The following is a 248813-nucleotide window of genomic DNA, read 5'->3' as shown; positions in this document are numbered from 1 at the left end:
AATATTTAGATAACTTGTCCGCTAATTTCTATTTTCCTTCATGTTTGGCTCCTTCTTTCCCAGAGCCCAAACACCTTCTCCTCAGCTTTATTTGTTGATTTGAGCATCATGTGTAGAAGCATCAGGCAGAGAAGGGAGTTTTAGCACCCTTGTTCATGCAGAGCTAGAGAGAACTATATTTCTCACTAGACTGTGAGTTCTGTCTGTATGTCTGTCCACAGTGTTCAGCTCTGGTCTGTCCAGAGATAGTAATGAGGGTGAAAATGATCAAAACCCATTATGAAATGTCATGATGAACCCCATCATTGTGTTTAATTTAATATATGTTAATAAAAGTTGAAAAAATATGATTTGAAACCACTGACACTCTCACAGGCAAATCCAAAGTTCAAGCCAACTTGCTGACTCCTGACAGGGTCACTTGCTCTTCTGAAAACCTGAATCAGAACATGCCTGGCATCCGTGATGGGCATTGCTAACTCTTAACTTGATGGAAGCTGAGATTATCTATGAAGCAAGCCTTTATCAATTAGAATGAACTTCTCAGCATCTCAGTTAAGATTAGCCTCTGAGGATGCCCGTGAAGGACTATCCTGATTATGCTAACTGATAAAGACCCATCTTGACTATCAGTGGAACTAGTGCTTCCTCGGGGCATCGTGAAATGTCTAAAACCAAGGAAGCAAGCTGAGCACCAAGGAGCATCCATCATTTTTTCATGTTGCTTGACTATAGATGGGTGTGGCCAGCTGCTTTGGACTTCTGCTGCCTTGATTTCCACACTGTGGTGGGCTGTATATACTCACTCACAAGTCAAATAAGCCCATTCTCCCTTAAGCCACTTTTTGTTGGAGTATTTTTATCACCGGAACAGACAAAAGAAACCAATGCTTGATGTTTGTCCCCAGTCCTTTGGAGTATGGAAAAGTTTACACGATGAGGCCTTCCCAGTCACAGTGTCCGAGCACTCCTGCTGGCCAGGCCGCTGTGCCAGGCTGAAGCATGTGTCTGTGAGGGCAGTGGTACTATACCTAACAAGCTATGTTTACCTCTCATGTCAACACAAAGGCTGAAAATGGCAGCATGAAATCTATATCCCCCAGTGGAAGCACACACTAGGCTTGGCCAAGGCCACTCAACGGGATTCCTCAGAGATGTCAGCACAGAAGGTTCTGGGTCAGACAGGCCTGAGCTGCCAAGTCACAGTGAAAGTGTGAGGTTCTGTAGGTCACCCCTGTGATGGGACAGAGTGACTGTGGTGGTTGCAGTAAGCCAGACCCAATAAAGACTGCCACTTTTCAAAATTCTCTGCACACTGTTGCTGGAGTGGCTCCTGTCCACTATTTTAAACATGTGGCAAAGTGAGTTGGATGGAAGATGTGCTTTTCCGGAGCTTCCTCATTCTCTTTTTGCCACATCAGTTCTCTCTTGGTCTCCTGTGGAATGAGATGGATGTCCCTTGTGATCAGAACAAATACAGCAATCTTGGGGGCGGTAAAAAGCAGCTCCTCGGAGTCACTGTGAACCTTTGAAGCTGAAAGCCAAAGTCTCGCCAGCTATGCACTTGCTCAAAAGTTTGTCCTCTTCCCCTCCTCGTCCACCTCACGTCCTCAGTTCCTTCTGTTTCTGGTGGGGTTTGTCCTGCCCATCAACCAGCCCTCACTCAGCCTGCATCTCTGAAACCCGGCCTTTCTGTACCTGCGAAGGATGAGGCTGATGTTGGAAACAGGAGTGCATAAAATGACTGTGGGAACAGAAGAGGCATTGTGAGTGGGGCTTGTAGCTGGAAGATACTCTAGAACCACTCTTACTCACCAGCCATGGCTCTCTCTCTCCCCCTTTCTAGGCTATGTGACAGGTACCCTTTCTTAGGCACCAACATTTTCTCAGGGCTCAAAATTCTGGGGATACATTCATTTGGCAATAGCTAAGTGGCAGGTTATAGGTGGAACTGCATCTTCACAAAGACTGAAGGGCTAATTCTTCACTATACCACATCCAACATAGCCCCCTACACACACACACACATGTATACCTGAATATACATACACAGAGAAACATACACACTTGTGGGCACTCATTACACAGACAGACTCACACACACACACACACACACACACACACACACACACACACACACACGCACCTCACTGCTCCTGCAGTCCCCCATATATACAACCATATATTCAACATACACCCTCTCCTACATGCACATACCCATCTGTACACATCGACACACATGAACATATCTCACACACACATGCACACCTCCTTCCTGTTGTGTCATCTTATCTGAAAAGTGAGTCTTAGGAAATATCACCAAACCAAGATGGTGTTGTAGCACAGTGACAAGGGTCCTAATCCCAGTAGCCAGTGTCCTTGGGAAAAAAGAGGTGAATACACAGGGACTCTGAGTGAGGACAGCATGGTAGAGATGGAGGCAGAAATCAGTATATGCAACCACATGTCAATATCTGAGCCCTAGAAGTTAGAAGATGCATGAAGGATTATCCAAACCTTCTGGATGACAGCACTGTCATCTGGACCTTGGGCTCTGCCCCAGGACTTTGGGGACAAGGTTCTGTTCTTTAAAGTCAACTTCCTTATGTGTTTTGTGACCACAGGCCTGGGAGAGTGGCAGAGGAATGCAACATTACATGGAGGAGGAGGGAGAAGGAAGCTGCTCTCCTGTCCCTGTGGCCCTGTTGTGTCCAGAAGTCTTCCTGTGGGTAATTTAATAACTCTTAGTCACTGGGATAACAGTTCTTGAGTTCAGTTTCTACTTTAGAAGTAAATAGCAGTGTTTGGATTCTTCTCCCTCAATTAAATAAACACGCTCCAAGCTTATTCTGGATGCTAAAAGGGAGCTCACCTCACACTCTGTAGTGTACCTTGTAATGTTCTATCAAGAGAATTCTCTGACAACTAGGTAGGGATGTCCACTGTCCTGGGAGAACCGTTTCCATCATTCTTCTGCATTCGATGAGGTTTTTGAAGGGGATTGTGTTTGAACCCACTCCACCCTCCTCCCTGGTCACATGATGCAGAAGAGGGGAGTACTCTTACTACTCGCTCCTCAGGATCCCACTGAATGTGGACTTGGTCCTATCCCTGCTGCTTTGACTGACTCATAAATAGTGCTGATCACTCCTGGGTACCCTGCAAGTTGACAAGGGCAGATGCCTCTGTTGAGGGCAGGATGCCCTGTCGGTCATGCTAACTCAGCATCAGATGAGGTCAGGACACAGGCTTTGGAAAAATGTGGACTTACCTGCCTTTTACCTACATAAAAAGAACCATGAAATCCCTTTCATTTATAAGGATTTTCACACTATTTCTGTATTTTTTTATTACTTTAACCCCTCAGAGATTGAACAGAGCCATGTTGTGGCAGAGTCAGTTATTGAGGTCAGTCAAGGCTTTGCAGCTGAAATGGAGTTCAGTATCCAAGAAGCAGAAGCAGACAGTTTCTTGAGTGTGAGCACCCTGGCTAGGGCTTGCTAGAACACACAGGTGCCTATCACACACCAGAGATTCAGTCTGCTCCCCAGAAACAATGGGTTTCTCCCTCCAGGTTCTGACCTCGATGGCCACGTGTAGTACTTGGTTAGATCAACTTTCTGAACCCAGAAGGTCAGTGCCAGGGGGCAGCCTTCAGGCTGCATGTGGACATTGACACATCCATTTGCCCAGAGTGGCTTAGACTGGCCTCCCTAGACTGTAGTGTGGAAAAAGTTTCTTTCTGGAAAAGAAAACAATTTATTTGCTTAACGGCCAGGGGCTGGACATCCCCCTGCCTCCGCTCCTTCCCAGCTTTATTCTGTTCTGTCTTGGTGCCAAGTGGCTGCACACTTCACTGTGGATGTTGAAGAGGTGGTTGTTAGCTTATTTGAGTAATAGAGATCTCCTTTGTCTTTAAAAATAATCTCTATGCAAAGCTGTAAATTGACATCTTTAAATCACACCAATCTCAGAGGCTACTTCAAAGTACTCTATGGCATTCCTCTCCTCACCTCAGACGGAGGCTACTTAGGTAACCGCTGCAGGGCTGTGTGCCAAGAGGTCTCTAGCCAGTGTTTCATTTCCTGGTACATACGGCTGCTTCCTGGGGCTTTCTGTCTATATTAAGTTTCTCCTCTTTCCTCTATTCCCTCCTCTTCAGCATGTCTTTATGACCAATTTCAACTTTGTTCCAACCAGCAGAGCTAGAGCCAGTGATGTAGGAACGACATTCCATGTATGGCGTGGGGTGATGGTCACTAATAATCACTCGTGGGGTGTGGTCACCTGTTTAGTAACCTCAGTGAGATCAGAGCTCAAAGGTGCTTCCAGGCTACTTAGGCAAAGGTCTCAAAATGGAAGGAGCCTAGATGTCCCCCAAGTTTGTTGGGATGATAACTGTTCAGGCTCTCTAACTAGAGGGGCAGACACTTAGGTTCGAGCATGCCCATTGGCTCCATGAACTTTTGGTGGGGGTTGGGCAGCCTACATTAACTAGGATCTAAACAGGTTCCTCTGCAAGGCCTGGGTTTCATGGGTCCCACACAGGTACTGGACTGGAGAGGTGTTCCAAGAGGAGTGGGAGTATTCCTGTCCCACATCATACTCCTCCTCCTCTGGCCTGAGTGCAAACTCTTCACCCAGCTCTCTTCTATTCAGAGACAGGAGGATGCCCTTTGGCTATCTCCCTCAGATGTGCCTCTGGTTACCCAGTCCCTGTAGGCCTTTGTCGGACCTGAGAAAATCTATCCAGGCTTTTTTCCTTCCTTGCCCACCTTTCCTGCCTTTCTCCTGTGCCTCTTTGAAGGCGCCCTATGATCCTCTCCTGGCCCAGGAGACCTCACTGCTTTCTCTTCTGAGGGAGAAGATATTTACTGCCCTATGCCCTGCTCGCAGAGATGGTCGTCCAGAACCAGGGACACAGACTGTCTCTGGCATCTTCCACAGCTGTTACACTGTTAAGTGAGACAGATGGCAGATTTGGAGGTAGCACGGTTAAGAGCAGAGGAGAGAGAGTACAGTCTCTGAGGACCAGTTCCAGTGAATTCAATGAGAAGAGGTACCAGGGTCTCTTCTTGCTGCTTAGTTTTAACAAGTTCAGGTTGCATACAGGATTCTATAAAATAGTTTTATCCAGAGGTCAAGGTTATGTAGTATTGTCTTAAATGGAAAAGAGAGGGTGATTTGGCTCCTCACTCAGACCTACATTTCTGAAGGTGTCTCAAACCCTGAACACCACCATATAGGGAGGTCACAGCCTCCCCTACACAAGAGATCTACAGTCTACTTCATACAGGAGGGCCACAGTCTACACCATATAAGAGGCCACAGTCTATACCATACTGGATGATCATAGTCTACATCATACAGGAGGGTCACAGTCTCCACCATGTAGGAGATCTTAGTGCCATTACAGATGGAAATGTTGAAGATGTTACACGTTTCATTGTTTGGAATGTCCACACTACACAGAGCTAACGGTTTCAGAATAAATTTCTGACCCCAGCTCATCCAACCTTGAGGCGGTTTGGTTTTTCTATGTCATGCCGATATCCACCCTGATGATCCAGGCAGGAAGGGATTCTGTGCCCAAAATAGAAGTCTCTTTCTTACTCTGCTGCGAAGGCATCCTGTGCATCTCTTCAGGTGGAGGGGACACTGCTTTCGCTGGCCAGGCCTTCATTCACACACCTCTTCCCTGGCTTCAGGTAGGCACCAGTAGCCACCCCAGAAGCACACCGAAGCCAGCATTGCCCCCAGAGTGGGTTGAAGGCAAAGACTCCACAGCACTGAGGAGTGTTGTTCTTGTGGAGCCAGGCTGGCATCATCAATGCAATGAAGGCTTGGCAGCTTAGGTACAGGAAGCCATGGTGGTACCTTACAGCTGCCAACAGCAATGACCACAAGCTGAGCAGTTTCAAACAGCAGAATCGCCCTCTCAGTGTCTCAAAACCAGAATGTGGATGTAGCAGGGGGTCTCAGCAGGACCATGTGACAAATCCAGCACTGGGTAGCTTATGCCTCTTCCAGCTCCTGGACATTAGCCTCGGCTTTGGCATGGGACGACGCCCTCTACTCCTCCCTTTATCCTCTCACAGGGCAGCAGTCCTCTCTGCTTTTGAATTCCATGAAGTCTGCCTCAGGACACAGGCAAAGAGCCAAGGTAGGACCTGCTCGAAGCAAACCTCCAAAGGCAGATCTGACCACATCTTGGATGAGCAGAATCCCACAGATCAAGGTTAGAAGTGAGAGAGCTGTCAGCAGTTGTGGAATGGACGAGAGATGCCTCCCAGCCCCTCTGGACCTAGGGTCTAGGCTAGGCTGCTTCCACGAGGACTCTGGTTCCGACACCCACGTTCTCTGTTCACCTTTTCCTGAGCAGGTGCTGGAAGTCTCTCACTGCTAGAGGGTGGGGTCATGAACTCAAGCTCATCTTGTCCTATGGAGCCTTCCTAAACCCTTCTTTTTATAAAATGTAGTCCAGGATGCCTGCTTCTGTGAACATCAGGAGTGAGTGCGACAACCTATCTTTCTCCTGATAATAACATGACCATGTAATCCAGGACCCACTCGGAGGCATCATCTTAACTAAATAATCCACAAAGACTTTACTTCCGCGCCACCACGCCCGGCTTAAGACTTTACTTCCAAACAGGACCCTACGAACAGCTTTTGGAATTGGCAACTGTTTGTCTACAACATCCTATTCTTTAAAAATACAATAAAATAATAAAATAAAGAAAGGAAATAGTTAATGTTGCTAACTTGTATTTGTGTGTGGGCTCATGTGTCCACCCGTCTTGTGTTTACCACATATATGCAGGTGCTTGCAGAGACTAGAAGAGAGTGCTGGCCCTTTTTAGGACTGGAGTTACAAGAAGTTATGAGCCACTCAGTGTGGGTGCTGCGAATCAAATCCATATCTGCTGCAAGAGCAGTGTACTTAACCACCGAGCCACCTCTCCTGGTCCTACAACATTCGTTTTGTAAAGCACATTCCATCTGAGGTCCCGAGGGCCTCTCTTCCAGCAACAGGATATGGCAAACTTACAGTGTCTCTAGCAGGTATAAACTTCCAAAATAAGGATACACAAACATCAGAATAAAACGTTTTAATGGAACTTTTACTTCTAGTAAACTAAAGAATAATACAAGTGGGGCTGGAGACACGGGTCTGTGCAAGAGCAGCAAATGCTGATGTCATACCAGGTTCACATTCATGATGTGTGGGGAGGTGCATGTGCACACACACACATTGCATGGGTACAAGAGATGTCTTCCTGAGATCAATGATCCAGCTTGGCTGACTCTCCAGCAAGCTTCAGGGACCCTACTCTATTGCCCTGGCACTGGAGTTAAAGCCATGTACCCATGTGCCTCATTTTTACATGGTGCTGGGGACCCAAACTAAGATCTTCATGTATATATATATATTCAAGAAGTTTACCTACTGACCCATGCATCAGCCCCTCTGAATTGGTTCTTCGAGGTCGGGGATGTCTATAGAAATTCCACCATGTACCTAAGATCTTCTCATGCGTTCTGCACCACAGTCAGCCCAGATCTCCCTACTCCCATGTAGTTTTCAAAATGGCATCCCATTGTTTCCAAAATGCAGAGAGTGAGACACTGCCTGGGAACCTTTGTAAGGCCACCCCTGATCTGGAAGGCTGCTGTGCTGGTTGGGTTTTTTTTGTCAATCTGACACAAGTTAGAGTTATCTTAGAAGAAGAATCTCAACTGAGAAAATGCCTCTATCAGATTGGCATGTAGAGAGAGGTCCATGGAGCACTGACCCCCATTAATGATTGGTGTGAAGGGCCCAGCCCACAGCCGGTGATACCACCCCTGGCCAGGGGGGTCCTGGGTTGAAAGTAGGGTGAGCATAGCTTAGAAAACAGGCCAGGAAGCATTGCTCCTCCATGACTTCTGCTTCAATTCCTGCCTTGAGTTCCTTAACCAGCTGTGATTTAAGTTGTGTAAGCCAAATAAACCCTTTCCTACACAGGTTCTTTTGGTCATGGGCATATCATAGCAATATAAAACAAAGAGGGTATCTCCTCAGACTATGTTGAATTTCTGTGCATACAGGTCACCCTGACTTCACTCCTTTTCTTTATGCGACGCTCTATAGATTACTTACTGGCTGCTTGCTCTATAGCTTGAACCAGAAATGTGTTAAAGGATTTGTGGCAAGGTAATTCATTGTTGGGACACTGCTGGACCATGAGGCTGAGACGGCATCAGTGAGTTTATTCAGCAGTGGCTCTCAACATACAGGGAAGAAGGCAAGTAGGATCTGTGGCCTGGTTGGATGAAAAACATTACTAGGGTGTGTCCTGAAGGGACTACTGTGGTACCAATCCCTTCTTATGTATCAGCTTGCCAGCTGCCCCGAAATGAGCAGTTTTCTCCACTAAATGCTTCATGCCATAACGCCTACCTCACCACCGATGGAAAGCAGGGGAGCCTTCTGGCCAGGCAAGGGACCTCCAAGGTATGTTGTTGTGTGAGCAAATTTAAGTCCACCCTTCCTGTGGCTGTATCTAGGAACCTGGGACAGGCATGAGAAGTGGTGGACACAACCTCCCTTCAACACCAGCATCCAAGGGACTCACAGGAACTTGCTGCCACACAAATGCATGGCGAGTGCAAAAGAGGGTGCTATTCCCAGGGAGGAAGCTAGCTGCAGGGGGATCATTTATCCCCCTTCCTTGTAGAAACAAGGGGCTTTCATCTCACCAGGCCCCATGGCTTAGACAATTGCAGCCCCCAGAAGCCAGCAGCACAGTCAGGTCACCAATGAGTGCTCCATTTTCTCTGTCAACATAACAAGTTGAAGACAGAATGATGTACACTGTGGATGGCCAGTCACTCTGGCAGATCTGGGGTGCTAGTGACTCAGGGCTCCCTCTCTGCCTCATATCCTTTAGAGGTGAACATGTATGAGTGCTTATTTGTGTGTGTGATCTTGCGGGGGTGGGGGTGGGGGGTGTGTGCACGTGGGAGGCACACAGTGACTTCCTTGACTGCTTTCCACCTTCTTCTCTGGGATACATTTCTCATTGAGCTCCTGATATAGCCAGATTCACTGGCCAGTGAGCTCAGGAGATTCTCTGCCTCCCTCTTCCCAGCGCTGAGATTACAGATGCATACTGCCGTGCCTGACCATTTACACAGGCATTCGAGCTCAAACCCAGTGCCTTTGCTTGCACAGGAAGCACTTTACCATGACTCCTTCCCAGCCCCCACGTATACCTTTTAATGTCCGCTCATCCCACAAGCCTCAGTTGGGAGATCCAGGCACTGTGGTCGCTTCTGGTCCTCTTTTCAGAGTTTATTTTTATTTCAAAATTGAAAACTATTAGAAACACTGTAATTGCTGGATTTAATGTTCCATCCAGGCAAGTTTACTGAAAGCTAGAACAACCTTTCCAGTCTTGTCCAGCCATTTAACTTTAAAGCTAATTTGGCGCCTCTGGAGAGACATGGGTTTTTCCTAGACAAGGTTTTCATGGTTTCATTTTGTGACATTTAACTACACGTTGAATGAAGAAACCACAAAACCTTGCAAGCCCACAGTAATAATGTCAGATGAAATTGCTGATTTTGTTCTGGGTTTCAATATTGCCATATGACTTCAGTCAAAAACCATACAAATTAAACAAATGCTAAGCTGGAGACCTGGGAAAGTCTGGAGACTGCGCTCATGGAGGTCCCCAAAGAGCTAAGGTGGACATTGTTGTTGTAGTCGTCGTCATCATTATCATCATCATCATCATCATTGTTACCATCACCCTCTCCATCACCATTGCCATGGTTGGGCCTCTCAAAGGCGGCCACTGTCAGCTTGACACAGCCCATCTGCTTGGTCAGAGACCACAGAAAATCTATGGTTTGGAAACAGTGTGAGAAACATGAGAAGTTCTTAAATCAAGGTGGTCTCCTGAAGACTCTGCCCAACCCTGTCTCCTCTGCCTAGTACCTCACAGGGGAGGACTCACACCCACTCAACAGTAAGAAAAAGATCACGGGTGATACTCTCTGAGTGTGTTTGCTTCCATGAAAAGGAAACTGAAACTCAGTTCACCCACCCCGTGGAGAAGTGGGATTTCACACCACGTAGAAGAACACACCGGGAGCTCATCGAGTTGACAGCAGCACAGACCATCTCAGAGGGTGTTACAGAAACAACACTAACAATGCAGAAATGACAACTAGCCCATGAGGGTCACCCACACTTCCCAGCAGACCCCAAGACTGTTGGTACATGCCAGGACCTTACAGACCTAGAATTTCCAGTGGACTGAACATGGTCTGTGCTTTCTCCTACTCACACATAAGCTGAGGTTAACCTATAAATTGAGCACAACAGGGCATTAGTAGGAATGATCATAGTAACTAATCGAATGGACCGAGTCAGCAAGATGGGTCAGTGTTAAAGAGGCCTGGTGCCAAATCTGATGACCCAAGTTCAACCCCTGGAACTCACAGATTTCCAGAAGTTACCCTCTGACCTCCATATGCACACTGGGCATACATAAGCACTCATGCACATACATATAAAAATAAACAAATGTTAAAAATAATAAGAACCGAGACTGTATCATGGTCCTATAATGTGGTTGGTGTTATGACGCTGATTCATTCCCTGTCCCTTTCTCCATCCATCTACACATCTCAGTGTACAAGACTTAATGTTCCTGGGGTGATTTGAGACGACTCTAGACCGATGTAGTGAGAGGAGGAGAGGATAGATACCAAATTGTGTGACACGTTTCAGTTCAGAACACAGAAAAACCACCTGCTCCCAGGCATTTGGCCCTGCCACAGCCAGCCTGACCACACCCATCATATCTCAGGGACTAGCAGGTAGGTAACGAGCATAGAGTAGCAGCCCTGACCAAAGGACAATCCACAGCTGGAAGATGGGACAGCAAGACCCCAACCCACTTGCAGAGAGCACAGGGCTTCAACGTGCTTCATTCCTGTGTTTTTGCATTTAATATATTTGAACTGCAGCTGGGCCCAGATAAACGTAACTCAAAAAGTCAAAATTCAGATAAGGAAGGGTTACTGTGTACACTGTGCTCACACAAATATGACACCCTTGCATGTACATTCTGCATACATACATGCAGGCATCTATATTAATATAATCTATATACATTTGGGTATATATTATGTGCAAGTATACACATATGTTAAATAGATTATGAATGTGGATGTTGTAGACACATCTATTTTATACAAGTGAACATACATCAAGGGAGAGAGGCAGAGAGAGAGAGACAGAGAGACAGAGAGAGACAGACAGAGAGAACAGAGAGACAGAGACAGAGAGAGAGACAGAGACAGAAAGAGAGAGACAGAGAGAGAGGAAGAGAGGGAAAGTGAGAAAGGGAGTAAGACACTAAGAGGTTAAAGGAGCAGTGGGCTGAGGAGTGGAGACCACACAGAGGCTGCAGAGCCAACAGTAGGCACTGACGATGTCTGGAGCAGAGCTCTTTGATCTCCATGTTTTATACCTGCTTGGGTGAGGCCCACCCACCAGAGAAGGCACACGGAGGCTGAGGGCGGGAGGCACTTTCTACAGGGAGGTTACTGTGGGTAGCTGATGGGGTTTCCTTTTGGTTCTCTTTAAAGGCCAGAGCCTGATGCCTCTCTGGCTCTGAGGAGCTTGCAACATCCACGAAGAAAGATGAAGGGGACCCTTAAGAAACCATTCTGAGCAAGAAGGGGTTCAGATGTACTTCTAAATGCACGTCTCTCTCTCCAGATACCCTCTCCCACCGTGTGAAGAGTCACACTTCTACATTCAAAAACTGGACTCCCTTAGAGAACAAGGAGACTCCCATGTGTCTCCACTGTGGGAGAGACATTACTCTGGTAGAAAGAAGGCCTCTCTCCCCAGCCTAGAACACTAGAAAAAAGACAGGCTGGGTGTGCTAACTCATGTTTACAACCCCAGCACTTAGGAGATCGGAGGACTGCTAAGTGCTCAAAGCCAGCTACATAGTAAGAGACTTAATAACTGGTCAGGAGTGACAATCACTCCTGAATAAAAGAAACCTCATGATTTCAGAGTTGAAATATGGAGGTTTTTGAGAGCAACTTTTTCCTAACATAAGGTCCTAACTCTGAGAAAAACAGTTTAAAGTTCAAAAACGTTTGGACATCAGATAACTATTACAAAGCCCCGTTTAGATGCCTCTCAGTAAGGAGCAGGGAATTAGAAACATATGAATCACAATTTCCGTTAAGACCCACTTGAACATAAAGATTAAGGCGCAGAGCTATTGCCTAACGAAATGTGTTCAAGGGCTTACTAAATTCCAAATATTTAAAGCATAATGAAGACATTTGGAGGGGAAATAGTTACAACATCTATTCCCACCCCCCACCCCCTTTATGCCGTGCAAGTAGAGTTGGGTGCAGAGTCCTCATGGTTACTCTTAGCTTAGAACAGCTTACCTCACCTTGGACCAAAGACAGATCCTGAGACTGAGACTTGCGGATCTCTCTCTACCTTTCCACATTTGTGTTTACAGAAGCTATTCGGAAGTGGAGAGGCATCAAACCAAGATGTGAGAACTGGGAAACAAACAAACAAAAATAGCGTGGCAGGACCTTGTGCCTTTTCTACTCAACAGCCAAGTGAGCCAGTTCCCAAAACAATGTTCTGGTTTATAAATAAGTTAGAAAATCAATACCAATCAAATAGGAATTAGAAGAATTTACAAGTAAGAGCGTGTGCAGTAACCTCTTGAGAGGAATGTGCAAATGTGGTTGAGCATCTCAGAAGAAAAAAAACAAAGGACTCTTTACCAGAGTTCTCATCCAGTTAGAGAGCCACAGTCATCACTACAGGAGCTGAGACTGGAAACAGTAACAAGCTATACTGCTGGAGTCCCCAGAAAGGAAAACCAGGCATCTTCAGCAGGGAATTAGGGAACAGGACCAGACCCAGGCAGATCTGAGTTCTCCCCTTCCTGGGCTGCAGTGAGGACACAGGTGTGGACAGAGAAGATATTTTGTGTCCCCCCCCTTCCCCGAGGAGGATGTTGCCTTAGTTTATCCCTGTCCCTCTGCTTATCCAAAGACATAGTGGGGCACACATCCTGTATTGTTTATGCTTGCATTTTATGCCTCAAAAGCCAGAATTTCTATTGTTCAGTTAAACTGTTTCGTTACTTTGTGTTTTCTTTTTCCATCAATGGCTACTTGTACTAGGAATGTGTTTGTTCAGTTTCCAAGCCCTTACTGTTGCAGTATGAATGCCATGTTTCCTCCTGAGGATACCAAGGTACAGTCCTGTGTTTCAGTGTAACAGAGCCCTACCTCCTCGTGGCCCTGCCTCCCCATGGCCATGCCTCCCCATAGCTGTATCTCTCCATGGCTGTGCCTCCCTGTGGCTGTGCCTGTTTGCATTTTACAGCAACCTTGATTCTTATAACAATTTTCTTATATGTTAACTTTTATTGAAGTGATTTATAGTTTACACAAAAGTTGGAAGGACAATGCATGAATCCCAAAATCACACCTCACAGCAGTTATTTTTTTACATGGGTTCTCTCTCTCTCTCTCTCTCTCTCTCTCTCTCTCTCTCTCTCTCTCTGTGTGTGTGTGTGTGTGTGTGTGTGTGTGTGTGTGCATGTGAAAGTGCACATGTCTATGTCTCTGTATGTGTATGTCTATCCTGTTTTTCTGTCTCTCTGTCCCTATATCTCTTTACCTCTCTGTCTGTTTTTATGTCTGCCTCCATCTCTTTCTTTGTTCATCCCTGTCTCTCTGTATCTCTCTGTCTCTGTCTCTCTATCTCAGTCTCCATCTCTCTATGTCTTTGTCTCTCTATCTCAGGCTCTCTCTCTCTCTCTCTCTCTCTCTCTCTCTCACACACACACACACACACACCTGTCTTATGCAATGCATGGAAGCATCACCTGTCAATAAAATGCTGTTGGCCTATTAGCTTAGACATGAAATAGGAGGTAAAAGTTCCTGCAGGAAGAGAGGAGTTCTGAAATAGAGTCAGGCACAGAAAGAGACTTTCCCCAAACTCTAGGAAGATGATTACATGAACCATAACTAACCATGTGGCAGGACCTAGAACAGAACAAACAGGATAATTGTCACAAGCTAGCAGAAACAAGCCAAAGCCTTTGTCCTAGGCAATTCTTCATATATACGATGTCTCAGAGTCATCATTTCAGAGAACATGGGCATGGTGGAAAAGCCTGAGGTTATACCATTCCTTTCTCTTAGCGTTTCCAAGCCCAGTGGCTCAGGCATTGCTCTGGGCTGAAGTCTTTACCAAGTCCAGCCAGATCAACCAGATCAGACCAGAGGAGACTCCATGTCACCAAGCAAATGCAGGAATGGGCCTGTCTTCACGAAACCTGTGGTTCCAGTGGACCTGAGATTGAGCAGTGAGTCATAAGCTCTGTGCCTACCTCATCCTCAGGCAACTCCAGTACACAGTTCCCACACACCACTAAATCAGAACTCTAAAAGCAGACATAACCTGCCTTCTAAATACTCATATGCTTTCGAGCAGCAGTCACCCTAGGTCTGGTGCTTTGCTGAGGGAACCTTGTGAGTCAAAGCAAGCTATACAATATGTCTGGTAGCTCCTCTCTCCTCCTGTCTTGTCTGGTATTGCGTTGCGTCCCACTCGACCGGCAAGAAAGACGCAACCACTGGAATCTTCTGCGGCAAAGCTTTTATTGCTTACTTATCAGGAGGGAAGACCCTGAACCCAGAAAATGGCGCTGCTTATATAGCCCGCAACGTGACGTTTCAGCACCTGATGTGGCGTGACAGCTCCTGATTCCTTGCTCGCCCATCACCCCATTACTACGCCGCGAGATGGGCAGTGACTAGGCGTGAGTTCACTCTTGCACTTGCGCATAAGGCTTGTTTACTAGTTAGGCGCAGTGGAAGCCAGCGCCATCTTATAATGGCGATTGCTCGCGGCACGGCTCTCCACAATCTGGTATCTGCATTGCTGGTCTGGGGCTTTTCCCATGCGATGCAGGCTACTTAGCCAGTGGCAGAGGCTCCCTATCTTTGGTCAGCAGCCTCCCTGCTTTCTCTGACAGCCACAGGCTTAAACCTCTCTCGGCAAGGGGTTCTCCTTTACCTCAGTTGTCAGGTGGAATTACTAGGTTGATGGCTACCCTTATGTGCCCAACTCCCCAGAGCTGAACCCCAAACTTCTCTGCTTCAACAAGAGAACAGGTTTCTCTGTGGGTACATCACCACCTTCCTTCTGTAAGGTACTCATGTACCTGGAGTTTTGGACACTGAGAAAACACTTCCTGTTTGCTACTTAATGGCAGCACAATAAAAACAATCATTTTTTTAAAATCATAGTTGTTTCCTGCAAAGAATGACAAATTCAGAAGGCGCACTCCCATTCAGAAAGTCAGCAGACACACTCCCATTCATAGCCTTATTCTTATTTAGTATACCCATCACAGGACATGCCCTCCTGTATACATACTCTATGTTTTACCTACCCTGCATTTGGTAAAGCGTCCTAGATACAAAGCAGGTTTACAGAGCAAGCATTGAGACAAGGGGAAGCACAGACAGACTGAATTAATGAGGTGCTGTTAGTTAAATACTTCTAACGGATATTTAACCGAACACACAAACTGTCAGGAAGAGGCAGTTCCCTGTCAGAGAACAGGACTCCAGATAAAGTATCTACAAAGAATGTCCAACAGCCTGTGGCAAAACACACACCTCTCCAGGACAAGAACTTCCTCCCTGATGCCATTGTCCCCAGCTATGCCTTGGCAGGTCTAACTGCAGGTCAGGGCTCAAAGAGCAGTGGGCATCCAGGGAGCTTTTTATAGACCCAGATGGGCTGTGGGATGTTCTCTGTGCTTATCTCGGAGAGCACTCTAATGTTTGTGCTGCCCCTCCTTGGGGCCAACCCGGATCTATCTCTTACTTTGTTTGTACCTACCCATCTGGCCTCCAGTCTCATCTCCAAAACGTGTTGCTCCATCACCAGGATGGAGGGTGAAGAATTGGAGCTTGAGACTGAAGAGTATGAAAAGAGAAAGCATACCTGTTACTAAAGGTTACAGTCCAGATGCCTGGGCCAGTCTTTAAATGTACTTCACAGCAGATGATCAGCACCACTGCCAAGACTCCCACAGGAAGTTAGGGAACTGTGTGTATCTTTTAAAGTCCCCTGTCAGCTACAGAACACGGGTGTGCATGGACTAGAATTCAATCGTTCTTTAAGAAAGTATTTGTGTCTCTACAGCTCCCACACAAAGGTCGCTGGTGCATAGGAAAATTGAGAGGAGTCCATCCTTGTCTCTTGAGGATGCCAATTGTCACTCTGCGAAATAAAATCAACCAACGTGATTTGGGTTTCTCATGACTCTCATGACTGCTCAAACTATCACCAGAAGTGTATGAGAAGTGTCTATGAGACAACCGTGAATGCTAGCCCAGTTTCTCCTCTGTGGAGTGAATAATCATGGGGACCCGTTCAAGGGTTTGGTCGGTGAGTCCAGGAAACAGAGGTCCTGGGAGTCATGAGAGGAATGTTGCAGGACTTCCTGTTAAATTAAAAACTAAGTCAATAGATGAACAAACAACACCTAAACAACCAGCAGACAGAGAAACACCACAAATGACAGACACATAGACCATTGCCAATACCCAGGGACCATTGTCAACACCCACCAACAGGTACATAGACCCTCGTCAACACCCACAGTCGACAGACAGACAGACAGACCATTGTCAACACCCATAGACAGACAGACCATCATCAATACCCACAGACAGGCACACAGATCATCACTAGCCTTGCCGATGCCACCCGTTGTATGTGGACACAACTCTGCCACCTGTCATGACCCTCACAGGGTATCATTGTGCCTTACTCAAGTCACACACAGGTAGGAACCATCCGATTAACAGGAATTAAAGCAGCCACCTCAATTGTGGGCATTCTAAAGGTGCAAAGATCTGGTAAAACGCAGAGCCCTTCTAAGAACCGTACCCTAAAACATGCTTCCCCAAATGAAAATCTACACAAAGTGGGGTCCAGTCTATGAGGTGTGTCTAATGAAGTGTGTCCAGTCAGTATTTTGTTGTACCTCTGTCATCTGGAGTTCTCCCTCTTAAGGAGCAAGTGAAGAGCCAGCTGTCTTCCTAATGTCTGTAACACAGAGCTGGGTGACAGTCACTGTAGGCTGTCATAACTAGTATGTGCTCAACCCTTGGATGATGAAACACCACCTCCCAGTCCTCGATACCTGAGCCTCGTGCATTTGCTACTTCCAGGCCACGTGGAGGATGCTCACCAAACAAACTGCAGGGATGTTATTTAGAATTAGGAAATGGTTTAATTGATAAATTCAGATTTTTTTGGTAAAGATTTCATGGAGTTAGTCTTAACATCACTGCTTAGGATGAGCTAAGAAGGGTCGCTCTTTGGGTGCCAGAAAGTCATTTAAGTGATTTAAGCTATGCTTTCATTGATAATATTGTTAAAATGTAATAGACATTGTACTATAGGGATGAAAAATGATGGCGGCAATACAGGTGCTAGAATAGAGACTTGATATCCTTTGTGGTCTGGCACCTCCTGCTTTGCATAAGCTGTGCTAGTTTTCTAAGCAATCTGTCTCCACTCTGGCCCTAGTTCACCTTCCCACGCCCAGGGACACAGACCAGGCCTGGAGCCTGGGATCTGAGAACACAGGGCTGACTCAGGATCATAGATAACAGAGCAGTGGGCAGAATGAGGGTAGGGGACTGGTCCTTTACAGAGCCTCTGCATCGGATGTGAAGTGACCAGTCATGGCTTTTCTGGATCCCTGGAGATCAGGGCATCTGTGGGGCTGGGCTGGGCTGGGCTGGGACAAGGGGTTAAGTCACAATGCCCTAATATTTGCCCTACAGACTGGGTGATACTAGGACAATGACCTAGACATCACGAGGAATGTGACAGCTGTTCCTCTTTGGGGAGGTGTTGTACTGAGTAAATCCTAGCAAAGTGGCAAAGGGCTCTGCGTCTGTGGGGTTTGGGTTCACTCTGAGAGCAGGTGCCCTGCTCACTGTCAGGATCTACACGAGTCCCTCACGTCCTCATAGGAGCTTGCAGCTATGCCTGCTGGCAGGCAGAACTGGTACTTTCGGGAGTAGCAATGAGGACATATTGGACTCAGTTTTGAGATCTTTCCAGAGTGTGAGTCTTCTTGGCTTTCTCTTGGTGTATTTATCTGACTTGAAAGACTGGGATGCCAAGAGTCCCTGGGGGTGCTGTTGGAGGGCCTCCAGGTGGCCTGCGCTCCTGTGAACAGCACCTCTCCTGTGTCTTGCAGGCCCCCTGTGGGAGTGGGGATGAATGTGTCCCTTTGTGGGGCTCTGGCGTCCAAGTTCTGGAAGGAGCCACCTGGCACTCTACTCCTCACCGCTCAGGACTTCATTTGCAACCCTAAGAACATTGCTGCTTCCCAGCCTTTCCCAGTGAGAAGCACAGGTCAGAGCTGCAGGCGGTTGCCTGGCCCCCTCTGTAGCCTACCTACCCCCTTAATCCTCCATACAGCAAGAGAAGTCAGGGTCGGCCCTGTTCACAGGGACACTCCCTGCAAATGTCCCACACCAAAGCTGGACCAGGCCTCACTGAGATGGGAGCAGCAGGTCTTGTTTTTAGTTTTATTTGAGGCTATTTTTAAAAAATTTTTACAATGTTTATTTTAATTATATAAAATGAGAAATGAATATTTCACTTATTTTCAGTTTCTCTCTCTTTTTTAATGAGAGCTGTGATTCCACTCTCTAATGAGGTTTAAAAAAAAGCTTGTAAAATGGTTGCTGGAAAATTTTTCTGCATCTTAATATTTGATCTGTATACAACTGGTTCTGAAAATAAAGGATTAGGTCTCAAAGGTGGGAGGGAAGGAAACTGGGGTCAAAGGTCAATGGTGTGACATCCCCAAAGGACTTTCAGGAGCAGGGAATGGGACCATCTAGGTGAAGGAGAGCAGTTGGGACATTTGGCTCCTGAAGTTGCTGCCCAGCAGAAAACGGAGCCTCTGACTCCTGCTTCTGCTCTGGGCACAGCATGGAGGAGTTTTTGGAGGGCACCTGCTTACCTGCGATGCAAATCCAGGCTCTCACATCCTGCAGCCTGCTGCCTTCAGGAAACATGCTTCTGACCTCACTAATCTCTGGGACTATAGGCTTGGAGAATAGGTTGGCTGTGTTCAAGGATGTGTTCTAACCTAGACAAACTGGCAGCCACTGAATGCAATGGATGAAAGCGCTCTGATCCAAAGTGCGGACATTTGATGAATGGAGGAGAAAATGGGTAGAAAAATCAGCCAGGGGCAATCTGCGTGGGTAGATGACTCCGCCTCCTCTTAGAAGAGTGCAGTGGGATGGCCAGTGGGGTCCAGCCTCACCCCCAGCATTACCAATCGATCGATGATCAATCACTTTCCAGCTTCTTCTCCTGGCCCCTCCCACAGCTCTGGCTTCTTGCCAGACTGACCTAGGAAGACACTGATGATTAATAGTGATTGCCCTGCACATGCTCCACTTGAGAGCATCCACCTATATATTCTGGGTTGTGGCTTTGTGTTCTGCCCTGCTGTTGGGGTGCGAGGCATGGCCACTAGGAATGCTAAACACGGGGAGCTTGACAGAGCTTATCCCATGTGCCATTGCTGTCAGGTGCAGTGGCACTGAGTACCACTCTAGGGGTGGGAGAATGCAGTCTAAGATGGGGGTCCACAGTTGGGGGTTCCCTGGCTTCTGGGCCCCCAGTTGTCGCTGGAGACCTGCACAGAGAAATCAGGAGTGAAGTGTCTGAAGTGTCAGGGGTTCATGGGCCCTCAAGGAGGCCTGGACCAGGGGCTCCCAAGCTCCTGGACATCCAGGCATCACTGAGCTGTGAGGAGTTGGGAGTGGCGCCAGGACACAGATTGGGGACACCGTTTAGCTTGGGGGCAGGGGGAAGGGAATGGGAGCTCCAGCTTAGGGTACCCGTGATTGTCCTTAGCTTGTCAGTGGTTGGCTGGAAGCACAGAGAGGCCTTTGATGAGAGATTTAGGTTGTGGTTCTGTAGGCAAAGGCCTGCTCCATGCTCCCCATGGCAGTTCTTGACGAAAGAGACAGTCATTGGTTCCAAACTGTTTATTGGTTGTTCATCGTGGAATATGGATCCGTACCAACCCTTAGGGTGGACCAGAGATTCAATACCTTTGGCAGGGAGGAATGTCCAGGAAGAGGAGCTTATTGGCTAAACCCTCAGGGCCTCTAGGCACCTCATTAGCATGGAGAACTCTGTTCTGAGGGGAAGGTCTTGGGGAGTGTGGGATGTGGTCCAGGCCAGGAATCTGGCAGGGATCAGGGAGATGCCAGGGTGCTGGGGACTCAGACCCACTCTACCTTACCAAGTTTCCTGGCTTGGTCCACTGTCCCATGCTGGGTGTTTCCAGACATTGCCTAAGTTAATGAGAAGAAGGTAGGTTTAAGCACAGCTGAATAGGAGGAGGCAGGAAGCTTGGGGTCAGGACTGCAGGCTCCTGAGAGCCAGCATCATCGATCACTGATAATGGCTCAGTTTCTTTTTCCTTGCTGTTTCTTTTTCCTTGCTATTGAAATGAAATACGCACCCAATGAGGTTCTTCACCTGGCCTCAGGTGTGAAGTGCCTACCACACAGTAGGTGCCCATTACTGCTGGCCTGTGCCACTTCTTGTCCTTCTCTGGATCCTTCATCCCGCCAGCCAGCCCTCAAAGCTCCTGCAGTCCTCTGAGCTCCACCCAGATCGGGTGTTACTTGGCCACAGGATGCTGGATGCTCCGGTATTCTTCAGTAGTGCTGACTGAGATGGCTGTGTGTGGGAGGAGCCATGTGGAGTTCACAGCATCCCCATATTGAAACACTGCGGAACACAAGTGGATACAAAGTAGAAGCCACTCTGCCCAAATGTGGAAGGAGCCCTACCCTGAGTTCAGCTCCAGTTCAGGCTGAATGTGAGCTAAGGCCTCTCCATTCACCAGCTAGTGCCGGAGCTGAAGCGACCACCTCTGCCATGTATCACAATTCTGAACTTTGTATCAGAGTGTGCTGGGTCTGCTCTCCGCACTGCTTGTCAAACGTCACTGTCAGAACACAACATTCTTGAACATAGCACACCTCTTTTCCAAGCCTGTAGTCTCAGCAGTTATTGAATTTAGAAACACATGCGCTCAGAACCGACGAAGCTTATCCAGTTCTAGGTTCTGGATCTGATTTGGCTACTAGAACAAGTTGAGATCTTGTTCTTCAGGACAGTCTAGTCTCCACCCCTCTCTGCTGTGACCAGGAGGAAGAGATAGGAACAGAAGAGGGAGTGGTCTGTTTATCACACCTCAGGGAATCGTCCATATAGAGCCAGGCCTTAGGGAACTAAGAGCCTCCTGGATCCCACAGTCCAGGATGTGGATTCTGCCTGCTGGGCTCTCCCTCATGTCCACTGTTGCTTGTTCTGGTTCTGAGTCTCTAGGTGATGACCATGGGGGCTGATGAGCTTGACAAGAAAGCAAAGGTGGCAGGTTCTACATGGCTACTGTTGTCCCTGGAGTCAGAGGACAAAACCAGCCTCCAGAGCCATAAGGGCACATGCTCTTTCAGGATAGTAACAAGATTTTAATCCTTTGAGGTACCTTGGCATGCTACCTTCCTTGGTTCACAGATGGGTTGATTAACAGTACCATTGTCCCTAAATCTCAGACTTGGGCATCTAGATTCCGAGCCACAATGCTAAGTTATATGTCTTGCCATTAGATAGACTAGTTTTATAGACTCCTTTCTATAATGAACTTGACATTTCAAAGTCAACCAGGATGCTCAGATATTATGACAACTGATACCAGGAAAGTAACTTGCCTTCAAAGTCATGGTCACTGCAAAGAAAGAATATACTCATTGCTCACTGACTTTTACTGTCAAATAGCTAACAAGTAAGAAGGGTGTCTCCAGATGGCCTGGGGACTCTCGGTGACGTCTAATAACTTATGGTGTTGAACAAGCAGCAGAGTGCAGTCCACACAGTCTGTACCACCAGCAGCCAAGCTGAGGTTTGCATTGAGGTGGCTCTTGCCGGTTCCCGTGGGTCCTGAGCCCAATCATTCAGGTTTTGTACGTGTCAGATCCTTATCTGTAAACCATCTGAGTATCCTGGGCTAGTGTGGGATTTCTTTCGTGCCCAGTTTGGCAGTAATGACCTCAGCATCTTCATCTATGTGTGTTGAGGTCTAAGTTACTAGCATACTGTAAGTGTGTGGGACCCTCAACTCTCCCAAACTGAGACAGGAGCTTCCTGTCCGTGCTCAGCAGCACTTCCTCCTACATCAGCCGCACAACTGCCCATAGTGAACCAAGAACTGGACAGTTCCAACCTCAGGGCCAGCTGACCACTTAGCCTCATATCTGAAGTACATATTATGTCCACAGGTGGCCCACGAAGTTCATATGCCACAGAATAGCTATGGATGCAGCTCAACAGACATGAAACAACATTCTTTTTCTTTTTAAAATTTTCACCTGTAACTCGATAGTATGTTTCTCGAATGTGAACTTTGGGGTTAATAATGTCAAAAGGTTGGACATATCTGCTACCGTTCTTACCTATAGCTGGACTATCTACAGTGATGGCTACCTATAGTCATCTGTGGCCTGGAAATAGGATACAGAAAATTCTGAAATAATTCATAAGAGTTTTATGAAACCTCAGGACATCCTGCAACACCCCCTCTGGTTTAAACCAAATGTGATTCTCTGTCAGTCAGTGACCCCTGTATCATCAATGGACAGTGCAACACTTCATTCCTCCCCCAAGAAAGCAGAGTACTGAGGCACAGCACACACACACACACACAGAGAGAGAGAGAGAGAGAGAGAGAGAGAGAGAGAGACAGAGACAGAGACAGAGACAGAGAGACAGAGAGACAGAGAGACAGAGAGACAGAGAGAGAGACACTGTGGTCGCTATCATCAGTCTATTCTATGAGTTGCTGTTGATGGCTTCCTAAGCCTGATATATAAACTAAGCTTTATGATAGCTGCATGTGGGCAGAAAGCATGTACCATACAGAATTCTTTGCTAGGAGCCCTTGGCAGCATCTCCTGCAGAAATGGGGTAGCTATGACATACACATGTACATAACACACTAATGTATATAATGTAGGCAGCATGTACATATGCACATATATTTACATAATGAAGATCCAGGTTTATTTATATGTAGGTGCAACATATATACATACTTGGGTGTGCATAGCACTTGGTCTATGTATGTGTGCATAATCTGCATGTCCATGCTTGTGTGTGTGTTATAAGTGACACATACGCTGTATTGGTGGTTTCTATGGAGATGGCTAACACAGAAAGACCGTGCAGATGAGAACCCCATGGTGGGCACAACTGCTATAAGTCTCCTCTGATTTCATTTGTGTTCCTCAGAGCCTGAGACATGGCTGATGCCTGTAGCTGATAGGCAGATGATCCCAGAAACCACATGGCCATGTGGCCAGTGATGAAGGGGAAGATGGCTGAAGAAGACGGCGCTGATTCTGAGATTAACTTAAAAACTCCTAAGACCTGCCCAGGTGCCACTGGGCAGTCCTGCATGGCCTTGGGCAGCATCTGGGATCACAAGGTCTACTTCTTGCACAGGGGCAGCACCCTCTTTCCTTGGCATAGAGGTAAGGAGGTTGCTGAGTGTGGGAAATTAGCTCACTGTGGAGTCTGTGGAAAGGTAGATGGAGAATACCAGGGGCAAGCAGGCAGGGACACACGGCTAAATATACATGGTCAGGTACACAAGGCTGGGCACACAATTGAACAGCCACAGTCAGAGGTGGCTGCTATCCCCTTCAGTCCAGCTCACAGATGGCTGGCCTCAAGAGCCACCACTAGCCTCTGAATGTGGCTGTGAGACTTGAAGGTAGGCAATAATTGAAGCCCAAGGAGACAGTGTGACTACAAGTGGCACAGAGGGGCAGCTTGCTCAATGTCAATGGGGTCCAGGGCCCATGGGGAGTTATAGTGCACTCCTCAACTCAGTGTGCATCTGTGGAATACAGCTCCAGGGTCAACCACCAGTAAAGCTGAATTACAGGGCCACGTCTGTTTTGACTCAAGAAGTGGTTTTCTTTTTAGCAACTACAGACAAGGCTCTTGGGAGTCACATGCACACCAGAGTCAAACAAGTTTCTCACCAGGGATGTGTCAGCTAAATAAATATCCCAAGGCAATTCACTCCACTAAACAGCCAGAGCTTCAAAGGGTCTATTGTTAAAAGAAATGAAGTAAAAAAAAAAATATTGTGGAATTGGGTTTTGCTGAGAGCATTAATACAAAAACCGTTCAGAAGGGAAGTTCACCTCTGCTCTGCGGCAGCTCGGTTCCCACATACGACTGAGATTGCTGTTCATTTGAGGTCCATGCTGGGTCTTCCTTCAATTTCTCATCAGTTTGTGTTATCTGAGTGATACATTCTGTGGATGTTGTGAGACCGGTCTTCTACATAAGCAGAGTAAACATAACTAACCAAGAGCCAAAGGTAAAAACGGAAGAATCTTGACTTCCCAGTGGTATATGTGGGATGGCTCTGAGTGTCTCTGTCTCTGTCTCTGTCTCTGTCTCTGTCTCTCTGTGTGTGTGTGTGTGTGTGTGTGTGTGTGTGTGTGTGTGTGTGTGTGTGTGTTTCTCAACCATGTAAGATCTCAGATAGAAATTGATTATCTTCTAGAAGCAAAGATAACTACTACCAGAGCCTGACTGGGCTGGCTCCTCTGTCTCTGTCTCCAACATCTCTGAGGCCTCATATGCAGTTTTTTTGTTTGTTTTGTTTTGTTTTCAGATCTTGCCTAAGTTTATTTGTAAGAACAGCATAGGACACTGGTCATCTGCAAATAGTGTGTGGATAGGTGTGTCACAGCAGTCCGTCTGTCTTCACACTGGCAGGAGCCTTTTCTATGGGGCCTTCACAGGGGCCTGGGCACCTTTGGTAGCCTGGGCTGGAGCTGAAGCCTGGGTCTTAGCTGGAGCTTTGGCCCCTGCCTTAGCTTGAACCTTAGGCTTCGGTTGACAGAGCCTCTGACTCTTGGCCATGTAGCTTCGAATCTGCTTCCCAAGCTTGGGGTGATCGATGAAAGCCAGGTGGCTGAGTTTGCGGCTGGGGCCCTTTGGCATCTTGGGCTTGACGGCCTGAGGCTTCAAAAGGGCCTTGATGGACTCTGCGCATGCGTGCTCTCACTGCCTTTGCGTTGTTGGCCTGCATCTTCTTCAGGCCTTTCTTGTTGTGCTTCTTTTCCTCGGGAACTTGCGGTCAGCCCCCTTAAGAGATTTGTATCTTTGCGACCGGGATTTCTTGATGCCATTTCTGTGCCATTTGTGGGACTGGTTCTGTGTGGTGTGGTTCTTGGACTTGGCCATGTCTGCACGGTAACCCACTGCTCCCGCCGTGCCTGGCTCATACGCAGGTCTTGAGCAGGTGAGCTCAACTGTGTCAGCCAAAGCGGCTTTACCACAGTGCCAATGCAGCCCAAACTGACCTAAGAGATGAAGGAAAATGTGCTCCTAACACGTCCTGTGAGGTGGACAGGTGAGCACTGCTGACTCTCAACAACAATTGACCTGGCAGTGTGTTCTCTTTGAAGGGGATCAGCCTGACCTGGAAGAAGATGCTGAGGTGACTGGTGGCCTCCTCTGCTCATGGTCCCCACAGGATGACTGGATGCAAGGCCTCTCTCTTCTGACACTCTGGGGCTTACCTTGCCCTGTTCACGTGGAAAAACGGCAAGGCACCAGTGCTGCCTGTTAGCAGGACCCAGTGCTCATGGTGGAAGGCTGTATGTGCAAACACATGACAGCACATGAAGACAAATGTACCTGCCACTTCGGAAGGGTGACCAAGCTTGCTATGCTCATGTCTACACTGACACACACAATGCATTATCCTTTTGGGCATGAGAACTCTTCTTTGGGGGTGGACATGACAAAAAAATACAACCAGTATTTAATGTGCCTTTGGACATTACTGGATAACTCTCGACTCCATTGTTGTTGGTGTTCACTAAGATGCTTCAACAGGAGTAGCAACCATAGTATTTCTTTCACTTGGACTGTGTGAAAAGTGAAAGAAAGAGTGAAATGCTAAGAAATGTGATTTTTTTTTTGTGCTTATTTTTCATTTTATGTTCTGTGTTTGTATATTTTGCCTGCATATATGTGTAGGTGCCTAGTGCCTGCAGAGGCCAGAAGAGGGCATTAAGTCCCCAGAAACTGGAGTTATGCGATTGTATACCAGTGTGTAGTTGCTGCATATCAGTCTCTGATCCCCTGGAAGACTGAGAACTCTTAAGCCCCGAGCTATCTCTCTGACCACAAGCAATGAGGATATTTTATTTCATTAAAATGTTTGAGTACTTTTAAAGAATATAAAAGTTCACCAGAAATGTAAAGTGTATTTAAACCATAGCTCCATCGCTCTGCATTGGGCTTCACTTTGCAGTAGTTGTCTGTGGGTCTCCTCTCTGCTGATTCTGTTCATGCATAAGAGCAGATTGGGAACTAGCTCCAGACCATAGGAGCCATTTCTCAGAGTCACCTGGAATGCTCAGTGCATGTCTTCTGATTCTTATCAGAGTGTAGGTGAAGGTTGAGGTTCAAGTTCCAGAAGTGCATGGTGTGTGCTCTGGCTACTGTGTTCCCAGTGTCACATGTGAAGGGGTCAGTGCTGAGGCCAGAGGTCATCTGGTTCATGCCCATCCATGGCAAATGGGACATGTCCAGCTCCTGACTGGGACGGACTACAAACCTCCTCACCATATTGGATCCTGAAAAGAGGTGCTTTTGAGACTCCTTCTGTCTCCTATCTCCCCACACTGGGAAGAACTAGAAGAACTTAGAAGGATGTCCAAGGTGATAATGGTTCTCAGCAATGTGAGTTCCCAGCTCCAGGATGGCTTGAGGCTCATAGGACCTGTTCTCCACCCGTGATACCCCTCCATTGTGCTCCAGACCCAAGTCATAAAGCTGGCTTTGCTGTTGCATGAACCCTCATCACTGGGCCCTAAGCATTGTGGGGCTCCACGGTCATAGTAGGCTTTCACTTCAGATGGAGACTGATGGTAATATTGGGAAGATGACAGAAAGGATGGATAGGGAATCATGCTCAGAGGTATGGAGCACTCAAGGCCATCGTGTTTAGAAAGAGGAGGAGGAGGAAGATCAGGCTCTAAGAGATATATGGGCAGGCTAAGCATGGAGATCCAGAAGCACTTATATGGGGAATATGAGGAGAGGACAATAGAGAGAGGAGAGGAAGGTGTTAGGTCCAGAGACAGGAGACCATCCTGTGGAAAACAGGAGAGTGGGGAGAGATATCAAGTACTATGGGGCCATTCCCTCCACCCCATGAAGTGAGAGTATAAATCCAAATTGACACCAGTGGGCACAACTTTGTGATATTTCTGCTGTTAGTCCAGAGAGGAGTTTAAGTCCAAAAGCAGCACTGGAGAGGCTGTTGTCTAGGGTCTGTGATAGAGTTGGGTACATCCACAGAGGGGCCACTGAGTAATAATCCACATTGTGGTCCAGATTAGGGCAAGGAAGAACAGCTGGGCATTAGCTGGGAACAAAGGATGGTCATGGTACATCCTGGGCTGCAGGCTTGTCTCCAAGGCCACTACGGAAGGATGGAGGGTGAGTGGGAAGCAGTACGTGTGGAGTTGGTGAGAGACCTCTTCTCCATGAATAAGGCATCCCCATGTCCAAAAGGAGGCATCAAAAGCCCAGTAGATAAAGGCTCATAGTAAATAGAAATGGGGCATGCTCAGGAGTACCAGTGCTGTGCTGGGCACTGGCAAAGGCTGCCCACAGCCACAGGCCAACAGTCCAGAGGGCAGGGCGTCCCAGCTGCAGTCCTACAGGGGAGAGTGGATCATGTGTGTATGCAGGGGTCTTCAGAACCTTTCTATAGGGAAGATGGAACACGGAGGGCAGGCAATAAGCAGCAAAACCATGTGACCCTCCTCTGGAGCCCTGTTAGATGTTATCCTGTGAGGTGAACAATGGTGTTCCTTTTTTAAAGGGAGCTGAAATTCTGAAAACTAAAGGAAAAAGTGGCCACCTCACATAGGCTGACACCACACTCCCAAATCAATCTAAAGCATGCCCAAAGGTCTCTTCCTATTCCTGCTGCCTTCTGTATAGAAATGCTGTCTTTGGCACCCGCCCATTTCCCCTATGTCAGTCAGCATGCTTGCCTGAGCATTGATATGGGCCCAGTAGCTAAAACAGAAACGGAGGGGGGGGGACTTCAAAAAAGAGAGCACACAGCTCCCTGTCCCTGTCCACTCACAGGAACATCGGTGGCAAGCCTTGAAAAGGTCACTGAAGAGTGGGACCAGAGGGATGTAAGCCTAGCTCTACCTCAGTGAGGAACATTTAGGTCACTCAGAAGACAGGCTTTCCAAAGGGACAAGGTCTGATTGATGAATAACAGGTTGGATTTGTAATCAAATAAGAACATCAGTCTTGTTGCTAGGAGCATTTGTTCACATGGCTTTTTTGACGCCCTAAAGGTAACCAGCTGGGGTTGTTACTGTCGTTCCTTCCAAATTTTGTTTAACAGAAACATTTTCCTTTTATTAGTCTATCTACATTTCATCTCAATGAAATGAGACAGAAAGCAGTCCCCATGTTCCCTCTACTGCGATGCAGGCTCTGAACACCGTGGTTCCTCCAGGTTGAGAGGACAAGACTCCCTGGCAGTTCTCTTGTGTCTAGAGAACATGAATGATGGCATCTCCACATCCTGTCACAAGATGGGGTAGAAAATGTAAAAGGGAAGAGTTTTCATTGACCTTAAAGACATACTGAGATCTCGAAGTCAAGTTACAGAGCTGATTTAATGGTGAGGACTCTGAGAGGTGGGCAGTGGTTTCAAGACCCTGAGGACTTTGCAGTAGTGGTTGTGGAGACCTAATATTGCTTTGAGGGTGCCAATATGAGCTGGCCCTGTGACAGTCTAGCAGCCTCTCCCCATGCAGGAGGAAGCCACTCCCCACAAGGACCGCAGTGATATGATGATGCAAGGGTAGTCGTCATCATTTACATCTTTTTGGAATGTGTCTGTTAATGGTAATTAACGATGGCCCACATTTTTATATGGTTTTTCTTTGGATATATAGAGTCACTCAAAAGACAGGAACTGAAAGGTGATTCTCATCATGGTACTTTAGGGATGTGGTAGAACACTTAAGAGAGTAGGACCCTTTGGAGGAATCAACAGGTCGCTAGGATATGGGATAAATATTCACTCTTGCCATCTGTCCTCCCAAGGGGCCATCCAATGTTGGACTTGAATTTCCTATCTGAGCTAAATACATCTTTTCTCTTATAAGGAATATAACCCTTTACATTTCATTTAATGGGTGTTTTTAGGCACATCTATCTGGGAATGTTAAAAGAGAAATCACAGTGTCTCAAAAGAGATGAGGCAGTATGCATACTCTTACACAAACCTCTTAATTCATGCCATCTTTGTGGATACGTGGGTCCTTTTCATTCTTCCACTCAAACAGAAGGAATTTAATAGTAGCCCAGAAGCAGGCTGGCATCTGACTCAGTTTGAGAGCTTGGCTAGCCTGGCCTCAAGCTAGAAATCCTCCTGTCTCAGCCTCTCAGGAGCTGAGGTGACACCACCACCATGCTCTGCCAAGAGTCTTTGGTGACCTAACTAGTTGGATATCAAGTAGATAGAAAACAGATAGAGCCCTCACTTCACAGACTACAAGATTCTATGTGCTTGGTGTGGATTCTCATTGCCAAGTTCCTACTCCTTCGTTGTGCGGTTTTAGGTAATGGTCTGCCGAGTGAGGAAGGAGGAGGGAAGAATTCAGAATAGATGCCATCCACTTGGGCTCCTCTTTGTTACAAATGGAGATGGTGCCTCTAGAAGGCTCAGGAAGTCAAAACTGTCATTACAAATGTGGAGATGCTGTGTCAGAGAAAGCCTGGTCCACTGAAATCTTGTTCCCGTGTACCTGCATCTCTGAAAAGGTCAAACGCAGTAGTAAGCTGTGGTTTCCTGATGTTACAGAAACCAACTGAAAATCCAAGCTGCCCTCTGACCATCCCTCATACAGGCCATTTTATTTCATTTTACTTTTAGAAATAACTTCCTTGTTATCGATGTGATGGTACTCATCAGAAATTCCCAACGCTTGGGAGGTTGAGGCAGGAGGATCAAGTCCACGGCAATCTTTCTCTAAAGAATCCTTGTCTTGATAAACAAGGTAACTGATTTATTTCATTAGAGCAGAGCTCAATTAGTCAAATCTCTCACCAAGTTAGAAGAATATTTCCTTATGCAAAAATAAATGGTTCGGCATGTATTAAGTGATAGAATTTAATGATAATGGGCGAGTCATGAATATGTAAATTAAAACTAAAGCACACAAAAGAGCCCTTTTAGTAAGTCCAGCCTTGCTAAAAGATACTCTGAAGTACCCCGAATATATTTTTCCTCTAATAAAGAAACATCTTCACTGGGGAGGGGAAACATCTTCAAGCCAGGTTGTAGGGGATATCAAAACTCTAATTCTGGCAAAAAACAACTTAGTATTTATACTTATTTATTATTTATTTACTGGGTATGATTTCAATTTTAACTTGAGGATAAAATTATTTGTTCTGAAGTTAAAGACTTAACAGAAGGCCATGTAAAACCTCCCTGCCGGGTAACACACATGAACTGAATTATGCAACCCACTTATCATCATTACTAAGCACTCAGGCATCCAGAGGCAAGAGGCAGGAAAGGAGCCACTGACATCACATAAAATATATACGATAGATAAAAGTCACGAGGTGTTGTTGCTCCACCAAGAATGAGAGGCTGCCTTGGGGCAATGCAGCTCTGTCTGCTGAGCAGGTCTCTTCCCCTCTGCCGATTCAGATTCCTGTCTTATCCAAGGCAGGGAGCAAGCGGAGAGTGACAAGGCTGAGATTATAGCTTATGGCCAGAGATCTGATGAGGTTCTACTGGCTAGAGCACGGGAAACTAAAAGCATGAAGCAAAATGTAGCGTATCCAAGTTTCCCCAGCTTCCCTGCCCTCCTTTCTTCCTCTGGTCCCGAGGCGCTGTCAGGAGCCCCTGAGACATTATGGAGACAGACCTCAAAACCAGGATCCAGGAGTCTGAGAGAACCACAGAGCAGATGGCTGCATCAGCCCATGCATCTGGTTTCTCCCTGACTTTGGGTTTGCTGAGAAGATTAACTGAGTTCCTAGGTCACTGCTATTCCCCTTTATAATTTCTGTTTCTAAGAAACAAAATCCACTCCTGCTCATTCCCCTTGGTCCATTCTTAGACCTTAGAGGGATTGTCTGTGCTTTAGACTCAAGTGTCCTGTTAGGAGAAACATCAAAGCTAGACGTGAAGTAATCAGACCAACCACGGACTGCTATGGAACACCATGGAAAGTTCTTCACACCACAAACAATTTAGTATTTATACATATTTATTATTTACTATATAATAAATAATCCTGAGGATTCCTGGGAAGGAGCCACTGTCTGGTTTGAGGTGTTGAAAAACACCTTTGGGGGCGTTTATGTGGCCATGAGCCACGCTAGGTCAGTGTGGAGCTCACAGCTACATTCTCCCCACAGTGCTCAGCATCCATTCCCTTTCTACCTACTACCTCAGGAAACTAGTGTTTTGTTATCAGAATATCCACATACATGATGCGCAGACTGGGGCCCAGGAGTGTAGCTCTGTCCTGCATTCCACCCTGTCATGGCTTCCTGGCCTGTGGCACTCACTGACTCTCATGACAGACAGACTCGCATGACAGAATTGGCAGCACAGACAGACAAGCAGGCACTTACACAGCTGAGCTCACTGTGTCTGCACAACCATTAGAGAAAATGCCCCAAGGCACACTCATCCAAAGGGTGAGAGCCCAGAGTAGTCCTGTGTCCAGCATGGGGCCAAGAACCAGGTCCAACAAGGTCTTGACTATTTGGCTATCTCAGACCACACACAGAGGCAAGAACAGAAACAAAGCAGACATACTTGAGCTGCTAAGTGTTCCATGGGAGCTGTTCGCAGCACAGCGGAAAAATAGGAAAAAGGTGGCCAGCACATCTTTCGAAAGGGAAGAAATACTAAAAATGTCTTGATATCTAATTACTCAAAATGTATTCCAAATTTTGGCCTGTGGGGTAGGCTATGGTATTAAGATTAAAATCATCTTTCCCCTGCAACACCATTATCATGTAGCTGCAGCAGCAACAGTACCACCACCAGCATCATGACCACCACCATCACTGTTATTATCACAGTCACTTTCCTCCTGCTTGAAAAGGCTTCCCTGCTTCATTGTCATCCTACTTGGATGACAGGAGGAGGGTGACTATGATTATAATGGGGATGATGGTGGTCATGATGACGATGGTGGTGGTGGTAACGGTCATGGTAATGGTGATGGCTGTAGTGATGGTGGCGGTGGTTGTGGTGATAATCATAACCATCATCACAGTCATCACATCATATCCCCATTACCACCATGACTGCCACCACCACCAATCATGACTGTATCATCATCATCATCACCACCATTGCCATTATCACATTATTATCACAATCATCAGTATCATAACCATCATCAGCATAGTCATCATTATGTCATCATCACCATTACTGCCTCCACCATTAACACCACCACAGTCACCATCATCACTATTATCAATAACAGCATCCTGACTACCCTCACCATCATCATCTGTTCCTCTGGTTTTACCCTTTATGGGTTTTTTTTTTCTGTCTTTCTGGAGTAGCGTTGCTTGCACAATTTGGTTTTGCCCTTGGAAGCCTAGGATCACATTAGTCAGTCCACACCAGTTTCAGCAAGAGCTGAGACATTTCACATTGATAGTGGAAACAGTTCATATGTAACATCTGTGCAAAGGATGTATGAGACGCTCGGTGTGCTTCCGAAGGCATCCTCATAGGATGGCAAGGATGCAGGAAAGGAAGACGGTGATGGGGCATTCTAGAGGAGGCGTCCAACCCTAAATGTAGCTATTGTGGGCAGAGAGGGGAGCCAACTGCTGGTTTAGATTTTCAGTATTAATGCCCTGCAATCAGAACCATGTGTAGCTCCTGCCTCACCCATGATCTGTCAGCCTCCTGAACATTCTGTCCTCTCTCGTGCCTTCTTTAGAACCTGGCCTAAACCCTTTCTTCACTCTGTGCCCTTCTGGCCTTCTCATTCCCTCTTCCTGTGTCATCATTGCTCAGCCTGAGGGTTTTCCTGTGCTGAGTTTGGAGGACCAGAGATGAAGTAGAGATACTGGATGAGATTGACCGGGGAGGGAAGGGACTTCAAGAGTTTTCGTGAGATGTCACGGAGCAAATCAGGGTGTTGCAGAGCTCTGGAGGTTGGAATGGGAGAAGGAAAATGTCACCTTCGGGGTACTGGTTAATTGCCTCGTGGAATAGCAGTAGCTTTGATAAAACAAGGTGCCATTTACTGCTTCTGTCATGTCTGGAGTGTCTGCAGCAGGAGAAGCATGGGGCGGGTGACATTAATCCATACTGGAGGTCTGTCACACAGAGAGGGCATAGAAACTTCTAGTGTATCACACAGGGCAGATTGAAGCATTCACAACTATTAACTCATACATGCCACCTGTCGTGGAATGAACCAGCACTCCAGTCCTGGAAAAGAAACCCCAAGGTTCAGAAAAGTTGAGGAACATATCCCATTTCACACAGACTCCTTCAACAGGCAAAATCAGACCCAAATCTGCTGGGCTAGCACCCACAACTTTGGCTTCCACTAGTGGACACATTTTACAGTGAGCAATCATGAAGAACTAGAGAGAGAACTCAGTGTAAAGAGCATTTGTTGTTCTTGCAGAGGAACCACATTCAATCTCAGTACCCATCTAGCAGCTCACAACTGTCCGTAACTACTATTTCAGAAGATTTGATGCTCTCTTCTGACCTCCACGGACACCAAACATGAACGAGGTGCACAGACATACAGGCAGGCAAGACTCTCACACATCTAGAATAATCTAAAAACTAATTTTTAAACAGTAATCTTTTATGAAATGCTGAAAAGAAGACTCACACAATTTAATCGCATATTTTAATCTAATAAAATGATTAAATTCAGAGTTCAGAAATATAAAAGATTATCCAAAACAGTTAGGATCATACTCGTTTGTAGACAGCATTGACATGAGCCGGTCACTTCTTGCCTCTACACAGTTCAAATGAGCAAAGGCCTTCTGCAGCATGCGTTCACAATGCATCTACAGACATACATTGAGAGGCTGGGGACCATGAACAATTTCCCATATAAACCACAATCTGAAAGAATTGCCCCAGCTCTCCTCCCATCTGCCACTGTTCCTTGAGAACAGAGAGTACAGACTGACCTAGGTCAGAAAGTGACAGCCAGCCATACACCCAATCTAGTTCAGTCTCTCACAGTATGGTCATCCAGTTCATAACCTTCATCCCATAGTGGCCTTGGGTGAATTCCCTCAAACCCGATGCCTCCACAAAATGAAATTGACATTCTCAGCTGCCTGTTGTTCAGCACTCTTGGGACGATGTAGTCTAGCTGTGCCTTCCTCAGGATGTGGTCCATGATCTCTGTAGAAGGCATTTTTCCTTTCCAGTGGACCCTAGCAGGATGGCCCAGGCACTCAGAAGTGAGGCAGGTAGACTGGATCCTTCCTGGGCCAATGAGATGGAGTCGGCAGGCCAGAGTTAGATGTGCTCTCTGAAAGAGGACTCTCTGGCTGCTTGTCCATTCAGCTCCCCGGGGATTTAACAGTAGGGTTGGCTCAAGCAGAAGCTAAAACTGGAGCCTAACAGCATAGTCTCAAGCAGGGGCTACTGGAAGTTAAGGCTATGCCTGAGCTAGTGCCTGTGTGACCCATGGTGTGAGTGACATCTCTAGAGAGCAAAACTTTATGAAACAGGCAACCACTGCAAGCTTCTAAGGATACGGTAGGCTCTGGCTGGCATCAAGAGCACGGAGAGCAAGCCAACGGAGACTGCAGGCAGAGGAAAGGGCAAGGGAATAAACCAGGCCCTCCACAGAGGGACGAGGAAGTGAAGTTGAAATGCATTTAAAACCCACCCCACCAGCACAGATCTTGAAGGTCAAACAAGGACACATACATTGTATGTGATTAATTTCCCGAAGCCAGCCTTCCGTTTTCACAGATCACAACAGTCCGTTTAAATATCTCATTTCTACAAAGTGAATTTACATTTAAAGTACAAAGTGCAAATACTATATGTTTTTTGTTTTTAATTGCTCTTTGGTGAGGGAAAATTCCCACATGTCTAGGAACTGTCTTGAGTAGTCAGCCGTTCATCCTTGTTTCCTGGGCTGGAGAAACAAAACAAACAAACAAGCAAACAACAAAATGAAGATAATCTTAGGAAGATGTCTATGTCTTCCCTATGCAGACAATGACTTGCTCCTGAAAATAAACCTACTTGCTATGAGGGAAGCCATACAGGAAAGGACAGGGTACCTTACAGTAAAGAATGAGTGGGCCCGTTGTTTAGGAAGTCTTTTCTTCCCTGGAAATCACCAGCAGAATATATCATCTGAGAAAGATTGCATTGACTTCAGATACTGTAAGTGAACTAACTTCAAGGTGGCACAGATAAAGTCCCAAACTTGCAGTCACCAGACTTCAGCTTGGGTTACGGGTGCCCCCAGCCTAAACAGTCATAATTTCTTTCCTTTGGATGTTTCTGTCTTGCTGTTTTTTACCTAAGAAGAAATGCAGCTTGCATCTGTGTTTGCTGTCCTTCACCAAATAGACTTTCAAGGGAAGTCATTTAGAAAATGAAAAATAAATAAATAAAAGCAGCCATCTTTTTATCAAGTGCATCAAGCTGTATAAATGAAGACTGATCTTTTTATCTGATACCTAAAATACTAAACTTTGAATCTTAGGCTGTCTTTCCTTCATTCTGATAACAACAGGCGGAGGTGAATAACCTCTGTGCAAAGCTGGTGAAAGCTTTGTCTTAATTATAAGGCCTTCTGACGGACTTCAGTCATCACTGAAGGTGCCCAGAGCTACTGGGGAAGGTGGTTGCTCTTGAGAGCCAGAGCCAGATACTCGAGCTCACGGCTCTGATCCTGGCTGAGCAGCTATGAAGCTCCCTAGGGAGAACTTTCGGATTTCTGGCCCGCTGAATCACCCCGTGGCATAATAATGGTAAGGTTTCGCTCTGTGCATTGAGGTACTGCAAGAAAGATGGAAAAACCGCACTGCTCTGTCTTTTTTTTCAGGAACAGTACTCAAGTGGAAGGCTTGGTTTTGAGTTGGGGTATTTAAGATTGCATGGCACATGTGTGCCAGAGAGTTGCCATTAGCTGAAGCAAACAGCCCCTGGGAAGCCTTTGGAGGCAGCTGGGTAATTGCTCTCAGACCTGCCCCCTTTGCAAGTGTAAGTGATTTGCAGTGTGACTGGAAAAGTCAAAACCATAAACATTTACTAAACAAAGGAAAATGAATCACATGTCCTTCCCTAATGAGATGGCTTTCAGTTCTCTCCAAGGTGTGCACAGGAGGGCCCTACTTAAAGCCCACAATAAACAGGGACCCTCCTTGCCTGGCATCAGACAGGTGTAGCCAAAGTAAACAGATAACATACCAGAGTCATAGAGAGCTCGGCTTGCCTGGGTTTGGGCAAAGAACCCTGGAAAAGTGTCCCCACTTAGGCTGCGGCTGGGACATGGGGTCCACAACTGCACCCTTTAATTGCACACCTAGAAATGTGGCCTCAGAAACACAAATGTTTGCTAACACAGTAAGGAACTGAAAATCTCTCTGTGAGATGAACTCCTGCCTCTTTTGATCTCCAGGTGAGTGGGTTATTTGAGGGGCAGAGTGTCTCTTGTCCCAGCCATCTCTTTAAAGAAACAAACAACAAACACCAGCTTCCCTAACCATTTCTTCCACACAATTGGGAAACCCATCTTTAAATTAACAAATTAACTGGAATTTCGAATTAAAACAAAAACAAAAACAAAAAACAAAAACAAAAACAAAAACAAAAACAAAAACAAAACAGGGCAGAATCTTTACATACAGGATTTAGCTGGTCAGTGGTCACAGGCAGAATTTGGCAAAAAAAGTTTCTTTGGTCCAAATGGCTTAACAAAGCTGTCTGGTTTTCCTGAAGATACCATTGCGCCTAATCCTACAGAGACCCTGGTTTCTCTTGTCAAGGTTAAGTAGATTAGAGTACAATAAAGTCTACAGCACAGATGTACTCACCTGTCTATTAGAAGAAGAACTTTCAGCATTTCCTCTGGGGGCTGGAAGGGGAAAAGACATTATTGCTAGTCAATGACTCCTCAATGACAGGCTCGACAGCATCAATCAGCAGACTGGGTCAAATGGCAATGTACCCAGAGAGGCCCGAAGCTAGATTCGGAAGAGTGGGCTTTTAAATCACTATGGAAACATTGTCTAACCACACAAATGCCCTACTGCAACACTGGGAGAGTGCCTTGTTTTAGCCCAAATCCCAACCACACAAGAAAAAGCAAAGTGAGCCTGAGCCACACCCACATACATTCTGTTCTTTGAAATATTTTGCTTCAGTATGAACATTAGCTTTGGCTCATTTCACTCGTGCTGTTTGTCCTTGGCTTGGAGATGGGGGGTTCTCCCCTTTCTGCTCTCTGTGAAGTACTCACTCCTGTGTTACATGGACACTTGACTTCAGGTGCCCCGCCCCCAACTCACTCTGGTCTCTGCTCAGAGTTCAGCCTCTTTTAACTGGCCGAAGTCCCTCCTTGCCCAGAATCGGGGGGGGGGGGGGGTTTCTCCAGCCTTCCTTCCTACTTTGTAATGGCCTCCGTGTACCTCCATTTCCTCATTCATTCCCTCCTGGCCGTGGACAGTTGCTGTCGGTCCCCAGTGGACTCATCTTCCTCCTTTCTCCCTATTCACTGTTAGTTCCATGGGAGTATTAGATACCCGTTTCCAGTTTCCTGCTGGCTCATAAGTACACACAGGCCACTATCCCAGATGTTCCTGTCTCCTAATCCCAGACTCTACCTCCAACCATAGCAACTCATCAGAATTCTAACAGGCAGCAAGGAAAGCTAGACTCTACTTCCCTTAACTGTACTCCTGCCCACTCCTTTCCAGGACCGGGTAGCTGATTCCAGAGTTGCTTAGTCGTCTCCTGACATCCCATGAACATCCCCTCCTTACAGCTCAACACCTGCAATGCTCTGCCTCCGAACCCATTTCTGAGTTCATGATTCCCAACAGCCCTCTGTCCTGTGCAGACAGCCACCCCACTCAGAGGAACATGTTGAGCCCGGATACCCTTTTGAAGTCATCCTAACTGGATCTATACCATGTGGTTTCCCAGAAGGCAAAATATCTCCCTCCTTGTATCTGCCCCCCCCCCCCCCCCGGTATATGCCATGGTGACCATTCAGCATTATATAACCAAATTAGGGTCCAGGCTAGATTTTTGTCTTGGAGAAGTGATTCTTGCTAATTTATGGGAAGATGGCTTTTTATTTTGAAGATCGCTATCTAAAGTCCCTTCAGCCAATTACCGTTAATGCTGTCCTGACCACAACAACACGGCTCAGAGGTACAAAGGGAGAATTGCACTCATGTTCCACACATGCTCTCCAACATGTTGATGAAGCCAGTCACCAAATCATAGAATCAAATGTGAGAACCTCAGACTCTATCTATCTATCCTGGAACCCTCTCTACTCCTGCTACATCTGGTGACTTAGGCCAGCCCCACAGAGAATCCAAGTGTTAAGCCAGCTAAGCCCACTGGGACAACTGATCTCCTAGAGGTGATTATTTCACTGCCCTTGACTTGGCCTGAATGTTCCAGTAGAGCCTATGAACTGTGCTGGCCAGTTACCGCCAATGGTTCTACAATCAGGAGGGAAGTCACGTTTGAACGGATAGCCATTGTGATTAGAACAGGAACAGGTTGGGGGTTAGAGCTGTACTCAGCTTATGTTCCTGAGACTTGCTGCTCTCCTGGCCAGGTGACAAGATGCTGACCACCCGTGGTCACTTCTACGTGGTTGACAACAACCAATGGCATACCGTGTATCTCCTATACACCAGACCGTAAGGCATCCTGTCAAATCCAGGAAGCAACCCCTTCGACACAAAACCCCAACATGATTAAAGTGCAGAGTAGTGACGTAAGTAAGGCTTACTGTGGCGCTTCCTGGTGTTGGCTTTACCCTCCTCTCTGGTGACACCCAAGCAGCCCATGAGCTCCTGCACGGTGATGGACTTGTCATTGTTCATGTCGCAGTACTCCACAAACTTCTTCACACACTTTTTGGGCTTGGATTTCTTTCGCAGGAACCTCTTAAAGGGTTTGATCTCCTTCTTGCCAATGTCTCCACTAGAGTTCTTATCAAGCAGCTTGAAGTACCAATGTACAACCCTCTCCTCCAGGGTGTGGCTGGGGTCTGGCTCTGACAGCCTAGAGGATGAGCAAGCATGTCAGACAGAAGGCGGAAGCTGCTGTGCCCCCTGACTCTGGCTCCCCCCTTCCCCACCCTCACACCTGTGCCTACCCTGATGCACTACCTGATACGGCCACCTTCAAATATAAGCCTGTGTGTTCAGAACAAGGAACACCACAGCAATGTGTGCACTGTGGTTATTCAATCACCCAAGGCCTTGAGTTCAAGGTCACTGACCTGAGACCTGGGCTCAGGTCAAGAAATAACAGCATCCACCAAAGGCATCTAAAGTGCCAGGCTCTCTACCTTAATGTGATAATTTGTCTACTGTGTATGCAAGAGACACGTAAATAGATGAGGTGATATCAAATTTTTTTTCAGTTATAACTAGACAGTTTTCTTTGGAATTCTTTTAAAGCTGTACATTCTGAGATACAGATAAGTCAGGCTGTGAGTCAAACCTTGACACTGTGCCGGAAGGACGTCCACCTCTCACCTGAGGTGAAGAACCTATGCCATCACTTTGGACTCAGCGGACTCCACTGTTTAGATGGACTTTCCTCTGTGAGAGTGCAAACACAGCAAGCAGATGCCAACAGCCCCCAGCGACTGGGCTCGCAGGCACTATTGTGGGTCAGACACTCAGAAGGCAAGTCAGTCACTTCTATAGTACATGACAGGAGGTTGAAATTTAGTTGACTTCTTTTGCCTTAGCTTGTGCAAATGTGACACTTCCCCCTCAGTGTTCCTTCTCCCCTTATGCCTTCCTTAGCAAAGAAAGCACAAGATGAAGGGTGGCTTTATGCTAAGGAGGCTTCATACAGGAGACAGCCAGGAGCTCGCTGTCAGGACGGCATGGGAACAAGTGTTTTTAGAAAAACAAAAAAAAAAAACTTTAAAATAAAGTTTCTTTTAGAAATAAGAGTGAGAGATTGTGAACACCCAGAGCTGAGTTTAAGTACTGAAGTACCACCTGGACAGCTCCATCACCCTGTACTGTGAGGAAGTGGGCACACAGGCACCGTTATTCCTACCATGACAAAAAAAAAAAAAACCAAGTCTCACTGTGTCTACAGTGTACACAGGAGAGCATCTGTAGGGTGAGCCTTGTTGGTGGGATCAAGGCCCCAGCTGTACACTTGAACCTGGATAAGAAGATAAGCCTCACATGTGCATAGCAGGGATCAACGATAAATAAGTCCCAGCACTCGGGAGGCAGAGGCAGTGGCTCCCTGAGCTCAAGGCCAGCCTGGTCTGCAGAGTGAGTTCCAGGACAGCCAGGGCTACACACAGAAGCCATGTCTCAAAAACAAGTAAACAAACAAACAAACAAACAAAAACCAAAAAGCCAACTTTTTTTGAGTTGCAGAATTCCAAAGTAGATAAGTCAAAACCCAGTAGATAAGTCTCAGACTCAGTTTCAACCTATAGATCCACCCAAAGCAAGTGTGTTCCTCTTCTCAGGCCTCCCTGGGCCCCAGGAGCCGCTGATCATGAAGAGGGAGGCTGTTCCCCATGGTCCGCCTCCTCTAAGGCGCTCTCTTCTCTCTGTCTCTGTCTCTGTCTCTGTCTGTCTCTGTCTCTGTCTCTGTCTCTCTCTCTCTCTCTCTCTCTCTCTCTCTCTCTCTCTCTCTCTCTCTCAGACATTCAAGTGAACTGCCTGATCTCACATGGCCACCGGCCAGGAAGAATTTAGCTTCCCAGATTCCTTCAAACTTCTGGGCTTCAAGCCAGCATATTGCTCTGCAGCAAGACACAGTATACCTGCCAGAAGAGGAAGAGGGGTCAGAGACGGCATGAACCATGTCTGTGGAGAGCGCATCCAGGACACTTGTCAGAAACTCGTGCTTTTTGGCACCAGGACAACCTAAAAAAAAAAAAAAATGCACATTTCCTCCTCTGTCAGTGGAATTCACAAGGTATAACAGAAGTCTCTGTACAATGGAAAAAAGATTTAGTATTCAGAAATTAGTAAGTTAGACTTGCTTCAATGTGAATGAGATGATTGGATGCAGGCGCACTGTATTCGTACCTCATGCTCACCAATTGTACCACTATAATTGATAGGTGTTGACCTTGACTCACAGCAACCATCAATCGTGGCATCTAACATTTGTTGAATTATGACATGAGATTAAGATTCGCAAGCTTTAGCCTCTGGTTGATCTCTAAAGCCACAATACAAGCATGTATGGGTGTCCCTTTGTTACCTGAGGCCTCAGATCCTTGGAACCATCCGCAGTCACCAAGTTCTCCCTACTGGGATTTTCACAAGGAAACCTAACCCAGGGTAGTGAGTCCAGACGCTGCCAGCCACCATTACATATCTCCTGAAATCCCAAGTCTAGTTAGAAGCAATGTCAGGCAGATCGGTGGTGGCCTCCTTAGGGGCAGATTCATCAGTGCAACACATATCAAGGATCATGGGTGTTCATACTTGTGAGCCCCAGAGCTGACCGTTTAGGATCTCAACCCAAGAGTGATTCACCAATTCTGGTATCTAGAGCTCGACTTTCCACAGAGCATTTTACATGCATGGTAGCGCTTCTTTACCAACCTCTCCTGCACTCACCCCCACTTGGGGTACCTGTTTGTCAAGTCTGAGATATTCTCTCCATCCTGAGTTATGGTAGCTGGGCAGTAGAGACTAACATGCTGGTGTGGTTGAAGATATTTTGGTTTCATTGTTTTCCTTTAGACACTTGAGTTGTTTTGTTGTTGTTATTGTTGTTTTGTTTTTTGTTTCTTTGTGTGTGTGTGTGTGTGTGTGTGTGTGTGTGTGTGTGTGCGTTTACTATGATTCAAACAAATGCTAGCTGCCTGTGGCAAGTATCTATGGAGGTCTGTTTTGACTTATTAAACATTCTAGCAGAAAACAGATGTTAGCCTTTCATAGAGTGTGTGGAACTTGAGACAAGAAAGACTGTGTATCTCTTCTGTGCTCAATTAAAAAGATGGATCACAATCTACAGAACAAGCCATACCCACTGAGTGAAGGGCTCTGAGAAACTGTCCTGAATCCCTGAGGCTTCTCCAGAAGGGAAACAGAAGCCTGAGATTGCTTCAAGTGGTTGCTGGCTCTCCAGAAACTTCTGGAAACCATCTTTGCTGGACAACTGGAGATGACACAGGCATTGGTGGTGTGAAGACAAGGATGGGAAACCATGCCGCAGGCCCATTGGAAGGGGCTTCCTAACTGCCTATATGCTCATCTGGCCCATGATACCGCTGAAGGAGGAGGCATACTGAGAAAGCATGGTAAGCCTTTGCAAAACCCCGAGGTGCACACATGAACTCCCCAGCGCTTGTCAGCCTCAAGAGACTCAAAGGGGAATATGGTGAAGGTAGCCATTGTTCACATCTGCTCAGAGAATGTCCACTGAGAACCTGTGAAGAAGCAGGGATCTGGTCACAATTGAACTCAAGCAAGGTCCTTGCTTGGGATGGATGCCAGGTATGCAATCCTTATTTTGTTTTACAGGAGGTAACTGATAAGCCATTTATTTTAGACTCTGACATCTATGCTTGTTATAGTTTTAGAGACATCAACAAATGGAAAAAGAACTGTGCATCACATCCAGAGAGGGCAGAATGAAGGAGAAGTGGTTGGACTGGTTGGAGCAGCAACCCAGGAAGCTGCTCATGGCGGTCTGGGTTAGGAGAGTGAAAGGAATGTCTTAACTACATGGATGGTCAGAGGTAATAGTGGAGATGTAAGAAAGAGACAAAGGGCCAGAGTTATCTACAGGCTGTACCTGCCAGGTTTGTGTTGATTGGCCACCAAGTACCTTGAGCTGATTTGCTCGCTGTGAGAATCTGAGAGCCTTTTGCCTCCACTACAGAGCCTAGAGCCATACTGCCTTTGTGATACATGGACTGGGGCATAAGAACATTCCCAAAGTCCAAGACAAACAGATATGAGACTAACACACTCAGAAGAGAGAGCTAAGAGCACCCATTGCCCTTGAAGGTGATGGCTTTCCATATATGAAAGGTAGCTGTACTACGTGTGTACAAAGTGTGTCACCAGGAATATGCACTCTGATAAACATCCAAGAGAACTGGCCTGGCTTGAGGTAAAGGGACAGTGACTTCACGTGGTCTCACAGTGGTCTGGTGTTATAGACAGAAGTCAATTCATTCTGCAGATACCAGTTCCCATGCCCACACTACTAGCCTGCCTATCCATCTCAGGAGCAGTGAGCCTTTGGTTTCCCCCGAGACATTACATCTCTGTCAGGACCACAGGCTGGCAGGAAATACAAGACTCATGGGTAATGCTTCATGCTTCCAAGTTCTCTTCTTAATCAAGCTGCCTGTCTTGGGCCTGATGGAACGTTTCCAAGAATAGTGACATTCCAGGGTAAGTATCAGGATCAAGCATGCGGATCTTGATCTAACGGGACAGCCAATTTATTTAGGAATAGTTCTGCTGGGAGGATGTTCTTCCAGTAAATGCATTACTGAGTTCAGAAATCCTTGGCCCTGCAGTCGCTTCTCCAGAAGTTCATTTTCTATGCCTTAAACGATTTGTTGTTTTTTTAATCTTTCAAAAGAAATGTGTTCTGCACTTTCTATGAAACACCCCTATTTTTAAAAACAGTCTTTTATTTAAAAACTACTGATTTCAGTAATTTTGCTTATGATTTTTTTTTCCAGTATGCATTTATACATGTTCACGACGGGCCTCCTGATTGCAGGGCAAATCTCCTCTGTGGATCATCACAATGAATGTAAACTTTCTCCCAGTAACCTACATGGCATGCCTGGCTACCACAAGGAAACCCCATGCAGAGCCAATAGAGGCAGAGAGCAGTTAATCAAGAGAAGAGGTTGGGTGATCCTAACCTGGGTCTTATAGCCATGCTGGTCAGGCACAAAGAGATGTTAGCCTCCATGCCAATGAAACACTGTGAGATTAGGGAAGGCCACTGGGATAGAAACCCAGGCCTTGAGCTGGTCAATGTCTGTGAACTCCTGAGTCTGAAGTATCTGGTTGATGACAGGTTTTAGATTTGTGGGGACTTTCTTAGTTTAAAAAGTCTATTTCGAATTATAGCATCAAACCTGACATACAGCCAAAATAACCCTCTGTCTGCAGCAACTTCTCAGTGAGGAATTACCAGAGTACTGTTTTCTCCAAGTTTAGAGTTTCCTTGAGCATTCTGGAACAAGCATTTCGAAGGACTCAGGAGTCTGGGGTAGCATGATGTTAGCAGAGGCTGGACCACAGCTTCCAGCTCATGGCACAAAGTGTTACACCTGATGTTTGAACCCACTTCAACACACAGGTTCTCTCCACCACCATGATAGCTCTAGACAATCCACAGTGCTGAAAAAAATGATGAATCCATTCATACTGAGAGACACAGAAACAAAGAAAGACAGAAAGAGATAGAGGCATGAATCTTACACCAACTTAGTGGAAATCTAAAAGTGAATGGTCTTTGAAACTCCAACCAGGATGGGTTAGAGGGGGTCAGTGTACTGACCCTGTCTGTGCCTGGGCAAGAGCAAGGCCTCTGAGTTCTCCTCACTGCTCTTAAGACCACAGTAATGGGGATGAGGGACCAGATTCACCCTTCCTGGACAATCATCCTAGTGTGTATGTGGTCAGAGTAGAGAACAGTCTTCAGATGACTTCATTCTCCTTGCTGAGGGCTGAGTGAGGAAGGGAAGGTGGGCAGCCTTGTGAGCAGACAAGAGGCTACTTGTGGGCCAAGCCTATCCTGTCTGTGTACAAGGAAGACTCCATCCACTGCACAGAGTATGGGGAGCTGGGAAATGGGTTTGGCTGAAAGGTCTGGGACTTAAAACAACTAGTAATGATCCGTGGTCACAAGGCCTCTAAAACATGGTATCACAGATATTCCTAGAAAGTGGCTGTTCCAAGTAGCTATCGCCTCCTCCTTGAATAGTCACAGACACATGCTGGGTGATGTGCTCTGGGACACAGGACCTATTCCCCCATCAACCCCCTGCTCTCTCTCCTTATACACAGTTCATACCTTCTTTACATTTAAATTTAGAACTATGAAAAGGCAACCAAGAGTTAGGAAAGTTTGCTCAGCTGCTTGGGTTTAGCTGCCTGCAACTTGTTACATAGGTGTGAAAAGCCAATCCCTTAATCCTTCCTCCGGGCTGGACCCCACAGAGGGTTTAGGATCAGGAAGTGCTAGAGAAAATCTCACTAAACTTTCCAAGTGTAAGATTTAAAAAGAAAACCAAACCCATTCTTGTGTTAACTCTATTTTTCTATTTTCTATATTTCTATACTTGAAATATTTATGCTCAGATCTCATTATTGTTCAGTGTATTTCCTGTCTTTTAAAGCATAGTTCCTGGGCTCCGGGATGCATGTTAAAGAGCTCACACTCATACATTGGTGGAAATCAGCTCTTGTTTAGGAGCCAAGGCCCAGGAGAGAGCTAAGATAATGGGGGAAAGCAAGCCATGGTGGGCACATGGCCAGTCAATGGCTCCCACTGGCCTAATCCTTCAAAGAAGCTATGAATATAAGGCCATTGGACTTCTCGTAACAAACATCCCAGGAAGCCTTTGCCTTGGTTTAAATCTCCATAGGTTGGGCATCAGAAGGATATACACTAGGAATCTCAGGGACATGTCAGAAATATGGGGCTGCCTAGGCATTTATCCTCAAACCAGCCCTGCTGGTGCCTGGAATCTCTCTGAGTTTCCCAAGAGCATCGGTGACATTTGTCAAGGGCCTTGATGACAGCCATGACCCCCAGCCCTCAAGGTGCTTTAAAGGGAAGTGCTGCTGAAGAGATACTGAGAGAGTGGTCTTGAGTAAAGATCAGTGTCACTTCATAGGACTCATGGGACTTCTCTGGGTTCCCGTCTGTGTCCTTCTTACAAAACCTAAGGTCACAGGCCTCCTGGGGCAGAGTGAGCATCTCCAGACACATTCCACCTTGTAATGTGGCACTGTAAGTCTCTTCCAGGAGTCAGTGACAGATCTGGTGCCTGGCCCCCACTACAGGCTGGTCTGGTCTCACTCTGTCATGCAGGAAAATAAACATATGCTGCTGCTTGGTGTCTTCCTGAGCTAAGGTCGTTGTATAGAAACGGCGCAGAGAAGTATCAGGTTAGCGCTTTCTAGAACTGAACTGTCAATGTTTTAAAAACAGTCGATTGCTAACAGCACTCCAGGAATCAACTCCAGTAATCCAGAGGTCATGGATCAAGGCAGAATAATCATGTCGTGCATGGGCACAGAGTCAGAGACCAGGCAACTAGGAACGAAAGAAAGTGCATGGGCTTGCGTCCAGCAAGAACAAGCTCTGACCACATACACAGTCTGAGATGTCTAAAGACATAAACGCCTGGGTGGGTAACATCTCTATACATCCTAAGGAGGCATTTCCTCCTTGGAAGTCCCTGGAATTGAATGCTCAGTCAGTCCAGTTCGCCTCTTTAGGCTCCTAAGGATCTTCAGGAGTCCAAACACAGAACAGGAAGTTCTGCAATCTCTATAGCTCACAGTGTCTTCATTTTTAACTTCGAAACAGAAATGAAGGCCAATAGAGAAGAGAAAGCAACTCCTGAGCCAGTTAACCTTGGCACACTTATGTCAGCCTGGTATAGTCAAACGTTGGCAGGGAATTTACCAGAACACCTACATTCTGAAAACAGGTCCCAGTTTAAGTTAGTTCCAGCATGTGCATTGATGTATATTTTGATTTTGAACACTATAAGACATAGTGCAACACCAATTCCCCACCCCCCTTTTGGCACTGTTGAGATGGTGGCAGGTGTGTGGCACACACCAGGAAGATTCTGGGTGACTAATAAAAGGCTGAGTGTAAGGGATGTGGGTGGTCTCGCCTTCCCAGGAAGTGCTGTGAGCCTTCAACATAAGCATCTACTTCTGTCTTAGTATCTTGACCAACCTCCAGGCAGAGCCCCCATCATTTTCCTCTTGCCTGTCATATCAGTTCCAAAGGACACAGCAAGGCTCCTAACTACTAGCTTGGAAACCCCAGGCCTATCCATCCTCAGCCCTCCCCACCCACTGCAGCTCTGTCTTGATGCTGCTCCCTCCATATTAACCCTCAGGCAGTTCCTTGCCTTCTTCTACCTCCCTTGCACCCCTAAAGCTACAGCAATAAAATGAAACACTTTCACAGGCTGCCACAAGTTTATCAATCAACATGTATCTGCTAGTGTTTGACATGACGACACCCTTGCTTGAAGTCCTGGCTCTAACCCAGGGGATGACGTAGAGTCTAAGAAAGAGGCTCCACTAAACAGCCCACATGCTGGCTCCCACCTTGACCTCTGTGCTTCTCATGGGACCCCACTTCCTGTTCTGTTTCTATGACTAGTACTCAAATGTCATAGTTTCTGCATCAACATTGTCTTGGGTACTCTCAAATGACTGAGTTGGTCACACTTGTCTTTCTATTGTCCATACTGTGATTCATATTGTATGTGCATGAAAGCCAAAATATTGTCTCCTGACAGCTCTGGGATTCATGGCATAGGGGAGGCACTTACTAAAATGCTGTACATAGACTACTTACCAGAACTTTACATGGGGTACCCCTGGCTCTTAGTCCTGAGACTCTTGAGAGCTCAGGATTCATCTCCAAGATCATAAAACAGAAGATACAACTCATTGTTCTAGAGTTCTCTAGAGGTGGCTGGTCTGATTTGGTTCCCAGTGGCAGGAGAAGGCAAGCTAGCCAATGACGAAAGTTGCTGAGTCACTATAACCTATTGTCCTCAAGAAGAAGAACCTATTGTCCTTTGGCCTTCATGCACATTGGACTTGTGTGGTTTCTCACCCACACTCACAGAAAGATGCACTGCTCTTGTCTCAACAGGACAAGCTGCTGGGTTTCAAGAGGCTCTTCAAGGATAGCAGGGGACAGAGGAAACTTCTGCACTTGGGACCAGGAGAATCAGGTGGGACAGTGAGGTGTAGCAGAGCCACCCATTCAGTCACAGACCTAACTAGCTTACATCTGGGTCAGGAACATTGAGAAAAGGGAGAAAAAAACAAAAACAACAACAACAACAACAAAAACAAAACCTTGGATCATTGACAGTCTAGTAGAGCTATGCCAGGAAAAGATGGAAGATTCTGTCTTCGGCCTTCCCCTTTGCACAACACTTCACAATGATATCAGTGAAGACGGACATTAATTACCTGGCAACCAAACTGAGAAATAGTACAAAGATGATTTCTTTCTCAAGAGGTTGGATAGCCAAAGTTTTAAAATTTATGATCCCAATCATGATTACTGGAATATTAAGGTAGCACCAACAGGAAATAGAACAGCCTAACGTCATACACCTAGGCTGTTGCAAGCCTGAAGTGCCAGTGCCCTTCAGGAAATGAATGCTCACTGACCTAAAACACTTAGTGGATAACAAATACCCACACAGTCTTATCAGCCACTGAGAACAAAAACATTCCCTTTATGATGATGGAAGAGTGATGTTTTTCATAACTGGCTTGTGTGTTTTATGCTTTTAAAATAGTTATCTTTCTTGTAAAAAATGTGAAGAACATCAAAATTATTGGTGTCTGGCACATTCGACATTAGTATTCTGGAAAATTAGAACTATAACTGCACATGGCTGAGCACTTTCTGGGAAAACAACTAATTAGGGACTCGCTGTGGAGACTACTGGAATGGGGTTTTGGCAGAGTTGCTGTTTCTTGGGTGTCTCTGGTGTTACAGTCTCTAGTCACCATCTAACTCCAGCAACCTCTGATGGACCAGCGGCCAAGCAGCCTCTTGTTATGTGAAAAGCCTGGGAGAAGATGACTAAAGGGGGTCCGTCAGCTTTACCATTTCCAGCTCACTGGGGCATCAAGCCTGGTAGAGTGGAGGGAGGGGGATGCTATATCTCATGATTTCAGAAAATTCTATCTAAATCTACAACATGGCCAAGTCACTAAACTGTTTTCTTCTCCTCCAGACTGTCAGTCAAGGGAAAGGGCCCAAGAAAGTCCAGAAAAAGATTCCAGGAAAGTGGCAAATTCTCTAAGGAAAGACTATGCCCATCTGACCCATCTCCCTATGACCCAGCCAATGGCATAGGTGAAATTACCGATCATAGAACATATCTAATACCACGGTGCAAGAGGACCACATGGAAAGCATTCGAAGCTCTTCTAAAACACAGGCTCTTCTCGGGCTTTTGGCTTTCTTCACTCTGGATGCCTAGGTCTGGTTTCTGGGTGCTGTTCCTCTCTGTCTATTATCATCAACCTTCTCCTTAATAAATCAGCTCAAAGACACTGTCTTCTTGGTTCCTCTGATGAGAGCTTCCTGTTCTGTACAATACAACTCTGTTAGCCAGTGTATCCCTACCATGAATTCAACCTCACAGGAGCCAGCTCCAACCTTTATTGCTTGGCTGGGGATAGTGTTTGTTGCATTTAGGAAACTAGACCCAGCCATATGTGTTTGGATTCTTTCTACCTTAGAAATCTTGGCAAGAGAAGCCATGCATGTAGCATCCTCACTGGAGATGAACAAGACTCTGCAGTCTTCCCATGGTTCATCCAGATACTGCCCTAGAGAACTCGGGGCTTCTTTGCAGAGTAGAGGCCGTGCATTCTCACAGGGTGTGACTATGTAGTCAGGTGACTGAATGAGAGGGCTTAGGAAGGGAACATTCGAGGCACAGAGGGACACGTTAGCTTCTTACACGTGATATCACTTCCAGGGCAGCAGGGAAAGTTGGACCATGGACTGAGCCTCAGAATCCCACCTTAAAACCCAGTGGCCCAGTGCCTGCTAATCTGCTCTCAGACTCAACTGCACCATAAGTGGTGTCTCTGCTCAATAAAAGTCAAAACAATCTAACTCATTTCTTGATGACCCTTGGGTTGTAGCAAGGAGAGTATTGTTAATGTAAAAAGTGCCAATTGACTGCAGGGATCCCTTCCTATGGAAAGATACCAGATGGTCTGCATGTCATAATCTCAGACAAACTGGAATTTCCCAGGTGACAACTGGCCTATTTAATTGAATCTTTGGAGCTATGAGTTTACGAAGTCAATGTACTGGGGCAGCCCCAACCCTCTGATGACTTGTGTGGAAACTCATACGGTACACGGCCATTCTGGTGAATAAGAGTAAGGTTTGGGCTGCTCCAGGAGACCTGGCCCATCTTATATTATTTGGGTTCAGGAAGAATCAAAAGCAGACAGTAGAGACAGTGAGACAAGGTCAGAGAACATGAAGTCAAGATGACAGACGAACCTTGGTGGAGTAACCATATACTGGTGGCATAACCATATACTGGTGGTGTGACCACATACTGGTGGCCAGGAAAATGGACAGACAAGCACTAGGTGCCCATACACAGTGGGCACCAAGGTGAGAACACCCATGCTTGCCACCCATGGTGGTACTCTTCAAGCAGAGCAGCCAAGATTATGTTCAAGAAGGAAGAAGAGTTTTTCAAAAGACAAGGCCAGCATCTCCTCACCCTCTGTCCTGGATCTTTTCTGACTTTATCCTCAGAGATGGGTTAACAACCTCCTATCTGGTCATCAGGCATAAGACACACTGAATGGGTGCCAATGCTGGTGGGAGGCGAGGTGAGGTGTCAATGGAAGATCTGAGGGATGCTAGAAAGGGCAGAGTACCCCAGAGTTTTTATGGAGACCTCAATTCATCTCTATTAACCCTATAGAAACCTTGCTAAACAAGCCAGTCTGATTAAAGCCAGGATGTAGGAAGGGGCTGTGATACAAATGAAGGAACAACTTACACTGGCTAAATGCTGCTGGCTTTGCATTTGCAAACAGGCTCTCTCTGGAGTCCATCCCCAGCTTGTTTATCAGAGCTGAGACGGATTATCTCCTACAGCCTTTCCCTGGCCTTGCTCCAGACGCCTTCACCTAGACTGTCATAAACCCAGCGCGTTAGGGAACGGGAATCCAGTTCCATTCTGAATGGAATGTTGTCACCTCGTGCTTATACATATTTATAGGTTAAGTTAATAACCTGAAGGATTTTCTATACCCCTAGAGTTTTACTTGGGAGGCAGCCACTGGATGGGGAAACTGGAAGCCATGTTTTCTTTTCAATAATGCTTACATCACCACTAGGAATCCTGTTTCCTCAGTTCAGAGGTGGCACAGCATGCAGCGCCCTGGCACACGTGCTTCCTGTCTGCTTTACACCCTGCCTCAGGAGGCTACCTACCAGACATCAAATCCCACGGGTGGTGGGACCTGGACAAGAACGGCAGGCTGTGAGAAGCAGAGACCTGATACACTTTGTGCAAGGGACGTCCCTGGTCTGGTTCTGTGCCTGGCTTGGATCACACCAATCAGTCTCGGCATTTCTGGGCTCTGTATGCTCATTGCTTTCCTGTCAGAGTGGGCCCTGGTCCTCTGCATCCCAGTCATGAGAGCAGCATGCTGGCTCTGGTGAAAGCTGCTCTCCTTCTGTGTGTCTGCACAGTGCCCCAGTGTTCTCTGTCTCTGCTGCTTTAGACTTCAGTGAGAGCCTCAACTAAGGCTCCAGAGTCCCAGGCCCACAGGAGTGCATGGCACCCTTCAGCAAGGGCCTGTGAGGGGAAATGGCTTGACTCTAGGAAAATGTCAAACTTCTCAGCGAAGGGCGCACATGCTATCGTGGTAAAATGTGTAGGGAAGAAGTCAGCATGAAAAGAAAATGAGGATGTTGAGTTGAGGCGGAAGAGAAGCTGTGCTAATATGCAAAAGGTAGAGTCCCATTTGATGGCAGCAGCTATGGCAGGAGGAAATAAATGGTAGTCACTGTGACTGAACATGCAGGTTACAAAACACCCTTCCTGACAGGGCACAAGGAGCAGACTCCCTGTGTACTATGAAGCAAAAACTGTGTGTGAGGAGTGACTCCTGCCCCAGTGTGAATAAATAGGTCACTTCAGTGGGTGGGCAGTCAAGACAGATGCTGAAGTCACAGGCCTGAGCCAAGCTTGGGCCCGGTACAGTCATGGGCTGTGGGAACTAAAAAAGGGGGCCCTGGGGAAGAGGGGGAAGGGAAAAGGCCCACACCCCGCCAGAGTTCCACCTATACGCTGGTCAGTCAGGTGTGGGAGGGCTGCTAACTATCTTCCACTCATCCCTGGGTGGGCATTCCTCTATCCCACTCTTCAGGGGGTGGCCAAGGTGCAGCCCTACCTGGGGAGCCCCGGAGCTACCTTGCTAAAGCCCCAGGGTTATAGGAGAGAGAGATGAGGGCGGTGGATCTTGATGAGCAGAGACTCTCTATGGTTTTAAGAGATTTATTATAGAAATGCAGGGAGAAAGAGAGAAGGGAGAGAGAGAGAGAGAGAGAGAGAGAGAGAGAGAGAGAGAGAGAGAGGAGAAAGGCTAGAGAGAAAGAGAGTAAGAGGGAGAGAGAAGAGGAGAAGACAGAGAAAAGAGAGGAGAGAAGACAAAGAGAAAGGGGGTGAGAGTGAGGGGTAAAAAGCAAGAGAGACGTAAGAGCATAAGAGGTAAGAGAGCAAGCAGGGGCTGAATAGCCCTTTTTATGGTCTTTACTGTTGCTAGGTAACTGGGGAGGAGTTTAGCCTGAAGATCAGAAGCTTGGGCCATTGCCTATGTGACTTCTAGCCATGCTTCTCTTGTGGGGGCTGTGGGGGGCAGTAACTTAGGCAGGAGCCAGAGTTCTAGGAGCATGAGGGAACGCCTACCATTCATGAAGGTGAATTATCACCACCGGGGTTCAAACCTCAGCTCAACTGGAGACCAGCCTGCAATTCCCCACCATGGGCAGAGGGATAGGTGGTTGGCACATGCCCATGACTCCCCAGCCCACTGTCACCCAGATTATATGCTAGGCTATCTTGAAATAGGGTCATCTCCTCACACACATTCCTGTAACTATATTTCTTCAGGGAGAGCCCAACAAGCAAGGTTCTCCTCTTAGGATTCCCCAATCTGAGCCGATGAGAACCCATTTGTCTCAAACTCACACACTCAGCATCTGACTAGGACCCTAGGCTCTCCCTTGCAGAGGTGTTGGGCAAGCTCACGCAGTTCAGGTACTTATAGAGTCCACTCGAACACATAGGAACTGGTCAGTCAGGGGGCTGAATTTTTATAAGCATATTCCACACTAAGGAGTGCATCAGGCAGGTACTACCAGATGCCTTCATATGCAGCTTAAAGTCCCAGTGCAGATGCTGGCCTACAGCCCAGGGGCCTGGTGAGCTCATATAACAGTCCTGAAGAATGTTGAGAGTCCGGGTTGCTCTGACAACAGGAATCCAATAGTGATAACGTAGTTTCAGGATGAGTGCCCAGTAGCCCTCTTTTTTGACCTTTGTTGGCCACAAATCATCATATACAACAGGACAAACCTACACACGGGGACTGACGGGCTTAGGGACAGCATGGCTGAACTTTCTCAGTACCATGTCTGTTCTTGCTCTTTAAAGACGGGACATAAAGCACAGCCGGTGCAGCTGGTGACGGGCCTCCCTCATCACTTCACGTCCCCTGAGAAGCATGCAGTGCATGTAGTTGTGTTGGGCCATACAACCAGCCTGATGGCCTGGACAATAATTCCATTAAGCAAGTGTCTGACAACCCACAATCTGTTTGTTAGCTCTGGGCCTCTTAATGGAGGGGTGAGCAAGAGATGAGGTGTATATCTGTAAGGTGAAGATATGCAGTCTGGTGGAGGAGGTAGGCATGAGTGGCCTGCACAGGACCGAGGTGGTGGGGACATGCACACACTGCCTGCTTGGGTTCCAGGCAGTAGAAACATGCATACACTGCTTGTGTTGGTTCTGGACCCAGTTATTGACTGCTTCTAAGAAAACTGGGACTCTTAAGACACTGCACAAAACCTCATGACAGGTCAACTAGGAATTTGCTACCAAGCTGAAGGATGCACTATTTGCCTTTAATATGTAAAGAGTGAAGACGAAAAAATAAAATTACCAAAGGCCAATGCCAAGGTAAAAAACTCAGACTCCTGAGGGCAACAATATGTGGCTGGACCCAACTTTCAGTGCATGTAGTTCTGTTGGGTCACAGCACCTCAAGCTAACCCTGCTGTCCCTGTTCCCCACGAGCCCTGCAGAGCACAAGCATGATGTAAGCTAGGAATTCTCTGGATTCCCAGTCAGCTCCTCAGCTGCCTAGGAGCTGATCCAGGACACTGTGCAGCCCTGCAGAGCTCCCCTGCCTCCAGGTCTACACGATCATGCTCCACAATGCATCTGAATGATTGTTTTGATAAACTGTGATTACTCACTTCTCAGCCCCAAGGGAGTAACCCAAGTTCCTCAGCCGGGCAAAGTCTGATTCCGGAAGATTCCCACCTTTAAAGTGTGTCTGAGCACTAGGTGTGACTTCTGTCTGCTTAAGACTCCCCACAGACTCTTGCTTTGGTACTTAAAAGGTCACTCCAAGCATGAGAGCTTGTGTGAAAACAGTGGTGAGAACCTGAAACTGGTCCTACTGGGTGCTTCTGGGAAGGCCTCAGAATACACAGGCCAAGAGTGGCTTCCAGGAATCTCCACCTCATGCCTAGACTTTGCCAAATTCCTACAGCCACGATCTCAGAGGCGGAGGAAACACTGTCTTCACTGAAGGACACACGAGTGCTTCCCAGAAACTCTTCCACCTGCAGCTATAGGCACCAGCTCTGATAGAAAAAACAATCTCTTATAAGCATCACCTGCCAATAAAAATGCGTATGGCCAATGAGCTGAGGCAGGAAATAGGAGGTAGGACATCCAGAGAGAATTCTGGGAAATAATTGGAGGCACTGGAGATTTATGCCACAGTGCTGAGGAGACAGATATAAACCAGCTGGCAGCTCAACTCAGGTGAGAATAAACAGAAAAATGACTTACAAGCTAGTTGGAGAATAAGCCAAAGCTTATAGCCTAGATATTCATTAATAATTAGTCTCAGGGTTGTTATTTCTGGGAATTAAATAGTTGGAAGGAAAATCTAGATTTTACAGACCCTCAAGTGTCCTCTTCTCCCTTTGTGAGCTGTAGAGGGGTAGGTATGGCTGTCAACAGGGAAGGGCAGGGGTTGATGGGCTGTAGCCCAGCTCCTTGTTGATTCTCTAGGCACAAAACAACTGCCTACTTCTACTAACTTAGAAGCTATATGGCTTCCCAGATGCCATGCATAGAGGATGCTGGGGTGGCAAGTTCTGGGGAGCCAGTCTGTGCAAAAAGAGTATGTGTCTCAAGAATTAAAAGTATGGCAACATACATCTCATGGCCAGAGCAGAGCAATGGGCAGCGGTGGCACTGTGGGTATGTCTATATCCGGGTGTCTGCTTTATTCCTCTCATTACTCCAGAAAGAATTCTCCATTAGAAAAATTGCAGAGATAAAATTCCCACCATTACATTGAATGAGCAAGTTGCCTGCTTTGCTCCAGGGAAGGTGAGCGGTAATTACTATCTAGCAAGATGGTGTGAAGTGACAGCCAGCCTCTCTGCTGAGCATGTCAGTGTGCCCCAGAGGTGTCCTGACATGACAGTTATCACAAGGTCCTCAAGCTTTGAGCACCTCTTTGACTTCATGAGACCCTGATGACAAGACGGCCGAGTGGGGACTGAGGAAAGCATCAACTGTTGTCTGGGGACAAGAGGATCCCACAGGCTCAAGAAACCGATTAGATAGGAAGAACCCACGGGAAAAGATAGACCAGCAGTGCCACCCGCCAGCAGCAGCGTCCTCAATCATTCCAGGAATTTCTGAAAGTCAATTAGCACATAAGGGGCAGCCTTATCACCCTTTGTCAGACAGAGACTCCATGTCACTGCGACTGCCTGCCCTCAGTTTGACAAGCTAAAACAAAACTAGGATGAAATATTAAATCTTGTTCAAGGAAAACAATCTAGAAATTTCCAGGCCCTGCTATTTGTTCATTATAAACCATGCTTCCTTCCATTTTTGGCTATCCAGGAGCGTCCCGTTCGCCTGTCACTGGTCTATACAGGTGGGCACTGAGGTCTTGGCCTGAAGAACGTTATCAAAAGAATATAATCCAGTTTTTGCTTCCAGCAGGGTCTTTTCATAACCCTGCCTGCTATAGCTGTAGCCCCAGATGCCTGCCTGGATCACCTCAGGGAGCTGGGTGCGGCTGTCTCCACCCATGGACTTTCTCTAGCAGGGGACTGCCAACCGCCCAATGCCTGTGCCTTCCCCCTGAGGGGCCTGACTCGGCATGGTTGGGGATCAGCTGAGATATTCTTCTAATGAATCCGGACAATAGCTTCCCAGAATTCTACCCAAGCCTGCTCAGGTACTCAGGTGTCAACAGAGATCGTAACAACCACCAGTCTTTGTTTGTTCTACCAGTCTCTCAGTCTTTCTAATTATGTCTGTCTGTCTCTGTCTCTGTCTCTCTCTGTCTCTCTGTCTCTCTCTCTTTCTCTCTCTCTCTCACACACACACACACACACACACACACACACTCACACACACACACACATACAAACACACACACTGTAGGAAAGGAACAACTCACATTGCCAAAGAGGGGTAATATCCTGATCAGCTCTTGATTTAAAACACAGGGTGGGTACTGGGGGTGAAACTTGATTTCAGATCACAGAAAACGATTTAGTAGGAGTGAGAAGAAAGGCAGCAAAGGAAAACAAACACTGTCTGAGTGGCTTCACTCAGTGAGGCGAGGCAGCAGCCAACGTGACAGGCTAATAGTGTCACCTCGCTTCCCAGCTCACCAGCCTGGGACATGTGCCACCTGAAGGTTGTCACCACCCTCTGGAATCCGAACCATTCCCAGAAATAAGACCGACTCAAAAGACCTCGGAGGAAGCTACATGAGAGTCAGGCTGGGGCTTAGGATTAAAACACAAAATGTACAGAGAAGGAAGCTGGGGAATTGCTCAGTCAGTAAACTCTGCCCTACAGGCATGAAGGTTGAGTTTAATCTCCAGAACCCACAGGGAAAAAAAAAAATAAAGTCAGGCACTGTAGCAACCCCTTGGAATCCTAGTGTTGTGGGAGGTGGGGCGAAGCAAATGAATCCTGAGGCTGGGTGGCCAGGCAGCCTAGTCAAGTGAGTGAGCTTCAACCATCGAGAGAGCCTGCCTCAGAAATCAGCATCCAAGCAGTGTGCGCATACACCTGCCTGGTGATGCAGGGCCCTTGCAGCGCCATTCCACCTAAGCCGTCCACTTAGGTCTGTTGAATGGAAGGTAATATGAGGAGCTTTCAACTTGGCTATTGCTGAGTCTTAAAAAGAAAATCAGATGAGTCCTGGGCAAAGCCTAAATGGATAAAGTGAGCTAAGGTCAGGGGACAGCAAGCAGGACGTTTCTTCCAACAAGGTTAATTTAGATAAATAGCTTTAATAGCGAGGGAGGAAATGTTTGTAATAGAATGGGGATTGTTTAGCAACAATTAAGCATATTTGGTGTTGCCTAAGGACAGCAAGACCTCGTATGTTTTTGAGGCCGTCTCTGGATGGCTGCTTACGCCGTTAACTTGTCTGGTGGTGTTTCTTTGGTGACTGAGAGTGACTTAAACTTCATTCTGTCTCATTTCTTTGTAAACACTACCCTCCGTGCGTCGCGGTCAAGTAGCTTATCACGTAACTGGTGATGAACGTGCCCAGCCAAAGCTACGAACACACAGTTCTAAACAGCTATGGCCCATGGAGCACTGCGTCAAAGAGCCGGCCCAGAGCCAGGACTCCTAGAGCTCACTGTTGAATGTCCCTCCTGTCGGTTCATGTGTCATTTAACCCTGGCCCTGGGCTACTCAGCAAACCCATGGGTATCTTGTGAATGAGGTATTCATTATATTAAAATATTGGGAAACAAGAAGTCAAGTAGAAGCCCTCAGATCTTTGGAATATTTATAGATGTTTTCTGAAATCTGACCATCTGTAAACACTCTTCGCTTTCAGTGCACCTCAGCACTCCTGGATGGGCATCCATGTGATGGGAAGTGTGTTTGAATTCTGCTGCTGCCTCCAGCTCTCTACAATGCTCCGGGCTGGGCCTGCTGCATGAACTATGCTCAGTGAATAGGAAGGATGCTAAGATGTACCTGCCCCTCGTGGTCCTCCTGACCTCCCTGGTGTCCCACCAAGCTAATATGGTTTATGCCTTCCCTATCCTCCCAGCCCCTTTGCTAGCTGATTTACCCAGTTCACCAAAGCTTTCCAAACATCAGGGCATTGGTTTTGCGGATGACATACAGGTGAGTCACTGCCATGTTACCACTAATCACAGCTAGCTGCCTAGTTGGCCCCGTGTAGAGCTATCCACACAAGGCTATTATCTTCAGGATGATGTTCATAGTGGTGAGCATAGAACAGTAAACTGAGAAGGCCCATTAAAGCACAGGGTGCTGACATGTGTCCAGTCCCTAAGGTGAGGCTGGCCCTGCTGCTTATAAAAATGAGGTAAGGCTATGGGTAAGGCTGATAAGCCTCTCAGATTCTTTTTCACTAGGAACCACCACAGAACTGGTACCAACTCTCTCCCTACCTGCCTGGTAGAAGGAGGATGGCACAGGATAGATACCCTGTGTGTGTGTGTGTGTGTGTGTGTGTGTGTGTGTGTGTGTGTGTGTGTGTGTTTGGGGGCTAGGGAAGCAGATGGCAGGAACAAGTTTCTGTACGCACTGAGGGACACACATAGCTTTACCCATATGTTCAAGTTTAGAGAACTGTGTCTAAACACAGTATGAGCTAGGACTGTAGCTCAGTTAGTAGAGCCTGCAAGAGGCCTTGGCTTGGCTTCTCCAGCACCACAGAAAAGAGGTGAGAAAGCACATGTCTGTAAACCCAGAACCCAGGAAGTGAAGCAGGAGGGTCTGGGGTTCAACGTGATATAACAAGTTCAAGGTCAGCATAGGCTATATGAGACCCTGTCTCAAAAAATTTAAATGAATAATAAATAAACAAGCATAAAGCCACCATGTTCTCAGCTGGCTTGTGTCTGAATTCAGCACTTAATCTGACAGGAGAAAACATGCAAGTTGACGTTTAGTTTCTAAAAGAGAAGCATTGCCATCTCTCACAGTCAGGGAATCCCCTGGCTGTGGAAAGTGCTGTCTGCCCATCCACTTGGCAAGAAAGGTAAACACCAACCTCTCCATGTGTCATGCAATACCTGGCAAGAACGCATAGCTTAGGGTCTAATTACCTTCGGAAAGCAAGCTAAGCTGTGCCTAGGGCGAGGTGAGGATCGTTTTCTGCTGCCTCAGAAAGTCATAATTAATTTTGAAGCAATTTACGATCGTGCTAAAATATTGCTCGAAAAAGATAGAAGGGCGGCTTGATGGTTTGAGTCGAGGGTTATAATTACGCCTGCGATTGCTGTGGGCTGCCAAGCAGAGAACACACTCCTGAATTTCTTCCTCCTTTCACTGGGTAATGAGAGCAGAGGTATAAAGAAGGCAGTGAACTGCCAGGATCAGTTACCATTCCCACCCTGGAAATGTTTATTCGTTTAAAGCCTTTATGCCACAGGCAAGGCACGTGGCTCAGTTGGGAGAATGCTTGCCTAACATGCACCAGACCCCCGGGTCCAGTCCTCAGTGCAGCATGCGCTTGTAACTCTAGCACTCAGGAGGTAGAGGCTGGAGGATTGGGAGTTCAAAGGTCACCCTCAACTATGCAGCGAGTTACAAGAGGCCAGTGTAGGCTTCATGGGACCTATCTCAACAACAACAAAAAAAAAAAATTAAAAATTAAAAAAGAAAGAGATTGATGCCAATTGAAATCAACAAATGTTTCTCAATGCTGGGTCCCCAAAGGATGGCAAGAGAAAGTGTCTTGAGATCCCTTGGTCTATCGTATCTGGTGGCCTCTGCACTGATGGAAAGGAGCAAGAGGGCTGGGTCTCACCCAAGGGAACCTATGAGGTACAGGAAAGGGGCAAGAAAGAGTAGGTCCACATCTTCACCTGGAATCTCAAGCCCTGGATACACAGGAGTACCCCAGACAGGTGCATGCTGACGGAGAGGCAGAGAGGGTGCCTGGAAGGTAGAGAGGGTGCCTGGAAGGTAAGTCCTAAAGGAAGAAGAGAACACATTTCTAATAAAGATCACACTGAATTCCTCACAAATAGCTCTTTAGTCTCAAGAGAGTCTGAAGAGAGGAAGAGCGATGCAGGTGGAATAATGGGGCACACTGGGGTACATGGCTCAAAACACCCGTGGGCTTTTAAAACTTCCATTTAATTATGTTTGTGTGTGGCCATGGGCTCATGGATGCAGGAACATCAGATGACCTTGGAGCTTGAATAACAGCGTGGAGCACAGATGTGAGCGCCCGCCGGGAACCAAAACTGGTCCTCATCGAGAGCAGTACCTGTTACTGATCACTCATCTGTCTCCGGGCCGCTCAGCATATGGTACTTTAATTAGGAGCAAAAGAAGAGAGGTTTGCCTAAGGGGAAAAGATGGCTCTGCGACTATTTTATGTTTTTATTAACCTGGTTTTGTTTACTTTTCTCAAAGCCACTATAAGGCAACCAGAGAGAAGCCCCTGGCATGAGAGAACATTGAGGAACCCCCTCTCTTCCACATACAGCCTGATGCTAGACTCCAAAGACCAAGTCATCTCTTGCTGTCAGCGGGCATGAGCTAACAAAGAGGCAAGGGCAGCAAGCTGTCTTCCCAGCTTGACATGGGAGTTGAAGGCTGCCGAGCTGGAAGAAAGCAATGTAGAAAGGAACGCACGTCTGCACGGAAGGAAACTCACCCCTCGGCCTCTCTCACATGACGCTTCACCTGCCAGGTGGCTGGCTGCTGGGTTATTGTGGAAATCAGTTTCTCCTCCTCACAAAGGGGATCCTGCATCCTGGAGTTAATTTAGGACTTTCCTGGATTTCTCTCCTAATAAGGATAATGTTCCAACTAATGAAAGCTATTACGTGGGTGTGAGCAGTACTCTCCCAAACACTTTTGGGACTGCAGATGAGCTGGCCTCTCCAGGGCTCGGGCAGAGGGATGGTAAGGCCCCATGGTCCTTCCCCCTTGTGTCAGCAAAGTGCAGTGGCTGCCTTGACTCTACATGGGACCTCTTCTATATGCTGAGTGTTGGCTCTTCTGAGTAACTTCTGACCTTCAGACAGGCCAAACAATGATACCATGTCAGGTTCTCCACAGTGACAGCCACTGATTCTCACCAAATTTCGTACAACCCCAGTCTTTGAATCAAGAACAGTAGCCACCTAAAGTATGAAATCCCACCAGGAGAGAAGCAAATGGAAGCTTCACTGGACAGTAACGTGTGCTGTTCATAGAGGGGGCGAGCCAGAGCCACAGAACTTAGAAGTCATGGGGCATCGTATTAATGATACTAAGTCTTGGGTTCTTCATCGTAGGCATTGGGAGCAGAGAACATTGTGACATTCTGTAGAATATGATAAGGCCTCATCAAATCCAGCAAGCAAATTGCTTCTAAGAAACCGTATTGTTTACTGATACAAAAAGCCTGATTTCAGTCAACATGCCGGCAGAGGCTAAAATCCAATACTTGTGGGGAAGCAGCAAGAGTGTCAGAAATTCAAGGCTATCCCCTGCTGCATAGGGAGCTGAAGGCCAGCAGAGTCTACATAAGCAATTGCCTCGAAAGAAAACTTGATTTAGATACTTGTGGAAAAGTAGTCTTTAGGCCAGAGAGCCTCTGGGCCCGCTGAGAGGTCTCTAAGACCACAGCACCCATAAGATCCCAGGCAGGGTGTCTATGCCAGATTCGCCCTGAACCGTATACTCTCTGTCTCAGTCCCTGATCCAGGAGGCAGGGAGCAAGAAGCTATCCACAGAGAGGAATGATGTCCTTAAGATGACATCACCTGCAGGTTCCCAAACCTATGAAATTGGGAACCAGCAGAAAGCCTTGGTCAAGATCATCAGAGCAGGAGGTGGGCTACTGCTAACCCTGCTGGGAGGAAAGTGTGGTTGGTTCCCCACAGCAGGGCTAGGCCAGCTGTTGCTCTGCAGCGAGCTTGTGCAGACGGATGGTGCCATAAGGAGATGAGGGTGTGCTGTCCTCTCCTGTTTATACAAATAGTTTTCGTTTTCAAGTTACCTGTTTAATCAATACAGTCCAAACTATGAAGGGAATGCAGAGAATTGCTACAGGAGGACTTTCTCCTGACCAGAAGAAGAGACCAGACCAACCTTGCCAGGCATAGAGGTCTTTACAGCGTAGGCTGTCAGAGCCCGGAGACTCGGGTGGGGGATTTGTGGTCTGCAGACGCTTCAAGGAAAACAACCAGACAGAAGAAAGCAGAGAGCTTCTTCCATGCATGGTCCTTACGGCATCGAGTTCACCTGTGACGTCAGTGTAGTGAAGGCCCTTGGTCCTCAGTCACAGGCAGACACTTGTATGCTTTCTGAGAAAGCAATCACCAGAGAAGCATCTTCCAGCACAACACTCTGATTCCTTATAAGTTTAAATCTACTCTCTGTTTTATCTCAAACAGTCCTGGCAGTTACGTTCACTTGGTATACAGATGGACTTGTGTTTATTAAAGTCAACAGCCAGCTTCAAATGCAAGTTCAATGAAGAGTCCTGTCAGGGTTCCCATCCTCCACCGAGTGAAGGCTTGCAGAAACTCCCAGGAGGGTTTTTTGGGGGTGGTGTGGGGGCTTGCTTTAGGAACAATTTTTCCCTCTTCCCATACATGTCTGGTCATGTCCTGGTGTCATTTCCACATTGCCAAATCTGAGTTATCTCTGAGGTCACTGTGTATCTTACCTGTCTCTTACATGGTTTCCCATGTCTGCTGGAATTCAGGCTCTTAGAGGGGCCGTAAGGCACAGGGTCCACCAGACTTTCCCCCTTCCCACATCCCACATTGTGTGTGATCCTGAGTGGTCACCAAGCTGCCTGACCCCCAGGGATGCTGTACTCACCCTGCAGTGGCCTGTTCTTGTACAGGTCCCGGGCCTTCGCTGGGTGAGCTCGGGCTGTGTTGTCACACTTAGGTTGCTCATACCTAGGAGCAGGGTGATAAGAGTGGGGCTGAGAGTCGGAATTGGAGTTGTCTTCAGTTTCTCACATCTAACAAGGTGTGCACACACACACACACATGCACACACACACACACACACACACACACACACACACACACGCGCGCGCGCGCGCGCGCGGCCCCAGAATGTTTCATAAGCTCTACTGTTGTATCACAGCTCTGTGATTTAACCCCCTGGTGGCTTGAGCAAACAGTCCTAGATCAACTTCTATCCACAGTCATCAGACCAAGAGGACTTGCAGCTCAGCACACGTGGTCAGGCTTGCCTCTTTAATCTGGTTAAGAGAGTCTTGTCTGGTGGTTTCTAAACACGCACACCCTGCCCTCCATTTTCTACTTTATGTTTTTATGAATAGCAAGTGTCCTGCTCCAATGTCTCTTGGGGAGTTTGCAAATGCATGGGAGTGAGGCGCGTGGGCATGAAATGGGGCAAGGATTTGCCACTTGGCTACCTTCAGAAAGGAGCCAAGGTCTCAGAAAGAACTTGGACTCCACAGTTATGTCATTGAAAGACTTTTCAATACAACTAGTGGAGCTACAGAAATTTGCCCAAATGTTTAAAGAGAAAATAAAAAGGAAGAAGAAAGGAAGGAAGGGGTGTGCTATGGTTTTATCGGGTGTTGGTGGCATGCCTCAGAAGACCTGCCTGTGCCTTCTGCCTGGAGGTACTTGCCTCCTGAATGTTTCTGGTCCAAGCCCAGATGTGCCTCTGATGCTGCTCAGCAGCTCCTTGAGACTGCACTAGCCCCAGGCCCGTGTGAGTGCCGAGGTGACGTGGAGTCCTGTACCAGAGACCAGTGACTTCCCCCTTCTGGACATTTGCCCTCTCACTGTGAGCTCAAGGAACAGGTTGCCTCAGCAAGGACAAGGTGTGGAGGACAAGAGAGCCCATCCCAGAGAGGTAGGGTATAACAACCTATCTTTCTGACTTGTACAATCTAATGGAAGGTGTGACCCATGAGCCATCCTTCCCTTCCAGCTACCAGCAGATGCCAGACTTCAACACTGACTGAGTCTGTTCCCCACAATTATAACCCCCTTTTTTCAAGTCTCACTCATTGATCCCACCTTGGAGACTCTTTCTTAGGGACTGGGGTGCTGCATACACAGCAGCAGATGGTCAGGAGGTGCTCCCTCATGGAGCACTATGTAGACTGAGGGAGCACTGGCTAAGAAAGGAGAAAGCTAGGTTGGAGGTGACAGGAGTCAGGAAATGGCAAAATTCTACAGGACCCTCCTCCCTTCTCCCTGACCACTCCCTTTCCACAGGAAGGGCTGTAAGGGCACATTTATTTGGCTTCATTTTATGCCGCAGAGGGTCTCATAATGAGACATTCCTTAAAATCTTCAGAAACTAGGCATGGTAGTATGCCTGTAGTCCCCGAACTCAGGAAGTAGAGACAGGACAGGAATTCTAGGCAGGGATGTCATGGTTAAGCATAAAAGCTCTTGCCACAGCAACCCAACAACCCACATGCAATCACCAAAATCCACTGTGGGAGGAGAAAACTGACTCCAGAAAGCTGCCTTCTGAGCGCCACATACATGATGTGACATGTATGTGCCCAGATGTGCATGCGTGTTCTCTCTCTCTCTCACTCTCTCTTGCTCTCTCTCTCTCTCTCTCTCTCTCACACACACACACACACTAATTTTTAAAAAGAGAGTTCAATGTACCTTTGCCTACAGAGTGGGTTTGAGGCTAGTCTTGGTTGCATGGGAACTTATCTCACAAAAACAAAGATAATATATGATGTGTTATGAGATGTAATAACAATAATAATAAGATGATGATGATGAATGACTTGCGACACAGCTTTGACACCATAGATATCAATGCCCTCTTTCCACAAACTTCACACCTTTCTGAAACATTGCTTTCAAAATTAGAGTCCCCGATGCACCCTCACAAACAGCCAAACTACCACATCCTTCCCCAAAGCCACTGGCATATATTCTTTGAGAACAGAGACTCAGTGCCAGGCAGCATGGAACATTCACAGCCACAGGGCAGTGGCAGTGCGGTGGAGGGACCCTTACTCAGTTGGCTTCTGCTGCCCAGGACCACATCATTAGACAAGAGTCAAAATTCATCTGAAGACAATAGTGAATGGACGCAGCTGCCTCAGGGGTCGTTAACCACTATTCCTGAGTGAGGCTAAAGCTAGAGAAAATAAATGCCCTGCATAGCGGAGCTTCACTCCAGTTTCCAGGCATTGCCTGAGGGTTAGGGGTAAGGTAGAACTGTCATCGATGCTGCAGTGACCTATAACCTACAGAGAGGTATGTGCCTCTGCTCTTAACTGATGGTGTAGAATCCCAAACCAGCCATCCCACGATATGTGAGCCATGGGCTGTCCTTCAGTGTCAGAGAGCTGAGCCTTATTTCCAGTGTTCGTGTGGTCCACACGGTCAGAGAGTCAGGCCGTCCGCTGGCCCGTGCCAACTCATTTGATCTCTGCTCTAGCTTGGGGCTGAGCTATCTTGAGTCTTCAGTGGTGCTGAAATTTGAAGAGCACATCTAAGTAACTGTGTTCTGCACATTTGAGAGAGCGTGGAGAAAGGCTTGCCGGTGCAGAAACGGTAACCTGGAGCGGAACTTGCGGGCTTACCAAAGTGAATTTGGCTGCAAAAGCCTTTGTTCTCTCAACAGTGCTTACTTCACAAAAGGAGGGGAAAAAAAAAGAACATTGCCTGGCTGTGGCTGCCCATCAGATACCAGGCTTGCCGCCATGGAGAAGTGCAATTTCACGCCCACATAGCCACATGCACACGGCCACTGTGCAGCAGAGCGCTGGTGTCAGAGCGGAGGCTGTCTCGAGGCAAATGGGGCCAGACTGCAGCACCAGGCAGGTGCATGAAGCCCAAGCAAGCCCTCACAAAGGTGAAAGGGAAGTCTGTTCCGCCACTAATGGAGCAACTGGCAGTCAGCCGACACGAGGAATCCAATAGCCTTCTCCGAGCCCCTGCCACGACTGGACAGCAGCCAGGTAGAAACCTGCCACTCCTCCTGCTTCGGGGCCACCAGGCCTGGCAGCGGGGCTCTGCAGGTGTGCCCCAACTCCGTGCAAGGCCATACAAAATATGGTCAGAATGTCAATCTTTACCCAGGGGGCAGGAGAGCCTGCAAGATCTGCCATCTCGACCTCCTGGCTGATCCAGAGGGAAGGTCAGCTTTGCAAGGATGGACAGCACTGGGTGTGTGATATTTGACTCAAGGCCACAACAGAAGCACCTTATTCCTATGTGGTATATAAGGACAGAGACACGGCTTATAAATGGCAAAGGGTTTGACACTTTCAGCTTCCTGCTGCCAAGGTCAAGGAGTCCTCCTGTGGACGCATGAAAGCAAATGCTGAGCTCTATCTAGGGCAAGTGCATGCCAGGGCTTCCCTGGTGGCTTGGGCCAAGCTTGTCTTGCTCAGTGTTGCACAAAAGCTGCCAGGTGATGCTCTGTCTTCTGCCCAAGGTGCATTGAGCATCACTGTGTGGCCCGCACACCTTGCTCCCCAAGGGATTCCTACTGTTTCACTACAATGTTACCATCCTAGAGGCCACACCCAGCTACTCTGTTACTCTGTGCCCCAAGGGCCTGCTCTTGCGCAATGCCCTCCAGATTAATCATCATCCAAAACATTTCCTCATGCAGGCTGAGCCGTGGACCCATTCTGTCACCACCACCCCTTCCCTTGGAAGCCCTGGTGTTCATCCTCTGCATTCACCGAGTCCCCGTCCTACGACTTTGATGCCTGGAACACAGGGGCCATTCAAATCATTCCAGTGTTTACTGACAGGAAATGGGAGGAAGGGAAGCCAGGACATGTTCTCACCACCACTGAGCAAGTGCGACAACACCAGCCAGGCTGTCCATCAGGGCTGATGTGGGCTGATGTGACCATAGACCTGAGTCTGAAAGCTCTGCTCTCTGCACTGCTTTCCCTGCTCCGATTGAATGCCTCACATCCCTCACGCCACCTCTGCCTCATAGGGTCATCTTTTTTTCCCTGCCTAGAAAAGCTGTGATCCCACCTGCACCTGCCCACCTCTGAAGGGCTCTCTACCTTAGTATCACATGTTATAGGATTGTCAGATGCTACAGCTGACATTATCTCTTTCCCTCAGAAAGGAAAATTTATTAGACGGGAACCTGGCTCTGGTACTTAAGGAAGAAACCACAATAAATGGCTCCCTTCTCTGGCTGGGCTGGTGTCAGCCTAGGGATGAGACTGCAACTGGGCATGTCCATCAGTTCCCAGGGGAGGGTACTCTGACTGCTAAAAAGAGAAACTGCCTTGGGGCTAGAGAGATGGTTCAGCAGCTAAGAGTACCAGCTGCTCCTCCAGAGGATATGAGTTCAATTCCCAGTATCCACACAGATCACAACTCTCTATAACTTCATTCCCAAAGGATCGAGACCATCTTCTGGCTTTGGTTTAGTGGATGGAAGAAAGTGTGATACAGAGGAGGACAGCCATCTCAGCAGCCTTCTCAGTTTAGTTCAGGTTGAGCCTTTTTCTGAACCTCCATCAGGCAAACATGGAAACAGGAGCCTGAGGTTGTCCTGTTTGGCCCGATACCAGGGGAAAGTCTTCACAGAGGAAAGAAAGCGCCTGGCTTTCTACTCAGCTACAATCTAAACTGTTCTTGGGTTCTCCGGGAATAGAATTACGCATGTTGATTTCACCATTTCAGAGCCATCTGGAGGAGTGCTGGGTTTGACTATGTAAGGATGTTCATTAGCCAACTCAGAACACTTCTGCCAGGGCTGCTTCTCCTCTATGATAGAAGTGTGCATGGAGCCAAGCCGGCAGCTGGTAGGAGCCAACTGGTACCCTGAGTGATGCATGCAGAAGGAGCCAGAGGCTCAAGTATATAGGAAGATCACCCCCAAGGAAGGCTGCTCAAGAAAAAAGTACACCCTGTCTACCTACACACAGGACAATGGATTACCATAGCAAAACCCAGGAATAGAGGTTCTAGCTCAGCCACACAGCTTGTGCTTGCTTCCAAACCTAAGGCTGCTCCTCCCCATGAGATGCCCCCCTTCATCTCGGCTTTCTGGGTCCTCCAGTGTCTTGAGGACAGAGATGTTGACTACTAGAATAACATTTAATGTCATAGAATTGTTACAATATTCAAACCAGGAACTCCAAGGACGATGGCTCCAGTCCAGCTAGAAAATGGCTGGGATGGGTTGGACTTGGTCCTGATGAAGCCATAGCCATTCGAGCAATTGCGCTTTGCTTCTGCCCTTGAGATCTAGGCTGACTAGGGCCTCCCATGGAGTGCCAGTTGTAACACTCGAATAACTGGGGAAATGATTTAGGGAACACTCCAATGCTCACCCAGGCACCTGGGATAGAATTAGAGAAGGAAGGTAGCAACTCTGAGAGAAAAGATGTTTGCATATTTATAAGTCTGGGGGAGGTTCTGTCAAATAGCTACTGATGGGTGTCCACCAGACACATTCACCCACTCAGAAATACCACCTCCCCCTCCCCAGCATACAATACAAGTACTAGTTCCTGCTGGTATTCAGGGAGAACATAACTGTGTATTTAGACTGACAGAAAACATAAGCAAACCATGAATAACATTGATACTCTTGCCTTACACATTCATTCATTCTCTCTCTCTCTCTCTCTCTCTCTCTCTCTCTCTCTCTCTCTCTCTCTCTCTCTCTCTCTCTTTCTCTCTCTCTCCCTCCTTCCCTCCCCCTTCCCTATTTTAAATATACATTGATGTTTTGTCTGTATGAGGATGCCAGATACCCTGGAACTGAAGTTACAGACAGTTGTGAGCTGTCATACCAGTGCAGGGAACTGAACCTATGTCCTCTCTCTGGAAGAGCAGCCAGTGCTCTTAACCACTGGGCCATCTCTCCAGCCTTCACATATTCCTCTCTTTAAATGACATTTTCTAGATACAAATATTTACATTCTATAGAAAGCTATTTGAGGCATCTAGCTTCCTTGGCTTCTTAAATATTTAACCTCTCTGGCCAAAGCCAGCAGCAAGAAGTGGTCCAAATATTCGTTCCTAGAGTTGACCCCTTCTCTGCTTCATACTTGATGGCCCTTGACTGATAACAATAAGCTTTCCCTCTTATGGCCAAAACAACTCTTCTTAAGCAGCAGGAGCACAGAGAACAGAGGACAGAATTCCTGTGTGACAGTCACACTCAGACTGTGACATTGAGTTTAACAAGAGCTGAGCCCATAGAAAGAATCTTGGGGGGCAGGTTCCACTTTGCTGGCTGCATAACCCAACCATCTCTCCTCCAGCTCCCAAGGGGATGCAGTTTACCTTGTGGAGGTCCCGGGAATGGGCCGTCCAGTGTCCACTAGCACACACCAGCAGTATCCGGTGGATGGATGGCATTGCACTGGCTTGTAGAGACCACCATGTGCACACTCGGGGATCACTACATTGTCATTCTTGGGCTGCTTGGCTTCCTCAAGAGCTGACTGATGCTCCTGATCACAGGAGGATGCTGCAGGGGTAGGAAGAAACAGGGAGTGAGCAGACACACGGAGCCAGCATTGGAGTCCAGTGACCAGTCACAGCTAAATGATGCTGTGTGCTGTCCTAGCACTACAGTGAGAACCAGGCCTAAGAACAGACAAGTGATCCTGTCCTCAGCCCCCTGTTGTGAGGCTGGGATATTTTATGCGACAGGACAGGAATATGTTATTCTTCCCATGTGATCATACTATGTGCCCTTAACCCACAATCCCCGAGAAACACTTGTTATTGAGAAACATGGGCTTTCCTGCATGGATTATGGAGTACAGTGCACAGAGGTCATGTCCTCTCAGGCTAGAAACTCAGGTTCTTCTTTGTGTCTAACCACAACTAGTTTATATCTCAGTGACATCTGCCAAAAGATTGATAAACTGGTACACAGAGAGAGAGATCTATAGATAGATAAGATAGATAGATAGATAGACAGACAGACAGACAGACAGACAGACAGACAGACAGATCACCAACCCTAGATTGGTCACATATAGTCTGACTCAGACAGAAGACAGCAGGCAAAGGCTCCAATCAAGCCAAGTGAGCCACACCCTAGAGAAAATCTCTACAACTTGGCAAGTAGGAAGTGACGATTAAGTCTAAGCTTGCTCTGAAGGCACTGCCTACGGTCACAAGGGGCTCATGAACACTGTGATGTCAGGGGAAGATATGAGGAAGCTGACAGGAAGGGATTTGTGCCTCACTCAGTGCTGCCCTAGCTGCAGCAGCAGGTAACGGCCCGGCTGATGCCCTGAAGACCAGGAGATTGCCGATGCAAACTGGATGTCTGTTTCGTAAATGTCTGCTGTCACTTTCCCCACTGCTCCAGTGCTGAAAGAACACTTGGCATTCACTACATGCGCATTAATGTCTCTAGATGCAATAAATAATAGTTAGAAAGCCGCATCGATGTCAGCTTGCTTGGTGATTCTGAGGACAATAAATACTGTATGTGTTTCTGTGATCTATCTGTGAACTGACTACACCATCAAATGCAGTTTCTATATAAAAGCCACAGCCTTGTGTGTGATTAGCTGTAACTAATGTAGCTTGTTGATACTTCCCCTATATTGCTATTCAGAAGGACTACTGAATGAGGAAGAAGAAAGCTAAACTAAACATCTGTCTGGACAGACATCATGGAGGATACAGCATGTGGGGATTGTTCAACTCTCACAACTAAAAGCAAAAGAGAAATTAAGAAACTGGGTCTTGACTGTAATATAATCTGCACTTTCCATGTACATTCCTTGAGCAACAAACATATACAGATACACAAGTGAAATACACCTCCGATTGCTGGATATTTGACAAAGTTTTTACCCAACTATCATCAGAAGAAGGCTGGAATGAAAGATAAAGCAACCATCACTGGCCTTTCTCCCCAGATTTATTACAGCTGTGATAGTCATTCAGGGAAGCCAGGCAACACAAGGGTTCAGGCAACTCTGTGAAGACAGTTGACACTTCTCTGTAGAACTGTTTGGCCCATCAGTCGGAGATGATGGAACATAAATTCATAATGAGAGGTACAAGATATTTACTGTGAGAACAGCAACCAAGCTACCCAAGGCAGCTCCTCAGTGTAGCCCTCCTCACATTACCTAAGGCTTGGCTGGCACTTTTTCAAAATCTTATTATGTCATAGAATGGACAATGTGATTATCTGGCCACAAAATATGTTTGGTGCTCCAGTCCAAGGATATATTGTATCTACAGGAACGGGAATAGAAAACTTTTGAAATGTCCCTATGAGAAAGTTTAGGTCATATTTGAAAGTTCCTCATAAGCAAAATGAAATTGATCGAATTAGAGGAAACTCTAAAATTTGTTGTACACATTGTAAAATATCAAAGCCACTTTGCATTGGCAGATGAAATCCTGTTTATGTGAATGTTAGAGTAGGGGAGATGTCTGGCCCAGCCTTGACAATCTGCTTGCATTTGGGAATTCAAGGCTACTGGAAAGATGGAATCCCATTCTGTTATAGGACAAGCCACAGTGAAGGCAGAAGGTGTTTTAGTAAGGAAGGCCTTCAGGAATAGAAGGCAAAGTAATAAGACAAATTATACCGTAGTCAAGTCCCCTCCCTAGCTCCTCCCAGGTCCCATCCATTGCAGAGAGCTGCATGGGCCACTCTGGAGTTCCTGGAACACAGAACGTTCACTGTAGAGTCAGCGCAATATTAAATGTAACGTTCATCATGTTTACCTTACTCCACAGCTAATTAGTCCTGGATGGTCTGCTTCCTATCTGCGTCTATCTTTTTATTTATTTCTAGGTTGACTCTGAAGAAGAAATCGAGTGTAGCTGATTTTCAAAGTGAAAAGGCTAATTTTCATTTTATTACTTAACTCAATTAAGTCTTCCAAAAATTTGACTCAGCACAAAAGGATAAGGATGGGAAAAGCATGAAGGAAGAAGTGGAGTCCAAATTTGGATTTACCTAGCCATGAGACTTCCTGCTCCTAATATAAAGGGTGTGTGTGTGTGTGTGTGTGTGTGTGTATGGCTGTGTATCTGTGTGTGTGCACACACATGTACATATGTGCCTGTGTGTTTGTCTGTGTAACTGTTGTGTGCACACATATTCATGTGCACCTGTCTGAGTGTGTGTCTGTGCTTGTGCATGTGTGCCTGTGTGAGTCTGTGTGTATATGCTTGTGCATGTGTGCCTCTGTGTGTGTGTATGTATGTGTACACATATGTGTGCATGTGTATGTTTACAGATCACATATCAAAACCTTCATCTCTAAGGTGATGGAATGGGATCTTTGCGGTGATTGGTCATAGGGTAGAGCTCAGATCTGGTCCGAGGGAACTCCTCTGCCTCTTCCAGAATGTGAAGACACTTCAAGAAGGTGCTTTCTCTGGAAGCCAAATGTGCCTGTACCTTAAAGTAGGATTTCTGGACTTCCCAAACTGTAGAAAACAGCCTTGGGTTATTTCTAACGGATTTCTTCCATGTAGCTTTGTTACATCAGCTGGAACAGACCAAGCAAGACACAGCAGACTTCCCTCAGCACCTCATGAAAGGAGCAGCCAGTGGAACCATCTGTGTGTCTTAGGAAAGAGGATTTACTGTCTCCTAAAACCGGAGAGGCTGGTTAGCACATCACAGCTAACACCAAGAACCCTGGCAGAGGTCGTCAGGGCAGTCCCGTCCAGCCGCTCTAGGGCAGTCAGTCTTCTGACAAGCTGAGGTGACTTGTTTCTATTAAAGTGAATAACTTTATTACTTAAATGGCAAAACTCTTAGGAAACTGGAAATATGAAAAGATTTGTCTGAGGGGAAAGACATATTCTTTCAGTGGCCACAGTTGATATCATGTGGAAATGCCCTTCCTTTACTTAGCATTCTATGAGAAGTCCCAGGCAAGGCAACAGAGTCAAAAAAGAAAAAGCAATAAAGACTGCAATGAAAGAAACAGAAATGTCTTTAGACACACATAACAGTATTGTATATATAAAATATCCTAAAGCATCCATAAAGGAAAAAATTGCCAATGAATGTACAAAATTATTTATATCTTGTATACTGTGAATAAATGATTGCAAAAATAAAGGAAATTAAATGTCATTTGTAATAACATCAAAAATAAATCACTTCAAAATAAATTCATAATGAGAGGTACAAGATATTTTAAAATGCCATTAGTAAAAACAAAACTTAACTAAATCAGTGGAGAGATACAGAATGTGGGTGGGCAGCAAGACGTTATAAACATTAACATTTATAACGTTACAAAGTCAGGTTCTCTAAATTAATTAGTGGGTGTAACATATTTCTTATTAAAATACAGACTTTGATGGAAACTAACATGTGGATTCCAAAATGAACATGGGAACTCCAAAGATTAAATAATATCTGAAGCATTGCTCCAAGGTTCCAGGACTAATAGTGCCATGTTTGAAAAGGAGATATTAGACCACTAATCCAGACAGTGGATTTGACAGCTAAGTAGAGGAGTGAAGAAGAAGGCCACCGCCCACCAGCACTGGTACTCACAAGGGACCACAGTTACTCAGAGAGAAGCATAACGTTCCCCAAGAAATGACAGTAGGATGTCAGAAGGACTGTGTGCCAGTTAAAGAAAATAGAGCCACACGGCACAGTGTGAGACATGCATATCAAACCTGCAATGTACTGACTCAAAGCAGACATCAGGAGTGCCCCACCATGTGTTTGGGACAAACTAACCACAGAAGAAAAACTGGGCAAATTAGACGTCATTAAAATTTAAAACAATCATCAGAAGATGCAATTAAAAAGTAAATGGCAACCGCAGATGGAGAAATGTTCCTAACACACGTCTGTCAAAGACCCCAAGCTCTTCTCTTCAATAAAACCGCAAATATTCCAATGCGAATCTCACTGAGTCTTCAGAGAGCAAGACACGGACAGAACAATAAACACTGAAAGAGGGGTCATCATGAATCGGTGACCACAACCACACTGGGGTGTCACACGTGTGCATGGTCCAAATTAAACACAAGGACGCCAAATGCTGGTGGGAAGTGCAGGGCCTGGAGCCTCGCAAGGCCTCCTCACAGCTGACCGAATGCTGAGACCACTGTCCCATCCTGGACACTTATCCAAGAGGAATTAAAGCACACACATTCATGAAATGGCCAATCAAGAGATGGACGTGGAACCCTTCTCCACAGTCCCAACCTGTGTTTTAAAGCTGCCTGTCTAGGAGCTGAAAAACGCACAGATAAAAGTATGCTGCATGCAGTAAAATAAAGTTTATGTATATATCATAGAGAGGAAAGACTGAATCAAGATTGAACCTCAAAACCATTGTGCTAATTTTTAAAAGGACACCTCAGAATGGAAAGAGCACTCTCTTATGCCCACTTGTAAGAAAGACTGAAAAAGTGAAGAGTCATGGTTGGGCTCAAAACAGCAGACATCTTTCCAGAGGCTTGTGTGTTAGCTGGGGTATCCCACAATGCTATCCCATCTTCCAGCCTTCTTCATGTCTTCCTAAGACATTTTCGGGACTCTCAGAAAATGTCCCTATCACCTCCAGGATTTATATCTGGAAGCATGTCCTCCCTCTTGGTTGTATGCAATTCAGGACTGCCAGCACACATCACACATGAGGGGTTTGGTCTGGGCAGGGGTGGACAAGGGACATAGGCAGGGTGTGCAAGGAGGGCAGCATGGGTGGAAACAGGGATATGCAGGAAGGCCCATGGCAAGGCTGCAGGGAGGCAGGTCACAGGTGGGGTCAGGTTGGACTGCAGCCTATGCATGCATGAAACCCCAGGATCTGTCATCCTCTCTCATGCAGACTTGGTTTCCAACCTCGTGACCATTACTAACTGTGAGTGTTCACCAACTCATGACTTGTGCCATGGTGGCACTGCCAACACCCAGTGACCTCAAAGAAAGGCGCCAGCAGGAAGCCAGAGAGCATCAGAGCTTCTCTGAGGCTACCCACTTCCTGCCCAGGTTTCTGACCCACAGGTCTCGGGGAGGTGAGGCCCCATAATTTGAGTTTCCGAGGAGTTCTGAGATCACGCTGAAATCAGCGGTGTTTTCGTGTGCCAAAGGCTTCTCCTTGTGGGTTTTCTCATTCCCCTTACAATGATTACAGTGCTTAATTCTTATACACGCTGTCCTCATCAGTCATGGAATCTCTTGTGGTTCTCTTTCCAATTACACAAAACCTATATGAAATGATCAAAGAAGTCAAGGGGAAACAAAGAATTCAGAACGGGATTTGCTAGCAATGACATAGGAGAGTGAGCGGGGTGGAAGAGGTGCCCAGAAAACTCGGATCAGACAGTGCAAACTTGCTTGACTATTCACCAAACTGGGATCACAGTGTTTGGCTTTGCCTGTGCTTGGGATGTGGTCATGATTGGCAATAAAGTATAATAACCCTGGGGGAATTCACATAATATATTATGTTAAACACAAGGTCATTGCCATCGCATGACAGGGTGGTACTGAGCATACGTGTGCTCTTGTAATCCTCAGGACAGAGGGAGGTATGGGTTAGAACCCTGCATTCCATCAGTGAGGAGGTCCAGGCTCCCATAAGACTGGCACCTGAGGGAGATGCCTAAATGTAGGAAATTGGTGTGGGTGTACAATCCTGGCATAGAGCCAAACTCCTTCTCCAAAAGCACCCCTCAAAGACAAACTAGGAAAAGTGATTCACTCCCACCAAAAACTATACTTCCTAGATAGATAGATAGATAGATAGATAGATAGATAGATAGATGGATGGATGGATGGATGGATGGATGGATGGATGGATGGATGGATGGATGGATGGATAAAATACCTACATCCAGGTTCTCTAGACACAAAAACAGAGCTGACATTGCTCAGCCAATAGACTCTAGCCCAAAGCATTGATTCTGGACCTTGACAGAAGAAAACAAGCACTGTACCAAGCCAAACAGAGACAGATTTTCTAGGATGGTCATACATGCCCTGATTGTGAGGAGCTACTAAACTGCAGTCTCTTCCTCTGATCTCTTTCTAGTGACTTCCGTGTGTTCTGAAAACTACCAAGGAAATGCCACAGTGAAACCCCATAGTCCTTGTGTCTAGCAGAGAACCCTATGTTGAAATCCCATTGCTCTCCCACCCCTCGGGGGTATCACACCAGTGTCCAAGCAGTTCCGAGAGTCTGAGAAACGTAAAGCCTGACTCTTCATGGTGCTTGCCAGCCCCACCACTCTTTTGTCAAGTCCCCCTCAGATGTCGAGCACCAGCAGCACCGTGTTCCGCCACCAGCAGCACCATGTTCCGCCACAGTCACACGGGAGTCTCATCAAGTGAGTCAGCCCAGCCCCAGCGCTGAGCCTTCTGTCCCAAGACGTTTAGGAGTTAGTAAGAAGAGCATCAAATTGCCTAAGAACAGGAAATACTATTTGAAACTTCTGTGGAATCAGGAAATTGGCTCTATCTGAACACAGATAAGGAAAGGCATGGTTTTGTTTGGTATCCAAGGACTTACAAAGGACATCTGAACATCTTCTATTTCACAGAAACATCCAACATTGAGGCCAGTGGCTTCACCCACTGCAGTGATTGCTAGCAGATCAAACAGTGGCTCAGCCTTCTCAGAGGTCCTACCTCTCTAAGGCAGTGGCTTTGAAAAATGAGACAAGGGGCTAATGAGATGGCTCAGTGGGTGATAAGCCTGGCTGAGCTGAACCCCTGAACCATGTAGTGGAAAGAGAGAACCCACTCTGATAAGTTGTGCCCTGAACTCCATGCTCATACCCTGGCATGTGTGTGCCCTATGCATGCATGCATGTGCACACACGCTCACACACACACACACACACACACAGAGAGAGAGAGAGAGAGAGAGAGAGAGAGAGACTGTATGCAAGCCTGTAGGACATTTTCTTAAGCAGTGATTAATTAAATAATCTTAAATAAGGTAGGGCCCAGTCCATTGTAGGTGGTGCCACACCTGGGCTGGTGGTCCAGGGTTCTATAAGAAAGCAAAATAAGTAAGCGATGAGGAGCAAGCCAGTAAGCAGCACCCCTCTGTGGCCTCAGCATCAACTCCTGCCTCCAGGTTCTGGCCCAGACTTCCTTTGGGGATGAACCTTGTAATATGGAAGTGTAAGCCAAATAAACCCTTTTCTCCCCAACTTGTTTCATCACAGCAACAGAAACCCTAAGACACTATAATACCACACACACACACACACACACACACACACACACACACACACTCCCTGAAACACCTCAGCTCAGATTCAAGACTTCCGTAGGTCAGAAACAGACTAACACATACTTCTGACGTTTTGTGCCATGTATTTATGAGAAACAATATTCTCAGTGCTAACAACTATAAAATCAGAATATTGATCATCTCAGAAAAACATTAAGGAGCTCTACATTCCACAACATCAAATGTTCAGCCAAAGCCCTATGTAAAACTGAACAAGCATACCCATGGCGTCAGGATGCAAGTTTTATCTTTAATAAATAGTAAATGTATATGCATACCAAAGAAGAGTGCTAAAATTCAACATGACTAATACTGTAACAAATTAGTAAATGTCTAATTCTCTATTACACACACACACACACACACACACACACACACACACCTGGGGTCATGGCTCTTGAGTGGAGTATATTTAAGGAACCCTGGCAAAGAGAAAGCAAGCTGGGCTGGTGACTCACAGTGGGCCAGTCTGACTTTCAGACACAGCCAGGCTATAAGCATGGCATCAACTGATAAGCTGAACTTCAATGTACCCAAGCATCTGCTCATAGGAAGATGTTATAAAGCAGATGAAAGAAGCCACATGCAGGGAGAAAATATATTCAGGGTACATCCTTGACTTAGAAAGATCACTTCAACATAGTAAGAAAGTAAATAACTCCTTAAAACAGACAATTTGAACAGACACCTCACCAAGGAATACACTCAGATATGAAGAGAACCTGGAGAATTTTCTTGGGCTCCAGAGCTGTCATGGTTAAAATGATTAGGATGCACAGCCACACCCCCATGCAAACAACTGAACCCTGAAGGCTGACAGCACCGAACACTGGTGAGGCATGGACCATGGAACCATGGAACTAACACCCGGGTTTAGCTACCTTTCTATTGCCAGGACCATGGTAGTTTTTAGAAGAAAGACTTTAACTGGACTTAAGGTTCCAGAGGTTTAGAGTTTATGTAAGCCACGAGAGGACCCAGAGGGTAGCACTCTCATCCAGACCACCACACTCCACCCCTGCTCCACAAAGGCTTACGGCCATATCATAATGCAAGGTTTTAGACCAGCTTCAAAACTCCCCATAGTCTTTCACAGTTTTTACACTATTAAAAAGCCTAAAGTCCAAAGTCTCTTCTGAGACTTAAGGCAATCTTTTAATTATAATGCACATACCCTGTAAAATCAAAAGGCAAATCACATACTTCCAAACATACACTGCACAGAATATACATTACCATGCCTAAAAGGAGAAATCAGGGCATGGTGAGTCAGTATGGGAGCAAAGCAAGACAGAAACCCACCAGGGCAAACTCCAAACCCTGTATCTCTATGTCTCTGATAAAGGGCTCAGATGGCTCTGCCACTCTAGCCCAAAGTCCCAAAGTCTTCCATATTTGTCAAAAAAAAACCCAAAACTAAAACAAAAGCAAACCAAAAAAAAAAAAAAACCAAACCCCCAAATTACCATGATCAGATCTATCTATAATGGCTAATGTGATAAAGCACTATGACCAAAACAACTTATAAAAGATGGAGTTTAACTGGGCTTATGGTTGTAGAGGTTGAGAGTCTACGATGGCAGGGTGAAGGCACAGAGGCATCAGCCAAGGGCTCAACATCATGATGCACAAGCAGGAGACAGAATAGTGGGGTGACATGAGCCTTTCCCAAGCCCTTCTCCCATGCCACATCTCTTCTAACAAGCGCACATCTCCTAATTCTTCCCAAACAGTTCCACCAACTAAGGACCAAGCATTCAAACATATGAGCCTAGGGGGCTGTTCTTAGTCAAACCGTTACAGTCACTGTGGTAAGTGGGATTTCAGAATTCCATGACTACGGGAGGAGGAAACAAAGCCAAACACAGACACCCACTATAATCCTGTACCTACACATGTAGCCAGGTCATGTGAATAAAAATCTACACAGACTTGGATATAAACACCTATGAGCTGATTAAATCATAATTGCCACAAATTGAAAACAACCAAGGCAAAAGTCAAGAGGTGAACAGATAAGACAGTGGATATCCCCACAACAGACTAGTCCATGATAAAAAGTGAGCTATCATGAAAAAAAAAATGATACTGAGAAACTTTACTGCACGCTTATAAATATAAGAGGCCTGTCAAAATGGTGAGGACAGCAGACAGACCACAGGTGCCTGAGGGCCACAAGGTATGGATAAGTACAGCAAAGAAGACCTAGTAGTGGAGCCAGGATGAGCTGTCATGGGCCATCATTATACACTTCCAGAGACGTTCAAATGAATTGTGGGTATCTGATAGCAGCACCTAGCATCACTGGCCAGTGCAGCTGCATAGCATGTCAAGGTCCATGTTAGCTCTGGGGACGGGGAACACGGACAGTGGGGAGGCCAGTGGTTCTGTTCTCCGGACAATGTGGCTAGAAAGCTAAAGTTGCCTACAAAATGAAGTATATACGATGTAAAAATAAATTAGTCCACACCTAAAGAGAGGTCCAGTTCAGCTCTGCCTTGACACTCGGGTCTGGGCATAGGTAACACTGGCCTCCTGACACTGGTGTGTGTGTGTGTGTGTGTGTGTGTGTGTGTGTGTGTGTGTGTGTGTGTGTGTGTGAGTGTTTCTGTCTGTCTGTTTGTGTGTGTTTGTTTGTGTGAGTTTCTCTGTCTGTTTGTGAGTGTGTGTTTGTGTGTGCGTGTGTGTGTGTGTGTCTCTGTGTGGCTGGGGTGCAATGTTCCTCTCTCTTTCCCCAAACTATGAATTTTGATTCAGTCACATCTAAAAGTGGTTGAAATTGTGACAGGGTAGTCTAGAAACCCCACAGGCTTTCAGTACTGCACGAGGTGTCTGTAGAATGTCAGTATGGATTTATAAATTATGACAAAGAAAAAACAGAAAATAAAAGGTACTGATTTTTGAACAGCAAAACAAGAAACACGGGTAAACAAGAAACATGGGTAAATATCTTAAGTAATTTATTTATTAACTTTTGCTTCAACCCAAAATTTTTATTCATGTGTAACTTGACAGGAACAATTTGCTTGTAGGGGTAGCCTTGGATATCATAAAATATGTCAGTAATTATGCAAAAAAATGTAGCTTAAAATATTTAACTTAAGAAAAAACTACCTTCCACTAGGAAACCAATTTTCAAGCGAGCAAGCACTGTATTTACTATGCTGTATTGTTTAAAATCTCTTCTAAAATAGAATATCATTTTTTTTCTTGGATGAGAGTCATGACAAAACAACAACAACAACAAAAAATCAAGATTTCTAAGTTTTCAAGCAGAAGAGAAAATTGTCTTTGAGCTTTGAGCTTTGGAGAACTTTGTTCTCAAGATGTAAGGCACTGAGAGGGAGCAGGGCCCAGGCAGAATGTCTTAATGTCGCCCCGGGTCTCCCCCTGCGATGCACATTCCCATGATCCTTTTCAACAGTACTTGTGTCGCAGTGACTGGACATACACAGTACACATGCCAAGTTTGCACAGACTGACTCTGCTTTGTGTGACGAAATGTTAATAAATGGTACTTACTAGCTTAGCTAAACGCTTCCGTTTACAAAGTATTAATATGTGGATGCAATAATCTACAGGTGCAGAAATTAAAGGTGCCTACTGCAGGGGCATGTCTTAAAGCCTCCAGGACTTCCTTTCCTGTGCACTGTGCATGCAGGAGGCACTTGGAGCCTGGGCCTCACCAGTGTGCACAGCTGCAGTCACAGAGGAGGAAAACATGCCCTGGGGGGCGAGGGGACGTTCGGAAGAAACATCCTTCTGGCTGAAGTGCCAGACAGACTTGCTATTATGGTTTCCTAAAACACGTGTATGTTTTCTTAGTTTATTAGCATAGTTTTATCCTTGGCTGGTTTTCATAAAAGAAGCAAACAAGCATTGTTGGTGAGCAGCAATCTTTTATACACAGTATCTGTGACGAGGAAACCATGTCTAAATTTGGAGGAACCCTTGCTTTCAGTCAAGGTTTGCCATATAAAAACAGAAACCTGTATAAAGAACTTTGAGAGCTCACCCAGTAGGAAAGACTTAAGTCCCTCTCACCTGCTGAACAAACTCGTTCTTACTCAGGGGACATTCCAGAACCGGACGTCTGGACTACGTGTATGTAACAGCAAGAACTAGGGCTCCATGATGAGCCCCATCTCCACACCAGTCTTCTACTCAACTCTGAGTCACCCCAATAGCAATGACCCTGTGTGTGTCCTCCGAAATGTATACACTGAAGCCTCATAGGAGAGTCTGGAGAGAGGACCTTTCAATTCCGAATGAAGTGAGTTCCCCGATTAAGTGATTGGACAGAAAGAGGGGCATCTGAGATGTTCAGAGGGAACACTCCTGTGAGGAGGCAGAGAGCCTCTGTTGCAACTCACAGAGAATCTGCAAGAGACCAACTCGGCCAGTTCCACTGCCAGGACTCAGCCCTAGCTCAGGCCCTGGAGGAGGAATCCCCACTCTTTAAGCCCAGGGCCTGGGATATCTATGGAATCGAATACATGCAGCCAAGGCAAAATAATAGACAATATTAAAATTTGCTTCTGAAGAGTATTTAAGGAATTCTTTTTCTAAACTCCAAAGTCCCAGAAAAGCTAAACAAAGTTTTGGGAACATCATGGTGGCCTTGCTGCCAGGCAGCTTTTTCAGATCAATGCAGATACCAATGTGAAGGAGAACTTCAACGACAAGAAGCACCATCCGTGGAAAGAAGTCCCATGCAGCACGCCCATCAGTAAACGGCAGTGTTGTTATCCCTGCTACTCACAATGGCGGCTGACACCACTTTTAATCCATTACAGTGAAGAAGGAAGCTGACCAGTGGACTGTCTGGATTAATTCCAAATTCTACTCTCAATGCCCAACTCAACGTCCCAAGTTTCTATAAAACTGAGACCAGCTGCCCTTGGGGACACAAAGGCTTCTGAACAACACCCTGCCAGCAGCAGCTTCGCCAATTCCTGATCAAATGACCCAGTGACCAACACTGATGACATAGCAGGGGGTCTAAGAAGAAATGAAAGAAAAGCCAAGTGAATAAACCCATCCCAAAAATACCACCAAGCTTCAAAGAACACAGTCAAGGAAGCACACAGGCAACTCATGGAACAGGGTGAACTGTATACTTAGCCTGTGTCAGACCTGCACACAGAACTCATTAGCCTTCCTGAGAGCAATGTTATTCTTCACACCCACAGTGAGCATTATAAACATTCAAATATATTCACAACTTCACACCAGTAATAGTGCATTTGTGTACTTGGCAGTCCATAAATTTTAACATTAACTTCCAACACAGACAGACACACACACACAGAGTTTATATTGAGCTAGCAATGCAGATGCTAAGAGGCCTAGTTTCTCTGAAACTATCTGTAAGAAGTAGGTTAGATGAGGAGGCTCTAATAGCCTCTACCAGCATCTACAGAAGACACATGTACAGCTAGTTCTTTTTTTCTTTTTCTTTCTTTCTTTCTTTCTTTCTTTCTTTCTTTCTTTCTTTCTTTCTTTCTTTCTTTCTTTTGTTGTTTGTTTTGTTTGTTTTTTGAGACAAGGTTTTTCTGTATAGCTTAGGCTGTCCTGGAACTCATCCTGCAGACCAGGCTGGCCTCGAACTCAGAAATTCACCTGCCTCTGCCTCCCACAGAGGCTACACTCTCTGTCAGGATCCTATGGTGAGATGCTGCCTCGGCCCAGAGTCTCTCAGTTTCTGTGCTTCCCAAGGCTTGGAGGATGATAAGCCCCAGTAGCCCTGATGGCTGTTAGGAAAAAGGCCTCAGCTAGGTTGGCACTGCTCAGGAGAATGAGCATGTGGCCTCAGCCTTTGAAGTCCAAGAACTCCCATGCACATCTGGAAACAGCTGTTTTCTGACCTTCATTGAGACTTCACAATGCACCTCTTCCTTATCAGATGCCTGCCTTTCTTCTAGGTTCCGTGAGGAGGATCTCAGGGCCTGGCTAGTACAGTCCTCCATGAGAATACTGTCTCTTTCTAGTACTCATACACAAGGCCTCTTTTCTGTCTCCGGGGGCTTCTTCCAGAGCCAGAACCCCTCTACTCTGCATCTGTCAGAGCCAGAACTCACCTCTGACCACAGCCATGCAGTAGAGAAACACTAGCAGGAAATACATGTTTAAGGCAGGTACATTCAGAGCTCTGCACAGCCCAGTCCTTTGTCAGCCTGAGAGACCCCACCTCCTATCCTCCCATACCCAGCCATCTTTGGAAATCCTCACATCCCCTCTGCCCCAAACAGCAGGAGAAACCTACATTCCAGGTTGGGCTGCTCATCCAAGTATGATTCGGAAACACGTGCTTGCTGTGGAAACAAATAGCTCCCGGCTCGTGGAGCTGCTTTAAGGACGAAACGACACCATGCGTAACCAGAGTCCTTAGCTTGACGCACAACCAACGCCATCTCCTTTCTGTTCTGGAGCTCTGTTCGCACAGGAAACCCCTACTGCACCAGCGATTGGATGATGGCAAACGGAATTTCGTCTGTCTTCAGAGAATACGGTTAAATGTGCCTCTTTACCTGGAGATGCATTGGTGTGTTTCAAAGCAGCCTAGCCCAGGCTCCACTCAATTTCATTGCCTTATTTAAAAAAAAACAAAAAAACAAAAAACACAAGTCTAGAGCTTTGAATACTCTGATCATTTACAGTTTGATTGAACATTGAAATCTGAGAGTTAGGCATGACTGAAATTAACATACCCCCTCCCCCATATAGTTAGGAAAATTAAATCAACTCCACCGTGTGCATTTTTAAGTAGGATAATGAGCATTTTAAAAATCACTCATGGTTACAGCTACACTTAATGGGAATTATGCAATTTGTATATTTTGATCTCTTCAAATGACCAAAGCTCTACAACTTAAGAGTCTAAATGGTATTTTGATGGTTTTATAAGTTTGCTTTTGAAAGAAAAAAAAAAAAGGAAAAACCTAGAAGTTACAAAATGAAATGTAACTCATATTATTTTCCCCCAGGGAGTGTAATTTAACTTGATTTAAAGCAGAATTAAAAGATAATTATCTTTTGGCATTAATTTTAATATATGCAATAAAGCAAAAGTTATCAATCCCGAATAAGGGAGAAAATATTTCCACTGCGGGGGTCCCATAAAACCACAGGACATGGTGACCATCAAGGGTGTCCTCTTGGACATAAGCCAAAGAAATGCTTAACCGTTGAGGAGGGACAGGGAGAGGGGAGGGGAGGGAGGTGTCCAAAGATGACACAACCCAGGCCTCTCTGTTTTCTCCAGCTTGTGCAAAATCCAGAAAGACAGTAAAAGGTTGGCCAGCCTATGTTCCATGGTCATCACAGAGACTGAGTGCAGGAAGCACTCTCTCCTGGAGGTCTGCAGAGGCTCAGTGTTGGGCTCTGGAGCGGCTGGAAGAGCCAGGGACAGAGAGAAAAAGCAGATACTCAACACCCCCACTCCGCATTTAAAAATAAACAAGTCAGTGAGACATCCAACATCTATCCCATACCGCAAGTGGGAGGAAAGTTCAACTGCTGATGCAAGGGCTGTATCCAGGAGCCCTTCAGAAGTACAAGTGAGGGCCAGCCTCTGGCTAGTACCCAGGCGGGGCTGCCTGCAGGCGACTAGAACTAAAGCCACAACAACATGACCTAAGAGGGAAGAATAGAGATTACCACAGCCCTGAGAACGCACCCTTGAAGTAGTAGCTGGTGACCATGGATACTCTGCTCACCATCGCTCCTCTACTACAGGGTATAGCTGTAGCCTTTCAGAGCTTCCAGGTGGTAGCAGATATGGAGGGCCCTGTGTTACTATATATAACAGAGCCTGCCTTCCTTAAGGAGCATCAATAGATCCTTCAGACACAGAGGGGAGCCACACCACCCCACTCCTCTCAGGGCTAGCAGAGGCGGTAACTTTAGATGCTGTGCTCCACAGGTTCCATGCTGACCCTGGTAAGTGCCACTTGGGTGGCTGATCTGAGGTCCACATGGCTTCCATTTGACCTGGCAGTAACCTCTGAAATATTTCAGTGTCCATGTAGGGGCGGGGAAAACAAAAGGTAGCAACTGCTGCCCTACCTGGTGTGGAGTCACTCATCTATGGATGTTGAGAGAAGTTTTGAGCCTTGTTGGAGTGAGAATCCAGTTCTTGGTTCTGGCAAAGATTGTGACCTCTGGAAATAATGAGTACACAGCAGCCTGGCTCTTGTTTGTTGTTTGTTTTTTGCTGTTTGGTAAACGATGATGCTTGCTTTGTGGAGGGGAAGCGCATCACGTGAACATGGTCTAAATAGAATCTTGCTGGAGAGTCTTCAAGTCACCACTCACTGAAAGATCTCTCTTCCCAGAGATAGGCAACTGGCCTAACATCTCATCTCTATGGTTCTTTTTTTTTTCCTAGAGTGCATCATCTGGATAAATTGCACATGGCTGTAGAGGTGCAAATAGATGCTCCTGTACTGACCTTCATTCTCCCACAGACAGGACCTCTCCATGTATTAAACTGACAAGACTCAGGCTTATACTCCGGAGCATGCTTCTTATTTAGAATGGGTCATAAAACCCTGTCTTAAGTTACTTTCTGTTGTGGTGAAGAGAGGCCATGACCAAGGCAACTTTTAGAAGAAAGTATTTAAATGGAGAATTGCTTACAGTTTCAGAAGGCAAGTAGAGTCATGACTATCATGGTGGGGAGCATGGCAGCAGACAGGCAAGCATGGTGTCAGAGCAGTTGATGAGAACTTACATACTAAGACAACATCCAAGAAACATGGAAAGAGACAACTGGAGTAGTATGGGCTCTTGAAACTTCAAAGCCCACTCCCAGTGACATAGCTTTTCCAACAAGGCCACACCTCCTAGCCCTTTTCAAACAGTTCCACCAACTGGGGAAAAGCATTCAAGCATATGAGCTTATGAGGACAATTCTCATTCAATCTACGACAAACCCTATACGAATGGGGAGTCATGATTCATGAATAACATTTACTTTGTGACCCTGTTAACAGACAATGCAAGAAAGAAAAACTAAGCCTCTGCTTTAGTGTTCTAGACTGGCTTTTAAAGGGTCAGGTTCAGGTGGGGAAAGCACTATATACATCAGCAAAGGATGCAGACTAGATTCATATATGTTTAATGAGTACATGGGGTAATAAACACATAATTAAAAGATCCTTACAGAACCTTCTATCTAAAACACTCTGCAATCAATCAATATATATCCATGAATAATGCAAATTTAGAATCTACTCATTAATTGAATGTATATTGATTGGTTGTCTTACTAGGTGAACCAACCAAGAAGATAAAAGTCCAGGACTCAAAGTCATTCATTCTCATTCATTCATTCTCTCTCTCTCTCTCTCTCTCTCTCCCCCTCTCTCTCTCTCTCGATCTATTTGTTTTTGCTTGCTTAATAACATCATGTCAATGGTACAACAAGGGCCCATCAAACTCAGGCTGGCAAGACTCTGCTAATTTAGAAAATAAATATTCCTTATATAGCTACTTAGTGTAATTTTCACAGACTTGGAAGCCCTGTGTTTTATGTGCAGCAACGGCTCCTGCTGTTACTGAATGGCCTAGAGCCTGTTTGGTTTGCACTTAACCTGCCTCATGATATTTACCATGGTGCCCTACAGACTTCATAGTAAAAGTCATATAATATTACTTTAGTATCAAGTCCTGGCAGAAATGTTCATTTATGCATATTGTTTTCATATAAAAGGAAAATAGTGCATTTCCACTTTGTCATTTACTGTAAAGGAGCAAGCAAGAATCATAATACACTAAGTCAACACTTAAAATACAGAATAATAACTCATAAATTACAACTCTCAAACCTGCTGTTTGTCAACCCAAGATAAAACCCAAGTAGAAAAAACCTGCCCATCTATACTCCATCCTTTAAATGTTTTGTTAAACAAACATCTCTGTATCTACCAAAGACAATCATAAGTACAGGATGCTTTTAAAATAGAAATTAAATAGAAACAAAAGACTTCTGATGGCCAAGTTTTCTAAGAATGGTCAGGCCATAGGTCCCTAAGAGTGTTTACAGCCCCGCTGCTAATACCTCTTTTAATGCCCTATGCTACCACGTGGGGCTACCTTTTGACCCTCAGAAAGTAGACAATAACTGTTCAACAAAACCTCATAGTTCCATGGCACGTGCCTATAAATCAACTTAATGGCTCTGTTTTGAATTCTACTCACATATAGAAATTTAAAGCAAACTATAATCGCTTATGTAAGCTGGACTTTCCAAAGGCACTTTTTTCAATCCTCTGTACACTGAATGCTGGCTCAGTTGTATAAACTGCCTAACACTGGCAACTGTGACTGAGAGGAGGTACCGCTGTTCTACAAGTTACCTGCTGAAGTTGAAATCCTTCGAGAGAACAACTAAATGCACCTTTAAGCTGCACATTTCTAGTGACTGTTTTTATTTGTATGTTTCTCGGATCAAAGTCAGCCGCAACCACATTGCCTCTGCCATGAGAAGTTCTCAAGGCCCACTGCAATGGTCTATTTTCTCATACGCCAATTGCTTTGATACAGGATTGAATCAGATCACTTTTGTAAGTGTGGCAACAGAATTGAGTAAAACCTGGTTCTTGAGGTTATGAGAGAGGAAAACAGATGACTTTTTATACAGTGGGTGCCCTGGTTAGCGTTAACCATCAACCGACACAGTGGGTGTCCTGGTTAGCATTAACCATCAACCGACACAGCCTAGGGTCACTTGAGAGGAAAGTCTCAGATGAGGAATTGCCCAGATCACGTAGTATTAAATACTCATATAATATTTAATAATCAGAGTACATATACTGATTTAATATGTATATGCTATATGTATATATATACACATATATACACAGACACACATACATATATGTGTGTATGTGTGTATATACACATATACATATACATATACATACACATACACATACACATATACATATACATATACATATACATATACATATACATATACATATACATATACATATACATATACATATACATATACATGGAGGCCCCAGTCTACTATGGGAGGCAGATGATCCAGAACTCTATAAAAAGCACACAGAGCATGAGCCTGTCAGCAAGCATTAAACAGTATCCTCCAATGCTCTGCCACACTTTTTTGGCTGTGAAATTAGTTCCTTGATCTGAGGTACTGCTGTGTGGAAGAGTGAGCAGGCCTGCCTTGAAGTCATGCATGCTACCTTAACTTCTATCAATGTTGGGCTGTGACCTGGAATTATAGGCTGAATAAACCCTTTCCTGCCCTAGCTCCTTTTCATCAGGGTGTTCTGTCACAGAAACAAAAATAAAATTAAAAAAAGGAAGTTGCCACTAGTAATCACTGCTAAGTAAAAAATTCATTTTAAATTTCCTGCTTTTGCATATGTACAACTGGTATCAAAACCTTTGGGTTCTACCTTTCTTAGAGCAGCCAAGGGAGAAATCTCCATCAGGAAGTTCAGCCATGCAGAGCCAGGGCCACAAGGAAAAGATCAGGGACTAACATGGAACAGTGCTCACACACTCTTCGAGAGCGCACTGGCCATTCCAGGTAAGCCTTCTATTGTACCAAGGAGCCCCTGTCTCACACAGTGCAGCATCGGTCAGCAAGCTTTCCCAAACAGGGTGTTCCTGGGGATCTGAGACTGAGGAATACCAGACACACCTTTCTGACAGTCAGTCTTCTTTGTGCTGGGCATGGATGCACATAGATTCTTCTCATCCGAGCTGTGACGCTTCTTAGATCTCTACTGTATCGTATGCAAAACACACTTTAAAAGATGTGTACAGCCCAGACAGGGGCACTCTGTGCTAGGATGCCCTTGTGAGTAGCTGCCTCTTATCTCTGGGCTTCAAGGTCAATCCCAGAAAATTCCTGTGGTTACCCTGACCTTCCTTGGCTGCCTATCCACTAACCCAGAGGACAGCTTCAGATTTTACAAAGGGCCAGAGGAAGCAAGCAGGACACCCACCCACTGAGTTCCTTCCATAAACCCCCAGAGCTTGTTAGAGCTGCTTGGCTTGTCTACAGAACATTGAAGCAGTTGCCTGCAAAGGTCATTTCTGTCACTGCTGTCCTGCAGCAGGTACAATCCATACATTTCTGTCAGTGTGTCCTGCAGCAGGTACAATCCATACGTTTGGAGGCTTTCACCTCAAACAGCCAAATGTTCAGACAGCTCAGAAACTACTTCAAAAAGAGCACTCACCAACCACCAGCCCCGCTGTGCCTGGGCAGCCCACTGCACAGCTGCACACAATTCCTTCTGAGAATATAGAGAATCTAATAAGAAACATTTTTTTAACCTGCAGAAGGCAAAAGTCTGGAATGAAATACTCCCTTACGGAGTGACACCAGGTCCCAACTTACCTGAATTTTTATTGGTCTTGTTCTGCCGACTCTTAACTTGCTCGGTCCAGAGTGTAGGGTAGCGTGAGGCAATATCTAGAGGAACAATAAGGTGAACAGATCATTAGGCAGCATGGAGCCCCTCAGCTAAGGAACTCAGCAAGGGCTCTGATTCCCCACCCAGTGTAACAAATAAATAATGGTTCACTGCACCTTTCAAAAAGAAACAGTTAAAGATGGTTAAATGCATGTGACCAAGGAACCAATAATATAAAAATTTAAATATATTTTTTATTAATCTGAACATGTAACTAAACTCTGTTTGAATACAGGCAGGTTCTAGGTGTTCTAAGACACTCCAGGACGAGCAGGGGTAGCTGCTCAGTGGTATGGTAACTTGCCTAACATACAGGAAGCCCTAGGTTTGTCCCTCAGCATCACCATGGGTGGATAAGCAGAGGGAGGTAGGAAGCAGCCTAATGCACAAATACATCCCATGAAGTAAAAATAGTCGCTCATTTAACATGAGACTCTCACACGGTTGAATGATTCCATATAAAATAAAACATGTAAACTATCTTTCACATCACACAGTTGAGGAAAGTAGCCCCTTGATATCAATTATCAGATGTGATTGACTATACATGGCCCTGAAAACACAGACCCTACACATTGCCTGGCTTTGAACCCCCTTCCATGTGGGACAGGCAGCCCTACATTCTTATGGGTGAACTGGAGTTCTCCAGGATGGGAAGTTAACATGGCAGAGCCCAAAGCAGCCCTACTACACACCCGAGCCACTGCTGTTATTTCTAAAGTATGTAGGATTCTGTACACTTGTCGTTTGTTAGGGGTGTGTGCGTGTGCGTGTGTGTGTTTCATACACATTTTACCCAAATCCTGATCCCATTTGACTTGAGAACATGACCAACACTATAGACAATTTATTAAAGGTAAACATAAGAGGTCTATCCTTGTCACAGTGTCATAAAAGCCACACAGGAGTAGGGGAATGGTACATGTCATCACACCATTTTGAACACATACATTTCTGTTAATAAAGTGACTTCCAAGGGATTCTGCTCAGCAGAACCCTGTGGCAATGTGGAAAACTACCAGGAGAAGCAATGGAGGCTCGTGACATGGGAAATGGGCTCTCACAGCCAGCCCACTGGACTGTTCTGATTTCTTCACATCTACAGTACACTACGGTCAAGCACAGGGCCTGTCCGTCACTCTCTGCACTGCGCGCATGAATATCGTGCAGTAGCATGGTCCCCATTCTGCTCCCCATCTCTACCCCTGCACATCCTACAGAAGCACACTTCAGCATCACTTGACCGGACTGTTTCCTGTCCTTCCTGGGTGGCTATCTTTCTGTGCGTAGAATGTCTTTCTAGAGTCACAAGTGAGTGACAGCAAGCAGTGCCTTCTTTGTGTGCCTGGGTTGTGAATGGCATCATACCCATATGACCTGGTGTCACTTCCCAGCCCCTGACTGCCCCTCCTTACTCCCCACCCAGTTCCCCATCACCTGCTCACCTTCTTCATCTCCTTGGGGCTGAGTCTCCAATGCTGGGGCTGCAGCATCATCTGAATTCAGAACGGAAAAGATTTGCAAGGAGACTACAATTATGAGAGTAAGCTAAATAAGTGTGCATCCAGGTTGGAGCCCAGGACCTGCAAACCACCCACAGAACCTCCCAACCCAGCCCAGCACAGAGCAAAAACCAGCACCCCGGGGAGGCCAGGGAGCAACATTGACCTGCTTGCCTATGAGACTGCTACTTTCAAATGCTATGGGAAGCTGAAATCCAAGGCCCACACAGGAGACCTAAACCATCAGGGCAGTGGCTACTATAGGGCAGTTACAGGCAAGTGGAAAACTGAGGGCAGGGGGTGCTGAACGACCTTTCTACTGCAGGCCACAAGGTGTGGAAGGGAACAGAGATCCACAGGGTTCATTGTGGGAGTTGAAACCCATTCATGCATGTGCTCCTATGCCAAGGACACTTTGGGAGCCACAATCTGGACCAGCAAGCCCCCTCCCCATCATGTACTTCCAGCCACTTAGTAGTGGAGGCACAGTGAAAACCGTAGAGGTAGTGTGCATGGGGTTGGGGGTCCACAGTATGGGGTCAAGCAAATGAAGAGGTTGGTGGAAAGGCAGGGTGGACTCTGAGAGGATTGGCTCGTTTCCTGGCGAATCATCATCACTGAGTTTACTGACCACCTCCTGTGGTTTCCTGTGAAGCTCTCGGGGTCAGAGCACCTGACACAGCAGTGGCTGGGACATTGGTCAGTCTCCATCTCTCCCCCTTTTGCGTTTATTCAAGTCTGCCCCCAACATTTTGAGACTGTCATTTCAGAATCAACATATAAGACAAGGGCTGGCCATGGGGCCCAGCTAGCTATGACTCCACCCTAACCTTCATCTGTCTAGAAGCCCCACTCAAGGATTGGAGGGGAGCAAATGAGTCTTAGTTTTAAAACCTTTAATCTTTAATAACCTCTTGAAAAAAGTCTGGTGTCTAGACATCAAAACTCAGGGTGACTTATATGGAACACGGAAGCCTAATGTTTGACACGAGGGAAACTTGATGCTGAACCATTTTATTTTCTATAAATCAATCAATCAATCAATCAATCAATTGGATGGAATAATATATATTAATCCAAATTTAACATACTAGGAATCTTGGAAGTTAATAGAAGAAGCCTTTAAATGGCATGTATGTCTATGTCTTGTGGGGTTGTTTCTTTTTTGGGGGCGGGGGAGGTTGAAAGTGAGTTCTTGCTGGTGTATATTGCTAAGCATCAAATCACACTGGTGAGCCACTCCCAAGATCACAGGGTCCCTGCAGGATGAATAGAGTGTGGCTGCTGAGTGTAGGCATATTTGGTGATGTTCAGCCCAAAGGTGGAGCTGTTCCCAGGCTCTGTCCCTCCAGCTCAGGCCCCTGTGTGGGCTGCCCTCAGCCTCACCTGCCCTCGGATGCTGTGACTCACAGCACCATGGGCCCGCTGGAAGCTCTAACAGAGGACATAGCCTATAGAGCAGGGAAGCTGTGCTTTCCTCCACGTTTCTGCCATGTCTCCCTTGTTATCCCTAAACCTTCATTAACACTTTCTTTCTGTTGGGTGCCTGTCCAGAGAGTGGTAGAGTTTGGTCCACAGGCCTGCTCGTTCCTTAAATTCACACCCCACTTCCCAAAGGGTGTCCTCCAGTGGGCCCCATGAGCATCCTGATAAGGAGATGCTCTGCCTTGTGGTCCCCCTCCCCCATCAAGTACATTCTATACCACACAACCCTCCTCCTATAAATCTTCAGGTGTCCTCTAGGTTGAATGATCAAAGACCGTGCCTGTTTCCGACTCCTCTGAGCATACCTCAAACCTCTGTGGATGCTTTAGCCCTCTTTGTCTACCTCAGGGCTCTCTGCATCTGCCCCGGGACCCTCTGTACTTATTCCATGCATGCATCTTAACAGTACAGAGATCTTTATTCCAGGGCAGGAAGTCCAGTTCCTGGCCAAGAGACTTTCAATCTGAGCCCCTGGAATGGGGCTGAGTAAGCTTGGCTCTACTTGTCTTCACCCCTCTTCCCTTTGACAGGTTTATTATACTATAACCCATAGGAGAAAAAATGTCTATGGTTATGTAAAAAAAAAAAAATGTATCTTGAAAGTCTCTCCTGACTCCAAAGACTAAAGCAGAATGTGTGTTACAGGGACTTCAGGGGAAACTGAGGATGGTCAAGGGACAAACGAACAGATCTTCCCAAGGTGTCTCAGTAGGCAGGTTACAGCCCAGGAGAAGATGAACTTAGTCATCAAGTGGCCCCCAAAGAAAGAAGAGACTGCCTGCCCACTGCTCAGAAGAACATTTGAGGTAGAGAAAGCCTTTGCCTCTTCACATTGGCACATAACATTCATTTCTATGGCTCGGAATGTGTGAGAGGCCAAAATACTGAACCTCTACTCTCGGGCCAAGTGCCTCTCTTGATGTTGTCTGAATTACTCAACACACCTATAATAGAAATCAGTTCACCACAGGGACCCTGAGATACCCACAGGATTGCCTGACACAGCAGAGTTGAGCAAGGCAGTCCTACCTACAGCTGAATCTGCCACACCACAGCATTAGCTGCCATATTACAGTTCTCTTCATACACTCAGTGCTATCCTGCACACCTAACACAACATACCCACAGTGGTCCTGAGCCCCTTTCAGGGATCCCCACACACGCTGAGTGTACTGCCTGAACCTCAGGTGACTAGCAGAAGGCAGGACTGGACCCATGATTCTGGAAGGTCTGGGCAATACCTTTCAACGTTCTCAGTTTTAACTTGAGAGTCATTTCAAGGTGCAATCGGATCAAATCTTATCTATCAATCATTGTGCAGATTCATTTCAAGATAGTTACCTGCTTTCCCTGCTCCTTCCCGCTGCGGCACCTTTTCATTTATTGAACCTAAGACAGGAAAATAAAGAACGGAATTACAATGCTCTACCAAATGGTTTTCTTCAATTAAGGAAAGCAGCTCTGCCCTTCTTTTTTTTTTTTTTTCTTTTTTTCTGTCCTTCTATTTTAATAAGTTCAAAGTACATTCTCATGTTCTAGTTAAACTGCATTTGTCACCTGACACCACCGGGGGAACCGTAACCAAAGTAGTGGCACTGACAATACAGGGGAGTCCCCTTTCCTTAGGCTCTGTAGCTATGTGTGGAAGACCTTTACTCCAACATATGGCAACATATGTACCAGAAAAGCATCCTGCACCCTTGTCCGCACACAGGGACACGGAGTGTTGGAGTCACAAGGTACAGATCAGACGGAGTTAAAGGAAACCAAATCCTTGGCTTCAGCTTGAGTCTGATTATGGGAAGAAAGGAAAACTGTAGACTTGGCATTGGAAGCGGGACACAGACCACTGACAGATCTAAGGAGTGTGACTGACGTTCTCAGGACGGTGAAGGACACAGGCTGAGGACATCCCAGGTGCTTGCTTTCCACATAGACACGGCCGTGGGTGCCTGTGCTTCTACCAAGCTCATCTCTCTTCTGTGTGAGGGCCACACGCTCACCACACTGTCCACACGTGCTTCGTGGAGAAAGGTGTTGGTGTTGCGCATGCCGACACAGTTCCCACAAGTCCACGAGGCAGTGTTCCTTTGCTTCCAAAGCCTTGGATACCAACTTCTCCCACATCTCCACCTGCTCAGTGTACGGGGGCTGAGGCACTCTTCTCAGAGCTGAGACTAACGCAGTGCCCCTCAGGGAAGATGCCCCAACTTATAACTTGCTACAGTTGTTTTCAGCTGTGAGTATGAAACTGGAAAGAGACCAACACTTCCATTAAAGGCAGAGACGGCTTTGTGACGTCACTTCAATTGCTGGCATTTCTTGAAAAACAGTAGTAATGTGTTGGAAGACACAAAAGCAAGGAATTCGGAGACTCCTGGGCACAGATGGCTGCTCTGCAAGTTACAGCTCTTCCTGCTTCTTTGTAGCTGCTGCCTAACCTATACCTTATGAGAGACCTTAGCCCACAACCCAGGAGGCCGGAATGGCAACTGGACTTCCTGGAACATCAGCATGCACCCGTACAGGTACCATCTGAGGCAGGTACCTTCCTATTCCCGTCTAAATTTTTCTCCTGCCTGGGATTTCTGTCACTTCTGGGGTCTGGGTTTACCTTCGTAAGAATCAGAACTGGCCGCTCTGTGCCTCCCACTGCTTCCTGGCAGGCCCCATCTTTGGGAACCAGCCCTTGCACACCTCCCTTGTTAACGCATCCCTCCTCTCACCACATGTAGCTGTGATGAATCAACGATTTCCCTCTTTTGACTCCAAATGACAGGATTTTGGTAGTATCTCTTGAGCATTTGTGTGTGGAAGGGTTTTAATTTGTGAATGAAATATAAATATTCTAGATGATTAAACTACTCCCTTGAGAGAGATTCTCGGGACTGAATTACGATAATCTTTTGTAATCTGAGGAGGAGACGGAGCAAGCTGCTGACCAGAAAGCTGATTAGAGACAAGATCAGGAAAAGACTTGACAGCTTACCACCACCACTCTCTCCCCTGGGGAGTTGGGGGTGGGTCGTTCCCTCGGAGAAGCCAGAACTCTCCCCAGGGCACCCCAGTTTCTCTGGGAAGATCCAGCACTGAGTTAATCAGGCCCTCAGCATTTATGGTTAAGCCAGAAATAGTTCCATCTTGGTCGTCATCTGTCGAAAAGAGCTTCACTATAGAACCAAGTGTCCCCGATCACACACAATGCCATCCAAACATTGTGAAATAAGGAGTTTGATTTGGTGGGATCTGGATTCTGTCCAGGATCAAAGACTCCATGGCTTTCTGTCCCAGCCTCCCTGCAAGGTTCTGTCATCAAGGACTGGGAAGGGAACTGATCACAGATCGACAGCCAAGATAGTGGGAGAACCAAGGAAATCCAGGACCAACAGGGCAGCTGGGATTTCTCACAGAGCTTGCTTGCCATTACTATCCACAGTGGGCTGCCCATGATGTGTCACTCCCCGGACCAGCACCAGAAGAGCACACTAAATGTCCTCTATCAGTGAGCCTCTGCCTTGTGAAAGGGGTCTTTTAAGTAAGGTGCCATGTTTAGCAACTGTAAAGGGTGTTATAGGGGTGTGGCCCATGTATTACAGAGAAGTACTGGACTCTTGAGCTTGCAGCCCTGGTAGCTGGTTAAAATACAGATCCAGCCGCATGGCAAGAACAAAGGGCTACCCACAGCCTCACAGAGGGCAGTGCCCTAAGAACATGCTAGCTCTTTTCCCAAGTAAGGGGTGAAGTGTATGCTATGGACACCATGGAAGCAGCTGGTTGGTGTGGTGGCATCTGTTCAGACAGGTGGCACTCACTCACCTAAAAGAGCCAGTGTCTCCCACAGAGGACAGTTAACACAGCAAGAATCGCCCTAGAAATCACCAACTCCACAGATCATATGCCTTTTCTTGGGAGAGGCACTGGAGAGGGCAGAAAGGTTGGAGGAAGAAAAGAAAAAATGGACTGTGCTCTCTGTGTTAGGATAAACATTTTCCTTTGTCACTTAGCAGCTGCCGATGGCTTCTGCTCTCTCATTCTCTAGCAAGAGGCCATGAGCATGATGTGAAAGATTAAGCTGGTATTGAAAGACACAGCATGGTAGGAGAGGAGAGGATGTGGCCCTCAGTGCATCTCAGCTCTGCGACCTGGCCGACGTCTGGATTTACCCCCTTTAAACCTATTTTCTCGCCTACAAAGTAGGCAGAGTGTATGACGCCTGTAACCCCAGTACTTGGCTGAGGCACAGGGGACTTTCAAATTTGAGACTGGCCTACACTACAGAGCAAGACTGCCTCAAGAATGCCACAACCACAAAGCAGCAAATGGGTACTGTGGTGACCTCATATAGAAGCAAGCCAGCAGCAACAATGTTGACTGTCCCCTCAAAGTGACATCACTCTGTGTGCTCTACACGTAGACAGTGAAGGAGCTGCCAACTCATTAGAGCAGAGGTTCCATGGCCACAACACCATGGCCTTAGTCATTGGCTTTCTCAAACTGCTTCACCACTCTTCTTGAAGCTGTCCCCACCAACACCACAACCTCAGGAGTCTTCCTCAGGACATCTCCCTTTTGTATACCTGATAGATGCACAGACATAATCCAGAAGGCATCAGAGTCCATAGCACTCAGAAATGAGACCCTCTGCTACACCTGCCAGACCTGCCCTTATTTATGAGAACCACCCCTCTGCGATAGCAGATGGTATTCTGTATGTGTCTGCAGTGCTTGCAATGCTTGTCCATTGCTGGCCCAGGCTCCAGGCTGCACCAGAGTCTGCCAGGCTCCACTCGCTGGTGGCCAGTGCTTGGCAGTAGCAGCAGTAACAGTGAACAGTGAGTGGGTTTCTTGCAAAACAAATCCAGACAGGAATACTGCAAGAACTGGCCAAGCACTGCCCTGTGGTGGGAAGAGGCTGGTGGCTCAGGAATGCCCATTGAGGAGTAAGACAGAAAGAGGAGGTAAAGGTTGACATCTCTACACTGTCTCTTCTGCCTGAGCCCTCTGCCCCTCACACCTATGTCGCCACAGGGGATCAGAAGGATGAGGAGGTCACTGGTTTACGATCTGAGGTTAATTACTTATTAGTTCAAGTAGTGGCTGACAGTGGAGGTTGGCACCATGGAAACCCGTGAAGGAGACTGGCTTTTTATAAGAAAGGAATTAGGGCTTTTCCATCCTGATCCCTCAAGACAATTGTGGATCCAGATTCATAATGTAAACAAAGATGTCCAAGCCCAGTGGGATGTCAGTCAACTGGATCTGGCAGCGACAAAGACATCAGCCACTCTGCATATCTGTGAGAGGGGGAGTTGGATCAGGGTATCCAGCCTCGGGGACTGATCAGCTACTGGGTTCTGGAGACAGCCGCTGCCTGGCTATCCTGGTCACAGGATGTAAGGCAATATGACAAATCCCTTTTATTGTATGTCCGTCTATCAGCTCCATTCCTCTGTGGTCACTGCTGGACACCTCCAGGCCAGGGCTGGTTTTGTCTCCTCAGAGCTGTAAATTCCCTGCCCCATGTTGTGCTTTCCTGTGTCTTCTGACTCACACAGCTGTCAGCTCCGTGGCACCAGTGAGAGAGACAGGGAGTGTGTAACTGTCTGCACTGATGTTTATCCTACTGTGAGGCTAGCACTCTGTGTTGTGTTATCCTACAGGCAGTCCCAGGGTTTGGCTTTTACAGCTAGTGTTGCTGTAGGCCAGCCACATGTCTGCACCACCCAGCTGTGTTCCTCCAGGGTCCATTCCCAGAAGGAAAGTGCTGGGTCCTGAGTGACCAGCTTACACACTGCCATGGGTGGTCTATTGTTCTGTCCTCTCCCTTGCCACACAGTCACCTCTGGGTTTCTGTCTCCAACCCCATGTTCTGAGAGTCCTAGTGGGACTCTAACCTTGATGCCCTGGTATGAAGACACAAGGACACCCTCCTCTACTGCTTTGACCACTTTGGAACTGAGCTATTCTTCATCGATGGCTTCAGCATACCAGGTCTTCCTGGTTCAACTAAGGGCTTGGGGAGGAGTTCTGTACTATGTCATTGGGTACAGACATAGAAGGGACACCAGCCTCTATCCCCACTTAGATGCTACAGAGTATGTTTACACATGGTCCTAATAAGCACATACAGACACAAATTCATACACACACATGTGCACACATACACATATTGGCATACATACATGTAAACATATTACACATACATATATACCATGTACACATATATATTATGTATATACATGCACATACATACCATGTATACACAGGCACATACTTACATGTACTTCACATATACATATATACACCCATGTGTAAACATGTGAATGTGTATATATACACACATATATATATATATATACATACATGCACACATATACCATGTACATACAATACCTACATATACACACATACACCCACATTTAGACATGTACATACATACATATGTATACATATGTGTGTGTGTTTGTGTGTGTGTGTGTGTGTATAAAATTCTGACAAAAATTTGCTGTCTTCTGCCCATTTCTAACCTAATTTACCCCAGTTTAACAAATAATTTATAACTGGAGAACAGTATGTACCACCTGTGTCATACACCACCTACACACACCTGTGTTGTGCACCACCTGTGCTGAACATCGCCTGGTTGCTGATAACATGGGAATATCCAAAGCATAAGCTCCCTGGGATGTGCAGACAATATCAGGGCCACTCTCACCTGCTATCAAGGCCAGCCCAGTGTAAAAGGAAGCCCACTACCCCATTTCTCCATCAGGCTGTGTCACGACGAAGGAAGATGTCCACTGTATTATGTAAGGCTACATTGTCAGTTTTGTCTCTGTGGGGTGAGAGTAGGATGCCCAATTCCCCCACATCCCTCCCCTAAATTTCAGAAGGCATGGAACCCTATTTCCCTGCCCTCTGCTTTCTCCCAGGGGAGCAGGTCTGTCTTATCCTCCAGAACTCTGTACAGGAACTATTCAATGTAAACATCAGCTCATAGGGAAAAAATAGCCCATTGTAGGTTTCAGTGGTAAAACAGTCTTGAAATAAACAAATGTATTTCCACTCTACATAACATAGAACATGTCGGTTTCAGAGATGAACAGGCTCTAAAATACAGGGTTTGTCGCAAAGACCTGAGGAGGCCACAGCCAACGATCCCGTGCCCAGTTCCTCTGCCTGGACCACAGTAAGAAATGGAATCTCTGCAGGCAGTGCCTGGCCCTTAAATAGAAAATAAGTCTGACAGTTAGCTCCAGACACGAACATTTCAACCCTCAAGTGGCAAACTTGGAGAAATGTGTGCCTTACGTTCCTAGCCCTATTTTCATATTACAACCCAAAGACTTGGATGACAAGAACGCTCAGCTTCATCAGACAGACTCCTTCAGCAGACAGCAAGTTAGTCAGGCCCGGGCGGGAGACCATTTTCACATAAAAATGATCTGAATCATCTATAACCTTTTTTGGTAAAATATTAGTGGAAAAGGGACCATTTTATAGACTGCGAGGCCGCCAGGCTTGTTACTTTCAGTACATCAAGCTCCTGTCTGAGTAATAAAATATCACACATAAATGTCTGGAAACTCAACAGTGAGCAAAGACCCACTTTCTCTTTGAAAACCCATGTATATAAATGCCGGATCTTTTGCTTTTTTTGGCCAAGGAAAACAATGGGTCATTCAAGCTGGTGACTCGAGCCTCTGTGGTTATATTTTCAAATGATTCAGGCCCAAGTGTGTCCCTATGGTGAGCTGTCCCCTGCCCCAACATGTAGACAAAAGTCTTTGGTTTTTTTTTTTATCCCTCCAGGTCTATGTGCAGTGGTGTGTCCAGTGAGCACATCCCACATTCCCCCTCTCTAAGTGTCCTTTTGATTTGTGAGGGAATCTGAGTAAGATGACCAAGAGAAACAGGAAGTCATTTCCCTGGAGCCAGCATTAGTCAGACCTACCGGGGCACCTGGGTGTCTTGTGGGCCACAGCAGTGCCACTGATGGGTCTTCCATTTGGTGTAACACACCAACAGTATCCTGTGTAGCTGTGACACTGGACCTGCAGAGAAAGGACAGGAAAGTGAGCTAACCACAGACAACGTCTCCTACAGAGGCATGTCAGAGGGTGGCTGAGACTCTCAGGTGCTGCATTTGGACATCCAATGGAAGCTGCATGCTAAGCTTCACCACAGATGTATAGAGAAAAAGGAACCGGTATGCTTTACGGCACAACAGTGAGGGCCAGGTCCTGCAGCAAGAACCTAAAGCCCTCCCTTCACACAGGGGAAAGCCAGTCCCTAACATCTCTCGGTGAGCCCATGGCTGACTCTGGGGGAGGAGATAGGTGTCCAACAGTGATAATGCATTTCTACATCACGTTCTCAGTTCCCCCAGACCCCTTTGTCTACCTTTCAGCTGACCACAGTAGGGGACATCCATAAATGTAGCCCCTCCCCATGCTATCCCTTCTCCCTTCTCCCAAACGTCACATGACTATGCTGAGACGCATGGCCCCTCTCTTCACATGAGATCACAGAGACTGATAACAGAATGTTTTTGCCGCTCCCCTAGAACCTACTCCACTGCTGGTATGCTGCAGGCAGCTCTCGATAGCAGCACTGACCGAATCCAATTAGAACCAAGCTATTTCTGATGGAGTTGGGCCAGCCAGCAGCATGTCCATAGGCAAGCCATGACTTGATGTGGCAGCATCCTAATATGGACTCAGTGGCTGAGTCATGGGGCTCATGAATGAGCTAAGTTACAATCAGAACCACGGCTCGGCCTGTTGACCAGCGTTAATGAGCTCTTCTGAGAGAACTTCCTCACATCATATTCATGTAGCACAAGGATGCATACGCCACAGTTGTGGTATAGACACCTGAGCCAGCTGGGGTCTGGAACCCTCCCTCACATACCATAATACTGTGAGACTTCTGAGGGTGGTGTCTCAGAAACAAGATGACTGTTTCCCACTCAATGGCTCTGGCTTCGTCCCTTTCGCTCCTAGCCCTGGCACCTCGACCCCAATGGCCCAGGCTTGGACTCTCAAAGCAGCACAAGTCACCTGACTGTAGGTGCCGTCATCATTGCATTCTGGAATGAACACTTGCTGGAACTCCTTCCGGGCCTGCTCCTGGGTATACTTCCTCTCAGCCACACACCTGGACACATCTGCAGGAAGACCACAGTAGAGCAGTTACAGGCAGGAGGGGAAGACAACAGGCGACATTCTAAGAGACAAGTACAAGCTGTTGAGGGGGTAGACCACTGGGCTGAGAGAGGCTGCCCAACATAGCAGGTGCCTCCCTCTGTTCCCACAAGAGCAGAGAGGAATATGGTGCGTTCTCCACACTTTATAGAAGGGAAATGGAGACTGGGAATAGTATCTGAAGGTATGTGAGGGAAACGGGAAAGGCTGACTTCCTAAAAACAAGAAGCAGGCTGTGCCAGGGCCCCAGGATGCACCTAGATACAGATGGGAAGCCGGAACACTCAACTCAACTCAAATCAGAGGCAGGCACTGGGGCCTGATGTCCCACCATAGCCAACACCTAGTGGAGCTGAGGCTACCTTCAAAGGAAGTCAAGACTCGCCTCTTTCCTCTGCATCTTGGTCTCTAGGATCTCGCAGTCTGTACCAAACTGTCAGGGAAGCATGGTGATAAATAGCTAAATATCCCACAGCGCAAGTAAAAAAGGAAGCTGTCTCTGTGATGTATTTAGTGACATGACTAGTGAAAACTGTAAAGTTCAAAAGCAACCAAGCCGACTGGGCAAGGAACTCAGAGGTAAAATGCCATCTCTCTGCATCAGGCCCTGTGCTCAGTCCCCCACACGAATATACAAAGTCCACCTAGGGCCAGTGAGATACTTCAGTAGGCAAAAGCACAGGCCAGCAAACTTAGTGACCTAAGCTCAATTCCCAGGACCCCGCCTGGTGGGAGAAAAAAAACCTGTCGTACAAGTTGTCCTCTGACCTCCACATGTGCACTGTGGCATGTGTCGGGGGTCGGGGGAGAGGGAGAGAGGTGACAGACAGATACACAGATACATAGATACATACAAAGACAGATACACAGATATACACATAGATACAAAGATAGATACATAGATCCATAGATGGATTCATAGATACAGAAATACATAAATATATAGATACATACAGAGATGATACATAGATGACAGATAGATAGATAGATAGATAGATAGATAGATAGATAGATAGATAGACAGACAGATAGATAGGCAAATAAATGTAAATAAAGTAATGTAATTTAAAAAATTTTAAATATATTTGATTTCCCTCCAGGGAAATGTACCTGCACATGTGAACAAAAGCATCGATGAGCTAAGTCTTCAGAGAAGGAGTCAAATGTTCTTTCTTTTTTGCTTACCAGACAGGAGCTTGCAGGTGAATTCCTGGCTCATTTCAGATGCCAGCAAGGAGGCTTTGGGTGTGGGTCTAACACTAACTATGACCCATCTCACCATGCTGTGGAGAGTGTAACAGTTCCTAAGCAGCGAATACACCAAAACATTGTAAGGCCTGCCACCCTGTGCACCACGCTCTGGGGACAGCACAGCAAGCCCCACCCCTTTATCAGTTTGACCACACTGAATTTAATCCTGGAGGCGGATCAGTTGCCAACACTCCTGCCCCCCAGTTGAAGTAACCAGTGCCCAGATCAAGAACACTGCAGCCTCTCGCCTCTCAGAGACACAACACCCGAAGTCACCCATTCCTCTCCTCTACACAGTTACTCCTGGGAGCCACAACCTATGTTGCCATTGTGTATCCTGAGCAGATGCACCAGCTTCAGCACAGCAGCTCTGGGGACACGGGTGACTCCTCCTGTCTTTGCCTCCGCAAAGCAGGGATTACAATCATATGCTGTTATTGCTAACTATGTGAGCACTGGGAACTGAACTCAGGTCTTCATGATTCTGAGCTGTCTCTTTACTGAGTGAGCCATCTCTTTGGATCAGTAAGTGGTTTAAATACAGTCTGTGTTCCCTGAATAGAAAACCATGGATTTGCTGATTTATCCTTTTTTTTTTTTTTTTTTTTTTTTTGGAATTACTTGTGGATTCTCTGTCTAAAAGGAAATATAACATGAGCTTCAGCTTGCAAGCCTCTGCTAGGGAAAACATAAAACCATAAGCTATTCCTATTACTTGAGCCATCATAAACATTCCAGAAGAGCATAAATTTTCAAGCAACAAGTTTTGTTTCATCCTTGGCTCACAGTTCCTTAAAGCTTTCACATTACCTTGGCCAAGCCATTTTCAAACTTGACAATCTGTATAATGGGACTCTCATTCCAAGTTCATGGCTGGCACGTTCCAGGCTAGTTTGTCTTAGGAGACAATGGCAACAAACAAATAAAATCTGTGAAATCCAAGTATCAGATAACTACCATCCCCTGATGGCAAGCCACCTGCCTGCCATGTCTCATTCCAGACTTTACTGGAATTCTTATCTTATCAAGGTCTCCACCGGGGAGACACTCTGGAGGCAGGGTCTTTGCGGGGTCCACACTTGGAACTGACAACATCTCTTCATATTCTTCCTCTGACTCTAAGCTATTATGCCTCTGATATATATAGCCACACAAACCAAAGAAACAGAAACCTTTCACATCTTGAGCATTATATTTTCTCAGACCTAATTTTTCAGTCAACTTCAAAAGAATAGAATACAGATATTCTTTTAGCAGAGTTTCATTTACTGGTGTTAAATTTATGTTACCATTTTTTTTATTCTTTATGCTTATACAAATACTTTAGAAAATAAGCAACTCTTCTATTCAGGGACATCATTAAGTTAATTTTCTCTGGGCCTTTTGTTTCTCTTTGAATATAAATTCTCAACACCTAAGCATAACAAATATTACTGTGGTATTCCTGGACAGTACATAAAAACTCCCCTGTGAGCCATTTCCAGTTCAGGTCAGTGCTGGTTACTGCAGTCCTGGTGTGGGATGACCACTACCCTCTGCTGCCTCCACCCTGCCCAGCTCCAGGACACTGCTGTCACCCTGGACAGAATCCTGTGTCCAGTACACAGACACCCTCTACCCCAGCTCCTATCTACATCTATCGATTTGCCTATTCTGAACATGTTGTATGGAGAACCACAGGACCTTGCTGTCTCATGACACACCCCAGCTGCAGCATGGGCAGGTACCAGTGCTTCCTGTAGTCCACCCAGCTATCTGCTGACCAACACTGGCAGACCCCATCTTTTGGCCACCATGCAGGTGCCTCACTGAATATCTGCAGGTCAGCTCTGAGTGCCTGCTTTCATGTCCTTGTGATTTAACACGGGGGTACAACTGTTTTGTCCCAAGTGACTTTGTCACTATTGGAATAGCTGCTGAGGGGGAGGGGTTCTACACTGGCTGACCTGCTTCACTTCCCACTGACAAGGGGCACAATGCTAACCTGTGCATTTCCCAATAGCCAGGTCTCCTCTCCTTTTAAACTGCCAGGGCCATCTCAGGGAACAGGACTCTTGGTATTTTTAAAGCTATGATTAATTTCTATGTCATAAGAAAACTCAATTTAACTAGAAATTCCGATTTTAATATTCTCACTAGGACTGGAGAGACAGGTCAGCAGTTAAAATCATGGGCCTCTTTTCCAGATGGTCCAAGATCAGTTCCCAGCGCCCATGCTGAGCAGCTCACAATCATAACTCCAGCTCCAGGGGACCCAACAGCCTCTTCTGGCTTCTGTACACACACACACACACACACACACACACACACACACACATACCACACACAAACACACACGGCATATACTCAGACTGACACCACACATACACAAATACGATCACACAGACATATAAGAAAATTCTAATAAAATAAATTTATTAATAATTTAATCACTTAATTGTATATAATTTATTTGTTAACTAGAACAGAGAAAGTATCTTTGTGCAAATTAAATGAGACAATTTGGAGACCTTTTGCTCTGACCTGAAAGAGCCAAGACTTTACACATTAAGCAGCAAGGCTCCGATAATAACATCCAAACAGAAGTTTTTGATAAATTGTTGATTAATACTTAATACATTTTGGAAACAACTTTTTCCAATCTCAATTGAAGAGTAAACTAGATCCCAGAGGGATCACAGGATTATTGCTAATTGAAAACTTTCCCAGAAAAGATGCTACTTGCTATGAAGAAACAGTGAGCAGTGGTTTGCTATGGTTATTTCTTGTGTGTGTGTGTGTGTGTGTGTGTGTGTGTGTGTGTGTGTGTGTGTGTGTGTGTGTGTATGTGTGTGTGTGTTTAATGGGAAGAGAACAATTTCTCATCTTGCTGAAACCACTCAGAACAGAATCAAGCAGTCATTGAAAGCAGTGGCTTTGCTGGATGTCTTCTATCAAAAAGTCTTAGTTAAGAGGGAGTTGAAGAGGGCATTGGGGGCATTTCCAGATTTGTGCAATTGGGCAGCTCATGGTCTCTGTGCACAGTAGGTGCCTCCTTCAGGAACTCTGATCAGCAGGAGCAGATAGAGAACAACATCCTCAGGGCTCTGCTCACCCATGCCCCATGCTGAGATGTTGCATGCCAAACTACAGATATTGACTCTGTCTTAGCATGAAACTTGGAGAGCAAAGGGTTTATTTGGGCTATACTTTCACGAGCCCTTCCAACACTGGGGGAAGCCAATGCATGAACTCAAGCAGAGACCATGCAAGGATGCTGCTTACTGGCTTGGAACCAAGAACCGTCTGCCCAAAGTGGGTTCATGTAGGCTGGGCCATCCCATAAGAAATTATTAATCAAGAAAATGCCCCACAAACCTGCCTACAGGCAATCTGATGGAGGGCTTTTCTCCACTAAGGTTCTTCTTCCCAAATAATTCTAAAGCAACCAGGATGGCCTTTAACATGTGTCTTGTACGAGCCAACTCCTCTTGGAGGTGGATAAATGTCTCAGTGCCTTTGAACACAGGCAGAGCAGGCAGATAAGAGCACAGGTCTAAGTCTATGGGCCACTCAGTTGTCATGATTACTGCAATGGCCATGAACTCTCTAGGGTCAAGAGCAGATTGCACTACTATTTCCTATGATTCCATGTAGTGGCCACAGAAATGACAGACTAGTAGAGCCCTGCCTTTGATGTTCATGGCCTCAAATAAAGACAGACACTGTATTTCAAAGCTGTAATACTTTACCCACATGTAATTTAAGACCAGACTCTGGGGGAAAAAGAGACAATTCAGCAGTGACCCTTAGATTGAAAGCACACATCCCATCCATACAATGATGTGCTATGGTGGGAACCTAAGTTCAGTCAGGGCACCCTCTCCCAGAAGGTCACTGTTGTCTCTGGCAATCAGCTAAAACAGCTAGCCTTGCACTCATAAAAGCAGAACTGTAAGTCCTTTTAACTTCACATGACAATGGGAAAGAATGTGGTTACAGAATTAGATAAACAGAGACAAAAGTTTCATCCTAAATCCATAAAGTATACAGATAGGAAGTGCTGTCACACAGCTGGCATTGCAAAGAGAGATGAAGGGAAGCCATGAGGATTACTACCATGCGTTAAAGTGAGAGGTAGTTTCTACAGCCTGTAAACAGGGGATGTCTGACTATCACCATCTCTGTCACAAGAACACACCTCACTCCCTGCACATCAGAATGGATGCTGATGCAATCCCCAGCTTCTTTATGGTGAAGGTTGACTGTCAGCCCTGCAGCGGCTGGCTGATGCTGCACACAATGCCTCCTTCCTCCTGGAAGCTGTGCCCTGAGATCTCAGCTGAGCTGGAACAAACAGCGGGGCCATTTCCAGCTATGTACTCCCCAGCATTTTCTTGTCTTCCTGGCCATGGATTGGCAGGGAAAGGGGTGAAGTCCCTACGGTGACTTCTCAAGTCTACGATGACACAGAGGCAAGGGAAGCTGAGCGTGGTGCAGGTGAAGCTACTGTAAGAGACAAGCAGGCAGGGCTGGGGAATCCTAGGGCAGAGCTGCTGTCTCTGAAGACTGTATCCATGGGAACAAAGGTATGCCAGCAAGGTGCTGGATGGAGGAGAGCCACAGACACCCATGCACACTCAGGAGCAAAGTCAAGCACACCCTCACTTTCACACCATACATACTCTGCATCTGTACGCACACCTGCGTGCTCACAGGTGTACGGGTGCACACTCCCACTTGTATCTGTGTGAAATCATATACTCGCACCTGCACACACATACACACATGCACCCCTCACCCTACACAGAGTTCCAATGGACACCTTTCTTCCTCAATGGGATTCAGATAGGTCCACTCCTCACTGAGGCAGCCAGCAGAACCATCCAAGCTATTCCTGTGGGTCAAGATAGTCATGCATAGGGCTGCAGGCTTACCAGCCTGGTCTCGGCACTTCCTTTACCTCTTCCATGGTGTTGTCTTAAAAAGTGAGACCATGAATGGCTGTGTACAGAAAATGGGGAGATGTTAGAGCTTGTGACCAGTTTCCAGTTTGCTAGTTGCCCATCAGTAAAAGGGTGTTAGAAGTATTGTAAAAAGAAGAACCTTTCAGACAGAAAGACACCCAGCGTTCATGTAGTCTTCTTGGAGATAGAAGACAAATGGGTTCTCTACTCCTCTATGAAATGATAGATCCTGACTCCTGGACGCCTCCAGTCTGAGGGTCTCAAACAGCGGGAGAGCTGAGCTCGGGTGGAGGCTGAAGAGTCTATCTCTGTTAGATAATGATGCTGAGCCACTGTGAGCCATCCTGACACAGTGAGAACTCTGCAATCTCCTAACAAGGACAACTGTTTACTCTCATCACGGGGTAAGAGCACCCTGTGAGTTCACGCCTCCCCAGTGGCCAGTGTCATAGCTTTCCTATGTCAGGGATCCTAGTGTTGGTGAGCGGTGCTCACAGGAGGACTGGGCTGGCAACCAAACATCTGCATCTCCCCACGAGTCTACTTTGAGCTATTTGTGCAGAAACCTTGAAGGGAGCTGTTTCCAGAAATCTATTATAGTTTTATTCCCAGAAATCTCAAAATAATCCCAAGGTTTCCTGGCATGTGACCTTTTCCTTTATTTTCTTCTCTTCTTCCCCACCCCCTCTTTTTTCTGAAAAAAAAAAAAAATCAGTTCCAGTGATTTTGTTGAAAAGAAAAGCAGCCATACTGGTTCCAGATCAAAAGAAAAAATATTAATATGTTTGCCGAGTTCTGAAAACACAAACTCCACAAATTTCTATGAAAACACGAGAAAAATTCATCAGTCTACACCACTGAAATTCCAGTCAGGGTCAATGTCAAATCATGACATGAGATGCGCACATTTTAATCCTATTTAATTAAATGCGGAATAAAATATCTTAATTGTTGTTTCCAAACCAACACATGCAAAAAAGACAGGCCCACAAATCTGTCACCCACAAAATATGTAAAAAAAAGGCTGTAGCTGGACATTTTACAGTGTGGACAGCTTCCTCGCCAGTACAACAGGGAGGAGGGCAAGGTGGACACTGTATTTCTTGAAGGACCACAAACAAAATCTTGATTTCATGTCTCTTCAGCTAGCTCAGGGTAGCAAAGCTCACATGGGTCTTGTATAGATAACAGCACTTGTAGTCTTTGAAAAGGAAGAGATGTTGTCAATTTGGCCACGACTCATCGTGTGGCAGCCAATGCTGTGCCTGGGTTTCATGGCATGGGTCCATTCCTACAAGCCACCTATCCAATGGCTGCTATTCAGGGTAGAATATGTCACCCACTTGCCTTTAGAAATCATGTAAGCAAAGCCTGGTGGTGGAGGCCACCCTAGGCAAAGACCCCATCCCTATGTTAAACCTGGTGAAGGCATACCCCAGCAAATAAAATTCACTCACCACAAATGGGAGCAAGTTAGAGCCTCTTGGGGTCCCACTTGTACCCCAGTGTGCCAGAGGTATGTGATGCCCACCTGTGTTGAAGCACCCATGTGTGGAGGGGCACCTTCTGCTCCAGTTCTGTGTTTACTGCCTGGGCTGGCCACAGCCTCACCTAAGCACAACACAGAAAGCTGCTGGAGTCTGGGGTGTTTTTACTGTAATCCTTTCTCTGTACGTTACGATTGCTTTGGAGAGGTGTCACATTTGACTGATTCTCCCCATTGTGTTTTTAGAAGTTTATGATACAAAATTTCCTCCACTAGGGGTTGAGAACTCCACCAAGAAAATGATCCAGGAACAGCAGGCTGCCGGCAAACAGCAATGACCCAGGACTCCCTGAGAGAACATCTCTGTTCACTTCAAATTGACCCTGCCTCAATTAAGTCAAATTGTGACCAGAGCCGGTGGAAGTCCAAGCCCTGGGGAGACACCTCACACTAGGGACAAACGAGCACCCCACTGTCACTTTTCTTCCCTTGAGATCATCAAGCCTCCTGACCCCACACCGTCCTTCTCATGCCTGTACTGGTCCTCGGTAACCATGGCAGCAGCTGCGCAGTCTGACCACTTCCTTGTGGTCCATGACCAGGATGCCCAGCCGTGCCAAGACAATGTGGCAGGAAGCAGGAACAAAGGATGCCAGGCTTTGTGGAGCCACGTGACGTCCACCGCTTCCCACAGAGATCATTTTTGAAAGCCAAGACCTCCTAGGCAATTGCTTCTAGAAGCTTCTGTCAGGACTGCATCTTGGTATTTAATAGTTTTTATTTGTTCCTCTTCCTTCTGTGCACATAGCTGAGAGTGCAACAGTCAAGACATAAAATCACATCTAGATTTTCCTTAAATGTATGATTAGCTCTCAGTGCACAGACATCTGTGAGGGAAAGACCTAGAGCCAGGTGTGAACTGCTGCCATATCTGCTGCCCACAGTCTCTGCTAATGTGACTGTAGGGAATCCATTAAACCCAGGGACACTTTTTCAACCACCCCATCTATTTCAACGTGTGAAGATGCTGGGAAGAGTTGTCTGTGGCTGGAATTAGAATAGTGGACTCCTTGAATTTGAATTTGTAGGCTGTTCCCTTCTCAACCTACAAGGTGCTATGAGGAAGCACATATTCCTGTGGTGTCCATGGGAAACCATCTCACTCTTCAGGAACTGCAGGGTGGAACTGAATGGAACGTTAAGGAGTCTTTCAGGGAGATGGAAGCAGCCATTCCCTAAAGTCATCAACCCTAAGCAAATGTCAGGACTCATGCAAGACTTGGGTTTGAATGAACCAGTGAAGTGATCACCTGAACGTGCTGTGTGTGGGTGTGGGTGTGTGGGTGTGTACAACTACACATGCACACATCCATGTGTGTGTGTGTGCAAGTACATATGCACACATCCATGTGCACGGCTGCATGTTCCTGGGCACATGAGAACATGTTTGCAGAAGTATGTGTGTGACTACCTGCAAGCTCGAGAATAAATAAAATCAAGAATAAATAAAACTCAGATTTTTCTCATTCTTCTTTTCCCTGACGGAATTACACATCTAGAGACAAATAGCAATCGGACAAATTAATAATATGGAGTATGCAATGTCAGGTGGGTGAGAATCAATAAAATATTTAGGTCTCCCCCCTCCCCAATAAACAGGAATGGATGTTTAGGGACAAAGAATGTCATTAGTGAATGGCATTTGCCCTAAGTGTCCTCTTTTCCTCCTAAACACTACTAAGTGTCCTCTTTTCCTCCTAACCACTAAGGAAGGTGACCGCCACTGGGTTATATTGTTTCTGTAGTACTGAGTATTTTTGTTGTGGAATTGGGTTGATAATGTTTTTGTTTTGTTTTTATGAGTCAGGGTCTCACAATGAAGCCATATTGGCCTTGAAAGCAAAATCCTCTGCTCCCAAGAACTAGGATTATAATCATGACCCGCCATCACTAGTCCTGGTCTCCCGAACTAAACCCGGGGCTTCGTACATTCTAGACAATCACACTGCCACCGCGCAACCTCCCAGACCCCTGTCCACTTTTCATGTTATCTTGAGGCAGGGTCTCACTAAGTAGTGCAGACAGGCTTTGAACTTGGGATTCTCTTGCCTCAGCTTCCCACATGATAGGCCTGCAGGTGTGCTTCACCATGCCTGGCCAGAAGAGAGACAGTTGCTCTTGTCAGTGGTAGAGCTATCTGAGCTAAAGGACAGTGTCTGCATTACCTGCAACAATGACCTAGCAGAACTCTGCCTAGCAGAACAATGCCTAGCAGAACTCTGCACTTTGACAGAAAGAGTAAATAATTTGGCAACTTGGTTAATTGAAGGCAGAGGCATGGCCCTGATGGTGGTTATTGCGGTTAGGCTGTTTAGATAGGAGGATTGTCAGAGTTAATAGCTCATCAACACACAACTTCTCAAGGCCATTTTCGTCTGTGTGGTCTTGTTTCCCAGAGATGCGGAGAAAGTAAATCCCTTTTGAAAGCACTGTGTGCTTGCTGTTAAGCTGAACCCTTCATTACTGTGCGAAGCTTTTCCAGGCTTGCTCTAAGCTGTAACTCTGGTTGCTAATCGGAAGACTGCTAAGTCCAAGGGTAACGTCCACACCAAACTGACCTCACTCACAGAACAAAAAAGACAAGCCGATAATCATTTTAGAGCACTTTAAGTCAAAAACAAACAAACAACTCTGAAGGGCTTGTGATAAATTTGTTTTATGACAACATGAAACACTGAGGGAGTCAGACAATTTGTAAAAATGACTGCTTTGCAGTTGGTAGAGATCCTTGCCTAGCACGAAAGGGGTCCTGGGTTCAGTCCCCAGCAGACCATAAACCACGAGTGGTTGTTCACATCTTTAGTCCCAGTACACTGGAAGTAGAAGCACAAAGACCAGAAGTTCAAGGCCAGCCTTTGCTACATAGCAAGTTCTTGGCTAACATAGACTACATAAAACACTGTCTCAAAAATTACTTTAAAATTCATAAAAAATTATTCTTTACATGCTCTGAGAAATAATTACCAATTTAGAAGCTTTCAAGTTGTTGAGCATGAAAGTAAATTATCTATGCTTTTGCCACATAGGCACTGTCTTCCCGCCATGACCATTGCTGCTCACCTTTGCAATTCCCACGGTGAGCGATCTCCAGCTGTGGATCTTTGCACTTGGCCCGCTGGAACTCACATCGGGACAGGAAGGTCCTCCCGTCCGAGGCACAGAGTGGCTTCTGAGGGGAGCTTGGGCAGTCCAGGCTGCAGTCTCTGTCTTTGTCTTGATCGACTCTCAAGAACTTGGGGAAGAAAAAGAAACAAGAGAGTTTTAAAGAACTCCTGTTGAGGAGACAGGAGCACCAAGCAGACTGAGAACAGGCTCTGAAGAAATATGGCTACTCGGTGCTCACATATAACTGAAACATCGAGTGAATTGCTTTCAGACTTGTACATTGTCCATTTTGCAAGTCGATAATAGCTGGCCATAAGTCTCTATCTAAGGTCTGATTGGAAGACACATGCAGCCCTTTGTAAGTGGAAGGTACTCTCCCATTCACCTTCCTCTTAGAAACTAGAGGAAGGGGCTCGCCCACTCAGCCATCCTCATAAGGGTGGCATCATTGCTGTTGTTGTGATTGCTGCTGCTGCTCCTCCTCCTCCTCCTCTTTACAGTCCCTTTACTAGTTCATTCAAGGTCAAATGTCTTCTCAGACCTCTGGAAGTCACTGATGTCTCTGCCCTGCAGTAACTGGCAGGTCAGCTTTCCGTATAAAGTGGCTCCATTGTCAGAATATACTTGTGTATCCCTTAGTGAAAGAAGTTAGTGGATTTTCTTTTGCTTTTCTGTTGTTTTCTTGAGATAGGGTGTTTTGTAGTCCAGGGTGGCCTCAAACTTGCTATGGAGTCAAGGATGGCTTTGAAACTCCTAACTCTCTTACCCTCACCTTCCAAGTTCTAAGGTGACTGGGGCACACAACTTCATTTGTAATTTTTATTCTTATGCTTTGAAGGTTATTGTTTCAACAAGCGTCAAAATGTTTGTTGAATGCAAGCTTGGTCTCAAAACTGAGAAGCTGATGTGTCCCTGTGAAATGCCTCTGGCTCCTCGGTTAACACATCGCCACTCACCCCCGCAGAAATAGGTTCTAAAGGTCGCACTTCCTCACAAGTTCTCACAAGTGTAGTAACACCAAAACCCTCTGCAGGAACCTTAGGGTTGGCCATAGAACCAATTTGCATGGTGCAGTTCCCAAGAACAGACTGCCCAGGTTTTCTGTCCTTCCTTTCCTCTCTTATGTGCTTGGGTTTGCTATGAGGCCTAGGGAATTCTCAACCTAGACATCTCTGGCCCTGCCATTATCCTTGGTCAAGGAATCAGAATCCTGGCCAACCTTCATCTACCTATTCCTCATACCCCAGACCATGTTCTGTCTAGTCATTCATTAAGCCAGATAGAAGAGCAAGCTGAACATGGCATTTCCTCTGGCTGTGAGTGTCTTGCATGATGCAGAGTCCCATCTTTCATTTAGACTCAGAGCCTTAGATGAGGTTTCACACCAGGGAACATGACTGATGGGAAGACAATGCTGGCAACTTTGAGAAGATATCAAGTGTGCTGGATCGAGGACAGCACAGCTGCCTGGAGCTCAGCTCCACTCTGCAGCCTGGAGTTCATGGACAAAGCTGTACCACAAGTTCTGGCCTTAAGGCTTTAGACATCTCAACAGTTGTGCAGCCTGCCTTACACTGGTCACATACTGTCACCATGGGATATGGTCCCCATGTGGACAATGACACAGACTCTCCTTTTTTTTCATTAGATATTTTCTTTATATTCATTTCAAATGCTATCTTGAAAGTTCCCTATACCCTCCCCCCGCCCTGCTTCCCTATCTACCCACTCCCGCTTCTTGGCCCTGGCATTCCCCTGTACTGGGGCATATAAAGTTTGCAATACCAAGGGGCCTCTTTTCCCAGTGATGGCCAACTAGACCATCTTCTGCTACATATGCAGCTAGAGACATGAGCTCCGGGGGTACTGATTAGTTCATATTGTTGTTCCACTTATAAGGTTGCAGACCTCTTCAGCTCCTTGGGTGCTTTCTCTAGCTTCTCCATTGGGGGCCCTGTGTTCCATCTTTTAGATGACTGTGAGCATCCACTTCTGTATTTGCCAGGCACTGGCATAGCCCCACAAGAGACAGCTATACCAGGGTCCCTTCAGCAAAATCTTGCTGGCATATGCAATAGTGTCTGGGTTTGGTGGCTGATTATAGGATGGATCCCCGGGTAGGGTAGTCCCTGGATAGTCCATCTTTTCGTCTTAGCTCCAACTTTGTCTCTGTAACTCCTTTCATGGGTATTTTCTTCCCTATTCTAAGGAGGAATGAAGTACCCACCCACTGGTCTTCCCTCTTCTTGATTTTCTTGTGTTTTACAAATTGTATCTTGGATGTTCTATGTTTCTGGGCTAATATCCACTTATCAGTGAGTGCATAGCTAATGACTTCTTTTGTGATTGGGTTACCTCACTAAGGATGATATCCTCCAGATACATCCATTTGTCCAAGAATTTCATAAATTCATGACACGGACTCTCCTTATCCCTCACCTACAAACAAGGTGGCTCTGGGTGGTGCACGTAGGACGGGTCTGTAGAAACTGAAGCCTTCAAGTTCACGACCTAGGTTCAATGCCTCAGCGAGATAGATGCTGTAAGAAAGCCTTAATGCCTCACTGACTCTGAGGTACATTCGTAGACATCTGAAACTTAGGCAAACTACTGAATGAGACACACTTTGTCATGAATTACGGGACTGGATATAATCTGAAGACCAGGAAGACACCTGTGAAGTCGGGGAAGACATAAGGAGACAGCTGGACCAGGACTCTGCCTAAAATGAAGGATGGGTGTTAGCATCAGAGATGGGACACTGCATAACGCTCTGGACACTCACAGCCTCTTTGTGTGTGAAATGGAAACAATAAAACAACACTCGTTTCATAAGATCACTGTGAACATAAAACAAGATCATGTCCCGAAAGATATCTTGACCAGACATGAAGGAGTAAGTCATTGGCAATGAGCCCTACCAATCACAAACCTAGAGTCTATTATTTTAATATGCACATGTCCACTGTGGCTTCTCCGCAAATACCACTTATACTACATGAGTGCCAGGCACCCCTCCCGCGTGTGATTATCTCCAGGTAAAATATTGAGAGTGTGAAGCAAAAGAGCTACATGGTGAGTGTTTTAAGAAAGTGTTCGAAAGAAGTAGGAAGACTCTGGAAAAGGACAACAGAAGCTTGGCTTTGTTTCACGGTGGCTGGAACAGTAAGTTAGGGAACATCTGAAGTCAGGGAGACAGGGAGAGGCTAGGACTAGAGGCCACTTTCCCTAGGTGGGAAAAAGTCACCTTGCATAAGGAGTAAATGCAGAGCACCTGATAAAGATGCCGTGGACAGCCCCAATCCCACCACATCGCTGAAGACCTCTGAACTGAAGTCCTAGACAGAACAGGTGACATCTACACAAGCAGGCCATCCATGTATCCCCCCTTCCTCCTTTCCTACTATCCCCTCCTTCCTTTCTCCCCTCCATCTTCTTCTCCCTCTCCTGTTTTATTATTTGATTTAAGGACATAAAACCTTGTTTACATATTTACAAATACATTAGACATGTCCATCTTGGGTCCTATGACCTGGCATATCTGCTGATTCTCTCAGCTTCTTGAGTGTGTGGTCAGGAAGCCACAGCTGAACTCATGGTGGGTCAGGGTGCCCTTCTTGCTCTGTATCTTCCTTCCTCGTGCCCTTGAACATGTCCTCTTATCTCTTTCTCGACCCTGCCTCCTCCTCCCTCCTCTCAGAGAAGAAAACCAGTGCTTTTGCTTACTGTTAGCATGTCTGAACGAAATTCAGTCATCTGCTGCTATAGTTTGTGTCGGTGGGAACTTCCTTATCCTAAATTCTTCCTAGTAAGATACCATATAGCTGCTGTTACTTCAATACCAGAGTTACCCATGGCAATAAGGAAAATACCTTCCTCAGCATTCAGTCATTAGCCTTTCGGGTCAGAGACGATGTGTCTGCAAACTCACTGTGCAGTCCTAAGAAAGGATTGAGCTTCAGACAGACAAGCTCTGTCTGAGGTCTCTTCACTCTAAAATGTTTGTGGAAAGTTCCATGGTCCATGGGCACCGTCCTCAACAACAACCAAGAAGCAGTTTCCTATCCAAGACCCGAGGGGGAAGCATGAAAGTGCCAATAAGGCATTAACAACTCCATTCTAGGTCACAGATCTGGGCCACCACACAGCCTTGGGATGTGGAAGAACCTTTGCTGAACCCTCAGCAAGTCAAGTTGGAACTCTTTTAACTGGAAAACACTGGGAGATGGCTTTTATCCATTTACATGGCTTTGGTGCCTCATGAAGGACTGGCTTCATGCTGGTGCTCAATACCAGTCTGTTGCCTGAAGAGCCATGTCGATGCGACGGAAAATGGAGGGGCAAGAAGAGAAGGTTGAGAAAGTGCTATAGGATTCCACAATGACACCCAGAGCTCAGAACACTGAACAGCCAGGAACACCCTAGGAGGAACCTGAGGCTCTTCCCACCACCCGTCCTTCATTTCTGTCTTCTCCTTTTTACTCAAGCCTTATCAGACTTCATCTCCCAGGCTGTCTCCTTGCTTAGAGCTTGAACATGCTCACTGTCACTCTGGTAAGCCAGGTTTGAAGGTGCTTGAAGTCTTGCTTGCCACAAGCATTATTTCCTTTCACTTAGATCCTTCTCATGAAATGCTACCAGTAGCCTACCTTGCAAAAGAGCCTATCACCACGCCTCTGTGGTTTCACAGAGGACAAGTGCAGGCATCCTCAGCCTACTGCTGAAAAGCAAACCTTGGGGGGGTCCTACAAGGTGTTACACGGGAAGTGTGTGTGTGTGTGTGTGTGTGTGTGTGTGTGTGTGTGTGTGAGAGAGAGAGAGAGAGAGAGAGAGAGAGAGAGAGAGAGAGAGAAAGAGAGAGATATTAAACACCATTCTCATGAGAACCTGAACCATGAAAATACACAAATGACACATGTACATGTGACTTCAGGAAGCAGCATATGGTTGTCAGACAGTGCAGTGCTGGGAACCCAGCATGAAGCTTAGCCCTTCGCTTTATACCATACTTCATGCACCACTTCCCAGGCCCTCGGGGAATCAGAGGAACCCTAATGCTTAGCCAAATCAAAAGCAAACTTGGGGAACAATTTCCCAAGCATAGAGGGAGAATAAGGGCCCCAGGACAAATCCATCCTTTCTAACCATTTCCTGGGCACGAATTGCTCAGGGAGAGGTGGTGCCATTGGTCGGTCCCTGAGGCTCAGATTGTAGGATAATAGCTCACCAACATCCCCACCTCTGGTTCCATAAAGACAGGGTAGAGTATCAGGAGTGTTCACGTGTGATTAAATAACCTGTGGGTGGGGACCCCAGGCTGTAGCCTAGGAAAGAGTTCTCTCAGAGGCACCTGAGGCAGGTCCAAAACATGGTGTTTCGTGTACCTCTATCCAGTGGTGCTGTCAATGTGCTAATGCCAGTTAGACCTTTAGGATATAGTCTGATTTGGGGCTGGGAATGAAGCACAGTTGCTAAGGTAATTGCATAGTATGCAGAGAGCACTGGCTGATCCCTATTGACACATAAAACCAGATATGATGGTGCAGGCCTGCATTAAGCTCTAGGGAGTGGAGGTGGGACAGTAAGGTCATCACCTACCACACAGTAAGTTCAAGGTCAGTCTGGACTACACACCCTGTCCCTGTAAACCTCCTGATGGTTTCAGTACTTTATGGAGCAGTTCAACTACCACCTCCAGTAGGCATCACTGTCCTTCATGCTGTCCCAGCTTTTCTGGAATCCAAGCACAGTGTGTACCTTATGAGGTGACCCAGTTTCTCTCTCTCTCTCTCTCTCTCTCTCTCTCTCTCTCTCTCTCTCTCTCTCTCTCTCTGTGTGTGTGTGTGTGTGTGTGTGTGTCTACCGCTCATTTCAAAGCATCAATAGCAAATTGCACTAAAGTACACACTACTGAGCAGGAAACTAATCTGGATGTCTGAGAACAGTGTAGAGAGAGAGATGGGACTGCCCAGACCCAAACCTCAGTGAGTATCCCACATTATACATTGAAGTCATTCTAGCAAGGACCAGGACCATGGGAGCAAACAGGAAACAGAAGAGCATCACTTATCAGGAAGCCTAAGTTCAGGAAAAATCCCCATGCCCACGTGCCAGGTAAGAGAGAGGATGGCAGAGCCATGAGGTCTCACAAGGGCCTAAGCCATCGTCATATTTTATAATTTATTTTTATTTGGGGGGGGGCATTGGTGTTTACCTGCACATTTGTCTGAGTGGGGTTGTCATATCTGGAAGTGGAGTTACTGACAGGTGTGAGCTGCCATGTGTGTGCTGGAAACTGAATCAGAGTCCTCTGGAAAAAATAGCCAGTACTCTTAACTACTTAGTCATCTCTCCAGCCCCGGCCATCTTCATATTTTAAAGAGCTGTGATATGAGCCATCCATGGCCAAGGATGAATAGAGGCTAATCAATGTCCATTGCTCGGCCCATCCAGCTCCGTGTGCTGTTGGAGATCTTACACACACACACACACACACACACACACACACACACACCCCAATCCCCATCACACAGTTCTGCCTGCACTCACTCACTCACTTCCTGGGGAAACATGTTCCTCACAGCTTCTCAGAATGGAATGAGTGTTTTCCAGAGTTCTGCAAGCCAGGAGCTCCCTGGGGTCATTGGTACAAAGGGAGCGCCCACCTGAAGCCTTACTTTGGGAACTAGCTTGTGAATGAGCAGCTCCGAGAAAATCTCGTGCCCCATTGAAACAGATGCTTAGATTATGCTTCTGCTAAAGAAGCATTGAGTCCTGAAGTGGGCCCATGGGGAAACGAAAAGCAGGGTAAATGACAACATCTAGCCTTGCTTTTGCAGCTGTCTGTCTCCTTTACTTTGCGTGAAAGCACAGAGATATTTCTAACCTTTCCTCTTGAGTTGCCTGTTATTCCCAAATGATCATAGCCTGTCAGGAAACACACACACACACACACACACACACACACACACACACACACTCCACACATCCATCACTCGTAATTGCCCATCAGAAAAGGCCGTACCTAGAGCAGGTATCATATTCTGAGACCCACCTTGTCCATTCTAGCAATAAAGACTCTTTCAGGCTACCTTGCATGACTGGGAGGAGCCAAGAAATTGATGGACCAACAACAGACAGAACCACACGTAGCCATAAAGAGTTAACTGTGCTTACCCAGTCTACTTCCTCTGGTTCTGACTCTATTTAAACTAAAAGCTCATGTCAGTACCATAAAGGTGAACAGTGTGTCCATATTAGTAAATCTCTCATCCTTTCATTGGCTGGTTGAGTGAGATGGGTGACCAAGCCAGGGCTTTTGCCCTAAAATTTCCAGTTACATCATCACAGAGGGAAAAGCCCAGTGACCAGACTTTGCAAAGACCCATGGGTGGGGATGAGGTTTTAATGAAAAGTACCTCTTCTGCTTGAGCCCTGTGCAAGGAACCAGGTGGCAGAAAGGGCAAAGCCATTTTGCTGAAGGCTCAAAAGGTCAAGTACTGATATTCTCCCTGTGGGCCAATGACAGTGGGGACAGAGACCCAGAGTTAATCAGACCCAGGAGAAGCTCATAGGTCACTAGTAGATAGCTATTCCCTGTGGTCACTTAGATGGTCAGCAGGGTCACCAGACCCAAACCCAAGGCTAAACCAGCCTTTTCCCTTCATCTCATCAGCACCTGCCAAGGGGCCATGCTGGGTCTTTCTCTTCCAAGAAGGTAAGCCCTCCGCACTCAGGAACAACCCAAGAAGGAAGCCATGGCAGGATAGAGAGAGAAGGCCTGGGGTCTGGGATTGATTCAAAGCCCTGGTAGGGAACTTCCTCGGCCAGCAGCTCCATTCTTCCTCATCTTGCTTCATACATGGGAAGGAATTCTTGAAATAGTTTTAGTTTTGTTTACACTGTGAGATAGATGGCCAGGTCCCGAAATCCTGGAGAGAAAGCCCTCCCCATCTCTGCACCTCCAGTACAGATGCCTCACTCCCGGATGCCTCAGTGCTATCTACAGCCTTGGAACAGGAGTACAATCTAGGAGATAGGATCTCGTGCTAAGCACACAGCACCAGACACTGGCCTGTAGTCCTTCAGCTGACACCTCCCCACTGGAACTTAGGCACCCCTTAGCTCAGGTGCTACCATGCCAGAAACTGAGACCATAGCAGGGCCTGGGATCCACAGAATCAGTCAACAATAGGGTTTCTTTCAGGTCTGTTTATGATTCAACAGAACCCTCAGTAGCCCAAATATTATATTTTCTTCCAGGTTCTGCAATCCACTAAGAAACCACTCACACATGCAGCTTCTACTGTCAAACTAATTGCAGTGAAATAAAATTAGAAATCCCACTGCCCACTGCCTCAGATGCACTTTGAGTTCTTGGTGGTCCCCTGCGGCAGATGCTGCAGTCCTGATAGCAGAGGTCATAAAATAGTCTACCACCAGAGGCAAGTCTTTCCTTATCAAGAAACCAGGGCTACAGGATGATTGCGTCCCTAAACTAGCTCCCTAAAACACCCGGGGTTTCCCTGACAAAAGGAACGGTTTATAATAAGACAAGTAAAAAACAAACTCTGTAGCATACGATGAGTCCAATGAGTCAAAACTCCAGAGAGAAGGACAATTTTCAAAGAAAGTATCTTGAAATTCACAGTTCTGGTTATAGAGTAGGGAATGTTCTAATTGCAGGAAGAGGAGACACTGGGGCTTGTGTGGAGGGAAGAAAGGATTTCCAGGGACTTCAGAGGTGCTTAAATGAGAAAGGCAGAGCAGAGAGGGAACTCCATGGATGGATGCGAGGAAGAAGCTCTGGAATGGGGTTCCTAGGGAGAGGCTCCGAGAGGGTGGCTCTGAGAGAGGGGGGGCTCTCAGAAGGCTACCTCCCTGCTTCCAACAGAGCCCAGCGGGCCAAGTGCTCATGGGCTGGCACTGACCCAAGGGAGGCAAAGATAACAAGACCTAGAAAAGCGAGGTCAGAAGCCTAGTGGTGAAACCAGCATCCATGAGATTGTGGCTTGAGGGGCGATGGGCACAAGTTGGAGTTGGGGAGTCTCAGGTCTATCTACGGGGGCAGCTCAGCTTTTAACAGCAGTTTCACAAAATGCTTGTCAGGTCAAGAATCGCATCTATTTCCTACATATTACAGATAACTTAGATGTTGTACACAGACATAAAGAATGTTCAGGTTCTCACAGGATGGAGAGAGGCTGTGGAGAAGAACCCAGGATGGCCTCATCTGTCAGCATCAAATGAAGTACCAGTTGAAACTGGCCGCCACAGGCTTCCCAGGTCCTATCTCTAGCAATGCACTGCCATCAGGAGTGAGCTGAGCAGACAGAATCCTTAGGTCTTGCTCTTTGCATGGGCCCTCTTCTCTGTCTATCAGACACACAGAAGTACCTGCCTTGGCTCAGATACCCTGAAACAGGATGCATGGGCGCTCCCTGGCTCTTGCTAGTGCATTCATCTGACCAACGAAGCCTGGCTTCCACCTGGGATGTTAGGAGAAAGCTCATCACAGCATCTAGCCTCTGCACTGTCTCATGAAGGACAGTGAGAAGGCCTCTTCATACATGCGTACATGCGGAGGGTTGGGGTGCAGGGGAAGAAAGAGGTTTATACTGGTTAATTTTAGTTTGATGGTGGTGGTGGTGGTGAACTTGACACAAGCTAGAGTCATCTAGGAATAGAGCCAACTGAGAATATGCCTCCATAGGATCAGACTGTACACAAGGCTTAGTGCATTTTTCTAATGATTAATGGGAGAATCCCAGCCCACTGTGAGTTGTGCCACTCCTGGGAAGGTGGGCCTAAGTTTTATAAGAAAACTGCCTAAGCCTTGTGTAACAAGCCAGTAAGCAGCATTCACGGCTTCAACCTTCATTGTGCTGCTTGCCTCCAAGTACCTGCCTTGAGTTCCTGCCCTGCATTCCCTTGGTTGTTGGGAACAAAAATAAGGGGGGGGGGAGGCCTGGGGAAAAGTGGGGAGGAAAAATATGCCAGTTCCTGTGCTCTGGGCAGGCAGATGTGGGGAGACTGCCAGGCACTTTCCACACGGCCCCAGGTGAGCATCTAAGGCTGATCCCACTCGGCGGGGGTGGGGGGTGGAGAAGGGGCAGCCCCCGACTGGGGAATACCCCCCAGCTACCTTGCTAAAGCCCCAGGGTTGTGAGAGAGAAGGATGAGGGAAGGAGTTCCCAACACTGACCACAGTGCTCAGCGGGTCTTGAAGGAGCAGAGACACTCTATGGTTTAAGAGCTTTATTATAGAAATGCAGGGGGAAAGAGAGAAGGTAAGAAGAGAGAGAAAGGGGAGGGGAGGGGAGGGGAGGGGAGGGGAGGGGACGGGAGGGGAGGGGAGGAGAGGGGAGGAGAGGAGAGGAAGAGAGAGAAGTGAGAGGTAAAGGAACAAAGGAGTAAGAGAATGTGGTGGGGGCTGAGCACCCCTTTTCATGGTCTTCACTGTTGCTAGGTAACTGGGGAGGAGTTTAGCCTGAAGGTCAGAAGCTTGGGCCATTGCTTACGTGACTACTGACCATGCTTCTCTTGTGGGGGCTGTGGGAGGTGGTACCTTCGGCAGGGGCCGGAGTTCCAGGAGCATGAGGGAACACCTACCATGTCATGTAGGTGAATTATGATCATCGGGGTTCAGACCTCAGCTCGACTGGAGACCAGCCTGCAATTCCCCACACTTGGTGATGGGCTTAATACATCCTTTCCTTCCCAAGTTGCTTTTGTTCATGGTGTTTCTCATAGCAATAAAAAGCAAACTAAGATAAGGTTCCATTCAGCTCCTCTCCCCAGAGCTAGCCAGCTGAGTGGCATGAGGCTGGGTCCCTTTTCTAGCTGAAGCTGTATCTCACCCTCCTAGTTCTGGGGAAGCCAGGGCAGGAAGACATCATTGCCCTAGCAGTTTCTTGGCCTCCTACAGCTTTGTGGTACTGGATCGGGCCTCCAGCATAGGCTTACTCCCACCTTTAGGAAAAGAGAATGCCAAATTTGTTTGCACCCATCTACCAAGTTATCTGGCTCCCTCTCTTAATCATTTGCTGTATTCGCTCAGGAACAAAGAGGAAAGCCCCTCCTATGTGTCATACCACTATAACAAATTTATAAAATCTAGACTAGTGTGCCTGGAGTTATGCCAAACCAAAAAAACCCACAAGGATTTACAATAGAGACAGATTTAGGACAGTTTGATGACATCTGGACAACTCATTAGTAATAACTTCAAGTTGCTGAGCCCATGATGTGAGCAGTGCAGAGATTGCAAGAATGTCAGGCCACAAAGGGGTGCTACATCTCAGAAGTCCTCAATAGGCTACAAATGAGAAAACCCACTGAAAATGGCCACAGTAGCCAAGAGGGCTAAAGGTGCACAGAGCTGCAGAGCAAGGTTCCCAGGTGGAAAGACTTTCTAAGTGGCCATTTACCTAAGTCTTGTATACTTACTGTAAAACAAACATATTAAATGGTCGATTTCTCCCAAACTTACCTTAACTACTAGTAACTAGTACACTTAATGTTTTATTAATATAGGTTAATACGTGAATCAAGTTAGATTAATTTGCATCGTGACATGTGGCAGCCTACCCTCATGACAATGGCATCCATCTCAAAGGCACAGTAGCCTTTCTATGTTTCCTGGGCAGGGAGTTTTCCTTTGTTTTTAGAGACCTGCCACTCACTTTAACACTTTCCAGCACACACACAATCTCCTATGAGGCTAAGGTTATAAAACAACAGTGGATCATTGTCTAAGAATGTATGCCAGTGCAGTCCAGGCCATTTTTCACTGTTGATATGGTAACACCGAGGCCAGAGAACTGGGGTGTCTTGCTCAGAAGAAAAAAAATACTTTTCAGTGGGGTGATTCTGAGACATCTTAGAGGATGCATCTTTGTCTTCCAGAGACGCTCTCTCAGACTATCTTCCATCTCTTAAGTCTCTATATTCCACTTACAAGAAAAAAAAAATCTACAACACATCTGCCTCAGTCAGCAGTAATTCCAGCTTGGTGTTTGGTCACAAACATTGACACTGCCCATGAACAAGTCTAGTTTTCTACCACGTGATATCATCAGGGTACTGAGAGACCACTGAGTCCCACCTTCTGTGAGAGGCGCTTGCCTAGGTTCAGATTGAGGGTTAGGGGTTAGGGGTCAGGAGTCAGGGGTTAGGGGTAAGTTTAAACACAGCTGTGAGAATTAGATCCACTCATACGCTTAGAGCAGAGCAAGAGACAATGTGGGTGGCAGGTCTTTCTTGCTGTCTGTGTCTGCACCTTGCTTCTAAAACACAAAGGGAACAAAGGGCTACCAAAGACTAAAGGGAAGTCGTGCAGACTGACAATAGGCTCATGCATCCGTGCATGCGTATGTTTGTATCTGTGCTGTGTACACAGGCCTATGTGTATGTGGCCCTGTATGCACACACTGTCTCTCGTCTATGTGTGTATGTGTTGCGTACATGTGTATGTGTGCCTGCATGTCTGTGAGTCTGTGTGTCTGTGGAAGTCGGGCTAAGGATATGCTTGAGACAGTGAGAAGTGGAAAGTCCCGTTTAATCCCCTCAACTTTTTGGTTTTGAAAGGCAGGACTGTGTTTTTGCCGTCACGGGAAATTCTCCCTTGACAAAACAACCTTTAATTGTTCATGACAGAGCCAGGAGTTGGGGAATGAGTGTCAGGAATAGATCTTCCTGCAGGGGCCCACACCACATCTCGCCTTCCTGCTCTCTCCTGGCTCCTGGCCCTTGTAAAAGAACCCACCAGCTCAGTCACCTGGTGTTCTTACACGAAGGATCCGGGCCACAGCTTTTCATAGCTACTTCTTCGCAGAAGTTAGCAGCAAGCCATGTAGTGAGGTGGGAAAAACTCTTTTGTAGAACTAGCTCTGGAGGGCTGGGCTTTATCCTGTGAATCTCAGAGCTGGCTCACATTGTTTCCCTTCTCAAAGCCAGGGATGGTTGCGGATACTTTGAAAACCACTGTGACTCACCACCAACCCATATCTGTGGGAAGCTGGGACTGGGAGGACACCGAGCATCTGGTGCTTCAAAACATAATCACCATAATCACGTGACAGTGTTAAGGCACATGGAGGTCATGGATCCTGGCTTAGGGGTTCTTCTCCTACCACCTAAACCCTCACCACAAACGAGTTCAGACCTCAGGCCCGAGGAAGATGGGAGGTGCAACAGGTGGACAAGGGCATTAGAACTTATACAGACGCTTTTCATCAGTTGGCTCCCTAGCGAGCCCCATTCGGCACACTCCTGAATAGTTCTGAAGAGGTTAAGGGAAAGGGAAGTCACCTGCCATCTTGCACCATATTCAGGTCCCTGGCCACCAGAGACCTACCCTACTTGTGAGTCACTAGAGGCTGCAACATCCCAGTGCAGGAAAACTTCTACCCTGCAGAGGACAGGCAGGGCACTGTGAGCTGAAGTCCTACCCCAACCCTGCCTCTAACGAAGTTACAGGACTTGGGTTGGAAAGCAGAGCTGGCACTGGGCGCATATTCTTTGAAGATCCAGCAGAATCTGAACACACTAAGTAGGGAGACAGATGGTGTCCCCAGATCAGCCTCTAGCACCATCACCAAGCCACTGGTGAGTCACAGTGGGTTTGGAAGGGCACACAATAAGCATTAGCTTGGGGAAGAAAAGCAACAGGAGCCAGCTCTTAAGTTCATAGGATAAATCGCAGCCCTTCCAGGGCTAAACCTCCATCAAGACAGCCTTCCTATCCCAGGGAATGGATTACTGCTTATTCTATGAAAAGGTGGTAAATGAGCCAAGCCATCTTAATTGCCATTCTCCTGCCGCAGGAGGAAAGATGTGGATCTTTCACAAAACTTGCACATCAGTTTCCATGGAGTAAGACAGAACCTGAGCAGAAGGGAAGTCACACATTGGGTTCATGACGTCTTTTGGTGGGCACCATGCTGCTTTGAATGTGGTGTTATTTTAACTCCAGATTCTGCCATTTGGTTATTTTTACAATGATGTTGAAAAACATGCTGAGTCCATGGTCTCATTCACTAAATTGGTTCAGGTTCTTCTTCCTCCCAGACACCATGTTTGATCAGGGACACTGAAGGACAAAGATCTCTCTCTCTCTCTCTCTCTCTCTCTCTCTCTCTCTCTCTCTCTCTCTGTGTGTGTGTGTGTGTGTGTGTGTGTGTGTGTCTGTCTGTCTGTCTGACTCTCTGTCTTTCTCCCTGTCTCTCTCTATTTCTCTGTCTTTGTCTCTATCTCTCTCCTTCCCTCCTTCTCCCTCTCCCTCCACACCTGCTAGCAAAACCCTTTAGCACAGTCTCCATTTCTGTTACTTTTCAGCTCCAGTCTTTGGGATGGCTTCTCTTTGGTAATATTTTTCTTTTGTTCATACATTATTTTCATGACTTCCTTGACATCTTTCTTCAGTTCCTTGAACATCTTTAAGATATTATATTACATCCTTGTTATGTGTACTATCAAAAAATGTCAGTTTTTCTACTAACTCCTTTTCCCTGAAATGTCCGTTTGAATGTCTTATGATTTTTGTTTGTTTGTTTGTTTGTTCGTTTGTTTAAACTGTACATAAAACTTTAACCATTTTCTGTCGCCAGATGACTTTGTGTCGAGGCTTTGCCAAGTGTGTACATTTCAGATCTTTTTACATCTTTTCTGAGCAACTTTCTCACGCTTTACAAGCTTTCTGAGCAACTCTCATGGGTGGGCCTGTTCTCATTTTGCATATGAGATTAGCTTTGAATATGCCCTCATCCTTGATGTATCCCAAAACAGAAGACAGAAAAACAAGGGTGCATGTGTATTGGCCCTCTAAGGCCCCTAGAAGTCATTTTAGCTAGAGAGAAGAGTCCTACCACTGTTGGAGGATATGATACTGTACGCACAATGATAACAACTACTGCTTCTTTGTCTATATCCCTCTGGTCAGAAGCTGCAAATGTCAGTCTCAGCACAGGGCCCAGGACTTGTAGCCTACAACATCTTTTCCCTACACCAGGGTCCCAGTCAGTCTCAGTTTGTCTCAGCATCTGCTGTAATATCAATCATATCTACCACAGAGGATTGGCAGGATTGGTGAGGATACTCCTATACTGAGAGTTAGAATCAACCTAAACTAACTTCGCTTCAGTGTGGCAACCTTCCCCTGAAGTCCCAGCCCTCGGGCAAAATAGAGTCCAAAAAAGACTCTCCTGCCGCAGGAGGAAACATGTGGATCTTTCACAAAACTCGCACATCAGTTTCCATGGAGTAAGACAGAACCTGAGCAAGGCAGGTTCTGAGAACCGGGCAGTTGATGTCTAGGAGGAAGGAAACCTAGAGTTCCTCCACCATCTTCTCCAGACTACAGCTTCTTTCATTTCTTTATTATGTAGAAATGCCCTTTTAAATATATTTAAATGTACCAACATACAGTCTAGCCATGTCTCATAAATAAAACTCAGATATTGCATCTTAAAGCACTAATAAGTAGCAGAACCACTCTCTCTAAAGCAGGACCAGCTAAGAGCAGACAATGTGTGCAGTTCAGGGCCCTTGCTATCGCATGTAAGATAAGAGAACAGCTGGACCACACACCACACTCCACAGCTGTTCCTTTTCCCATGGACAACACCAAGAAGCAACTGGATAGAAAGCTAACCCCCCAAATCCCATGACACATTAACTTGCACACACTCATGAACATGTTGCCGTCACACATTCATACACATGCACGCACATGTGCACACACATACACACATGCCCACAGACATGGTCTCTCTCAAACAGTGACATACACAAAGACATACACTCACATCACACACTTTTTCACACAATGCTCTCACACACGTACATGCATTAACATGTACACACAGACACACACACACACACACATACCACTCCTACTCCCACCATGCTGCTCTCCCAGCAGACACCAGCAAGTGCTCGCAGACTCAGGAGAGAGGGGCACATGCTACTTATTCTTAGGACTTGAGAGGTCACAAAGCAAAGAGCCAGGACTCTGTCTCTCACTCACAAGGTGCCCCACGTACTATCAGCTCTCTCAGAATATCAGAGAAATTACAGCAACAACAACAACAACAACGTTTATCTATACACCTTCGGTGCTTCAGCTCCAGCCATGCTTCCACAGAATGATGGGAGGAGACAGCAGTGAAGTCAGAGAGAGCAGCGAATCCCACCCAGGGCTGTGGAGAGTGACCTTAAATGTCCAGCCCACAATGGCTATCCATTTAAGCAGTGGGCACCAGCTTCCCCAGGAAGGAATCCTCCTGCATCTGGGCCCATCTGTTCCTCATTGACACCAAGACTTGAAAAGTGCAGGCCCACAGGAAAATGAAGCCGCACATACTGCAGACTTCGAGCTAACCAGCCTTAATTGGGACTCAGAAGGATTCTAACTTAGCTCAACGTCGGTTAAAGATCTGCAGTCAGCAGCAGCATCACATGCTGAAGTCTGTAACGAACGCAGATGTGCAGACCAGAAACCAAGGAAAACAAACTCTCTGGTTCTGAGCACTCAGTGGTGCCTTGCGCCTGAGCCCCGGTGTTTGACAACACAGAAACCCAGGCTGATTTACAGTGTGTGCTGAAGCCAATGTCATGCCAATACCTCTCCGCCAAGCAATTCCACTTCCAAACTGCATGGAGTAAAGCTTAGAACTGTACAGAAATACACATGTGCATCATCAGCCACCGAAATATTAATCAAAATAGCAAAATAAGACTGAGGAAAGCAAAGTCTCCAATACCAAAGCTTCACCCAAGAAGGCAGCAGAGGCTGAGGCTGTGGAGCCTCCGAGGCAGTGGCTGCCCAGGATGCACAGGGCTTGATCCAGTACAAAGCAAAAAAAGGTAGCAATGACAATCACTATTATATCTGCAGACGTCAGAAGTATACTAATTCACGTCGTGTAAAACACTGAACAGTTCTGTCTTACATTGTCAAACAATATTTTAAAATGTAAATTTAGAATAGGGTCCCAGTTTTCTGATCACTATATGGAATATCACACACACAAGCACATATGTACATACATACACACAAATATGAACAACACACAAAACACACATACATATACACACTTATATTCAAAACACAAACATATATGCATAACACATGTACATACAGGCACATATATACATACATACATACATATATACATATATGTACAATACAATATATAAACACATATATTTACGACACATAAACACACACATGCACATACATACACACATATATTCATAACACACATACACATATATACATACATACACACATATATTCACAACACACAAACATATAGGCACATATATACATACATATACACATATATGCACAATACACAGATACACATATATTCACAACATACAAATGCACACATATATAAATATATACATACACACATATATTTACAGCACACATACATACAGGCATATATATATACACACACACACACACTCCATAGATGAAAGCTTGAAAAATTCTCAGTAGCTAAAACCTGTCAGAGAGATTGGTCTGTGAGTCACTCAGACTTTCTTCTCTGTTCTCCTAAATGTTGCAGATTTCTTCAATGGACTTCTCATCCGGTTTTCTTTTGAAGTCATTCATTTTTCATCCACCTTATTTTTCCCACCTTTAACTTGTGAAGCACTTAAGGCCCACTGAAAGCATACAGCAATATGCTTGGCACCCCGGTGCATGGAATCAGTGGTGGACCAAGAGTAAAGCTTGCATTAGGAAAAGAACATTAAACTGTAAGCAAGCTAGACATCTAAAGACAACCAGCAATCGTGTGTCCCCTGCCTCTTCACACAAGAGACATTTTCTTACTGGGACTGGGGAGATCAGTTATATATAAGGAAAAGCGTGGGTCTGGTGAGTATTCCCAAGGCTGCCTTGCATTCTGCAGAATTAAAATCAGAAGTAAATGGGTGACTTCCTCGTTCCACCCTTTGTGTCTCTGTGGTATGGATAGTGGTGTCTGCATTACCATCTTGATGCTCATCTGTGGGAAATGAGTGCCAACCTGAACGGTGGCCATGTTGAAGCTTTGTCACAACACTCCAAGGGCTTGGCATAACCTGTCCCTCAGGGAGCACTAGCTCTTTACCTTAAGACCTTTTAAGGTTGTCTTGTCCCAAACTTATCCAAGCACCATCCAACTCCCCATCTATCTACTTGACCAAGGCCACTGAAGCCTATGGAGGTAGCCTTCCTGTGGGAAGACCTTTCTTTCTTGTCTCCTGTACACACTGTGTACACAACCAGTTGTCCCCTCCCTTCCCTCCTTCTCCCCTCCTCTCCCTTTCTCCTGTCTTTCTCTTTTCCTCACCTACCTCTTTACTGCTCCAACCATCAAGGCTACCACCTCCTTCACAGCTGCATCTTGTCATTGGGCTGACCGGACATCCTTGTCCACTAGCAGGACTCTACACCCAAGCTTCCTTCATCCCTGTATCTGTGATATGCAGGGACTACGGGCAAATCTGCACTTGGTATCTTGGGAATAAAGGAGGGGGGTGAATTCACCTGGGTCCACAGGGAGAGAAAGGGAAAACGCCTGGTGGAGTGAGTATGCACTAGGCTACAACATGGCTGCCTTTGAATCAGCACAGTCTAACTAAGCCAGGAATGCAGCCCAGACTTGAACCTCTATCTTACCTGACTCTCAGCTGAGTGGCACCAGGCATCACTGAGACAGAGTCGTGGAAGGCTCATGGTCTCCTGACAGTGTAAAGCAAAGGCCTCTAGGCTCTGGGGTCCACCACGTGCACTGTGTTCTGTGGTTCCCACATGACTGCATGCCTCCCACACTCAGACAAAGGTTCCCTGTAAGCCACATGTGCTTACATGTGACAGCACCGGCTCTGTACTTGCCATCCCATGCCTGTGTGGCTGACTTCACCCTAACTATTGTTTCCCAAGTGGCACGAGACAAGTGCCAGCATGCACGTCTCAAGATATGCCGGTATCAGAAAGAGGCAGAGGTAGCCTGGTATCCATGGACTTCTGGGTTCTCACTTCTTCTCCCAGGAGCTGTGCAGACAGGACTTCCTCAGAGCCTGGTCTCTGGGTACCCATCAAAGGAGAAATTGATAAAGTCACAGCAGAGCATATGCTCCAGGCCTGCTGGATTCCAAACAACGTAGCAAAGACAAGCAGAAGGATTGCAGGATCCAGGTATCACACCTGAGCTTCACTAGGGTCTCTAGCATCTATGATACGGAGTCATATCCACAAGCTCACACTGGCACCTCCCCTCAGCCTACACCTTCTCCAGCCAGTCAAACTGCCACGGTGCCTGCATTTCTCCACCCTTCCGCCACAGTCACCCTTCCCTGGCAGATTCAGCATCATTGTTATACTCAAGGTAAAGGGCTGGTTCATAGGCTTTGCCCACTTCTCAACACGTATGAGTTTCTGCCAAAGGATGAAGACTTTCATAGTTGGGGAAGTGTTTGCCTGCAAGAGTCGGAGTTTTGTCGGGTGCCATGAAATTACAAGCATGCTTTTGGATAGGGAAGAAAGAACAAGCACCTTTAGTGCACCCCTCTGTACTCTCTGTGTGCTAGTGGGTGTTTAGGCTAGTTCTTTCAAGTAAGGAGCAAAAAATTTTCCTATCGTCCTTATAGCAAAAGCCAAGTACAGGCTCCAAGACCCTTAAGCATCCAGTGTCATGTGACCGACTTGTGCTTTCGGGAAGAAAAACGCTTGTTCCCACCACATCTATTTGAATGAAGGAAAATATGTAAAATATCAGATTTAGCCAAGGTTCGTCAAGTTTTAACTGAAGAATCGAGATGCCGAAGGCATCAGCAAGCAGTTCAGTATTGCAGCGATGAAGATGCTTGTATCTAAATAAACACAGCTGCTTACGTAGCTCACATCCATAATGCAAAAGATTTGACATTTTTTTTCCAGAGGAACCCTTTAAAATTCTTTAACAGTGTGACGAGTATACAGACAGACCAGACATACAGACCAATAAAAAAGAAGAGAGGCCAGAATCAGGCTCCTACACATACAGCCAAATGATTTTCCAGGGGCCTAGAAAGCCAACAGGCTGAAGGGTAGCAGCTTTTAGCAACTGGCCTTGGGAGGACCGGAAGGCCACGTGCAGAAGATCAGAACTAGACACTAACCCAATGCCACACACAAAAGTTAACTGAAGATGAAGCAAGGAGCCACCACGAGACATAAAACTCTTGAAGAAAGCACGCGGAGAAGAACCATGGCCGTGGCATTACTTCCTGGCTATGATGCCAAAAATACAGGCAGCAAAAATAAAGGTTGGCAAGTTGGTTGACATCCTCATGAGAGACAAGTCTGCCTCCAAAAGTAAAAATGAAGTGAGAATGTAGGTCCTCGGTATGGGGGGATTTGTCTGTAAACTGTGCATCTGACGAGAGGCTGAAGTTCAGGACATACAGAGAACTCCCATCCCCTGAGACTAGTAAGTAGAACCTGAGAAACCCTTGGCTGTGGGGGTAAATACATGCTTCTTCGAGACAGGATATGAATTGAGATGTCCGATGTCACTGATGGTTTTGGAAATGCAAATCAAAACCACATGAATGAACATCATATTTTACCTATTAGAAGGCCCACTATCAAAAACTTAAAAAGGAAATAACAATTACTGAGAGAGAGTGAGAGACTAGGAACTTGGTCAACTCAGATGAGAATTTTTGGTGGGGGAAAAGGGACATAGATGTTCCATGTGACCCAAAACCGGAGTGAGCGTGCAGCTCAAAGAACTGAAACAGAAATTAACAGAAAAAAAAAAAAAAAAGAAATTAACAGCTACTTTTGTTGCTGTGATAGAAGCACTCCTACCGAAAACAACTCATAGAAGACAGAATTCATTTGGGCTTGGGGTTCTAGGGTGGAGGCCCATAACTATGGGTGTATCGTGGTGCCTGGGGGCTGGAAAGAGAAGCAGAGAGAGCAAGCTGGGAGGGGGAACAATGCTGTGAATTCTCAAAGCCTACACTCAATGGCTTACTTCCTTCAGCAAGACCACGTGCTCTGTGCCCTCCCAACAGCTCCACAAACCTGATACCACATGTTCACATCATGTGAGTCTGTAGATGTTTGCTGCCAGAGGTACTTACGCATTCTCTATACAGACCCAGAATGCTAGCAATACTTAAAATACAAGCCTGGCACCCGTCTTCTCATCTAACTACAGGTGAACGACTAAGCAAACTAGTCTATGCACATACTGCAATGTTAGGAATTTAAAACAGAGGGGAATTCTGGGATGTGCTGCAGCAGGAAGGGACCTAAGAAAGATGGTGCAGAGAGGTAACCCAGGAAACGTCAGAGACTCCACTGGCAGGATGCGCTCAGTGTCCTAAGACCTACAGAGACAGAATGGCAGTGACCCCAACAGTGGCAACCAGAGGCAGGCAGGAGAGGAGTGGGACCTGTTTAATGGACAGAGATTTAGGTCTGCAAGTTTTAGGGTCTGTGTGTTGTTTATATAACAACACAAATGTGCTTCACACATAAATAGGATGAAAATGTCCAAAATAACCAATTTATATACATTATCTTCTCTTAATTTTTAAAACCTTGAAGAAGTAGGGCTGGAAAGAAGGCTCGGTGGTTAAGACCTTACTGATCTTGCAGAAGCTAAGAGTTCAGTTCCCAGCATCCACTCAGAGGATCACAACCAAGTGTAGTTCTAGTTCTAAGGGACCTGATGCCCTCTTCTGGCTGCGGTCGGCACTGCATGCACATGGTACACAGACAGCCAGGCGAACACTCATACACATAACAAAATACATCGATGATAGTATCTGCGAACAACAAACATTCTGACCCTCATCCTTGACACTCCTTAACTACCCTGTATCCTGGTGACTCAAATGAGAGTAAAGAACAGCTAGCCCACAGCTAGCCACAGCTAGCCCACACTCCTTAACTACCCTGTATCCTGGTGACTCAAATGAGAGTAAAGAACAGCTAGCCCACAGCTAGCCACAGCTAGCCCACACCTAGCCTCAGCTAACCCACACCTAGCCTCAGCTAGCCCACACCTAGCCACAGCTAGCCCACACCTAGCCACAGCTAGCCCACAGCTAGCCAACAGCTAGCCTCAGCTAGCCCACACCTAGCCACAGCTAGCCCACACCTAGCCACAGCTAGCCCACAGCTAGAATACATTTAGCTCATGAGGTTTAGACATCATTGGCTTTAGATTTAGCTAATATAACTTCATTGACAGTTTTTTTTTTAAGCCAGAAAAGAAGTCCTCGTGGAATCTTAGAACTGAAATTCATTTAAAAATTTTGTTTGTCCAAAAAAAAAAAAAAAGCACTGTGCTGTTGGTGGAGATTGTTTAAAAACTAGATTTTTGATATAACAAATCAAACATTCAAAACATTCATGGCAAGATAGCGTAACAGTTCGTCTATTTCATGAGAGAGCAAAGGCGCAGCAGAATGAACAGCAGGGGTTCTGTGTATCACAAAGATTTGCTGCAGTTCCTGAGTGCCTGGGTTGGGGGCAGGAGACCTGTTTAAAAGGACCTGTTGGCTCTGTCCTGCAGAGAAACTGGACCTCACCTCACCACATGGAGCAACCATAGCCCACAAGGTAAGTCACAGTGGGACTATGAACTGCTAGAAGCAAACCCACATGCAGATTTGAAGCTAAGAATAAGTGGTATGGAGTGTCAAGCTACCCTGGGCCCACCTGGCTTTCTGATGGGGTCAGTCTCAGCTCCCCCGGGGCACAAAGCACCACCCCTGGCAAAGGGTACTACTGGGGAAGGGGGGGGGGGACATGAACCTGTTTGACTTTCATGTGTATTTTCTGAGTGGATCAAGCAGAGAAAATTATTGTTTCTAATTTAGTCTGCCCGCCCAAAGGCAGGAAAGAAACATACGCACTACTTCATTGAAGGAACTGGAAATTTCCGTTCTGCTTGGGGGGGGGTGGGGGGGTGTCAGCAGGAGAGAAATCATTTCTAATGAGGCTGCAACCAGGCATCTTGGCACACTGGCGATGTGGTGAGCACCCTTTGTCTCTGTAAATGTCAGTATGCTGGCCAGCCATTGGTCCGGGAACCAAAGGCCCTGTTTATTTCACCACAAGTGCTTGTGATCCAGCCTCAGGGCAGGCTCAGAGCTGCAGGGGGAGCTGATGTGCACAAGTTTGTTGATTTCAGGACCATTTACAAATAGAGAGATGTAGAAGATTGCCCAGTTCTTGAATCCTGACCCTCTGCACACTATGGATCTTTTTTTTTTGGTTCGGCTAGCCACGTCTGTGTTTGTGTAAACTGGTGAACCCATATCTGTTTAAAAAACATTCACTGACCCCAGCAAAGCTGGCTCCTTTGCTCCTTTCCTCGGCTTTGCATACTCTCCCCTGCCAGGACCTTTTCTCTATGCTCAGGAAGACTGCAGGAGTTTATAGGGACTAACACCCCTGGCCCCACAAAACACACACCCTATTGCTAGGAGCCAACCCCAGAACTTGCAAGACAGTGCTTAACTTCTCCGGTAAAGATTATCTCCCCGCTCTCCCGACTCCCCACCCTCACCCACACCCCACCCCTGACAAATCAGGCCAAGGCTAATCAATTCTACGGAGCTAAACAGAAGGGCCAGATCAGCTAATGCGGCTTCCCGTCCATGGGAAGCAGTGGCTTGTGGTAGAAACTGGAATGGACAGGAGTGATTGGAGGAAGAACAAATTTTAGTGGGCATGAATGAATGAATGCAGATCAGAGGTGTGAAATTCTCTAGGCAGGAGGCACATCCCATTGTGTGTAGTCAAGGTTTCACAAGGCAGGCAGTCCCAGACACACCCCAGCTGCAAGCTATAGTCTCTCTAGAAGACAAAGGCCTGGAGTGCCTCTTTTTGTCCTGGACACAAACTTTCCCTTTGATCTCAGTGAGCCACAAGGACTATTTTATGTCAGCCAATGAAGAACCACAGCAATATCCCCAGGGCACCCTGCAGGCACTCTACTCCTGGGTTAACTCCAATGAGAAGTACTCAGCAGCTTGTTTAGTTAAAAGAAATGGTGCTTCCTCCAAATGGAAGTAGACTGACAAAACCATCTTGCCTATAGTTCACATACATGGGGATTTTTACATGACAGTACACTGAACTCAAGAAAAGACTACCTTGATCTTAAGTCAGTCATGAATGACTGCCCAGCATGGGCAAGGCCCTGAGGGTTATTCTCAGCACAAAAAAAAAAAAAAAAAAAAAAAAACATACAAGTAAGAGGAGTCCATGTTGGAATATCAAGAGAAAAATAAACCTTGATTAACAATGAAAATAAGCCGGGCAGTGGTGGCACACACCTTTAATCCCAGCACTTGGGAGGCAGAGGCAGGTGGATTTCTGAGTTCAAGGCCAGCCTGGTCTACAGAGTGAGTTCCAGGACAGCCAGTGGAAAAAACAAAAAACAAAAAAAGAAAAAAGAAAAAAATGGAAATAAATAGGGAACTCTAAAGTCAGCTACAAGGCAAATATAACCTTAAATGGCTCCCAGATAGATAGATAGATAGACAGACAGACAGATGATACATACATAGAGATTCATAGGTAGATGATAGTTACATAGATACATAGATAGATGATACATAGATACAAAGAGATAGATAGATAGATAGATAGATAGATAGATAGATAGATAGATAGATATTAATATGCACATTTGTACAATATTTACATGGCTTTATTGAAATACATTTCACATACTCTATTCAAAGTGGGGAAGTACATTTTTTATTTAGTTTAATCTTATCACTTTGATGGTTGGTCACGTCCATTCTGCCAATTGGATTCCAGAGACACCAGTAAAATCCATCCATCACGGTAACCAGAAAGTTGTGGGGAAAGTCTCAGTGTTCACCTGGGAGGCACTGGGACCTCGAGATGTCCCCCAGCCCAGTCCTAACAGCACTGGCTTTGATGCTCAGAACAGATGAGTCTCACTGAGATGGAACCACAGTTCTGAAAGGAATGCTGGGGCCGGACAAGGATTTACTGTCCCTCTGCGCCAGTCACCATTCCTTGGCCTGCTAATGCATCCGGTAAGCCAAGCATTCAGGATGAGTTTTCTTCTTGGCCTCTCTCTCCACTCTGCTTCCTTCCCACACAAGGCAGTGGCTAACATGGAAACAAACATATTGCAGGTGCACCCTTCATTGGGCTGGAGTTGGAAAAATTCGTCCTCTGGGACAAATACAGAGAAGCCAGACTGAGTGTTATACACACACTATGACAAATATGCTTTGTTCATGAGATTTAATAGACTCCCATAAAGCCAAGCAAGGGGAGAGGGTGGAGTCACCCCCTCATGCATCCTGCATCAAACCTAGCCACTCACCATCCCCTACCAAATACTGCCAGATTTCTCTAAACCCTTCCCCCACCTTCACAGCCATCCAACAGCTTCATGTGGTCTCTAGGTGCCCAAGAACAAGGGAACAAGGGAAGGGCCCAAGTTTGGGGGTACTTCCACCTAACCAAGAGCACCTTGACTTTATGTACATGCAACCCACAAAACACTGTGTTGAACTCGGCAGAGAAAATTATATGTGTTGTGTTTTTGTTTAATTTCTAAGCAACAAGGCAATTTGTACACAATAGTAGCCCATATCACTTCCTTCTTTCTACAGACAATTTCTACAAACCTTCCCTCTCCCAGCTAATAGCACATTAGAACAGATCTTTGGGCCTATACGTTATATCTTGCCTGGGCCATTTTATGCAGCCTAGTCATTTGAGGGACTATAGAAAGGTATCCCTGAGTTTGATTCTATTATGGTCAAGAACTTGAGAGTAAAGTCAGCCTAAACAGTTTTAAAGGAAAGGGGACTCCACAGAATGGCTCCAGATCCTATTTATTATCGAATGGACAATATAAAAATAAAGGGGGGCAATTCGATATGGGGTCTGACAAAAATATGAGTATGTCAGATCTTTGACAAAGTTGACAGGCTAAAAGGAGAAAGGAGACACTGGGAACTAGCCAGGGGCCCACTGATGATGGATGGGCAAATGCTGGTAGATGAGATCTGCTGGAGGTGCTCTAAGGGTCTATCTGGAATGGAAGCTGCTTGAGTTTGGAGTGGGGCTGTGATCCACCAAGCCTTTGAGCCCTCTCAGAACCTTGGTCCACCTAGGTCAATGTCTGGAGGACATAGTGCTGTGGAACCAGTGGGATGGTGTTGTGTTCCAGTACTCCAAGCAAGCCCATACACAGTCTTGACTTAATAGTCCCCTCCATGGCTCATCATAGGACTATTATTACTCATCCAAGTGGTTTTCTTCAATATGAAGTGGCCGCAGTTGGAGAAATGTCCCCCAAAAGCTCTTGTGTTTAAACCCTCGGTCACCAGGTGGTGGTGATGTTTACAGAGGTTGTGGAATCTTTAGGAGGTTGAGCCTGGTTGGAGGGAGTGGGTCACAAGGGCATAGACTGCCCCCACTTCCTGTTTGTTCTCTGCTTCCTGAGTATGGATGCATTGTGGCCAGCCAGCCTACTGCTTCTGTCATCAAGCCTTCCTACCTGTTGTCATGTCTTCCCCATGGTGGTCTGTATCTTTCCAGACTATAAGCTACAATAAACTCTTCCTACTTTAAATTGATTTTCTCCTGTCTGTCTGTCTTGTCTGTCTGTCTGTCTGTTTGTTTGTTTTAAATTACTGCAACAGAAAAATAAATAAGACTCAAGTTGTTCTAACATGCTTCCATAATGCTATGATAAAGTCTCAATACAGAAAGAAATGCAGAAGCTGTCGAAACATGATGACTGCACATGTAAAGACAATTTTTTAAGACAGGGTCTAAATCTGTAGCACTGGCCTGAAACTCACTACATAGACCAGGCTGTCCTTGAACTCATGGATATCCACCACCTACATCTAAGTGTCTGCATGCGCCATAAGAGAAAACTGTTTTAAGAAGCAATGAGTATAACATTATCAGGTCTAGATAGCGTTGAGTTAGAGGAAACATTACAGAACTTGGGTTTCTAGCTCTTAGACACGGAGAACACAGTAACAGAAACCACAGAACTGATGATATGGAAGCCAATTGCCCTCCTGATCCAAAAGTGCCTCCTCCTTCCTAGAGAAGTCTATCCCTCTCTGGCTGATTTCAGGAGTATTAATGGTTCTAGAAGCATCCAAGAGCAGGTAACACACTCTAGAATCCAAACAAGATCTCCATCTGTGGTGTCTCTGCTGGGAGACCAGCATCGCTACCTGGAAGTGCCATCTCTTATATCCCAAGCATCATGCCAGGACATGCTTGGCAGAACAGAGAGTAAAGGGATTTTCTGGTTTTAAGTTTGGGTTAGTAATTGGGACTGGCTTATAGTTTCAGAGGTTTAGTTCATTAGCATCATGGTAGGGAGTATGGCAGAATGCAAAAGGACTTGGTGCTGGAGAAGGAGCTGGCAGTTCTATATCCTGATATTTCAAGGACAGAAAACTAGATACCACAGCACACTAAGCAATCTCCAAGTAGCCTAGAGACTACTCTTGTGATATTTTGGCAAAGGATAGGACTGCTTTTTTCCCCTGTTCTAAAAAAAAATCTGCCTGAGGCTAAACTGCAGAGTTTCAGATTAACATTAGCAGAGGAGATTTCAGGACACCTTAATATTGACTGTGTTGTGTAGTTAACCGTGATCATTCTTATGCAGATCTATAATGAAGAGGAATAAGCTAGACAAAGAGAAATTACAAAATGTACAATTGGAGGAGAAAAGAAGTAGGAAGTATAATGGAGCTAAGTCCAGTGCTCAAGGAGATAAAAAGTTTAAAAAAATCAAATTAAAAAAGAATGAAATAAGCCAGGCATGGTGGTGCACACCTTTGATCCCAGCACTCAGGAGGTAGAGGCAGGTGGATTTCTGAGTTCACCAGCCTGGTCTACAAAGTGAGTTCCAAGACAGCCAGGGCTATACAGAGAAACCCTGTCTCGAAAAACAAAAACAACAAAAAAGAATGAAATAAAGAGAGTGGTGAGCTTGGGGTAAGACTCCACCCACCTAAGCTCCCAACTTGTGAAAGGCATTTAAAGACAAGCTTAAGTAGTGAAAAACCCTGGCTTCAATAGAAAGCTGGTGTAATGTAAGTGAACGAGGGGGCCAAGTTCCAGCTCCGACAAGCAAGAAAAGTTGGCAGCTACAACCATGTGGTTCTGGCTTTAGAATTAAGAATACGAGAAAAGAATTATAGATTCTCCTTTCTAAGCTAAAGAAAACTTCCTAGGCCAGGCATGTTTCAGGGCTGCCTCTACATGGAGGCTCAGAGGCCATTGCAAAAAGCTGAAGGTGAAGCCTGGATTTGGTTGGAGATTCCAAGATGTTGGAGATGACCGAGTTGTGGGATACTTGCCAAGGAGAGCTGTTAACAGGATGTAGAACCAGCCCAAGAGATTGCCTTGAGGCTCAGAAGAGATTTTGATTTGGGGCTTTTTAAACAGTATTGAGCCTGTGATGGACTCTGGGAACTTCTGAAGCTGGACTGAATGCATTTTTGCATTATGATATGGCTACATGACTGTGGGAGCCATGGAGTGGAATATAATGGTTTGATCAAGAATGACCCTTATAGACCCATACAGGTGTGGACTTGTTGGAGGAACTGTGTCATTGGGGATGGGCTTCAAGGATTCAAAAGCCCATGCCAGACCCAGGCCCAGGCCCAGGCCCAGGCTCAGTCAATGTCTGTCGCTCTGTCACTCGCCCTCGAGCTCTCGCAATCCCCGCCCCCTCTCTCTCTGCTACCTGCCAATCAGGATATAGAACTGCCAGCTCCTTCTCCAGCACCAAGTCGGTTTGCATGCTGCCATACTCCCTACCACAATGCTAATGAACTAAACCTCTGAAACTATAAGCCAGTCCCAATTATGTTTTCTTGTTTTTTTTTTTTTTTAAGAATTGCTGTGGTCATGGCGTCTCTTCACAGGAATAAAACAGTGACTAAGGCACCTGTTATCAGATTAACAATAAGAGAAGTGTGGGAATTCAAAATATAGCAAGGAAAAGACACGAAGATTCCATCTCAGGTTATTTGCTTCAAAGACAAGTTCAAACTTCTAAATTGCCCTACGTGCTGTTTCTAAAGATCCCTTGTATGTTTCCAAGTAGCTCCCTGGCATTTCTAGCAAGACAGGGGAGCTACTCTGAGCCTGCTTGTCTCTATAGGCACCCACAACCCCAAGGTATGTGGAGCCTTCCCATCCATGATTGGAAACCATCTAAATCAAAGCCACTACACAGTGAGGCTGCTACCTTTTTTTTTTTTTTTTTACATTTTCAATTTTAATGAGTAAAGTTATTGCCTCTTAACATATTTTCTCCCAAAATATTCCTACATATGAACATAGACGGTTTGAGTGTCCGAGACTGCCCATATTTGAGGTCTATGTTAAATATAGCCTTAACTTCAGGTTAATTGTGCAGTCAGCAAAGGGGTACAAGAGGCAGTGAAGTAGCCCAAATGTGTGCCCCATACCTGGGTTCCCAGCACTGACCATTCTCAACGGAATGCTCCCTTATCAACTGAAGACTCTGAGCATACAAGTTGCTAACCCTTCTTGTGGTAGAGTGAGGGAGGCCGACAGGAGGAGTTCACTCCCTCCTCACATGCCTCCTGACCCCACCGCTGTCCTCAGGTATAAGTAGTTAGGCAGTGTGACATATTCTGTCCTTGTAGCAATGCTTCTAAAAGCCATAGAAGAAAGCCTTGCAGACACACTCCAAAATTTCTGGTGTTGGGCAGGCAACGACAGAGCAGCTGTTATCTTGGAAAATGTGTTATATTACTGTATCACATCTAAGGCTTCTTTGAATTGCCTGAAAGGGTACCCCACAATTCTGAACAAGCGCCTGGGGGTTAGAGTTCAGGGATGCTCTTTGTCAGGGGTTCAGTTAAAAGGGAGGGTCTCCAGAGTCTTGTCTGTAGGTGTACACAAATGAAATCTGCCTGAGCAACTGCTTCCCTGTGTGTTCTTAACACTTTATCTTTTACAATAAAACAAAAGGTCTTCTGGGGTCTCCAAAGAGTTTGAGGTTTCAGTTATGGCTATTGCTCAGTCTAGATTGTTGAAGCCAGATGCCTACTATTGGAAAGGAGAACCCATGATTCAGAGACAGGGGAGTCAGAGAAACTGACCTGACCACAGTGGCCTGGGCCTATCCCAGCTCGGCTTCTGTCCCAGCTCTTGATGCAGGTCTGCCTGTATCTCCCACAGCAATTTCCAGCATCGCCTCTCACTAGTTCCCCCAACTCCCTAGCCATGACCAATCTGAACTCATCCTCTCATGTCTTGAGAATCCCCTCCAGATGTTGCAGACGGATCCTTTCCAGGTTGTTCTGGGACCTAGTACTTCCTGCCTGTGACCCAAATTCCTCCACACCAGTCCAGCAAGCCTGTGACCCTGACAGGAACACATCTATGAAGCACTAGAATGAGGTTTAGGCCCTGGCCCAAGCTCCTGACTCACAACTTGTACTGGCTGCAACTTTCCCACCTCGTTCATCATGGCTGGACACCCACTCATCCCATGACCCTGGCGTGTCATTTAATCTAGCTATGTCTCAATGTTCTTGTCTGTAAGATGGGTGTAATGAGAGTTCCCGTTGGTAGGGATACAGTTAGATGTTCCCACTGTTAAGGATGTAGTCCAGAGTATCCACTGATACATGTGTAGGCAGAATTATCTAGTTCTAAGGATGCAGTAAGCTGTACTTGATGCTGAGGGTACAGTTAAGAGAACCCACTGCCATGAGATACAGTTAATTCTATATGCTGTTAAGGATGAAGTTTATAGCACCCACTGCTGAGATTGTGTTTTGAATGAGATGTCACTCATAATTTCAGGCATTTAAATAATTGGTCCCAGTTGGTGGTGCTCTTTGGGGAGGCTTAGGCGGTGTGGACTTTGCTCAATGATGAGTTGGGCATTGAGATTTCAAATGCCCAGTTCCATCCCCAGTTCACTGTCTCTGCTTTTTGTTTTTGGTTTAGTATATGAGCCTTCAGCTTCTCATCTAGGGAGTCACACTGTGGTGGTGACAGAACTGTAAGCCCAAATAAATCCTCCCTTCTATTAACTGCTTTGGTCATGGTGTTTTATAACAGCAACAGAGAAACAACTAACACAAAGCTTTGTAGCAGAAGTAGGCTATTTCTATGTTGGGTCTGGTAGCAAAGTGTTAAGTCTTTGACTAGAAAGGCAATTGAACACCCAGTAAGCAGAGTTTAGTGGTCTGTCACAGAAGTTCTGGTGGCAGTTCTGAATGTTAGATGATGTGGACTGCAGAGGCCCCAGCTCAAGGAGTTCCAGAGAGAGAGCAACACTGGCATCTGGACTAGAGATCATTCCAGTGAAATTGTGTCAAATGATGGGACTGCTTTCTGATCTTGTACTAAGAACCTGCCTGAGCCTGAATTTAAAAGAAATGGACCAGACAGCCTAATACTGACCAACTTAGTCCTATGATTATTAGCAAGCACTCTCACACAGGTCTACAATGCAAAAAGAGCAAGCAGGACAGAGAGACAAACAAAATGTATACTTTGTAGAGAAAAAGGAGCACCGGGGAATTTAATGTTACCAAGGAGGTTTATGCTAAAGACCTAAGTGGATGATAAGACGCCTGGCTGCACTGAAACAAAGGAAAAGAGATGCCTCCTGGACACCCAACCCAACTAAGATTCTGATTCTCAAAAGGAAGAAGCCTGCGGATTTTCTGCTGGGATAGAGGAACAAAGCAGACAGCTACAAAGTAATTCAGGAAGGCCAGAGTTCATCGTAAACAGTAACCAAAGCTGGCAACATGGACTTTATCCACCTGGTGCTGGCTTTGGAGGCGTGAAGGAGGCACAAGTCACAAGTAACAAGGAACTGATCTTGGATTCCCTCTCTGCAGCTTTGGAGAGCTGCTGAGATCTGGCACTGTGTCTAGGGAAGCCTTGCATTGAAGCCCTGAGAGACGTGTGATGATGTGCAAGTGAAGCCTGGGTTTGCACCAGAGACCCAAACAGGTTGGAGATGCCAAAGCCATGGGATGTTTTCCAAGACAAGCAGCACACAGGTAGTGGAACTGGCCTGAGAAGGAGATGTCTTAGCAAGCAGCAGAGTTGGAGGGCCAGAAACATCTAAGCCATTTTATATCAGATATGAAGCTTGGGAATGTGATATTCCACCTGCTGGCCTTTGGTCCAGTGCATCCTCATTGTCCCTGTACCCTTTTTTTTTGGAATGGTAATGTTTGTTTGTGTCATGTTGTTAGATGTTGGGATTATGTGATTTGCTTTTGGTGGGGGAGGGTTACAATTAGGAGATTTTTTTTTCCCCGAGTCTCAGAAGGAATGCTGGACTTGACCGTTAAAACAGTGCTGAGACTGAAACACTAGGGGATTTTTGCGGTTGCACTAACTTTGATATGGCCAGGGGCCTCAGGGAGTCAGGGATAGAATGTGATGGTTTGAATTAAATGTCCCCCATAGCCTCAGACATTTGCATATTTACTCTTCATTTGATGGTGCTGTTTAAGGAGGCTTAGGAGGGATGGCCTTGTTGGAGAAAGTATGTCTGTGTTGGTGAGGTGACTTCAAGGTTTCTACCATTCTCAGTTCACAATCTCTGCTTTCTGCCTATGGTTTAAAAGATGTGATTTCTTAGTTTGCTGCTTCAACCACCATGCCTGCCTGACACCACACTTCCCTGCCATGATAGTGATGGACTCTTATCACTTTAAAACTGTAAACACAAAGAAACCTCCTTTATAAGTTGCCTTGGACATGGTGTTTTATCACAGCAATAGAAATGTAACTAATACAGGTAGAGTTTAGGTGCAGGTACTAATAGTGGGAATTAGGATATATTATATATAATGTGCATCTATGATATACACATATAACATATACAACATATAATCATTTTGAGCAGAATTTTGTGCGTATCAAACACTGCAGATATATTATACATTGTTACCCACGCTCCATCATTGTCAATTGGTGCTAAGTATTTACAGAAAATTTTACTGCTATAGTATATGATTTTCAAAGATAAGTGAGCGTTTAATCATTAAAAATGAGAATAAATAGAATAACAGGCCCAACCAGTACCCATCTTTCTGCTTTGTTTACACACAGAGCAGAGGTTTCAGCCAGTCCAAATCAAGATGCCTTCTTAGAGGAAGGGCGGTTGTATAAAGTAAAAGGCAGATGGTTCATAGCAACAAAGAAACCCAAGGCGCTGAGCATTGGGAAACCCAAGGCACTGGACATTGGGAGGTGGGAGTAAGCATTCTGCTCAGTAGCCAAGCCCACCAGCACGGAAAACCTCAGCTCCGAGAGCCTTGCTTTTACTGGGAGTCTAGGTTTACCCTGTAGCAATGAGACAGGAGATGTGAACAGGCCATACCAAGATGGCATGGGGAGTGACTGAGAACTCTTCTGCCAATTACAACACAGAAGACTAAGACCCAAGAGCAGATTCACCACAATGAGCAATGGATCCAGGACAAGACAGAATGCTGGCTCAGGCAACAAGATACCCTGCAGCTCCTATTACCTGCCAAGTCCCTGTACCACCCTCACGGTATCCATGAGGACTCAGGAACTGGTGCCCAGTGAGGGCCCTCATGCTCTGAGTTCCAATGTCTGACCTGTAACATACCTGTGTCATCACTATGAGGTCTTGCCAAGCTTTCCAAGAGTTAGATATTTTGGAAACTGTCCAAGGGGCCTTATTTCACTCTATGTGGGAACACAGTGTACAAGAAACTCAGGGTGTCCATTTTATTTTAGGTAGAGCAGAATGGATTGGGATGCCACCCTCACCAGGGGAAAAAAGGTAAAAGAAAAATCAAATAAGGGCAAGAGGAGTGGGGAAGGAAGGAATAAGGCTATAAGGAATAAAGGAATACTATCAGCTAAGAAAAAGGACAAAACCATTAGTTAGCATGTCCAGGTGTTGGGTGGTATGTCCAGGTGTTAGATGGTATGTTAAGGTGTTAGATGGCATGTCTGGGTGTTAGGTGGTATGTCCAGGTGTTAGATGGTATGTTAAGGTGTTAGATGGCATGTCTGGGTGTTAGGTGGCATGTCCAGGTGTTAGATGGCATGTCTGGGTGTTAGGTGGCATGTCCAGGTGTTAGATGGTATGTTAAGGTCTTAGATGGTATGTCCAGGTGTTAGATAGCATGTCCGGGTGTTAGGTGGTATGTCCAGGTGTTAGATGTGTTAGATGGTATATTAAGGTGTTAGATGGCATGTCTGGGTGTTAGGTGGTATGTCCAGGTGTTAGGTGGTATGTCCAGGTGTTAGTGGTATGTCCAGGTGTTAGATGGCATGTCTGGGTGTTAGGTGGCATGTCTGGGTGTTAGTGGTATGTTAAGGTGTTAGATGGCATGTCTGGGTGTTAGGTGGCATGTCTGGGTGTTAGGTGGTATGTCCAGGTGTTAGGTGGTATGTCCAGGTGTTAGGTAGTATGTCCAAGCTTCCCCTGAGCAGCACCTGCTAAGCTTCTGTCTAGAGGCCATCCTGTCTCCAGAGCAAAAGTAAGCAGTCCTGGTATGCTGGGTGTGGAGTCCTGTGGCAGTCCCTGGTATCTGTCACCAAATCACTTGCAGACCTCGTGCTGTTGGTTCTGTCTCCCACATATGATCAGAACACACTACCCTGCGTATTTACAAATGACAGCTCCAGGGAACTTTATAATCACAAAGCTGTTCTATAGGGACCACAAAAGGTGAGCTAACCAGAGTGAGCCACCCAGAAGTGCTCTTTGTGGGTTGTGGAGGTGAGTGAGCCCCTGAAGCCCCCTGGTGTGTATGACAAGCAAGCCCAAGCCATGTCATTCTCACAGGGAACAACCTACTTGTGACATAGAGCTGAGCTCTGCCTACTCCCATGGTTCAAATCAGCTGCTGTTCAGCACTACATCCTGAGAGCTCTAGACCCCTCCGCTGAAAAAAATACAAAGTTGGAGGGATCTTGCTGCTGTTGTTGTTTAAGTTTAAAAGTTACTATCTGGGGTTCTGTATTAAATGGAAAGCCTGAAAGCATTTAAAGGGAAAGGTTGTTATTTTAAATGACTAAAAAATAAAAATAGAGGACTAGTTATGTTTTGGCTCCGAGTCCCTGTGTTAGTCAGATGTTTTGTCCCTGTGACCTGAGAAAATAACTTTTCAAAGGAAAGGGGATTTTCCGCTCTTAGTTTCAGAGGTGCCTCTCTGGTCCCTTGGTGGTGGTAAGGCAGAAAGAACACAGGAGCCAAAAAGCAAAGAAAGAGATAAAAGGATCCAAGAACATGATGTGCTCTTGACAGACATGTTCCAAGCAGCCTCGTTCCTCCAGCCAGCCCTGTCTCCTCACAGCCCACTCAGGTGAACTAACCCCATCACCAGGTTAGTGCCCTTAGGATCAGGCCCACTCAGAATGCCCTCAGCTGTGACCTTAACTTTGAGCCTTTGAGACATTTTCAGATTCAAAGCAGAACAATCTAGCTCGGGGCTAGTTCACTCACCTGTCTTATATTCTCTGCTTCAGATGGTTTGCAGCCTCTGCCTCTCCATCCTTCCCTGGGAGCTTATGATAACCTCACTGGTTCTTACTAGACTCAACAGCAGCTGGAGCCGGGCAGAGCCCAACTATAGGACAGCAGAGATCTGCTCACAGGGTGGGTGGGGACGGGGCAGACAGGAACAAAGAAGTGCACACTGGGAAAGGCCTGGGAGATGAAGAGATAGAGACTGGGACAGATGGAAACCTGGAAGGATGGAAAGAAGAAGAGAAAATAAAAGAGGGAAAGAATTGAGGAGAGGTGCTGCTAGAATCCAATCAGCTAGGCAACATAGGGAGATAGGTCTGGCACATTTCAAAAGTAACAGAAAGAAAAGGGGGCAGGGACCAATAGAAATGGTGACATAGATTTGAGTGAGGGCATTAGTGTTTGGTTTTTTTTTTTTTTTAATTTTCTTGTGGTTTTTGGATAAAAGAAATGTAAATGGATTTTGACCCAGATGCCATCTGTAAGAATATACACAAGAGTGCATCTCATCAGGGCATCTGTTTAGAATGTATCTAACAAGAACAATGGTCCCAATGAGCATGTTGCTAAGAAAACACAGAGCAGAGCTGAGTATGTGGCTCAGTGGCCCTATGGTGGTGCATGCCTTTAATCCCAGCACTTGGAGGCAGAGGCAGGCAGATTTCTGAGTTCGAGGCCAGCCTGATCTACAGTGAGTTCCAGGACAGCCAGGGCTTCACAGAGAAACCCTGTCTCAAAAAAAAAGGGGGGGGGGAGGAGAAAGTGTCTAGTAAGAATATCTATACGGAAGTATTTGACAAAAATATAGCCAAAGAGGGTGTGTTCAAGGAACTGGAGAGATGGCTCAGGCTAAGAGAAAGTACTGCTCTCCCAGAGGACCACTCCAGCACTTCAGCACCCGTATCAGCCAGCTCACAACTGTCTGTAACTCTGGCCATACAAGCACCTGTGCCTCCTGCCTCCTGCCTCCTGCCTCCTGCCTCCTGCCTCCTGCCTCCTGCCTCCTGCCTCCTGCCTCCTGCCTCTCCCTTTCCCCCTCCCTCTCCCTCTCTATAAATATATCTCTAATAAGGGTGTGTCTCAATGGAAATCAAGCCAGTAGTTCACCTTCCATGAATCACATTTAAACACTTGCTGAACTACAAAGGGAGCAAACCCTTGTTGCAGTGCTGGCCACAGGACAGTGATCTGCTTGCTGTAGCTAGTTTTCTTTTACTATAGGTTAAAATTCATTTTAAAAATGTCACATTTTAGAGCTTTACTGTGAAGAGAATGGATACAATATTAACTTAGCAAACAAAATAACTCTACTCACTGCTTTACAATTAATGGGGTAGTTAAGTTTGCAACAGAAACAAAACAGAAACCCCAGAACATGCCAGCCTCCTGTTACTCCCCCCAGCCTGGCTTGTTTTAAAGACAAATTTCTACCCCTATCTGATATTTGGGTGTAACATGAGTTTGACACAAATGTCCCAGACTTCTAAATAAAGCTATTAGAAGTATCAAATACAGTGCCTCTGCTTTTTAGTTCTCTCACTTGGGACTTTGTGCCTTGAGTCAAATGTCTGAGGCTGGAAAGACTGAGCTCAATCAGAGCAGAAGATGCCTCTGTAGATGGAAGCTGCGATGGGGCTGTGGTGTCTGAAACACAGCTCATGCCCTTGGGCGCCCTCCTGTGGCAGACTTGGGAAACATTAGAAGCACCTTCCAAAGGGCGGAGGGCTAGGTTGGTACTGCCAAGAGATTGCACCTGGCTGTGTCTCTCTGGGAGGGTGGAAAGGTGGGAGAGAAGCCAAGAGTACAGAAAGGGAACTCACAGCTCCACCTGGATTATGTCTATGAATAGAAAGATCTGTCTTTGGCAACTCTACCCAAAAGATAAACCTTTTAAGAGTGAGACACTGATTGGCACAGCACCTATCTGTGTATCCGCTCAAGAAAGAACTTGAGCGTGTGCGTTCAGGTCACAGCTATTGCTCACTTTCCTTACCCGCAGGGGGTTTCCAAACTCCAAGCTGCACACAGCCAGGACATATATTTATAGTCATCTGGTAAGGAGAGGGTGAGGGCAAGTGTGATAGCATCTGGAGGAGCTCAGAAAGCTGAAAGAACACTACAGAGAGCAAAGACAGTTTGGTTATTAGTGCAGGTATCTCGATTCCATGTACAGAAGGCCTCGTGCTGCCCCTCAGAAGGGGTAGGGGTGACGTGAGGAGGGCTGCAATCACAATTCACACCCATGAACAGCCTGGGCTGGTCACACAGCCTCAACTACTACTAGTGGCCTAGTGCGACTCGGGGATCCGATTTAGCATTTTATAAATGACCACAGTTAAATCATGGGAAGGCTGGAAGCTGTGATTTTTCCAAGTCTCCTGAGGCTTTATCCAGGGACACTGAGTTAAGCAGCCAATGAAAACCAGATGAGCTTCACCTGGTGGAACGAGCCTTGGACAAGCACAACCCGGGAGCTAAGGAAGCCCCTCTGCATGAAAAACCAGAAGCACCCGGCATGGGCGTCACCCAAAGGGGATTTCCAACCTGAAATAAGACACCCAAGTACAAACGCCTGTGATCGGCACTGATAAAGTATTCCTGTGACAGAAAGGTTTACAAACAAAAACACAGCTAAGGGCGACTGGTTAGAATCTCAGGAAGTCATTAGGCGTAGTAGGCAGCCACCAGCATACATCGTAGTTCAAAGTTGTGTTTATGTCAGTGAATTTTGGCACACTTGTCTTGTACGGACGGACGGTCACATGTATTAGATGGCCAGTAACCCTTTTGTGGGGGGCCAGTGGGGGAAAACAGTAAGGGTCACTGTCCCACACAAGCACTGAGAACCACAGTGTCAGCTTCACACAAACCCATCCACCCCTGACAACAGAAACTAGGTCTGAAGAGACAGGGCTAGGAACAAGATTCTGTAGAGTCCTACCATCTCCTTTCAACCCTGGAATGGACAAGCAGTCCTCAAAGAAGAAGAAATGGTGATAGTTCTTATTGGTTGAAGAGCAGGCAGTCTTGACTTGACAGATTCTGAACCTGTACTGGAATTAAAGTCCCTGTACCACTCCTGCAGGGAGCTCCAGACATGACACGTGTTCAGGGAGGGCGCCTCACCATGCATGTAACCCATGATGTGTGAAAGAGAAAGGGGGCAGGGTTCAGGGTATCACCCTGTCTCCATGTGTAAAATGTCCTGTGCACTCACTCACGTCCTGGACAGCAGGTCTAGCCAGCACTGTCCTGGAAAAGGCCTGTGATCCATACATCGGTATCTGGTTTCCTTCAATAGTACCTTCCTTTGCTCCACCCTCTCTCTCTCCCTCTCTCCCCCTCTCTTTTTCTTTCTCTCTCCCTCTCCATCTCCCTGTCTCCCTCTCCAACTCCCTCCCCCTTCTCCACCCTTCTCTCCCCTCCTCTCCCTCTCTTCTTCTCTCCCTTGTCTCTCTCCCTCTCTCTCTTTCTCTTTCCCTCTTCCCCTCTCTCCCCCTCTTCGCCTGCCTCTCTCTCCCTCTCTCCCTTCTCTCTGTTTCTCTGTTTCTCACCCCCTCCCCTCTCTCCCCTCTCTTCCCTCTTCAAATCCCTTTTAAAAATAAGCTCCTCTAGAAGAAAGTGAAGTGGTGAAGTGTGTGCCATGGTGTGCATTGTCGCTTCAGAGGCAGGACAAACAGGTCAGAGCCACTCTTCCAGCCAGACAACAGGAGTACCCTCTGCCTGTTCACTTCCCCTCAAGGATGTAGCAGCCACCTGGAAGCAGACGTACTGCCATGCTTGGGTGGACTCTTCTTTGACATAGAATTATGATGGAATAGTCCAACACGCATTTCATACTCTCACAAAGCCCAGGAAACCACACAGACAGCTTCAGGGAGCAGCTTCCACACACAGGAAGTGTCACTGCCTGGAACCCCAAACCATAAACAGATGATGATAAACTCAAAAATATTTCTTCTCTTTCCCCTCCCCCATCATGCCACCACTGAAAAGTAGAACACTAAGATCTATTCCCCAAAGCTAACTCGTGTGTGTGTGTGTGTGTGTGTGTGTGTGTGTGTGCACGTGGGCGAGTGTTTGTGTGTGCAGGTAAAATGTGCATGGGTGGGTGCATACACATATTTGTGTGCACAGATAAAGGTCAAAGGACAACCTTAAATGTTGTTCTTCAGGCTCCATTCATCTTTGTACATCTGAAACTGGTCTCACATTGGCCTGGAGCTCACCAAGTAAGCAAGGCTAATGACTAGCAAGTCCCAAGGATCAGACCGTCTCTGTCTCCTCCTTACTGAGATTCCAAGTGCCTGCTGACATACTCAGATTTTTAAAAACACAAGTTCTTAGAATCCAACCCAGGTTCCCACACTTACAAGGCAAACACTTTATCAAATGAGCCATCTCCTCAGCCCTTAAAAGCCAAATTTTAAAATGTTTAATTGTGCTTAGGAGAAAACTTAAAACAGTTCCACACCCTCTGTCGAATGAACAAATTCATAACCAAAACTAAGCTGCACACTTGAACATTTTTAGTTAATTTCATCTAGAACTATTTTCTGAATCATAAGCATAGTTAGAATTCCCTTCATCATCATAAAATCTCTATTTATTTGCTTATTTATTCGTTTATTTGGTTGGTTGGTTGGTTGGTTGGTTGTTTTTTTAGAGTCAATTATTTGGTTGGTTGGTTGTTTGTTCGTTTTTTTAGAGATAGGGTTTCTCTGTATAGCCCTGGCTGTCCTGAAACTTGCTCTGTAGACCACGATGGCCTTCAACTCAGAGATCTCCAGGCCTCTGCCTCCAATACTGGGATTAAAGGTATGTGTCACTACCACCTAAACGGTGAAATCTCTATTTCATATCAAAACGGTTATCAGAAGAGATAACTATATCCTATGAAGCTTTTTTCAGTTTTACTTGATCTCTCCCAGGTGCATAAAGGCGAGACATGTCTGTGCTGAGGGCTTTCCCTGGTTAAGACTGGTACAGTGTTCTTAAAGTTGTAAGTACCATCTGGTGTATGTAAGTAGATGAAAGCCATAGGAAGGGGAAGGAGTCTGCGGGACCCTCAGAGACCAAGACAGAAGCAAGAGTCCATAAGGCAAATGCAAGCAGGTAGGATGTGGCCAAAGAGAACGGAAGAAGGATTGGGTGAGGAACTGTGAACTGGGACTGGGGGTTTAGACATGTAGTATACCTATAACAACATGTAAAACCGGAGCACAATAAAGTAATGAAGTTTGAAAAAGACTCAGAAAGATCTGTCTACTAAACACAAGAGACACTCCTCTTACCTCACAGCCCTGGTACCCTGGAGCTAAAAGATATCCTAGGAGTGAAGACCACCTATCCACTAACCCAGCAACACACACTCCCATTGTTGCCCCGAGTGCTGCCAACACATCTGCTAGTTTTTCGAGCTCCTCATGAAGGCATGAAAGCGAGCAGGTGTGCACACACCTGTGGGACCAGAGAGGTGTGGCCAGCATAGTCCTCCTGGAGCCCACAGGAGGGCTTCTTAGTCCGGCTCAAAGAGAGCGAGCGAGCCCTGGAGCTTGTGGACAAGTGCATTGTTCCTTCAGAACCCAGCCCTCATGATCATCAACTGATCACTGGTTCTTCTGCACAAACACTGGGGTCTCAGCCTGGAGACACCTGCTTTTCTGGTCCTTTGTGACAGTATATGGGCTGACCAGAAGAAGCCTTGTCCTGGAGTATCTGACAACTGTCTTCAACTCAAAACGAAGCTCAAGCTCAGCTGTGCTGTGCACCCATCTGGAGCTCAAAGTGGACTCCTTGTTCCTATTGACTTGGTTACTGGATCTAAAAGACAAAACACCCAAATCTGTAGGGGCAACTTTTATGTACCAATTGTATTTTTGGTTGTTGCCAACAAATTTAGGGATCTGTTCCCTAAGCAGTGACTATGGTCCCTAACTCCAGGACAGGCACAGGATGGCCCTTGGGGAACTAAGACTCACTAGACTGTCCTCTACCTCCACTGGTCCTCAGAGTCCTCCCTGGGTTAGAGGTCATTTCTAACATCATTTCTAACAATGAGAAGGAGAATCTTTCCAGTCAGTGCCAGGTTCTGGAGATGAGAAGAGCTTGGGGGTCCCATCCCGCTGAGAAGCTCCCAGTACTACAGACACCAGTCCAGAGACACAGGGATAAGACTGTGAAGTACAGAGACTGAGAGCTCCCTTCCGTGAGGGCCAGGAGGGAAAGGTAAGAGAATTACTACAGGGCCATGGGAGGAGAAGCCAAAGGCCCTATAAGTGTAACTGTTGGAGGGAGAAAGTGAGACCAAGAGCAAGAAGAAAGCAATGATGTTATCAGAGGGTGAGGGAGATGTGGATGGACGGATGGAGATTGCTCTGCATGTACCCTGTAACAGTTTTACAGTAAGCCACACTGGGTTCAGCACAATAAAAATATGAATGTACTTATCTTTCATCAACAAAGTGAAGTTATCCTGTGACCTTCCTGGTGTTGAAAATCTAGTTAACTTGGCCAGACTTTATAATATAACATTCCCACTTAAAATTCCTTTTTAAATCTAAAATGCAAATGTGAGTTGACATCTTTATGCCATGCTCTTTATTTTAATTGAATTACATACAACCTTTGCCTTTCAATTTTCAGCCTGGAACTATGAAACCATGGCAGACTGTGTCCACCCGGGGCCCTCACTTGGAGTAATTTGGTTTTAACCCATGTGAAATTAGAATCCAATGCAATGATAACTCATATTCTGAGCCTTTTCTTCATGTGGGATATAGCATAATCTTTCATACATGTATGGATATTTAAAGTCTGAAGACACTCAATTAGTGACAGGACCCTGCTCCCCACACAGAGGATGTTCTTCCCCTGTAAATGAACTCATTCACAAAGAGAAATTCTCCTTTCAATTTTCTTTAGCTTCAAAGCACAAATGGAATGGCCTCATTGTAAGCTTGTGCTTCTATATATGAAATCACGTGTCTTTTAATATAATTTTTAACCTGTACACATTCCCTTTCACCTCCAACCTCGCAAGCCACAGCCAGTCTTTATGGCCTCCACATCCTATCATCCTGGCTGAACCAAAGAGGCACTGGGATACAAGATCCCTTAAACCCCTGAGCCACTGTAACCCACAGGTATCCAGGTTGCCTTAGTCAGGCTTGAAGCTATTCACAATCTTCATTTCAAATGAGAACTAAAGGTTTAGAGATCATGTAAATGAGTTCCTAGTAGGAAACATCGTCTTTAGTTCCCTCCTCCTTCCCCCAGTTTCAGAGACCTTCTTCACAGAGCCTCAGACACAGTGTTGCCAGAAGAGGAAGGAAAATTGGATCACTGTTGGTTCCTCAGACTGAGGGCTATGGTGTCACAGCATCATGGTCCATACATCCCACTGCACCATCACTCAAGTGCAGAAGGAAACATGATCATGGACAGCACGTCCTGTCCTGGACTGATGATCATCAGTGGTGTTCTTCTGAATCCACGTGTCCAAACTGCTGTCTTCCCATCACTCTCCTTCCCTTCAAAGACCCAAGCTGAAAATCACAAAGCACACGGCAGAATGCCCGCATCTCCTCACCTCACTCCACTCACTGGAAAGAACGCTAACATCTGTGCACAACCAGGCCATGAGAAGGGTGGAAAAATCCACAGGCTGGCTCTGTCGGCTGGCTCTGTCCGTACACACTTCCTCCCCAAGAGGTGAATCAGTTTACTCATTCCCAGAACAAATGGGCAGGACAAAGGGAAGAACGTGCTCTTCCCATCTGCCTGGACAGCCCACATGATTTCTCTCATCTAAGCCAGGCAAGGAATCTACTCTAATACCCAAACACCCCGTAATGACACAACAGTGTAAGAGCTGGCTTCTAAACTCCCTTCCAACAGCATAATCTGGATTGGAGAATGAGTGTAGTCTGAGTGCATCAAATGTTACCTTTAACCCTTAGGACATGCTGGGTAGTCTTCCTCATTCTATAGGTAAGACCGAAGAGGTTCAGTCACTTGCATAAGATCACACACCCATCCAGAAGAAACCTGGCCCCCACACATCCCCATGGACTGTGAGTCCCGTATACTCCTGTGAACTGAGAGGCCCATTTATTTCTATGAATTGAATTCCACACACCCTTAAGAACTTAAGAACCCATGCACTTTTGCAAACTAACACTTCAGTCATTTACTAGAGGCAAAATAGAAACCTCATACATAGGAGTCCATTCTCTAGTTTAGTCTTTAGGAACCCAAAGACGTCTCCAACAAACAGAAGGTAACTTGAAAGGAGATTAGCAACCACGTTAGAAAACTCCAGAACATCTAACATTTCCCAGTGACTGATCACTCAAACTTTGATTATATCTGAAGTACTTTCTATTGCAACCACAGTCTTCATTTTCTAGATGGGGATGGCAGGGAGGAGAGAAGAATCCTGGCAAATAGTTTATAGCTTTAAATATTTCTCCTGGATGCAAAAGCAGCAGCATTTTATGTGTTAATGTGATTTTAAGACAAAGTGTTCTTGGGGAGTGCGGTAAATGGGGCACTTCCTGTATGGTGTAAGACCAACTCCCAGCTCCCGTAAAGAGACCCCACAAGCAGCTGGCACCCATGGAGCCCAGGAAACCTTGCAACAGTGTAAAGAGACAAAGGGGGAAAGCAATAAGTTTCCAGAAGGGGTAGGGCAAGAAAAGAAAATCTGTCCTGTTTACCAATCTTAGACAGAGAGGGGGGGGGCGGTGGGGAGAGAGCGCACAGAGGGTGAGACATGTCTACTTGATACTTTTAGAAAATAGTATAGTGATTACACAAGTCTGCTGCTTAGAGCTCAGATACATGGTGCTAAGACCTTTTGAGAACTGGCCAGTTTCCCAGTGGACTTTTTAAATTTGCTCGAAGTGTGTGCACGAGCTCTGTACATACATGAACATCTGTGCACACATTCATATATGAATGCATGCATGTCGTCCCTTCAGGCTCTTCGGGGTAGGGCAAGACTGGGAGTGAAAACTCCCTGCAGTTTCCAGCTATGGTTCTAATCTATCAGTCGCTCACGAGACACAAGGCAGGGCCCTAGGACTGCCCCAGAAGAATTTTAGGTATGAACAATGAACTCACTCAATCTTCCCCCTTTCAAGCTGCTGAGAAACAGGGAGAGGGGAAGAAAAAGCAACAGGCTGGCCAGCTTGCTTCACTTTTGCAAAAAGCTTCGACTCGTGGGCTAGCCCTGGTTTTCCATAGGCTAAGCACCCTCCCCAGGGCACCTACCACTCCAACACTCCTCTCCACGGGAGCCTGCTCACCACCTTGGTGTTTTCTTAAGCACTTGTTCAAAAACACGTTTAAGTGGAATGCTTTCGTTTCTGCAGATTGCATTAATTATGGGTTCCCTAGCGCGCGGGCCGCAGAAGGGCTGCCCGCCGGGCTCTGCAGACACCAGCCCGCAGGAGTGGCCGCGGTTGTGTTGGCCCGAGGTGGACGCGCTCAGCCCCCATCCACAGCGCGGCTTTTGGCACCTCACCTCGCGCCTTGGCGTAGCCAGTACTGCAACTAAGAGAGACAAACTTAGAGCGGTCAACCACAGTGCCACGCGCGCTCGGGAGCGCGCCCTGGCGCGCACTGCATCCTGCTCCTGAGGAGAGGACCCACGAGACCAGGGGCGCTCCTCTATGCCTCCTGTGCTGGAGATTGTTCCTCCTCTATGAGTTGTTTTTTTTGTTTTTTGGCTTTTGGATTTTGGATTTTTTTTTTTAAAGAAACGCGCTCTTTAATTCAATGTCATATCTGCTTCTTCCTCTCAATTAAGGGTTCTCTGAGATGCTCCGCCACAAGTGGAACACATGGGATGTGGCCCCTTTCTCCCCCATAAGGGGGGTTGGGGTACAAGGGGTCCTCGTGGCGCTGGAGCCGAAGATTGCCCGCTTCCTAATCCTAGGCTGGGTCGGTGGCGTTGGCAAGGTGGGCACCCAGTCCCGGTGAGTTCGCCCTGAAAGAGCTGAGGTGCATAAGTGGCCCAGATCCTTGTTCCTGTGCCATCTCATCTCGCCCAAAGTGGGGGACTCCAGGCACTCCTGCATGTCAACTCCCTTCTATCCTGGACTAGTAGGACCAGCAGCCCTTCACATACTGAGTAGCTATCGACCCTGGACACGCACGCTGTGGGACTCTCCCGAACCCACCTGTTGGGGATTGCTGGGCCACCTGCTCCCGGAGCCTTGTCCCAGAAGGAAGAGTGGGTTCTCAGTGAGGGACAACAGAGAAAGACAGGGGCGCGTCCCGGGACTTACCGTGAGCGCTGAGAACTTCTGCGCGGGCACCGGCGGCAGCAAGGCAGCGAGCAGCGGCAGCCAGCACAGCTGTGGCGGCAGCATGGTGACGCTGGAGGGGACCAAGCGAGGCAGACGCCCCACGCGCTGCGCCCTGGCACTCGGCGAAGATCCGGTGTGCGAACGTGCGGGCGAGCGGGCTAGAACTGCTCCGCGGTCCTATGGCCGCTGGTGGAGACCGCACGGCCCCTCCGTGCGCTCTGGCCGGCGCTCCCCGAACTGCCGCTGCTGCTGTCAAACAGCCCTAGTTTCCCCGGATCCTCCTGTCCCGCCCTCTTCGCCCTCCCGCCCGCAAATCTCCTCCCTCCGCCCCACCTCCCTTAGCCACCGCGCCCGCGCAGGGGCCGCCCGGCGCGCAGGGCTGTGAAGGAGACAGCGAAGGCTACCAGGACTAGGCAAGCGTGTGTTGATGCTGTTTGCACGCCTCCTTCAAGCCAATGCCAGGGCACACCTTACAGGCATGCACACTCACACTGGCTCCAAGAGATGCACTGAGCCCCACCCTCCTGGCCTAGGGCGCCTTCTGTCTTCACCTTGGAGGGTCCCCACTGTGCCTTGGCTCGCCTGTGGCTTTACATTCACCAGAATGTAGCACTCTGAGATGCTAAGTGGTCATTGGCTCCTCGGTAGGGCCTCTGAGAACACCAGGAGTCCTGCATCTTTCCGCAGGTTAACGAGGAGGGCGGGAGGGGTCTGAAAACAGATCTGTGAGGCAGATGACTTCCTTGAGTTGGGCAAACTTAGAGAAAGGTGAGCGCACACATTGATGTGGCCGCTTCAAACAGTTTAGGCAAGCATTTCAGGTGTTCGGCAGCAAGCGCATTTGAGTAGGCTTTTGACTGTGATAGAAACCAAGGGGATTTTGCGCACCAGGTCCTGCAAAAGGAGCATTGCTGAAATAGTTTAGCCCTGGCTGGTAGCTTCACAGGAAAAGGCCCTAATTCTACCTCACGCAGAAAGCCAGCTGGGAAGACTTTCGAGAACAAAGAATCAATTGACTTGTCAGGGCCTCTCTGTAGGGAGCAAAACAGCAAGCTCACCTCTAACTTCTCTCTCCTCTGCTGCTCTGGAGATTCCTGTGAGATCGTAGACCAATCAGAAAGCAGCTACCCTGCCCTAGCCCAACACGGGGACCTCTGGAGAAGAACAGCGCTGGAGCTCCAAAAGGATAGCCTTGAAGAATGAAGTCAACCGAGCAAACAGTCCCAACTTCATCAGGTGGGCTGTGCCTATTTTCAGGAGGTCATTAGGAGTGGGCTTGTGGACAGCTGACATTCCCTCACTGGAGGAGAGAACGAATGGGAAGTATCACTGGACTTCACCTCAGATGGCGGGTGTTCGTGCAGTTCTTCCTAATAGTTGTCCTTCAGGGCCTCTGGAGGTACTCGAGATCATGAGCTGGGGCAAATTCCCCGAGAGGGGCTCCATCTATGTGGGTGTGGAAGCCATCATCCAAGCTGTGTGAAGACTGGACTATGGATGCTCTGACGTTAATCACATTCCTGCAGTGAACCCCTCACCTATGCATGTTAGTAAGCACAAGCTCACTAGCTCCCCGTGCTGAACTCCCCATGGAATCCTAGTTTGTTTTGCCACTGGGGCCTTTTGAGGAGAGATAGATCTTGCTTATGTCTCCTCAGGAAAGGAACTCTCACATCACACAGGGAAAGAGAACCTTCTAGAGATGGCTGCTGAAAGAAACCTTCAAAACTCGAAATCTGTCAAGCCTTCAACACCCTTCCTACACTGAGGACATGGAGGAACATCGTAGCAAAACTCTTCAGGGTCAGACTCAGCCCAGGGACAGGCATGACTGAGTAAGCAAATAACATATACATTGAACCAAAAAAAATGATACAAATGTTGTGTACTTCTATCGTAGTAATGGTGGTGTGATGATGGTGGTGTGATGATGATGATGGTGATGATGGTGGTGGTGGTGGTGGTGGTGATGATGATGATGAAAATCAGCACATTCAAGAAGTATTTGGTACAAAACATTTTCCTTTTACCTTTTATTTCAAGGGTACAAATTATTAGCTGAAATGTCTTCTTGGGACTGAAAGTCTGAAAATAGCTTTTTGTCTACTCTCTTCCATGGGAGTGTCCAGCAAGTAACAGGCTTCATTTGCTCCCATTTTACAGATGAGAAACAAAACAAATAACTGTATGTCTTAGCCAGCCACAAAATCGGGGGCCGAGTCCAGATGTCCGAACTTGGAACTCTGGCAAGTCTATCACATCCCCTGGAGACGTGGAAAGCAGAAAACAACCCCTTGGCACTCACTGCCTTGAGTCCTCCAATCTCAACACATCTTTCATTTGTCCTCTGAGATTCCAGGGAGATCAGTGTAACAACACGCTTTTCCAAGACACTGACAGATGAGAAGGGTCGGAGCCTTCAGAGACCCTCTAACATTTGGAGGCACTAACATGTGGACCGAAAGCCAAGTTCTGTGTTCTTAAAGATGCTCGAAGTGAAATTTGGAGAGGTAACCAGTTCCCATTGTGTGGGGGAAAATAGAACATTTATTAAAACCACTAAGAAATGGTTTTATGTGTCAGCCACTTCCTTCAAAGTTAAGACAGGAAGTAGTCAGCTCAAAGGTCTGAGACATCCCTACAGGAATGAAATAATATCCCCTGCTCCTGGAAATGAGCTCTCAATTGTAAGAGTGGCAGGCTTGCTTTTGGATGTGACCCGTGGACCCCAAATTTACATTTCTGTCATTAGCAAGAGTCACAGTGAAGATGGGCAGAGAACAGGTCAGTCCCTGTGGGATTATCTTGAACCCACATGTCTCTCCACAGACTCTCATTAGCCATCAGCCCTGTCTTCCTTTCCTTGTTTTACTGTGTTAAGCTGAAAAGTCTTTTTGCTCTTGGTGAAGAGGCCATTTACCATAAATGTCTGGCTTACTCTTGGTATTTAGCCAGTAAAAGAAAAAGGTGTCAGACATCTTCCCAACTCCCAGTATGCAAAACACAAGAAGAGTCGAAGGTCCTTTTCTTGTTCTGTGACTTCCAAGGTTTCCCTCGTCCTTTGGAGGCTGGATTGGAGCAAGCAGCCGACCACTGTGCCTACGATGCACATCGCAGCCAGCCACCAGCTTCTGGTTTCCACTTAATCCTAAGAGGAGAAATCTTCACAGATTGCCTGGCTTTCCTTGGGTATAGTCTGCATAAATGCCCAGGGTTTATGAAGCTCTATCCTCTTATTGGCCTGTCTTTACCTCTTCCTATATTGTGGTCCCTTCAGTCCCTGGGATATTTAGAAAACTGGGGCTCTTAGATTCATTAATAGATGAATTTAAGAATGACTCAAACAGAAGTCTGAAGACAATTTTAGTAGAGATTAAAAGGAAAACACCCCAGCTGTAAACCTTAGCAGCTGCCCGGAGGACAAGAATGAAGAAGAGAAGGGGGGAAATTGCTCTCTGTGAGCCAGTACAGAGGGCAGACATAGGACAAGCACTCATGTGGCAGGGAGGGGGGCTTTAAAGAAAGATGGGAAAGCCCAAGGCATTAGGGAAAGTGTGGTCTGAGCATGGATAGAGCATGTGAAAATGAAAAGTTATGCTTTTCTGAGGGATTCCGAAGTGGGAAGATCTATGAAGCCGTCTTGCTACCTCTCTGTAAGCTACCACATTAGGAGTGGGGGTTCTGTGAAGACTATGTAGAGTCTTCTTGAAGGAAAAAGTATTTCACCCATCTCCTTAGCAGGCTTAAGGTGAGCCCTGCCTTCCTAAGGGTGGTCCCTTGGTCAGGTGATTGGTTCAGCACAGGACAGAGCATTTATCGGCTTGACCAGGAGTTTCCCCTTGATGGTCCTTTATTGATGCTCTAACGAATGGATCCACCCCTAGCCTTTGCTCAGGTTCCTCAGCCTCCAGTTCCTGCTTGTGAGCCTAAGTGAGTAGACATTGACAGAGACTGGCTGGGGATAGGGCCATTGCTCTAGTTTCATGTATGTGCTAGAGTTTGGATTTGTCCTGTGTTCAATCATATAAACGAGCCTTCATGACCTTCACATAATGGATCCCATGTCAACACTTCCTATCGCTTTTATGGATATAATAGTTCATGATCATGCTACAAGCTAAGTCAATTCCCACAGGAACTCTGAAAGAAGGTAGTGTTCTACCAGCAATGATAATGAGCCCAGGAGGTCGCAGGATGTGCCCAGAGCCACAAGACTGGAAGCACAGAAGCAGTTCCTAACTTGGCTTCACCTCGATAGGGTCTTCTTCTGTCTTGAAGAAAGCTTTTGAAGAGACTAGGAAAGGCTCAGGCCACAGCCTACCTGAGATGCTTAGTTCTTACGATTTGAAGTCGCAAAGTCCTCTGGGGAATGATGGGAACTGTAGGCACTTCATCCAGGAGAATCTGTGGGCATGCGCACATGGACATGCATTCGCTGACATCCTTTTGCATATTGTTGGAGGGCTACCTCAAAACAAACAAAAGGCACTTTTTGTGGTTGTTTCTGGATTATTGATGATTCTTCAACTCCGGCACAGTATTTCACAACTTAATGTTTCCAAAGAAAGCTCTGTCTCACAAAGCCACAGGCAGAATCCTCACCTTCCCAGAGAGATCCATCCCTGCAGCACTGAAGACAGATGCCAGGGCCTGCAGAAAGGGCACAGTCCTGGGAAAGTGGATGGGTGATTCATTCAACATAAATAATGGATCCTAATGAATGTGCAAAACGCCCTCTGAGGACTACTGTCAATATCCAGGCTCTATGAAAGATCTGCCTTTCTGTTCCTGGAACAGCGTCTGTCAGGGGGCAACACTTTTGCAGAAGACATCAGCTCCCGGGTTAGTAAAATCCACCAAGACCCAAGATCACAGAAACAGTCTCTTAGTCTCCATCTCTCTTTCTGACTTTTTTCTGTCACTCTTTATGTCTTTCTCTGTGTATGTCTGTCTCTGTCTCCAGGTCTGCTTCTATCTGTGTGTGTGTGTGTGTGTGTGTGTGTGTGTGTGTCTGTCTGTCTGTCTGTCTGTCCCACAGCCGAGGGTTATACTCCTCTCCAGTGGAATCACAGCATCTGGGTTTTTGGAGCTTCTGTCCGGCAGGTTGTCCTTCTGAGAGCATATGGACACCTCCTTTCTGCGCTCACTCCCTCATGTTTCAACATTCACAAGGTGGGATGGCCTTAAAAGATATTTATTTGTAAGAGAGTACCATGTCATGAGCTAATTAGGAATATTTTCATTTTCATAGTGGCAGATTAAATAACATTATACTTAACAGTAAGTATTATGTAAATTCCGATCATTTCTGGATAGACAATAAATTTGAAACGTTTTTTAAAAAGTTGAAAATGGGGGCTGGAGAGATGGCTTAGTGGTTAAGAGCACTGACTGCTCTTCCGAAGTTCCCGAATTCAAATCCCAGCAACCACATGGTGACTCACAACCATCCATAATGAAATCTGATGCCCTCTTCTGTAGTGTCTGAAGACAGCTACAGTGTACTTACATATAATAAATAAATAAAATCTTTAAAAAAAAAAAAGTTGAAAATGCTTAAAGCCTCAAAGTCCTAAAATAGAATAAATAGGCTTAAAATTACCTCTGATAAGTCTCCCCCATTTTTGATACAGGGTTTCTTTATATAACAGCCATGGGTGTCCTGGAACTCCCTTTGTAGATCAGGTTGGCCTAAAACTCACAGAGATTTGCCTGCCTATGCCTAAGTGCTGGCATGAAAGGTGAACACCCTACACCTGGCTATTTCTGTTCATTCTAGACTTCAGGACTCTCTTTTTTGGCTAAGTGATTCCACCTGTGCTTTCATACTGACCATTTGTCCAAGTCATGTCCACTTAGAGGCTCAAGGTTCCCGGGAAGCCCCGCTGCCCACTAGACACTGAGTAGATCAAATACATCGCAAAGCTTGCCATGTTTCCCCATCAATGTGAGGGGATCTTTGACATCTTGGACTGTGCTCAAAGGAAAGATGTATCATGAAGTCACAACTCCGTTTATTAGCAGAAAGTTGAGATGAATCTTCATGGGCCTCCTTGAAAACAGATGTTTTGTGTCCTGAGCACCCAAAGTGTACATCTTGCTCTGCTGAGGATGTTGCGGCAATGAGGGTCATAACTGGTGTTACGTTCAGAAAGCTCTGAAGAAGTTGGCACATGTCAAAGAATGAGTAATTCAGGTTATGGAGGAGGCAGGCTCCAAGAGCTTGAACAAACAAGGAACTTACTGACGAGGGTGGAGCTAGAGGTAGCAGACAGGTACTGTGCCACTCCCCTGTGCAGTTGTGCTTGCATTTGCACGAATCCTCCCCAGACGGTGTGTGAGCCTGGGACACTGAGCAGCTATTACATGCATATAAAGAGCCAGCTCCACAAGATGTAGAAGACTACACTTCTGCCCTCCTTTCTGGAGCCATAAGCATCTCTAGTGTGAGTACTCTCGAAGCTAAACTGCCTTACAGGAACTAAAGAAGGAACATGGTTTCCTTTAGGTATGCTGAGCTGAATTTCTCCAGTTTTGTGTGCTTTTTCTAAGGACAAAAAGGTACTAGAAAGGTTGGAGGCAGAGTAGCCAGGGCCAAAGATGTTTCAGCTTCCTGGATTGGAGGCAGAGAGACATGCTTGGTTCTGAAGACAAATCAGAGAGAGCTAATGAAGTATGGCTGGCTTCATAAGGGGTGTGTGGTCTAGGGGATACACAGCAGTGCAGGGTTGGGGGCACTTCTGCCATCATGGGCTTCCACTGCCAGGCAGCTTAGGCATGAGGTTGTTTGTTTAAATACATAGAGAACTTTCTTTCTGAGATACATCTTAATGCTCAGAGAAGGGTGGGGAAGTAGAGGGATTAAGGCCCGGAGGGTGTGTGGAATTCTGTCCCACTGCAGCTGGGTCAAAGAGCTGGGCGGACAAGAGAGAATCACTGGAGGCTAATGGAGCTCTTTTTAACAGAGTATCTTCTTACACCGTTTTCTGTCCATATAAACTCTGTCTGTGTGGTCCACACTGCCCCAGAGGACTCCTGGCAATCTGTATTTCTTTCACCATTTTAAAACTTTTTTTTTCTCCTCTGAAGGTATGTCTCCCATGAAGACAGGAAGAAGGGAGTCCTTAGGCTGGGTTGACAAGGAGGGCCAGTCCTGAGGTAGTCTAGGCCCTGTCACAGGGAGGGCTGATCCTCCTCTGCTGAGGTGGTTTAGGCTGGGCTGACAAGAAGGATGGATCCTGAGGTTGGCTGAGCAAGAACAGAAGCAAGTCCTGAGGGAATTGAGGCTAGGATTTAACCCATTTTAATACCTCTCAAAAATGAAGAGGTTCTAGGATCTCCAGACCCTTGAAGATATACCCAGTGAACATGGGAGCCAGAACCTATGTGCTGTGTGCCCCACAGAGAGCAACCCAGGAAGGATAACACCCCAATCTTCCTCCTCAGTGCACATAAAAGGCAAGGCACAAAAAGCAAAGAGAGGAGTGGCCTAGCCCGGACCACAGCAAAGCACTAGAGAAAGAATTGGCCAGGCAGGGAAGTGAAGAGGGGAGAGAGGCAGACTAAGGACTTACTCAAAATATAGGAACCCACCACCGTTTTCATAAACCTGTATAATTTCATAAGTGCATTCTAAATATTTATCCTTATACCCACAGATAATGTAGCTCTCAAGTATCAGGAATTGCAGCAGGAGACTATTAGAGAAAGCCACAACCAGTCAAGATACAGAGAACACCTGACTGGTGCCCAGTTCCAATTGACACAACTATACCACACTGCCTGGATCTAAGGCTCAGGAGATCTAAGGCACAGAGGAGAGAGCAGGGAGACTGTAAAAGCCAGAGGACCAAAAATTCTGCTGTGGTGTGGTGCCTTCCAGTTGTGATAATGTATTAGCTATTTTTCTATTGCTATGAGAAAACACCGTGACCAAGGCAATTTATAGAAAGAAAAGTGTATTTGGAGCTCACAGCAGCTGAGAGCCTACATTTTGAGATAACAGCTGTGCAGGAGGGAGGGAGGGAGGGAGAGAGAGAGAGAGAGAGAGAGAGAGAGAGAGAGAGAGAGAGAGAGAGAGAGAGAACTGGAGTGGTATGGGCTTTTGGAACCTGAAAGCCCACTCCCAGTGGTGACACACCTCCTAATCCTTCCCAAACAGTTCCAGCAACTGGGGACCAAGCATTCAAGTATAGGAGATTCTGGGGACCATTCTCATTCAAACTACCACAGTCAGGAAAGTGATCCCCATGAGATCTTAAGTACATGACTGCTTATACACCATCCAGCAACAATGGGCATTCCAACCTAGAAGGGGGGAAATCTCACCTCTAAATGGGGTCAATTAAAACCTTTGGAAAGGGAGAACTGAATCTCCCCCAGGGATGAGCCCCTGATTGGTTATCCAATGCCACGTGCTCGGGCCTCGTGCTGGCAACACTGACTTGCTTGGCAGGTTGCATTGGCTTATGTGTTCGTCTATATCTAACATCCATGGTTGAAGGAGAGGAGGCTATACATTTAGGGGGAAGTTAGGGAGTACTTGGGAAGGATAGGAAGTGTGCCGCCCCTTCTCCTTGGAGACTATTGGCTACCAGCCTGAGAGGACAAAGGAAGCAGAGACAAAGAGCAGGATTTGGACAACTGTGAGTATGACAGAATGACCTCCAGAGACTGCCCCTGTGAGACAAGTCTATTCCATTGTTCAGGGATAGGGTATATCAGGGCTTTTGGGGGATACAAGTGAAAGGGGTCAGTTGGTCATAACATCAGGTGAGTGGGAAGGGCTGGTTGGTTATAATACAGCACCTAATTGTCAGGAAGTCAGTCAGGAAGCCAGAATGGGACTTGTGTGCCCAGTTATGCAGCTTTGCAGAGACTCTGTACAAGGTCACTTTTCAGACAAGGCCAGCCACCTGTGTTCAGGGACACTCTCCAGACAGAGGCAGAGACAGGGAAGCCCCACTGAGCTAGAGAGTCTCCCATATCACTCTGAGCTCAGGAAGCCATTTGGTCATTGGGGTGCTGCTCTCTTAATAGCAAGGTTCCCCAACAGGGAAGGAGGAAGGAAGCAGAAGACTGGCATAATCATATTTAATTAGAATTTTTTTTTAATGTACATTAAAAAAATATGGCTCTTGGATTGGGCTATTCAAGGCAGTGAGAGTTTCTTAACTTCAAAATGGATGGGGTTGGCTATATGGTGCAGCATGTAAGGGTGCTTGTCATCAAGCCCGATACCCTGAGTTCGATCCCCGGGATCCACATGGTAGAGGGAAAGAACTGACTTCTCTGCCAACTGTTCTCTGACCTACCTCTACACTTTTGCCACGGCATGCTTATGCCACCCATGCATAGATGACACACAAACACAAAATCAATGTTCAGAACGCTGATTAAAATGAAATGGACTGCTAAGTCAGAGCCCTCTGTCCTCCCCGGCTCCCCTACTGCCCCCGCAGATGTATAGCTCTGCAAAAACAGCTGCATAAAACACCCCCTCTGATAGACATAGTTAGGGGTGAAGAGAAAGGTAGCTCATTCCAACTGAGCCAGCAGGCAGAGCAGGCACGCCGGACCCAACTTGGAAGTGCTTGGCTCTATTGCTCCAAGCAGTAAGTACTAAGTTCTGTTTCCACCGAACACGAAGATATAAGTGGCTAGACTTCCTGCTACTTAACTATTCCCCCACCCCCACCCCCTTCTCCCCCTCCCCCTCCCACTCTCCCCCCTCCACTTTATGATGAACTCTGCTAACTTTACCCTACAGCATCTATAAACCTGGGAATTCTAAGTAGGATTCTGGGAAGCTTTACCCACACCCATCAGAAGACCTGGCGTCAGTATCCCCATGTTCCGGCAACCACTTTAATCATGGTCAGCCCAAACCTCAGAAGCTAGAGAAAACTTCCCAAGCTCAAATGTTGTTAGACAGGTTGGGCATGGCTTACCTGGCTACCTTGGTCAGCAACACAGAGGCTGCAGGAATGCTGCCATCTTGGCCTGAGCACCATCTCAAACCTACCTGGAGGTCAGGGGGTATTCATACTCTTTGTTCCCTGTGGTCTCTCCTCCCAGGCTGGCTGCTGGCTCCAGGACTGTTCTTAGCAAAAGGACAAACCCCTGGGCACCCTGCAGCAGCACAGTCATGCCAAGTCTGACCACAGCTGTTCATTGATAGAGCCCATGCCCAGGTCCCTGAGACCCAGCTCTGACTGAACTCATTTGCTCAACTTATCTCTGGGAAAGCTGGCTTAGGAGCCAGGGCGCTATGGATGGCTTTAGCTCCTCTTTCTCAAAGTCTTCTCCCTCTTTCCAGAGCTGCTCTTCACTTGCAGTGAGCCCATTTGTTTCTTCTTCTCCACTGAGTGCCTTTCCTAAGGGCCATAGGCAGAGTAGGGCAAGAATCTATACCATAGAAGCAGCCATTTTCTACATTAACTACCACTGCACTGGGACCATGACCACAGGCACAGCAATGCCTTACATTTGCCCCCTTCCTAAAACCACACACACAAACACACACACCACCATCATCACTACTACCACCAACACCAGATTGCACACACATACACACCACACCAGACCACACACACACAAACCACACCACACCACACACACACACACACACACACCATACCAGACCACACACACATCCACACACTCAGACAGACAGACACACCATCAAACCACATACAGTCACACACACATGCACATGCACACCCCATACATACACACACCACACAAGACCACACACACACCAAATCAGACCACACACACACCACATCAGACCACACACACACACCACCACTACCACTACCACCACCACCACTACCACCAGAACACACACACACACACAGACACACACAAACCTGTTCTCAGGTCATGTACTCATTAAACTTCAGGCCTGGATAAATCCCCTCTGCCGAATTTGACCTTCAGAAACCTGTCTCCCTAACACCTCTGCTATTCTGCATCCTTCTGTAGGCACAGAAGTCATGCCAAGCCACTCAAATCAATACCTGTCCCCTTCTTCCTCTTGCTGTGCCAAGTATCTGTGTATCCTCATTGCCTCCTGAGGACTAAGCTCCTGTAGAGACATGGGGCCTGGGTGTGCCTAGCACCTGGCATATTCTTTGACATGCATACAGGCTCTTAGGTTGCTGAGTTATACAGGGTGAGTCGGGGGAATACTAAGAGGGCAGATATGGACTAAGAGCAGATATGGAGTAAGAGACAAGAACTCAGGGAGCAGAACTTGGATCAGGAGTGGAGAACTACTCCAGAAAAGTAGGATATGGATTCAACCACAGACTTCCCGTGTTCATATGAACTGTGAACACTAGTGCATGGCTCATTGCAGGGTAAAGCTAACATGAATTCATAAATGGTCTGACTCAACTCTGGCAGCCTCATATTCTAGCAAAGGATTATGGAAGGCAAGAGAGAGTTGTTACATAACTCAGGGAAGAGAGCTAGGAATGGGAGAGGGAAATCACGGAGCTGGCTTCGGCAGTATTGGGGGCTGGCAAGCCTGAGATCCACAGGGAGGAATGGCAAACTGACCCAGGAAGCAGCTGGTGTGTCCAGAGGCTTTCTTCAGGCCAAATATTTGCTCGATCAGGAAACTTTCTTTTTCCCCAAGGGTCTCAGCTGCCTGGTGGAGGCCCACCTACAATGCACAAGATCAGTGCTCACAGCATTTTCGAATGCTTCATGGCCTCAGACACATTGTGTTTGGCCAAACAGCTGGGCATCTTGGCCCAGACATACACATAACACATAAAATTGACCACTGTGGCTGTTCTGTATGTCCCTGAGCCACAGACAGACATCTAAAACACTATTGTAGAGCTGGGTAGACTGTGTATGGCTCTTGGAGGAAGCGCTCCAGCAGCACAGGCTTTATCAACACAAAAACACATATGAAAACAGCCTCACTGTGAGCTGGGCGGCAAAGGGGCTGCTGCCTTCAAAGCGAAGATAGAACAGATAAGAAAATCAAGTTGTGCTAAGCATAAGTCAGAGAGGGCCAGCTCAGCCCACGAATGATCCACATCTTCTGCCCCTTCCTCCTCCTGCTGTTTCCTGCTCTTTAATAGCTCTGGGAAGGGAAAGACAGAAAAATTTAAGAGATCTTATCGAGGAAGTATGGCTGTGTGTACCCCGGGCACACCCACATCCATGGAAGGGTAGACCAGATGAGAGGCAGGTAACAAGTCAGCTTGCTATTATTCACAGCACCTGTTTTCAATTACTCCCGTCATATTTCATAACTCATAGATAAGTTTGGCTGCTGAAGCAAAAGAAGAGTCTGTTCCGTCTATGCACTAATCTGCACTGTTTAAAGTGTACAAAAGTCCTACGTCGGGGCTGCCTTATGTGGAACACACAGAGTCAAGCACTACCAAGAGACCAGGGACTCCACAGGAGAGGGATGTCAGAGATAATAGTAATGGGAGGGGCAGGTATTGAGATGATGGTGATGGGAGGTACTGGGATGACAGTGATGGGGGAGGGGTACCGGGATGCCCTCCCATGGCTGTGGGCTATGGGTGTTTATTTCATACTTTTAACTAAACCGGTGGGCTATGTACTATTTCTCACTATTTGAGCTAACCTCACCCTAACGGGAATCAAGGAGTTTAAATCTGGTTTCCAATGCTGTAAGATTCTGAAGGTGAAGGGTAAAGATGGACCAGAATACTTTCTGGCCCTGAACTAAGGGACTTCCCCAACCTACTGCTACCCAACTCTAAGCCATGTGTTTGTTGTGGTTGTCTGTTACCATTGCAATTAAATTTGGTGGTAACAGAAACAGAGGTAAACATGAGGAGTTTCCTCACCTTGATCAGGTTGGAAACAGAAATATTCGTATACACTACTCTTATTCACCACAGCACCTGAGGCCACAACAACCACCATAACATGAAGAAACACAAGCCTTGGGCTGAGAAGGGAAAAATTAGACTGTTCTATATGCAGATAGTATAACTGGTAAGGTAGAAGAGTCCCAGTAAATTTACTCAAAAAAAAAAAAAGGGGGGGGAGAAGGAGAGAAGGAAGGAAGAAAAGAAAGAAAGAGAGAAAGAAAGAAAGAAAGAAAGAAAGAAAGAAAGAAGGAAGAAAAGAAATGGGGAAAATCCTTACAAATTGAAAAATGATTGCAATATATAAGACTAACATGCAAACAACATGTTTTTATGGCAGCCATGTATTGATTAAATTTAAATCATGTATGGCATTCAAGGCACGGAGACACATACTTCACAAATAAAATTCTCAGAAACTCTACATAGCAATTTCATTTTTTCTTTCATTTATAAAATGCTGATAGAACAAACCAAGGAAAAGTTGCATAGGTCACATAGAGAGGCATGCCATGTTCACAGAGCAGAAGATGTACCACAAGCAAGGGATTGCCTCCTCCCAGTTTGACTCACAGCTTTAAGAACATGACCATCAAAATTCCCCCAAGGGTTTCTAGGGAGGACCATCAAAGTTGATGGGGAAAGACATGTGATCAGGAGCTGTTGGAAGCAGGGAGGATACAGGGAAGGACACAGCCACTTGATATTAAACCTTGTTATATCTTCATTAAGGTAACACAGTCCTGGAGGAGGAGTGAGCATGGAGATCCATCCATGGGGCTTGGAAACACACCCTTTCAAATACCCCAAGATTGAGTTGATGGAAGAATACCCTTTTCAACTGAGAGGGAGAGAGAGGTTGGGATAAATTGTCAACCACTGAGTTGTATTCAATCCCTTCAGATTGTATATTGAAGCCTAAACACTCTACAACTATACTTGGAGTTCAGGCCTTGAGAGAGAGGGTAGGACCTAATCCGAGGAGGAAGAGACTGTGGTCCCTCTTCCATCCATCCATACTCAGAACAAACACAGGAAGGAGATGCCACCTGTTAAGGACAAAGACGGCATACCAGAAACAAACCTCTTGTGAGCTGACTTTTGGTTTCTATACCCAGAGACTTCTAGAAGTCAGTCTCCATTGTGCACTCCTCTGGAGTATTTGGCTACAGAGGCCCTGCCATATTGATTTATGAGAATTATCAGAGTCCTTAAACCTGACACCAGGAATGGAAGATTATGTGATCCCACCAGAAAAGACCACCAGGTGATAGATGAAACTACTAACATTAAATACCTTTAGAAAAAGTGGTATGAAAACCTCCCACTGTAGAAGTGTGTGTGTGTGTGTGTGCGCGCGCACGTGCGCGGTGCATGAGTGTGTACGTATATATGCATATATATGACCATAAAGCTCTGTGGGGCTTGAAAATACAGATACACGTATTGAAGGAGAAAGTAGGGAGTTGAGTGGAGTTGCCCTAAGACAGGTGATAATGCTCCTACTAGACAAACTAAAGTAAAACTCTGAGTGGCAGAGATAGTCTTCGGTTTTGGGGGCTGCATTATTTTTTTCCACTCTATATGTTCAAATGTGCCCACCACTCAAGGGAATCTACAGAGTCCATGCAACTCCTATCAGAATCCCAATGAGATTTGGGCAGAAATACATTTTCAAAAATCCTAAAATTCAAATGGAATATCAGAAGAACCCATGTAGCAAAAACCAACCCTAAGCAGGAGAAGGTGACTGTGGAAGATTGTGTTTCCTGACGTACAGTGTTTCAATGGCCCAAACAGAATGACATGTCCGAAAACAGGCACAGATACAAAACAAAGTAGAAAGCCCAGAAATAAATCCACACATATACAATCAACCAATCTTCACCCAGGTACACAAGGGGGTGGGGTCTCTTCAAACTATCAGTGCCAGGAAATGTGGATATTCACATGCAGAAAAATGAAATCAAGTTTTTATATCCCATTGTTTCAGTTTGCTTACTGTTGATGTACTAAAACTCTAACCAAAACCAGCCTAGGGGGTAAAGAGTTTGTTTGTTTGGAAGCCAAGGCAGGAACTCAAAGCAGGAACTTGAAACAAAGAAACCAAGGAAGAGGAGCCTGTTTGTTCAGTGGCTTGCTTCCTCTGGCTTGCTCATTTACCTTCCTTATACAGCCCAGGCCCACCTGCGCCCTCCCCTCAACACACACACATACACACACATTAATCAACCATCAAGGACAATGCTATGAAGACTATGAAGATAGGGCCACAGGTTCATCTGACAGAGGCAATTCCTCAGCTGAGAGTCCCTCTTACCAGATAAGTCTGGGTTTCTGCCAAGTCCATAGAAACTAACCAGTGCACTCTCTGTGTGTAAAAATAACTTACACAGAGTTGAGACTTAGTGCAAGAAGCAAAGCTTAAAAACGCCTAGAAGGAAATGGGGGGTGGGGGCGGGGCGTGTGGGTCTTGGGCTGGGGCAGGAATTCTTGGGGCAAAAGTGAAAGCGGACAAAAGACATTATGTTAAAGAAAAGGGTGCAGCACAGCAAAAGAGGCAGCCTGTGGTAGGGGAGAAAATATTCAAAAGCCAGACACCCAATAAGGAATCAACAGGGAACCACAGGAAAATGGACCGAGATCCTAAGCAGACTCGTCTCAAAAGAAGCTGTCAACAAATAGCAACTTGGAAGAGAAAGGGCTTCCTTCTTAGGGTTCAGGATACAAAGTTACAGTTTGTCGGTCGCTGGAGGACAGAGTCGGCAGAACTTGAAACCTTCACTCACATCTCAGCAGTGAGCAGGGAGAAACTAAAGTGAGTAGGGAAAGCTTGCGTGCTTAGAGCTCAGCCAGCTTTCCCTACTCTTGCAAAGCCCAGGACCCAGTCGTGAAATAAGGCTGCCACCTTCAGCCTCAATTAACTCAATTAAGAAAATCCCTCACAAGCATGCCCAGAGGCCAACCTCATCTTAATAATTCCTCATTGAGACTCTCTTCCCAGGTGATTCTTTGTTATGTCAAGTTGACCATTAAAACTAGCTGTCATCTCAGGAAAATGCAAATCAAAGTCACAGTGAGGTGTCAACACTTTCTTTAGGATAGATAGCTCCTAGCACCAGCCACAGACAAGAGCTGACAAGCAGGAAGCCTCTTAGCTCTTGATGAGAATGTAAGTTGGTTCTATTACAGAGAATGCTAAATAGCATGGAGACTTCTCACCAAGTTGAATGTTCTTCATAGGAAGGTGGCTGGCTCCATTGCACAAGGGATGGTACATCAGACATCTAACACTCACAGGACCCAGGATCCTACTGCAAGAACACACGCACAGAAAATGAGTTCAGAGTTCTGAAGAGACACAGCCCCTCCCCCCACTCCACTGTAGCAATGCACGCATTATCCATGCCAAACTGGAGGAAAAGGGTGACAGAAGGCAGAATTAGTGTGGAAAGTAGGAGATGCTGGGCAAAGGGTGTGATATTTCCATCATGCTGGACCCACAAGCTCTAGGAAAGTAATCCTTAGCCTGGCAACCCCAGCGGATGGCAGGCAGACGTCAGAGCACAGATCAAACAGCAGGCAACACACTAAAGGGTGGACATATCCACTTTTGCTAGTGGCCTCTCTCAGGGCTCTGTGCTTGGCAGAGTGTTCTGGTTCTGCAATCATAAAAGATCCCAGGCCACCATCAGCTGGGAGACACTGTTAGCATGGCCTAGAGAGTTGATCAGCAAGGGAAGTCAGTGGATAAAATCCAGAAGGAAGTGGAAGTTTTCGAGCAACTTGCTAACATCCTGAGTCACCCTCTAAAAGAAAGAGCCAGATTTGTCGTGAAGAATTCTGGCATGGGTCACTGCACTGGGGGAGGGTGGGGGGGGGGGGACAGGGATGCCATGTGGTGAGACGAGATTGAGCTGTTGAGGAAGAGTAAAGACTGTGCTAAGGGGAAACGTTGTTTGAGGTGTCCTGTGGGCCTGGAGATAGAAGACTGGAGTTCAGAAGAAAGACTCGGTGGGCAGTTCACAAGAAGCTACCAAGAGGCAGGTAAGGTCTTCAGGGACACAGGTGGGCTTATGGGTATTTCCAGATAGTCCCAAGACCTTCAGAGCCAGCTCATGGTGATTGGTAGAAACCAAGATCGGTGACCTGCCTAGATGCCAATTGCACACAGAGATACCCGGTCCCACCCATGAGGGGCTCACCTGCCTGGACTCTTTCCTTCTCTCATTCCCTTGTGTGTCTTTGGTTTTAGACAACAAAAGGCACCTGATGTTTACTCTTATCTAAAATATTAGCCAACGTGTCCACATTCAGGGTGGAGTTCCCAGGAGACTCAAATCTACTTTAGCCCAGGCTCCGGCACCCGTCCATAGCAAGCGAGAAGGAGGCTCAGCACCGCCGTGAATAGCACCTCTGTGTAAGCCAACATAACAAACACATTTAGAAAGGGCCAGAGCAAAGCGCTGCTTCACTGCAGTCAGCCAAGCAGCCAGTGCCAGGTGTGTAATCTTACCTTTCATCAACAAGTGAGAATTCTTGGCTCCCTCTACACCAGTCTTCCCTCTTCTCTGGCCCACCTGGGACACGTACAACTTTTGACATGTCTTAAAGTACGTTTGCTTTGCAAAATTGATGGTAGTTTAGGGAAAGAGGGTCAGGCTTCATGAGACTGTGCAGGCTGCACGCTGAAGCTCACTATACTCAGTGCATTGGGTCCTAAAGCCTAGTCCTCGGTCAAACCAGGGCCACTGTTTAAACTCTGGCAGCCTGCATGTTTACGCTAGGGCTCTAGAATGATCTGATACCCTCACTTGGTTCATCCCATGTCTCTGTAATGTGAGGGATTCATCCACCACAGCTAGCGGGTTGGGCCTTCATATTCATATCCTTGAGCAGATGTGTCTGGTGACATCCACACCTTAGGAGGCTTCCTAACAAATTCAAGATGAGACCAAGAACCAGCATCCTTTCCCCAGCTTCCCACATTCACAGAGTGTCAGTACACAGAGGCACACATTCCCCAAGGGCTCTAGCCAAGAGCCCAAGAATACAGAAATGAGATTCAGCCTTCGTGATGAAAGTTGTGAGTCTGTAGCGATACCCAGACCCCCTCTGTTCACATAGGTGTCTTCAAAACCTAATGTTGACTTTATCCTCAGCTCTGAGTTACACCTCCTCCGTTGTCAAAAGGTAGCTGAGGGACATGAAAGACCCTCAGAAGACACAGCCAGCCACATTATCATTCTAGGTACACAGTGGTACTTAATCGTCCCTTTAGTTGGTAAACAAATACCAAACTACTTGTTACATGTTATGGAGAACACCATTTACCACTCTCTTCAAGGCCCCAGATCTCCTGATCAGAGATAGTCTGCTGAGCATCTTCATTGGTGTTCACAATCTGTGGCCCTGGAGAGACACCATTTATGGGTCTACATGTGGTTCCCAGGAAGCCCCTCTGCAGAAGGAATGGAGTCAAGTCGGCCAATGCTGCCTTCCGGTCCTTCCTTTTATCTGGCTATCAGGGAGCCTCGCAGTAAATTAGAGTCATTTTGAGCCAACTTTTAAATTATTTGATAAATATCTAATGAAGTCTTCATGTGCAAAACTGTTTGTATTTTTATCACAAAGGTGCGTTTCTTCTCTGCTGGAGCTGATGGTGTAAGTACTGCTCAGGCTTTCTGAGTGTGTTACATAGATGCCTGGTGCTCTGCCAGAAGCTTCTAGGGGGTCCAGGAGCAGGTCCAAAATGAGAGCAGAGTGTTTTAGGAAGACTCAGCCCAGTGCCCAGGAGAGGTTGAATTTGAAGCTCGGCTGCAGGCAATGTTCCCAGGACTGTGTACTCAGGAGTCTCTGCATGCATCCGAGCACACCATGGCTGTGAATCCTTTTGCTACCCCAGGCTTCTCCCTTCCAAGTTAGTATAGGGAGCAGTACCTGAGCACTGGGGTACAGAGCAGGCCAGCGACTGTCTTGAAGGAGCACATGCCTGTGCCGTGATCTAGGCAGTGTGGTACCCAGAAACAGTGTAACACCCAGACACAACTTACAGGGCCTGGGTGCCCTTGATTCACCGTGGTGGCACAGGCCTCCAACAGCTCCAATTGCCCAGAGTGAGAGAGCAGGCAGGCCTCACCTGCAGCATAGGGGTGAGAGAAATGTGTCCCCGCTGAGGGCCAGGCATGCAGTCATTTTTCCTAAATGTGGAACTGCCCCCAGCTTCCGTCAAGAGCAAGGAGCCCTTCCCTTGGAGAAGCTGTGTGTCTTTGAGCTCCCACCTTCTCATCCGCTTGTCCTTCTGCCAGGTCTCCTGTACCTAGCCACAGAGAGTGGATGTCCAACTTTTCCTGAATAACTGTTAAAAGTAGCACACACTTGCCAGAAAGAAGACACTGACTGCCCAGGGCAGGAAGCTCAGGCTAGAGCCCCGCATCATAGAAGTTGACTGTCAGGTTTGTTGTGGGCAGAGTGGAAGCCTTTGGATGAAGGGTTGACCTGTGGGACTAGCATGCTCACCCTCCCATGCTCTCCCAGGGCTCCCTTAGGATAGTCATGGTCATGGAGATGCCGGTTCCCACTGGGTGCAGATGATGTGACTGCTCCATCGTGACTTGCTGTTCCAGATGGAAGGAGCTAGGTATCCCTTTGGCATTTGTGGAATAGCCCAAATAGAACAGGTGCCAATCTCATTTACCAAGAGCCACAGCCCAAGCCCTCCACTTGAATATATTGACAGGCCAGTACATAAGCAAGACAGAGCACTATACCTCCGTGACGTCTGTCTGCAGACCGCCCACCGCCCTCCAAGCACCTCCATTCCCTACCTTCTACCCCTGCAACCTTCACTCAGTGACTCATAACTTTCTGAAAGTGTTTTGGCTGAAACTATTTAGTCTTAGTTTTGTTTTGTTTCGGGTTTTTTTCCAACCGAAGAAATGGTTTTGTGTGAATAAGACCGAACAAAACTATGTTTTATTTTTGAATCATGGAAGAGGATATTTTTAAAAGAATAACTGACATTATTTTTAAGTGGTGAGGCCAAATTACTCAGCTCTTTACATGCTGCCCAGGAGTACGTGGGTCCCGGCAAGGGCTGGTCTGGCTTATTTGTGGTTGTGGTCTTTTTGTATACCCACTAGAGGGGACACCAAATCTTTCTTAACTGTGAAGAGAGAGGGTCCCTGAAGGAGGACCCAGGAACTTGTCTACTCACCTGGCGTGGTGAAACCTTCCAGGATTCCTCAGTGGTGGTAAAATGAGACCCCAGAGAACATGGAAGTGCTTTAGCTGGCTGGATCAGCTCAGGAAGATCCAGGGAGTCAGCAGAGTCAGCTGAGTATGTTGGAGGTGGAGCATCTCTAGTGTGAGAGGTGGTGTACTGATGTTCCTTGTCTCCTTCTGACAAGCATACAAAATGAATAAATTCAATCAATCAATCAATCAATAAATAAATAAGGCTGAGTTGGAGACTGAAGGTGTTTTAAAAGGAGTTGAACATCCTAGCCAGCCTGTATAAAAGACACACAATCCAGGTATTTTATTTACAAGCCATAAGCCTAGATTGGACAGGTTGGGAGCTATTTTATCTTATTTCCCAGCCATAATGTCCCTTATTACTTGCTGTTTTCACATCTTCTCATGTTGGCTCCCCCCTCCCTTGGTCTCCTCCTTCCTGGAACTCCCTCACGACAAGTCCCACCTTTCTCCCTCTCCTGCCCAATCACGGCTTGAACCTTTCATTGACCAGTTAAATTGGGGAGCAGAGTTTATATCACTTGGTGATGCTCTCAGGCCTGGGGCTGGGGGGATGGGGCGGGGCGGGTATGGGAACCAGATTTTGAGAGCTACTATTTAGCATTAGAATACAAGCAGCATCAGGCCAACCCACTACTGATCTCAGCCAGGAAGTCACTGAACTGCATGGTCAGAAGGGAGCTGGATCAAGGGAAGCAAGCTGAAGTGAGAGGCAATTAAGTCGATAGCTGGTAGCAAAATATCCCGTGCCACCTCTGCCTGGAAGAACATGCTGTCCGTGGATCCCAGTGAAAACAGAAGCCGAAGTTGGACATACAGCTCACCCTTGTCAGGTTCAAACTTATCCTTAAAACACCTTAAGACACTGCCTGAGAATCTCGGTCTTCTGGGTACCAGGTCCCAGAACACAACCCAGAGGTCATCTCTGTCTAAGACATTCCTATGAATCTCAAATCATAATGGGAAATTAGATTCTAGGCCTTGCACAGGAACAACCTCTTACAGCTGGATCGGGGTTTGAGATCATCCATACAGCGACAAAAACGGGTGAGAAACGCCGGAATGTTCTTCATGGGAAAGACAGCACTCGCTCATCCTCTGATAGGCAACTTACAACCACCCTGTCTTTCCTGAGCTAAGCTCAGCTCCGAGGGATTTCCTTTGACTTCAGCTCTCTCATCTGTGTAGGAGCACCTGTGTCATAAAGTCTACGGTGCCCCAAAAATATAGATACTGCAGCCATACCCCATCACCATCTATCTGGTGCAGAGTTCTGGTGGAGCAGGTGAGGGGACAGTAAGGGCAGAAGGCTGGGTTCTGAGCTGGCAAGACTGGTGTCTGCAGATAAAGAACTTAAGGGGCATGGCTCTCTCAACACCCAGGGAAGAGGCCATGTAGGAACATGATAAGAAAGCAGAGGCCAGTGTCTGCAAGCTAAGAAAGAGCCTTCCTCTAGAAAACAATTTGTCCTAGCATCGGTATTGGAGACTTCTATCCTCTTCTTTGAGATTAAGTGTCTGTTCTTGGAGCACCAGGCCAGACAACTTAGGAGATGACATTTCAAGCTACTGATACCAGGCTGGCCTTGACTCGGGTGAGTTGTCATGACCAGCTGAAGGGGAGAGATCTCACACCAACCTTAGTTCTTCCAGGTCTCCCAACTCAGCCCAGGCCACTGATATGGACCCCAGATCTTCTGGACTCCAGTTGTCTCGCTGAACTCTCGTCAGGACTCCTGAAAAGCCAGAGGTTGCTAGTCTGGGAAACGTGGGCAGCAGGAAAGGGGCACTTACTAGGTTATCAGGCAAGGTACCATCTGCATGTTGTGTCTCTAAGTAGCCAGGTGTGAAACAGTGAGACATTTGATTACAGAAGGACAATGGACTGTTTCCAGAAACATTTCCAGCACTGCTAACAGCGGCTGAGCTATGAGACCAACCTCGGTGTCCATCAACAAAGGAAAGGATGAGGGAAATATAGCTTGTATGCATGAGAGGATGTTTTCTCAGCCATAAAGAAAAATGAAGTTGGGACATTTGGAAAAAATAAAAACTGGCTACAACTGGGGACCACAAATACTGAATGACTTAAGTCAGTCTCAGACAGACTGCATTGTTTTCTTTCATTCACGTGTCCTGGACTTTATACAGATTTATAAAACCATACATGTATAGATGGCATAAAAGCAGAAACCTGCAGAACAAAAAAGTTTATGTGGGGGAGAGGAAGCTGAGGAGGAGAGAGGATGCACATCAGCCCCAGGACACACACATCCCAATGTCCTCTTGGCTTTGTCCAGTAGAGGTCTTGGCCTGGCTCCACCTGTCGGTCCATGTTTTCCTACAAACCCAGCTACTCCTTACCACCAATTCTTTCTTCTATCCAAATGGGGTGTGTGCTACATACATGCATGCATAAAAGCAGAATTATGTAGACTTGAATAGTGATAATAATTAAAATCAATTTTAAGGCATTTTTATTAGATATTTTCTTCATTTACACACCATTTACAAATGCTATCCCCAAAGCCCCCTATACCCTCCCCCGCCCTGCTCCCCAACCCACCCACTCCTGCTTCCTGGCCCTGGCATTCCCCTGTACTGGGGCATATGATCTTCGCAATAAGAAAGTATCTCAACTTTCCTGAGTGTGAGACCAACAGTGTAAAGAGTGGAGAAAGGTACCGCTGATGGAAGTCAGTGTCTCACCCACCCAAGGGCCTCAGCATAGCAGAGCACCCACCACCACCTCCCGGTGAACTCCGGACCTTCTGAGAGAAGCAGCCAGTATGAGGGGAGATGGGAGGTTTCCTTGGGTGGTCAGGAAAGGGCCACCCCTGCTCAGAGCCAGGTGAGGTGGGAGGGAGAGCCCCGCCCAGGAGCTCAGTGCACATGCAACTTGGCGCTGTGCACCCTCCTGACGAACTCTCAGACCACAGGGCAGGGGTGAGCATATTTTTAGCTCTGCCTATAAATATTTGAGTTAAATTTTTATTAAATCTTGATGATTCATTCCATAATTATGGCTTCTCTCTGTGAATTGCTTGCTGTTAGATCATTTCTAGAATTAAAAGAAAACTCCCAGGTATAAATCGCTACCTAAGACATCCAACCAGACCTGAAGGGCACCGGCAGAGCAATCACCCACCCTGCAATGGGAGCTGCTGGTTGCCTCTCCATCTCCAGCATGTGCCTCCACCCACCTGCTCTGCTGGCCACCTCCTTCCTAATCATTAAGGGAGGAGAAGAAGGCTTCTCACCCTCAGCTCTCTGCTCTCCTGCTTGTGAACTTTAGATCCTGGGCTTCTGGCATGGAAGATGAGGAAGGCAGCATTCTGGAAGTCCTGAGAACTCATGGCTACGTTTTAGGACAGCAACAAAAGAAACTTAGAAAGATGGTGTGTCTCATGCTGGAGATAACTCCTAGGCCATGCCAAGCAGAGCTATCCCCAGGGCCACAGAGATTGAGAAGGATGCCCACCCACCCCCAGGACACACACAGCTCACTGTCCTCCTGGCCCTGTCCACTAGAGGACTTGGCCTTGCTAGACCTGTCCATGGTTTCCTGCAAACCCAGATACTCCTCACCAGTACTAACTCTTTCTTTTACCTAAAGCAATATTTTCAAAATCTCTCCCATGCCAGGCTGTCTTTGTATAAATAAAGGCCTTGCTACTCACTTGCTCTGTGAAAAGACAACACCCCCCTCCTGTGGAAGGAGGGAAGTTATGGCTCCTACCCAGACACACTGAGAAAGAAGGTGAAGCTCACAGCGGCTGCATGACGCCTGCCATCGTTGAACTGTTCTTGGGGCTATTGCCCCTGACAGGGTGATTCCTGCTACTGACTCTTAAACATTTCACTTGCCTCAGATTTATCCGGCTTTCACAGAATACTGCTGTCATTTTATGATCAAATCATGCTTGCTGAGTTTACACCCCAAATCAAGGCACACTTGGAGCATCAGGCATCGTCTAGGTTTTTTTTCTTTTCTTTTCTTTTTTTAATAGATATTTTCTTTATATACATTTCAAATGTTACCCCCTTCCCTGGTTTCCCCTCTGAAAACCCCCTATCCCATTTCCCCTTCCCCTGCTCACCAACCCATCCACTCACTCCTGCTTCCCTGTCCTGGCATTCCCCTACACTGGGTCATGGAGCCTTCTCAGAACCAAGGGCCTTCTCCTCCCATTGATGACCAACAAGACCATCCTGTGCCACATATGCAGTTGGAACCATGGATCCCTCCATGTGTACTCTTTGGTTGGTGGTTTAGTCCCTGGGAGCTCTGGGAGATCTGATTGGTTCATATTGGTTCCTCCTATGGGGCTGGAAACCCCTTCAGCTCCTTTGGTCCTTTCTCTAGCTCCTCCTGTACTCAGTCCAGTGGTTGGTTGAGAGCATCCACCTCTGTATTTGTCAGGCACTGGCAGAGCCTCTCGTGAGACAACTACATCAAGCTCCTATCAGCAAGCACGTGCTGGCATCCACAATAGTGTCTGGGTTTGGTGACTGTATATGGGATGGATCCCCAAGTGGGGCATGCCTTCAGTAAAGCAGAGGAGCTCACCCTGGAGCAGAATACATTCCTTAATAAACTAGTCCATTCCTTAATAAACTGCACAGTAGCCAGCAAATGGAGGAGAAACATGCTATGTGGGGCACACAGAAGGATGACCACAGGACCCTCACAGGGTGGATGCAAGAGTGCTGGCCTCCAGCAGGCTACACAAGAGGCCAAGGTGGGGCCTCCCTTGTAGAGGCCAAGTGGCTGCTTCACAAACACACACTCCCAGGTTTGGATCCTGCATCTGCAGAAGCACGTAGATGACCAGCTGTCTGGCCGGCTGGCTGTGGGATGCAGTACAGGCTGCCTCTCCTCACAGGGTAAACACGCTCGCTCCGGAAGACTGCTCCCTTAAGTACTCAGCCACAGATTTGTTTTCTTTAAAGGAAACTGAGGACAATTTTTCTATTGTATAAAACTAAGCCTGTGGCACATTCATTCCTCACACCTGCCTCCCTCTTGGGAAGTGAAGCCTAGAGACTCTCTAGTGAGCCAGTATCCAGAGGTTCTTGTAGTTCCTGGACACTGGCAGGATAATACAAACCACTGTCTATGAAGGCACACAGCCCTGGGGAGGCCAGGCATACTCTAGAATCCTGAGACACATTCTCCAAACCTCTGCATCTGCCTGCGTGGCGCCTCCTTTGGGCTCTGTGTGCCATGTGCCTGCTTCTTTTAGAGAAGCCACAGAGAACCTCAGATTTTCCTGGGAAGCTTGTGGTCTGGGGCAAAGGTTCTAACATCGACAGCCCAGCAGAGATAAGCAGCTTCTGCCCTTTGGCAGGCAGCTCCAGCTTTTGGAAACTATAAAACTAACATCAGACGTAGATACAGAAACTCCTGCCTGTGAAGGCTAGAAATGGATGTTTGCCTGTGTCCAGAGAGTCCACCGCTGGCCCTTGTTATTTGGGGGTTTTCTGTTATTTTTATGGTTGCTTCCATACTGCAGAATAATATGTCAACATGACCAGCCTGAGGATGCTACAAATCTCTGTGGGTCAAGACAGATTACAACACAGAACAGAGACCATCAGAGGTCATCTGGAATATCTTCTGCCAACCCTGACCCCAGTCCTGACCCCAGAGACTGGGGACTCTGATCCTGTCTTATTTCAGTCACACATGGTTCATCTTTTTTGTGCTAAATATAGCACAAAATCTGTCCTGCACAGGACTTGGGTTTTTTTTTTTTTCTTAGAAAACACTTCCCAGCAGCCCCCAGTGAGACTGTAGCTGCTTCACATAGTCCTCTAACGTTCTGCCAATGGGGAGGGCCCAGCTCCCCCACTTCTGTTCATCATTAGTCCAGCCTAGCCACTCTGGTTACTCAGTCGCCTCAGCACTTTTGTGGCCCTGCCCTGTAGACCTGTGCCTCTGCTAAAGGTGCTGCATGGACCAGCTTCTGGGTTTTGCTGACTCCGCTTCCCACAGATGTGTACTGATGAGGGAAACTAGAGTGTTAAACCCCTGATATATTGTTCTTTGTCTTTCGTTCCGCTACTGCCCACCCATATCCTCCACTGTACACCCCTGGCCTCCCTCCCCCATGCTCCCTGTGGCAGATGGAGGTTGTGATATCCCTACTCTATGTGGTTCAAGTAGACACCTTCATGTCTTGTGTATTATCCTCCCTTGCTGTATTATCATTTGTAATGTCCATTCTCTTCCAGACAATGATGCAGAATCATCGTGTGAGCCTCTCGTAGGTGCTAAATAAGCAGATGAATGTCACCCATTTGGTGTGGGTCTTCCTGGGAACCCTGATAGACACAACCACAGAAGGGGACTAATAATTGCACAAGACCAAACCCTGGGCCATACCCCATGCCCACATTGCCCATTAGGGAGTTGGAGGAAGAAAGAAAAACTGAGACCGGAAGGGCCCAAGGCAGATGGACTGCCAGGACTTGACATGAAGGAAGTGCCCTGAGGGTGGGAGAGATTATCCTGAATGCAAGTCAAGGAACAGTGTAGGATTTAGTCGCTGTCAGTGATCACAGGTAGAACAGCCCAGATGAGAGGCCAATCAAGGAAGGGATGCCAAGAGTCCAGGGCAGCACAAGGCACATGTGATGGGCAGTACATGGCATAAAAAATGAGTAACATTAAATGCTAGAAGCATGGAGACAGAGGGAGGCTCTTCCCAAGTGGGAAGAACACAGCTATACTGTCATGGTGATGGAGACATCCCAAGCAGAAGAGAGCAGTCAAGTGGGTGGGGGGACTTTGGAGCAAGCAGCTGAGGGGAATTGTTCACAGCACCGTTTTCCCCCATGCGGCCCGTTGTTCACCTTCCTTACAGATCGTGCACACATTCCACACACAGCCACACCCTTCTGAGGCTTCCATCAAGAACATAGACGTTCTTGGATGGAACACACTTCCTCCTTGAAGCCCTAGCCTTCCAGGGCTCTGACCAGCTCTTCCAAGTTGGACTGCTGTCCTACCCTCCCCCTGCATTCTTGGCTGGGCCCCACATCACTTCTCAAGTCCCATGTCTCTCTGCCTTTTGGATTCCTTCTGTGACTTGCTGGAGACAATCAGCCTTTTTTAATCAACGTGCATGCATAAGGTACATTTTTATTATTTTCAGCTGGCCTGAAAACGACTCATCTCTCTCCCATCCCACTTGCTGGTAGCTGGTAGTTTTGGACAGTGGATCTTTGATTTAAAAATCACTCCTTCTCGTTATTTCAAAGCCGTTGCTTTTCTTCCTTGGGGCAGAGGGTTTTATGGTAAGGCTTTTGCAAAGCTCCTTCCTTTTTTTTTTTTTTTTTTTTCTGTAGGCAATACATTTTGTCCTTCTGGGTCCTTTCTCTATCTGACAGTTCTTCTATGTGTCCCCAGGATCTACTGAGCTGGAGCTCCCACTGCCTGGCCTCTTCTGTTCTCAGAGAGTTACATCAGCCTGAAGATTTATGCCTTCTCTCAACTCTAAGCTTTCTTTTCTTTTTCTCTTTTTGATTAGTTTCCCTAAGAGTTTTTTGAACTCTCTTACTATCATTCTTCTGAGAAAGACATCAGGCCCTGCTGCTGACTGATGGCACATCTTAATATCCTTTCTGCCTTTCCCCCGTCTCTCCATTTTTAGTTGTTTTCTGAGAGATAATCTGGCTTTTATCTTCAAGTTTACTAATTGAATCTTTAATTATCCTCATTCTGTTATTGAGCCCTTTATGGACTTTTACAATTTCCTTTAATCACAACTGTGGTTTCTACAAATGTCTTATGCTCTGTCGTTCCCTGTTCAGCTTTGGGCGATGTTTGGTTCTTATTATGCTCTGCCATCTTAGGAACATTGCTTTCCCGTGGCTCAGTTGCTTCTGAGCTTGCTGGCTTCTGTAATTTGGGGGACAGAAACCACCAAGATGCTTCCCCCTTATGCCTTGTGAAAATACACTCAAATACAGCAAGGTCCAATCCTCTGCCTTCACTAAACTCATCCACAGAAAGGGTGAAGAGGACCTTTCCCCACTCCCAGGCTATAGCAATAGTCTGTGCTATTCCTTATCATAGTTTGCATATAAAACGTCCTCAGGTGCTCAGGCAAGGTCCAAGGCTTGGCTTCCAAGTTGATGCCACCAGGAAGGACCTTGACAAGGTCCTTTGGTCACTGAAGTGACCCCAGACTTGCATAAGATTAGGGATCCCCAGGGTCTTCTTTCTTGTTGCTCACAGCTTCTGAGTGAGTGTTTTAACTTTAGAAAACACTCCTTCCTCCATGTGCTGTCTCAACACAGGCCAAAGCCAGGAGGCCAGCCATTCATGCATTGATGCTTCCAGAATGAAGTGCCAGAGGCCAGCTTCTCTCTCTATAGGATGATGGTCTCTGCATTTTGTTGCAGTGACTGAAATCTGACTAATACACTGGCCTTCATGAAGATCCTGACTTATGGAAACTGCTGTCAGGACATGGAGCAAAAAGAGACTGAGGCTCCTGGGGCTCTGCTGAGCAGGAAGGGGCAGAAGCTCCCATCTGCCATTAGCAGGGCTAGGGATCTTAGCAAGTATCTTTTCTCTGGCTCACCCGTGGGTTAAGTGGGGGACCCAGCATTCACTGCTGATAGGTGATTCATGGCTGACCCACTCCTGTGACTGCCTGGATGAACACTAGAAGGTCAGACGGATGGGTATGTTCACCAACTGACTTTCCACCCCAGTTAGCCGCCCGGGAGAGCCACCCGCCTCAGTACTTGAGGATCTGAATGAGAGAAGAATCTTTGTCAGCACAATCCTGGGCCATCTGCCACAAAAGTGTGATTGACAGGGGTCTGCATCTCTCTCTAGCTGTTTAGCATGACATGGGCACCAGCTGAACACAAACAGAATGGACTCTTCGGGAGTAGCAGAGTGACACCACCACCTGCATCCCTCTTGTCATTGATGCCTCCACCCTGAGATGTCCTGGCTTGTGCTTGACCTCACAATCTGGCTTCTCGCCTCAGAATTATCCCTTAGAGTATTGGCTGATTGGCTTCAATAACTTCCTGCGTTTGCTCTAACTAAATCAATTGCACACACCCCAGGGTTTTATGAGCCGGAAATATCTGGGGTCTGATATCAAATATCAACAAGACTGGGAAAGTCGCTGGGACATGTTCCCATGTAGACGGTGCACTGGCTGATCTGAAGGACATCTGAAACGTGTTCTTCAGGAGTCAGCATGTTCACCGCAATGGCAATGTTAAGCTACATCCTGTCCCTCCTCACACAGGAGAACTAGCCTGTGACTAAATCTTGATCTTTATGACCATCATGTGAGAGTGATCAGATTCCACCCACTGATGGAATCAAAAGTCTCTCTATAGGGCTGGACGTTCATGCAATCATGCTCACACGTGTTCCTCACAAACACCCGCATTCACACAGACTTCCAAAGTCACACACACACACTTACCTCACCTGCTCGTGCATTCTTTCATAGGAGGTAGACCATAGGCTCTCTGCGGGTGGCTGATGGTCCCTCTGCTTCCTTCTGAGTATTAAGCAGGACAAACCGGCTGTGGAGGTGACCACTTTGATGTCAAATGCTGCCTCATTCTGAATGATCCAAAGCCTTACTCCCCAAGACCAAGACCAAGTCCAGCCTCTTACAAGTGTGCTCGGGACATGGGTGCCCAGGGAACTTAGCCTGCTCCCCAGTCCTCACAGATCAAAGAGGTCCTTCCTGCTCATCGGAGCTCATGGGACTACAGAAAACAAGATGCAGCCACAAGAGCTGCAGAGAGAAGCAGGCAAGCCCACATGAGCAGCTGGTGGCACTCACTGGTGCTAATGTCATGCTGTTATCTCCCCCAGCAAAGGAGACAGACGCCCCACCCTCCAGGCAGCTGCCAGGCATGGAGCAATACTGTTCTTCTTGTGGTCAACATATGTAGTGTCTTTAGTCACTGTAACCAATCCCTGCTCTTCTGGCTCTCCTCTGGGTAAGTCACTACCTCCTGTCAGAGTCGTGGGGAGGGACAATGAGAGTTTAGCACCAACCTGATGAGCTGCAAAGCAGCCATCATGAGTCTCAGCCCCCCCACCACCACCACTATTGGTACCTGGCTCCTAAGACCTGAGCGGGTTCTATTCGCCTTCCCTTCCTATTCAGCTGAAGACACAGCTGAAGTGAGAGTGTGCTTACTCTTGCAAAATTGCCAGTTTTTCAAAACTCAGTCATATACACAGAGACATGTGGTTGTAAGGTATAGAGAAAGAAGAGGGTGTCAGGCTGTGCCAGGGAGGCTGAAGGAGAAGAAGGGGAAAGAGGCACTATTAACTAAGTCCACATGAGCTTTCCCATGCTAATATGCCTGTTATAAAGATTAAATGGAGAGACTAGTGTGGGTCCCCGTGAAGGGAATGATATACTGGAAATTACCATTTCCTGCAAGGTTAAGATAAAACTCAAGTCAATCCCAGGAGACAGGGAAAGCCATCCATTCATTTAAAGAAATTGCCGGGGTTCTGCACAATGTCCTATGTAAAGGATGCTCTTGGAAGCATCTCATACCACAGAAAAATCCAAAACCTGCCCTAACGGTCAGGGGTTGGTTATGTGAGTGTAGCACGTGCAGTGTGAAAAGCTTAGGGAGCCTTTGAAAAAGTCTAACCGTGGCCCGAGCCATCACAGCGTACTTACCGTGGCCTGAGCCATCACAGTGTACTTACCGTGGCCTAAGCCATCACAGCGTGCTTATGTAAATGCCAAGATCCCAGCACTTTCTGTGTGCATCAGGCTGTCCACGTGCTCCGTGCTTCTCCTCAACAGACCTGACTCAATGAAGACTGTTACCACTTCATCTTCAGATGAGGGACTGAGCCCAAGATAGCACCGTGTTCTGAGACTTGATGCCATCTGACAGCAAAATATGGTCAGTTTACTGCCTCTTGTGTATGAACCCCTGAGAGAGAGAATCCATATATATGTGGGTTCATTGCTACATACATCTGTGTGTTCCTGTTTGCACCAATGTGTGCTTTGGTCCACTTATACATATTAGTCCATGCACATGCATGTGTGTGTACACATCCACATCCACGCATCCAAGTGTGGGTTTTGTTGGGTTTAGAAATGTTTCCAAAGCTTTAGGGGCCTTCCATGTCAAGGTTACACAAACATCTTCTTCCCCTTCATCTTCCTTTATATTATAACTGCTATGTTCTCTCTCTGTTTCTATCTCGCTTTTCCTTGCTGTCTCTTAAGTAAACCTATTACTTCCATAACTGAAAAAAAGCCAATCTTTAAGTGGGAATTAACAATAGACTGGCTAGGGACTCTTGTAAATTTATACTAATCCTCCTAAGCTTCGCTCTGTCTCCTCAACTCCCATCTTTAGACATATATCAAAATCCCTCCTTAGTAACCTTCAAATTCACTTGGCATAAGAACAGTGGAGTTGTTAATGCAAGCCACGCATGCAGATGGAGTGTGGGTGAGCAGGGCGAGGACAAGTGTCCCCACACCAGATGGTCCACCAGCGGGCTTCACACCCCTTTCCCAGAACTGACTCAATCTGTCTCTGGAGAGCTTTGCTGAAGTCACAGCAAAGGAGACTGGAGTCCTCCAAAGAGGCCTGCGGTACCGTCCATCCATTTGTGAAGATGGAGGACATATGTGGACATGTGCCGAGGGGCAGATGAACCACCCCGACTCCTCATCCCAAGTGTGCATGGGAGACTGTCTGTGATGACCAGTACAAGGGTCAGGGCTTGGCCACAGGCCGCTATACACAGCGTTGCTCAGAGCTCTGCCCACCGCTCTGACAGGTCATCTGCTGCCCACCTCAGTGAACACCTACTTGCCCTCATCCTCCCAAAGTGATGGTGCTGCCAGGCACCCAGCCCCTGTGGCTGAAAGACGCCTCTGCACTTGCTTCATGCTGTCCACATGTGAGATCTGTTGCTGTCACCTGGTACCTGTGAACAGCACTCAGTGCTGGGTGCTACACTTCTATGTGTGTCTGACTCGCTGTGATTCCCTAGAAACAAGGTGTGACTGCCAACTGGATTGTCTCTGGTGTCAGACAAGAGACACATCTCTGGGTGGATCTGTATGGGTACCTTACAGAGGTGAGCGTGGGAAAAACCCTCCCCCAGAGCGGGAAGGCAACCCAGATATAAGAAATGTCAGGGAAAGCCGTGCCCCTTGCCTGCCTGCCTTCCCTTCTTGCTAGTGAGTGCATCTGTGCTGTTACTTCTGGCTTTCTGCTATTAGAACCCAGATTCTCAGCCTTCCCATGTGAACTGTAGACTAGAGATTGTCCTCCAGGCCTTCAGCACCAGGGTGGGATGTCAAGGCATTCAGTATGATAGACGGAGAAACTACCAGGTTCTCAGCCTCTCCAGTTTGCAGACAGTGTCTACTACATAAGACAATCTAATAAACCTATATATATATATATATATATAGGTTTATTACATTTTGTACATATATATGTGTGTGTGTGTATATGTATGTATGTATATGTATATACACACACACATATATACATATATATAGTGTGTATATGTATATCTATATACATATATGTGTGTGTACATGTATATGTATGTGTGTGTAGATACATGCATATATAAGTATATACGTATGTGTATATGTGTATATAAATATACATTGAAAGGGATTTATTATATACATATATTTGTGTATATGTGTACATATATAAATATATATGTATATATATATATATTCATACTACTGGTTCTATTTCTCTACAGAACTCAAGAGCTCCTGATGTGTCCTGGGTTGAGGGAGAGGTGCAAGTTGATAGACAGTGACAAAGAACAAGCCGTGGCTCCACAGGGCTCCCATCTCCAGGTATGAGCTGGCCTGAAAAGGTAAGTCCTCTCTGTCCTCTACAGAGATGCTTCAGCCTGAGTCAAGCAGGCCCAGGAGGCTCTGCCCAGCATGTGATTTCCAATACTACTACCAAACCTACAAGGGTCTGAGGAGACACCGGAGAACCATGACCAGGCTGTTGTCCCCAGTGCTCAGGAAAATCCCCATTCAACTTGCTCACAGACAAATGCATATCTGGAAGCCATGCCTAGATGGTTATATTACATAATAACTAACTTCTGGAAATAACTGACTTTGTATGTCTGCCCAGACATGATGATTTCAGCACCCAACACAGGGGATTAAGAGCTTAACAGAATTTTAATCCAGTCTCTCTAATCCAGAGGGCAGGAACCGAGACCTGGTTTTGTTTCTGTCACTCACATGACAGATGTCTAAAACTGTTGATTTGATTCCATCTAGATACTGACTTACCTTGGTTGACTCATCCCTTTTCTGTAGGTGATAATAGTTTAGGCTTCTGTTGGCTTCCCAGTTGTATTTCTGTGAGCTCAAATGTTATTTTTTCCAGTAAAGTGTCTCTGACAATCAGCTAGTGAAATGACGCTGACTTCTCCAATCCCTCGTCTCAGTCCACACGGGCAGCAGGTTTCTCCTGGACTGCCTCCCCAGGTGTGACTGTGTTAGGGTCCTGCCGCCTGTGAGGCAGGCGAGTATCCTCCAGTGGAGTGAGTGGGGCATGCAAGTTGGGCCGAAACACAGTGGATCAGAATTCCATGTATTTTCACATGCTAAGCACACAGCATCAATCCAAGGCTTAAAGTATGGGTTTCCAAAGACTGATTTTAGCCTTGGACTCAGATCCCTTTTTTTAAAGAACCCTTGCCTAGAAACTTAAACAGACAGAAGTGATAAACAGAGGTTTGCTGAGATGGCCTGGCTGGAATTCAGGCTTTTGCTCCTCCCAGGGGAACTTGGGGGCTATGAGGAAACTTTGAGGGAGAAAGGTGCCACAGGCCTGAGAAGCTCAGCTGTGGGTGTCACCTAAGCAGGCAAGAGCACTGTGCCTAAATAGCTCTACAGTGCTTGCTACACAGAAGACGAACTCCCTGGATAGTGGCCCCTATTCTCTTGAGCTGTCCCTCGGCTTGTCATGCTGCCATCGACCTACATTACCACTGAAGACAGAAGGATAGGCTACCGTATTGCTGTGGATACTTCCCTGTCTACGGTGGCTCTCACAGGGCAGATCCTCAAAGTTCCCCATCAGCACCACTGTCCAATCCCATCATGCTGGTATTTGGTAAAAGACCACATAAGAAAGAGGCATGGACACTAACACCCTGTACCCCAGGTCACAGTGTGCACACACATACTGGAATCTTGTGTGTCCCCACAAACAGGAGGAATCTTGGGAGTCCGCACTCAGATGCACAGAGAATCCTGGATCCCTAACTACCTGAAGACACAGGAACAGCCCAGAACCAGCTCAGAATTTAGACATGTGTGAGCATTCAAGTCAAGGGCAGGCCAAAATAGGCCTGTAGTGTTTTGTTTAGTTTTGCTTAAAAATATATATATCTATATCTGACAAGTTAAAACTAGACAGAAATATGCCTGAGGTTACCCAGCTGCAAGGAGCCTGGCGGATCACGGGTGAGATGCTGTCCAATGTTCATGTCATTAGCGATAGTTTCTCTGCTGTGAAGGAAGGCACTCGGTTTTGTTTGTGTCTGCTTTTCCTCCTGGTGCGGTTTGTGTTTGTGTTTGTGCCCCAGGAACGAATGCTTCTGGATTCTGGAGACAGAGAGCTGGCCCCCAGAGGCCCTTGTTTGAATGGGACTCTGCCTTCACTCGGTGGGGAAGCTGTTGGAGGAAGATCCCAATCAGAGCTGCAGATCAGCCGGGTGTGCTGCAAGCCCAGCCAGGTTCTGGGAACGGCTGCCAGGCCTTGGCTGAGACTTGCTGCCAGGTTTCTGCCCTCACTATCCTCTGAGGACATTTGATCAGCAACCGTGGCCAATGTCGAGTGTCCACAGAAACCCCAGCCAAACATGGGGACTCCCGTGTCTCACAGCTGGGACTCTGCTTGTCTCACATCCCCTGTGTATGTGTGTAGTGCTTTTCTGGTTCACATGGACCTGGCAGAGAGCAGAGAGCACTCACTGGCTTGACTGTGGTTCTGTTCAGAGCCCCAAAGTGGATTATGGGCTCACTTGGAGAAGAAAGGGTGACAGTTTTCAGTTTCAGTGACCTGAGGCTACTTGTTCCACTTGGTTTCTACCAAGGAGAAGGAGTGGCTATGAAGAGCTTGTGAAGTGGCCCACATACCTGGCAAGCTCACCTCACTAGGCACACCTGGCCTGGCAGGTGCCCTGCAGACCACCTAGCCACGGTGACCAATGCTTGCAGGTGCAGGCAGCTTGGAGATGGTTCCTAGGCTGTGTAGAGCTGAAGTTAAAGGGCGGAGTCGGCTTGGGTCTGAGCGCTTCCCAACTACCTTGCAGGCTGGCCTCAGAGCTCTCCTTCTCACTTGCTGGTTCTTAACATCTCAGGATGGGCCTTAATCAGTGATCTGTTTCATTTCCTAGCAGTGAAGCAAACGCTTTTCCTAGGAGGTTCAACCAGGACCCTGAATGTTATGCCCTGCTCTTGATGGCCAGGGGACATCCAGGCCTGTCGGATAAAGCAGAATACAGATAGCCTCTATCTTTCCTCTCGAACATGAACACTCAGAATAAAATAAGGTCTCCAAACAGTCTCTTGGTGCCTTGGGGGCCACACTGGTCACATCTCCAAGGATGCAGCCATCCTTCCATACTGTCTCAGGGCACAGCCATCCTGGGATCTAGGTCCACTTGCTCTGTCTGCCACTGAGATTCCCCCCCCCCCCCCGCAACACACACACACCTGGTTCCTTGCTTCCTAGGCTCCTATGTAAGCCCCTTCATGCAATAGACAACTTCATGCAGTAGATGGGGTGTTGGGGACCTCTCCAAGGGGAGTTAAGGGAAAACCTTGTTCTCTTATGTGTGCTCCAGATTCAGAAATATATAAACTCATTCCTCGAATTGTCAGAGCCCACCCTGGCTGTGGCTACCTGGCCCTCAGGTTAGATCTGAAGCCAGCTCGCCCTCCACAGACACTGTTGTGAGTTCTTGACAGTGGCCTCAGTTATTTGAGTATTCGGGCTATTTTTCACATAACTCTGGTTTGATTAAAACCCAAATACATTTGGCCAACCACGTTTCCCTTTAATTTTTCAGCAGATATTTATTTTAAGGGAAATATAAGCCATGTATTACCAATTCCCCTTGTTGCGGCCTCCAAGCCAGCCGTTGGTGGTTGGGGGCCCCTGCCAGTGCCCTAGACTGTCCCTGAAAGTCCCGTTCAGGGGAGACAGCCACCCACTACACAGCCATGCACAGAACCCACAGTGAACGGCCTGTAGTCCTCTGATACGTGCTGGGTGCGGATGTGTGTCAGTTCTGAACAGGACTGAGATTTTGTTGTTGTAACTTATAACCCATGATTTGTGAGTGGTTTTAGACTAGGAAAAACATGTTTTTGCTGCTCTGACTGACGGAGATCTCAAGTCTGAGGGAACGATCTGACATTCCCAGACCCGGTCATCTACAGAAAACTTTCCAGGACCCCATTCTCTTTCTGTCCTGAGCTACTGGCTGATCTACTGACGAGAGGGAGAATGGGAGGCGAACATGTCATTGAAAATGTTCGATCCTCTTTATGCATCTCTGGGGAATGGTGCAGCCAATGTGGAAATCAGTGGAGGGGGCTCTTACAAAAACTAAAAATAGAACTTTCCAGATTAGCCTGTTATACCCCTCCTTAGTAAGACCCAATGCCGACGTGTCTTAGAGATACTTGCAAATATTCATGTGTTCACTGCAGCACTGCTCATGCTGGCCAAGTTTATTATGGTCAACCTAGATGCCCATGACAGATGTGGGCGAGATGTACCACAGATGTGGGCGAGATGTACCACAGATGCACAATAGGGTTTTATTTAGCCATAAAGAAAGAAGTATTTGTGGGAAAATGGGTGCGACTGGCGATCACTGTACCAAAGAAAATGAGTCAGATTCGGAAAGATACATATCATATCTTTCTTTTCTCGTCTGTGAGTAATAGGATTTATACAGACACACAGAATCACACATACATGTAGAACATGGGAATAAAAATAATGCTAGGGTGACAAAGGGGATGGCAGGAGAAGAAGGGGGAGGAGGAGAGATGCTTGACATATCTGAAATATTATTGAGAAGGACTTTGTATAACACATCGGCATGTATTCATGTATAGTGAATTTTAAATAATAGTTTAAAATTTTTTCAAGCCAGGCATGGTGGCGCACACAATTTAATCCCAGCACTCAGGAGTCAGAGGCACTCAGATCTCTGAGATTGAGGCCAGCCTGGTCTACAGAGTGAGTTCCAGGACAGCCAGGGCTATACAGAGAAACTGCCATGAAAAAAAAAAAATGAAGCTCACAGAAATTTCCTTTCTAAGCCAACCACGACAGCAACATCATTTCCTCAAAAGGAAAACACAAAGCTCTCTTTAATCAGCTTGCCATTACTCATTACTGTAACAAAAAACCTGAGACAATTAGCTTGTGAAGAGAAAGGTTTACTGTGTCTCGTGGTTTTAATAGTTCCAGCCCACGCTTGGATGGACTCAGCTTTTGGGGCATTTCGGGTACTGATAGGGAAAATGAGACAGAAGAAACTTCACATCCAGGAGGCCAACAGAGAGGAGGAAAATCCCAGAGACCCGTGGGATTTTCTCCGCAGGCCATGCCCTCGGCATCTAAGGGCCAGTTAGTCTATCTCTATCTTCTTCTACTTCCCAGTGGCACTGCCGTGAGGAGCCTTTGACACGCACCCAATGGGGGATACCAGACACCTAAATACAGCATTTTATTGCTATCCCCAAAGGCTCATGTCCATCTCACAGTGCAAAAGACCCTCAGTCCATCCCAGGATTATCCAAGTCTCACCTGTTCAGTGTCACCCCAAGGGACACGTCTGAAGACTCCCTTGAGATTCCAGACAAACTTGACCAGGAGCCCCTGTAACAAACCTTCGACACCCAGATTCATACTCTAAAAATGAAGAATAGAGAGAAGCAGAGAGGAGGTACCAGGCCAAGACTGAAACTCAGCAAGGAAAACATAACTTGAAGTCATAGTCTCCATGGCAACTTCTAAGGATCATGATCATGGGCCATGAACTCTGAGGAACTCCACCCTTACAACATGGCTGGTTGCAACACACATGACTGCTCTCCCAGGCAGGCTTCCCACGCTATCGATAGTTTTCCAAACACATGCTTCATATTCCTGGGTCTCCACTGTCCTATTGATGACTGCACGGATCATCTCTGATCCTGCCACACACTGCCCTGGCATCGAGAGCATTTCCTTGAAATCCCACTGGAAGCCTCTGACAGCATAACAACTCGTACCCTCTGCCCATCTGCAGAACCAGTATGGTGGAGACGATTGTGAGGTGTGCTTGAACCAACAGGTATGCTTGAGCCATATTTATGGTACCCTTGGGACATTTCACGGGCTGAGCAGAAGGAAGTGGATCTGAATCCAAGGACAGTTCTGGGCATGCAGAACACTCCAGGGCTCTTTGGGTTGGGGGTGGGGGAATCTGCCCTGGAAAAATCTCTGAAACACATTTGCATTTCTACACTTCTGAGCCTCTGGTAAAGGCCTGGAGCACTTGGGTGCTTTATGTTGAACTGTTGACTGTACCTGCCCTGGATAGAACAAAAATAGACACTTCTTTCTTGGCCGTGCCACAGGTTTTCCAGATCCTGCTATTCTGCTCCCCCTTTGATGCTGATCCTCACTTATAAAGTTGGCTAAAGAAGAGTTACACTCACTCATCTGTCTGGACACTGTGCTGCCTTCGAATTCTCTCCACCAGAGGAGTTGTCTGTCACCTTTTAAGCTCAGTCTTAACAAGTCCCAGGACACGGACAAAATGCAATCATTTTTTTATGTTGTAGTACAAATACGGATAGCCTCTTTATAGTTCCCAGGAGACTGTTCTGTTCATGTTCATCTGAAACCTCATCAAGATGGCCTCTACTGTCTACATTTTCTTCTACATTCTGTTCTGAGCTTGCGCAGAATTGCCAATACAGTCTCCTCAATGTGCTCCAGGTTTTTCTGGCTGCTCCTTTGAGGCCCTCCAAGCTCCCCCTATAAAGCAAAGCCTCCTCCATCTTGCCAATATAGCTGTACCAATGATCTCACTCCTGACACCGATTCTTTATATTAATCAGATAGACCAAGATACCTAAAATAATGAACTTATGAAAATGTTTATTTTCAATGATGGTTTGAAAGGTCTAGTCCAAAATTGGGAATACCCACCCTTTAATGAGCCAGAAAACAACAGAGAGAGGGGGGAGAGAGAAGAGAGTCAGGGAAGAGAGAGAGAGAGAGAGATCAGAGCCTCATAGTCCCTTAAAGACAGGGAAAAGCTAAAGACCCGTTATGTCTTTTGTAGGTGCTATTACAAGCACATGACAGTGACAGCTGGGCAGTCGTCATGCCAGGCGTCCATGAAGACTCCCAGCGAGTCAGCCCGGTGTGGGCTCACTTGTGTCCCACAGCCCTACCGTTTACAAGAGCTTGGCTGGTATAACTGTGACCACAGTGTGACTCATTGCTCCTTTATTGGCTCCTGTTTTATTTCAACAGCCGTCACTCATGGTCGTCTTCCGTGCCCACAGCCAACCCTCTATAAGTAGGAAATGTGCTAAGTGAGGATCCTCAGGCTCCATCCCAGGTACGGGCTCTGCGGCAGTGACACCCAGAACTCTCTGTTTACTCAGCCTTAACACAGTGAGGTCAGGTGCGGCACTGCTGAAGTTTCAGAGTTTAGAACAAATGAACGCAAGTGGGTTTGGATAAGCCAGGATCCATATAGCCTCAGTATATACCCTACAGAAAACCTCCAGACAGTGGGACCAATAGAGAAAGCTGCATATGTAACCCCTGAGGAGTCTCACCCTGACACCTGAAGGCTGTTGACATGGTTTACAGCAAAAGGGACTTTACAGATGAGCCCTGGTCAGAAGCCTTGGGGTTGGAGGTTGGGAGGAGGTATGGCCCTAGATTGCCTAGTGAGCCCTGGACATAGTCACAAGTATCCTTGGGAGAAAGAGGAAGAGAGTCTCTTATATGACTTTCTCTGGAGAGAAATAAACACATATCTGTTCTCCCTAGATAGTGTACTAATGATGGCAGATCTTAAGAACCATGATTCCCAATCTAACATGGTGAACCAGAGTTTATTCTGGGTACTCTCAGGACCATGGGTGACTCCAAGACAGGGAGCATCATAAGAGAGTCTCACCTGGCCTGGGTAAAACTCACAGGGTTGGCATCCCTGGAGCTCCCTGCCCAATGCAACTACCACAGTCCTCTCTCCAGCCATTGTTAAATGGCTTTGTGTGGTTGGGAGAGGGGGTGTTCCTCAGCGCCATAAATACCTCCCTCTAGAAGGAAATGACTACCTGACCATCTGTTCAATGCAAAGAGCTGATACATTCCATGAGCAGAAGCTACACCGGGTGACACATTTAGAAGGTAGAGAGGTACACATGCCTCTAGAAACTGGAAAGGGCCAGGAAAGGTACAGTGCCTGGGACCTGAAGAATGGACCAGCCCTGCCCACACTTTCCCCTTTCCAGTGAGTCTGACTTCAGGTTTCTGACCTCAGGAACTCTGGGACAGCAGGTCTATCCTGCTTTCAAATCACCAAGTGAGTGGACTTGCCGTGGCAGCAATAGGAAGCTCAGAGTTCCCGTGCCAGGTCCAGGGACAGGAGGACTGACCACATCCATATCCACTGGTTCCTGCAGTTCGCTGGGTCTTGCCCGCCATCATTTCCTGATGGGACATAGTGTGGCACAGGATGGGCAAAATCCAGCAGAAGAGAGGGACATCTCTTGGTCTTTTCGAAGAGTAAAAACTCTCGCTTAGAAATGGCAGCAATCCTCCTTTGAACCAGTCAAAACAGACCAGCTTCCCACAGATGCCATTTGGTCCTGAGACACCGGCGCATGCTGATTTCTGCTGAGAAGAGTTCAGGTGTGAAGGGTGTGAGGCAAGCATGGGTGTAGTTGCTGGGCCGATTCATCTCCACAGCTGCAGGAGAGCAGTCTATACCCCATATAAATGTTTCATGGCCAAGAGGACAGGGACCTAAAGGTCTCACATGGCGCCCGCCACATACTGACCTGTCGGGCATCTCCCCCTCTCATTCAAGAATCAGAAGCAATCGACAGAAGCTGGCAACAGAACGAAGGGGCTTTGCGACAAACCATGAATCTTACCAGAAACTGGGGGGACCAGGGACTGTGGTCTCTAGCCAGAGGAGAACAGGAACATCTAACAGGAGTTCAAAAGGCTCCCCACGATGTCACAGGCAGAAGGGGCTTGCATGTAACAGCAGTGTGGCCCATGTCAGTTGTATCTTTCGATGATGGAGCCACTGCAGAGGCCAGTCAACATCAGGACCATCCAGTCAGCATCATTGTCACAGCTGCATGGTCTGCGGCAGAGTTCTCAGGACAAAAGTCAGAGGGATAGAGAGACTTCCCTGTCCCCCAGCTGACCAGGAGCTGTGAGCAACTCAGAGCACTGTCAAGTGGAAAAACAAACACTACACTAAAAAACTCTCCACTCCCCTGCTTAAATGTGAAGAAGTTTGGTGGAGAGAACAGAAAATATACCCCCCCAAACATCAGAGTGTTTGTGCAGATATAGACATGACACTCCCACCCTCACCCCCAACTCTGTTCTGCTTGTGTGGCACCTGGTTATTCCTGCAAACTTCTGGGGACAGCATCTTCTCTGAATGCTGCAGGGAGAGACTATTAAAAAACGGCACTGTGTCTTCCATCCTGGTCATAGGTGGGGCCCGCTGGGGTCTGAAGAAGCCAAGGGTCTTTGTTCAAAATTTAATCCCGTGCCTAGAGGTTTGAGGATGCCAATTGTTTGAGAGTTTTCTTTGGGGATGAAATACATACTTTACTAAGTCAACAGATTACTAAGCATCTGGTGGTATGAAAACACAGAACCAAACCAAACCAAACCCCAAGAGATGCCTTTATTTAAAAAACGCCTCTAACCATGTGCACATGTGGCTGGGCCACCTCTGTGGTACCAATCTTTTAAGTCCTGAAAGCAGAAAGATTATAAATGTCAGGTTTTATGAGGCCATGGAGAAAAAAGGATGTATTGGCTCAGATATTCTAAACCATTGAATGTATGGACTCCATTACACGGAGCAGTGTAAGACCTGTCCAAACAGCCGTGTGCAGTGGACGTTTAAAGGCACAGAGAAGCATTCCTGATGTCAATTCCATACTGACACTTCCAGGACGAATGGGCCCAGAGGCCGGATCTGGTTTCCAGCTTCAGGTGACTCATTCTCAGCCCCAAAGACCTTGTTCAGAGCTATGCCACCTCGGAGAGGAGCCAATTCCATGTGAGAGAGAGAGGCTGAGGAGGAAACAAGAAGCCCCTGGATTACCAGTGTGTCATCATGACACTGGTCCCAAAGGGATCCTCCTGTCCCCAGTGCAAAACTCCTCACCTCAGAGCAACCCCTCACCCCAGAGAGACATGGGAGACACATTGTTCTTGCTCACCTATAAGCCTATCTGCTGCTCATGACTGTCCATGGAGACCCTCCAGGACTGACAGCCAATGGTCTTCAACTTTATCATACACAGACACGTAGTGAATGTTGGAACATGGCTTTCTTATAGGGGGATTTCTGTGGAGAGTGTAGTATGATACCTGTCTTATAGATAAGTTTGGCATGGAGTATCAACATTCTCAAAGCTAAGTAGAGACAGAATGAAGCTCAAGTTCCCCTACCTCCATCTGGTCCCACAGCCAAGTACTGTGTCCTGGCCCAAGAAGTGATACTTGATAGTCACAGTGATAACACACATGCAAAAAGTAAGTCTGGAGTGTGCCTCACCCAATCCCACTAAGACTCTGGGAGTTGTGGTAGCTTAAGGCCCAACCTGAGGTTCTACATCAGATCTTGCGACTTCTGGAATGGAACATCAGAGAATGGCAACCATCCTGTGCTCATGATTTCCTGGGACCTAGAACCATTTCTGCAAATACTGTTCTTTGAAACTCCAGTAGCCTGGGCAGTCGGGGCAAGGATAGGCACTTCCTTAGCATCATCGGTACATGCTGAAGCCCTTCCTCAGATGATAGGACTAGGCATCTACCTGAGAGGAACTGGCATCTATAGGACTGTATTATAGCACAAGGGTCACATGACCTCTGTGTCAGCCAGGACACCAGGAACAATCTCCAAGAAGGACCTGAGAATAGCTGGCCCCATGCTCCAACTTTGGAGAAGCTGGGGTTTCCAGATAGCTTCAGGAGACCCTAAAGGGAAGGACCAGCCATTTCTGGAAGAAGAACAAGGTGGTTTTGCCATCCCTAGTAGCTTCCCTCTGCCATGGTGGGTTCTGCCCTCACAAAGACCCTTCTGGACACACCTAGATGACCACATCTGAGCCACTGGCTGATCCCAGATGGCATCCATGTACTGGATGCTGAAGCTGGCTTCTGGAGAACAGCTCTGTACTCCCAGCAAGTCAACCCCTATCTCTTGTCTCTCATAGCCAGGACAGTTGGGCACCAAGCTTGGGGTAAAATGCTGATGAGGTGGCTCTGTGCTGGCCCAGGGTTCCCAACAGCTGCATCTGCCTTGAATTTCTACTGCAGTCAGTGGTCCAGGTCCCTCTCTTCCTCTGGAGAACTGGACTGATCAGTAGTTTCTCTCCATCACTCCTTCCGAGGAGAAGCAGCACCATATCTCCTTGGCTTTTATAAGGGTTTGAGAAGAACTGGAACCACGTCCATCTCACAGTGTTCCGAGTTTGGTGCGGAGGCGCTCCAGAAGCTGCTAATCTCACTTCTATTGTCTCATCTACTAAGCTTAGTTGATAATAAAAGTAAGGAGAAATGATAAATGTGTCTGCTCACTACGTGATAATGCTGTGGGCTCACAGTCAACAGAATCTCAGGATTGTGGCAGGTGCAGGTGTGTCATGAGTGTGTACCACGAAGGTGACAAGAAGCCATGCAGAAGCACTCCATGTAATGAGATCAGTGAACCAAGAGGTCCCAGGATAGCAGGACCCTGGCTGGGCTTAGCCCTTGCTAGACTTGGCCTTTGCTCTGCTCTTCTCGGCTCTGCCCTGCTCTGCTGGGTAGCTCCACTTAGCTCTATCTCTTCTCAGCTCTGCCTGGCTCTCTCTCAACCCAGCTTAGCTCATCTTTTGCATGGAGAAGCCTACCCTAGGCTCAGCCCTGACTCCGAGGGAATCTATACAGACTGTTAACTGGATGTAAGGCTGTTCACTTGAGTTTCTGTGGTCCACATTCCTAAACGGAAAGAACAAAGACCCATCTTCCCCTGAGGCTGTAGTTCTCTCTGAAAGGGGCCCAAAGATGTAGCCTCTGGGTGAGCGGAGAGCCAGCTGAGCTGAGGGAAGGAGTTCTCGTTACCAGTAAGTCAACACAGGTGCGCATTAGGCGCTGCCAGGCAGGTGACGGTTTGTTTTCCTTTCCCTTCACAATCATCCTTTTTATTCACCTCAGCTCAGATCTAAGCCCTCATCCCTTCGTGGATCAAGGAGGAAATGTCACCTGGCACTTGTTAGGTATTAAGTTTCCTTATCAATAACGGCCTGCCCGCCCAGTTTATCCTGGCCTCGGGCACCTGCAAGGCCATAAAAGACTGTAAGATAGAGCCACCAGCCTGGAGCCCCCAGAGAGCACTGTTGCTGAGGGCCAGCCACATGCTCCTGCTCCGGGCACACCACATCAAAGCCAACTACATCTAAGTAGCCAAATACGGCCATAAAACCAATGAAAGGCCTTGTCAGCTTCATTCAGGCAGCTGGCTGCTTCATGTCACTGATGAAGACTCTCTAGGAGACACGTGTCCATGGAGAAGAAGATGAGCAGTGAGCTGGGCTGTAGGTTGGGGAGAGACCCAAAGGAGGCCTCACTCTGGAGACCAACCCAAGAGGTGACTCAAGACCAACAGGACTGCAGGGAGAGTGACTGAGTCTTTGAACTACATCTAGATCAGGCTTTGTCACCATGAATATCATCTTAGGCCAGTAACTGGCCACAGGTGACACTGTTATGGCCTCTGGCCAGGCTGTGTTCCTGGTGGTTTGTATACCTGTGAGTAAGGCCAAGTAAGGATGTGTGCACAGATATGGGCATATGTATGTGTATATACATGTGTGCAAGAATTGTGTAAGCAAGCACATACATGTATACTTGGGTACAGAGATATATGAGAGATATGTGCACATGTGTGCATCCTTGTGTGAAGGATGCATGTACGTGTGCGTTTTGTGTATTCCTATGTTCGGGGGTACCTGTTAATGTGCATGCAAGTGTTCACATGGTACCCCAAAGGCATTGTACCTGATCTGGTTATTGGTTCTGGAAATTTCCGTCCCTTTTTTGCAGCACTAACCAAAGATACTTTCAGAGGAATCTGTCCCCACACCCTTCTCAGGGCAACAGGTGACAGATAGACAGACAGACATTTCTCTTTCCAGCATCTGCTCGTCATTCCTCCTTCTCCTGACCTGCTGAGAGTGCTTGTGGAGTCTGGGACCATCCAGACAGGGTGGCCTAGGGGCTGTGCTAGCCTTTTCAGAACTGATAAAGGAACAAGAAAACATTGTACTCTGACCATAATACTCTTGAAGAAGCAGAGAACTTTTAGGGTCTCAGCACCAAGGTTTGCCATTATCCAGCTCCACGGCCACTATGGGGATCAGTTTCCCTGCCTTGGGTCGTAAAGCCTTGAACACACCTGTACCTGAGATCCCAGTGCCATCTAGTGGTTCATAACCTGTTCCTGCAGGTGGCTAAGTGCTCAGCAGCAGAGGAAACAGCCCCACCCCACCCCCTAACTTGTTACAAACTGAGTTTTGTCACTCAGCACGACACATCAAAACTCCAACTCTTAGTTCCTGTGAATGTGAACGTAGCCAGGAATGGAGCTTTGGCTGATGCCAAGTTAAAATGAGGTCATAGAGGGGCCAGAATCAGGTTAGGGGACAAGAAGGAATGAGACACTAAATAGAGCACCTGTGTCCATTTCATCCTGTGTCCAGGATGCCTCTGCATTCAAACCACCCACCATTCTGGCATAGGAGGCTTAAGGTACATGTGCCAAAGCTATGGAGTGTTTCTGAAGTGATGTAGCTTTTTCCAACACTCAGGTAACAGGGACATTGGCCAGACCCAGTGATATTCAGCAGGTGTTTGCATCCAACCTCAGGGAAACTTGTGTCTTCTGCTCTGTCCACTTGCTCAGATTTTCTGGGCCAGCACCATGTTGACCGAGTGTGGCTTCTGCCTCTTTGTTTTGCCAGTGACAGAAAAGGAGGTCAGACACGCTTGCATTTTCTAACCAAAGTATTCATTACAAGCTGGTTTTGCAAAATAACAATTCATTTGAGTGGTACTTGTCTAAGTCACAAAATCCTGAACCACTGACCTTCAAGAACCAGAGAGGATGAAGAGGTCCTGAATCTTGCTGTCCAGCCTGCCCATTGCCAGCAGAACTCCTAGACCCAGCCACAGTTTGCCGAGGATATCTCAAACAGCCTCCATCTGGCTGCTCTAATCCTTCAGTGGACTTTACATCTGGGTCTATCTATGGCAAAGCAGATAGCTGCTCCCCAAGGAGGACCTCCCTGTGGTTTAGCAAACAGAACATTTGAAGCTAAGTGTGGAAAGCTTACAGGGACTGCTTCTCTTTTGTAACAGGCTAGGCACCACTCAAGACCAACTCTGAAATGAGCCAGAGGGCTTCATCCAGTGTGGGTCAAGGGTGCCCCCTGCTGGCACTACTTCTCAAGTTGGTCATTTCATGAGCAAGAGGTTGAAAGGACTCTAGGTCTCTCCAGGCTCCTGGTAGCCGTGTACCCACTTCTGAGCACTAGAGCACAAGCTACTGACCCACCTCCTGGTAGGAATGAGAAAGTCTGTGTTTATTCCTGTCAGTGTGGCATCTCAGGCACAACGCAGCCTTTGCACACTGTTTCGCTGCTCCTCGTGCCTAACATACACTGACATAAAAATATACAAGTCACAGGACCACACATACATTTCTATTATATCTACTGTACAGAGTCCTCTTAGATAGATGCTTCTGGAATTCATAGGGTGGGAACATCAATCTTGGCAGGGACCCCATGTGAACACCTTCAGAGTGTGTCACAACTGCTGCCCTGCTCATGAAAGTGTAGGCACATTGCGGTGTGTGCTCGTGACACCCAGTCCAATACGGCGCCTCTGTGCAGGACTGGGAGAGAGAACGCAGGCCCGTTTTCTTTCTCCTAACAAATTCTCTAACTTAAACTGTCTCTGAGGGTTCCCTGGTAATCCAGAAAGTCGGGTCAGAAGCGGCCATCTTCATCCAGAACTTCTCTGTTCTGATGCTTGCTTCTTTAGCTCGGATGCCCAGCCAGGCTGAGGCAATGCAGCAAGCTCTCCTTGGAGACTCCTACAGGGGAAAGCTTGCAGAGGAAGGAGGGGAAAGAGCGGGCGCTGTAGGGAGAAAGCCTGCAAGCCAAAAAGAAAAAGCTCACAATGAGAGAGACCTTACAGGAAGAAAGCATTTGCAGGGAGAGAAGGGGAGCTTGCAGAGAGGCAGGGGAGAAAGAGGGGGGGAGGGAGGGAGGGAGAGAGAGGAGGGGAGGGGAGGGGAGGGGAGGGCAGAGGGGAGGGGAGGGGAGGGGAGGGGAGGGCAGAGGGGAGGGGAGAGGGGAGGGGAGGGGAGGGGAGAGGGGAGGGGAGGGGAACTTTAGGGGCAGCCCATGCATGGATTAGAAATAAGGAGCCTTGAGTGGGCCCTGCTTTTTCTGCTCTCCTTTGCAATTTGGAGCAAGGGCAAGAGAAGAAAAAATGAAGATCAATTAATTCACCGTCTGCCTAAGGAGGAGCTGGGAGTGGCTGTCACAGCTAACTAAGGGTCACAGGGTTCTCTGTGTTCTGCCAGCTTTCTTCTGAAACCATTCATCACTCAGGCTCCGCACTTTGACACAGCTTTTGCCAAAATCTTGCAGAAAGTTAGAAACGGAATCACAAAGTACTGAGGGCCTCGCACTGAGCCAGCAAGTCTGCAGGTCATTCTCCAGATGAGAAACCAAAACAGCTACAGTGCTGCGAGTGACTGTAAATACAGTCTTAGTGAGCAGAGCTTTTCACCTACGGGCTCCAACCAAGAACAGAACTTCTGTCTGCCCAGTGTGTGGTTAATCCTGCCTCCCTCCGAGGGAAGAGCACTAAGGATACTGCAGAGCTGTTTCCATTGCTCAGGCCTGGTCCCATTTATCATCGCCTGCGATGGCTCCTTGTTTGTACTGGAAGATGTGGGGTTAGATGTCAGCATCCATCGCAGAGGTGGTTAAAGCAAAGCATGGAGATCATCCATCAAGCGGCAGTAAAGGCACGGAGCCAAGAGCCTGCATCCACTCCCCAGCAAGTCTCTGCCTTCCCCTGGGAGCCACCCTGCAGCAGATCTCACCTGGGCTCCCAGCCAGGAGCCAGTGGGACGGTGCTGGGAGGGGGTGTGATGGAGTACGGGGCACATCCACAAGGCAGCACGTCTGGAACAACTTGGGGGCATTTTAAAGTCCTGATGGCCAGGCACACGGGGATCACATTAATACAAAGCCCAGGTGCAACCCACGCATCAGGTATTTTAAAGCTCCCAAGTGATTATCCAATTATCTGCACTGAGGACCGGGACCACTGAAGTTGGAAGCAACCCTGATCCCTGGCTGTTCTTTAAGGAGTCAGGTTACAAGGCAGAGAGGCCTGGGTCCTAAGGCTCCAAGCTCTTTCCAGAGTCTCTCAGTCAGCCTGTGTCCAGATAAGACATAAGATATAAACATTTGTGTACATACACTCCCCATAAGCCCTGGATGAGTGAATGCGCTCTGTCAACAGGAAATCTCAGGTGACATTGATTATTTTTGAGACAAGGTCCTCACTGGCCTGAGCCCCACCTGTTAGGGGTGACCATGCCTGTCTGTTCTCCCAACATTGAGATTACAAGTGTGTACCATAGCTCCTGGCATTTTACTTGGGTCCTAGGGATCAAACTCAGGCCCTCACTCTGGCCCCAGCCAGTGGAGTGAAACTTTACTCTTAAAATAATGTTTGTGGAACAGTGCTGTGATATGTTTCAAATGTCAAAATCGACTTCTTGCTTCAATAGAAAAGACACGTGTGCTATGAGGCAAACACAGTCAATTTGAAACCATACGGCTCAGAGTCTCCCTGAGTCCCGGGCCCCAGGATGGCCAAGTTATATAGAGGAAACACCAATGACAGCCATGCCCATGTGTCCTTCCCGAATTTGTAGAGGATACAACTTCATGGCTAGCTTCGTGCTACTAATGATGGGCGCGTTCATCAAAAACATCCATCTCTCTGGTGGTTGCTCATATGCCCTAGGAATCAACACACATTCCCCAGTCAAGTAAGAAAATGGATGGCTAAAGGAATGAGTGAGTGAATTAATGAAGGAATTAAAGTGAATAAGTACAGGATACTCATATGCACATACACACATACATACTCATACGTGCACACATACACACACATGCACACATAGACACACATACATACATACACACACACATGCACCACACACAGATGCACACACATGCACACACATACAGGCAGGCGCACACACACACACACACACACACACACACACATGGTTCACAGAGGTCTTTGTGCTTACAGATCAGCACCAGGGGAACCTGGAATATTACGCAAACAGGGTTGTTCCTTCAAGGAAAGGAATGCAAGCCCTATTACCTATGTACATGCCCACATGTACACTCACACACATGCATACACACATGCACATATATACACACTCACATCTGCATGTACACATACTCACACATGCACCACACATACAGGCACACACACATGCACACACACACCACACCACCCCCACTGAATACATGAATGACTAAATGGATGAATAAATGAGTGAACTGGTAAATGAATCAATGCTTAAGTGTATAATTGAGTGAACGTACGACTGTCTGAGTATGTGAGGAAGTACTTGCATACACCAGTATCTGAATGTATGTCTCTGGTTCACACACACACACACACACACACACACACACGCGCGCACACACACTCACACACAGACACCACCCACTCACACACATGCACACCACACACACCCACGCATACATACTCATACACACAGTTACTTGTACACTCTCTCTCTCTCTCTCTCTCTCTCTCTCACACACACACACACACACATGCACACACATGTACACTTGGCTAGAGGCTCCTGTTTGCAAGTGGGTATGATGCAGTGAAGGAGCTGTGGTCCCAGCCGACACTGTGTGTCAGAACAGAGTGGTGACTGTCCACCCATCCACCCGAGGATCCCTGAGAAGTCTGGACTGGAAACTTGTCCTAAGTGTCAAACAGGCAGAAATTCCTCAGAACAGGAATGAGCTTCGAGTTACAAAGAGAACAGATGCCCGTGGCTGGAAAACTTACTTCTCTGTAAGGCATTTCTGAGCTTCGAAAGAGTCCTGAGAAGCAAATGAGAGTGTTTTCTTAAAGAAGCATGGGATGCACGTCCACCCTGCATGAGCAATATGCAGTGGTTAAGTCTGGGGAGCTGAAGGCAGACGCTTTGCCTCTGTTCCCATGGACACACTGGCCCTCGGGATACCTAGAGGGTGTCTGCATCCCATGCAGGGTGTCCTGACGTCAAGGAATCAATTCCTCCTAGAGACATGTCTGAAAACAGTGTAGGTGCCCTGTTTAAACAACCCATGAGACCCCCTCAAGGCCCAGGAGGTACACCCAACCTGCAGCTATGAGACACATGGCCACCTTTACCTTAAGATAAACTACATTGTTTATCTTAACACAAAACAGAAACTTGCCTACATATATTTTGTGACTTTTTTTTTTTTTGGTAGCTCTCTAGTTCCCTAGTTGTGAAGTTCTCTAGTGTGAACTTTATGGATGACCTCTGTCATGGTGTCAAAGGTTGGATGGTAGTAAATGTGTGGCACTACTCCAGTGTTCTGCACTCCTTGGGATATAATCCAAGAGGATGGCCCTCGGTACAGGGCACGTCTAACACTTGGGAGTGATGAGGGCAAGGTTCATTTCATGTGTGGCACATCATTCCCGACTGCTCTGGACAGCATTTCTAGCTCCCTGGTGACCAGGTCAGGATAATATCTCATTGGTAGGCAAGGTTCTCTTTATCACAGTGTGAGTAACCTCCGTGGTACGGAGAACCCTGGTTATGGGATTTGAAGATTTTCATAGAAACTGAGAACGCAGAATCTAATTCAGAGAAATGGTGAAAAGCTCTCCCTCTGTGGACTTTACATCCCAGGATCACTTGCTAACCACTGTCTTCCTAGCCCTTGGCCACACACGTGGCTGGAGGTGCTAAGATTCCTGTAAAGGAAACCCCTTCTCCCTGTCTTGCTCCTGAGCATGTCTTCTGGTTTCACAGTTAAGCCGGGAAAACAGAAAGTAAAGTCTCCCGAGGAATCTACTCTTCCCTGAGGTAAAGCAACACAGCCTGAGTCTATCGCCCCGCCTAAGAGCACCCACCCACAGAAGCAACACGTGGAAGGAGACATGGATTCCAAACAACACCCACAGAACTCAAGGCCAGCGGGCAGAGCCCTAGTCCCCCTGGACACCATTCCCACTAGCACAGTTCAAAGATGATACCACTCCTGGCTCCTCTCCTCTACAGTTCCCATCATCACCCACAAGCAAACTCTCAGGGCTATCACCAGCTGCTAACCGAGGCTGCCTCTCAGGGCCCCCGTGTAGAGCCATCTGGAGGTCTGCTTGAGTCACTGTCCTGAGTCACAGCTGTTCGTTCACCCAGACTGACAACACTGCGGAGTCCCTTATAGCTTCTCCTTGTTCATCTTCCCAGTCAGTCTTGCTTATCAGAGACTCATTCCCCCACCCCTGCCCCAGTGGAGGGTGTTTATGTTGTTCTAGTCGTACCAATATAAATAACATAAATAATAGGGAGTGGGAGGGTCTTGCTCCTAGAGGAATGTTGTCTCACCCTGTGAAACCCCTGGTGGGGTTGGCATGTGACTTCTGAGATACTGAACAGCCAGGCAGTAGAGAGCAGAAGAGAAATCTGCCCCTCCTCTTTCACCCTTTCTCTCCCTCCCTCTGCCCCTCCCTCCTTCTCCTTCTTCTACTTCTCATTCTTCTCTCCTCTCCTCTTTCCCTTCCTCCCTCTCCTCATCCCCCTCCCCCTTCCCCCTCCTTCTCCTCATCCCCCTCCCCTTTCCCCCCTCCCTCTCTTCGTTTTTGGAAGCAGAGTCCTGGGTGTTGTGTTCCTCCAGGCGGCACCCACCCCAGGTGACTCTACCAACTCCCCGTGGGTTCCAGGGCTCTGCTGCCCTTTCACCTCAGAGTGGGTGTCTCTCCGGTAGAACCCATGCATTTCTCAATGCCATCTAACACGTCACACAAAGATCAGTTTCACACGCCAAAATTATGTTAGACAAATGAAACATATTCTTAATATATAAATAAAGTACATGCTCTAGAAAGTGTGGATCCTGTCATCGCTACCACCTGGAATTCATTTCCAATGTTGGCTAAAATCTGAACCATCCCCTTCATTACTACACTGTTTGCCTCTCTGTGGGGAAGAGGGCGGTTCTCAAAGATGTCTGTTAACCTCCCTGGAGCTCAGAATCACCATTGTAAAGCAGCTGTAAGCAGTCAAGCCTTCTCAGAGTCTCTCTCTCTCTCTCTCTCCCTCCCTCCCTCCCTCCCTCTCTCCCTCCTCCCTCCCCCTTCTCTCCCTCCCTTCCCCTCCCCTCCCTCCCCTTCCCCTTCCCTCCCCTTCCCCTCCCCTCCCTCCCTTCCTCCTTCTCTCTTCCCTTCCTCCCTCCCTCCTCCCTCCCTCCCTCCTTCCATCCTCTTTGCTCACTTCCCTCTTCCACCTCCCTCTCTCTCTAGCCCACTCCTTTCCTCTCTGTGGACAGACATACCTTGTGATTGGCAGATGACCACACTGTCCCTCCACCACCACCACTGTGCTATGAAAAGTATGGTGTTCTGAAACTGCAGGCTAGGTTTTCGAGACAGAAGCACGTGACTGTGGACATGTGTGACTGTCCTGTGTTGTTCTGGGGACACAGTACTGTACAGCAGGGACCCGAGACTGCCCTTTGGGCTGCCATTGAGAATGTGCTAGATAAGAAGCCACACCTGAACACAATGGTGGCAAGTGTGCTTCCTGTAGAGAAACCCTACAAACGACACCACCTTCACCTTATCCTGGGGTCTAAAGAACAGGCATGAACATAGGATTCAGAGCAGAGGGGACAGCCATGAATCCCTGGGCTCTCTGTGGGCCCTGAGGTACACACAGCTGGTCGGGAAGTCGGCAGAGATCTGGACCTGTGGTTCCACCCTTCTCGGCCAGGTGCACATTCCCTGCTGATCTAGTCAGCAGGTGTGGCAGGCATTGAGGTTCTAGGGAGCCTAAGCCAGGGTCCCCTGTCTGGAGCCAGCCATGCTGCTGGAGCAGCTAAGGCAGGCAGAAACATCTGTCCTGAAAGATCAGCCAGATACACAGAATCTAATAGAAGAGAAAGCGGGAAAGAGTCTCGAACTCATTGGCACAGAGGGAATGTTCCTGAACAGAACACCAATGGCTCAGGCTCTAAGATCAACAATCAATAAATGGGACCTCATGGAACTGAATAACTTCTGTAAGGCAAAAAACAAACAAACAAAACAAAAAACAAACAAACAAACAAACAAAAAACCCAAAACACATCAATAGGACAAATTGGCAACCTACAGATTGGGAAATAATCTCTACTAGCCCTACATCTGACAGAGGGCTAATATCCAAAATATATAAAGAACTTAAGAAGTTAACCCCTAAAAAACCCAAATAACCCAATTTGAAAATGAAGTAAAGATAATCCCATTAAAAAAAATGGGGCACAGAACGAAACAAAGAATTCTCACCTGAGGAATACCGAATGGCTGAGAAGCGCCTGAAAAAATGTTCAACATCCTTAATCATCAGGGGAATGCCAATCAAAACAACCCTGAGATTCCACCTCACACCAGTCACAATGGCTAAGATCAAAAATTCAGGTGACAGCAGATGCTGGTGAGGATGTGGAGAAAGAGGAAAACTCCTCCATTGCTGGTAGGATTGCAAGCTGGTACAACCACTCTGGAAATCAGTCTGGCAGTTCCTCAGAAAATTGGACATAGTACTACCAGAAGATCCAGCAATACCTCTCCTGGGCATATACCCAGAAGATATTCCAACTCGTAATAAGGACATATGCTCTACTATGTTCATAGCAGCCTTATTTACAATAGCCAGAGCTGGAAAGAACCCAGATGCCCCTCAACAGAAGAATGGATACAGAAAATGTGATACATTTACACAATGGAGTACTACTCAGCAATTAAAAACAATGAATTTATGAAATTCTTAGGCAAATGGATGCATCTGGAGGATATCAACCTGAGTGAGGTAACCCAATCACAAAAGAAGTCACTTGATATGCACACAGTGATAAGCGGATATTATCACATTCCCTGCTGGTCTAGTCAGCAGGTGTGGCAGGCATTGAGGTTCTAGGGAGCCTAAGCCAGGGTCCCCTGTCTGGAGCCAGCCATGCTGCAGGAGCAGCTAAGGCAGGCAGAAACATCTGTCCTGAAAGATCAGCCAGATACACAGAATCTAATAGAAGAGAAAGTGGGAAAGAGTCTCGAACTCTTTCCAGTCTCGAACTCAGCCCAGAAACTGAGAATACCCAAGATATAATTTGCAAAACACATGAAAATCAAGAAGAAGGAAGACCAAAGGGTGGATACTTCATCACTCCTTAGAATGGGGAACAAAATACCCATGGAAGGAGTTACAGAGACAAAGTTTGGAGCTGAGATAGAAAGAAGGACCATCCAGAGCCTGCCCCACCAGGGGATCCATCCCAAAATCAGCCACCAAACACAGACACTATTGCATATGCCAGCAAGATTTTGCTGACAGGACCCTGATATAGCTCTCTCTTGTGAGGCTATGCCAGTGCCTGGCAAATACAGAAGTGGATGCTCACAGGGCCCTGATAGAACACAGGGCCCCCAGTGGAGGAGCTAGAGAAAGTACCCAAGGAGCTGAAGGGGTCTGCAACCCTATAGGAGGAACAGCAATATGAACTAATCAGTACCCCCAGAGCTCGTGTCTCTAGCTGCCTATGTATCAGAAGATGGCCTAGTCGGCCATCATTGGGAGGAGAGGTCCTTGGTTTTGCAAAGATTATATGCCCCAGTACAGGGGAATGCCAGGGCCAGGATGTGGGAGTGGGTGGGTTGGGGAGCAGGGTGGAGGGAGGGTATAGGGGACTTTCAAAATAGCATTTGAAATGTAAATGAAGAAAATATCTAATAAAAATTGTTTAAAAAATGGAGTACAGAGCTACACAGAGAATTCACAACAGAAGAATATTGAATGGCTGAGAAGCACTTAAAGAAATGTTCAACATCCTCAGTCATCAGAGAAATGCAGTCAAAACGACCCTGAGATTCCACTTCACACCAGTCAGAATGGCTAAGATCAAAAACTTAAGTGGCCGCAGATGCTGGTGAGGATGTAGAGAAAGAGGAACACTCCTTCATTGTTGGTGGGATTGCAAGCTTGTATAACCACTCTGGAAATCAGTCTGGCAGTTCCTTAGAAAATTAGAAATGGCTCTACCTGAAGACCCAGCTATGCCACTCCTGGGCATGTACCCAAAAGATGCCATACCATACCACAAGGACACATTCTCTACCATGTTCTTAGCAGCCTTATTTGTAATAGCCAGAAGCTGGAAAGAACCCAGATGTCCCTCAACTGAAGAATGGATGCAGAAAATGTGGTTCATTTACACAATGGAATACTACTCAGCTATTAAAAATGAAGACATCATGAATTTTGCAGGCAAATTGGTGGAACTAAAAAATATCATCCTGAATGAGATAACTTAGACCCAAAAGGACATGCATGGTATGTACTCACTGATACGTGGGTATTAGCCAAAATGTACAGAATACCTAGGATACAACTCACAGACTGTAAGAATTGTAACAAGTAGAAAGGTCCAAGTGAGGATGTTTCAATTCTACTTAAAAGGGGGAAGGAAATAATCACGGAAGGCAGAGAGAGGGAAGGACCTGGGTAGGAGAGGGAGGGGAAAGGGGGAACAGGATCAGGATGGGTGCAGGGAACAGAAGTGAAGCCCAGGGAGCCAAGATAGGAAAGGAGATAAATGACCTCGGTGTGTGTGGCAGGGGGAGGAGATGAACCACCTCGGTGTGTGTGTATGGGGGGAGGTGGCAGTGAGGTGTGGGATCCTCTAGAAAGTACCAGAGACCTGGGAGGTAAGAGTCTAAGAACTCAATGGGGGTGGCTTTAGCTAAGATGCTCAACATTGAGGAGGGGAAACTTGATGAGTCCACCTCCAGTAGACAGACAGGGCCTCAAGCAGAGAGACAGGGCTACCAACCCCCAGTCAGAATTTCTGACCCTAAACTGTTCCTGTCTAAAAGACCTGCAGGAGTAAAAATGGAGACGAGACTGAAGGAAAGGCAGTCCAATGACCAGCCCAACTTGGGATCCATCTCATGAGAGAACATCCAAGGCCTATTAGTGATGCTATGATGTGCTTACAGATGGGAGCCTGGCATGGCTGTTCTCTGAGAGGCCCTACAGGCAGCTGACTGAGACAGAAGCAGATACTTACAGCCAACCATTGAACTAAGGTCAGGGACCCCTATGGTTGAATTAGGGAAAGGACTGAAGAAGTTGAAGGGGAGAGTGATCCCATAGGAAGACCAGCATTCTCAATTTACCCAGACCCCAGGGACCTCCCAGAGACTGAGCCACCAATCAGGAGCATACACGGGCCAGTCTGAGGCCTCAGGCACAAGTATAGCAGAGGTCTGCCTGGTCAGACCTTAGTGGGAGAAGATGGAGACTTGAGACCCCCCAGGGAACGGGCAGGCCTGGTGTGGAGGGGGAGCACCCTCTTGGAGGCAAGGGGGAGGAAGAATGGGATGAGGAACTGTGGGAGAGGGGACCTGACCGAGGGTGGGGGGTGTGGGGGGAAGGCATGCAACGACAAGAATGTAAATAAATTTTTAAAAGGTCATCCAAGGCCTCTTTCCACCAGGGGGTGCCAGACCCCAACAGCACTGACAGGATTAGAGGGCAGGGAGACAGCCACAAGGCCACCAGCAGCTGAGGAATTCCTCCCTGCTGGGACAAAGGGGAATCCTTGACTTAGGAAGCTTACATACGTGACAGCAAGCAACACAAATGGGGGGGGGGGGGGGGGAGAAAGAAAATGACTGTAGTTTGAGTTGGTGGCATGAATGGATAACCCAGTTTGCATTTTCAATTTCCAGCAGCCTTATTGAGGTGTAATGTAATCGTCACAGAATAAACCACCTCTCTGGAGAGTACACGGGGCACCATGAGCCCCTAGCGATTAGGATGCATGCTCTAATGGTTTCCCTCTGTGCTCCACGCATGCATGGTCCAAGCCGCTCCTGGCTCCAGAGGCTGCTGTGTAGCCAGCGGATGGATGGTCACACAGATCTCCACTCACCTGCTCTGTATGGTTACTTCTTGTATGTGCATGTGGACGCACACATGTGTGTGTGCACATCAAGACCTAAAGTTGACATTAAGGGTCTCTCCACTGAACCCACAGATCTCCAATTCTGACTAGTCCAGCTAGCCAGCTTACTCCAAGGATGTACTGTCTATGCTTCTTGAGTGGCTGAGATTACAGGGAGCCACTGGACCTGCCTGCTCTTAGGTGGGTGCCAGGGTTCTGAACTCAGAATCTCATGTTCATTCAGTCTCCCACAAGGCCCCCTAACTCTTCAGTCTCAGTTTATTCGAAGGTCTTTGAAGCCTTTCCAGTACCCAACCCAGTTCTGACAAGTTCTTTCCCTCTCCCCTCCCCTCCCCTCCCCTCCCCTCCCCTCCCCTCCCCTCCCTTTTCCTCCCCTCCCCTCCTCCTCCTCTTCTCTCCTCTCCTCCTCCTCTTCCCCTTCCTCCCCCCCCCCCGTCCTTATTTCAACCATATCTATCCATACCCACAAATCACTGGAGGTGTTCTGAATTGCTTCTTCACTGTGATGCAAGTCTTCCAGAACTCTCCACATGTCAGACCCCCTCCCTCAGATGTAGCTAAAATAAAAAGTGTGACCCTGAAACACTGCGGTAAGGCTGCGTCTGTCAGGTAGCAGAAGCCTGTGCAGCTCTGATGACATGGCTTCTGAACTGGGTAGGGCATGAAGTACTTGTTATCAAACCCTCATCTTGCACACAAAGAGAACACAGGTAAGACCCGCTAAACAGTCAAGCTTTCAGACCTTTTTCGCACAGTGGGCAAGTGGACTTCAAATAAGGCCATAAGCTTAACATTCTTCAGTGTGGGAAGGACTGGTGAATTTCATTCTAATTTCTACAAGAAAATGAGGTTCTCTAGGTTTCCTATGGGGGAGAATTCTGAGCCACTCCATATTCCTCTTCTCTTTGAGGACCCTGCAACTCCCATATAAACACCAGAGGGCGCACTTCCCACACTGGAAGGTGAGAGTGCAAACTTGCAAGAGCACACACACACACACACACATGCAGGTTCACAGACACATGCACACACACATGCACACACACACATCACCAGAGGCTATGATGTTCATTTAAAAACAGATGTCTGGTTGTTTTAGAAGCAACGATACTTTTAGTGTACTCTCATTTGGCATCAAAACGCTGTCTAGACGGCTGAGTCCTCACAGCCTAGGTCCTGCTGCCTCAGCCAAACCACAAAAGCCTCGGAGTATTGATCCTTTTAAATTAATAAACTTTTAATATGTATTGATGAGCACGTATAAAAGTAGAAAAATCTCCAGCATGACAAGGACACATGACCCTCCAACTCAACAAAGACGTATGACCCATGACTTAAGTAAGAGAAGAAAATCCATATCTAAAATAGCTACCCCTGAGCCCCATAGAGTAGAACCTGATGGAAAGGCCAAAGCTGCAAGGGAGAGTGTGCCCCTGGTCCCATCCTTGTAAACCTGGAACCCAGAGAGCACAGGAGCCCCCCACCCCCACCCCACCCCCCCAGCCACCCTGACTGTGACATGGTTCTGGACCAAGCAGGAAGAACTCAAGGAAACTTCCCTTAAGAATCCAACTGTATGTCTAGAAAAATGAATCCCAGTATGTGCTTCCAAGGTGACGGAGCCCTCAGACACCGGACAAAGGCCAGAGCAAGTAACACTTCCCTGAGGGACCGTGCTCCTGAGGTGTAGTTCAAGAAGACCTAGGATTGTAACTGTAAATCGCTGAGCACATGGATAACAAACCAGAGAAGCAAAGCCCGAGGAAGCCATGTGGCCGAGCAGACTCAGGCCCTCTCATGGCATGGGCTAAATTCAGTATATGATTTGAAGATGTATTTAAAGAAATATAACAACAACAATAAGACAAAGGGAAATTAAGCTATAATAGTGAATGGGTTTGGTTTTAAAACCTAGAGATAAAACCTAGAAATGAAAGTTTTGTTTGGAGCTGAGAAAGAAGGAAGGACCATCCAGAGACTGCCCCACTCAGGAAGCCATCCCATATACAACCACCAAACACAGACACTATTGCAGACGCCAGAAAGATTTTGCTGACAGGACCCTGATATAGCTTTCTCTTGTAAGGCTATGCCAGTGCCTGGCAAACACAAAAGTGGATGCTCAAAGTCAGCTATTGGATGGAACACAGGGGCCCCAATGGAAGAGCTAGAGAAAGTACCCAAGGAGCTAAAGGGGTCTGCAACCCTTTAGGAGAAACAATATGAACCAGTACCCCCTAGAGCTGTGTCTCTAGCTGCATATGTAGCAGAGGATGGCCTACTTGGCCATCAGTGGGAGGAGAGGCCTTTGGTCTTGCGAAGATCATATGCCCCAGTACAGGGGAATGCCAGGGCCAGGAAGCAGGAGTGGGTGGGTTGGGGAGTAGGGTGGGGGGAGGGCATAGGGGGATTTGGGGATAGCATTTGAAATGTAAATGAAGAAAATATCTAATAAAATTTTTACTTAATTAATTAATTAATTTAATTTTTTTTAAAAAAAGAAAGTTTTGATACTAGCAATCAGGTGGAGCCAGCCCAAGAAAGCGGTGAAGGACTTGTGTTGGTCCTGGGGAGAATGCAAGGAAAGTCGTCTGCATTCAGTAAGAATCAGGCTCACTGTACTTCAGGGATCTGTGTGAAAGCCAGAGGCATTGCAAAGATATTAGACAAGAGCAGAGATGGTGACTCGCCTGACAGTAAAGGCACATCCACGTCCCTGTCTACACACTGTCGAGACTGCACCGTGGAACTATAATTTCTCCAGAAATCCTGTACTGGGAAGAGGGAGCTGGAGCCTGGTGCCACACAATATGGAGCTTGTCCCTTGAAAGAGATGCCACCTGTTCTGACAAGTTACCAGACCGTTACCTTTCAGGAGAGGCTGGAGCCAAGACAATGGTGGGTCTGAGGTGGGCGGGATCACATCTTGACTGGGCTGCTGGGCTGCTGGGCTGTGCACACATTGAATAAATCTTCTTTTTTGTTTTTTCACTATTACCTGCTTTTTAACTGGCCCATTGAGAATGAGTATCCGAACCTGGCTCTACAGAGGGCTGGGGGTACAAGCTCTGCCCCAAACAACTCTAGTGAAGTTTTTGGCAAACCAGACCAGAGGACAAAACCACTTTTAGAGTCAGCCACTCAGAAGTCAACCCCGCATGGAGAGGACGGATGGGATGAAAGGGTCCCAGCATCTGTGAGGGGCACTTTACTCCAGGGAGATCTCTCTTCTTCCCTCTTCAGCTGACCACGGCTGCTTTTTAATCTCTACTTGTTGATGCTGAGAAATGAGCATCTGGACTTGGTTCTGGGCTCTTGTGGAAAGTCTGACCCTTAGTGCGCCTCTCTGTAATTGCTGAGTGTCCTCCTGGCTGATTGGTGAACGTCTCTGTGAGGGATGAGTTTCTCCCTGACTGGTGCACCTCAGGAGTTGTCCCCTACCGCGACCCCTGTCAGTTTGAGCTGTTTTCATTCTCTCTGAACCATATTTTAGTGACTTCCACTTGGTGACTAATGGGCTTTGTCTTTTGGAGTCTTCTTAGCCACTTCAGTTCTGTTTAGTATTCAGGCTAGTAAGCCATCTGTATAACAAAGCCTTAAAGTATGTGAAAGTCTGCTGTATGGCAGGGCCTTTTTGGGGTTCTGTTGAGCCATTTGAAACAGAATGTGGCTGGTGAGGAGATCTCTATTATGATTAGTGTAACCAAGACAGTAAGAGAAGTCCAGCTGATGAGTCCTCTGTAAGCTCGCATGGTTTCTACGAGAGCAAGGCACAAAACTCAACCTGTACCTAATACCCCTGACAATAAGTGAATTAGCAACCCTTTGGCTGTGCCTTCATTTCTTCTCCTGTTGTTGTGACAAAATAGTCGGACAGAGCAATTTGAGGTAGAGGGTTTGGTTTAGCTCACTTTTCAAAGGTCCCTCGTGACAAGGAAGCCCAGGTGGCAGATGCCTGCAGGAGAATGAATACACATGAGGACATGCAAAGATTGCATGTCGCTGCTCAGCTCCTTCTCCAAATCCACACCCAGGAAACAGCAACTGCTGCTCAACTCCACCATTTAGTCAGTTCAGGATCCTAGGGAATGGAGCTGCCCACAGTGGGCACGTCTTCTCCATTAACAGGATCAGGATCACTCCCCATAGTCATGTCCATAATTAGTCCACCTCCCAGGTTAGTCCAAATTCTATCAAGTTGAGAATTAACAGTAACCACCAGAGTCCAATTTATTTCTATAATTCTTTTTTTTTTTTTAAGTTCAAGCTCTTTAATGTAATAGGAAAAAAGTTTTGTCTCTTGTTTCTGTTTTGCCTGCTTCTGTTTTTTTTATTAGATATTTTGTTCATTTACATTTCAAATGCTATCTTGAAAGTCCCCTATACCCTTCTGCAGCCCTGCCCACGCATTAAATGTTAAAATTACTTTTTTTGGCATGTCTAATTCAAAATGTGAGTGTTTGGGGTAATATTTGGACTGCAATAATATTCAAAAGCTATTGCTTCTGTTTGGGTTTTTTCCCCACTTTCTTTAATAAAAATAGTTAGCTAAACTGCAAGAAGCCAGAGAATCTGAATTTGAGACTGGAAAAAAAAAACTGGCTTTATGGGACTTTGGCCAGCCTATCTAAAGTGTTCATTAACAGTCCTGTCAATTACAAGATTTTTTTCTTGGCAAACAGAGAGTCTTGAACTTTCAAGTGTTAATTCTCAAATCTGAGACTGGGAAAAAAAAATCTCTTAACAGTATTTATGAGAGACATAATTTGAAAGGTGATTGATTTGCTAAAATATTCCTTTATTGAATACTGAAAAACTTTGTAAAGGGATTTTTTTTTGATAGGCACACTTAAAATGCAAATTTAAAAGATTGATTTTAGGATTGCCTTGTATATAAAGATACATTTCCGTGATTGTTAGGCCCTTGTCTATGAATGTAGGAAATATAAAGATGTTTTGTCAATGTTGAAATGGGTCAATTTTGTTCTGGAATAACTACTAGTAGGTAATATAGTTTGTTGTAAATTGTGTGATGAGATTGAGCACATATACATCTCACTTCGTGTGTACATACGTTGTAGAAGATAAGAGCAGTCCCATTCACAGAAAGGCAACTTTGGACTTAGGATCCCCGTTAGGATCATTGGATCACTTCATATCCGCGCTTTTACAGAGAATGACCTCACATATGTAATGTGACGGTGACTCTGGATGGAACCTGATGAAAAGGTTAATAAAATATGCTCACCTTTTAAATGTCCAGGTGCCTTTAATAAATGCACAGTGATTATGTATGTGCAAGCACTCGTTCTCAGCGTGGCAGACTTTCAGCTCAGAAAGCACACTGGGGTGCTCACTTTGTCTCTCTGCCTTTCATAAAGAAATCCCAGCCCTTCCCACCCTGGCCTTTCTTCCATTGTTCCCACAGACAGTCATGTCTCCCTGGTGTGTTGAGACTTGCCTCTGTCTGTAGGGAAACTCGTCTAACTCCCGTCTGTGCTGATTGTTCTGCATGTTTGAGAATATGATGCTGTGTCCTCTCCCTCTATCATGTTAGCTAGATGTTAGGAAGTACTATGCCAGCTCTTACCAGAATGGAGATGATATTTTTTGAAGGGAATGAAAAAAATAATAAAACTGGGTTCACTATCCTGTGGATCTATTTGGTTTAAAATTATTTGATTGGACTTAAAATTGTCAGCTGTCCTTATAAAAGGAGACTAGGGATGGACTTATGTACAGTTTGTAATTTCCTTTTTCCTTTTTGTCGATCCCTATTAAACATCTTGCGATGTCTGCTCGGTCTTCGTGGAGGTGAGATTTGCCTCAACAGACTCTGAGTACAAGAAAAGCGGGATGATTTCTATTGAGGCCCAATGTCCGTTACGCCTGCTCTGTGGCCTATACTCCTGCTTGTCAGTCCCCACTCAGTTCTCGATGACACTGAGTGGGTGACCTGTACAGCTTCAGTTCTCTTCTTTCGTACAACTTAAAGCTTCAGTCATTGCCGTTGCAAGATGAATGATTAACCAACTCATAAGTTTCCATTCCGCCAAATCGTATAAAGACCCGCTCCTCAGCTAAGAGCGTCCGCTGGACAGTGCTATAAAAGAAAGCACAATTGTTTCCTTTTCTTTTTGTCCTTTAAAAGATAACTTCATGCTTTGTGGAGGAAACTTAACTGTTGAGTAAGATGGCCGACACCTTTAATACCAGCACTCAAGAGTCAGAGGGAGGCAGAGCTCTGTGAGTTTGAGGACAACCTGGTCTACATAGTGAGTTCCAGGACAGCCAGACTATATAATAGAAAGCTTGTCTCAAAATGACATAAATAAATAAATACATACATACATACATACATACATACATACATTCATCTTGGGCTGACAAGATGGTTCACTGAGTAAAAGCACTTGCCACCAAGCCTGAGGCTCAGTGTTTGATCCCTGGGACCCATATAGTGGAAGAAGAGTAGTTCCCCAAAGTTGTCCTCTGACCTGCACAGGTACACAGTGACACTGCTTTGAGCTACAGTGACGTCCAGGATGATATCCCAAGGCCCTACAAAGATATTAGGCCATTTACATAGTGTGCTACCTGGGCTCATGCAATAAATGAAGGTAACAAAATTATTTTTAAGCCTTTATGTTTTCTCATGGCTTCGTTAGGCTTTTGATCAGTTAAGACACAATCTCACTGGGCTGGAGAGATGGCTCAGCAGTTAAGAGCACTGACTGCTCTTCAATTCCTGAGTTCAATTCCCAGCAACCACATGGTGGCTCACAACCATCTGTGATGGGGATCTGATGCCCTCTTCTGGTGTGTCTGAAGACAGCTACACTGTACTCATATACAATAGATAGATAGATAGATAGATAGATAGATAGATAGATAATCTTTTTAAAAAATATGACACAATCTCACCCAGCTCTGACAACTTGTCAGGGCTCCCTGCAGGACAGACCGGAGCTGAGAGACCTTGGCGGGCAGGATCGCAGCTTGAGCAGACTGCTCATGGTGCATGCCTCAGGTTTTTATCTAAACCCAGCCCTGAGGTCAGTATCCCAAGGATGGACCCAAAAGTGGGGTGGGGCACTGGACCCTTTTGTTCCTCTTCCTAGTGTGCTCACATTGAATACATCTCCTTCCGACATCACTAGTCATTTGTTTCATTAATTGACCCGTTGGGCAATCCTAACAACTCAAGTGACAGGCCTGTAAGGAGAAACTTCACCTCATTATTAGTCTAGAGAATCCAATTAAGACTACGATCATTCAAAATTTGACATTCAGCAAGACTGCAAGATGCCTGTGTTCAGGAGAGACAGACACCTGCAGGTGAGCAGAGGAAGCTGTTTCCACTCCAATGAGATACCCAAGCTCACAGGAGCGATTGAGCATGCACATGCCATGAGACCCACCTCAGGGCAGGAACCGTGGGGCACTTGTGGAAGTGTGCCAGGAGAGGAAGGGTTAATATCCAGAGTAGCTCTGTCATGGCTTGGGGAGCAAACAAGAGTGGAACAGAGAAATCATTTACAGTAAGGTCATGTAGATGCTGCACTGAGGTAGTGTTCTTTGCAATGAGGTGGTGACCCCAGAGCATAATGTCCTACACTGTGACATTGCTGTGAGCTACAAGTAAGCTAGACACGATGTCCAGGAAGATATCCAAAGGTCCTACTAGGCCATTTGCATAAGTGGGTGGGCCTTTTTTACGTGCTGGTGTCTGCACAGTTCTGGGAACCAGTCATGAAGACACTGAAGGACAAGTGTGACTACTCAGGGTCAGAATCTTCTGTCTGGCCTGCACCAGAGGCTGCACTGTTGCCTGCTGTTCTGAGACTATGTTCTTGCCAGGCATCTACCAGGAATGGAGCCTAGTGGTGCAGTCTCCCTCAGACTCTGCATGGCCCCATCACCTCCATAGCAATCTTGGCATTGCTGCTTCTCTGTGTGGAAATATATTTATGCCACTCAGCAAAACCATACCCTCCCTCCGGGGCTTCTCACATTCACACCCAAACTCCTCCCTTCCCTGGGTGAGCCCCACAGGCCTCCCTCATAGGGCTGTTCCCTGTGCTTGAGGCGGTCTTGCTCATCCTGCCAGACACATAGGGACATGCCCATTTCCTCTGTCCCCGTGGCAGATGACACTCCAGTGCCCTGTGGTAGCCTGGGCCTCTACAGATGTTTCTCTGACCTTCATAAGCCCTAAGGCTCTTGCCATCTTCAAGGCTAGTAGGGTGCTAGGCCAAGAGAAGATGCCAAGGGCCACGGCTGGGCAGAGCAGTCCCCCCACCCCCACCCCAGCTTGCTGGCTCCCTGTTTAAAATGGTAAAAATCACTGGTTTCTCATTTGCTTGTTTTTTTCCACATGTCAAAACTAACATGAAATCTAGAGCTGTCCAAACATTAGCCCACAGGTGTCACGTGTGGGTTTATTTCATGTGTTATTATGACAGAATGAGCTATCCTGGACCTCAGAGTAGAGTAACCTGCCAAGGACAAGGACGTCACCTACCATTAGCCCCCCCTCTGACACTGGGCATAGCAACTGGGCTTTACTGAGCCCTATCCTGGGGATTGATGATTGCAGGCCATTCACTCCTTAAACCACCCTACAAGTTACCTTCTAAGGGCCAATCTTGAAGCATAGAGACTGGGGTCCAGATGCATGACGTCAGACACCTTGGGAGTGTCAAATCTGATGCCAAGTGACCAAGAGTCTCTGCCCTGCTGTTAATACTTGTATTGGTTGCCTTTGGGGGAACGCCTCCTTATCCTTGGGTGTGAATCTAGGAGATTATCCTCATCTGTAGTGACCTGAGAAACTAAGGCTTATTGTTCTGAAAGTCTTTGTGTGGCTAGAGTCTCATGGTTTTCCAGAGATCCCAGCGACCCATCCCATCACTGCCAAGTGCCATGCCAAAGAATCAGAGCCAAGGTCGGTCATGCCTCAGAGCACACGAGCCTCTGTGACTCAAGGGGAGTCCTAGCCAGCAACCGTGCTGCACAGCTGGGTGAAACTGGCCACAGGGCAGAAAACATATCAGAGGAGCCGCTGCAAGAGCCAGGATTTAATCTGATCAATAAAGTAGTACTCCCTGGGCTAGACAGCCTCAGGACCCGTGCACAACACCCAGGGAACAGAACCAATAAATAGTATTGTGCACGGGTCCCGAGTTTAACTGTCCTTTAAGGATGCCAGCATCACCCTTGTTGAGGTCAGATGCTTGCCGATCGCATCAAAGTTGATGTGTAGTCCACACATATGAAGGTCTGTTGGGCACCCTCCAGGGAGAGCAGATGCCTTTCTGTGCCCCCAGGGTACAGCATACAACAGAGCAAGTGAAGTGCGTGACCATGCAGTATATGTTTCCGATAGCTGGTGGGGGGCTTAGAAGGTTCACATGGCACACAGCATGCAGTACCCCTCAATATATACAATTACTAGGTGTCATCTGGAAAAAAACAAAAACAAACAAACAAACAAACAAACACCTTGGCCTCGAGGCCTGGGGAAGTAGTGACTCTCAGCAGGATGTGCTTGCCCAGTATGCACAAGGCCCAGTGTTCCATGTCTGGCACACCACAGAGAGAGAGAGAGAGAGAGAGAGAGAGAGAGAGAGAGAGAGAGAGAGAGAGAGAGAGAGAACTCACACACATAGTTTCTTCTGAAAACTCCATGTGATGTCCTAGCAGCTGAAACTCCAGCTCAAGCACGTTCCATTCAACAGACATCTGTTGAGAGACGGCTTCAGAAGCCGCCAACACACAAAGGCAGCCTACTGCCCTTCTCCATTTCTCGGATCCTTACAAGTCCAGGGAAGATGTACACAGCAGAGATATGGTCTTCTGAGAGGACAGTACTCCTGCTCAGAACCTGTGTCAGAAAGATGACATCTACAGGGGGAATAAAACCCAGTGCATGGGCCTTCCTGACCCGTCTTCATCCACAGTGAACGTGTATCTGGAGACTTCAGGCAGGCAGACGTTTGAAAAGAAAAAGCAGCTTGCCTGAGGCATTGGTACCCAGTGAATTTCACCTGTGGGACCCTGGTGATGTCCCACAGGAGAACCGATATCCAGTCACCATCTGTTTCTGCCCAGGGACAAAGGGTCCTTCCATGGCTTCCTGGGACCTGTGCCAGTCACGTCCCTGAGACCTGATTGGTTTCACTTTGTGGCTAAGGCTCTCCAGAGCCTAGATCTTCAGTGGGGGTGTAAATAAAGCTATGTGCAGAGGGCTTTAATATATTTAGGTCAGCCGAGGGCCCTTTATGTTGCCTTTTGGTCTCAAAAATCAATCCCGGCAGCAGAGACACTGAGAGGTAGGCAGGTAAAGCTGATTCCACAGCTGCCAAGCTGGAGGCGTCCATGAAAGGCTGTCAGAGGTAAAAGGCCCATTTACATACGCTCGATGGGAACATGGAGACAATGGGAAAATAATTCCATTTATGCACTTGTATTCAATTGCTACAAAAGAAGAGGAAACAAAAAAGAGAATAGTCTCTGGTTAAGAAATACCTTCGCAGAAGCTGGACTCCTATACCCTTCAGGGCTTTAAAGGCATGGGGGACCCAGGGTTAGTTCACCCATTACAGCCAGGAAATGTCTTTGAAGGCCAGAGCAACCTGGGACCCCTTTGTCCTTCAGTCTCCCAAGGAGGAGAAGCTGGTAAGAGAATGTTCCCATAGCTTACCGCCTCCATGTAAGCTCAGATAATCCACAAACCCATTGACTCAGTCTCTGGCTGCATCACCTGGGAGGGTTAAATAATCCCACTGCTGTGTGGCATTTGGCCTGAGCACCTGACTTAGGCATCTGTTTTGGAACATCCTTAAACATTAGCAAACACAAAAAAAGTATAAAGGCTAAGTCAGAAACAAACGGAGAGCACACCACAGTGTGTCGGAGCCCACAGAAGGAAGAACAGGCTACAGCAACAGGGAAACGTGAGACCACCTCACGAGTGACCAAATTATGAGAAACAAAGGGTCTGGAGGAATCTCCCATGGGCAGGTGAAATATTGCATTAGAGTGGAGGCAGGGTGACAAAGCGACCCGAGCCATCTCCTGGGCTGCAGGCAGATATCTTGAAGGAGAAGCAGGACCTGGCTGAAGATGTTTGGGAGACATTGGAAGACAAGGACCCAGCAGAGCTGGGTTGCCAGACTACATAGGGCACAAGCCAGCTGAGTAGGCCTAAGAAGAAAGACTGAAAGAACTAGACCTCAAGGCAGTGTCCAGGGAAGACCCACTCCACACTGGAGACAGCATCAGGAAGACCATATGCCCAGGTGGACCCAGAAAGCCTTGTTTTCTCTATGGGAATGCCAAGGTACCAGGGTTCCTCCAGACACATCCCATTTCTCTGTGGGAAATGGAACTAACTAGGTTCCATGACTCTATGAGCACCAGAGATTTCTCCCTTCCCACAGAGAGAAGACTTCTAAATGTCTGCTTTTCTCTATGCAGTGTGACACCACTGCCTGGAACGGCTAAATCAGATGTTCCACACTGGCCTGGCCATGGTCTGAGACACCTCCTGAAATCAGATTGCCCACTGTACATTGGAAACACTAACGGGAGCCCTGACATCATTGTAAGACGTAAACAAAAGAGCATGGGGCTTGGGAGCCACAATTAGGTAGTAGAGAGGAGAGGCAATAGGAAGGAAGCCACATGATGTTTAATTTGCCTTAGTGCCTTGCTTCTTGGGATTATATAATTAGATTTTAATATTTACATTTAGTTGAGCTCATGAAGTTATTTTGTAAATGGTGTATGAGCTGCATAGTTTTGTGGTTTGGTTTGGTTTTTTATTTTTTTTGTCAACTTGATACAGGATCTCCATTGAGAAAAATGCCTCCATGAGATTAGCCTGTAGGCAGTCTGATTCTTGATTTATATGGGAAGGTCCAGTTCAGTATGTGTGGTGCCACAGATGGTCTTGGGTTGTATAAGAAAGCAGGCTGAGCAAGTCACGAGGAGCAAGCCAGTCAGAAGCATTCCCTCCATGGCCTTTGCTTCCATCCTGCCCCAGCTTTCTGTCTTGAGGTCCCTCTCACATGCACAGAACGTGAGTCCCTCTACTCCGTAAGCGGAAATAAAGTCTTCCCTCACCAAGTTGCTTTTTGGTTTGCTTGTTTTGGTCATGGTGTCTTATCACAGCCTTAGAAAGCTAACTAGAACAATGTGGTTGCTTTTAGTAACAATATTCATGGTGACATTGGGTGGCAGTGCCTGGATCTAAGGATGCCTAGTGAAGGTGTTGGCAAGAGTAATAAGAGAGCCATTTCCATGCCCATACTCAGACCAGCATGTGCCTTGTGTTCAGGAGACACGATATAGCAGGGGTAGAGATGTCATCAGAAGGCAGAACCAAGGGCCTAGCCGAGTCTTAGCCCAGGGAGGTGCCACTAGTAGCAATCAGTGGCACTGGGTTGGGAACTGTAGCTGATGCTCAGATGAGGTATCCAGGGCAATGTATGTCTCCTAGGTTACTCCAAATCCCATCAAATTGACCATGGAAACCAACCATCATAGCAGCGTGCGTAGGGTGTTTTGCTCGTGTCCTTAAGAAGGAAGGCACCTCTAGCCTTCATGGGCCAGGCTTAAGCCTGGCACTTGCCTTCCTGATCAGCCTCTTCAAATTCCCACTTAAAGACACTGTCACTTCAATAATTTCATCTCTTCTCAGTCATTTTGGGGTACATATGCTATATCCTGCATTGCATTAAGCAGGGCCCAGTTTCTTCCGTTTCATATAATTCAGTATAGAGCTCATGAACACCAATAGTAAATACCCCAGGTAAATTTCCAATAAATAACCATGGCAGTAGGTCACCTGTCACAAAAAAATCACGCTTAAAGATAGGAACACGCACACACACACACACACACACACGAGGTGAAATGCAGTTTTATCTGTAATATAATTATTTTCTTACATAAGCCCACAGATTTTAACTGTGTCCTTAAACACTGAAAAAAAAAGATTAAGTATTACTTAACTGTAGGATAACATAGTCTGCTTCTCAATACAGGAAAATACATGCATATGTATATACAGGCACATGTAGCTCATGTAAACAGATGCACTGGCCATATGCACTGGCCATATGTGCACACATACATTATATGCACAGCACACACATTCACAAGCACACATGCACGGTATACTACACATGTTTCACATATATATTTATATATGCATACACAGGACACACATACATGCACACTCACGTATATACCACATGCATACACACATACTATCACATGCATACAGTCACCACAGATCATAGATTCGTATGTCAAGCATATACACATTATGTGCATATGCACAGCCATGCGCATATATATATGTATATATGCATATATACATATATATATATATATATATATATAGTGTGTGTGTGTGTGTGTGTGTGAGTGAGTGCACATATACATAGTCACCTGTATGTACCATATGTTCACAGAGACATGTGTATACATATACCTATACACCCATCACATCCGTGTTTACATGGTGCATTTCCCACACTGTTGGGGCTACCCTGCTCCAATGGAACAATGATTCTAGCCCCAAGCTCAGCATAGGCCACCATCTCCCAAGGTTTTGATAGTCAAGTCTCTCCCCTCAGCATGTTCATCAAGAAAGGAGCCGGCATTGGAATACCATCGAGTTGTAATGTCAGATGCTGAACGCCTAGAAAGAAAAGCAACCCAGGCAAGTCTTCGTGCCTGTCATAAAGAGTCTGGCTCACTGACAGGGCTTTAATGTGGCAGAAGCTCCAGATAAGGCTTTATGTGTGTAATAAATTAGAACCAGACACTGCTCTGGCTCTTCCATGGGGCCTTAACATTGTAGAAGCTTAACGTGTCTTTTAAAATCAAGTCAGAACACCAGAGTCTGAGGTGTGGCTGCATTTATGAGGGCCACAGAAGCTGTAGGCAAAGCACACTGGGAATTTCAGCCATGCAGTCAACTTTCTTACTTGTTCCCAGGAACCTCAAGGTGGGAGCAGTATTCACACCTGGTTGACTCCTTCCATGGGGGCAGTTTCTTTATAGTTTACTCTCAAGGAGGGCCAGTCCTGATACTGCCCTCTGGAAGCAGGAGAGTGCAGCTGACAACATATCATCCTGCTGCCATTCGTAATAGAAAACCAACATACATACCCCTGGAAACCATGAAGAACCACTAGGAAACATGGTCACAAGTAACAGGGTACGGTGTCCTGGTGGCTGCAGAGCCTGTAACCAACCAGTGTGTTCACCCGGCATCTCCCTTATCACATTCATAGGTTTTCAAGCACAGATCATTGTGATGGCACAGCTGTGAGGTTCCTCCACCCTGGCCATGAGTTCTGCTTGAATTGCTCCCAGGAGCATCTTGAAGATAGAGTGCTGTTCCTTTCTTTATAAGAGTAGCTGAGATCACCTGTCAAGTGAGCTGCCTCTAATGAAGTCATCTCCTCACCCCGCAGGGGTGCCTCCTACTGCTGTTGGCAGCAGAACCTCTTACAAGAGAACTCTGCAGGAGGGAAAGGAGGTGCTACCCCTGAGCTGGGGATGGGGGCGGGTAGTGGATCCTCTGGAGTGAGGTTTCACAGATCATTTCACAGATAAGGGGAGTTTGTGCTGATTGACGGGGCATCTGAAGGGGCATCTGAACGGATTCTCCTTGCATAACCATGGTTGCCTTCAGCAATCCCACAATTACTGATTTAATATGGCTGAGTTACACCATGTGTAATCTTTATAGCTTTGCTGTGGGAAGAAGAAAGGAAATAGCAGGCCATCTGTCAGTTGGATGATGGGTTGCAGTAAGCACTTGGAAAGCTGGCGTACTTACTTAAAGGGAAAGTTAGCCAGCACTGCAACTGCATAGCCCAAAAGCCTACTGTATGCACAGAGCTCTACAAATGTATATTATGAATAATAATAATAAAGACAGAGGATAGACTGATGGTACTGTGAGAGACTTCAGAAAGCATTCACAAGAAAAGCCTCAGCTCCTGGGGACTAGAAAGAAGACAACAGCCATCTCTACACATCTATTGTATCTTCCATAGTATGTGGACAATAAAATCACTTCTATGGTACTTTATGCAATCTAAGAGATTATTTAAGAAGATTATTTAAAATACAATTTAAAAAAATCTGTTCAGGCCAATGAAAAACAAGTCACTGTGTGTTTTAGTAAATATTACTGAGAGCCAGGCACAGAGTCTAAGTCTCTAAAATATCTCATTAAAGGGAACGCCTCTCTCCAGTTCCAACCTCCTCACAGGCCAGTGTGTGGGACAAACAGTGAGCTATAATGGAAATAAAAAGCAGGCTGTAAGATGTTGAGAAAGGTGCTGCAAGAAGCAAAGGCGGGAGAGGTGAGAGGGACCCAGTGCCTAGATCTTCTTTTAGGAAAAGAAGACAGCCCTTGGGAAGGGGGGAGGCCAGAAGACAAGCCCAATGGAAGGATGCCAAGAGAGACAAGAAAGGCAAGAGCCTGGAAGGTGAACTGCAAGAAGGTCCCACAGGCACACAGGGCCACCTCATGTGAGGTTGGAAGCCAAAAAAGGGTTTTGAGAACAGAGACAGCAAGGTCCTTAAGCTGTAAGGACGGCTGGGTGCACTGTTAGGAGCCGACCACATGGGGGCAGCAGGCAGCAAGGAGGCCTGCAGATTAGGTCCAAGAGGGATCCTGGAAACTGTACAGGGCATCACAGCTCAGTCCATGCTATGCCTATTCAAGTACTGTAGTTAATACTCAGAAACAATTAATTAAGCCCTGTCCTATAAACAGAGGTTAGAGTTGAGAAACCACCCTACAGAGCAGTGTCTGGCTAAGGATCCCGCTCACTGTACACTGTACACTGTACCTGCACACTTAGTCAAGTTGAGCGCAGTGTGTCCAAATCTTCAGCCCCAGTCATCACAAGTGTGGGTGTCTCAGTCACTTCTTCAGAACAAAACTCTGGACAGACTCATTTTAGGCCTTTTGGAGACACTTGCCCAGTTGACTTCCAGGACCCCTCCCCCACAACCCCCATTACCCACCTGTAAGTTATGAGAACACGGGTTTCCTCACACTTGCCAGCTGTGGGCATCATTACCCCCTCCCATGTCTGCTCATCTGATTAAAAGGAAGTTTTACTTGTTTTATAAAGGGTATGCTGTGAGGGCAGGGCATAGTTACAGGCATTAGCACACAAGAATAATCTTATGCCCCAGCAGTGAACACCTAAAAATGAAACTGGAAAACGGTTTACAACACTATAAAAATTAAAAAAAAAAAAACCTCAAAAACAAATTGGACACGGGAACAAGGCTTACTGATAATCTGAGGCATGGTTGAATAAACTGAAAGTGGACCTGATTGTGTGGCAAGGGGCCCATGTCTGTGCACCAAGAACACTCAACTTAATGTAATATTTCCTATTGACTGACAGGTTCCGGGCATCCCCCAACAAGACCCATGCTGTCTTCTTTGCAGACACTGGCCACGTGACCCATAAATTCTGTGGAAATAGGGAGGGCACAGAGCAGGAGGCAGTAGTGAGAAGATACAGGGCTGGAGAGCTTATGTGTCCAGACTTCAGAACCCAGTGAAAAGGTGAGTCATTGACACAGCCTGGAACAAGCATAAATATGACAGAAAACAGAAATTCCTTCTCCATATCAGCTGACCCTCCATTGATCTACACCTCTCACTGTTTCCTGTTGGGCAGTGGGCTACACTGTCTGCAGAAAAATGAAAGAGACTCAGGAGGATCAAGGACAGAGCTCAGCCTGAGAGGATGAAGGACTTCAGAGTATCAGCTTTAAACTACAAAAGCTTAGAAGTCTGTAGCTTCGAATCAGGCAGCGACTTCTCAGTCGTCACACAGAAAGCAGTAAAAAGCGGGGAAAACTGGTGCAAGGAGGTAAAGATAAAGAGTAAAAACTTTAACCAAGCTCAGTGCTGCGAAGCTGTGATCTAGGTACACACAGAAGGCTGGAGTTCCTTGGAGACCAGCCTGGTCTACGGAGTAGTTCTGTTGTAGTAAGACCCGGTCTTAGAACCAAACAAAACAAAAATAGGGAAGTAAAATGAATAGAAACCTGTAGACTGGAGAAAACATTGTGAGAATCCTGTATCTAAGAAAGAAATTGCAAATAAGGAAAGAGTTTAAAGGAGACTCTGGTCTTCGTTACTAAGGAGATAGCCAACTTAAAGCAAGTAGCGAACCTGAATGACCGATTCTACAGGGAAAAGATACTTAACTTCCTCCTGCCCGAGGAATCACTGCAAGCTACACTCCACAGGCCTGGGTGCTCTGGATGGAGGCACCTTCCCACCCCTGCTTGGGAGGAAATGGTAAGAACACGGGAAAGTGGTCTCTTCAGTAACCACCCGCGATTCAACAATTCCTGCCTTCGGTAGACACTCAAGGAAGAGAAAAGCATTTTCATCCTGCCTGTGTGCAGAAGTGGATGACAGCTTCTTCCTAACTTATCACTGGAGGAACATGAAGACTATAGATACTCTACTCGGCCAGTAAAGTGCTGCAAAATGGGCGCGCCCGGAAGTCTAACAGCAAAAGACCCGGATAACAGGATTCCACTCAAGACAGTGTCCACAGGAGGCCGCTGGGGGGCTCTGAGCATGGAGTGAGTAAAGGAGGTGGGGGCGACTGAGAGTGTGCGGCTTGCTTCTGGGATCCAGACAGTGTTGCTGAAGTGACCACCATGGTGAGAGCTGCACACCTCAGGAACTTTCTAGAAGCTTCCTTAAAGGTGCGTAGCATGTGTGTGAAGCTGGACTCGGTACTGAGAAGCGAGCGCAGGTTTTCCATGTACATTGGCGAACCTGGTATAGGATTTTCCATTTTAATCAGCTTACAAATAGGAACGTGCGTCTTGCAATGTAAATTTTTTTCTTTTGTAATTTTTTTAAATTTAAAAACCTAAACAAAACCTTTGCCTATGCTTAAGCTCCTCTCTGTCCCTCTGCGGAGGGGCTTTTGGCCTTCCCCGATGAGCTCATAGGTCCCAGGGGCGCAGGGGTTGGGCGAGGGCGCGGCCGGTCGACGGGGCGGGCAGGGGGCGGCCGCTGTGACCTCGGGCGTCGCAAACACCGCCCTCCGCGGCCAGCGATAGGTCCCAACCCACCTAAGCGACCTGCAGCCGGGGGCGGGGAGACGCGACGGGGACGCGCGGCGCGGCGGTTGAGCGTCCGGGAGATGTGGGCACCGAGCGGCCAGGGGCCCGCGGGTTGGGACCGCCGCAGGGTGGGCGCGCGACTACGAGCCGCACTGGCCGGGCTGCAGGAGCTTCAGGGGCTGCGAGCCACGCAGCAAGCACGCGTGCGGGGAGCTCTGGGCCTGCACCCTGCGCCAGGGCCCCGCGGCCAGGAGCTGCGTCTGGAGGCGGCGCTGACCGCGCTACGGGAGCAGCTGGTAAGGAGCAAGTTGGGCGCGAGCGGCCGAAGGGACCTGCTGGGGCGCGATCGGGGCGCAGTTGCGTGGAATGTGCGAGCGGAAAGAGCAGATGCGCGGCTGCGTGGGGAGCGCGCCGCGGGGTGCGAGCTGGAGAGCCGCGCGCGGGACCCGGGGTTGACTGCGCACCGCCTCTGCGGCGGACACAACCTTGGTGCGGCGGCGCGCAAGTCTGGCTAGACACAGGCTGTTGTGGTGGGGAGCGTGGGCTCCATTCCGCCTGGCAGGAGTCTGCGCACATACTGACCTCATCCCGGGAGCAGGTCATCCGGCTACACTGCGTGGCTACACTGCGTGAACTTGAGCCACAGGGCACTGTACTGGGTTTGCTTGGGTCATTGAGGAGTCTTGCCCGCTGAGGATCGTCTCCAAGATTGCACGTCACCTGATCCCATTAAAAAAAAAAAAAAAATAAGACGAGTGTCCTCCGGTATGCGGAACGTGGGAGAGGGGATTAGTGGCGCTTTCTCATCTACCCGCGCCCATCGAGTCCCCCTCTGTAGACCACTTGGGGCCCCTCGGGAGTAGAATTGCTACCCATTTCTAGAAACAGCTCAAGGTTCCTTCCCCTCAGTACTGCAGTATTTTTAAAAGAACAAAATAGTGCGCACTCGAAAGAGTGTGATAGCGTTGCGTCCACAACTCTTTAAGTGGGATTTTTTTTTCACGGTGAAATTTGGATCTGTCCTGTTGAAAGTAGCCTCTTGGTAAAGTTCAGGGTGAAACTGCTGTGTTCCAATCAACTTTAGTTCAGAATAGTGTTGGGTTTGTGTCTAAAGAATCAGGAAGTCCAGTGTCTGAGTCACTACTCCCCAGGACACCTGGAATCTTCCCTGAGTGTAAGAGATCTGGCTGAGGGCGGAATCCAGCTGACAGTCTCCTCCAGTCTGAGACACCCAACTGCTGCCCAGAGAGAGACATGGCCGGTGAGGACTGGACTCTGTACACTGTTGCACCCACGGGACCAAGGCATTATAACAGGTGCCTGTCTTTAGGGGTGGGTGGGGGTGCTCCACACTGGTCACGTGATCTCAGCCAGGCAGGCGCACTGATGAGTTACAAGCATGACCCGTTCCTGAAGGTTAACGATTAAACCCCCCCCCCCACGTCAGCAATACACAAACCCAATCTGTGAGCCCTCACACTCCAATTACCAGGAGCCTGTGGAGAGATCAAACAAGCTTTTTGTTGACACACTCCCCCTCCTCTCCAGGAGACCAGGAGGAACACACTGGCTTTGTCTTGAAACTTGGTTCACGGGGGAAAAGTGAAAAATAATTGAATTCTATGTGGCTTTATCACTTCACCATGTTTCTTATGCGGGGTGGGGTAGGGGGTGGGGTGGAGGGAGGGTGGGGGTGGATGGGAGCAATGTTACTTGTTGAGTAAAGAAAACGGGGAAAGAGCTGCAGTACCTTCTAGTTAAACCGCTTAAACCGCGGCACATAGCCCTCCCGCTGGCTCACCTGGCCCCCAGCCCTCCTTCTAGTGTGAAAAAGGAAGACTCCTATAGTCCTCAACAGTTATCCTGCAGCAATTCTCTAGTAAGGATGGGTTTAGCATTTCTAGGGATTTGGTGTCCATCAGATGGGCTACACCCTGCTAATTGCAGTGTCAAAAGTCACAAAGAGAACTCAGTAGCAGCTGCTTAGAGGAATTTTGTTCGCTAGATAAATCAGTGACCCTTAATGGCTGACACCAAAAAGATAGACTTCTCTGCTAATGAAATCCCATGCCCTCTGACCCTTGACCCCACACTCGGCTGCAGGTGACCCTTTAAACAGTAGGATGCCCGGTGAATGTTTTCACAGAAACTTGTAACAGAAAGTGGCCTTTCAGTCCCCCACACGTGGGCTTAAGTAGGAGCATTCGCTGCATGGCACCAAGCCAAGAAGCTGAAACATTCTATCTTGCCTCTGCTACATCCCGGGGGAGACAGGATGCAGACCGATATGAGGATCATCCCACAGGGGTTAACCGGTCCTGACTTGTTCTGAAAGGGACAGCATGCAGCCATCCCTGCCCTTGGCAGGCTCAGGTGGTAACGCTGTGGCAAGAGCCGGCCACTCTGATTCCGTAACTGTGAATGGTGTTTTCCTTGGACTAACTGGCTTGTTCTGTGAACCCGCAGAGGGCAGATGGGGGTCAGATGAGAGATCAAGGGCAGAGGGACCGGCCAGATTTCTCCAGGGTCACTGTCAATGGCATCATGAGCCAGATCTGTGAGCAGGGCCCTTCACTGCTGGCTGATGTGCTGTGAAGTTTGCAGGAGGCCATGAAGGGGTACTTCATGCATAACACATTTCCTTTGTTCACTATTAGCCTGAGAGGAGAGGAAGGAAGTCTCTTAGATTCAATCTCTACATCTTGACCTTTTTATCCTTCAAATATGCTATCAAGTTCTTGTTTGGTTTGGTTTGGTTTGGTTTGGTTTTCTGCTGGGGTCGGGAAAAATGGAAGCGCTTGTGGGGGAAGGGAAAACAAATTCCTTTCAATTTCTACGGGATGGAGTGAGCGCTTTAAAAGAGTCAGCCAGCTCCCTTTTGGTGGCACCATAGACCCGCAGGTCTCAGACACTTTAGTGGTCACTTTAGTGGTCACCAGAAGCTGGTGAAGCCCCATGGTCCTAGGCCTGTCCTGGAGCCCAGGATCTGTAGGTATACTGGGTGTCTCCACCACTGGGACTATGTTTAGTTCTCACTTGCACCAGGCCTCTGAACCCTGACTCAAATCTGGGGGATTGACCTAAGTGCTCCAAACCCTCTGTGAAGCCAGCATGAATCGTGCAGGCCATAGACAGGCTTGGTTCTGGGAAGAGTTGCACAGCCTGGCTGTGTAGCCGTTTGAGGTCCATCCTGGTCACGGTGGCCTTGACCATCAAGTTCAGCCTAAGGAAAATGATGAAGACCTGAGCCAGAGTTAGAGGGAGTCTTAGGGAGAATAGCGTCAGTCCTGAGCGTATGCACAGCCCAGCCGAGGAGCCCTGAGGCCCCTAAGAACCCTGAGATCTTGAGATCTCAACCTCCTTGAGGTCTCCGCTCAGCTCCCGAGGCTGGCTGAACAGGTGCTACCTGCAGAGCCGCTGGCCCAGATGTGCACACAGGGGTCAACCTTTGTGCAAGGCAACCAGCTGGACCTTTGAAGAAGTCAAGCCCAGACTGAATGAGGCAGATCGATACTGTTGCTCTCTAGAGCTGGGCCTGGCAAAGGGGCTTTATGTCTGTGGGCCCTATGACTTTAAGGTAGGTAGGATTTTACAGGAAAAAACCATGTCAGTCCCTTGATGCGTCTCAGTTCAGTGTCAGTTTCTGCGTGGGTGGAAAGGGGACACCTGTGGTCACTACCCAGGTCATTCTGGGAAAGTGTTTGTGACTGTGACGGCGGAAGCAGGTTCTGGACCAGGTGTTGGTTCTGGGAAGTTTTGCTTTGACAAAGTTCAGCTTTGACACTGATGGCTATAGGAGATACTGTTGCTCTCAGACACTCCCCCCCCCCCACTTCAGACCCTGGGTTGGAGTGTGGGACCTATCAGCCCTAAAAAGCCAGGGGAGGCATCCATCCTCAATAGGCCATTCAAACAGCAAGTCATGTGATGGCCCTGTTCTTTCCATCACAAATGAACAGGAAGTCGTTACTGGCAGCGCTTCTGTACTGCTGAGATTATGATGCCGGTCCCACTAGAAAAATAATGGTCATGCTCTCCAACAGGCAAGCCACGCCCCCTGGGTTCCACCCTCTGTCTGCCTTAAACTCACTTGTTATTTAATGAAGAAAAGATGTATCCAGCCAGCTTAGACATGGAGAAAGGGCAGGGCTGAAAGAAATTGGTTTTTTATCAAACACTCAGTACTGATTAGTTTGTGTTCCTGTACTCAAAACATCCCCCACTTTGTGTGGACTACACTCTGTGTGTGTGTGTGTGTGTGTGTGTATGTGTGTATGTGTGTGTGTGTGTTTGTGTGTGTGTGTGTACCTGTGGGCACACACCAAGGGGTGACAACACCTTTACTGTCCATTCCATGAGACCCAAGAAGTTGCTTCCCACCAGTTGGCAGCAGATGACAGTTAGGTGTGCTTGGCGTGAGTTTGGAGTTTGGGTCTTCCTGGTGTTTGTGATAGCTCTCTTTCACCTCCGGACCTTGGTTTAGATTCTGTTCTCACATCAGATTTATTCTTCCTCCTTCTTTACCTCCTAGTCACGGCTAAGGAGACAGGATGCTGGCCTGAAGACACACTTGGACCAGCTGGATCAGCAGATAAGTGAACTACAGCTGGATGTGAGCAGGTCTTCTTGCGAGGCCTTGGATAGTGACAGCAGACCCAGCTCAGGTATGGCTCACGATGACTGGACATCCGCGATCTGGGCTGCCAGGATCCTACCCTGGGAAGGGCAGTACAGCATTTACTGTCACCCCTCAGGGACACTGTCTGACCTGACATTAGGAATAGTGACAGCTTCAGCCTGTGTCCTCAGCTGATCTCACAGTTGGGAGGTCCCTTGGGCAGCCTGGGAAGTGTATGTGACTGAAGACTTGAAAAAGCTTTAACTAAACGTGCCGAAAGAAATATGTAAATATAGTATATATTTAAATAATATATAAGCTAAAGACCTTACATACAATACAGTTTATAATACATATGCAAACTACACACACACGTGTATGTATATATATATATATACACACACACATACATATATATATTATGTAATATGTAATATATAAGTCAGAAAAATCTTCTTTCTGATAGTATTAAACACCCCATGAATGCCTGGTTTTACTGGATGTACATGGACCACATGAACTCGTATTTTACAGACCACCTACTTCATTTAAATAAGTATGACTTGTTAGCCAATCACACAAATATGTCCCTTCCTCCATCCCAGAGGTTAGAGAAGGACATTGTTGTCAGTCTCTGCAGGCTTGTGTGGCTTGGTCACTTTTGTTTTCTTAATATTCTCTGGGTGGGGTGAAACTTGGAAGCGGGGACCCCTGTCTCTGGGTTACAGTGGTCACAAGGCAGTTATTACAGCAAGCCTGGAGTGTGTAGGCAACCCCTCTGTACTCTTGGTATTGGCTTTTCCACTATAGCTTGGGACATGTTAGGAACCCAGCAATCCCTGGGGCTGAGGACTCCTGAGAAGGAAATTCCCCTTCAGTTGCATATTAAAGAAAGGAGAGAGTACCCAAAGCAACCGGAGGTCCCCTTCTGAGTATAGCTATGGGTCAGATGTTCCCATAACCACTCCCAAGGTTACCAGCAAGAATCTGTGCCCATCCCCACAGGCATTCTTACCTGCTCCTTACCCCTCCCTGTGTCAGTAAAAGCAAGAGAAAAGAGCTCTGGGGTTACACTAACCGCCGCGTCTGCTCTGCCCAGGTTTCTATGAGCTGAGCGATGCTGGTTCCTGTTCTCTGTCCACCTCCTGCGCATCTGTTTGCAGCGACCGTCTATCCCCCTCCCTGGGTAGCTGGCTGCCTGTGTTCCAGCCCTCCAAGTCCAGGTCTGGCATCGGGGACTGGCGACCACGCTCTGCTGATGAGACCACTGTCCCTGCATGGAGCCCACAGCTCACAGAAGATAGCAGGCTCCTGCATGGTGCAGAGGGCACAGGCCGGCTGACGGGCATGTTCCGGCCCAGACCAGTATCTACAGGTGAGAGAGGGAGGCAGGAGCGAGTGAGAGGGACAGTAGATAATACTTCTAGCCCAGTGGGGAAGAGGTTAAGCCTCACATGAGATGGGGGCGGGGGATGTGGTTTTAAATGACCATCTGGTAGCTGGGAAGAGACATCCACATCATATCTAAATGTGGCACATTCAGAGTGACGATCAGTCTACAAGCACCCTTCATGCCCTTCATGGTTTTCCAAGAGAAAAAGATATCACTTGGACCCTTCCATTCCCCCTACACCTGGCCTCGGTGCCAGCCTTGTATCTCTGTGGTGAAATTCTTAGTTTCACTCTCAGGCTGTGGATGCAGGAGCAGTTAACTGTCCCAGGTAGCGTCCAAGCTGTGAGGCACTGAGCTGACATCTCCTGACCTCTCTAATGGAAGAGCAGGCACCCGCATACAGAAGAGCTGGGTCTCTACGCGCCTGTGGGCAGCAGGAACTTGGCATCTGTCTGCATTGACATGCTTCTCATTGTCTCATTCCCAGGTGATCTCGAAAGAGTCCTTCCAGCTGACGTGGGGCTCCAGAGAGCTGGTACTGATGCTGCACATCTCCTGGGCCAGGGGATAGAGATCCCAGCCCACGCCCTGGACCCCACGTACCAGCGTGACCTGGTGGCCAGGGGAGGCCAGGAGGTGTACCCATATCCCAGCCCCCTCCATGCGGTGGCCCTGCAGAGTCCCCTCTTCGCTCTGCCCAAAGAAGCCCCGTGTTTTGACATCTGCTCACCTCCCCAGGAGCCTCCTCTGGTCCCTGTTGATGAGAACAGGACTCAACCTGAGCCGATCCGTGAGCTGGGCTCAGCCGAAGCCTACATCCACAGGCTGTTGCATCTGCGGGGCCAAGAGCTCCCCCTGAGAGATGTGGGGCAGGAGCAGGGAGGTGACACAGCTGCTTTTCCACCGAAGCCCTGTGGCCAGAGGTCGGAGAGCACATGTCAGCTGGAGAAGCAGGCCTGTGGAGCTGACAGGGGAGGACTGAAACTAGGTAGGGGTGCTGCCAAGGACAGCCTCAAGCAACATGGGCCTGTGTCCCTTGTGGGTGCTGAGCCCCTCAGCAGCCCCCTAAAGGAAGAAACCATTCCTTGGAATCCCTGTGTCCATGGAGACAATACTGTTGGTTCCTCACCCTGCTCCCAGGCCCAACAGCCTCTTAATGACTGTGGCCAAGGACCAGTCCTGTCACCATCCAGGGTGTTGGGCACTGAGAGCCCACCTCTGGCCCCGGAGCCCTTTGCCTATACATCCTGCACCACTGGTGAAACCTCTCCCGTGAAGCTGAGGATGGGCTTTTCCCAAAACAAGGCCGTGAAGGTCAGAAGAAGAGTTAGTGAGAAAGTCCCGAGGCTAGGGAAGCAGCTCCCTCCACAACCAGAGAGGCAGCGGGTCACAGAGCGGGACCCCTCCAGGCCCCATCAGGGAGGTCTCAGCAGGAGGCCCACACTGGCCCGGGAGCCTCCTGGACGCTCCTGCTCTGAGTCCACCCTCTACCCCGTGCCCTTCCTTGTCCCCGTAGTGGTGGCCCAGAGGGAAAGTTACCCAACGTCACCCCAAGCGTTCTTCCCAATGGAGGCAGCTCTCCTCAGCTCAGCAGCCAGGCGGAAGCAGCGCAGGTGGCAGTCCACCATGGAGATCTCAGCCAAAGCCGGTTCAGTCAGCCAACCTGGGCCCAGCATGGGGCTCCCTAGGTCCCCAGCCAAGAGAGGAAGTGGTCCCAGGGCCCAGAGTAGGCCCACACTTGCCCGTCAGGATGCCTGTGCGAGGTGTGAGTCGGACCCCTCGGAGCACTCTGCAGACTGCACCTCACTCTACCACTCCACCATTGCCGAGACCAGCGAGGACGAGGAGGCGAGTGACCACACTGCCAACCGCTTTGGGGACGAGTCCAGCAGCAACGATTCAGAAGGGTGTTTCCGGGGCAGCCGCCGTCGCCTGGCAATAGGCAGTGCAGAGGCTGGGCAAGGGGGGTGGGCCTGGCCTCGGGTGCCCCCCCAGCAGCCCTCACGGGCCCCAGGAAACACCAGGCCACCCTTGCCCCCTGTGCCCAAACTGTGCCGCATCAAGGCCTCCAAGGCCCTGAAGAAGAAGATCCGAAGGTTTCAGCCAGCAGCCCTGAAGGTCATGACCATGGTGTGATGGCAGTGTTTCAGGACAAGCCTAGGACCCCAGAAGGTGCCATATGATGTGGTACCCCGTGCCATGTGATGAGCCGGGGGAGGGTGGTATCAACCTGCTATTGCGCTTAGTTTTCTCAGCCACCCTCACTGTGGTTGGGAGTCGTCTGGGGTCACATTCCCTCCAGCCATTTTCATTGCATGACCGCAGTCACAACTTTGCTCCTCACCATCCTCTGCCTGATTTGTGGGGAGAGGTCTCTAATAAGACACTTCTCCCCAGAGACATGAAAGAAACATGGCATCCTTTGCGGGCGGGGGGGGGGGGGGGGGGAGAACGGGACGACGGGGACGGACCAGATTTGCATTTAACTCCATATTGCAGTTGTATGAACAAACACCTACACCATGCTGGTATAGTTCCAAATAAAAGAGCCACATTTCCTTTCTCCTCAGCCACTGTCTTGTCTCTTCCTTCCCAACATGGGACACGTGCGGACCTGAGGCAGGAAAGGTGTTTGGAGAGTAAAGCCAAAACCCTGGGTTCGACCCAGGTGAACGGAGTAGGAGAGTAATTATAATTATAAATTACTTGATAAACAATTATAAATTATAACTTATTTTCATGTTTGTAAAAAAAAAATCTGTCTTTTTTTTTCTCCAACCATTCTTACGAATGACAGGTTTTCAGCTCAGCTATTCGAGGCTGCAGTCACAGGTGGCTTTCTGGACCCATTTTACATGATGCCCTAGAGAGGAGAAGGGGGTACATTTTATGGGATTCGCTTCTCCTTCACACTTGACAGAAGCCTTGAAAATAAGGAGACAGGAAGACTGGCTGAAAGTACTGTTACAGCAAGAATCACACCTGGGCTAGATATTCTTGTATTGAGAAGCTGTATACGGGATGAAGGGTGAAGAGACTTCAAAATGGATTAAGGTTTAGAACAAAGAAGTCAGCTTCCCTTGAGCAGGGGAGGAGGGAGAGAATGAATGCTTTGGGAGTTTTGAAGCAAAAGAAAGCAAGGGGTTTTCTCTGCAAACCACACCAGAGTGCAAACATTTCGAAGGGGCCAAGGGAGTGATCTCTGAAAAGCAAACAGCCCAGTATCTGCCTTGACTTTCTGCCTGTGCCTCCTGGAATTGCTCAGGCCAGGGCGTCGGTGTCTCCCTTGTACTTTCATTGGAATTTAAGGGGAAATCAAAAACCAGTATGACCAGAGCTTTTTTGTAAAAGATGAGTTTTGGCTCCTGGCCTCAGAGGGCTCAGTCTATCACTGCCGAGAAGGCATGATATGACAAGACAGTTCATAGCATGGTGGACCAGGAAGCAGAAAGCAAGATGGGATGTCACCAGATAATGTACTCCAAAGGACCAGCCTCCAGTGAGTCAACTTCCCCAAGCCAGGACCTAACGCTGAAAGTTTTCCATCTTCCCAAACACTAGCAGCAGCAGGGGATCATGTGTTTAATACGGGAGCCTGTGAGGGGCATTCCAGATTTGAACCACAGCGTTCTGCCTGGGGTCCTCAAAGGCTTATGGCTTTAGTCCAAAAGTTCCACAGCCTCAGTTCCAACATCATTCCAAAGTCTTGAGCCCAGAGATTCAGGGCAATCTCAGCTTTGAGGCCCTAGAAAATAAGATAGCTATATACCTCTAGTACCCAGTACATACCACAGGGTGTGCTGCTAAAATGCTCTCATTCTTTGCCCCATTGTTCCTGAGGTTATGAGAAGCAGTGGTTTGGCACAAACTTTGCCCATGAGGCTACTGGGACATGTCTGAGCCCTGACGAAGCTGTCTGGGCCCCTGCCCATACCTGAGGCTGCATACTCAGCTCTGTCTGGCTCTTCTAAAGATGGCATGAGCCCCATCCAATGTCCATGCTGTTGCTGGACATTCTCTCTCTCTCTCTCTCTCTCTCTCTCTCTCTCTCTCTCTCTCTCTCTCTCTCTCTCTCTCTTTCTCTCTCTCTCTGTCTGTCTCTGTCTCTCTCTGGAGATCTCCAAGTGGAGGACTGGGGAGACTCAAAGGCACCCCATGGAATGCATGCTTCTTGGGGACATGTGCTCTCCTAACAGCTCAACTGTGCTGCTGATTGCTGATGTGGGATCAGCATAGGGGGGACTGTGATGGGTTGGGGTTACTCCGTATCATTAACGATGTTCATCTTTTACAGCAAACCTGCCTTGATTTGCAGACCACTCAGGTGCCAACATGGCCACCAAAACTTCTGCACTGTAGCCAGGAAGATGTGGGCCTGTCTCACCATACACGTGCCGTGAAAGCCTGGAGCTGCAGACAAAATCTGTGTTTTCTCAGCTTTCTCTGCTCTCAACTCACGCTGCTGTGGTGGGTGTGTATGTGTGTGCACACGTAAATGTGTGTATGTACCCTCTTGTTTCCTCGTTGGGAAAAAAAAAAATCTCCAGGGAGGCTTGCTAAGCAAAGCAGGAAACCTTCATTCAGAGAACAGAGCAGCAGGAACACAAATGAGGCCCAGCTCCTGAACAGTGCTGGCCGGGGGACCTCATCGCAGAGGAGTGGGCGGGGCACCCGTGATGGGCATTTGGAAGCATTTACAGATGGTCATTGGCAGAGCGCTCAGGAAAGAGGATCGAGCAGCACATCCCTTAGCAAATCACTTAGCTTCCTCTGGCAGAATACACTGCTCTCACCTCAAAGGGAGTAAGAGACAGTCTATTCTGTAGCCAGACATAAGTGAATATTGCCCTGGAACACGGGTTTGGGTTGCCCAAATACCATATTCTAAAGCAGTAACAATTTTCTGCAATCTTCCTATCAGCAGAACAAAGAAAGTCATAAATCAAGGATCTTTTAAAATATTTTGGTGGGGATACCAGTAGCTGGGTTACAACAAAGCAAAGAACATCTCTACTATAGCCTTCGACATCATCCAACGGCATCCTTAGCTTGGGAGTTGATGAGCTAGCTCTAAGGGATCTGTTTGTACATTCCAGAAGGATTTACCTAACAGCCAGGAAGACATTAGGCCACATACAGAGCTGGGCAATAAATAGCTATTGGGAGGACCTACGATAACTCAAGCTCATTTGTCTCCCAGCCTGCAACATTCCATCTCTTCACGGTCACTGAAGGTCTAATCAGTCAATCAGCCTTGTAGAATGTTTAACATAGGTGTGGCTTTTTTCCTAAGAGCTTCAGTTCACATATTTTAGAGTAATTTTCTTTCAGACAGACATATCTACTCCTGGAAAGAGCAGAAGCCCTCTGGGCAGTGTGGGCTATGATATGGAGACTCGAAGGCTCCTGAGGTACACTGGCTGACGAAGAGCACAGGGCAGTAAGCTGAGGCGTCTAGCACAGGCTCTTTAGGAACTTTTTATAAGTTCTAGCGTGTTTGAGTTAAAATAAAATCTTATATATATAAAAAAAAGAAAGCCAAACTAATGCAGAAATTAAACATATGTTATAATAATTTGTAAGGAACTTAATTGTGATGTTAGTGAAAGTACCCATCTCTCTTTGATGAGTTGTATCATTTAAGAAACTAGGTTTAGGTCAGGCATGGACGTGAAAGCCTTTGATCCCAGTACTTAAGGTAGAGATAGGAGGATTTCTGTGAGTTCAAGGCCAGCCTGATCTGCAGAGTGAGTTCCAGGACAGTCAGACCTCTGTACAGAGACCTGTCTCAAAAAAAAAGGAGGAGGAAGAAGGAAGAAGAAGAGGAGGAGGAGGAAAAGAAGAAGAAGAGGAGGAAGAGGAGGAGGAGGAAAAGAGGAGGAGGAGGAGGAAGAAGAGGAGGAGGAGGAAATAGGCTGTGTTCCATGTATTTATTGGATGTGCGGGTCCTCTGTGGGGTTTGTCTGCAATCTCTCCATCCCAGGAGAGAGCATACGCTTTAGACAGCGCAGCTATCAGGAGCTCTAGAGCCCTTTATTAAACACATGAGACTGAAAGGAAAACATGGCTGCCCCAGCAGATCAGCTGTGTTCCATCTCGAAGGGCAGTCCTTTACCATCTGTTAGAGGTGAGAAGGTGTGATCCTAACACAACAGACTTTATCGGACATGCAATGCCTCTTGTACGTACAGCACTCAGACATATCCACAAAGGTAGGACCTTGAAGGATCTTGGTGAGTAGAAATGCCAGGGCCTAATCACAAAGACTGAGCAACAATTGTGTAGCCACGGCCTGCCTTGCAAGGGACCCAGTGGTCACTGTGTTGGGCAGAGACCGCACACAAAGACATGGAAAAGTCAATTAGGCAACCCTATTGGGATGGGCAGGGAGCATGTCACTGCCTCAGGTTGGTCTCCTGTTCTTTATGTTCCCGAGTGTCACTGGAGATGATATTCAGCTTCCTGAAGGCCATACTGGGAAGGTCGTGGGGCACATACTGGACAGGCTGGTTCCTGGGGAGGCTACAGGTGTGGGACTGAGCTCCCTCCTCATCTGAATTTGGTAGCTGTCCCTCTCTATACTCAGCCGCTCAGAAGCAGGCGGCCATAATTAGATTTGTGTTTAGAAAGACCCTGGCCCCAGTAGAGACTGATGGCAGGAGAGACCGGCTCCATGAGGACCAGATCCAGGAGAGGGCACTCCAGGGACTACCTAGAGTGCCAAAGTTCAGTGTCAATGCCACTGTGACCTTCCCTGGGTCTCTTGCTGTGTGTGTGCCCATGGACCCATGACTCAGACAAAAGGTACCAGTGTGTTTGGGGTTGTTCACTCCCTGTGACACATGAGAATTCTTAGAGAAGTAAGAGCAGCTCTAGCAGGAGAATGCTCTACCCAGGATTTCTTTCTTTACACTTCTTAAGATTACATTTTCATTCCTGTTTTATTTCTCTTTTATCCAGAGGTTCCTGATGAAGAAATGAACAGAACAGGTATGAGAGGATCTAGTAGACTCAAACCTCATTTTTCTTAGCGACATTTTTTTTCTCCATTTGCCCACACTATTCCCTTCAAATTTGGAACTCCAGTTTGGGGTGGTGTCTGCTATGAATATGGAATATATATAGTCCCTAGGACATCAGAGCACCCAGAAGTAGATACAGGCAGTATTAAGGTGTCAAACACACACCATTGATAATACATGTGGGACAATCAGTGTTTGTGTTCTGCTGGGGTTTTTTAACTCTAAAGCTTGTGTTGTCCAACTACAGGATCTGTGCCTTGCTCAGAACCAACAGCAGAACTCCATAGATGAATACTGCATCAGTTACAGCTTTGTGCCCAGGGAGATTTGATATATATATATCATCATGGACTTGCTTTGCTCGAGGCCCAGCTCTAGTGGAGCACGCTTCTACGTGAACTGCTTAGGAGGAATCTGAGCATGCTCATCTCAGGAAAGCTACAGGTGATCCAGGAAAACACAAGGCTTATGAGAAAGATTCTGGTTCCTCTTGATGGTCCCTCTGAATTGCAGAAGATGCAGGATGTGTGGAGCCCCATCAGATGCCTGATATCTGAGCACCAGGGGCCCATGGGAAATCCCACTTAATAGGCAGGTTGTTTGCTTATTTGTTTGTTTGAGACAGTATCTCA

General features: G+C 46.9%; 2 protein-coding genes and 6 long non-coding RNA genes across 19 annotated transcripts; 4 read left to right on the top strand and 4 right to left on the bottom strand.

The window, feature by feature from the left end:
- Positions 1-34167: 34167 nt before the first annotated feature.
- On the bottom strand, positions 34168-159468 carry Smoc2 (SPARC related modular calcium binding 2). Of its 2 annotated transcripts, none has more exons than NM_022315.2 (13): positions 159159-159452; positions 113252-113423; positions 102305-102411; positions 101197-101296; positions 94584-94631; positions 91701-91751; positions 90180-90254; positions 69864-70050; positions 63439-63521; positions 41335-41437; positions 39313-39587; positions 37376-37416; positions 34168-35463 (listed from the first exon to the last, which is right to left on the bottom strand). In NM_022315.2, the coding sequence occupies exons 1-13, from the start codon at positions 159240-159242 to the stop codon at positions 35446-35448; spliced, it is 1344 nt and encodes a 447-aa protein (NP_071710.2). In that variant the 5' UTR covers positions 159243-159452; the 3' UTR covers positions 34168-35445. The 2 variants fall into 2 exon arrangements, with proteins under 2 accessions (NP_071710.2, XP_006524840.1); XM_006524777.3 differs by having other exon boundaries at positions 34187-35463; positions 91701-91784; positions 159159-159468.
- On the top strand, positions 40016-49851 carry 4930474M22Rik (RIKEN cDNA 4930474M22 gene). Its single transcript, NR_027986.1, has 3 exons — positions 40016-40219; positions 48420-48501; positions 49525-49851. It is a non-coding gene; the product is annotated as an RIKEN cDNA 4930474M22 gene (long non-coding RNA).
- On the top strand, positions 158447-161110 carry Gm52280. Its single transcript, XR_003952216.1, has 3 exons — positions 158447-158846; positions 160270-160415; positions 160838-161110. It is a non-coding gene; the product is annotated as a predicted gene, 52280 (long non-coding RNA).
- An 85-nt stretch (positions 161111-161195) lies between these two features.
- Positions 161196-189280, bottom strand: Gm34567. 8 transcript variants are annotated; one of them, XR_385414.4, is made up of 4 exons: positions 188769-189269; positions 180944-181040; positions 179265-179449; positions 161196-163643 (listed from the first exon to the last, which is right to left on the bottom strand). It is a non-coding gene; the product is annotated as a predicted gene, 34567 (long non-coding RNA). The 8 variants fall into 8 exon arrangements; XR_385412.4 differs by lacking the exon at positions 161196-163643 and adding an exon at positions 172477-175362 and having other exon boundaries at positions 176565-179449; positions 188769-189280; XR_876622.3 differs by lacking the exon at positions 161196-163643 and adding an exon at positions 172477-176628.
- On the top strand, positions 186235-192540 carry Gm34772. Its single transcript, XR_385416.3, has 4 exons — positions 186235-186443; positions 189170-189297; positions 190128-190230; positions 192077-192540. It is a non-coding gene; the product is annotated as a predicted gene, 34772 (long non-coding RNA).
- Positions 192541-199477: 6937 nt separating this feature from the next.
- Gm41531 lies at positions 199478-212874 on the bottom strand. Its single transcript, XR_876621.1, has 2 exons — positions 212334-212874; positions 199478-200850 (listed from the first exon to the last, which is right to left on the bottom strand). It is a non-coding gene; the product is annotated as a predicted gene, 41531 (long non-coding RNA).
- Positions 212875-222406: 9532 nt separating this feature from the next.
- On the bottom strand, positions 222407-236465 carry Gm34510. 3 transcript variants are annotated; one of them, XR_001782252.2, is made up of 3 exons: positions 235158-235251; positions 226662-227477; positions 222407-223101 (listed from the first exon to the last, which is right to left on the bottom strand). It is a non-coding gene; the product is annotated as a predicted gene, 34510 (long non-coding RNA). The 3 variants fall into 3 exon arrangements; XR_003952229.1 differs by lacking the exon at positions 222407-223101 and adding an exon at positions 236095-236465 and having other exon boundaries at positions 226356-227477; positions 235158-235868; XR_003952230.1 differs by lacking the exons at positions 222407-223101; positions 235158-235251 and adding an exon at positions 235731-236011 and having other exon boundaries at positions 226356-227477.
- Dact2 (dishevelled-binding antagonist of beta-catenin 2) lies at positions 234631-243728 on the top strand. Of its 2 annotated transcripts, none has more exons than XM_006524227.4 (4): positions 234631-234782; positions 239680-239812; positions 240866-241141; positions 241647-243728. In XM_006524227.4, the coding sequence occupies exons 1-4, from the start codon at positions 234735-234737 to the stop codon at positions 243293-243295; spliced, it is 2106 nt and encodes a 701-aa protein (XP_006524290.1). In that variant the 5' UTR covers positions 234631-234734; the 3' UTR covers positions 243296-243728. The 2 variants fall into 2 exon arrangements, with proteins under 2 accessions (XP_006524290.1, NP_766414.3); NM_172826.3 differs by lacking the exon at positions 234631-234782 and adding an exon at positions 235127-235444.
- Positions 243729-248813: the final 5085 nt, after the last annotated feature.

The sequence above is a fragment of the Mus musculus genome, chromosome 17 (assembly GCF_000001635.26).
Source record: "Mus musculus strain C57BL/6J chromosome 17, GRCm38.p6 C57BL/6J".
Taxonomy (NCBI): Eukaryota; Metazoa; Chordata; class Mammalia; order Rodentia; family Muridae; genus Mus; species Mus musculus.
The sequence above is the reverse complement of the archived record's forward strand: the minus strand, read 5'-3'. Positions and strand labels throughout refer to the sequence as shown.

Excerpts from the sequence above, each read along its gene's own strand:
- Smoc2 (XM_006524777.3), bottom strand. The coding sequence starts at position 159,242 with ATGCTGCCGCCACAGCTGTGCTGGCTGCCGCTGCTCGCTGCCTTGCTG. Across the intron at positions 94,632-101,196 it reads CAAGACACCCAGGTGCCCCG|GTTCAATAAATGAAAAGGTG; the intron begins GTAGGTCTGACT and ends TTCCTGTCTTAG. Across the intron at positions 39,588-41,334 it reads CCCTCTTCCTCTTCTGGCAG|GCTGTCAGAGCCAGACCCCA; the intron begins GTATACTGTGTC and ends CTCATCCTCTAG.
- Dact2 (NM_172826.3), top strand. The coding sequence starts at position 235,229 with ATGTGGGCACCGAGCGGCCAGGGGCCCGCGGGTTGGGACCGCCGCAGG. Across the intron at positions 235,445-239,679 it reads CCGCGCTACGGGAGCAGCTG|TCACGGCTAAGGAGACAGGA; the intron begins GTAAGGAGCAAG and ends TTTACCTCCTAG. Across the intron at positions 241,142-241,646 it reads GCCCAGACCAGTATCTACAG|GTGATCTCGAAAGAGTCCTT; the intron begins GTGAGAGAGGGA and ends TCTCATTCCCAG.